The following is a 267267-nucleotide window of genomic DNA, read 5'->3' on the forward strand; positions in this document are numbered from 1 at the left end:
TCCAAACTCGTTTTATGAGGCTAGCATAATTCTAATTCCAAAACCAGAAAAAGACACTCCAAAGAAAGAAAACTTCAGATCAATATCCCTGATGAACATAGATGCCAAAATCCTGAACAAAATACTAGCAAATCGGATCCAGCAATACATCATAAAATTATTCACCATGACCAAGTGGGATTCATCCCAGGGATGCAATGCTGGTACAATATTCACAAATGAATAACTGTGATACACCACATAAACAAAATGAAAGATAAAAATCATATGATCATATCAATAGATGCTGAAAAAGTACTTGACAAAATCCAGCACCCATTTCTGATAAAACCGCTCAGCAATGTGGGAATAGAGAGATCATATCTCGACATAATAAAGCCATATATGAAAGACCTACAACCAACATCATACTCAATGGGCAAAAATTAAAAGCATTTCCCTTAAGAACAGGAACAAGGCAAGGATGCCCACTTTTGCCACTCTTATTTAACATAGTACTGGATGTCTTAGCCACAGCAATCAGACAGGAGGTAAAAATAAAAGGGATCCAAATGGAAAAGGAGGAAGTGAAACTGTCATTATTCACAGATGACATGATACTATACGTAGAAAACCCCAAAGAGTCCATCAAAAATTTACTGGACTTAATAAATGAATTTGGCACGAATGGATAAAAAACTGTGGTACATATACACAATGGAGTACTATGCAGCGGTAAGAAAGAAAGATCTCTTATCCTTTGAGACCACATGGAGGGACCTGGAAAGTATTATCCTAAGTGAAATAAGCCAAGCAGAAAAAGACAAATACCACATGATCTCACTTATATACGGAATATAATGAACATAACAGTCTGAGGAATACGGTAGACCCAGAAACATGGAAGTAGGGCACAGACTGACATCCCTCAGAAGAGGGGGTGGGGGGGGAAAGAGATAAACCACAGAACTTATATACATGTATGCATGACCAATGGACATGGACAACTAAGCAGGGGACGGGGCGGGGGTTGGGTGGGGAGGGGGATGCCAATGGGGTAAAAAAGGTGAAATATCTGTAACAAAAAAAATAAATAAAAAATTTTAAAAAAATAAATGAATTTGGCAAAGTAGCAGGATATAAAATTAACATCAAGAAATCGATGGCATTCTTATACATCAATGATGAAGTCACAGAAAGACAAACTAAAAAAACAATCCCATTTACCATCGCAGCAAAAAATTAAGATACCTAGGAATAAACTTAACCAAAGAAATAGAGGAAGATATAAAAAAAGTGGAAGCACATACCTTGTTCATGGATCAGAAGAGTCAACATCATTAAAATGTCCATACTACCCAAAGCAATCTATAGATTCAATGCAATTCCCATCAAAATACCAATGACATATTTCACAGAACTAGAACAAATGCTTCAAAAGTTCATATAGAATCAAAAAAGACCTCAAACAGCCACAGCAATCTTGAAAAAGAAGAACAAAGTAGGAGGGATCACATTTTCAGATTTCACGTTATACTATAAAGCCACAGTAATCAAAACAGCCTGATACTGGCACAAGAACAGGCATATGGACCAGTGGAACAAAACAGAGAACCCAGAAATGGACCCAAGGCAATATGCTCAATTAATATTCGACAAACGAGGCAAGAGCATACAATGGAGTAAAGACAGCCTCTTTAATAAATGGTGTTGGGAAAATTGGACAGTGATATGTAAAACAATGAAACTAGACCATCAACTTACACCATACACAAAAATAAACTCAAAATGAATAAAAGATTTAAATGTGACTCATGAATCCATAAAAATTCTAGAAGAAAATGTAGGCAACAAAATTTCAGACATCATACACAGCAGAATTTTCACTGATACATCACCTAAGGCAACAGAAACAAAGGAGAAAATGAACACATGGGACTACATCAAACTCAAAAGCTTCTGCACAGCAAAAGATACAATCGTCAAAATGGAAAGGCAACCCACTGTATGGGAGAGCATCATTGCCAACAATATATCAGATAAGGGGTTAATTTCCAATATATATATAGAGAGAGTGCTCATACAACTCAACACAAGGAATACAAAGAACCCAATTAAAAAATGGGCAGAGGAACTAAATAGACACCTCTCCAAACAGGACATACAAATGGCTAAGAGACATATGAAGAAATGCTCAACATCACTAATCATCAAAGAGATGCAAATTAAAACAACAATGAGGTATCATCACACCTGTCAGAATGGCCGCCATCAATAAATCATCAAACAACAAGTGTTGGCGAGGGTGTGGAGAAAAGGGGACTCTAGTACACTGCTGGTGGGAATGCAGACTGGTGTAGCCACTATGAAAAACACTATGGCGTTACCTCAAAAAATTAAAAATTGAACTGCCATTTGACCCAGTGATCCCACTTCTAGGAATATACCCTAAGAAGCCTGAAACACCAATCAGGAAGAATACATGTACCCCTATGTTCGTAGCAGCACTATTTACAATAGCTAAGATCTGGAAACAGCCCAAGTGTCCATCCATAGACGAATGGATAAAAAAGCTGTGATACATATACACAGTGGAGTACCATGCAGCTGTAAGAAAGAAAGATCTCTTATCCTTTGAGATGACATGGAGGGACGTGGAAAGTATTATCCTAAGCAAAACAAGCCAAGCAGAGAAAGACAAATATCACATGATCTCACTTATTTGTGGAATACAACAAACATAACAAACCGTCTGAGGAATGGGATAGTCCTAGAGACGTGGAAGTGGGGTACAGACTGACAATCCCCTGAAGAGGGGTGGGGGGAGAGATAAACCACAGAACTTATATGCATGTATGCATGAACAATGGACATGGACAACAAAGGTGGGGACAGGGTGGGGAGGGCAGGTGAGGGGGGAATCAGTGGGTGAAAATGGGGAAACATCTGTAACAAAAATAAATATATTTATTTTAAAAATTAAATAGAAAAATGAATAGGTAAATAAATAAAAGTAAAACTGAAAAAAAAAAAAAAAAAGACAGAAAGAAAATTTCTGTGTGGAATACATTCAGTGTCAGATATTCCCAAACATCTATAAACACAAAGCTCTGAATCACAAGTCACACAAGTTACACACAAGTGATAACAAGTGGTGTCAAGATTTGTGGTCAGGTATTTCACAGGACATTTAAGAAACGGGGAGGGGGGAATCAGTGGAGGAAAAAGGAGAAACATCTGTAACAAAAATTAATTAATAAAAAAGAAAAGAAAAAAAAGAAACAGATAAACACTATGTTCATTACATTTTCAAATTAGTTCATATCTACAGCTATCAAACGAAAAATAAGACCCTTTAAAAAGCAATATGAGAATATAATTTGTCATTCACAAAGATGAGTATTAAGGGCCTGTTGTGTAAAAACACAACACAAAAGAACAGAGGAAAATCCACTTAGTCCAATCCACTAGGAGTAGCCTTAAAGCCTTAAAGAGTGAGGAGCTGGTGTTTTCTAATTCTCTGCCAGTGGCTCAGCTAGATAGAAGAGGGTTTAGAAAATAAGTCAGTCACATTCCTCAATCTAATCTGACTCACAGTTGAGTACTGATCCAGCCTTATATTGTAGCACAACTAATAATGACAGGGTTAGACAAGCCAACACATCTACGTTTCCATTTCAATAGGACATCAGCTATTCTAACCAAGCAAGGGATTCTCAATCAGGACAGCCAGGTTCTAAGTCTGAGTTTGTTGCAACTTTCATTTTACCAGGTAGTCTTTACAAGACATGTTACTTTATGACCTGACTGCTTGTATCACTGGCTGTACAAGAAAATTAACTTGCCATCCCTATATCCAAAGTTTCCCAGAAAGAATTAACAGATTATTTCAAATGTATTTCTTAAATACCATACCGTGTCGTATGCATTGTTTATAGTCTATTAATTAAATAAATGCAAATAAAAACTATCTATGGGGCTCAATAACATATAATATTTATTAACTGTAAAATATATATACACACAGCAAGCTCATTTTCCCACCAGTACATACACATATTTCCTATTCGTATGTGACTTAACCATATCCTTATAAGGAAAGACAAAATAACCTTAAACTGAAAAACAGGATTATTTTAGTTCAGTGTCTATAGCCCCAATTTGCAAAATCTTCTTTTTCAAGTAGTTCTACCAAGGTTCTAACCATATATGAGCCTCAGGTTACTTGGACTTAGAGTAAATATGATTTATTTCCTTAATTGTAATCTGCACAAAATGTTTTAATAGATAAAAGATAACAAAGGCAAATATAGAATGAAAAATTAACTGATGCTAGACCTTCAGACATTGAGATGATAGTTTCACACCAATCTTTAAATAAAACTAACATTGAAATAGGCTGGACAGCCACTTGGCTTTTAAGTATTGTCTGCTTTTTATGCTGTTGTGGCTGTTGACAACATTTTTCAAAGTAAAAATAATAATACTTTAATGTGAGGCCCATTAATACCTGTAGAGTAATTTTGTTCAGCATGTTAGCCATACCTACCTGGTCTAGTCAAACACCTGGTCAGAGGTTTAAGACAGAGCTTGAAAATCAAGATCAGGTTTTAATTGAACCACCTATAGACTTCTATATGGCAGCCCCTTGTTTTGCCTCCTGAATCCTACTCGTTTGAGGCTCAAGTAACTATTGTTAAAATTTCAATATTAAGCTCCACAGGGTAAGTAATAGAGATAAGTGCTAGTTAAGTTATTGGCTTAAGTTCTAATAAACGTCTTTTGAGAAAAAAACCACACTGTTAATTGGACAAGGCAAAAAACCTACACAAATTCTAGTCCCCTTAACCATTTTCTAAAGTGATAAATGCAGATCATGACTGTAAACCCAGAAACCAAAAACGTGGAGCCAAATTGGTTTAACTCTCCCACCTAAAAGTTGTGGACCAGTGCATTAGAAAAGATGTGTGTACTGTAGGTTATTATTTTGCACCTTGGTTAAGTTTTTGGGAAGGCCTAACTGTTTGATGAAACAAGGAGACAGAAATTTCTCTGGGATTTTAGATAGATATTCTGTCTAATATCACCTTCAAACCATCAGTGGATAGGAGGGAAGTCCAGAGCAATGGACATTCCCTGCCCAAAGCCTCTTCAGCGGGGGGGTTCAGTAGCACATGGCCCAGAGAAGAGTAGCCCTGCTTCCCATCCCCTGATTTTGTATATACGCCTCTTTTGTCAATAAGAAGTTTCAACACCTACAAAATTCTCCTTTCCCACTCTTGTCCTAATCACATTCCTGCACACGGGAATATTAGCACCAGAATCGTAGTGTGGAGGACTCTCCAGTACCAGCCTTCCCAAACCATTAGATATAAAAGGTTTCTTTGCAAAACCTGGACTTAGTGTGTTTCTTAGAAGATCAGCAGAGAGGCAGATTTCCATGATACACTGATCAAACATCAACTATAATCACAGAAACCAAAGAAATACATCTATCCCTAAAGAACCTAGAAACAAGCAAGATTCTTAAATGTGTTTTCATAGTTAAGTTAGGGTAAAGGAATCATTTTCTTTGATCCAAGTTTTTCCGTTTTCTTCAACTGATCCTAGTTTTTAGCACCCACATCCACCAAACACACTAATAAATAAATGTACACATTAATGCAGATAACACAAAGTTCAATGCATACGTAACATGAACTTTCTATAATGTCTCTCTCTTTTTTACTTACTTTCAATCTTGGATAACTTTAAATACACACCCTACTAATAGCAAATATATACTCATGTAACAAGAACCATATCACTATTCTTTCATTGGATAGATCTTGAAATAGCATCAGTGGACTAGAAAGGTGATGGGATAACAGCTGGGGAAGGGGGGACACTTGTTCCATCTTCCGTTTAAACACCTGGAAGTCTTTGTCTTTCCTTCTGCAAGACTTTTCTCAGAAAATGCAGGCAGTTCAGAAGTAAATAATCAAAACTACATAGATCTCCTAGGATATCAATCAGCACTTTTGTTCCAAGAGGATGTCATCTCGAGGGCTGGAGCAGCACCTAAAAGCACAGGGAGAATACATGCCACCAAATACTTTACATAAAATCTTTCTAGATTTCTATCTCACTCACTTTCTAACACTGTATACACAAATATACACAATATCCCATGAAAAGTTACACAGCTTCAGATAAGAGAAAGCAGCCCTGGCTGGTTTGGCTCAGCGGTTAGAGCATTGGCCCGTGGACTAGTGAGTTGCGGGTTCAATTCTGGTCACGGGCATGTACCTCAGTCGTGATTCATCCCTGGCCCTGGTTGGGGCCGTGCGGGAGGCAGCCACTTGATGTATTGCTTTCTCATCAAGGTTTCTCTCTCTCTCTCTCTCTCTCTCTCTCTCTCTCTCTCTCTCTCTCTCTCTCCATCCCTCCTTCCCTCCATCCCATCTGAACAAAAATGGGAAAATGTCCTTGGGTGAGGATTTAAAAAAAAAAGAGAGAGAGAAATCAGACCTACCCAGTTCAGAACCAAACTGACATTCAATGCTGGTGTTCCATCCGAGGTAAATCAGTCTCCGAGTCCTCTGATAGGGGAGATCCTGGCACCTGTAAATTAATAATCGAGCATTATGGACTCTCAGTCATTGTTAAAGTCCCACTGCCCTAAAACCCCAATTCATGTTTAAAATTAACTATCCATAGTTCAAGTTGCTTGCACAGAAGAAGACGATGTAAGGGGATGTTACTCTTTGACCTCTTTGTTGATGCATACTTTTGATGTGCCAGGGCAGTGTAGACCCGCTACAACCTCCTCTCCTACTTATTATAAACAAACAAACAAAACGAACACACACAAAAAACCCTTTGGGAAAAATATGAAAAACAAAAAAACGAAGTATTAAGGAGAGGAGTCAAAACTTGAAGATGTGACCCTTCATGTGGGGTAGGTTTCCAATTTTGCCTTTCAGTCTTGTGGCTTTGCCCTAGCCCCAGAGTAGTGAGGAAGTGCAGCAGGCTAAAAGCCTGAAAGAAACCCCATCTTTATAGAGAAACCAGGAAAAGGCATCCCTGCAGGACAAAATGTGGGGGGGATTCTGAAAGGAACAGAACTGGAGAAAGGGATCTTCTAGTTCTGTGTATAAATCCACAGAAGTCTTAGTCCCACTCTGGAGTTACACCCGCACGGGATAGCTGCAGACAAGCACAGCAGAGGCTTGGAGAACTAAACTGAGATTTGAATCACCAGCACAAGTCTCTGGAACTACATGAGCACACAGGACAATGAAAACCAGGATAACAAACCCTTAGAGAACTAAGAGTTGTGCCACCTCTCACAGAATCTAGGCAGAATTTACAATATGAACCAAAGTTGGGTGACTTCCTGCTAAAACAAAAAATTCAACATTTTTCAGAGCATTGTAACAGGACACAGAGGCTACACAACATAATATCCACAATGTCCTAGAAATAATCCAGAAATACTGGACATAAAAACATCCAGAAAAGTGTGATTAATTCAATCAATAAACATCAATCCTGGAGTGACCCAGATGTTGGAATTTATATATACTTTAAAGTAGCCATTATGAGTATGGTAGATGAGATGGAAAAAAAGGTACTTGAAATGAAGGGCCAGGAATTCTTTGTAGAAATGTAGACGCTCTAAAAAAGAACTAAGGGGATATTTAAGACTAAAAAACACAGTACTGAAATTTTCAAACCTCACTGGATTGCTTAATAGCAGAATGCAAACAAGAGTCAAAGAACTTGAAGACAGATCAATAGAAATGACCCAATCTTAAAAATAAAGAGAAAAAAGATTTAAGAGCACGAACAGAGTCTCAGGAACCTGTAAGAAAATACCAAAAGATCTAACATATATGTCATTGGAATCTCAGAAGGAAAAAGATATTGTGGCAAAAAAAAATTTTTTTGAAGAAATAATGACTAAAAACTTCCCCAGTTTAATAAAAAGAGATAAGTTTACAGATTCAAGAAGCTCAGGAAACCCCAAACAGGATATAAATAAATAAATAAATAAATAAATAAATAAATAAATAACTATGCCCAGCCTGGCCAGTGTGGCTCAGTGGATTGAGCATTGCCCCGTGGACTGAGAAGTCCCAGTTCAATTCCTGGTCAGGGCACATGCCCAGGTTGCAGGCTTCATCTCTAGTAGGGGAATACAGGAGGCAGCCAATCAATGTATCTCTCCCACATCGATGTTTCTATCTCTCCCCCTTTCTCTCTCTCTAAAAGAATGATAAAAACATATATTTTTTTAAATAAAACTATACTCAAACACATCATGTTCAAACTAATGAACACAAAAGATAAAGTCTTGAGAGCAGCCAGAGGAAAATGAAACATTACACACAGAAAAAAAACAATTCAAGTGCCTGAGAACTTCCCCCAGGAAAGTATAAAGATAAAAAAAACAGAGAAATAACATCTTTATAGTCCCAAGAGAAAAAAAAAAATTAAAACAACCTACCAACTCAAATTTTTTATATCCAGTGAAAATATTATTTCAGGAATGAAAGCAAAATAACGTCCTTCTCAAATGAAGGAAAACTAAGAGAGTCAATCACCACCAGACCTGTTCTGCAAGAAATGCAAGAAGGAAGTTTTTCAGGTGGAAAGAAAATACCAAAATATAAAACTGTACTCTTTAAGAACAAAGAAAAAACAGAAATGGTAAGTAGCTAGATAAATATAGAAGACTGCTTTTTTTTCTCATAAATTGTTTAGAATATTTATGATTGCTTAAAGCAAAAAGTATGACATTGTAGTGGGGTTTTCAATATATGTAAATAAAACACATATAACTCTAACATAAAATTTATGTTGGTGGAAAAGGAAATATGTTTGAAGGGTTTCTACATTTTACAGAGGGCCTAATATTTACTCTAAGTAGGCTGTGAAAGATTAGTTATGTAGATATACTGTAACTCCCAGAGCAGTGACTAAAAAATAATACAAAGAGATATCCTCCCAAAAGCCAACACTAAAAATATTCCAATACAAAAGAAGACTGGGAAGGAAAAACAGAGGAACAAATAAGAAACACATAATAAAAAAATAAAACAGAGCTAGACCCAAACATATTAATAATCACATTAAATGTTAATGGCCTAACTATTCAGTGCTAGTCAGATTTCTGAAGATATTGCCCCTAAGATGCCTATCCTTAGTTAGTCAATCAAACTAATTTAGCTTCTGTGTGAAGGGACTTTCCACAGGAAATTAATGTTACTAATCCACTCACTCTTATCCTGGTGGGCCCAGTGTAATCAACCCCATGCACCCTGAAAGGCCGAAGAGTGAGTCAGAGAGATGAGGCAGAAGAAGAGGTAAGAGAGATTACAGAATAAAAAAGATCCAGCCACTGTTACTGTCTTTGAAGATGGCGGACTAAGCCATGAGCCAAGGAGTGTGGGTGGCCTCTAGAAGTTGAGAACAATCCCTGGGTGTCAGCCAGCAAGGAAACAGGGACCTCAGTCCCACAACCACATGAAACTAAATTCTGCCAACAACCTGAATGAGCCTGGAAACGGATTCTCCCCTAGAGCCTCCAGAAAGAAATGCAGCCCTGCTGACATCTTGATTTCGGCCTGTGAGACTCTTAAGGAGAGAAGCAGCTTTGGCCCGGCTTCTGACCCATGGAAACTGTGAAATAATAAATGGATATTGTTTTAAGTTGGTAGTCATTTTTAGCGGCAATAGAAAACTAATACACATTCCAATTAAAAGAATTGGAATTGACAGAATGGATACAAAGGAGAGAGAGACCCTACTTTCATGCTGTTGGCAAAAAAAAAAAAAAAAAAAAAAAAACACTTTACATTTACTTTAAACCAGATAGGTTGAAAATAAATGAGAAATAAAAAGAAATATCATGGAAACATAAGTATAAGTAGGCTGGCGTGTCTATTTTAATCTCAGATAAAATAGACTTCAAGACACAGAGCACTATGAGATATAGAGACATTTTATAATGATAAAAGGGACATGTATCAGGGAGACAAAACAATTTAAGTGTGTATGTAACTAAAAATAGATATTTGAAATACATGAAGCAAAAATAAATAGATATAAGAGAAAAATAGACATCTCCACAATCATCATAAAATATTTTGACAGCACTCCTTCGGTAACTGATAGAACTAAACAACAACAAAAATCATTAAGGATATAGAAGATCTGAACAACGCTATCAACCACCTTAATCTAATTTCACATTTATAGAACATTATATCCAACAACAAAAGAATATACAGTATTTTTAAGGGAACAAGTTTAATTTGCCAATATAGACCATATGCTGGGCTATAAAATACACCTCAGTGAAGCTAAAAGAATCAAAATCATACAGAGTATATTCTCTGACCACATGGAATTAAATTAGAAATTAATAATAATAAAATATCTAGGGAATCCCCCAATATCTAACCATTAAACAAACATTTCTAAATGATTTGTGGGTTAGAGAAGAAATTACCAAAAAGAGAAAGAAAGAAAGAAAGAAAGAAAGAAAGAAAGAAAGAAAGAGAGAGAGAGAGAGAGAGAGAGAGAGAGAGAGAGAGAGAAAGAAAGAAAGAAAGAAAGAAAGAAAGAAAGAAAGAAAGAAAGAAAGAAAGAAAGAAAGAAAGTAAGTTACAAGGGAAATAAGAAAATGTTTGGACTGAATGATAATGAAACGACAACATATCAAAATTTGTTGGATAAAGCTAAAACAGTGCTTACAGGAAAAATGTGTAGTTATGTGTACAGGGACATAACATGTGTAAGTGTGTAGGGTGTGGGGGAGTGAAGAGACATTCCATGGATTATGCAACATTTTACTCATAAAAATCTTACAGATTTTTCTAAAAGGTACGAATAAACTTATAAACGTGAAAATTTTTGTGCTATGTACAGAAATGAAACATAGTCTAATGTATTATCAATACGTAAAGAGTGCAAGGCAAGTCACAGCACCTGCCAGAAGGTCTTTTGCTTTAAGTCTCCTGGTGTTTCTCTTTCCATTCAGATTTTCCATACATAAGCTCACGTTCTTTTGGTATTAATTTGTGTTTTTTGCTACAACTATTTTCTCCTTTATTGTAGTTTAAATACAACTGGAAATTAAACAAGTAAATTGGAAGTAAAAATGCAGAACAAATCTATATGTATAAAAAGATTAGTTCAAAATAACAAATAAAAATATTGAAGAAGTGTGGAGGCAGCCAAAGCCTTTTCTTCCATTGACTGAAACTAGATTTGGTTATGTATACCGTGAAAAGTGGTTTTGAACAATAGTGCAGTCTCAAAGAACAAATGGAAAATTCTACACCTTTAAAATCCACATTCAATTTAAGTTTAGAAGTATACAGGAATTTACTGAGACTCTATAGATTCTAAATGTAAAATCTGTGACTGATTAATCTTCACACAAAAGGAATTTGTTCAGGTTTTTATTACGTGGCTACAGAAATCATCAGCCAAAGATAAGGCAAAGCAAGAGCAGTCAATAAACCTTTTTCTCAGTATCACTGAATAACTGCCTCTATAATTTATCCTCAGCAATAGTATTTCCCTTGCTTAGAGAGTGCTACAGAATTATTTAAGGAGTAACAACAGAAAAAAGCATCCACCTAGATAAATAGGCAACAATAGTTGCTCTCTATGAAATGGAAATGCTTAAATAATGAGGATGGAGAATTAAATTCCCAAACAAAAGTTTCATAGCATCAAGCAAAGGTGAGAAATCTGAAAAAGTAAAGGGAAAGTACAATGATACATATGCAAAGTTTGTAGCAAGTTATGTTTGGTTTGGGAGATTTAAAAGTTTGCCAGTTTCCTTAGTGTGAAAATAAATTATATAACTGTTGTTGGTATAAAAGTAGCAGAAACATAAACATTCTTAAGAGTTAAGAGAAATTCTAGAAAAAGATAATTATAGAGAAGAGCAAATTTTTAACATGGATGAAGTGGATCATCTTGGAAAAAAGTGTCAAACAGACATTTCAAAAGAATAAAAACAATTTCAGAGTTTCACTCTTTTAAAGATACAAAGTTATAACTTTGAGGCTAAGTCGTAAAATACCATAAGCTACAACAAAACCTGTAATTATATGAAAGCCATAACTAGGCTACACACACACACACACACACACACACATTTTTAATAATAAAAACTTGATTACTTTAAGCTGGGAAATGTTTATATAAATATATGTAATAAACATACTAAGTTCAATGAACCATAAGATAAAATTTAACAAGCAAAACTTTATAGATCTCACCAATCAACCTTCCCAATCCTCAAGGGCAAACTTTCCCTATGCTACTTGAACAGGAAGTATGAGAGAGAGTATCCTTCAAAGAGTATCTGCGTACCTGATGCAATGCTCCACCAGGGACATGCGAGTCAATAGCAGCCAGAGAAGGGATTCGAGATTCTGAAAGATTTTTGTTCTCTTTCTTTATTAGCCTGGAATTTCGAGCTGCATAAAAAAAAAAAAAAAACATAAACACAATAAAATAGATTAGATATTTTTTATTTTCCACATTCTATATCTGTCCCTTTTTATGTACATAAGTCTGCACCTATGTATATACTTAAATATGTAAAGTTACTATTAATTTTTAATATTCTGTTCATTTAACATACATCTTAAATAATGTAAACACAAGGGCTGAAAAGATAAAAGCACTATAAACATACCTATGCCTTCCAAGGCTCTTAGTTCAGGGAGATGATTATAGTTTAATTCAGGCAAATGGACATCTGTCTTTGAGTATTCTCTTCTTTTCTTATTTGCCTGAAGGAGGCTCTTTTCACTAGTGACCTAATATCATCAGAATGGTTAACACAAATGAATTAGCTTCCAGGTAAGCTGGGCTTGCCCCTTTTCTAACTACTACATTCATATCCTAAAATTTATGGAATTGAAGGTCTAGAATAATACAACATTTGAAGAATAGCAATAACACAAACAAACAATTTCATCTAATTATTTCAAACTTCTTCCTCAGCAAATTTATTAAAATTGCTAACTAATGGATTACTGGTTGACATGAGTTTCTCATTCTCCCTCTCCAGTTAAGTCTTTGGTTAAGTCCTGGCAATCAGTAAAAGGTTAGCAGATGGGAATCAGGCCAGCAAGGTCAGGCCTTAGGACACTTGCTTAGCTTTTCAGCATATAGTTGCTTAATTTTGAATAGTCCATCTTGCCAGATATATCATATGTCCTAGCTTATTTTTTCCTTTCCCAATATAATCATGTTACTCATTTTTTAAATGTTTGTCCTCATCTTGCTCCTCAGAGTTAGCACATAATATTGTCTCCTAGGAACACAGTTTATTAGATAAAGAATTACAACTTCAATTATTTTCCTAATAATTAGTATTATTACTTCATGGTTGATAAAGTCTGAAAAAAATAATAAAGTGAAGAATAGTAGGAGCGCTTCAACTCTGCACCTTTATGAATTTGACATTTTTCCAATCTGTTTCATTTGAGAATGACAGAAAGTCTATATTCTTTTCCACATTTTCAAAACAGATGATCTATAGAAAGAATGTGTGATTTGCTAAAAGAAAAAACACCTATATATAATAAAATCATATATATGTATGTATGTGTGTATATATAATGACATACACACACAAACATATATGACATCACTAAGCCATTGAGGTTCCTTGATGTTTCAAGTTTGATATTCTGCGAATTATGCTACTCTGCCTCCCAGAAAGTCTTCAGAAGTCCTGAAGGGAGCTTTTGAGTTCCTTTCTTTTGGATGTTTCTGTTTGTTCTTTTAATAGAATAAGTGCTAAGGCTCTTGGTTCAAATCAGCTACAAAATAAAAGAATTAGCTAAAAAAAACTATCTGCAAATGCAAAAATTAAATAAAATAATGAGTCCAAACTACTTGATTTACATATTCAAAGAGTGGCAAATAAAACACATAAGAGATGTTATAATATTATATGTATTCACATAAGGTAAAGGGGTATTGATCTTCGACCTAGAAGTTGAAGACAGCTTAGGCTTAGTTCTGCCTCCGTCGATTTTCTAGTGGGTCTTCTCCCTACTAATCTTTACCTCCTTTTTTGATTGCCTCTTCCAAAGAAGGATAAACAGAAATAAGATCTAATATTACCAGCCAGTGTTGGTTATAAAATGGCTGAAAGAAGGCTGATATCAATTCCAGAAGAATGGTATTGAGTCACTATTTGGAAAAGCCTTGCTGAGCAAAATAATCTTCCAAAGCAGATAAGGCATGTAAAACACAAAATGTCCACAAAGAAATCAAGAGGTAGGGTATGTGAAAAGGAAATTGTAGGCTAAGACAAATTAAAGACAAACAAATACAATGTCCAAATCATAAGACTTGACAAGAGGCTACATTTTCAGCCCCAAGGATAATGAAAAAAAGTAGAGAGGAAAACTTGTGAAAAAAAAAAGTATTTTGGGACTATGTCCATACCTCCCTTTCTCTGGAAGATTTCATTCACGTTTCTTAAGCAGTTCCAGTGTGCTAGACACTGTTCTAGGTGTGGGGTAGAGCAGTGAGGAAACAAAGCAAAAATCCCTGCCTTGGAAGCTTACATTTCAGTGGGGGAAACAAGACACTATATAAATAAGAGAACACAGAGGATGTCAAGTATATGTACTGGGAAAAAAGTAAGCAAGGTGAGGGGATAGAAAGAAATGGGAGACAAAATAAGTTATAATTAGAGAAGACATCATTAAAAGGTTTCATGTAAACCAGGGAAGAGAAAAAGCAAAATTTTTTTATTATCTGAAGAAAGAATGTTCTAGAGCAGAGGAACAGCAAGTGCAAAAGCCTAAATGTGGGAGCATGTCTGGCCATGTTCCAGGAATAACAAGAAAATCAATGTGGTTGGAAGAGATTGATCAAGAATGAGAGTAGCCCTGGCTGGTTTGGCTCAGCGGTTAGAGCATCGGCCTGCGGTCCAGAGAGACCCGGGTTCGGTTCCCGCTAAGGGCATGTACCTCGGTTGCAGTTTGTCCCCGGCCCTGGTTGGTCGTGCGGGTGGCAGCCACTCGATGTGTCCCTTTCACGTCGATGTTTCTCTCTCTCTCTCTTCCTCTCTCTCTCTCCCACTCTATCTGTACAAAAAATGGGAAAATGTCCTTGGGTGAGGATAAAAAAAAAAAAAAAAAGAATGAGAGTAGTTGTGAATGAGACAGACGGATGGGGAGTGAGTCATTCAGGGACAAACTCTGCAAGGACTTGAGCCTTTACTGACAGATGAGAAACCAATGGAGGGTTTTGAATAGAAGAGTGATGATGATCTAACTTAACTTTAAAAAGAAGCTGCCTTGAGCATAATGGTGTTCCTAGGAAGCTACAGAAGATATGTGAACCTTGTACGTGCTTCTATTACAATCTGACACTATGATTTAATTTGCTGATCCTCTACTAGACCATGAGCTTCTGGAAAAGAAAAATGGACTCATTCATCTCCAGTGTCTTATACATAATAAATAATCAATACATATTAGTTAAATGAAGAAATAGGAACATTTTCACCAAAAACCTAGTGTGGGTGAGATAAGACAATTTACTTTCTGCTCTACTCTAAGAAAGAACTGATCACCAAGCATTAGGTTAAGAAAATTTACTGCTGCCTAAAGAATTAAAACAGATGTCATTTTGCCCTGGCTGGTTTGTCTCAGTGGTTAGAGTGTCGGCCCACAGAACAATGAGTCCCAGGTTTGATTCTAGCCAAGGGCACGTACTTCGGTTGTGATTCATCCCCGGCCCCGGTTGGGGTCGTGCAAGAGGCAACCAGTCAATGTGTCTCTCTCACATAGATGTTTCTCTCTCTCTCTCTCTCTCTCTCTCTCTCTCTCTCTCTCTCTCTCTCTCTCCCCCACCCTGTCTGAAGATAAATGTAAAAATACCCTTGGGTGAGGATTTAATTTAAAAAAAAAAAAAGTTGTCATTTTGATAACATCTTATATTTTAAATTCCAGATTTCTAATACTTTATAAAACTTACTTAAACTTTAAGACTTTCACGTTTATGATTATGGATGGTTGGGAAGATATATGTGTAATTAGGTTCCATTTTATGATCTGTCTGTCCTCAAATAAAATTCTGTTGTTCACTATCATATTTAATATTAATAAAAGTCTAGAAATGATTGTGCTTGCTCTTCTACCACTAAGAACAGTTACTTACTGATGTGGTCACATTAATAGTATAAATGCCTGATGAAGAATGTTTATTTGGTTTAACAAATGGAATACAATACTTCTTGGTTTTCTCATCCACTCTGCAACAACAAGAACAAAAAATTTAAGTTAGAACCAGCAGTAATTATTTTCAAGCACAAAACCAAACTACATAGTACCAAGTGATATGCATTTAATCAGAATTTAATGCCTGTTCTTAAATATATTATGTACACAGATCTGATAAAACATTCTGTTCTTTACTATTATACTCATGCCTCCCACCTAGTTACTGACGCCAACCAAATAAATTACCTTTTTTTTAATTAATTTATTTTTGTTACAGATGTTTCTCCTTTTCCTCCCACTGATCCCCCCTTCCCTCCCTCCCCCTCCCTCCTCGCCCTCTCCCCAGCTTTGTTGTCCATGTCCATTGTTCATGCATACATGCATATAAGTTCTGTGGTTTATCCCCACCCCCCACCCCCTCTTCTGAGGATTGTCAGTCTGTACCCCACTTCCACGTCTCTGGGACTACCCCATTCCTCAGATGTTATGTTCATTATATACCACAAATAAGTGAGATCATATGATACTTGTCTTTCTCTCTTTGGCTTGTTTCGCTTAGGATAATACTTTCTAGGTCCCTCCATGTCGTCTCAAAGGATAAGAGATCTTTCTTTCTTTCAGCTGCATAGTACTCCATTGTGTATATGTACCACAGCTTTCTTATCCATTTGTCTACTGATGGACACTTGGGCTGTTTCCAGATCTTAGCTATTGTAAATAGTGCTGCTACAAACATGGGGGTATATATTCTTTCTAATTGGTGTTTCAGGCTTCTTAGGCTATATTCCTAAAAGTGGGATCACTGGGTCAAATGGAAGTTCACTTTTTAATTTTTTGAGATAACATCATAGTGTTTTCCATAGTGGCTGCACCAGTCTGCATTCCCACCAGCAGTGTACTAGAGTCCTCTTTTCTCCACACCCTCGCCAACACTTGTTGCTTGATGATTTGTTGATGGCGGCCATTCTGACAGGTGTGAGGTGATACCTCATTGTTGTTTTCAAATAAATTACCTTTGAGCAAAATTCTCCAAAGGAGCTTCTTTGCACCACTAAATGCCCACAGCCATACCATGCAGCAGCAGACCTTGAAAACCAATTATCACTTTTATTATGACAGCTTCTTTTCATGTTATTAGACTAAATAGCTGTAGATTATCTTTACCATAATAAATACAACTCCACTTTCTTAGGACTTGGGTTAATTTTTTTGACCAAACGCTAATAATTGTTGTTACATAGGTCAAAAAGTCTTTTAAAACAGCAACCTGACCAAGAATCAACAGTATCCAGAAGCCTGAGAGGAACACAATGGGGCTGAATAGACAATCACATACACTTTGCAAATATATCCTTAAACAACCCTTTGTTCTTATTTTCTTCGTTCATACCTGTAACTCTGAACTCCTGAGATAGTCCCTATTCCAGAACTAAGACCGGGAGCCACTGCAGAAAGATTGTGTGTGAGTGGGGGAATCCCCGTGCCTGGATTCCGCCTGTGGTCCACCCCGCCGCTGCTGCCATCTCTGAGGCTTGTTGAAGGCACTGTTTTGATGTGGCCGGTTCCATTGTCATGGAGACAGCTGGCATTTGAAGCTCGACTGATTTTTTCAACTTTTTCTCCATCAATTTTTGACCCTTTTATTTTAAATACTCTAGAATCCTTAATTTTGGGATCAGCATTGGAATCCTGACCAACAATAAACATGTTAATAACATTAATGCTCTGAGGGGAATGAAAAATCGCTTCTACCTATAAAGTACTTGTCAACTAAAGCAAATTTCCACAGACACCATCTTTTTCTTTTTCTTCCTTTTAGCTATGGATTTAAATTTAACTGAAGATTCTTGGTCTGACATTTATTATGAATGGAAATGCAATTCACACTAGCTCTGATGTGTACAGGTTAGGGCAAAAGTATGTTTACAGTTGTTTGTATGGAAAATAATACAGTAACTAATAAATAATAATATAAGAATAAACTCTGTGTTTCACATAATTACACCTGCAAACCTACTTTTGTCCCACCCTCTACACATCAGATGTGCACAGTATATATATCTAATTCATACATATTTCAGTAGGGAAAAACATGGAGAAGGAATCAAGCATGTCCACCTTTGTTCTTCTATAGTTAGAGTCAAGTAACACAAAACTGCAAGTCTCTTTTGGTTTACTTAAGAAAACGGGAGTAGGTTGGTGGTACATTTGAATTACCTTACCAAGAACCAATTCTGGATAACATACAAAGAAAAGTAAACTTCAAATAAATTCAATACCCAAATCTCAATTTTAAAATGCCCTACTTGAGCCCTGGCTGGCTTGGTTCAGAGGTTAGTGCATCAACCCACAGTTGTGGGTTTGATTCCAGTCAAGGGCACATACCTTGCTAACGGTTCAGTCCCTGAACCTGTTCAGGGTCATGCAGGAGGCAACCAATTGGTGTGTTTCTCTCTCTCTCTCTCTCTTTCTCTTTTTCTTTCTCTCTCTCTCCCCCCCTCTCTCACTTTCTCTCTCTCTACACACACACACACACACACACACACACACACACACACACACACTCTATCTGAAAATAAATGAAAAAATAACCTGGAGCAAGGATTTAAAATAAAAGATTCTCCCCCAAAAATAAATAAGTAAAATACCCTACTTTATATAAAATTCTAAAAATAATATTTTCTCTCCTATCATTTAAGGGGAAAAAATGGTGTGCATATGTGTTTGTGTCTATGTATTTGTATATGAATTAGCACATGTGTGTCTAAACGTTCTTGGATGAGTGTGATTTCCTGACAAGCCCTATTTCACAGTCTGGTACACAGTAGGCACGCACTACATGATATGTTAAGATTTTTTATGTATTTATTTATTTATTATCTTTTAATTAATTTATTTATTTTTGTTACAGATGTTTCTCCTTTTCCCCCACTGATTCCCCCTTCCCCCACCCTCCCCACCCTGTCCCCACCTTTAAGATTTTTTAAATAGGTAATATCTATAATGAAGATACATTTTTACAAAGAAGCTAAAAGTTAACTTGTTCATCACTACGAAAAACTTTTTTAATTTTCATTTTTTTTCCCCTCCAAAAACTTAAGGACATATTAAATTTTAAATTCAGTATACATTAAAAATGAACATTTACCTGTACCACAAGAGTGTTTCTCTCCTCACCCAAGAAGTCATCTTTTTCCTTTTCCTTCTTTCTGGTTTGGGATTTTTTAGATAAAGAAATATTCCTGGCATCTTTCTGTATTTTTAACTGTAGTTCCTGAGAAAACCTATACAAAAATACATTTGTCAATAAAATAAAATTGTGTGATGCAGATAAATCAAGGAAAACATTGGTTTTCAAGATATTTATTTTTTAAAATTGAGTGTTAAACTAGACTGTGTTACTTAAAATGAGAAAAATTATGGCCGAGATTAGCAGTTCTCAAAATGTAGTCCGTATACCCCTGGGAATCACTAAGAACCTTTCAGGAGGTTCAAAAGGCCTAAGCTATTCTTATCTTAAGGTGAAAATTACTTCCCTTTCATCTTATTAACATCCACACCGACGATCTAAAAGCAGTGGTGGGTAAAACTGCTGGCACCGAACTGCACTAGCTGTCACTGTATTCTTTGTAGCCACACATTTGCAGTTAAAAAACAAAAAGAGTTTTCCTTAAGGATGGCTCAGATAAAGCAATAAAAATGCATTAAATCTAAACCCTTGGACATGGGTGCTCTTTCATAGTCTGTGTGACAAAACGGGAATATGCCCAAAGCACCCGTGCTGCATGCTGAAGGGTGGTGGCTGTCCTAAGAAACGCAGTGTGACTGAGACACAAGCTAAACCATCCACCCTTTTCATGGGACAACATTTTTACTTGAAAAACTGACAGAAAAACTACTGTTATTCAGTCGGGGTGTTTGGCAGACATTTTCTTTTTAAAAATGAACAAAGGAGCTTGTCACTTCAAGGAAAACAACTGCGAGTATTTGTGTCAATAAAATTCAAAATTTTATGCAAAATTAGAATTCTGTTAAACTTGTATCTACTACTATAAGCTTAGCAGATCCCAATATTTAAAGTCTCTTCTGATGACGTAGAATGTGACTTTTTGATATTATACATTGAAATGTCAACATTTTAAAAATCTGCATTTAACAGCAAAACAATATTTTCTTTCTTTCTTTTTTTTTTTTTTGCACAGATAGAGTGGGAGGGAGAGAGAGGAAGAGAGAGAGAGAGAGAGAAACATCGACATGAAAGAGGCACATCGAGTGGCTGCCACCCGCACGACCAACCAGGGCCGGGGACAAACTGCAACCGAGGTACATGCCCTTAGCGGGAACCGAACCCGGGTCTCTCAGGACCGCAGGCCGATGCTCTAACCGCTGAGCCAAACCGGCCAGGGCAAAACAATATTTTCCAAATGACTAATATATGATATTACAAAAGATCTGTGAAGATCTACTCAAAGTTCAAGATGGATTTTAATGTAACGGTAAGAAAACTTATTGATATGGTTTCAGATTCCACAACCAACATTTAAGAAACTACCACTGTCAAGTTTTAGTATAGCATCAGAGTTTTTGGTATAGAATGAAAGAATGCCCACAATTATCTAAATAAAAGGCTATTAAAACACTCCTTAATTTTCCAACATGTTTGTATGAGGTCAGAGTTTCTTCATATATTTCAAACAACACAACATATCACAACTAATTGAATATAGAAGCAAATATGAGAACCCAGGTATATTTTACTAAGCTAGATATTAAGTAGACTTGTAAAAATATAAAGCAATGTTATTACCACTCATCTCACTACTTTTTTGCTTTCTCAGCCACACTGATGCCAGCAGCTCTAACAGCACGAGAACATGCCAACGACTCTGGCACCCACAGGTTTGGCACACCAAGGACTCCAGCATATCAGCAGTGTCAACAGGGTCATAGGACTGGGTGTGGTATGAGTTTGGCAACAACAGGAAATGGCACCTTTGCAAATGCATCAGCACCCAATATGATGGCATCATACAGCTGGTAGCAACATAGAAATCAGTGACCTGAGTGGTACATGCCACCACAGGGAGACAAAGAAAAACAGGAAGTGACTGCTTCGTGAAAACCAAGAGCCCTAAGTGAGTACAAGGGACCACTCCTACAAATTCCATGGTTGCTAAGGATGAATGAGGGTAGGGTGGTAAATATTTGAGATCCTATAAAAGTAGCTGGGTAGAGAAATGCTGTCTATTACTGTTATGGAGACCTTATTTCAACTCTAGGTTGGGGTGACCTGGAAAACATGAGTCAGTACTATACCTCTCAGCAAATCCATCCACACAAAAGAAATCATGGTGCAGGAGCTCAGCACAGAAGGGCCTTTTGTCTGGATCAATATGTAAGCATTTCTGGAAAACCAAAAAATAGATACAGCACATTTTTTAAAAATGCTTACATTTAAATTTTTAAATATAGAAAATACATTTTTATAGTCCATGAATTTTAAACATCTATAATAAATGATAAAGAATAAAGCTCAAATCTAGACAATGACCATCAATGGTTGCTAACATCACAAAAAGAAAGACCTGATCAAGCTCTGACTCTACTCTGAATTTATAAGAAGGACAGAGAGGAACATATTAAACTATACAATGTGGGAAATTCCAAGGGACAAACAACCTAGTTCCTTCAATAGATAAATGGCTAGGTTTAAAAAAACAAACAAAAAAAGAGGTGAAGATGAGCTTGTAAATTAATCTTAAAATTATTCAACTAATTGCTTGATATGTAGACTTTATGTGAATGTTAATTTAAACTGTAAAAAGAAATAAGGAGAAAATCAATAAAACTTTGAGCGTTGATTAGATGTTTTAATGATGGTGAAATTTTTAAATGTAAAGCCCTTGCAGAATGGAAGGGAAAGGACCTGCTCTGTGCCTATTATTGTGCTAGATACTTTACATAGATGATTTTATTGTAATACAGGTCTTGTTCTGATTAATTGAAATTACTCAATGGCAATAAAAATAAAAGGAGGCTCAATAAGGAGTTATAAATGAACAAGAAAAGTTTTATATACAATTAAGGTATTTATAGGTGAAAAAATATAATATCTGGGATTTGCTTCAAAATGCTCCAAAAAAAAAGGTGAGGAGGGTATATGTAGATAAATGACAAAAGATTGTCTTGAGATTGTTAAATTGTTGAAACTAGATGACAAGTATATTGCTATTCTTTCTACTTTCTTTTCTGTTTGAAAATTTCTATAATGAAATGTTTTAAAAGTTACATGATTCTACTATAAGAGATATGAGTTAAATAATAATTTTATTTATATTTCCTTTAAATCATAGACAGATCATAAAGAAGGTCTCAATGAAAAATATTTGCATGTGTTAGCAGATGATGTAGGCCTGGCTGGTGTGACTCAGTGGTTGAGCATCGACCCATGCACCAAGATGTCGCCGGTTCGATTCCCAGTCAGGGTATGCGCCCAGGTTGTGGGCCGGATCCCCAGTGTAGAGTATGCAGGAAGCAGCCAGTCCATGTTCTCCCTCATAGAAGTTTCTATCTCTCTCTCCCTCTCCCTCTTCTTCTCCCTTCCTCTCTCTCTCTCTCTCTAAAATCAATAAAGAAAAAAAACTTTTTTAAAAAGATTATGTAGAAAAGTAAAAATGTATTATTCTAAGAACTTATAACTAGTTATATAAGCTCACTAAACTTTTTTAATAAGTTATATAGAAAACTAAAAAAGCAAAAAATATCTTGGATAAATGTTATTATGTGATCCTGGTGTCTTAGAGATACTTATTTTATCAACACTTTAGTACAATTCAAACCAAGAAGAATTTTTTGAGCTAATAATTCCACAATGTCCACTTTTAGAAACAATTTGATCCATTGAGATTCTCCCTAATATTTTATTCAATCAAACACAAGGCAAGGGTAATGATGATTTATAAATTAGCTTCAGTGGATCCAGTAGTTAAGCAAAAGCCCCTTTAACATTACACCACAGATCACTTCTAGACCTTTGGCAATGATCAAGCATATTATCTGCTCTTAATCAGTTTAACAATACACCACAGGTCATGATCCTATGCCTTATATTTTAATTAATTTTCCTGCTACTCTACCCTTCTTTTTATTTTCTTACCCTACTTTTCTTCTCTTTTCTACTTAAACAAGGTTTGCATTTTAAATGTTAAACACTAAAAAACATTGATATGAGGATGTTTTCACACTTAAAACATGCTAAATAACACTAAAGGATTTCTTAGGTGAAATTTTCAGGTCTTTATCTCTGAAGATCCACCCCCCCACCCACACACACACACAGGAAATTGTTGACCTAAATGATCAACTAAACAAGAAAAAGCTAAGCCTCTGTAATATAAATTCCCTGTCAGAACGTGAAAGGAAAGTATGGTTACCTTCGCTAAATCTATCACAACTTTAGAGAGCTTGGGATAGCGTCTTTCAAGAGGTTCCATTTCCTTGATTTCAGGCAGCCTTACTCCAGCAAATGCGGGATTTTTATAAAACAGCTCCTGATGTCTTGGAATGAGATTTCCTGGAGGCGAGAATAGCACACATCTCTGTCATGTGTCAGGAGAAAAGGGCAAAGCGACAAGAGATGTGGTATAGAGAAAAGAGTGGAACACAGCTCATGGAGCCGGGGCCCTCTCAGCAAAATCAACCAAAGACAGTGCTCCAGTGTGGCAGTCTTTATAGTGGTTTTGACATAAGTCAACTCAAGGAAATGAACATTTTTATCTCAATATACTCACTTAGAAAAGTTCACATGCCAGTAAACAGAGATCTGAAGACATGAGGGAGCATTGGAACAGGAGAGGTAAAGCATTTTATAATTTTAAAATAAAAATACCAGCACTTCATTTCTAACACATGAAAGTACTGACTAAAACAATAACAATACTAATAGTCATATGGTCAGAATCTAATCTAGATAAATCAGTCTTACCATTTAAGAATTCAACTGATTTTGTAACTATGTCTAAGGTTTGATTTGAACACTTTCATCTTTTTTCTCAACTTCAATACCTATTTGAGCATAAAATATATATGAAACCACTATACTGTTTTTTGAATTTCTAACATGGAAACTTAAAATCCAATAGTTAAATAACCCCCCACCACCATGATGTCTTATTTGTCATACCTGACATCACCAAACCAAGTATTTCACCATTATTTCTATATTCCAAGCTCTAGCTCCTAACATGAACCTGATATTTCAACATATGCAAGAATACTTTGATACATTCTAGCTTTGACACTCCATAATAGTTAAATCGCCCCCAAGTATTTTGCTATTATTTTGATTTTCCAAGCTCTATCTCTCAACATGGAGTTGATATTTCAACAAATGTAAGAATACTGTGATTATCTAGCTTTGACACTCCATCCAAAGCACTTACAACAAAAGTCATACCTGCAGCAAGATTAAACTACCTTGGAAGTCTCTGTGCCTCTCAATTAGAAGGTGAGGATGAGGGTACCATCATATTACACACTAAATGCTTGTTGACCCACAGGTAATAAATGATCATTTACATCCTCCCTATGTGTGACTTATTGAATACAAAAATACAGAGAAATATGCATAACCTTTGCTCTTTACTTGAGGAGGAAGTGGGGCAGTAGGTGGAGTGAGAGCATGATTAAGGCCATATGTCAGACTAAGAATGAATGAATAAACATATGAAGTTTTTCCATTTGCTCCCCACCTTGTAAAATCAACAGAAAAAAGAAAAACCGCAGGAAAAAAACCTCTAAAATGTAAAATGCAGGTGTATATAACCTTACCTAAACACATCATAATATGATATAGCTGATCAATATCAGAATCTCCAGGAAAGAGGGGTTCCCCCATGAGCATTTCAGTTACCAGACAGCCAATGGCCCACACATCAACAGCCCTGAAAGAAAAGCAATGTGGTGTACAATCAGGCAACCTAATACATTTACCGTGACTAAATCTGCTGTGCATATTACTACTGAGTATTCTAGATATTAAGAATAGTAGTAGCAAGCCTTAAATTACCTATAAAAACACATTTTCTTAAATACTTAAAATACTAATTTCTAATTTTATGTAAGTCATATTTTCAGAAACTTCAATCATGTGACAGAGAAGGAAACGGCTTCTAAAAGTCAAAACAGCCCAGCCAGAGTGGCTCATTTGGTTGAATGTCATCCTGTGCACCAAAAGGTTGCCAGTTCGATTCTTGGTCAGGACACGCATACCTGGGTTGCAGGTTTGATCCCAGGTTGGGAAGGAAGGCAACTGATCAATGTTTCTCTCTTACACTGCTCGCTCTCGCAATCTCTCTCTCTCTCTCTCTCTCTCTCTCTCTCCCCTTCTCTCCTCCTTCCTCTCTCTAAGCATGTCCTCCGGTAAGAATTAAAAAAATAAATTAAAAAAAAAATCAAAACAGTTATGTGTACTATATTCTGAAAAATAAGCCTTTTGGGTTTCCATTTAGAGCCTATTCATTCTTTGTTTAAACATAATTCTAATAACTTAAATCAGGCTATCCCACCATACACTGAAAACTGCCAGATGGAGGTGGGTTAGGGACACATATAGTAGCAAGAAGGAAAATTGAAAGCTAATAGAGAAAAAACAAACAGAAACTGTCTTTAAAATTGGCACAAGACAGAGGACCTAAAAAGACACCTTTCTGAACAGGACATACAAATGGCCAAGAGACATGAAAAATGTTCAACGTCACTAATCATCAGAGAGATGCAAATTAAAACAACAATGAGGTATCACCTCACACCTGTCAGAATGGCTGCCATCAACAAATCATCAAACAACAAGTGCTGGCCAGGGTGCCGAGAAAAAGGGACTCTAGTACACTGCTGGTGGGAATGCAGACTGGTGCAGCCACTATGGAAAACACTATGGTGTTTCCTCAAAAAATTAAATATTGAACTGCCATTTGACCCAATGATTCCACTTCTAGGAATATACCCTAAGAAATCTGAAACACCAATCAAAAAGAATATATGTAACCTTATGTTCATAGCAGCACGATTTACAATAGCTAAGATCAGGAAACAGCCCAAGTGTCCATCAATAAATGGGTGGATAAAAAAGCTGTGGTACATATACACAATGGACTACTATGCAGCTGTAAGAAAGAAAGATCTCTTGTCCTTTGAGACAACATGGAGAGACCTGGAGAGTATTATGCTAAGCGAAATAAGCCAATCAGAGAAAGACAAAAACCATATGATCTCACTTATTTGTGGAATATAATGAACAAAACAAACTGATGAACAAAATAGATCCAGAGATATAGAAGTAAGGTTTAGACTGACAAACCTCAGAAGAGGGGGTCGTGGGGGAGGGAAGAGATAAACCACAGAACTTATATGCATGTATGCATAACCATGGACATAGACAACAATGCTGGGGATGGGGTGGGGGGTGGGGGGATCGGGAGAAAGGTGTCAATGGGGGGGAAAGGAGAAACATCAGTAACAAAAAATAAATCAATTAAAATATTAAAAATTAAAAATAAATAAATAAAATCAATTGCAAGAACTTAAAGAATATGCTGGCATTATTAACATAGGGACAACTACCTTGAAATGGCTCAGTGTCATAGCTATATTATAAAATATTTAAAGGGAAGCACCAAAAATTACAAATCACTTTATAAAGTTACCTAAATTCAAAACTTTCTCTCAGTGTTAGTCTTTTATTACATTAGAAACATATTAACCCCACCACCACCACCGTGATGTCTTACTTGCCATACTTGACATCACCAACCAATAGTTCTGGAGCTCTGTACCATCGGGTTGCCACATAATCAGTATAAACTTCCCCAGGAGCTGCCAATGTCCGCGCAAATCCAAAATCACATAACTTAACAACACCAGACTGGGAGACTAATATATTCTCTGGCTTGATATCTCTATGTATGATCTAAAATTAAAAAGAGAGAGAGAATGACATATAATGGCACATCAAGTTAAGCAGATTAATTATTTTTTGAGCACCTGCCACGTGTAGGGCACTGTTTTAATCCCAATGAATAGCTCTGGCCGGTTTGGCTCAGCGGTTAGAGCGTGGGCCTGCGGTCCGGAGAGACCCGGGTTCGGTTCCCACTAAGGGCATGTACCTTGGTTGCAGTTTGTCCCCGGCTCTGGTCAGTCGTGCGGGTGGCAGCCGCTCGATGTGTCCCTTCACATCGATGTTTCTCTCTCTCTCTGTTCCTCTCTCTCACTCCTACTCTGCCTGGACAAAAAGTGGAAAAATGTCCTCGGGTGAGGATAAAAAATAAATAAATAATCCCAATGAATAGTGAATAGAAATAGAAGTATATAAAATTATTCCTGTCTTTAAAGAACCTGAAATCTAGTTGGACAAGAAATAACATTAATGCTTAAAATTTTATATAAATAAAAAAATTTATATAAATAATCAAAGATACTAGATTTATAGATATAGATATAATTATTATTATTAATTACCAAATCAATTGTTCTGTTACTCACTGCTCTCAAGAGTAAGAGAAAAGCTATAATTGAAGACTGGTTGGTCAAGGAAAAATTTTATGAAAGGGGTAGGCTCTAAGATAGGTCTTTATAAGTATGACCTGGATAAATGTAGAAACGAAAGGGCAATCCAAGTAAAGGCAACAAAGAGAGCAAAATAATGAAGATACAAATAGATTAGGAGACTGTAGAGAAATGTTACTCTAGAGTGGAGGTTATATACTAGGGAGGAAACTTGTCTCGACAGCAAGCCTGAGAAGTCTGAGCTTCTGTCAAGGGCATGGGAACCATGGAAGCGGCATGATCCACATGGTGTTTAAAGATGTTGGCCATAAACAAGCTAAATCAGAGAGAGGGTCTAGAGGCAGGGAAAAGAGCAACCTTTGAGGTAATAAGGGCCTACACTAGGCTTACGCTCAGGAAAATGGAAAGGAGGAGACATAGTTTAGAAATAGTTTAAATCAAGCATCAATAGAGATTAGGAAGTAATCTCAGATATTTTATTGAAACCTGGGAATCTAAAAGAACGTGGATTCATTACCAAAAACTCAGTCTAGAAAATGTTAGTTTTGATGGAATAATTAGTAGTTTAGTTTTAGCTAGGGGGGGCTTTGATGTGGATTGTGGAACACCCAAGAGGAAGCATTTATTCAGACAATTAGAAATGTAAAGAGGGTCAACAAGGTCAGTTGTTAAAATTTGTAAAGAAAAAAGTATGAACACTGGAAAACAATACTACAAATTCTACAGCTAGGAAAAACAAAATATTAGACCTAATTCTCTAACACGAGTAAACTATATTTGGAAAAAAAAAATTGTAAATTTATATATTTAAACTCTTTCAAAGGACCAGCTTTCTAAAGGGAAATCTGTCATTGCTGAGCACTTTACATAGGCTACCAACTTCTATTACATCGTGGTGAGCTCACAGGGCCAGCCCCACATCTACCGTTATCATCTATTACTCTTATAATCACACACAAAAATGTCATTTAAAATATTATGTAAAAGTGGAAGAATAAATGTGTTGACTTATTTATGTTGTACTTTGTGTCATTTTACCAAAAGGTACACTTTTTAAAATCCTCCCCCAAAGATATGTTAATTGATTTTAGAGGGAGAAGAAAGAAGAGAGAGAGAAAGAGAAACATCGATTGGTTGCCTGCCTCCCGTACATGCCCTGACTGGGGATGGAACCCACAACCTAGGTATGTGCTCTGACCAGGAATCAAACATGCAACCTTTTGGTGTACAGATGACACTCCAACCAATGGAGCCACTCAGCCAGGGCTAGTGGTGCTTTTATATGACACACAAAGGATATAAAATTATTGTAATAGACTATAGGGGAAGAACAGGATTTTCATACTTCACAACTCAGCAAGAGAATTTGAATTAGCCTATACATGGATCCTTGGATATAGGTATTTGTCAAAACTCATCACTTAAAATGTGTGCATTTCACTCAGTAAATGTCACCTCAAAAAAAGCAAAGAAATATTAAGCTCTAGTTAATATGTATAGCTGAAGTATTTAGAGTTGAAGTGGACAGATATCTATAATTTGTTTATGAATGCATAAATAAGACATTAATAGATAGATAAGTATATGAATAGATAAATAAATACATCATTAAGAAGTACAGCAAAATATTAACAAGTATAAAATCCAAGTAGTAGGTATATGGGTGTTCTTGGCACATTCTTTCAACTTTTCAGTATGGCCTAAACTTTTCATAATAAAATGTTGGGGAAAAGAATACATGCAATGTGAAACATGAAAGTGTCAATATCAAAGTAACAGATCATTTCCATGACTTTACTGGTCCAAACTTTAAATAAGTATCCCATTAAATTAAATGACTGGTATCTGGAGAGTCAATCATTGGCAAAATAATTATTTAAACTAAATACTTACATTGTGACTATGACAAAATCCAATTCCATTAATAATCTGAAACAAATACTTTTGAACTAGTTGGTAGTCCAGTCCATTTGGAAAGAGTTCCAAGTCATCAAGAATGGTATGGTCAACAAACTCAAAGACTAAGTACCATCGTTTTTTTTTCTTACACACCTCCAACAGATTCACCAGATTTTCATGCCTCAGTTGCTGTTATAAAAAAACACAAAATAGTTTTTACAAGATCAAATGATTAGCAATTAGTGACAATCTAAAATAGATTTCAGCATAAGAAAGGTATATAAATAAAATGCATGAACAATATGAATTAAAAATGTATATTCTGATTTTTAAATTATAGTTAAAAGACCACATTGCTCTAATGTCCTCTCAGAGAACACAATAAAGCCAATGAGAAAAAGAAATGTAGCTCCATGTTTGATGGAACTAAGTAGGATCTATGACCCCTACCCACAACAAATGAGTCAAGGTCAAATAGGAGAGTAGGAAGATACCAAGAAATCATCTGTGGCCACAAAGCTAGCAGAGCAGAGTTCTCCAAATTTGGTGACATACTCTGAAAAGAAAGAAACAAAACAAAACTACCCAAACCTTCTTTGATATAATGAGAACAAGGTTCCAGAAAACAAAACTAACTTACGCTGATTACAATCAGAATAGTTGTGACCTGAGTGGAGGAGGAAGGCAGTAGAGACTGGAGAAGGCATGGGGAGGGGGGGGATTAATATTCTCTTTCTTGATTTGGATGGAAGTTACATGGGTTTGTTCAATTATTTTTTAATACATAGAGATATATTCTTATGATATGTATACTTTTCTACATGTATATGTGAATAAAAAGTTGAAAGAAGAAAAAAAAAGATCCAGACATAAAAGAACAAACTTACAAAAGAGCAACAATTGGACTGACAACTGAATTCTCAAGAGCCACAATGGAAGCCAGAGGACAAAACAATGTTATTTTCATTTTGTTAAAAGAAAACAATTGTCAACCTAAAATTCCATACACAGCAAAAATAGCGTTCATGAATAATAATAAAGACATTTTCTTGCAGACTAAAATTGAAATGTTTTCTCTACAGTAGATCCTCACAAAAGGAAATTATAAACAAGAAGGGAGGAGATCACAGATAAAAATCTTAGATGCAGAAAGGAAGGAAGAACAAAAAATATGTTGGAAAAAAAAAAAAAAACCAAAACCTAAATAAACACTTAAAAATAAATATGTCTTATGGTGTTTGAATATATATAAGGGTTAATCTATGACAAAGTTAGTGTAAAAGATAAAAGGAATAACCAAAGATAAGTATTGCAAGGTTTAGAGGAAGGATAAAAGTACTGGATACTGGTAGACTTTAACAAATGTCTAATGTAACCACAAAAAAGTAGAAACAATATATAATTGTCTAAGTATTTGAACAAAATAATGGAATGATAAATGTAATCAATCCAAAGGCATAAAGGAAAAAGAAAAGAAAAGAAATACAGAACCAATGAGACAAATTGCATATATTAAGATGGTAGATTTCTACCTAAATATATCAGAAGCTACATTACATGTAGATGGAGTAATTGTTCCAATTAAAATGTAGGTTGTCAAAAAGGATAAAAAGCAATATGTTTACAAGAGACACATCTAAACAAGCCTTGAGAAAAATTTAAACTAAAAAGATAGCCCTGGCCGATTTGGCTCTGCAGTTAGAGAGTCAGCCCACGGACGGGAGAGTCCGGGGTTCAGTTCCCGCTAAGGGCACATACCTAGGTTGCAGTTTGTCCCCAGCCCCGGTTGGGGTTGTGTGGGTGGCAACCAGTTGATGTGCCTCTCTCACATTGATATTTCTCTCTCTCTCTTCCTCCCCTCTCTCCCTCCAGCACTATCTGAAGATAAATGCAAAAATGTCCTCGGGTGAGGATAAAAAAATAAGGTATACAATGCAAACACCAACCAAAATTAAACTAGTGTAGCCTTATTAGTTTCAGACAAAATAGACTTTAAGAAAAAACATACTATAATAAAATAATTATTTCAAGATGATGAAAGATTTGATTCGGCATGAAGATATAATAATTCTAAATATAATATACTAATAATATGGTCTTTCCTTTTATAAAGTTGAACCTTAACTCAATTACAATGAAAAAGGGACAAATCAATAATCACCGAGGAAGATTTTAACATATGTCTTCTCAGTACTGGATAGAATAAGCACACACACAACAAAAACAATTGGTGAGTCTGGCCGGTGTGGCTCAGTGGTTGAGCGTTGACCCATGTACCAAGAGGTCACTGGTTTGATTCCCGGGCAAGACACATGCCCAGGTTGTGGGCCTGATCCCCAGTGGAGGGCATGCAGGAGGCGGCCAATCGATGTTCTCTCTCATTGATGTTTCTATCTCTCCCTCTCCCTTCCTCTCTCTCTAAAATCAATAAAGAAAAAAATAATAACCCAATTAGTGAGAATTTAAAATATTTGATAAATGCAAGTAACAAAGCTAACTTAATGGAATACTTTTCAAGTGCATGAGATTTTTTTGTTTGTTTGTTTACTATATTCTGAACCAAAAAGCATGTATCAAGAAATTTCAAAGGAATAAAATCGTATATAGTATATTCTTAGTTCACAGGTCAATTGTGTCAAAAGAAAAAAACCAGAGGAGGAAAATCTAGAAAGTCTTCATGTTTGGGAATAAGAAAATATTTTGAACTGCTAGTTAAAATTTCTGCAATACATAACAAACTGTTCTGAGAGGGAATGTATAGCCTTAAATGCATAAATGAGGAGGGAAAGGCTGGAAATGAAAGAAATAAGCACCTGTCTCAACAGGTTAGAGAAAAGAACTACAAAATAAATCCATCCAAAATAAGTAGAAGGGATGAAATACCAAAGAACAAAAATTAATAAAATAGAAGAAAAATACATGATAGAGAGGGTCAACACAGCTAAACATTGGTTCTTTCTAAAGATAGAGTTGATAAACTTCTCATGAGCCTGATTTAAAAAGAGAGCGATAACATAGCAGGCCTGAAACTGCTATCCTTAGATAGGTCTGCTTGCAAAGTGAGTCCTTGGCTGTTACCTGGGAACTTAGATTTCAGGGGGGTTGCCTTCACTTCCAAAACTGATAAAAATGGCTCACTGTGCAAACAATATTGCTTATGTTGAATATCTGCATTCCTTCTGGGAGTCTGGAATTTTGGTAGGAGCCAGGCAGAGGTGACTACATATCAGCCACCAATAAAAACTCTGCACACTGAGTCTCTAATGAATTTCCTTGGTAGACAATATTTCACCATTCATTGCTGGAGGAAATAAGTGTGTCCTGTGTGACTCCATTAGAAGAGGATTCTTGGAAGCCTGTAACAGGTTTCCTCTGGAATTATGCCATGTGCCTTTCCCCTTTGCTGAGTTTGCTTTATATTCTTTATTATTATTATTATTTTATTTTTCTTTATTGATTGGAGAGAGAAAGTGAGAGGGAGAAAAAGATAGAAACATCGATGAGAGAGAACATTGATTGGCCGCCTCCTGCATGCCCCCCCCCCCCCACCCGGATCTGGCCCACAAGCTAGGCATGTGTTCTGATGAGAATTGAACCGGTGACCTCTTGGTGCGTGGATCAATGCTCAACCACTGAGCCACACCGGCCGGATGCTTTATATTCTTTCACTGTAATAAATCATAGCTATAAGCACAACTATTGCTGAGTGCCATGAGTTCTCCTAGTAAATCATTGAACCTTGGGGTGGTCTTTGGGACAACCCCAGTAGATGATTGGTAGGTACACAGATAGGCAGATATAGACAGAAGCAACGAATACTTTGTAAATCATGTCATAAATGATTATGGATATGTAATCATTTTGTTTATTGCCAAAAAAGAAGAAATTTATACTTTAAACCTTGTTATAAATAAAACAAATATAAAAACAGTAATTTTTCCCAAAAAATGTAATTTTGATCAAGAAACAACTTATTTTTTAAACAAAATGCACATATATTTACTCACCTTTAGTAACTTGATTTCTCGCATAGCAATTTTTTTAACCATTTTGTCATCATCACTTTCTAAGAACTTCTTGATGGCTACAATTCTTCCACTATCTTTATTCCTACACTTCATCACCATTCCATAGCTCCCTTCTCCAACCAATCCTAGGTTCTCATATTTTTCCATTTTAATTCAAAACCAGGAGGATTTTTTTCTTGCTATAGAAACCAAAACATAGTTAATAATGTTAAGTATATTTATTTTCTCCATCTTCCCAGCAAATTAATCCTTCCCCACTTGTTTTCCATATTAAAGCAGTCACTGTGCTGATGGTTCTCCTTTGCTGATTTACAAATTCTTATTGTTTCCAATTCTAAGCTATGTTTTCAAAACATTCATATACATTTCATAATAGACAACACAAACATAACTGAAGCCATTAACTTTAAATTTAAATTACTAAATGTCATGTTGATGAAATTCAATATATGTTTAATTCAGATAAAGGAACACTTGAACTATTGTACAAAACAATTACAGCTCACTTTAGAAAAATATGATTCTTTTTTACACAAAGGTGAAAAAGGTGCAAGTGAATTTGGTGTTAGTGAAGATCAATGGTTAGTTTTTTTACGTCAGGATTAAAAGATCAAAATTGGAAATCTTTATACACTCTATTCAACTGGGAAAAATATTGTTCACAAAATGATCACTTACCAAGTGAACACTAAGAATCTTTGATAAACTATTTTTATTTATTTTTATTACTATAGTAATTAAATTGCTATATCAAACTTACAAAATAATAGCAATGACATCACAGTATATAGGCAGATACTTAGAAATTAAATAGCAGTAGTACTAAATACAATGTTTTAAAAATCATTTTAATGATTACTCACTGTGAGAATGATCATTTTAATTTTGTGTTTAGAATTCTTTTATATTCCCATTATGTGTCATTTTTTGGATAAAGACAATCCTAATAAAATCTTTTTTACTTTACTAATGATTGATGAAGGTTCAATGATCATTCCACTACATATTTTGGTACAGAAAAAAAAACTTTTCAGTTCAAATACAGATAGATTTTAATTCATAAATTTTCATTGGCAATTTCAAAGTTAAATTTATTTTTTAAATTTGGTGTTGAAATTTAATTCTAGAAACAAAAATAAAAAATATTAATCTTAATCCCAATATGGTTCTAAAAGTTTGAAGAGAAAGAAATATCTTTAGGTAACTATATATTCAAGTGATGATTCATAGTTAATTTTTTTTCTTCTTTATTGATCTTTAGAGAGAGAGGAAGGGACAGGGAGTGAGAGATAGAAACATTGATGAGAGAAAACATTGATTGGCCGCCTCCAGCATGCCCTTCCGACTGAGGATTTGGCCCACAACCTGGGCATGTGCCCTGCCAAGAAATCGAAGAGGGACTTATCAGTCCTAGGGGTGATGCTCAATTCACTGAGCCACACCAGCCAGGCCCAGTGATTAAAATTTTTAAATCTGTCAATATAAAAACACTCTTTAATAAAACATGGGAGAAAAATATTCTCATCTATTACACAATCTCAAACTAATTTGCTCAGATTGTGAATTGTGATGCTTTTACTTGCTTCCTGGTTGGTACACTGATGACAAAGATAATACAAATATCCTCTTTGTTCTAGCAAACTATGAGAGTCCAATGAATACATTTTACATATGATAATTTAGGGCTCTTATTACATAGATATACATGAAAATTGATCCTGGGGGTGGGGAGTGAAGAAAGAATGAAAATAAATCCCAGTCAACACCAATTCAAATTATTTTATTATTTTACTACCAGCTTTGATACTAGGTTCTACTATAAACTGTTTACACAGCCATGTCCCAACACTAACTTTCCATACATTTGACATTTTAACTTTGATTTAATGTTTATTAGCTATTTTCCAAAAAAAAGTGTTTGAAAATTTTTTTCGATGTAATTTTTCTCCTTAATTATTATTCCTTCCACTAAGACAACATGTTTTATCAAGGACTAAACTGTAGGTTTATCATGTTAAGAAGAAAAATAGATGGAATCTACAACCTGCATGTTTTAAAAACATTTTGCAACTGGTGTCCCCGATATTTGAAAATGCGAAGTAAACACAATTAAAATTACCTTAAGTATATCTAAGATGTTCTGAAACATATCTTAAGCTAACATTGTGTAAGTTAACTACAAATTTATTCTTGCAGCCAACTGCACATTTGGTCACAGCACATTGAGCACACCTATTTTTCAAGGGGCACTGCCTTGCACATACCTTAAAAGTATCACAGCTTAAAAAACCTCTTGTTTTCTGAAACAGTTACTCATAAACTGTAACTTTTCATGCCTTCTACTCCTGAATGTAAGGGTAATACAAACGAAGCCTTGCCGACTGGCAGTGCAGTATTTCTGGACATGTTTCATGTCAGCATATAGTTCCAACACCAACAATTTAGGTAAAAATAATGCTAATTTATTTTATTAAAGAGATTGAAACCTATTATACATAAAAGAATGAGATAATAGAGGCCTTTAAAAGTATTATACTTACTGCTTCTTTAATATCCTTTCACGTGGAAAGTCCCAAAGGTTTTCAACTTGGAAACAAATTTGAGGTGAAATTCATTTCGCTCGCAGGTCTAAAAGATGCTGACTACCAAGCTAGCAATTTCACTGCTGTCGGGATTCCTTGCGCGGACACAGTCACAGGTCCCAGGTGAAGCACGCAGGGAGGCAGAGTGGCCTCGGCCCGCCCCAAGCTCTTACTCAGGAGGACCACTGGCTGCATGCTGTCGTCGTCAAGGAAACGACCTCACTCTGTCCCCAACCATAGGCACAGTCGCCAGGGATAGGGCCCAGGTCAGAATGCGCCCACAGCAGGCACCGACACCTGTTAAGGCCAAGGCCTGCAGGGAAATTAGCTGGGGTGGGAGGGCACCGTCTCCCAGCTGGGAAGGTGCCCAGTACCTGGACTCTGGGAACCTGCTCCGCTCCAGCTAGCCCTGGGCGAAGGCGTTGGCCACCCAGCTGCAAGGGGGCGGGTCCTTACCCTGCGCCAAGCATCCCATGTTCTGATTGGCTGATCTCTGTCGTCATGAGCTATGATTGGCTTAGCGCCAACCACCCTTCCCTTCACCTGGGGCTCCGCCCGGGTTCTGTTCACTGAGGAGCAGGCGCCAGCATCTGGACACACCTACGTTCTCAAGTAAGGAGACGCCTTTCCGCCTTCACAGGGAGACCTCTCCGTGCAAATGAGGGCAAGAGACGATTCTGGTGCTCATAGAGAGGGTACAAGTGGTGGTGATTTGTAGAATTGGGAGAAAATTGGAAAGGGAGAACATGCAAAGAGCTCCACGAAGTGTTCCCCACAGCTTCCCCCTCTGGGGCGGGGAGCAGCCCATTGAGCCCTCACCCGGGAAGGTTCGGTGCGAGCGTTGGGGCCAGTCTGTGCCAGGTCGGGGATGACGGTGTCAGTCTAGGAGGTGACTAATAGGTGAGGCAAGGTGAAGTAGGTAGGTGACGACAGAACTGACGTTGGGAGGGACCTTGAGTATAGCCTAGGCACTGAAAGTGAGGGAAATGGAGATAATGGATGAAATAAGGGGGGAAAGGCTTGGATGGCTGGAGAACTACACAATACTGGCATAAGGCAGCCAAGAAGGGTGCATTTGCGGGGTGGGATCTTTAAGGCACAGACCAACTCGATCCATACATAACCAGGCAAGACTGGTAGGTCAGAATCATGCACATGCTGAAGTCACACAAGAAACAGGGTTTTCCTCATTTTCAAAAAATTTTGGGTTTAGGCCACACCCCTGCAGTAAGGAAGCCTTTGGCACCCAGTTATTTTCACATTAAATCATGAAAACTAAACGTTTTATAATCATATTTGGTCTCTATCTTGATCCAGTTAAGAGTGTTCTGGATAGCAGATATTTATACCCACAGTCAATATTATGGTATTAATTCCTTTTTGTATACTAAGAAAAATATTCTGGTTTATAATCTTTTATGAGTTTGGTTAGCATGAATTAATCTTCCAGTGCTTGATCACCTTGTTCAAACAGTTTTAAATCTAGTTCCTGGACCTATTTATATTGAGGACAAGACCCAGGACCTAGGTATGAAAATAATGTAATTCTTTGGTCAGTCCAAGATATGTGTCTTAGTATAGCAATTAGCTCTATCCTTTGCTATGACTAAGTTGGAGGGAGCCATGCCCAATTTTGTTACCTGTGGCTATAACAGAATCTGATGAACTTCTTTGATATGAGGGGCAAATCCCCCTTTACAAAGTGGCAAATCCAGGTTTTGGGGGCGTGAAGCTTGGCAAGAATGCAAAATTATTTTGCGTTTGCAACTTTACAAAAACATTCAACATAAATATTTTAAAGGCCCCTCCAAGTAAGAGGCTCTGAAGCTTACATCCCATAGGGAACCAAAAGGTTAAAAACTAAAAATACTAGATTTGGTGAATAGGTAGCACTTACAAAAACAATTTTTAGAAAAATTGAGTTTGAGGAGATGGGGAATTCAAGAATTATACATCCTTGCCCGGCTGGTGTGGCTCAGTGGATTGAGCTTTGTCCAATGGACTGACAGATCCTGGTTCAATTCCTGGTCAGGGCACATGCCTGGGTTGTGGGCTCAATACCCAGTAGAGGGCATGCAGGAGGCAGCCAATTAATGTTTCTCTCTCACATCAATATTTCTATCTCTCCCCCTTCCTCTCTCTCTAAAAAAAAAAAAAAAAAAAAAATTACATATCCTAGGTAAAATCATTTACATGTTTGCTAAAGAGGAGGTAGCACTATGTAGATACAGGATTAGGCTGTTTATTTCTTCTTTTTAAACAGGGAAATCTTTGTGGGGGAAAAGAATGGAGAGAGAAGCTTTAAAGAGGCAAGAAAAGAAATAATTAATGAAAAAAATGAAGACAGGTAGTAAAGAGAAGGTATTAAAGTATGAAAAGGGCTTATTGAAGAGTTTTAAAGTAAAGGGTTTTAAAGAAAACTGAGAAAAGTGTTGGGCATATGAGCTGGCCTAGATCTTCTCAGTAAAAGAACTTCATTTTTGCAAACAGATCATGGTGAGTTTCAGTCTTAAGCATTTGAGAGCAGAAACTCCTTGAAACAGATAGTTATGAGAAAAGTCATTTTGATGTAAAAGGAATTAAAAATAGTAAAATGTGCCCACTGGAAACCAACTGACTCCGTTTCATGGGACTTGGCATCCCCAAGGACAAGAATGGAGAAAATAGAGGGTATGTAAACTACCTCTTAGAGAATTTGTAGTGCAGATTATACAAAGAAGTTAAGAAATTGAGGATGATGAAGAAAGCACCACTGAAATGGCTTGCCATGGGTTCCAGCTAGATAGAAAGACAAATTGTCATGTAAGTTAGCTAATAAACTGAAAATACAGAGGCAGTAGGGAGTAGAGGTCATATAGGCATGAAGAATAAATTTAATAGAAGTGAAATAGGCCTGGCCAGTGTGGCTCAGTGGTTGAGTGTCAACCCATGCACCAAGAGGTTGCCAATTCAATTCCTGGTCACATGCCCAGGTTGTGGGCCCCATCCCCAGTAGGGGGCATGCAGAAGGCAGCCAAACGATATTTCTCTCTCTCCTCCCTTCCTCTCTCTCTAAAATAATAATAAAAAAAATTTTTTTTTAAAGAAGTGAAATAGGAAAGTTACTGTAAAAGAAATCAATTTGTAAATTTAAGATCTTAGAAATGGTACCATCTTCAACTGGATTCAGTGCTACTGTACAACATGGATGAATCTTGAACATTATGCTAAGTGAAAGAAGCCAGACATAAAAAGCCACGTATAATAAGATTGTATTTATATAAAGTGTCCAGCACAGGCAAATCCATAGGAACAGAAAGTAGACTAGTGGTTACCAGGGACTGAGAGGGATATGGGAATGAGAGACTACTAATGGGTACAGGGTATCTTTTTAGGGTGATGAAAATGTTCTGGAATTAGTGATGGTTCAACTTTAGTAAATATACTAAAAACCACTGAATTGTATACTTTAAAAGGGTGAAATTCTTGTATTGAACTATATCTCAATTAAAAAAATAGACTACATGCCTGGCCAGTGTGGCTCACTGGATAAGCATCAACCCATGCACCAAGAGGTTGCCAGTTCGATTCCTGGTCAGGGCACATGCCCAGGTTATGGGCCAAATCCCCAGTCAAGGGCATGCAGGAGGCAGCCAATTGATGTTCTCTCTCACTGATGTTTCTATCTCTCCCTCTCCCTTCCTCTCTCTCTAAAATCAATAAAGAAAAATAAATAAATAAAGTGATTAAGACAACTGGAATTTGGAAACCTAAAATACTATACCTCACTTATTTTGCCAAGTTCAACATAACACCATGTCTTTACTTAATAGTCACCAACACATCTATACTTTAACCGTGTGAACCTGGGAATCCATTTATTTTTTTTTAATCCTCACCAGAGGGTATTTTCCCATTGATTTTCAGATAGAGTGGGAGGGAGGGAGAGAGGGACAGGCACAGGGAGAGGGAGGGAGGAAAAAATAGGGAGGGGGGCAGAGAGGGAGGAGAGGAAGAGGGAGAGAGAGAAACATGGATGTAAGAGACACACATTGATTGGTTGCCTCCTGCACGACTGCGACCAAGGCCAGGAAATCAAACCTGTGACTCTTTGGTCCTCGGGCCAATGCTCCAACCACTAAGCCAAACTGGCCAGGACAGGAATCCATTTAAGTGTTAAAAATAGTATACATTCTATTTGCACTGGTAACAGGCCTCTTATGAAAACTCTTCCTTAACATTCCATCTCTCGCTAGCCTCCACCAGGGTAAAAAAGTACATATTTTACCCCTAATATGTACTTTTTCATATTAGGGGTAAAAAAACATGTTTGAGCCATTAAACATTCTGGGGTCTATTATAGCAGTTAGTCACCCTAATTAATCCACTACCTTTTTTGACTTCCTTACAGACTCAACTGCCTATTTCTTTTTAAGATAAACTCTTGAAGAGCTTTCCATGACACCAATTTTGTCTTCCTAGTTTCTTTGTATGCTTCTCCTGTACTAGATCCCTCTGTTCATCTACATAGCAAAACTACAGAAAAAAATGTGTTCATTTCTTACCTTCAGTTCTCTTGGGCTTTCATCCTTACCGCTTCACTGAAATAGTTCTTCACAAATCATTAAGACCTACATCCTGCCAAAGCCATCTGTAGCAGAGATTACTAGTTACAATAAGGTGGTTCTTTTTTACTGTGTGGCTTCTTTTGTTCAAGCTCCATTGCAGTTAGGGGTGGTCATAGGACTGAATTCAAGCCACATGGGTACCATTTCCAGTCCTGGTCCATAAAAATCTCCATTCAAGATCCTCTGTGTTCCTTTTCCCTTTCAGCTAGCTACAAGGGAGAAGACTACAGTCAGGGGGAGGGCCAGGCCACTGGCCTCTTCATTACCACTCTTGTACTTTTTCATATTAGGGGTAAAAAAACATGTTTGAGCCATTAAACATTCTGGGGTCTATTATAGCAGTTAGTCACCCTAATTAATCCACTACCTTTTTTGACTTCCTTACAGACTCAACTGCCTATTTCTTTTTAAGATAAACTCTTGAAAGAGCTTTCCATGACACCAATTTTGTCTTCCTAGTTTCTTTGTATGCTTCTCCTGTACTAGATCCCTAAATTTGGGGAGGATCTAAGGGCTCAGTCCTCGGCCTCATCCTCTGTACACTCTCTTCCTAGATCTCATTTAATCAAATAGCTGCAAAGACCCATACAGACAACTCATAGCACTGAGTTCTCTTCAGAATTCCAAAATAATACCCGGTGACATTCATTCTTGGATATCCAATTGGCACATGAAACTTAACATGGTTAAAAGAAAACTTTATTTTCCTGCCACAATCCACTCCTGCATCAAAATCCCAGGAATCCCTTGAAAATTTTTTCCTTCACATTCAAAATCCAATCCATAATAGTCTGGTAGGTTCCATCTACAAAATAAATCATATTACCTAACCATTTATCATATCTGCTACAACTCTATCCAAGCCACTATCACCATTAGCTGACATTTTGACAGGCCCCTCACAAATTCAGATCACATCACTTCCCTGTTCAGATCCATACAATCCTAGTACAAAAGTAAAATCCAAACTACAAGGCCACCCTTAAATTAGCTCTTACCTACCTCTTGATATCATCTGCTTACTGTTATGGCCACACTGGCCTTATTGCCGTTGAATACAAACTTTCCAAAGGGCCTCTGCATTTGTCCATCCTTCCTTTTTGGAACGTTCTTCCTTCAGATCTCATGACTGCCTTCTCTTCAATTCAGACCTCAAATGTACCTCTTCATTAGAGGCCTTTCATTACCACCCTTGATAATGATTAAGGAACAGCCCCATCTCCAGTCACTATTACATTCTCTACCTTAGTTTTACCCATTAGCCATGTGATTTTGGAAAAGTAGTTAATTCCGCTGTGCTTGAGTTAACCCTTCTATAAAATAAGTGGCACTCCTCCTCAAAGGATTGCTGTTAGGACTAAATGACTGTGTTGTGTCCAAAACTAATCAGGACTAGTATTACTTGTCTACATATTTGTTGCCGCCCTCCCTCAAAAAAAATACAAGTTTGCCTGGCCAGTGTGGCTCAGTGGTTGAGTGTCGACCCATGCACCAAGAGGTCACTGGTTCGATTCCAAGTCAGGGCAAATGCCCAGGTTGTGGGCCCAATCCCCAGTAGGGAGTGTGCAGGTGGTGGCCAATTGATATTCTCTCTCATCAATGTTTCTCTCTCTAAAATCAATTTTTTAAAAAAGTAAAAACAGGGCTATCAGATTAAACAATATATGTAAAATGACAGGCCCTCAAAATTATTTTTGCTTTCAGCTTGGAGGCTTAGGTGCAACTTTCTTGGGCTGTCCCAAATCTGGGTTCACCTGACACCAGCCGCCTCCACTATGCTGAAGAAGTTCGACCCCAAAGAGATCAAAGGTATACTTGAGGTACACTCGTGGGGAAGTCAGGGCCAAGTCAACCCTTGCCAAGATTGGCTCCCTGGGCCTGTCTCCAAAAAAGGATGGTGACGACATCACCAAAGCAGCCAGTGACTGGAAGGGTTTGAGGATTACAGTACAACTGACTAATCAGAAACACAGGCCCAGACTGAGGTAGAGACTTCAGCCTCTGCCCTGACCATCAAAGTCCTCAAAGAACCCTGAAGAGGCAGAAAGATGCAAAAACACATTAAGCACAGTGGAAATAGTCACTTTTGATGAGACGGTCAATAATGCCCAATAGATGTAGCACTGATCTTTAGCTAGAGAACTCTCTGGAACCCTTAGAGATCCTGGGGACTGCCCAGTCTGTGGGCTGCAGTGCTGATGGCTGCCACCCTCATGACCTCATAGATGACATTAGCAGTAGAGGAGTGGGATCACCGGCTAGTTAAGAATCACAAAGGAGAATGCTTCATTTGACAACCAAAACAAAAATAAAACAAACAAAAACCCCACCCATATGTTTGTTTTTCCCTCAGTTCAGAGACTCACAGTATTTTACAACTATTTGATTTCTGTTCCAAGTCTCTCCTCTGTCTCACTACTTAACCCTGTGCTTTCTGAATGTAGTTCCCAATTAAGGGATCCTTAATTTTAGGCCTGCTAAGACTGGAGGCTATAATTTTACTATTTTCTAAAATAAATCCAGGATAAAAATGCATTGCATTTAAAGTTCAAACCCCCTTTTCTAAAGTTAAAATACTCATCCTTTAAAGCAGATGGACACTTTGGTTAATCTAGTATTCCAAATCATTTCATACTAGTGTGACTTATCCTTTCTGAGCCTGTCTCTTTGGCAGTAAACTAGGTAACTAACATAGCTTGCCTGAATTTTTAATGAAATGTAAAGCTACCAGCTGTGATTCATAGGATACCTTCAAATATTGTAGAAAACTCATTTTAGAGCTAAAAACAAATGTATAACTTTTTTTTATCCTCACCCGAGAACCTTTTGCTTTTTTTGTTGTTGTTCAGATAGAGTGGGAGAGAGAGGGAAAGAAATATCGATGTGAAAGGGACACATCAAGTGGCTGCCTCCCGCACAACCCAACCAGGGCCAGGGCCAAACTGCAACCAAGGTACATGCCCTTAGTGGGAACCGAACCAGGGTCTCTCTGGACCACAGGCCGACGTTCTAACCACTGAGCCAAACGGGCCAGGGATATATAAATTTTATTGGTTACACTATTTTCAAGTAGAAGGGAGTTTTTCATTGATTTCTATCTTTATGCTAACTATCCAGAACTTCATTCTCAAGATACCTCCTAAATTCAGCTGCCGAAAAATAAACTAAACCCATTTTCCTGCTCCCATATTTATCCCATCTATCCTCTACAAGGATATCACTGCCATGCATAATTCTGTTTAAGAGCTTCCTATATCAATGAGAAGAAAATCCAAATGAACTCCTCACCCTGGATATATTATATGTAGTCCCTCTCTCCTACCCCACCTCTTACCATTTTGCCACCCTTTGACCCAACTCTACCTACCACAGCCTCTTTTAACTTCCAAGGTTTTCCTATTTTACAGGTTTTACATTAGCTGGTCCTTCTGACTAGTGCTCCAAAGTTCCATGTCAACTCTGGACCACCATATCACTTCACTGAAGTGAAGTCATTATGACCTACATTCTGCCACTCAGTTGCTTTGCATTATCTTAATACTCCCATAGCATTTACAACAATTTGTCTTCATTATCAAATAAATAAGCTGCCCAGCCAGTGTGGCACAGTGGTTGAGTGTTGACCCATGCACCAAGAGGTCGCTAGTTCGATTCCAGGTCAGGGCACATGGCCAGGCTGTGGGCCTTGATCTCCAGTGGAGGGCATGCAGGAGGCAGTCAATGTTCTCTCATGGATGTTTCTATCTCTCTCCCTCTCCCTAATATCAAAAAAGAAAATAAATAAATAAATAATAAAGCAAGCTCAGGGAGACAATGGACTTCTTATTCACTCATGTATACTCAACGTCAAGGAAAATGCTAGCAGAGGGGAATTCAAACAGTTAAATGGTTTGTCTTCATTTACACAATGTTTAATAGTAGTATAATGAAGAAACACACACATACCAAGGTATTTATAAGGACCGTCTATAGGTTAGAATGTGAGTTCAGTCTTTTACTTGTTTTCCACCACCACTCAAGCTACTACAACTCTAGCATCGTAGCTACTAACTGAAATATGCATCCTTTCACCTGATTTATTCATCACTGAACTTGAATTTTACTCTGTAGTCAGACATTTCCAAATAAAATTACCTTACCCCCACTCCCTGCCCCCACCATTGCTCAGCAAATAAACCTGTTAAGGACAAAAAGACCCTTATTGTTCTGCCCCCTAACTACCTTATTAAATATGCACTCATTCACTCTCTCTAGAATTAAGTCTTTTAGTCGGGCAGCAGGAAACCTTGTTTATCATTTACCAGTTGTACCTAGAGCAGTGCTTGGCACTTCGCAGCTCAACAGTTAAATAACTTGGATGAACCAGTGGAAGTTAAATCAAACATTTCTCTGTTAAGTCAGAGAAATAGAAATGTTTATCATAGAGCTAGATATGCACTAAGTCACTTAGAAAAATAGTTTTGGACTTCCAAATTTTAAATTATCTAGGAATTCTAAAGGGGATGTAGCAAAAAGGATTTTTTAAAAAGATGTTTATGAAACACAGGGTAGAAATGCAACTGATTTACAAAGAGTAACAACATACACTTGCTAAGGGCCCACTACATTGTTTTAGGCGCTTTATTAACCCACTAAATCCTCAGAGCTACCGATGTCACTTTACAAATGAGGAAACATAAGCAAAGGAAAAGGCTAACTAACCCCTGAATGGCAGAGCTGTCATTCACGCCCAGGCTATCTCCAAAGTCCTCCTCTTAACCATTATATTGTTTGGAATCTACTGAATGGACAATATATTGAAGTGAGATAGTGCCTGGCCTAAATGAAACCACCCAGAGAAAGTTCATGGGGAAAGAGATTGAGCACAGAAGGGATTGGGGAACAGCGGTTATGGGACAATAAGAGCAAGTACATTAAGCAAGAGCAGTTAAAATATTATTGTCAGAAAAGTGAAAGCATTCCAAGTAGGCTGCCAGCATTGTCAAAACTCTTTAAGAAACTAGCTCTGGTCAGGGTGCATGCTGGGGCAACCGGTCGATGTGTCTGATAAATAGAAGGGTAGTGATCTTTCTGGGAATGTTTAATTCCAACCCTGCATTTATGGTATACATAAGATATATATGCTACATAAGCAGATTCAAGTCTATTTGTTCAAAATATCCAAAAACTTCATTATTTGGGAATTAACTCAATGGTGCAAATTTTCTCAAACAATTACTCTCTATATGACCAACTGAAATCAGAGAAATTTCTTTCATAAAGTAGATTGTCCACTTATCCAGTAATTTTAAATTTAGAACTCTGGCATCAACTTGATCAAAATAAGACTACTACTAAATAATTAGAAAAATACTTATGAACACAGAATGAAAAGAAAAAGTCAAGGGTCTTTATTCATCTGTAATTGAAATGAAATGATGAGCAAGTTTCCCTAATTTAAAGAAAAAATATTAACATCTAGCCACTAAATTTTCATTCATTTGCTACAAACACTTAGTATTATATAGCACAATTGAAATGAAGCATCTTATGTGGCTAAGTCAAATATTTTGTTTCATATAAATTTCCTGGACCAAACGATAATTTGCTCCTTCAAATTTGGTTTTCAATAGTATGGCATATACATTTTATCCCTTCTTTAAAAAAAAAAAGTTTTTCCACAGCCATAAAGTTAAATGAGTCATTACATTATAATTAAAATGAAAAGTGAGTTTAATATACATTTACAAAAATCTTAAGTCTTCCTTAAGAGTATTTTAAACAATCATTATTCTGGCTTCTCTTCAGTACAAACTTGCAAAGTTCAATTAAAGGAATTTCCATTGAATGTATCAGGAAGAATTTGAAGAATTCAATTCTTCCATCCCTTTTAATGAAGAAAAAGTCTCTAATTCCCAAATTACATATGCTTTAGGACTCATAAATATGATTAAATGATCGTTTCTCCTTTAATCTTTTAGAGCTTGATAAATTGGTTTCAATTTTTGAATTGATTCATAAACTTTAGATAGCCCTCAATATTCCTATCCCTTTTATCCTGTCCTTCTGATATGTGAGGTAACAATCCTTTGGAAAACCCAAGATTTAAAAAAAAACAATGTTTAGTAGTCTGCTTTAGATCATTCTCACCTTCCTTACTATTTATTATTGTTGTAACATTCTTTAACTTGTAAACCAGCCATTTAACTGAACTGGGATAGAACTCTTAACAATGTCTTACTTAAATGCTTTACTTTTATACATAAATTTCACAAATAATAAGCAGTTGGCTTTAGAACAATTCCTTATTTTTACTCAGAATGTGTGAAATGCAAGTGGTAGAAAACATTTTGGAACATAAACCTATAGATTAAATTAGGGACATAGATAAATGCTGCAGACATCAGTAGTTTATTGTTTGTTTAGTCCAAACACATTCAAAATGGAAATTGAAAGAATACTTTCCACCTGAAACAAACTAGCTTCTACTAGCATATAATGCTTAACACATTACAGCAATAAAGATGGTAATTCATTGTCTTCTATACCTACTAAAGCCAAGATGGTAAAGCCAATTTGGTTGTAATAGTGTCGTAAGGATAGAATATTACCATCCAAAAAAAAAAAATCAGCAAATAACAGTAATGGTAGATGAATATTTTTACTCTGGTTCACTGAAAAGGGGACAAAATGTTAAAAGTCCACAGTACTGCAGGTGAACAATCACCATGTAAACTTCTCCATGTTATGTTTTAATGATTTATTCATGGTATGTAAAGACTGAAGCTGAATGGCTCTTTGCTCTAATTTTCTATTACACTTAACATTTGCCATTACTTTTGGTGCCAGAACAGTTTTCATGAGTGGCAGGGCAATATCCTGGATTAGAAATTTTATATACATAAAATGGGAAGAAAGAAATAAAAGAGTAAAGAAAAAATATGCTATAAAAAAACACTGACAATAAACCACCCATTTAAAAGTAGCTTGAATAAAGGCTTCAAAATTCAAAATTAATTTTTTCTGGTAAGAATTTCAAGTACTATACATCAGAAAGTGTAAAAAGTGTTTTAAACAGGAAAAAGAAAAATCCTTAAGCCCCCAAAATGGAAACTATTCGATATCTGTGTCCCCAAAATATATGCAATAGTGCAAGACTTTTCCTCAAACATGGAAGACCTCATTCGAAGGAAAAAAAAGGGACAGATTTAATTTTACTTACATTGCCCAGTACATGAAAAACAAAATATGTGCATCATTTGCTAATTTACTAAATAGCAAACAGTTTTCATAATTCAAAACCAGTTTGCTACTATGTCAAGTGCATTTTTGTTTTCACCAAGATAGAATGGAGAAGTCTTCCATGCTAACAAGCAGCTTTAAGTGGTCACACTTATTTACCCCACTCCTAGCTTGAAACATCAGAAACTGGTATGTACCAAATACTTCAAGCTTAAAATTGAATATCCCTTGCCATACTTGCGGTTTACTGGAACTTGCTATACAGACAGACAATAATCCAGCAGCTACAAACTTTGCTCACAGAATTGTTTAGAGATTCATGTAAAAATAAAAGATGTCGTCCCAGACTTAAATTCAGAGCCACTTGGGTGCTGACATCAGTTCAAGAATTGTGCAAAATGAATGACAGTTCCCTGCCCCCCCGCCCCAAATAGAAAAAGCAAACACTTAAGAGCTGCTGTTCTCTGAAAATTGCAGTATCCTCACTTCAGGTTTACTTGCCATTTATGGAATCTGACTGCTTTTAAAATGTCACTAAAAATGTGTATCAAATTGATTGACTTTCCCAAGCACCTCTCAAGTGATCCGCTTCAACGTTCACATTCAGGCTAGGAGAAAAGTCAACAAGAGACTTACTCAAATAACCGACTTCCTCCTTCCCTCTCCCTCCCAAACACACAAGACTCCCTCCCACAGAGAACACAAAGTTGTTAACTAAAGAACAAGGTAAATAATATGCTAGTCAATTTTACTAATTTTAAAGATACTGCAATTTTTATACACTTCAATGATTTTTCAACATTTTGCAGCTGTTTGGCTTTGCAGCACAGCAATTCACACTATACTGTACAAAATTACCAGCAAGACTGGAATGATGTATTAATAGAAGGCACCATCATGCTTATTACATTACCAGAGAACAAAAATACAGTAAAGACAATTGTCACTGTACACAGCTTAAAGAAAGGAAAAGGGGAGGAGGAGTGTGTTGAGCAGCCAGCCATCCCTGTACTGAAGAGGGGCAGGTAGAAAAATCTTAGATATGGAGCTACTAAATCTGGTCTAGTATTCAAGACCACATACATAGCATTTGAAGTTCCGATTTTTGTTATTTAGTTCAAACTAAATGATATCCTTCTGGAATATACTTGTAGTCTTGTTAAGGTTTATGTGTACACACGCTGGTCACAGCAAGCAGATAAAATGCCCTCATCATTTCACAAACTATTCTCTACTGGAAAAAAGGATGAAAAGATTTTTCCCCCTGTTGCCTTCTTTTGAAGATTTCAATATGAATGAGTTCAGAGTACCCATTAGTGCATTTTGATGAGTACATACAAGTTTCTGTTGGTTTGTATTTTGGGGGGGGAGGGGAGTCAAGAAAAAAGGCAAGAATCTCCAATTGCACTATTTGTGTTTCCAACATTAATAGGCAGAAACAGTAACACTTAAAATGTGCAGCAGAGGATTTTTTTTTTTTGACTCAAAGGACCCGAATTCAGTTGGGCATGTCCTTTTAAGAAGTTCATTTTGTTGTAGATAGTTTAAGATACGGTTATTCCTCAGTCCTCAATTCTCCAAGTCTAGATTTATAAATTAACAATGTGAATCCTGTTGTGAAATTGGGGAAATAATGTCCACCTCAATTTAACTCATAACCAAAAGATGCTTTTCACATCAAAGAAATGATCAAAAAGGCTGTGTCACATTCCAAAGCCAAAAAAAATTAACAAGAATGCAAACACGATGAATAATGTACCACTGCCAAGACTTTGCCAACAGTGGGGCTTCAGCGACGCTGTCCTGTGAAGCGGCCTTCCATCTGCCCAGTTCCTCTTCCAGAGCCAAGTTTCTGTGCCATGCCACCTCTTGGAGGAGGTCCTCTTCCATCCCGGTCTCGCATCATTCCACCACCCACTATTCCACGTGGACCACCAGGACCTCGATCATTGCGCCTAATATCCCTGCGCTCATCACCACCACCTCTGGTTTCTCGCTCTCTTGCAGCTCTTGTTTTTTTCTCTTCCACATTTAAACGCACTTCCCCTCGAAACATGATGGGCTTCAGAGGGGGGAAAAAAATTTACATGAGCAGGTTAGACAGTAATAGTAAAGTATTGCCTTGTATATGTAAATAAGAAAATCCTAAGAAACAAATTTAAAATGATCCACACCCCAGACTTTAAAACTACTAACAAGTCTTTATTCTTTGCACAAATACCATTTAATAGTGAACTATTTTTAATTTTACCATTAAAAAAGATTCTCTATGATTTAAAAATATATCAGATTGTTATATACAATAGGAATAATAAATTCTTCAATTATGCCCTTTAAAGTCACTTACTTTTGCAATTAAGATTCTTTGAACTGGTTCAGAGTCATCAAAAACCACAAAACCAAAATTTGGAAGCTTTCCGCCAACACCCTTGGTATTGATGCGAAGTTCCACAACGTTCCCAAAACCTGTGAAAATATACATTACACCAAGGGTTAAATATTTTAACAGAATACTTTGTGGCCTCAACTGTTCAGGATGAATAACCTTAATCTCCTTGATCCATATCAAAATAAAAGTTGTAAGTGGCTACACCAATAACAACTAAGGTACATATTCGCTCATTTAGGTCATTCACCTAAGATGCCAATAACTAGCTGGACTATTTGATTTGTAACCCTTCAGAATCTTTATTAGATCTTTCAAAAAGAAAGTTATCTACAAAGTTTTAGAAAGACAATGATACTTTCTATTTCTAACTTGTATTTGTCAAATGAATCCCACCTCCAAATTTAAGACTGATTCACCCAGCTCTTTCTTCTAACCTCTAGGGAACCAGACCAGTCAACACTAAGTACAGTCACTGAGAAACATCTGATATAGCCTTCTACTCCCTTCTGATAAGTAACTGGTACCTAGAGATATACCAAGTATGCAGAGAAATAAACGGTCTAAAAAATTCTAATTACACTATGAAAAAAAACTGTTTTTCTTCTGCTTAATTCTAAGATAAAGCAAAACAAACCACTTACTCATGAAGAACTCTTTCAGTTCATTTTCATCAATATCATGTGGCAAGTTACCAACAAAAAGTTGATGACTGTCTGGATAGCGAATTATTCTACGGTTGTCAGATTCATTCTGTTCTATATCTCCTCTGCCTGAGAAAAGGAACAAAGCAGATAGTAAAGTTCACAATGTCTTATTAAAACTAGTTCAAAGCAATGAATATAAAAATCACTTAATATCAATATTCCTGGTTTAGTTTCATAAGATAGTGAGTTCCTTGAACAGAGGTGGAAGTGCCTATTATTAGTAGGTTAGTTAAAAAACAAGGTGACACTAACGTGTAAAATGAGGGTACTGACTAGACTGCTTGAAGTCCCTTCTTCTAGCTCTACTCATCTGATTATATGAAAGTCAAATGTCAGTAGTACAAGTATTCCTCCTTAATCAAATTCTTGCCATCACCCAGGAGCCAAACAGATTTCATATAGTATATTTGTACTTAATATTTGTTTAGTATTTGGAAATACACAAAATTACTTAATCTTTGGTTGTATGAAATTACAACCAAATCAGTAAATTTAATAGTAATACTTCATGTATATAGACATTATTACATTTACACACACATACACACAATCTCATTTGATCCCTCCAGTAACACACACACAAAAAAACAGGCATAAAAGGCATTGCAAAAGAAAATTTTGTCTAATAACAATGGCTTAAGAGAAGCTCATAATTTAAGAGAGTCTCACCTAAGTTCATAAACTCAATCAGTGGCACAGCTAGGACAAACCCTAGCACCTGTGACTTCTGGTTTAAGAACACATCGCTTAATATTTTACTTTTGTGGAAAAAATTACATACTCTAAATTATGTATACTATCTCCCACCTCCTCCCAAAAGCAATCTAAACATACTTAGAGAATTCAAATAGAGGTGTTACATATATTAACTAAAAATGGAAACAAGTCAAAAATCATGGCAACTTACTTAAAACCTAAGACAATCAAAATAAGAAGAATCAGGGTGTGCTTATTGTTTATCTGTGAAGAGATAAGAGTGCTAAGTAAGAGAGTAGGTTATTGGCAGCTCGGTTTTGAATTCTTAAAACCAGTGACAATAACCAAATAATATTTGTCTCAAAATAATTTTATGCCTTCAAAATACATGTCTCTATGGCATGATAACTAATTCTCCCCTAAAAGTTAGTTGTTTTGCCCCAGAATGAATTTTAGGTTATTTAAACCTTTAAGCATTTTGAACATAAAAGAATTTGGGTATTAAACACAGTTTTTAAGTTCAGTCTCTTACAGCTTTTCAAGTACTAAACACTAAATTCTAAAGACTACAGAGGAGGGACTGACTCACCTGGTCTTGGTCCTCTAGGAGGAAAACCAGGTCGTTCTCTAGGTCGTTGTTCACGCACACGAGGTGGCTGAGACTGAACTTCTGGTTTAGCTTCAACTCTTGGCTAAAATACAAGGGAAAAAACACATTATAAAGAAGCACATTCCACAGGAGAAAAACCAACTAAAGCAATTACCAAAAGTAACTAATAGGCATAATGGTAACTTTAAGTTTAGAATGTTTTTCCTATGTACATGAAAAATAAATTTTTATAAAGATATTCTGTACCAATCTAGGACTGTAGGGTAGGTTTTGTTTTCCCACTCAAGGCCATATAACTCACAATAAGCTATTTTTTACAACCACATTTTAAAAATAAAGTTACATCCACATTGAGACAGCATAAAAGGTATTCCTACAAAAATCACAAAAATGCAAGATGAACCAGCCATTCCATGTAAACACATATACAAAAGAAAAGGCCATCTTTATTTTACGAAGAATATATGACACATACTTTCTAATTATCTAGAGTACTAAACACTAAATTGTACCAACTACTTCAAATGTTAAGTGCTCAGCAATATCCTCTAAAACCCACCCTATAAATAAATCTTGAAAATCATTATTTTGATAGTTCAAAATACATAATTTAGCTTACTCTAGCGCCTAAAAATACTACTTTTAAGTCAAAATGCACATAAGGAAACAAGACAGAAACATGTCTACAGTATCTCAAATAGTCAAAGAAGACCTTTAGCTTTCTGTTATTCTTCCTTATGGAAAAGGTGTGCACTTATTAAAGGACTGACACTAACAATTTTCCTTAACTGTTCCTTGAGGGATAATTGGGGGAAGGGGGTAAAGGGACATTTAAGATGCCTTCCAAAAGTTTCTACTAACTGCTGAATTTAACGCATATAATACTTGAAAAACAAAATAACATCCACATCTATTAACTTTTAATACAATGGCATTTTCAGTATTCTTAATGTCTTCAGGTTATCAACAGCCCAAATATTTGTGACCCAAGGAAGAAATAAAATATAAAATATGTGCACCTGCAAAGATGCTAAAAACATTCAGCAGGATACGAACAACATGTCCTCGAGTCAGAAAGCTATTAATTTCAGTGCTATCTTTATGGCTGATCATCTCTAAGGACCTCAGTCTGGGTAGTGGCTCAAAATTTCATCATTTATATAACTGAGGTATTATCATTTGCAAGGACAGATTTTGATACAAGAAGTTATGTTTCCTTCACCAATGACAATTTACCGTAAATGACTTCACTCACTATAACTCGTATCCTAACAGTTAACAGATTTGCCTGACTCTTCCCAAATTCTATTTTCTTCCATGTAGCTTCCCATTTCCTCCACCAAGATGAAGTTGCTTCCCAAGTTCTAGAATTCTGCTAATTAAAAAAGCTCAAACTCTCCCCAGATTTTTGTTATTTTTATGTATTTATTCCTGTAAGGACTACATCTTAATTTATTTCTTCTATACCACCCAAAGAACCAGGAGTGCTGTTAGAAACAGATGTTTAATAACTACTGATTCACTTAAAATTAAGTCACATTTATTGTTCTCTAACCCAAACATGTAGAAGACTGTTCCATATGTGACAACAGAACCTAAGTTACAGCCCTGAGACCATTGCTATCTATAGTTGGAATTTAACACTGTAAGATAATTTGACCCATGCATGGTGTAATGCCTGAAAAGGGCCGTTATTTAGAAATTTCAATTTAAGGAGGCCTAAAAGCACAACTTAACTTGAATATTAGAGTGTAAAACAGAATTAAAGAATAGATGTACTTTAACAAAATTTTATGAAGCTAGTGTGTTTAGCAAATTAATAAAAACAGCAAATGTACCTTTTAGTTTAAAAATCTCTGAAAAAAACCTCAGACTCATTCAATCCAAATGTTATCAAAGAACTCAAGGCACCCTCACTGAATCAAATTGTTTTCAAAACAGATGACCAAAACAAAACAACAAGTAGCAAAATAGAAAAGTTCTTCATTATCTTTTAAGGAATTCAAAGTAAAAATTATTTAAATAATTTTCAACATCTTACCAGTAATTCATACATTGATTTAGCAAACTTTTAGTATATATCTGATACCAGTGCAATAAAAATGAGATAAAAAAGCTAACAAAATCTTTCCAATCATTGATTAATATATGTTAACTAAGCCAGCTGTGAACTTATAATTTTTTAGGATCAATTTCATGATTAAAACAATTTACTGTAACTAGATAACATGGCTAATATGCCACATATTATTTTAGGGCCTTAAAATTATTTCCATGTAACCAGAAAGGGTGCTCACATGACAAATTCCACAAATGAAAGTCAAACAGAATGAGATAAAAATTAAACCATCAAATCAAGTAAAAAACAGCAGGTAAAACCACAACTAATAAACACATCCTTCAATTTAACATAAGCTATTTAGATGAAATAATAAATTTCCAGACAAAATCTGTTTACCAAGAAATTGACTTACCTACTTCTAAATTAATGCCTACCAATACCCTAGAATTAGATTTAATTCTCCTTTTATTAACCTATGCTAAAACTGTTAACGAAATGAATACTACACCAAAATAACAAAATCAAATCAAAAGGTTTATTAAATTAAGTGGAAAAATCATGAATCCATTCTAAATATAGCCTAAAAAGATCAGAAATTTCTTTAAAAGTTTACATTATAAACATTTAAACATTTTGTTTTACTAAGGGTATAGATTGGGAAAATACAATTCAAAAACTAACTTCAAAAATTAAAAAAAAAAAAAAGATTTTCCCTGAGTAAGAGGCTAGGATATAATGAAATGTAATTTAGACATGCCTTAAATACAGTACTTTTCTTCGTAAATGTAAATGTAAATAGAGATATATTGCCCAGGGCTCAAGAAATCTATATAGGTTTGCATGAGTCACATATGGACTCTGGTGTCGATGGTATCCAACTACATGAATTCAAAGCCTAGCCCTGCTATTTATATACCTGTCTGAGGTACTGCTCTATGCCTATTTAATTAATTGGGAAACAGGAATAATAATAGTAACCACCCTCAGAAAGTGCTTATGAGGATTAGATGAGAATGAATATAAAGTGCTTTGACAATGCCTGGTATAATAAGTGTTAGATAGTTTAAAGTTTAACTAGCAGTAAGTTTTTAAAAATGTAGTCAACTCTCTGAAATGAAGTAATCCATAGGATTCCAAATGTAAATATGACAAATCAAGCATTTCAAAGCACAACAAATACTTGATGAATTAATTTTCTTTAAGAAAGAATCCTGATTTGTGACCTGAGTTAACTACTCAACAATTCCTGAATATCTAACTAAAAGAAAAAAACAAAACAAACCAAAAACACGGTATCATAAGGCCATGTATGCTATTATGTACTTGATTATGTGTACCAACACCAGAAATACAGTCTCATAATTAAATTACTAGCTACTTTTGAAACCTCAAATTTTCACTATTTAGAGCATATTAAGAGGTGTATACAAACAAACAATTCTATGTGCACTAACCATTTTAAATGTAGATTTTCTAGTGGAATGAAGTTTAACTCCAAATGCAGGTAAAAGAACTGGACACACTTTTAAACTATGCCTATAAACTTAATTTAAATTTAGTTAGTTCTAAAGTACACCTAATAAATATAGTAGCCAGTGTCTTATTTTTAATGTTTTCAAAGCTCTGAAATGGGTATGATGACCAACAGACAAAAAGAATAATACTGGAATGATCAATTAAGGTGAACACTACAGTCATAAGTTGGTACAGGCTTCAATTAAACAGTGTGAACCACTTACAAAGAGCTTAGGCAGTATATTTTTTAAAGTATTCTATTTTTTAAAACAGTGATTCTTTACAATGCCACACTACTTTGTGCCTTTCCAAATTTTTTCTTTAAAATGTTTGCTAAATAAATTTAAAACTTTTTAAAAAGGAACTTTTTGGTTATTTTAAGAAGCCTTTTAAATGGCAATATAATATACATATATATAAGTATGTATGTGTGCAAAACCAACTTAATCTGCATTTCACACACCCAAACCCCAAATACCACCTATGTAGATGATGAATGGAGATTTGGCATTTTAAGTGGGTGCACTGACACTTAATACAATTTTTTGTATATTTAATCCATAATTTCTGATTGACTCGTTTTAAAAAGTAGTAAAAAGATAAGCAATTGGCAATGTAACAAGGATACATCCAATGTGTTCACAGATTGGTTACCTGTGAGACTGGTGCTTTAACATGGGGTGGAATTCCAGAGGAAGAAACAGTACCACTAGGAGGCAGGTTTTTACTGGTCACTGAAGCCCAGGAGAAAGCCTGCAGGAAATGCAACAAACCTAGACTACTAATCATGGAAAACCACCAACATTCCTATAGGGAAACTTCCAAATATATATTTTCTTTTCACTTCTAAACTATTGCTCTATATTGGAGGACTCCTAAAAGAAAAGGCACACACACACATGCCAATCTATGTACCAGCTTTCATAATCTCATTATGCAAGATTATTTGATGGTTTTTTCTGAACTACTAAAAAAATCCACAAGCAAGTTCCTATATGCCCTAAGTAGATGATGAGCAAGTGGCACAAAACCACTAACACATGCTAGAAAAATAAGAGCCTTATAGAACCAATCTTTTTCCCCTTTTAGAGAAAAACAGGGTATGTGATTGTGTTAAGGGAAGAGGGGAAGGATAGAAAAAGAAGAAAGTACTAGTTGGAAACTTTAACAAACATTCACAAATTGAACAAGGAATCTCCTCTCACTAACCAAATATACTTTAACCATCTACTTTTACAGAAAGATAAAAGATGTATAGGTAGGCTTAAATGATCCATTATGGGTGTCACTCATCTTTCCAAGATAGTTTAATTGGTATAGTAAGGAAACTGTTCCCATTTAAACCAGAAACAAGAGGTATCTCTTCTTTTAATAGGCCAACTTGTTTAAGCTGGGAAATTGCAGGACTCCTTGCATCCGGGTGTAGAGGACTTAATACAGAATGGAAGAGCAACTCTCAGCTTTATATATGGACCCAAATAATTTCATGTAAGTTACTAAACAATACATAGAGATAAAAGATTAATCTTAAACTTCACTCTGATGGCTATTTTTTTAGAGGGGGGAAATACAATGAGATTTCCTCGGGATTACAAAAAAACCCACAGCTCCTTTCATATACACAAAAAAGTAGAGTTACTATATGAAACAATTTAACATAATAGAACAAAGATCATGCTTCATTAATGGTATCAAATATGAAAGTGTGATGTTATAGATTAAAGAGTTCCTTTGATCTAACCTTCGGTGGTTCTTGTGGCAGAGAAACAGGTTCGGCAGGAGGAGGAGAAGTAGACTTCTCCTCTAATTCTTCTAAGTTCTTCTCTTCCACTGGCGGCTTCAGCTCTTCAGTCTTTGTTTCAGATTCTGGCTCAGGTTCAGGTTCATGAGACGATTCTTCCAAAGGCTCCTCTATACCATTACTGTAATAAAATATTTTATTCCCTTTTCAGTATGAGTGAAATGATCAATTTGAAATAAGATAACATTCAGCATCTCTTCAATCTAATGGGCAAAAGTCCAATAAGAACAGGAAGGCAGAAGGGAATAATACTCTCAAATAACATTTCTTCAACCCCACTCTTAAAACTAGATAACTAAAAATGTTTAGTTTAGTTCTAATTATAACTAAACTCCATATTTACAAAAATAAAATGCTCACCCTGTGTTGTCCCAAACACTTTGCATTATCAGTAAATGATCGCTGTTTTGGGCCAAACTGTGTTCAATTTTTTAATTAAATAAAACAAGTGTTTCCATATTCCTTGCAAAGTACTAAAATACTGTCCTAATAGGTAGCTTTTTTTTTTTTTATCCTCACCCGAGGATTTTTTCCCATTTTTGTTCAGGTTGAGTGGGAGGGAGGGAGAGGAAGAGAGAGAGAGAGAGAAACATCGATGTCAAAGGGACACATCGAGTGGCTGCCACCCGCATGATCCAACCTGGGCTAGGGACAAACTGCAACCGAGGTACATGCCCTTAGTGGGAACTGAACCCGGGTCTCTCTAGACCGCAGGCCGACGCTCTAACCGCTGAGCCAAACCGGCCAGGGCTAGGTAGCTTTATCAAAAACTTATTTCCAACAATAATTCTAGGAACAAAAACCACCTGAAAACTACATTATAGTTCAGACCAAATTTAACTTTGCAAACAATATTCTTACGTCACAGGGTGAGCTTCATAGTATCCACTGTTAGGATTTTCTTGTACAGGTTCAGGAGATGGTTGCCTTTCTTCTTGTTCCTCTTCCACTTCATCTTCTGATTCTAAAAACACATAATACACATCTCTTTTTAAGAGGCTTCACACACAATTTGATATACGTATTTTTAGTGTTAAGGCAGTGATATGACAATAGTAAAAAAAAAGGGGGGGGCGTATTTCTTACTGAAGCATTCATTTGTGATACTCCCTATTCTCTTAAAAAACTGAACAGCAAGCAAGGTAAAGTTTTATATTTAGCCCCCCACCCCTGCCCTTTAATATATTAGTAAAGAAAGGATAGGGAATAAATGATAAAGGCATAACTCAGTTTCCTTTGTCGCATCTATTCAATAGAGCAAATAATGATCAAAAAATGTAATAAATCAATGGAAGATAAATAATTATGGTATAGCTAAAATATTAACAGTCAACAAAAATAGTAAGTAGAAAACAAAAAGCAAGCTTTAAGCCAAGTATAGGATCCAACAAAATTCTGTAATAGGCACCAAACTTAGTTATCTATAAAGGATGAGACTGAGGAGAACTTTTTTTCATTTTCCATGTCTGACTTTTTAATAATTTCATCTAATAAACACCTATGTTGGTTACAACAGAAACCAAAAGGACAAAAGGGGTTTTGACTCAGTTACAATACAGGAAAATTTCTGTTAAGTTTCATACTTTCCCTTAGTGATGAAAGACCCTATCTTGAAAGTAATCTCACCTTCATCAAGTTCTGGTTCAGAATCACCAAATACTTCATCCTCATAACGAAACATATCATTGTGAACGTAAAACTTATTTGGAACAGATCCCTATAGAAAAACAACATCCAAATATACCATAAGTATCCATAAAGGTGGCATAACATAAAAAGAACAAATTACATGGCATATACAATTTCTATTTTAATACTATAGAAATAATGTAGTCTAAATATGATTTTCCAAAGTTTAACATGCTATACAATATTAATAAACTGTAAAAAAAATCAAAGAGTATTAGAAACTCAAGATCTACTTACTCAATGTAAGAGAACCAGAACCAATTAAAAAATGAAAGTTTTCCATTTTGTTTAAAATGTAACCTATTAAACACAACATACTTTTTGTATTACTTGTGTGATCTTACTCATCTATTTACACATTAGTATCAGTATCTGATTTTTACCTCTAGCCAGAGTGCAAACACACGCGCACACACACACACACACACAAAGCTCAAGTACATTATATCAACAGGTCCAGTACAAATTTCTCAAAAAAGCTATATGTATATGTAAACTAGTAATAAAAAACTCTTTGGGCACATTGAGAAACTAATAAGAGCCAAACAAAATCATATAAATGAAAACTTACTTCAGGAGCCAGAACAAAGGTTTGCATAAACTTCCTCTCTGGCTGTCCACTGTTAGACAGCAAACCCATGACCTGGACAACTACTCCATCACTCAAGGTCGCATGAGCATCCACATGACGAATTTTAGTATGACATTCACTGAAGTTCAGAGATAATACTTTGTGGTGTATATCCTTTATTAAGAGAAGAAAGGAAATATAAACTCTTATGATATTGCACTACCTATACAATAATACAATAATACAATAGAACTTCACTTGATTTCTTCCTCACAACTTGTAGAATATTTAATCTTTCTCCCTCACTGAATCCATTATATCATATTATGTATTAGTGCCAGACTAGTATTCCTAAACCACCATTTTCAACATGTCAACTCTCTATGCAAGAAATCACAATGGCTGACTCTTATCATGGAGTAGTATGGGCTTTATATAGCTTTATGCCCTATTCTGTATTAGGTATTAATCATTCACACAAAATGTGAGTGATGTCCTTGACATCACATCTAATTTCACTTTACTGCATGTTTGCTGGAGCCACTTCTTCTACTTTCAATTTCCTCTTGTTTGGTAAGGCTAAATCCTGTTATTCAGAGTCTAGCTGAAATCCCACATCCCATTCCCTACAAAATCATAAGAATCGTACAGTGCATTCCTGTTTAAAATAATATTTAGCCTACAATTGTACAAATTTAATATACTATCTCATTTGTTTCATGTATAAAACACATCAAGGATATAAAACATCTCATCTTCTCCTTTGTATCTATCCCAATATAATACTGTTTCATACAAAATGGATGTTTTTAAGAACCCAAAGCACAATCGATAATTATAGTAACATAAATTCTAATTACAACTAATGATTACATTCAAGAAATTCATGGGCACAAGGAGGCTATTTTTCAAATCTCTATCTTAACACACACACAAAAATCTAAAATGTGTATGAAATTGATACTTACATTTTGGCCATAAACAGCCTCCTGGGGCTTTCCACTAGCATCTACTCCACCATGAACATAGGAAGAATTCCTGCCATAAAACCTGTAAAACCACTGATAATGATTAATATTCAACTGTCAAGAGAAGTCTAAGAGGCAAGGCAGTAAAGTTTTGGTGTCAAAGAGACCCAATTTCCAGGTCCAGCTCCCTTATTCATCAGTTGTGTAATTTTGAGCACAATTATTGTCTGTAAATTCACTTTCCTTGGTTATATAACAGAACAGTGACTACCCCATAGGGTTTCTGTAAGGATTAAATGAGTAATGACATAAAATTCTTAGTGTGCCTAGCACACTGCATATACCATACACTCAAATCATTGGCTATTCTCATCTAATTTTTATCACATATATTTTTTGTTAAGTGGAAAAATGAGATATTCGTAACACATTCTACATACTGATGCTGCGGTAACTGACCCATTTATTTTCCTTTAGATACAAAAACTCAGTTATCTAGATTTGTTTGGGAATCAGATGCTGTTTAACATTGTACTGAGTTCCACTGATTACTAACGCTTTCAAAGGATTAGATTAAATCGGTTTAGATTTAAAATAACTGAAATAATTCAGAGACTACCAAAAAAAAAATCTAAATTATTTCAACATCCAATTTCTCAATAATATTTTTATATTGCTCTTAAATACGTGCTTCTCTGGTATTACCTAAAACAATTAAAATCATTATCTTTCTAAATTAAGGTTATCAAACATGCAAAGTTGATTTTTTTTTAAGAAAGAGAACTCGAGTTCTATCATAATAAAACATGTTAAGACTTCCTCTATGCCAAGTAATGTTCTTAGTATATCACATATATTGATTCATTTAACCCTAACAGTAGCCTCATGAAATAAGTGCTATCATCTAAATGAGATTCAGAAGATCACACACCTTTCAAGTGGGGCAACTAAGACAATAACCCAGTATTTCTGATCCAGCATCCATGCTTTTAGCTGGTACCCATATTTTAAAGTTTATGCTATTTCCTCTCATGAAAAATTGGCAAGCAGATAAACTGCTATTATTTTACTGGAGGACAATTTGATTCTCACTATGCATAAAAAAAGCCTTTAACAATCTGACTTCTAGGAACTTATTCTAAAGGTTCACAAAAAATGCATGTGTAAGGATCTTCAATTGTGTTAACAAGTGGAAAATTAAAAATTAAGTTTCCTAGGGAGGAAACTGGTTATATAAGTATAAACCAGAAGTTTGTGCTGTTGTTTCTTGTTAAAAAAGAAAGCTAACACCTACATGGTAAAAAGACTAAATTTCAAATAATGAAAGGCCCTATTAATTCTATTCTCCCTCCACAAACACTGTCAAAAAGAATGCCTTTATTGCCAGGCCAGTGTGGTTCAGTGGAATGAGCATCGCCCATGGACTTAGAGGTCCTGGTTCAATTCCTGGTCAGGGCACATGCCCAAGTTGGGGTCTCCATCCCCAGTAGGGGGCGTGCAGGAGGCAGCTGATCAGTGTTTCTCACATCAATGTTTCCCTCTCTCCCTAAAATAATTTTAAAAAATAAAATAAAATAAAATGTTTTTATTTTTATAGTTAGGAAAATCTATAGGTATTCATTTTGGGGTTGGAAGGATTGTCAACTGGAGTAACAAAGTATTGCACCCATGTTTAATAATGCAGGGCAAATTGCAAAATCTAACTTTAGAATAAGCAGCATCCTTATAAAGAGGACCTGTAGATTATATTTTACGTGTGTGTGTGTTTGTGTGTGACACATTTATCCTTAAGTCGCTTGCCTAGAGTGCTCTACAACAAATAGCAAAACCTAATATTTACAAAAGTCTCACTTATCTTCTACCTGCTAAAATATACCAGGAAAGAACAGAAACTATAAATATTACTCATAATATAAATCAATTTCATTTCAATCTCTGGAAAAAATAAGCTTACAAATTCCAACTCTTACCAAAATAGTAAAGAAGGCTCCTGTTGCTGTTTTACCAAGGAATACCATTTTGCAGATCAATCAAGAAATGTTCACAAGTATAAATCACGTAATGGATTCACTTCCTAATATTGCTATAGAGAACTTAAAAGCCCATGATTTCAAATTGCATATTGAAATTCACTGGTTGTCAAGCCCAAGTTTTTTTAAAAATGAAACATAAAAGTACCAGATTATATAATTTTGTGCACATACAATAGTACATGGAAATGTGTTAAATTATGTGAAGAGTTTTTCTTACTGTGAATTTCATTTAAAAAACAAAACAAAACCCTGAGCCTGGCCAGTGTGGCTCAGTGATTGTCAACCCATGCACCAAGAGGTCACTGGTTTGATTCCATTAGGGCACATGCCCAGGCTGTGGGCCAAATCCCCAGTGGGGGGGCATGCAGGAGGCGACTAATCCATGTTCTCTCTCATCGATGTTTCCATCTCTCTCCCTCTCCCTTCCTCTCTCTAAAATCAATAAAGAAATAAAAAATTAAAAAAAAAAAACCTTGAAAATACTGGGTTTAGCCATCAGATGGTTAAAATATTAGATATGGTTTACAAAGATACTGTCAAGATATGAGGCGACAGGAAAGACGATATGTAAAGTCATATTCAAGAAAATAAACTAAATAAAATAATACCAAAATAATTCATTTAAAATTTACCTGTGTAAATATTCTGGAGCTTTATTCAGCAAAGTATAATATTGCCTCACAAACTCCCGCCCTACAAGCAGCGGACTGGGCTTCTCCATAACCATTTCTTTGCTGCACAATGTCAAAATCTAAGGGAGCAAACAAGAATAAGTATTAGAAAGTCATCTTTGTAAATTTCCATGAAATAAATTTTCTGAGCCATACAAGAGGTATTAAAGAAAATTAATACTATTTATTAATAAGTAGTTTACAATGGTCAAAGAATAAATTTCCAATAACTACTGGCAAATTCCAACATCCACATCTCCTGTTTCTATTTCTTTATCTCCCTTATCCCTCAAAAGGGGGAAATAACACAGTTCTTATACCCAAGAGAGTCCAGTGCTGCCTCAAACTGTATAAACACCATAGCCAAGTCTTTCCATTCATACAGCACCTTTTTTCCTTTGGGGACCATTATCTCCTGTGTTCATGAATTAATTTTTGAAAAGTAGGCAGAGGGCACAGGGCAAGACTGGGAGATTATATTTATGGACAAAGTACTGACTTGTGTCATCTTCATATTTTTTCTCCTTCCAGGAATTTAATTCAGTTTTAAAAATATTACCACTAAATATCAGCAATAATCTCAGTACTCAAAGATAATTGTTTTTTTTTTACACCATTGATTAAGTATCTAATTAAGCCATGTACTGTTTATAGTAAATGAAATACACTGGGGAATAAGACAAGACACTGGCCCTCAAGGAGTTTATAGCCTGTCGAAGAATATAAACAAGCAAACAGAACACAATGTGTTAGGTGCTATACTAAAGTTATTTTTAAGCTGAAATCTGAAAGGTAAGGTCAAGAAACACAAATACAAAATATAACTAGAAACATAAACCTCCCATCATTTAAAGTAAATAATTTGTGTTTATAGCCCCAGAACAGCCAAAATTATAACATTAGAAATTAGAGAAAGGGTAGGGGGAAACTGGAATATTACGCGTTAAAAAATTATATATAGCCCAGCCGGTGTGCCTCAGTGACTGAGAGGGCTGATCCATGCACCAAGAGGTCACCTGCCCAGGTTGTGGGCCAAATCCCCGGTGGAGGGCATGCAGGAGGTGGCTAATCGGATGTTCTCTCTCATCAATATCTCTCTCTCCCTCTCCCTTCCTCTCTCTCTAAAATAAATAAAGAAAAAAAAATTCTTGCCCTGGCCAGTTTGGCTCGGCAGCTAGAGTGTCGACCTGCGGTCCAGAGAGACCCGGGTTCAGTTCCTGTTAAGGGCACGTACCTCAGTTGCAGTTTGTCCTCAGCCCTGGTTGGGTCGTGCGGGTGGCAACCACTCGATGTGTCCCTTTCACATTGATGTTTCTCTCTCTCTCTCTCTCTCTCTCTCTCTCTCTCTCTCTCTCTTCCTCCCTCCCACTCTATCTGAACAAAAAATGGAAAAAATCCTTGGGTGAGGATAAAAAAAAAATCTTAAATATATGAAAGCATCCTTTCTTATTACACTTAAAAGCATCAGCAGCAACAACAAAATCACAATATCTAACTGTATCTATTGAAAAAATTAGGATGGGATATAAATTCCTGTCTGATACATTTCAATGTAGGTTTTCTTTAAGCAAAAAAAGTTACAGTCTAAGAGTGCCCACCAGTTGTTATTACAATTACGATGCCTTTTTTTGTTTTGTTTTTTTAAATCAGATACCAACCACAGTGAAACCCACAGATTAAGACTAGTTCTATACAATTCTAGTGATTCCCAATTCAACCTTTTCAGGGCTGGGGAACATCCGGCCTCAGGGCCTTATAAGGCCCCCCAGAACTGAATACTAGCTAACATCACAGGCCTCACCAAATTAGCCTGACCAAATATAGATAACAGGCTAATTTTTAAGTTGATAATTTTGTATGGCCCTCGACAGAAATAGGTTCCCCACCTACAACATAATGCTCGATTAGCTGAACTGTTTTTTCTTCTATAACGTCCCAGAACTCTCAATCTATAAAAACCCCCAAAATATATTTTAAATTTTGCATAATGCCTCACTTGCTTTAATAAATAGTTAATTCATTACTTCCAGTGGCAGGATATGGGGAGGGGGAAGTAGCAAGAAGCCCCTAAAGCAGCCCAAGAAGCAGGCCAAGGAGATAATAAAAGATAAGGCATAAAAAAGGACTCTCATTTGCCATTTAAAGTAACAAAGCTAAGCAACACAGTATTATTTGGAATGATGGAAAAGAGTGAAGAGCAGTAGGAATTATCTAATAAAACTTTATAAACTAAAATGTTGAAATTACACTTTAATACTATAACAACTGCTGTCAAAAAAACCCACTAAGAACCCTGCCCAAGTGGCTCACTGGTTGAGCATGGACCCATGAACCAATAGATCGTCGGTTCCATTCCCCAGGGCACATGCCCAGGATGTGGGCTAAATCCCCAGTGGGGGACATGCAGGAAGGAGGCGGCCAATCAATGTTCTCTCTCACTGATGTTTCTATCTCTCTATCCCTCTCCCTTCCTCTCTCTCTAAAAATAAAGAAAAAAAATTTTTTTTGAAATAACACTAAGACATGGGAAGATACTACTTTACCCTCTGAATAAAAAAATTATACAAAACAGTTTTATTCAAATGGTAAGGATAGAAATGCAATTAGAGATTGTTTCTGGGTTTGGAAATTCTCATTTTTCCATTTTCTTCTTCCACATTTCCAGATTTTTTCCAGTGACACTTTGTCTTTTATCCCAAACCTCCCATTACATTTATAAGGTATATATTCACCTACCATTTTTCTCACTTACATATAACAAAGTAAAAAAAAAAAAAAAAAAGTTACTGAATACATCTATCAATATCAAAGGAAGGGTCAAAATATCCTAAAAAGTTATTGTAATAAAGTTCAAGAGGGCCCTGGCCGGTTTGGCTCAGCGGTTAGAGCGTCGGCCTGCGGTCCAGAGAGACCCGGGTTCAGTTCCCGCTAAGGGCACGTACCTCGGTTGCAGTTTGTCCCCGGCCCTGGTTGGTCGTGCAGGTGGCAGCCACTTGATGTGTTCCTTTCACGTCGATGTTTCTCTCTCTCTCTGTTCCTCTCTCCCCCTCCCACTCTACCTGAACAAAAATGGAAAAATGTCCTCGGGTGAGGATAAAAAGTTCAAGAGGGGCTTCAAATTACCCACCACCTAAAAAGTCACTAAAATAGCATGATCACAGTATCATCAATTTAGATCAGACAGACAAGGGGATAGGCAGTGGAGGTAACTTTTACTTGATTATTATTCAATAAATTATTTATTCAAAGGAAATAACTTAAAATGGTAAATGAGAAAAGGCAATGCTAATCTGGTAAAAGCCCAACAAACACCTATACATAAGAGGCTATGCAGAGCTCTTTTTTTTTTTTAAGGTGCAGGAGGCTCCCACAGGGCTGAAAACATGAAATAAAGATGTCATTCAGAGGATGGTATTTAAATTAATTATACTTACAAACATAACTTGCAGATCAGTTTACTTCTTTACAACTTGGATGTAAAGTGAATCAGAACTTAGAGGGCTAAAATATAACTGACTGATGGAACCAAGCAGAAAGTAAAGGTTATTTGCGGGGTGGGGGCAGGTGCAACCTTATTGACTAATCTATTTTTTAATGACAGATTAATTTATGTGTTCTATACAAGCAACTGTCATCTCTTCCATCTTTCCATCACCCTGCCCCCCAGAGTAGAGAAATTAACAGTTTAATAAATAAGGAATGCATCAAAGCAGCATTAGGGATAAATTATAGATGAACCACCAAGCAAGGTAGTTTGGAACTTGGAAAAACTGAGTAATATAAAGTTTGTGTTTATTATTCATGCACAGCCAGTGTAAATAAGAAGGTCCAGAGGAAGAGACAAATTACACATTCAGAATAAAAAGTCATGACCTTTTTGGATTTCAATTTCCTAATTTACAAATTGATCTCTGGTCAAGCTTACAAGACTATGCAGGTCAATAAAGATAGTCAAGATAGTACAAAAAAGATCTTCAGAAGATTATTAGCTTCTAGTACCTTAGAAGGGCAATTATCATCTATTATCTTTTTAGAGAAAGTGAAATTCTACGTATTAAACTCCATTTGATAATGTGGAGATTGCTGTCAAACTGAGATGTACAACATGAAATTTACTCTTTCCTTGTCAATTAAAAGCTTTCAATCCTATTTATTCATCCAGATACCAACACGATTAATTATATCCAGCCTCCCTCACTATTAACAGAGCTTCAGCTACTTCAGAGATCATTCTACTGACCAACTCTGTCCATTCCACTTAAAATCCTTCTGTATTTTCATCAATGTCCTTTTATTCATTCCTTTTCTTAAAACGTTTCCTTCTCCATATGCTTACACTAATTCCTGAAGCACATATCCAGGGAAACTGCTCTATATTTCAACTGTCACCATATTTTCTAAATTAATACCTATAACCCACTGAGAGGGACATGGAGAAGAGGAAGAAAGCAACACACATATACAAGAAAGATAAAAAAGAAAGTTACATTGGGCTTCATATTAGTATCTACAATATGCTCAGATTTCCTCAATTTCAAAATGAATACTTAAAAAATAAAAAAACAGTTATCAACCAAAGTTATCACTCCTCTATTCCTCTCATGACTAAAACCAGCTTTAATTAAGTGCTTAGGTTTCCGTTTACTTTTTAGTTAAAAGTCAGTGAATTATTAGTATATAATGAATGGGGCTGTACCCAAAGCAAACAACCTCAGGTTAGTATGGATGTAAAGTCAAAAATGAGCTGCCAGTTCTGTTCTACTTTGTACAAGTGAAATACTAGCTGAACAGGAAATGGAAATTACACAAAGGTAGATTTAGATTTAATATGAACACAATGAAAGAATAACCTGAAAGAGCTACATCATGAATAGCCAGTCACTGCAGGTATTTATTCCAGAGACTAACAGAACAATTCAGCAGAAATACTGTAAAATTAGTCACGTGTCTAATGCCAGGATTCTAGAAGTCTACTAACCAAGAACACCTGTGACTCCTACTCCAATACTCATTCCATACCTTTCTATCTATCTCATGATTGAAACCCTAAGCATTTACATTTGGGTCCAGCTAAAATATTGTCCCCTGAAAATCTTTCCTGTTTACCCAATAGAATATAATTCTTTCCTCTGAATACTCAACTTTGGGTCTTTATCATGGCACTTTATTACTCATATTCTGCCCTAAATTACTAAATGTGTATCTGTCTTAGTCTTCCTTTTCTCTACTCTCCCCTCTCACATAATAATCTGAGCTTTCCCTTTATGTCATTCTTTAGAAAGTCACAATTCTTCTCAAAAATCCAATGACCTGTTGACCACCTCCTTCTAATGCTTCTAGGTTTCTACGATGAGGCAATAACACAACTGAACACCTATAAAAATGACTAACATAAACCTCTGAAAGTAGTGCTTACAGGGGCAGGGAAAGTTGGTAGGAATGAAAAAATGTTAGTTACTTCAAAAAACAGTATGGCAGTTTCTTATAAAATTAAACATACAGCCCTGGCTGGTTTGGCTCAGTGGTTAGAGCATCAGCCCACGGTACAGAGAGACCAGGGTTCAGTTCCCGCTAAGGGCAAGTATCTTGGTTGCAGTTTGTCCCCGGGCCCGGTTGGGGTTGTGGGGGAGGCAGCCACTTGATGTGTCCCTTTCACCTTGATGTTTCTCTCTCTCTCCCGCCCCCTCCTACTCTATCTGAACAAACAAAATGAAAAAATATCCTCCGGTGAGGATTAAAAAACAAAAATTAAACATGCAGCCCAGCCTGTGTGGCTCAAAGGACTGGCAGAGTGCCATGAACTGAGAGGTACCAGTTCAATCTGGTCAGGGCACATGCCGGGGTTGCAGGCTCAATCCCCAATAAGGGGGTGTGCAGGAGCAGCCCATCAATGTGTTTCTTTCATCTTGATGTTTCTCTCTTAAAAAAAAAAAAAAATCAATAAAAACATATTTTTGAAAAAAGAAGTTAATACTATATAATTCTATTGATAAGATGTTCTGTAAAATGTAAAAATTATAGGGTTAAATCAGATCGGGCTGGAGGCAGAAGGGAAACAACTATAAAGGAACATGAGGGAACATCAGGTGATAGAAATATCTTCTGTCGTGATTGTGATGGTGATTTCAGGACTATGTATGTCAGTCAAAAGTCACATGAAAAGAGTGGTTTTACTGTTTCTAAGTTATTACTCAATTATTAACATTTAGCAATGTAATTATGCTTCATTAGGTCAATCATTTAACCATTTATGGAAAATCTACCATATACCAAGCATTTTAAGAGAAACATGGTTCCCTGAAATTAACACTATTCAACAATTCAAAAAAGGCAATTTATTCCAAGTTCCCATCTTTCACCTACTAGGATTAACAAAAATTAAAATGATTGATAAGAATGTGGGGAAACAGGATTCTTTCACAAACAGTATTAGTGGACATATAAACTGTTAAAACCTTCAGGAGATTTTAATTTCACAGTGTTAATCAAAGTAATAAAATTAACATTTCAAGACATATCACTAAAAAAAATACGTGCACAAAGAGGTACATTCAAGATATTTCATTGACAAAAAACAAAAAAATCAGTTTAAATGCCCATCAAAACGGAAATGGTTTACTAAATTATGGCACAGCTATAAAATACAAAATTTGAGTGTATAAACAGGAAATCAGTAAGTGTAAACAAAAAATATTGTCCACAAAAGTTAAGTATACTAACCAAATTGTAGCATAATGATCCCATCTTTGGAAAAAAAGAGCCATGATTTAAAAAAAAAAAAAGGAATATACAAGCCCACCCTGTGTAGCTCAGTGGATTGAGTGTCATCCCATGGACTGAGAGGTCCCGGTTGAATTCCGGGTCAGGGTACAGGCCCAGGTTGTGGGCCCAATCCCAGAGGGGAGCATGCAGGAAGTGACCAACTGATGTTCTCTCTCATCAATGTTTCTATCTCTCTCTCCCTCTCCCTTTCTCTCTAAAAATTCCTAAAATTAAAAAAATAAGGGCAAGGAAGCTGAATAGACACTTCTCCAAAGAGGACATACAGATAGCCAATAGACATATGAATGAATAAAAGCTCCATGTCACTGATCATTATAGATTAAAACTACATAGATGCAAATTAAAACTACAATGAAGTATCACCCCACACCTGCCTGAATGGCTATATCAATATATCAACACACAAGTGCTGATGATGATGTGGAGAAAAGGGAACCTTAGTACACTGCTGGTGGGAATGCACACTGGTGCAGCCACTGTGGGGAAACAGGATGAAGCTTCCTCAAAAAATTAAAAATGCCACTTGATCTAGCAATTCCACTTCTGGGAATATAGCCTAAGATTCCTGAAACACTAATCAGAAAGAATTTCTCCACCTCTATGTTCATAGCAGCGTTATTTACAACAGCTAAGATATGGAAACAGCCCAAGTGCCCATCAGTAGATGAATGGATAAAAAAAAAGACATGGCACATTTATACAATGGAATACTATGTGGCTGTAATGAAAAAAAAAAAGATGATTTCTTTTTCTTTGAGACATGAATGGACCTGGAGGTTATTATGCTAAGTGAAATAAGACAGGAAAGACAAATATCACATGATCTCACCTATTTGTGGAAATCTAATGAACAAAATAGGCCCAGAGGCATGGATGCATGGAACAGACTGACAGACTTGGAGAGGGGGGGGATATATGAATGAAAGACCATATATGTGAAACCCAGGGACACAGACAACAGTGTGGTGAAGGCCTGGGGAGGGGCAGGGGCTGGGTGGAGTAAGTCAAAGGGTGAGGGGTAGGGGGGACATCTGTGATACTGTCAATAATTTGAAAAAGAAAAAGAAAAAAAGTAACTTTAAAATTAAAAAATATATATATTGTCAAAGACTATAAAACCACAGGGGGTGGGGGGGAGACTGGACACTGAAAAACAGAGCATAAAATTTGTAACTAAGGTCTGATTTCACAATGTTACAGCAAGGTATGCACTTGGGCAAGACAATGAAATTAATTTTTTAGATCTGCTACTACAGCAAAATAATTATCAGACCAGTTTTCAAGTACAAAAAGTAAGTTTGTAGTCCATCAATTCTCTTTAATCTCAGGGATCTCAAATGACATCTCCATTTTTATTAAAGAAGTTATGTTAAGCCCTGGCCAGTTTGGCTCAGCAGTTAGAGCGGTGGCCTGCGGTCCACAGAGACCCGGGTTCAGTTCCCGCTAAGGGCATATACCTCAGTTGCAGTTTGTCCCCGGCCCTGGATGGGTTGTGTGGGTGGCAGCCACTCGATGTGTCCCTTTCACATCGATGTTTCTCCCTCTCTCTCTCCCTCCCTCCCGCTATATCTGAACAACAACAACAAAAGTTATGTTAATAAAAGTTATGTTAATAAATAACTATAAATAAATTTTATATTAACTATAAATAAATAACTATAATAATCCAGTGATAAAATAGCTAAATCTTCATATAATCATAAAATCTAATTATAATCGTTAACTTCAAACATCTGGCTGCAACCACCACCGCTGTAAATAAGCATCAAAATGCACAATCAAAAATTCACTCTTTGAGGAGCCTGGAGTGTCCTGACTACCCTGACCACCATCTAATCTATTAATAAGAAATGAGGCATCTTTGCTCAAGTTATTCGGGGGGGGGGGGGGGGGGGAGAGAAGATTCACTCATTGTAAATACATAAAAATTCATGTCACACTTTGGTGGCTATTTCAAATGCTTGGAGAAAATAGCCAAAATGAAAATTGCCAAGAGGTTGAGATACCATGTTATCTTATTTAAAAAACAAAACAAAATTTTAAAAAGACCATCAAGAAACCACAAGAAAATGACATTTAGGGAAATTAAAAATCTACAAAATTTTTTTTTCAGGACTGTCAAGTTATATGTACTATATCTTGCTTTTTATAAAAAGAATAAGATCTCTACTAATAGGATGCCGTTCTTTTACCAAGAAAAAAAAAAAAAAACCAACAACCCAAAAACTGTATTACCAAAGGCTATATCTATGCTAGGACACAGCTTATCTCTACTATCAGATACTTAACTCCCTTTCCCCTCTGGAACCCCTCACTCTGGGCTCACACAAGTCAGGTCCAGGCCCTTTCTCACTCAACCATTCTCTATAGCTAATCCCAAATTAAAACTAGAACCTTTCAAAATTCCAGATGGGTTTTTGTTCAAAATGACTTTACCAATTAAACAGCAATTTCTCTCTCTCTTTAGAGTAAAGACCTTTAATTTGTTAGGGTAGTCACAATGAAGATCCAAGCACCAGTGGTGGAAATAAACAATAAAAGGTAGGGAGACGAGTTTTTAAGCTTAGAAACTATTCAAAGTGACCAAGTATTGAGAGAGAAAATGCTGTCCAACAAAAATAAAAGCATATATTTATATTATGTTTTCAAGTTTAACAAGTAATCTACATGTTCCTTTATCTCCTTGAAATAGATAGGATATTAGTTTCATTTACAGAAAAGGAAACTGATGTTTAGAGAGCCTAAGAAAAGGAAGGAGTTCAAGGTCCCTCGTTACAGTTCTGTGAAAGACAATCTGAAATCAGGACTCCTGCCCCTGGTGATGTTTTCGTTATACCTGTTAAAAACAACTGCTTTGGAAGACCAGCCAAGGACACAACAAAACAAAAACTGTTCACTTATTTGATATTGTTGGTAGAAGTTAAAAAGCAGGAGACAGTAAAATAATAGGAAATCCAAGAGTCATCTCAACATACTACACAAAGGTATATCAAAATAGGGTAAAATATATAGAAATAAAACAATAAGCTGAGACAAAGCAGCCAAGAAACTGAGATACCACTGCTTTTGAGCCAATCCAGAGTTCTGGGAGAAGAACCAATTGGCCTTATCAGGCTCTTAAACCAGTGTCCACCAGTGGAGAGTAACTAAGTCATGTATGTCAATTAAATTCTACTAAATAAAGTTCAGAAACAACCCTTAAGTTTGTACCTTTCAAAATCTGATGTGAAAAGTAGTCATTCTCTATCCTCATACCCCTCTCAGCATAAATTATGTAGGAAAAGTCTTATTTAAAGCAACCTAGGAAAGAACTTTCAATCCTGATAATGGGTAATCAACAGCAGTAATTCTGCAGGATAAGGAAGCTGTTAAAAATCTAAAGACACTATTAGTATTTACAGATTTTCAGTCACTGCCATGGAAATTTTCACTTTTGATCTCTCATAAGTGAAATATAGGTAATGAATAGTTCCTGCTACCAACAGTGCCAATATTATTCAAGCTCACCAGTTGTCTACTGGCAATTCAAGTGCTCAGCTGCTTGTAAAATGAACACTCAATAGACTAACAAATTATTATAGACATTTTTTCTCTGTGGTTCTACTTTTTCTTTATTGATTTTTGAGAGAGAGGAAGAAAGAGAGAGAGAGAAAAACATCGATGAGAGAGAACATCAATTGGCCACCTCCTGCATGCCCCTCACTGGGGATTTGGTACACAGCCTGGGGATGTGCCCTGACCAGGAATCCAACCTGTGACCTCTTGGTGCATGGGTCCATGCTCAACCACTGAGCCACAACGGCAGGGCTCTGTGGTTCTACTTTTGATCCCCATCTACCCCACAAGCATTCTGTTTCTATCCACTCTTAATACATGTTCACAATTGACTAATATTTCAACCTCAAATATTCGCAGTTGGAACAACAACTAGTAAGCAATCCATTTGAGGTCCTTATCCTACCTATAATTCCTGATAACTTTTCAGAATTATAAAGCATTTAGATATTAAATCACGACTTAGTTATAAACATTTTTTTAAACAGCAAGGTAATAAATATCACAAAAGGAGGTAGGTAATTCAGTTCTAATAAGTTCAAACAATCATATCGTCTATTTTTTAAGACCAGAAATTTTGGACACCGAAAGGACCACTGGATACTAACAGGGCCAAATGTTTACTCAGAAACTTTGCTCACATGCCTAAGGCTATATTAACTGCCAAATATGGAGCTGGACAAGGAATTCCCATCTTCTTACCCGGGCTCCCTAACAGCAGTAAATGGTTCACTGTAAATGGAACCAGGTACATGCAATGCCAACACTTGGAAGATTAAAACGAGGTGTGGAGTTTTGAACCAAAAACCAGTATTTTAACCCAAGTTAATATCACAACAATCATATGGAGGGATTACTGGAAACAATTTTGCTGTTATTTCACCTTCGGTGCACGTGGGGGTTTTTTTGTTTGTTTGTTTATGAGAGTAATGACACCTACCCTCCAAAAATTTTTAGCTTAAAGATTAGTTAGATCTTGAAGGGAGGAGGGGGAAATACTGATCTATGCAGGAAATTATAGATGCAAATCTATATTCATTCCAAGGCGGCAGAGGGCCATCTAAAGAAATCTGCTTTTAAAGACGCAGGTAAAATTTGACCAGATTCGACTAACAAAAATCAACACTCTAGGGAAGCTTAGGTTCCTGCCCTTTACTTATCTTTCCTGCACCCCTCCGCAAAAGAACAACATCCATTCCCCAAAGCACTCAAACATCCTTTCTGTTCCTGGGTCAATAAAGGATCGTTTACATAAAACGGACACGAAGACGCGCACGTCATATGTAGCTCCAGTTTCTGAACACGTTGGGGATAAACCCGAGAGGGGGTCAAAGACCGCGGAACACCAGGCACCGGGGAAGCAACGCAGCGGCTGCCTTCACACCCGGATTCTGTTTCGGTGCACAGAAATGGTGCCCGGAGGCCTCTACTTTCGCAAATGCGTCGCTTCGGCCTCCGCCGACACAACCTCTTTTCCCCTCCCCCACGGGCGGGGCGGCGACTGCCTCCCCGCCCGCACGATACCAGGAGTAAGAGCTGCAAATGAATCGGAACCAGGCTGGTGGGCTCCCCGCCCAACACATCCTCTCCGGAAAGCCCACTCCCTTACCGCCCGGATTAAGCCTCCACCAGCACGCCTTCGGGAACGACTGCGTCCCCCTTCCCAGCTCGCCACCTCACCCCCAACACACACCGGCTCCACCTGTGCCCTCCGACCGCACCACGCCGGCCGCTCACCTCCCTTCCCACGCGGCCTCCCATCCCTCACCTGAGGAAACGCTCGGCTTCGCTCCCGCGTACACGACAGCGTTGGCAGCCGGCAAGGGCAATGTCTCTCCGCCACTAACCCTCCGACACCCGGGCTCACGCTGTGGACGGTTGCCTCGAGCCGCCGCGCGGGAAGGGAATGTCCCCTTCCGACCACCACACCGATCTCCCTTCCCGGCCCCCTTACACACCTCCAACCAACAGCGGCGGCGGGCACGTCGCGCGGAGGTCAGCAGGAGTCGCAGAGAACCGGCTGCAGCGGATTCTTCTCGCCAGCCGTCCCCGCCCTCCAACAAACGTCAAGCCTCTGAAGCAGGGCAGCCGCGAGCGCGTCCCCTCACCACCGGCTCTTCCCAGGCACCAGGCGCTGCAGCAGGCGACCAGGAACACGGACGTCCCGCCCCCTTTGCCACCGCCCCCTCTTATTGTTTTACCCCTGCCGAAAGGGCTGGGGAACCCCCCAGCGCGGCCTCAGCCAATCACACATCTCCTTCGCAAGCTGGACCCAACCTCCTCGCATCCCTCTGCGGAGCACGCGCAGAATACCGCCGCGCTCACGTACTCTCGCGCCCGGAAAGCCGGGGAACCGGAACCGGCCTGAAGCCGGTACAAGAGTCCGCTGATCTGACGTCACAAGGAGGCTGCCTTTCTCCTCCCTGAAGGCTCTGGCCTCACAGCCCTTCGAGATCGCGCCAGAACAGGAGCCAGTTGGCCTGCAGCGCCGTCTCCTTTGTACTGTTTTCGGAGACCGATATTTCTGGTTCCTTTTAATTGCTAATGTTAAGAGAGAGGGAATTTAGTAATTTTCTTTTCGAACTTAGTGCCTGCAGGTTGTTTGCTGCTCTAGATGAGCGTAAAATGCAGCCAGTGCTTTCAGCTGTTTGCGCTCTACACTCACCTGTATTGTTTATTAATAACCCTTCCTAGGAAACGGAGGTTTTAACCTCCACCGAAAAGATCCAATTCACCCTAACAGCTCAAAGCAACACACACATTACTGGCCTACTGGGTGCTAGGCTCTGGGATGTAGAAAAAATATAACGTGGCTTCCAACGAGGGGGAAAGAATATTTCTTTGTGTATCCGTTTTGTATTTAGGTGCTGCTAAATACATACCAAGAATTTTACATATCAAGGCAGCTAAAAGGCTGAAATCCCAGGAGATACAGGATTACAGTCCTGTCCTAGATCTAGACCCGGGCTTGGTCCCTAGGCGTAGCTGGGAAAACACTAGATACTGACTCTTCTGACCTTGACTCGTGGAAAAAGCCGAATCTTATAGTCAAGGAAGCCACTTTGCACCCTAGTTCTAATAATGTTTCTCAATATCAGGTCAGCAGAAGAATTTTGGAAGGAAGGGCTGAGGGAATGGTGAAAGAAATGAAAAGGCAATTAGGAAAGGACAAAACACATTTATTAAATGCCCATGTACCAAATATAGTATGGGCATATACATTGCATCAGTTTTCTTTACAGTCCTATGAGAACAATTTTAATATTTTTTACACGTGAAAACAGGTGTACAGAGGGAATGTCAACATTTGAATCTCCAAAATCGACCAAGTTTTTATCTTAGGCTGCTTACTCATTTTGTTATGTGCAAAATACATAGGCAGACCATCACTTTTATGAAATGAACTTTGACATGTTTTTCCGTAAAGCATCATAATATGCAGATTGCTCTTTAAGCCTAATACTTATGTACCAGGCGCTCTTCTAATTACATAATTGTTTAAGCCTCACAATAACCCCATAAAGTAGTTAACTATTTTATGCCCATTTTGCAGATGAGAAACTGAGGTTTACAGAGGACAAGTAACTTGCCCAAGGTCACAGAGATACTAAATTGGTGGAGCTGGAATTCAAACACAGTCTGCTGTCATACTCCATGCCCTTAACCACAAGCTATAAAATACTTTCATTGTATTAACTCCCAGGAGACCTTCGGTGGTTTCCAGTTTGGGGCTTTTATGTACCGTGCTGTTATTCTTTACCATGTATCGTGGTGCACAGGTAAAAAGTTTCTCAAGAGCATTGGTTCTCAGAAATTAACATGCATCAGAATCACCTAGAGAACTTGTTAAAATACTTATTGCTGGGCCGGGTTTCTAATTCAGAAAATCTGTGTTGAGGCCTGAGGACCTGCATTTCTAACAAGTTTCCTGGTGCTGCTGCCGCCGCTCTAACAGCAGTTAAACCACTCTTTAAAAGCCACTGAGCTAAAGCACAGGTTGGCAAACTTACAATGTGAAGGGCCAGATAGTAAATAGTTTAGGTTTTGAGGGCCACAAATGGTCTCTGTCACACATCTTTCCCCCTTTTTAAAATTCATTTAAAAATTTAAGAAATAGTCTTAATTAAGCTCTAGGGCAATACAAAAACAAGGCCTAGGCAACCCCTGCTCTAGAATATAAGTAGACTTACTAGGAAAAAGATTCAGCTATCTTCATTTTAGTTTAAAAACAAAAACAAAAAAACTGTAAACTGTTTTCCTAAGTGGTGTTTTCTTTACTTCCTAAATGTCTCTCAAGTCTGTGCCCTCTGAATGCCTCTCCATACCTATAATCTCTGTGCAGATTCAGGCCTTTTCCTTCTTTCCAGAATGACTGCAGTAGCCTCCTAACTAATCTCCCTACCCTTCAAAGATAACCTCCATGAAATAGCCCCTCCCATAATAGACTATGACGTACCAGGAGCAGTGTGAGCTGTATTCATTCAGTGGCTCAAGCCAAAAACATTTAAACCATCCTTGACTCTTGTTTTCACACCACAGAGCCAATCATCAGTAAATTTCTGTTCCCTCTATCTTACTCTGGATTAAACACTTCTCATTACTATTATTACTGTCACTGAGGCCAGGCCAGCATTACCTACAGCAACAGCCTAGAAGGTCATGATGCTTCTACTCATTCTACTGTGTGTAGTCTGTTCTCACATCAACCAGATCCTTTACAGCTATAAATCAGACAACATCATGAAAACTTTCCAAAGGCAACACAACAAAAACAAAAAAGTCCCAAATCCTTACCGTGGCCTAACAAGGCCTACCTGATCTAAACCTTTCCTATTACTTCTACCTCGTTTCTTACCACTTTTTTGCTTTATATACCCCACCTCTTCCTTGGACACTCCAATCACATTCCCAACCCCAAAGTGGGCCTTCAATGTGAACCTTTATCAAAAGTCTGTGAAAAAATCAAAGTAAATTGTATCTACTGATTTCTCCAAGTACTCATATTAAAACATCCCAATCATTCTAAAGGTGAGTTAGGCATGATTTTCCCTTGCACAAACCACTCTTCTTAGAATTGCAATTAACCTAATACTGCTTAAATAGTATACTAACTTGTCTAAACTGTATTTTGTGGTTATTTTGTCTTCTCTATATATTACACAGTTCCTAGGTTCTCTTCTAAATTGTTTTTTATAAATAGAAGTCAAATAGTAATCTGCAGGTTGTCTGGCAGAGTGTCCACTTAATAATAGCTTATAGGCCCAGCTGGTGTGGCTCAGCGGTTGAGCATTGACCCATGCAACAAGAGGTAACCAGTTCAATACCCAGTCAAGGCACATGCCCAGGTTGTGGGCCCAGTGCCCAGTGGGGGCATGCAGGAGGCGGCCAATCGATATTCTCTCTCATCGATGTTTCTATTTCTTTTCCCTCTCCCTTCCTCTCTCTCTCTGAAATCAATAAATAAAAATATTTTAAAAAGTAATAATAATAGCTTATAGGATTCTTTAAAACTACTGGATTCATTCATTCAGTAGCCACCATTGAGTGCCAATATATCAAGCAAGTTCAGGATAAGGGGGAAAAACCTGAAAATTAATGTCGTCAGAAATTGGGAGGAGGAGCCCAGCTCGTGTGGCTCAGTGGTTAAGCAACAACCCATGCACCAAGAGGTCGCTGGTTCCATTCCTGGTCAGGGTACAGGACCAGGCTGTGGGCCCAATCCCCAGAGGGGGGCACACAGGAGGCAGCCAATCCATGTTCTCTCTCATCGATGTTTCTATCTCTCTCTCCTTCTCCCTTCCTCTCTCTCTAAAATCAATAAAGAAAAGAAAATTAAAAAGAAATTGGGAGCGAGAGGGAGAAAGGGGGAGAGTAAGCCAGAGGAGTAAAGAGAGAAAAACAGAGAAAGAACAAAACAAAAAGATAACCAACCCAATGGGAGAGGATATTTGCAAACAATACCTCTGATAAGGGACTAATATCCAAAATATATAAAGAACTCAGACAACTCAACAACAACAAAATCCCATTAAAAACTGGGCAGAGGACATGAATAGACACTTTTCCAAGGAAGACATATAGATAGCCAATAGACATATGAGAAAATGTTCAACATCACTAGCTATAAGGGAAATGCAAATCAAAACCACAATAAAATACCTCCTGAACCCCATTAGAATGGTATTATCAATAAGACAAGAAATAACAAGTGTTGGAGAAGATGAGGAGAAAAGGGAATCCTCATATACTGCTGATGGGAATGTAAATTGGTACAGCCACTATGGAAAACATTATGGAATTTCCTCAAAAAATTAAAAATAGAGCTGCCACATGACCCAGCAACACCTTTTCTGGGTATCTACCCAAAAAGTATTGAAAACACTTACTCATAAAGATATATGTATCCCTAAATTCACTGTAGCATAATTTATAATAGCCAAGATGTTCTTTGATGGATGATTGGATAAAGATAATGTGGTATATATATCCAATTGAATACTACTCAGCCATAAAAAAGATAAAGTACTGCCCCAGCCAGTGTGGCTCAGTTGAGCATCATCCCATGCGCTGAGAGGTCACACAGGTTTGATTCCCAGTCAGGGCACATGCCCAGGTTGCAGGCTCAATCCTCATTGGGGGGCATGCAGGAGGCAGTCAATCAATGGTTCTCTCTCATAGATATCTCTCTCTCTATATATATAAATGTATTTTAAAAAAGATAAAATACTGCTATTTGCAACAACATGGATGAATCTTGAGAATATTATGCTAAGTGAAATAAGTCAGACAGAAAAGGACAAGAACCATATGATTTCACTCACATGTGGGATATGAAACAAACAAACAAAAAACTCATGGAAACAGACAACAGAAAGGTAGTTACTAGAGGAAAAAGGGGTGGGGGAGGACAAAGAGGGTAAAGGGGATCAAACACAAGGTGACAGAAGAACACACAATAGAATAAATAGATGTTGTATTATAAAGTTGTACACCTGAAATTTCTATAATGTTATTAACCAATGTTACCCCAACAGATTTAATTTTAAAAAAGAGAAAAGAGAGACACAGAAAAAGAGGGAGAATCAGAGAAAGACAGTAGTAAGATGATTCAGAAAAAGACAGAAGACAGTGAAATTAGAGAGTACTATTAAGTTATGTTACACTAGGCATACAGAATGATACTCTGTACTTCTCCTTCATAAAATTGATTGAATTTTTAAATTTATAATTTAATACATGATAACACACACACACACACACACACACGGTAAGTTTCATGAGAAAATAACTCTTGTTCCTCTCTCTGATCCAGTACCTGATACTGCCACACTGAAAGTGCTCCCTAAGCTACCCCATAAATAGGCTGACTAACCATATTCAGAACACAGAGGAAGGGCACAACAGTCTTTCTCGTAGGCTTCCAGTGTTTTTTATATTTTTGCTCTATCATCTAGAACAGCGATTCTCAACCTGTGGGTCGCCAGCCCTTTGGGGGTCGACTGACCCTTTCACAGGGGTCGCCTAAGACATAACAGTGGAAAAATTAGTTACGAAGTAGCAACAAAAATAATTTTATGGTTGGGGGTCACCACAATGTGAGGAACTGTATTAAAGGGTCGCGGCATTAGGAAGGTTGAGAATCACTGTTCTAGAACATTATATGATTTGTTCATTTTTTATTTTCTCAGTTAATAATAATAATTTTTAAAACTGATTTTTCCCCATGCCTACAGCTTAGGCCATATCCCAGAGGTTTTATTCACTACCATTGTTATTCTAAATAGTTTGGAAGTGTAGTTTAGATTTCTTCTTTGATTCAGTTATTGTTTAGAGAGAGTGGGTTGAGAATGTCTAAGTGTGGATATTTTTAATTTAGACTTTTTATTTTTACTTTAGTATTTGTAGTCTGTGAGTGTGGCATGTACATTTCTGTGCTTTGTGGAATTCACTGAGATTTTTCTTTGTGACCTAGTATAGGTTTAAGTATTGTAAGTTGTCTATAAAACTCTAGTCTATTGAAATCATCTTCTTTTACTGCGTTAATATTTTTCTTTATAATAGGTTTTACAATACATAACTTTTTTTAAAAATTGCTTTATCGATTTTAGAGAGAGGAAGGGAGGGAGAGAGAGAAACATTGACAAGTTGCCTCCAGTACTGGCCTCGACCAGGATCAAAGCCTCAAGTTTGGTGCGTGCCCTGACTGGAAATAGAACCCAAAACCTTTTAGTGTTCAGGATGATGCTCCAACCAACTGAGCCACCCAGCCAAAAAAATCCTCTTTATTTTGAAATAATTTCACAGATCCCAAGGCTGCAAAAGTAGTAAATGAATTCCCATATACCCTTCACCTACAATCTTATTTTTTCTCTCTTCTTTCTCATCTCCCATAGGCTGTCAATTCCCTGAGGACACTACATTTCTATTATTTTGATTCATCACTCAATGGTATCTATTGAAAGAACAAATCCAGGAGTTTCAAAGAAACCTGTAAGTAGTTATTATGGATACTCTGTCAGACAGCTAGTAGACTGTTATGTGACCTCTGTCCATAGAGGCTTGAAACTCTAGTTTAAATTCTTTTCTGACATGATGTTCCTTTACCCTTAAACATTTCCGTGTGTATTTCTTAAAAGACAAGGACATTCTCACCCTGGCCATTTTTGCTCAGCGGTTGGAGCACTGGCCTGCGGACCCAAGGGTCAAGGGTTCGATTTCGGTTAAGGGCACATACCTCGTTGCAGTTTGGTCTCGGGCCCTGGTCAGGGTCCTGCAGGAGGCAACCAATCAGTGTGTCTCTCTCACATCGATGTTTCTCTCTCTCTCTCCCTCCCTCCCACTCTACCTGAAAATAAATGGAAAAGTATCCTTTGGTGAGGATTAACAACAACAACAACAACAACAAAAGACAAAGACCTTCTCTTATATAATCACAATAATCAAAGTCAGGAATTAACATTTATATAATACTGTAATCTATAGATATTCAAACTTCATCAGTTATATAACTAATATGCTTTATAGCAAAAGGAAAAAAAATTGTTTCTAATCCAGGATTATAAATTCATTTAGTTGTAATGACACCTTACTCTTCTGTAGTCTAAAGTAGTCCTCATTCTCTCTCTCTTTTTTTTTATGACCTTAATATTTTTAAGAGTACAGGACAATTATTTTGAAGAATGCCCCTGAATTTGGTGACATCAGAAGTTTTCCTTATATTCAGATATAGGTTATGTATTTCTGGCAAAAATACCAGAGAGGTACTGTTTTCTCCTTCTCGGGAGGCACATGATATCCATGTGTCCCATTACTGGTGACGTTAGATTTCATCCTTGGTAAATGCAATGTCTGCCAGGATTCTCAACTGTACAGTTACTATTTTTCCCTCTACAGTAAAGTATCTTGTGTAGGGTCCTACTTTGAGACCATGAACATATCCCATTTCTAATCATACTTGCACCCACCAGTTTTAGCATCCATTCATGATTATCGGCCAAATCAATTTTTGTTACAATGGCTGCCACATTGCAATTTTTATAATGCCATCATCCTTTCCACCTTTATTAGCTGTAATTCTACTACATGGAAGACATTTCCGTCTTTCCCAGTTTTTAAATTTCTTTTATTTATATCAGTGTGCACTCATAGATTACTATTTTATAACCCGTTACTACCAACATTTATTTTCATGCTTACATTGTTCCCAATTTGGCCAGTGGAAGTCTTACCAAGTTACCTCTCGTGCATTATACATTTTAAGTTCACATTATTTGGCACATAACAGTGAATTAATATATCTTTTCAAAAAGTGACAAGGGCCTAAGAGAAGACAATGGTAAGGAGAAAAGAAATCCAAGAAGTATATAGGTGGCCAAAAAAATGTGATGATTAACTAGATATGGGGAGTAAGGGAAAAGCCTAGGATAGGATGCTTTACTGCTTTTGTCTGGGTAACAAAAGAGTCAGAGGTAATATTCTTTGAGAAGGGGAATACAGACCTTTGGTGAATGTTATTCCAAATGTTTTTCTACATATGCTATGTAAAAAATATATCAGGTGCTTCATTCAATACTTTCTGATCTGATGTCTCATTAGAAAATTCTTCTCTGACCACGAAATCAAAAGGAGCCCTGGTCACTCTCCATTCTTACCCAGCTCTACTTCTGTTCATAGCACTTATCACTACCTGACAATATATATTATTTGGTAGGTTTTTAAAAATTGTTGACTTCCCCAATAAACTGTAAGTTCCAAAAGGGCTCATATTTTATTTGTTTTATTCAATGTTATATCTCTGCCACAAAGTAGACATTAAAAAATAATGAATGAATGAATGAATGAATGAATAAATGAATGAATGAATGAATAAATAAATAAATAAATGTGTGTGTGTGTGTGTGTGTGTGTGTGTGTGTGCACGCACAGTGGTTCTCAATCTTCCTAATGCCGCAACCCTTTAATACAGTTCCTCATGTTGTGGTGACCCCCAACCATAAAATTATTTTTTTTGCTACTTCATATCTGTAATTTTGCTACTGTTATGTCTTAGGCCATCCCTGTGAAAGGGTAATTCGACCTCCAAAGGGGTCGCAACCCACAAGTTGAGAACCGCTGGTGTAGAGAGAGAGAAAAAAAAATGGGATCATAATTAAACATTGTTTTGCAGGATACTCTTTTTTTCTCTTAACAGTATAATTTGGACATCATTTTATGTTAATGCATAGGTCTACTTAATTTTTTTCCCAATGGTTACATAGATGAGAAATGACCTTCTAAGCTTACAAGCAATAGAATAAATTATAAAGTTACAAGGATATAAACAAAATAAATATAAGCTATGCACTTGCACATTTGTGTCACAAATTTGAGTCAGAGGACTAATAAAACTTGTTATGAAATCAATGTGAAAATCTAATCAATAAACATGCAAAGGATGTCTAACGTAAAAAAGAACATAAGTATCAGTTAAACATACATGGAGGGCTATTAAACTGAAATAATGGCAAACCATAAACTGGCAAATATTTTTATTTTTTATTTTTTTATCCTCACCTGAGGACATTTTTCCATTTTTTGTTCAGATACAGTGGGAGGGAGAGAGAGGAAGAGAGAGAGAGAGAGAAACATCAACATGAAAGGGACACATAGAGTGGCTGCCTCCCTCACGACCCAACCAGGGCTGTGGACAAACAGCAACTGAGGCAGGTGCCCTTAGTGGGAACCAAACCCGGGCCTCTCTGGACTGCAGGTCTACACTCTAACTGTTGAGCCAAACTGTCCAGGGCACTGGCAAATATTTTTAAATTAAAACATCTAATATGCAAAAAAAAAAGCCCCTTTGTATATTTTTGTTGCAAGTAAATATTAATTCATCCTTTAAGAAAAAGGAATTTGTAAAGATATATCAAAGCTTTAAAATGTTGGTACCTTTTGTGCCAATAATTCCACTTCTGGGTATTCAGCCCCCATAGGATGTGTACCAAGAAGTTCACTGTGATGTTATTTATTATCATGTAAAAACTTGAGGCATTTAAATATCCAATAATAGTGAGTAGTTAAATAAACTAAGATACATATTGTTGACACATCTACATCTAAAGCTGTAAATTTAAATATTTAAGAATACATTTTTATATCACACGTTTATGTTTTAATCTTAAATCAAACATGTTTAGGACATAATCTTAAGTAAAAGATATGGTACTCAATTTTCTATTAAATAGGAACATGTTTCATGTTTTTGATAGACTTACTGTTTTTCTGTACCCCCTACTTTTCCATTGTAGTATGTTACTTTCACAATAAAAACATTTCTTTAAACAATTAAGACATTACCTTGGTGCCTGAAGGAAGGGAAGATTTTATATTCTCTCAGTTCTGTCTCCCTTCTCTCATTACATATAAATGAACATTTATATTATCTGACTAGAAGTAGCAAATCAGCACATCAGAAGATATAAGTGGTAAAAAAAAAAAAAAGAAATTAAATGAATAAAGGAGAAACCAGACAAATCAAACAGAAATCTACCAACTGATGTTGAAGAAAAAACTACTGTCAGACATATCACGGAATGACTCTGATAATTTTTTTTTAATCAAAAAAAAAAAAAAGAAGAAGAAGAAGAAGAAGAAGAAAAAGAATCAGGTTCAATCACCACAGGTAAATTTTTCAAAACAGTAAAATTACTAGAATTATATTAACTGATTTCTGATTTTTATTATAGCACAAAATACTTGTCTGACATTTAATTTACAAGGCTTTCCCTCTTTTCAGGCTTAGTAGATTTTAAAAGTTCAACCAATTCCATTACCACCATTTTGCTGATGAAGTAGGTGTGTAAGGAATGACTTCATATTTTTAAAGGCCATCCACCCTATATAAGTAAGGTTTATGTAAGACCCTTACTGGGCATTAAAAAGGAGTCAAATCCAAATCCTTAAAGGATACTTGTTTTTCTTCGAAAGCGTCTTACCACAATTTTTACCTTTCAAGACTTACATGATATTTGTCCTTATGTGACATGCATAACAAATGTCTTGGACCTAATACCGATTTAGTTAGTACAGATTATGCTGCCAGCAGTGTAGTCTGGGCACTGGAGGCAGGCTGCCAGATTTGCATCCCAGCTTCATCTCATCACTTATTAGGTATATTACCTGAGTAGAATTACCTAGGCATATTACCTTAGGCAGTATGCTTAACTTTTCTGTGCTTCCATGTTTGTCATCTGTAAAATGGTGACAATAGTAGCTACCTTATTAGGGTACTGTGAAGATTAGATGAGTTAATACATATAAAACATTTATAACTATGCCTGGCACATGGTAAGTGCTCAATAAACATCGGCATTTAATGTTTGGTGCTTGAAAATGTATATGCAGCAGTTGCATTGCATTCAACTGATCCCTTTCTCAATGCTCACTGCTTTGCCCTGAACTAACTTACATTTGCATAGCCTTTTATAGTTTTCAAAACACTTGCAAAAACACTATCTCATTTCATTTTCACAAGCAATTCACAAAGTAGGCAAGTTACAGTAGGCTAAAGGGGGCCAATTTAGAAAGAGATCCCAGGGGGCCACTGGCTCCTGCCATTATACCATATACCACTGCTAAATGATCATCCTCCTTATGGTTGGAGCAAGCCTTTCTTTTGAAAGCACAGGGCTTTCTAGTTGCAGCAGGCTCCTTTACAAAGCTTTTTAATGCTAAGAGAAACCTGTGTAGGATGAATCCATTCCTTTTAGAGCAGGAGAGGAGAAAGGCTATTATGGCCTGAAGAAAGAATCAAATGTTAATTTCTCCTGAAATCTTTCCATGCATTATCTTTGTGATACTGGGGCAGGTTAGGGTCTAAAGAGAGGTTCTTCCTCTCCATTTAATGGTTGTGCGTGAAATATGTCACACATCCAGAAAGATGCATAAAATACTTGCATGGCCTGCCCATTTGTTGTCAAGTATATAAACTGTAACAATAGGCACAGGGATGAAAAGTACAGGACAGGGAATACAGTCAATAATATTCTAATAACTATGTATGGTGTCAGGTGGGTACTAGACTTATCAGGGGAATCACTTTGTAAGTTATATAAATGTTTAACCACTATTCTGTAGACCCAAAACTAATATATTAAATGTCAACTGTAACTGAAAAAGGACTTTTTTTAATGTAAAAATATGAGTGACTATAGGTGGTGGATTTTAGCTGTGTAATTGTTTTGGTCATATATATTAAAGTCTTCAAGAAGAGGTGATTCTAAATGCTACCAGAGCTTGAGAGAATAAAAGTTGCAGATGCTAAGTCACTTTTTCACAATTTAGAGACCAAAATCTCATAAGAAATCAACACCCAGTCCTGGCCGGTATGGTTCAGTTGGTTGGGCATTGTCCTGTGCTCCAAAAGGTTGCCAGTTCAATTCCTGGTCAGGGCACATGCCCGGGTTTCAGGTTTGATCTCCATTAGGTGGTGTGCAGGAGGCAACTGATCAATGCTTTGCTCTCATACCATTTCTCAATCTCTCTCTCTCTCTCTAAAAAAATCAATAAAAAATTTTGTCATCCCATAACCAAAGAATTAGGTTATGGGATTACAAAACTTATCCACCCTGAATGATGGTTTGTAAATTCTAATAGATTCTATCCAATGCTCACAAAACTATGATAACCGCTAAAATCACCTCAGGCCAAGTGAGCTAAGAGACACAGCAATCCTGGAAAGTGTAACAACTAAAGGTAATGTAAATGAAAGAGGATTCATCTGCCCTGAGTTGTCTGGAATCCAAAAAATGATAATTTTGGAAAGAGGCAAAACTTCACCATTGTCTATCTGGCACTCTCCAGGGTAGACTAAATTTGGCAGACACAAATATTCATGCCATTGCTGAGCTACAGAGTATGTTGAAGTCTTCATGCCTTACAGTCTGGATATAAGATGCTGTGAGGTTATCCAATTCTCTCCTCCCTGATTGAATGCTCACCAAGCCCTCTGACCCAGAGGAGGTGGTCCTGGTCAGCAGATACTCTGTATATTGGAAAGGCATATCTCTCTCTGTGAAATGGCATCTGGTGGGTCAATAATCAGTTTCAGAGGAATTAAGTTAGTGTCAACCAGTGTCACTGAGCCATATTTCCTCATCTGGGGGGAGGGGTAGAGGTTATACTGCAAGAAACCAGAGCTGAGGAGCAAATTCTCCACTAAATATGAGTAAGAAACACAGGGGATCAAGTCCCATTTTCTTCGCTGATTTTGTGACACTGGTTAGGTTAGTTCACTTCTTTGACCTTTAGGCTCCTCGTGGATAAACAGCCAACTTCATGGTTGTTGTGAGCATTATTTATAGTTTAGCGCAGTTTCTGGCACAGCAGGTATGCAGGTCAGATTGCTGTTACAGAACTGAGGCAGACCTTCAACATCAGGAGACCCCAAAATGGTGCAAGAGAAACTCATGAACAAACACTGGCCCAGATCTACCCTCCATCCTTCCACCTTCCTTTCTCCTCTTGGGTCAAATACTTGATTTGACAGTACAGAAAAACCAAATCATAAGTCTTTGTCTTAGACCATCAAATTCAGAAGGAAGAGCAAAGGGATATAGTATCTTTGAAAGCAAATATTTTTCACTAGACCCTTTTACCAACCAGGCTAAAATACTAGTTAGGGTAGTAAAAAAAAGACCAACCTAATGCAAAATATAAAGGCATTCATCAGCAGACAGAAAACTTAGAAGATGGTGAAACTTCTGATTGAAACAGAGATCATAAAAAATTATACAACTGATACAGCAAAAGCATTCTGGCTCTCTTCTACCTTGGCCAGTTTGAGAGCAGAACACGGCCAATCCCTCGTGGAAAGTGTCAGCATCAGCCCTTAGTTCCACCCACGTTTCTAGGTGTAACCAGTTCCTTGCAGGTTCTTCCAGGCTAGCTAATTCTGGGTCTGGCTCCAAGGCAGCAGAATATTTCACCTAGCTTTACTTCAGTAGGAAACATGTAAGAGGTTTATGACTAAGGCAAGAATCTTCCTCAGAATCAAGATTCATCCTACCCTCAGATAAGATCATAAGCCTTTGGTTTTTTGGTTGGTTTGTTTTTCAGAGAAGGGTTTATTTGTTTACTATTGATTTTTAGAGAGATAGGAAGAGAGAGAGAGAGAGAGAACATTAATTTGTTGTTCTACTTTTTCATGCATTCATTAGTTGATTCTTGTATGTGCCCTGACTGGAGATCGGACCCACGACCTTGGTGTATTGGAGTGTCACTCTAACCAAGTGAGCTACCCAAGCCAGGACCCATGTTTTATTTCATTTTTTAATATCTTTACCCTCCTTCCAGATTGCTGCTCTGACCTATTCCTTGTTGATTCACACTCTCAGAGTGAGCCCTAGCTATGGAAATATTTTTCCTGGCTCCTGGCAGATAGCTCCAAAATGACAGGAGCTCCTACTTACATTCTCATACTAGATGTGCTTCCAAGATCCCAGGCCTGATCCCTAACTCCAGAGCCATGACTCCAAATTACCCAAGTTCCTAGTCATGCTCTGAAAAAGGAAAGACATCTGAAAGTTATTGCCCAAAGGCCTTTTGTGCACAAGAAAGCCGTCCCAGATAAAATGTTTCATAGGGGCAATAGTGTTGGAAGCAGTTTTGTTTTCTGCAATCAACCAAGAGCTGTAGGATATCCAAGGAACTTTCAGCCCTTTAAGGAAAGGAGTAATAAGAGGGTTTGGGAGGCTTTTCTCTAAGCAGAGTTGGACAAAGACAAAAAAAAAAAAATCACACCACAAATAAGAATTGTTAAAGAGTTTCCAGATTTAAGTAAATGAATTTGCTCTAAAACAGAAGTTTTTAACCTGTGGTCTATGCACATTTTGGGGGGTGGAGACAAGGAATGTTTGTAAAACCATGAATATTTTGTATATGTGTGTGTATGTCTTTTTTGCTGAAAGGTCCATATTTCATTGCCTTCTAAAATGCATTTATGTCCTAAGAGGTTAAGAACCAATGATCTAAACCACGTTTTTCCTCAATGTGTATCATGACAATGAGTTGTATACTAAAATAAAAGCTATAAAGTACAAAGAATGCTATTTTCATTCAAAATGCATATTTAACGCCTGGCTGGTGTGGCTCAGGGGATTCAGTGTCATCTCATGGACTGAGAGGTCCTGGTTCGATTCCTGGTCAGAGCACAGGCTCAGGTTGCAGGCTTGATCCCTAGTAGGGGGTGTGCAGGAGGCAGCCAATCGATGTTTCTCTTCACATCAATGTTTCTCTCTCTCTCTCCCTTCCTCTTTCTCTAAAGAAATCAATAAAAACATAAAATGTATATTTAACTAAAATTCTATGCTAATCAATAACCTCAGTTCACCATAACTATGGATGTGGAACTATTTCCTGGTTTTGATGTTGTACTATAGTTATATAGGATGTCAAGTAAGGGGAGATGGGATAAAGGTTGCACAAAATCTCCTCATCTATTTCATTGCAACTTCCTATTAATCTACACTCATGTTATTTCAAAATAAACAATTAAAAAATTTTAAATCATAGGTTCTGGAACATGGTAGCATTTGGTTCTTAATTCCAGCTCTGCATTTATAAACTTGTGACATGCTGGGCAAGTTACTAAATTCTCTGAGACTGTTTCCTCATCTGCAAAAAGGCCCACAGCAGTTCCTACCTCATAGAACTGTCCTATACATAGTTCCTAGCACCAGGCCTGACCCATAAAGCATCATATAAGTATAAACTATGAAGATTACTATTAGGCTATATGGTCATAGCCTAGACATCACCCTACACTGAGTGACAGGTACATGGCTTTCAGACATGGTTCTGATAGGAGGAATAAATGGCCTCCTTCAAGGTTGTCTTAGAAACCCAAATCTAGAAAGTAACAGTAAACATTATAAATAAGGACCTGCCCTTTGGGAATATGAAGAAAATCTAGTGTAACAGAGAACAATAAGGGGTTAATAAAGTACACACATGGGAAAAGTAGAGAATGAGACCACTTTTTTCAAATGTGAATTCCAGTCCATATATGCTCAGTATCAACAGTGTACTTAAGGACCCTTAAAGTTAGATAGAATCTTCATCTAAATTGTTTTAGTTGAATAGACAAAATAATGATAGTGTGTGTTTCAGAAAAGCTTCAAGTTTTCCATTAAGGATTATTAACTAAACCTAAAGTTTGCAAATGGGCTAATATTATGATTTTTAAAAGAAAAATAAAAGGATGGTCATATAGTTAATATTTTTATTAAATATTTGCTTTCTGGGGTGTCTATACTAATGAGAGAGACACATGCCAAGAAGAATTTTAATATCACTGTAACAAAATAAGGTTTAAAACAGATTTGCACAAGGTGCAGTAAGAACAGAGAGGAGGGGCAATTACATCAAACTAGAGAGGTTCAGAATTCCTGGAGCAGCCCTGACTGGTTTTGCTCGGCGGTTCGAGCATCGGCCCACGGACCAGAGAGACCCTGGTTCGGTTCCCACTAAGGGCACATACCTTGGTTGCAGTTTGTCCCCGCCCCAGTTGGGGTTGTGTGGGTGGCAACCACTTGCTGTGTCTCTCTCATATCGATGTTTCTCTCTCTCTCTCTCTCTCTCTCTCTCTCTCTCTCTCTCTCTCTCCCCCCTCCCACTCTCCCTCCTGCTCTATCTGAAGATAAATCCAAAAACAAAAAATGCCCTCAGGTGAGGATAAAAAAAAAAAAAAATGAGAGCCAGCAGAGAAAATGCAGCGGTTGACAACAACTGTCCCAGGCAGAAGCAATAGCAGGAGCAAAGCTGCAGTGGCAGTGACAAGCAGTTCAGTATTATTGCAGGTTCAAAGCCAGGCATATCTCAGAAAAGGAGAAGTGGAGGGGGGGGGGTCAATGGCATTTACAGAAAACATTTCTTCAAGCTTTCCCACTGCATATAAATCCCAGAAAAAATATCCGTGCAAGCACATTTATCATAGAACACCTATTTTTGCGATGAGCAAATATGGCAAGACATATTACATCCCGGAAAAGCTGGGCTTAATTTTCATGAACAAACTCTGAATTTCCTCTCTATTTTTCCTCTGTGAAGCAAGAAAATATACAGTTTTTAAGCCTTAAAATGCAGTACTTTTTTTCCCCTTGGAACTGGTAGGGGTCTGATGACCTTTCTTATAAAATCTGGGATCTTAAGGAAAGCACAGAGGGAGATGGAAAAACACTTAGTCTTAGAAACCTGTAGAAGTGATCGATTTCTGCCAGACTGCTTAGGGATACATTTTTGGAGCTTTCTGGTCTGAAGACTAAACATCATTGCTAATGTTATGGGAACAAGGAAGTAGTATCTAGTGAAGGAAGTACACTTACTGGTTATTACGTTAGTGGAGTGTTTTAAATCTCACAGAGCCACTGTTTTCAACTCTGATCTCCTTGGCTTTAAACCAAGACAATGACCTCATACCCCAGTTGTATTGTGAGGTTTATTTTGGGGAAAGACAGCACAATACAAAACCTGCACCCCTCCCCAAACCACCTGAATACTCAGATACACTAGGAAAGGCTTGGTTCACGAAGACCTTCCTTTGTGCTTCATTCTGAAAAGCAAACATTTGTTGGGCCGTGAAAAGAAATTTCACAGAGCCCCAGTTGGGTGGCTCAGTTGGCTGCAGAATCGTCCTATACCCCAAAAAAGGGTTTTGGGTTTGATTCTCAGTCAGGGCACATACCTAGATTGCAGGTTCGATCCCCAGTCGGGGTGTGTATGGGAGGCAACCAATCAATGTTTCTCTCTCACATTGATGTTTCTCTCTCCCTTCCTCACTCTCTAAAATCAATAAACAACAACAAAAATATCCACTGGTAAGGATTAAAAAAAGAAGAAATTCCACAGAGAACAAATTTCTGTGCAAAGTAATTTATGAAAGAGAAAAAGAATTTTAAATCGGAGGAAGAATAATAACCGGTTCCCAATGACATACCAAAATAAAAAGATCCCAGGAAGAAAGACCTAGATAAAAAATTCAATCTCTTATGTTTGTTAAATGTTTATAAATGTTCAAGTTTATTCAGTTTAATTTTAATGACTTGTCTAAGTAGCTCTTCAAGACCAAAATGCTATCATTTGCCCTCAATAACGTTAGTCTTCTGAATTTAAATTCCCCAAAATATCGTTCAGGGATGGATTATTTTCATACTGAGCAAGGGAGGTGGTTTATTCAGTAAGTCACCTAAAAAATATTTTAGTATCTCAATAAATCTGTCCAAATAATTTACTCTGAAGGAAAATGAGTGAGCAAATTTAACATCAAAAGACTACAGGCAATAGCATCAGTGAATCCTATAAACATAATGTGGACTAAAAGAAGCCAGACAGGGGGAAAAAAGGACATACTCCATCATTCCATTAGTATAAAGTTCATACGAAGGCAAAACTAATCTATGCTTATAGAAGTCAGAAGAGGGGTTACCCTTGAAGGAGAGGGACACAAAGGAAGCATCTCAGATGCTGATACTCTGGTTTCTTGACCTGGGTTCCCTGGTAAGTTCAGTCTGCAAAATTTTATTCAGTTATATACTCATGATTTATGATTTTGGGGGGTACATATGTTATACTTCAATAAAAAGTAAAGATAACAAAGCTCGTTATGGGTCCTTCATCAATGAAGCGCTTTAGTTAAAAATCAATGTTTGGCCCTGGCTGGTGTGGCTCTGTTGGTTGAGTGTTGACCTGTGCACCAAAGGTCGCTGGTTCAATTCCCAGTGAGGGCACATGCCCAGGTTGCATTCAGGAGGCAACCGATCAACGTTTCTCTCTAGCATTGATGTTTCTCTCTTTCTCTCTCCCTTCTCTCTCTCTCAAATCAATAAAAAAACAACAACAAAAACAACATCTGAGTCCACAACGGTAAATCTACAGAGAGGGAATGTCAATTAGTGGTTGTTTAAGGTAGTTGACAACTCAAAGGCACACTGTTTCTTTTTGAGGTGATAAAAAGGTTCTGTTGTGATAGTAGCACAACTCCATGAATATAATAAAAAACACTGGACTGTGCACTTTAAAACAATGAAAATAAAAACCAACATTTGGAGACCTATTATTGCTATTATCTTTATTGCTCAGTCCCTCTGACTGGTATCTATTTATTCCCTAGACTCCCAGGCTGGGTATCTGGTTGTGGAATGCATATAGATGTACATTTCCACTTGAAGAAAGAGCTAATTAAAATAACACTACTTGAGATCACTGGCCTTCCTGACCTCTATCTCTTTATTACTTACTTCTTCCTTTTCTCTGTGAGCCATGCTCAGCAGGAATCAATAGTATGGGAAGGATACTATTGAACACTAATGATGCTTAAGTCCCACCCCTAGAGATTCTATTTAAGTGGTAAGGGGTACCACCTTGGCATCTAAATCGTTTAAAAGCTCCCCAGGGACCAACACACACACACACACACACACACACACACACACACACACGAATTGAAATCTAAATTCTCACTCTGCCATTTATTAGCCATGTGACATGAAGACACTATTTGATCTCTCTGAACATCAAGTATGACCTTGAGACATAACTAGCACACTGTAGCTTTTAAAAAAAAATGTTAGTCACCATTCTTTTTTTCTTTCCCTTCAAAAAGTAGAGAGTTGTATTTAAAAAAGAAAAAAAAAAAAGCTATTGTCTTGTGACTATTAAAAATTCCATTCTGATCTTTGGTGTCCTGTGCCTCATACTTGCTCAGATTCCTTAATCCAAGTTACTGAGACTCTTGTCCTCTGGCTCCATCCCCTGGACCTGTAGATTGGGAATCTGATCCCTGTCTTGACTGACCTCCCGGGAGTTGGTACCTAGACAATCTGTCAACCCATTTCTGATTGTGTCTTCCCTACTTGCCCGGCATTGATGCTAAAAAGTCAAGCATGCATTCCACACGGCAGACTTTGAGTTGCATCTTGAAGATCAAGTAGGAATTAGGATTTGAATCAATGAAGAGAATGGGGTTGGGAAGTCTAGATAATGGGACATGCAGAACAAAAGGAAGAGCCATGAGCCCTGGCAGGTTTGGCTCAGCAGTTAGAGCATCAGCCCTCAGACCAAAGAGTTGTGGGTTTGATTCCAGTCAAGGGCATGTACCTCGGTCCCTCGCCCTGGTCGGGGTTGTGCAGGAGGCAACCAACGGATGTGTCTCTCACATTGATGTTTCCCTCTCTATTTCTCTCTCTCTCTCTCTCTCTCCCTCCATCCTTCCCTCCCACTCCATCTGAAGATAAATGGAAAAATATCCTTGGGTGAGGATTTAAAAAAAAAAAAAAAAAAAAGGAAGAGCCATGAAAACACAAGGTATCAGGGAGCATTGAGGGCCTTGGAGGGGTTTCTGGAGAACAGAGGTTGTAAACTGGGAGCCTGCAGGCCAGATCCAGCTCACAGCTGACCCACTTAGAATTGGAAGAGATCACATCAAAACCAGATGTCCAGCTTCTCTCGAAAAAGACAAGGATTTTAACAACACGGGACCCCCACTCCATGTGGAAACCACGGGGATCAGCAGCTTCTGCTTGCTGAGCCCAGGGCATCCTCTCTCCAGTTTTTTGTAGTCTCCACCACCACCTGCTTCATCTCTTCATTTACTGCTGTGCCTCTCTAGTATTTAATAGTAATTTAGTCAATGAACAAATTAGAATGGAAGGAAAAGAGGAAGAAGAAAAGGAAAAAGTCCCCTATTAATAATACTAAAGAGTTATGTCAAATCCTCACACTATATACTTTAAACACACTGTTCTATGTCAATAAATCTTGAAAAAAATACTACAGAGAATAACTGTAAAAGGCTTCAAATAACACACCAATAAAAATGGACTATGGCCTGGGGTGAAAGGTACCAAAAGGCATTTTCCTGGGCAGCAACATGATCAAGGTGAGTGTTTAAAAATATTTTAGGTACAAATTTAGTTAGCACATATGTCAAGATTGCCTACTTGACTTTATGGAACACTAGTAAAGCTAGGCCCTCCAACCTTTCACATGATACACAGGAGAATAAAAAAGAAAAAGAAAAGAATGCCAATAAAATTAACAATTTTAAAAAGCCTACTTTTGCCCTGGCCGGTTTGGCTCAGCAGTTAGAGCACTGGCCTGCAGACCGGAGTGTCCTGGGTTCGATTCCTGCTAAGGGCATGCACCTCGTTTGCCAGCTGGGGTCATGTGGGTGGCAGCCAGTTGATGTGTCTCTCTCACATCGATATTTCTCTCTCTCTTCCTCCCTCTCTCCCTCCTGCTCTATCTGAAGATAAAAGAAAAAAAAAAAAAAAGTCCTCGGGTGAGGATAAAAAAAAAAGCCTACTTTAGCCCTGGCCAGTTTGGCTCGGCATTAGAGCACTGGCCTGTGGACTGATGAGTTGCAGATTTGATACCCAGCCCTAGTTGGGATCATGTAGGAGGCAACCAATCGATGTGTCTCTCTTATATTGATGCTTCTCTCTCTCTCCCCCTCCCTTCTTCCCTTCCACTCTATCTAAAAATCAATGGAAAAATATCCTTGGGTGAAAATTAAATAAAAATAAATTAATTAATTTTAAAGATCCTACTTTAGAGGTAAGTATATCTCTATACCTGACCAAGTTCCAGGAAGGATTTAAGACGGCACCAGAAGGCAGGATGAGCTGCAGTGTGAGGATCACATCCAGAAGTAAAAGTGGGAGAGATTTTCACTAATTTGGAGCATGAAGTAATAGAGGCATGAAGGAATCTGGGACAGCAGGACACAGAAGAAGGCAGGACTTTAAGAAGAAGTAATGGTCAAGACCTAGGGAATGTCCAGGAAAATGATCCTATGGCTCAAGGTACAGCACCCAGAAGATTCTGCCAATGACAGTTGAGACACAGCACTAGTGGGCTGAGAAAAACAAAATGGGATTTGATTGTCTGGGAAGGGACATGGTGAAATTAATCAACATTTCGGGGCCTCAGCCTATGAGGGAGAATGGCTTCAGACCTAGAGGGAGAATGGAGTGCTTGGGAAGAAAAGACAAGCAGCATTCAGGTCCCCAGGAGGGAAAGCTGTGAACTGTAGCCCCTTGCAGGTACCACAGGTTCAGTTCAGGCCTGCCTGATTTTTTGCAATCAGATGCAATTCTAAAATTCTCTCTCTCCCTCCCACCCCTGTGCCACTCAACCCTACCCCTCAAAGACCTAGGTAGCAGAAGACAGTAGCCTAGCCGGGACCTGATTAATGGTCACATAGTCCGGACTCTGGCAGGCTAAAGATCACATCTTGACCTAAGTTATGTTTCAGCTCCTGAGCCCTAAGGTGGAATGACCCGCTGGCTATTTTAATATGAGACTGAACAGAGGGATGCTGCAAAAGAGCTGTCCTCAAGACCTGAAGAAATGATTTATTACCCTTACCTCACCTCCAAACAATCAGTTCCCAGCATGACCCCAAACCCCTAACCCATGGTGTATATTGTGATTTAGCCCTATGGAATCTGTAATCTACATGCCATGGGGGAGGGAATTCAGGCTTTTGAGCATTAGCTTCCCATTCTCCTGGGTGACACCATTCATGAATAAAATAGCCAATATTTCTGCACTGCAATTCTTGATGTCTTGTGTTTGGCTCTGCTAGTGACGGGAGGACAAACTCTCTCTGTTCTATAACAGTCTGAGCCGGGAGGTGATGCGTGCTGGTTTCTAGAGCTTAAAATTCAAGGCAGGAGCTGGGCTAAAATGTCTGAAATGAGCAAAGGTCCACCTGGATATCCCCAGAAATTAGGCAGAAACGTGGGCTGGGAGCTCAGGAAAGCAGTTAGGTTTGAAATAGAGATTTGGTAGCAAGAGAATTAAAGAAGTGCTGAGAGAGGGGACCATGGGTGACTACCAAAGCCTACGCAGGAGCCACATTTAAGGGGTGAAGGGATTAAAAAGCAGCTACCATAGTGGTCAAAGGTTCACACAGAAAAATCTCAGTAGACCAGAATCATGTAGCATCACAGAAGCTAAGAGAGCAAGAAGTTTAAGTAAGGGGGCTGTTAACAGTCACTTACTGAAGAGAGGACACACAGCACAGAGCCTGAAATAGTGCCCAGGATCTGGCTGGTAACCTTCAAAAGAAGAGTTTTGCAGAAAGCAGTGGAAATCAGATTGCAAGGGGTTAAGAGTAGAAAGTTAGAGTGCCAAATAAATTCATTGGTATTTATAATAGTAAGACTTGAGTGGTGTTTGTTTTGGCTGTGGAGTTGCTAGGCTATGGCAATCATACACTGAACTCCTGCCCTGCCTTCCCCTTTCATGTCTGGAATCTAAGACATCACCTGGAGCACCTACTCTTACCTAGTCCTAAATAATAATTGTACAGTACTTCTTATATGTCTTCTTTTTTAAAGTGGAAGCCGATGGCTCTCTAATTGCTTGTGCAGTTGCCAACAGACCACACACTCTGGGCTGTATCAAACAAAGGACTGTGGGGCTCATCCCTCTGAGAACATTGAAGGAGTCACCAAGCAGCAGACTGATTATGGAGAGGGGGATCTGATCATTACCCGTTTTAAATATTTGTTTTTACTTCTCAGTGCCCAGTGGCCTTGGCAAAAACACTGAAATGTGCAAATGATACTGCCATGGCAGACAATTGCCAACCTTCTAACAGTTGTTCCCTATCATCAGTGTCGTCATGGAAAGAGGACTAAATCAGGAGTGCAGACACCAATGGCAGCCTGCTTATTTTATAATTGTAATCCTTTTTACACAGTTCCCCATTCACATGCACCCAAGGGTAACATGAAGTTCAGTTTACAGCATTTTCCACGTGGTAGGTACTCAAATATACTTGTTTCAGCAGTCAGAAAATACGCATTTCTAATTTAAAAAAAAAAATGTTAAAACAAAAAGAAACATAACTTCCTGAAAAGGTGCAAAAACTTACATTCAGACTATATGTTCATCCCTTTTAAAAAGACAAGTGAGCCCTGGCCGGTTTGGCTCAGCAGTTAGAGCGCTGGCCTGTGGACCAGAGAGTCCCGGGTTTGGTTCCCACTAGGGGCACATACCAATAAATAAATAAATTGTAGTAGAATCCAGGTGACATCAAGTTTAATAAATAAAAAAATAAATAAATATAAAATTAAATTAAATTAAAAATAAAAAGACAAGTGAGCCTGGCAAGTATGGCTCAGTGGATTGAGCCCATGGACTGGGAGGTACCAGTTCGATTCCTGATCAGGGCACATGCCTGGGTTTCGGGCTAGATCCCCAGAGGGGAGCATGCAAGAGGCAGTCAATCGATGTTTCTCTCTCACATCAATGTATGTTTCTCTCTCTCTCTCTCTCTCTCTCTCTCTCTCCCCCTCTCTCCCACCCCTTCCTCTCTCTCTAAAAAAAAAAAAAAAAAAAAAAAATCTAAAAAATATATAGTTAAGTTAAAAAAATAAAAAATAAAGCCCTGTTGGTGTGGGTCAGTGGTTGAGTGTCAACCCATGCACCCAGGGGTCACCGGTTCAATTCCTGGTCTATGCACATGCCAAGATTGTGGGTCCTATCCCCAATGGGGGGCATGTAGGAGGCAGCCAATCGATGTTCTCTCTCATTGATGTTCTCTCTCACCCTCTCCCTTTCTCTCTCTCTAAAAAAATCAATAAAGAAAAAAATAAAATAAAGTTGCCATTTTTAAAATAAATAAATAAATAAAAATAAAAAGACAAGTGAGTTGGGTGCACGGCACCAAAGCCAGAAACATTACAGAAACTGATTTCACGATTTAAATTTTCTTCAATTAATGTATTTTGCTGAAATATTTATGAATAAAATGATATAATTCTGGGATTTGTTTCAAAATAATAAATAATTTAGAGGAAATGGGTAAGGGTATAGATAAAATAAGGTTAGCTTTAAATCGATAATGATTTAAGTTTAGAGATTTAACATATTAATTATCTACTTTTGTTTGAAATTTTGCACTATATGAAGTTTTTTAAAGTAATGTACTTTTGTAAGCTAGGTAATATCTTATAAATAAAATTGAAAGGCAAGCAATAAACTGGGGAAATATGCAAAATGCTGACTGTTAGGGTTTATATCCTTAAAAGAGAAAGAGTTCTTACAAATGAATTAAAACGACTAACAGCTAATAGAAAAAAAAAGGTCAGAAATGAGAAATTCACAGAAGAAATATTAAAAGCTAATAATCATATGAAAACATATTCAACTTCACTAATTATGGGAGACAGAATAATGCCTCCCCCCAAGGATGTCCATGTCTTTTTTTTTTCTTTTTTTTTTTTGGTATGTGCCCCTAGCGGGAACCAAACCCAGGGCTCTCTGGTCCGCAGGCCAATGCTCCAACCACTGAGCCAAACCGGCCAGGGTTTTTTTAATCCTCACCCAATATTTCTCCATTGATTTTCAGATAGAGTGGAAGGAAAGAAGGAAAGGGGAGAGAGAGATAAACATCAATGTGAGAGAGGCACATTGATGGGTTGCCTCCCGCAGGACCCCAACCAGGGCTGGAGATCGAACGAAAACTGAGGCACATGCCCCTGAATGGACTTGAACCCGTGACTCTCTGGTCTGTGGGCTGACACTCTAACAGCTGAGCCAAACTGGCCAGGGCAGATGTCCACGTCTTAATCCACACACATATATGAATATTTTACTTTATACCTCAAAAGGTATTTTGCAAATGTTATTAAGGATTTGGAGAATGGGGAGATTATCCCCAGTGATCCAGGTGGACCCAAAGTCATCAAAGGGCCTTCCTGGGAGGGAGGCAAGAGGGTTAATGTTAGAGAGAAAGCAATGTGACAAAAGAAGCAGTCAGTGAAGGAGATTCAACAAGGCTACGTTGCTGGCTTTGAAGATGGAAGAATGGACCATGAGCCAAGAAATGCAGGTGGCCTGCAGAAACTGGCATAGGCAAGGAAAATGTTCTCCCCTGGAGCCTCCCGAAGGAAGCATCCCAGCTGACACCTTGACTAGCCTAATCACTGTGTCTGGAGGAAAACATCTGATATAATTTAAATCCCTGCCTACTAACTTCCAGTGACTCTACCTACCTCCTCCACCACCACCCCAATTATGCAACATTTCCTATCAATTTGCTCTCCTAGCCAAGTAGGTCACAACTCTGCTTTCAAGTTTCCCAACAACTTCTCCCCTCTTACCTTCCCAACGTATTCCCTTTGCTTGTGCTGTTTGCTGGAGAGAGGGATTTAATCCCACAGCAGAGTGAAGAGCAACTAAATACTCCTATGCATACCAACATCTGTGCCCACCCACTCCGCTGTCCCACCTCTGCTTCCCATACACTCTGCTCCCATCTAAGCCCAATTCTCCCCTCTTACCTACTCAAAAGCATCACTCCTGCAGTTCTCCATCATCACCAAATTTTCTCTCTCCACTGAATTAGCATACAAACGTGCCTTAAAACTATAACAAACTTCCCCTACTATATTCCCCTCTAGCAATGAGCCCATTTCTCCGCTTCTCCTGAGAGTAAAACTTCTCAAGAGTTGTCACTACTTGCTGTCTCTTCTACCCTTTTTTAAACCCATGTGATTGGCTGTTAATCCATTCTCAGCACAGATGTTTTCTCTTGTAGTTATTGATTTTAGGAAAGATTCCATGAATATTTCCCTAAGCTATGAAGCTACTTTACTATAATCTATACCATATCACTTATTCATATATTTACTATTTTCATTTTAAGTAAAACCTTAAGTCAATACAAAACTGTAGAAAACAGGAAGCAAAAATGTATCAGCCATAATTACACCACCAAATACAAATACTATTAGCATTTTATTTTCTTCCAGGTTTTTCATGTGTGTTTTTTCTAGTTATAGCAAATATGGAAAATTAATCTTTATGTATTAAAATATGTAAGGAAATCAATATAAATAAAAAAGAAGTGAAAGGGGTGGGAGAGAATAATAGAGAACTAATCACAATGGGGTACTAGCCATAGTTATAAGAAATGTTGAACATCCTTACTCTGTTAATCATGACTGCTTGGTTCTGATTAAATAAAGCCCATTCTGACCTGGCTGGGAGCTGTATACCCCCGGAGTTTATCTCAGGAATACTGTCCATTCTCCTTACCCAAGAACTGCCCCTCTCCCCCCATCATGGAAAGACTAACAACCTTGGAGTCTTGGAGGCGGTGCACTGGAGACAGCCCACATCCCCCACTCCCATTACTTCCCCATGCCCGTGATCTGTAACTGTTTACTCATTGTTATTCCCTTTGCCTAATTACCCAACCATTTTACCCATTGATATTCCCTGTCGCCTACTTCCCCATATAATACCCAATATAAGTGACCAGCTATGGAGAGAGTACAGAGCAGATTTTTGCAGGATGACCTGGCTGCTCTCCCATACTGCCAGCAATATTGAAATAAACTCGAATATACGATTCAACCCTGTCTCTGCTTAATTGACTCAAGTAGTGACAGGCAGCCTGGATCCATTTGTGGTCTGGTTTCACAAGTACTTAGGAACATATGAATGTTTAATTCAGTTTAGAAAAAACAAAAAAACAAACAGGAAATAATTTATATGTCCATCAATAAAAGAGTAGTTACATAATTTGCTTCCTCTTCTGGAAATCTGAAATTAATATTAGTACTTCACTGGATTGTTCTAAGCACTAAATTAGAAAATGTATGGAAAGTATATAGTATATTAAATGACAACTGCTCAGAAAGCATAGTGTTTTTACAACAGCTTATCTCCTCAACCCTGTAGCCTCTCAGTTCAGCCCTTCCTAGCTCAGATCGAAGTTCTCTAACCTGGCATCAATATTCTAGAAAGTCTCATTACTCTTTTAAATTCTAGGCTCCAAAGAGATGAGGTTCTTCTGTCATCCCAACAGATACCAAGGAAATTTATTCCGTGTCCTACTTCCCACAGAGATGAGTTCTGCTGCATTATTTTGTAGGTACTGAATTTGTCTCTGACGGACCTAAATATTTTCTCTAGCTTCAGCCATAATTTACCAACTCTAACATTTCAGGAGTTAGGGCTGCTCAGCCTACATACCTGGTTTTTTCTTTTCTCTTTTGATGAATACTTCATCAGAGTTTTCAGGGTGCTGAAAATATACTATTAAAGTTTATTAATGCCACCTTTAGATGGGAAAAATTAAATAAAATTGCACTAATAATTTTAACCATTTGGTTTAATTCAAATCTTTTTCTTATCTCCCTTAATTTGTTAAAAGAAATCTTGTTGAGTAAGCAATATTTTACACTTGGAACAAGAATCTCATCTAGGTCCAGTAAATAATATCCTAGTCACCGTGTTTGTTTATATTTGTTTTATATTCTAGCCATGTGTTTGAAGGTTTAGGACTCAAATGCAAATATTGATATAATTGTGGAGAACAATTTCATCCGATTGTCTTCTACCCACTGGAAGGCTCTAGAGTATAAAGATAGACCATGAAGGGGTCCAAAATATGCCTCTATAGCATTAAAATTATTTTGAGCAGATAAAAGAAATCTCTTACCTGCCTAAAAGTAGAGCCTCCAAAAAAAAAAACCTCGAGAATCCAATTGTCATAAATCAACCAGGGAAGACTGGTTCTTATCACCAGAGATATTGAAAAGTCTCTACATCATACCTAAACAGACATTGTCACAAAAGCTATCATCTATATTCCAAAGAGCCCATTTATTTCCCAGAACCTCATTTCCCTCCTATAAATGCCCTTTCTCCCTCTCTCTTTCCCTTATTAATTAATCTTCTGTTTTCCTGTAAGTGCCCTTTTCTATTCCCTTTCCCCATTAAGATGGTATATAAGCCCCAATTTCCAACTGCCCCTGAGTACTTCTGTACAAACATTTTAAAAAATGTGTGTTTAAATTCTGCCTTTTCACTTGTAAATCCCTCTTTTGTCAGTTTAATTTAAAGGCCCCCCACAACTGAACCAAAGAGAGCAAAGGAAAAGTTTTCTTCCCTGATAACTTTATGAGCTAGTATTTCCAAAACTTTCTTTGCAAATGATGAATTTTAAAGCTTCATTATGTGCCCCTATGAGAGTAAGAAATGTATGGTTATGTTAGCAGTACTATATTTGGAAGCTACAAGCAAGGTAATTTCTGCCCTGGCTGCCCCACCTACTCCACCCACGCTAGAATTTGGCAATAAGATAGGAAACGGACACAGCAGAGATATGTCAAGTGACAAAGAAGAGACTTCCAAATGCTTCCATGAGGTAAACCTGGACCATAACCAGACTGAACATGTAATATATCTACAGAAGGAGGAGTTTGAGAAGGTCAGTTGGTCAAACTTAAAAAGATTAAAAAAAAAAAAAAAAAAAAGCAGCCCAGGGCACAATCTCTGGGCGATTCCTGCATTACCCGAGGCTGGGGTTTATTGGCCACTACCCTGGAACAGTAGGGTCTCCATAGCAGGGAGGGGCAGTCTCCTAAACTTCCTCAACTGAAGACAGTCCTTAAAATCACACTGTTTTGTTTCTACATTGAGTAGGCACTCAATAAGCAAATGCATACTGAATGAAGGAAGGAAGGAAGGAATAGGGCTCCCACAGGTAACCTTCTGACTGTAACCTGGCTTTCCTGCAGCTTCCTGTGGGGAAAGAAAGTGCTGACAAGGCGTCTCTTCCTCCCACAGTTAACATTTCTTCTTACACATTAACAGATGAGCAAAGGAGGGTGGTGCAAAGTTGGGTTAACAGAAGCTGGTTTCCCAGGGTTTCAAGCAATTTATGGACCAATTATGAGGACCAGACTCCAACATGATCAGGTAGCAGCCAGCAGCCCTCAAAAGTCCATCCACAGCCCTGGCAGGTTTGGCTCAGCGGTTGGAGTGTTGGCCTGCGGACCAGAGTCCCGGGCTCGGTTCCCGCTAGGGGCACGTACAAAAAAATAAAAATAAATAAAAAAAAGTCCATCCACAGCATCTACCAATTATGCAACTTCCACTGGACTCCAACCCTGCCCCATCCTTTCATTCTACAACTATTTACTAAGTGCGTAAAAGGGCCAAACACTAAACTGTGAAACAGGATTCTTGGCCTCCTGAAGGTTGAGGTCTGTTTATCTGGGTGTACAGATCAGCAAGCAGAAGAGATGAACAGTGGCATAAAAACTATGGGCGAAACATATGGGAGCACCAGATTCTGGTGGATGGGGAGGTATTTTCTAAATTAAAAACTGAAGAACAAGTAGGAGCCATCTTTGTGGAAGGGAGTTGATCCAGGTGGGAGTAAGCAGAGGCAAACCCCTGGAAGTAAGACCATTTAGGAACTGAAAGATGTTTAGTGAAACTAGAGTTTAAAAGAGGCAGAGAGGAACTTGGCGGGGAGGAGGCGGTGGTACAAGGCAAATTTTGAAGTCTAAAAGGCCATTATAAATCAAACACTTTCACATTTTATCCTGAGGGCAATAGGAGTTACTGAGGTGTGTTGGCCAAGACCGAAACCAGATGAAGTTTTCTTAAAAATATCACACAGGCCACAGCAAGAACAAAGGAGCAGGCGGGAAGAAGACAGAAGACAAGGGCACCTTGAATATTGTAGACAGCTGGCATAGTAACTTACCTTTTATTCATAATTTCCTCCCTCTTTTGCTAATCATTTGATTCATAAGATGTCCTCAAGATCGTTTTCTTATTATGGCTTTCATTAAAAGATCATTTTTACCTAAAGGTAATTTCATTTGATGGCAATGTCTATTGTCGGTCTCAGAGAAAATGCTCCTCTTAATAAGTTTTGGATCTTAAACAAAAATGTAAAGCCCTGTGTAAGTTTCCTACAAATTTTTTTTAAATTTATTTTCTTTTTACTTCTAGCCCTGCCCAGAGATCTACTAAACTCAGAGCTAAATTTGGGAAGGAAATTCCTGGAGGGGATAATCCCCAGGGAGGGGGTCTCGGGTACAGTTAACTGCCTGAAGTCCCACCTGGAGCTCCTCAGAGATGCAAAGTGCCCACTGCAGGAAAGAGAACATCTACAAAAGCCTGGGCTGCACCTTCAGGCTACCAGCAAGGTAAAGACCAGGGAGAGCAAGAGGCGGAAGCCTAAGGTAAATTGTTTTTATTCTCCAAAGTAAAAAACAGAGGCAGAGGTGACTGGGGATTCCATTTTACCATTTCAACAGAGATCAGGGATTATAGACCAGATCCAAATTAAGTCACCTGTTTACTTTCTTATGCATTTTCCTGCCAATGGTCTCCATTTCCCCGTAAGTGATTAGCTGCTATAAAACTTATTTAAAAGACAAAAGGCCTCTTAGCAGGAGCTCCTAAATGAGCATCATCCTTGTCCTTAAAAAGAGGGGTAGAAGTGAACAGCTCTGTGGAAGAGGACTATGAAGAAGTAATGAGTATACAAGTTTCTCAATATGTACAGATCATTAGATATCAAAATAAGTTTTACTTTCAAAACAAATGGATAATAGTAAAATAGCTATCATTTATTGAACACAGGAATGTTGTTTAGAATAATGTGCACATGCTAGATGTCAAGCACTGTTTGCAGTGGTTCTCAACCTTCCTAATGCCGCAACCCTTTAATACAGTTCCTCTTGTTGTATGTGGGCGTATCTGCATGTGGGCGGACCCGCCTGGAGACGATAGAGGAGCGATGTCTCAGTTCCTAAGACCATCGGAAATAGGTGTTCTCTAATGGTCTTAGGCGACCTCTGTAAAAGGGTCGTTCGACCCCCAAAGGGGTCAGGACCCACAGGTTGAGCACTGCTGGTTTAAGGTTTTGTACAGACACACGCATGGATGAGAGGTGATCCACATATATACATAAATACACACATACCACTACTCACTTATTTAATACAGCAGTCCTATCAGATCAGTTCTATTATGTCCTTCTTATAGATGAGGAAAGAGTCTCAGAGAGGTTATACATGTAACAAGATATTCTAATAAACCTTCAGCTATTCCAACAAACCCGGATACTGAGGCAGTACTGTATATTCTCATACAGTGTTGTAGACTCTGGAGCCAGGCTGGATGTGAATCCCAAGCTCTGTCTCTTTTCAGCTGTGTAACTTTGCCCAGATGACCACAGAATAGGCATACCCTACAATGCCTACCCTACAGGGTAGTTATGAGGTAATAAGAGATATATTAACTAAGACATGCAAAATCCTTAGAACAATACCTGGAATATAGTAAATGCTCAATAAAAATGGGCCACTATGAAAGGTTCACATTACATCACAAGTCATGAATTAGAGTGCAGAGAACCATTCTGCATAGCAATGGGAACTGAAAGCTAAAACCTTAACAGCCAAAGAGAAATATAAAACATAAACAACCAAGTACATAAGTGGAAATCTGTTTGATGGGAGAAGAGCCTAATAAAAGGCTGGTATGTGCATGACATGTGACCCTGGAGTCCTACACATTCACAACCAGGTTAGGGTGAAGGAATGGACCCAAGATAATCCCTATTACATTTAAGATAATTATCAAATTGATGAATGAGGATGCCATTCAATTTTTTTTTTCTTATTGGTTTTTATTTATTTATTTTATTTTTTATCCTCACCCGAGGACATTTTTCCATTTTTTGTTCAGACAGAGTGGGAGGAAGAGAGAGAGAGACAGAGAGAGAAACATCGATGTGAAAGAGACACATCGAGTGGCTGCCACCCGCACGACCAACCAGGGCCTGGGACAAACTGCAACCGAGGTACGCGCCCTTAGTGGGAACTGAACCCGGATCTCTCTAGACTGCAGGCCAATGCTCTAACCACTGAGCTAACCGGCCAGGGCTTTCCTTATTGGTTTTTAGAGAGAGAGAGAGGAAGGGAGAGGGAGAGAGATAGAAACATCGATGAGAGAGAATATCGATTGGCCACCTTCTGCATGCCCCCCACTGGGGATCTGGCCCACAATCTGGGTATGTGCCTTGACTGGGAATCAAACCAGTGACCTCTTGGTGCATGGGTTGATGCTCAACCACTGAGCCACACCGGCCAGGCATCATTCAATTTCTTCAATAAAGGATCAAAATTGGTTGACATAATTATAATCCTATGGTTTAACAAATTAATTTAGAAAAATGTTGATTGGGCTTTACTATTCTCAAATATAAATTTTACACAATTAAATCAATTTTAGTTTTCCAACTTCATGGCATTTATTTAGAGCAAAACAGAATTTAATGAATGTAGAATTTATTATTAAATAAGTATTGAATCTTGAAAATAAAAATGTAAATATAGTCCTAATTGAATGAATTGTCTAATTGGTTTTCTTAAGCCGTTACTTTTAATAGCTGCTTTTTGGCCAGTGTATACATAATAGAAATTTACTTCATAGTAAATTCAAATGTATATGTAACAAATGGACCCTCTATTATTGAGTGTGTGCATGGACAGAATGAGTTGGGACTGTGCTATGTGCTGAAATGGCTACTCCCCACTGGGGAACAGGTGTTGTCTGAAGGGAAGTATCCTAAATTTCAAACCAGAAAACTAGGCACTGTGAGAGTGAGTCCAAGGAAGGCTGTTAGGACTTCTCCTTTACCCTGCCTCTTGGCCTGGTCTAGAGCAATCTAGGTGATTGCCCCTCTCTCCCACTGGACTCTGAGAAGGGGCCTTGCATTTTGTTCTGCCCCAGACTCCAGCATCAAACCTGGTAAATGATTCCTGAATGTTGGGAGTAAAGAGGGTTTAGTAGTCTAAGAGCTAGGAAGACAGGACCCCCAGGAGCTGCAAACTGAGACTCAATAAACTCTCCTTATAAACCAGATTATCTAGATTCCTATCAATCTTGCTGTCTGTGTTTATTTCCCTGTGGAATTATCTCCTAGCAGATAGAACCCAATTTTAGTTAGGCTCAGCTGTAGACTAGATTGACAACAGTGCCCCCTGGAGGCCAATATGCTGAAGGCCACAGTAATCGGTGAGAGACCTAAGAAGGTACATCCTAGAGAACAGAATGATATTATGATCCAGTTGATCCTCTCCACTGGGATCTTCTTTAACTTTAAAGGCTCATTTTTATTTAAAAGGTTTCACTTCTTCACAGATTCATCTATTCCAAGGTTGCTAACTTGTTATTCATGATTAGTTTTTAAAATTGATTTTAGAGAGAGGAAAGGAGGGGGGAAGGGAGAAAGAGAGAAAGAGAGAGAGAGAAACATCGATTTGCTGTTCTACTTATTTATATATTCATTGGTTTATTCTTGTATGTGCCCTGACTGGAGATCGAATCGGCAACCTTGCTTTATTGGGACTATGTTCTAACCAACTGAGCTACTCGACCAGGACAATCATGATTATTTTTGACTCCATCAACTCACCCTTCAACTCTAAATTGATACAAGAGTCTGAATATTTGTGCCCCCCTGCCCCACATACATGTTGAAATCCTAACACCAAATGTGATCATACTTTAGGGGGAGCCTTTGGGAGGTTATTAGGTCACAAGGGCTCCAAGTGGGATTAGTGCCCTTATAAAGGAGGTCCGAGAAACCTCTCTTGTCCCATTTGCCATGTGAGAACACGGCAAGAAGATGGCAGTCTGTGGACCAGGAAGTAGGTCTTCACAGGAATCTGCCTGTGCCTTCATTATAGGCCTCCAACCTCCAGAACTATGAGAAATAAACTTCTGTTGTTTATAAGCCACCCAGTCGATGGTATTCTGTCATAGTGGCTCACATGGACAAAGCCACTTGGGTAATAACAAAACAGTTCTGATGAATGTTGGCTTCAATTTCATGAGAGGATATAAGTTAAAATTGGCTAGTTAGGTCTGATGGAGGAAAAAACGTATTAAACATCCCACTACATAAATAGGTACTGTGCCAGGTGTTAGGCACTAAGCTATTATAGAACATTAATGATAGCTTATATAAATGGTAAAAAGTAGTGTATTTGGACCATTTCCTGATGCATGCTGGATGACTCACGACGAGAAACCAAGAGGGCAGCCTCTCCTTATCTCCCTATATTCTGACAAGATCAAAGCTTTGTCACAGACTGGAAGCAACTGGGAATAATGTTACTGAGTGGACCTCTGTAACCCATCAGTTTGTGTTCCTCATCTCACAAATTAACTACTTTTCCAAAGTGGGACAGCTTAGCCAGGGAAGTAAGCACCAGGGAAAAGCTATGGCAGTTGTCAGAAGCAGCCAATGGCATGACTATGGATTGGTGTAGAAAAGCCGGAGAGGACACATGCTGAGAAATCTCAGACTAAATCCCAGTCACTGAGCTTTGTGACCCTGGCAAGTTACTTAACCACTCTCCTTCAATAGTTTCCTCTTACATAAAGGAGATGAATGTAGGAAGGTTGAAGAGTTAATGGAGAAGATATATGTAAAGTGATTAGCACAAGAAATTGTCAGTAGTAACTGTTGTTATGAAATAAAACCAAATACCACTACACTCAGGTAAAAGAGAATATTCCTAACGGGAGTCACAAAATCTCCTGTCCTTTCACCCCTCTTACACTCTGTAAGCCAAGATAAAGGGGAACACAGGCAATAATAGCCAGGCAGCATTTAATAAGCACATTTAGGAGCTCTAAATGGACCAGGGTGGACACCTGACCCAATTTGAGCCAATTAGATTCCCGGAGTCATCCTGAGTCAGTTAGGGGGAGCTGAGCTGTGAGGTTATGTTGAGTTTGGGCTGGGATCTGGGCAGTGATAAGTCAAAGCCACTTACAAGGTTGGTAGCAGAGGATCTAAGTTGGCAGAGAAAGTAGGCCACAGAGAGAAGAGAATGGAATACACTCACTGAAAAAGCAAAGCCAAGAGACAATGAAACCCGACACAGACAGATACACACACACTATCCGCATGTTGACTCAGTTCTCATGCGGCTGGGCTGCACTTCCTGAAGATTTCCTTGAAGATTCCCCTATGTCCTTATAATAGACCCTTCTTTCCCTGCATTATTTTGTAAGACTTCCTGTTTCGTTAAACAGGAAGGGCCCTAGACTCGCACAGAACTTTCTCACAGCCTTCAGTGATGTAAGTAATTTCAGAATGAAAGAAACAGAGACACCACTGTGGTTAAAGTGAAGGGTGTACCAGAGGGAGGATGTAGGATATAGACATACAAGTATAAACGACAGAAAAACCTCAGCATCTACTATTTTAAATTTTATTTTCAGAAACTCAGTGGTCTCTGACAGTGAACCATCATTTAAAAATGTGATCAAGCCCTGGCCGGTTTGGCTCAGTGGTTAACAGCTTTGGCCTGCGGACCCAGGTTCGGTTCCCACTAAGGGCACGTACCTCGGTTGCAGTTTGTCCCTGGCCCCGGTTGGGGTCATATGGGTGGCAACCAGTTGATGTGTCTCTCTCACATCAATGTTTCTCTCTCTCTCTGTTCCACCCTCTCTCCCTCCCACTCTATATGAAGATAAATGCAAAAATGTCCTCGGGCCCTGGCCAGTTTGGCTCAGCGGTTAGAGCGTTGGCCTGCAGTCTGGAGAGACCCGGGTTCGGTTCTGCCTGAGGGCATGTACCTCGGTTGCAGTTTGTCCTTGGCCCTGGTTGGGTTGTGTGGGACGCAGCCACTCAATGTGTCTCTTTCATGTCGATGTTTCTCTCTCTCTCTCTTTTTCTCTCACTCTATCTGAACAAAAAATGGAAAAAATGTCCTCGGGTGAGTATAAAAAATAAAAAAAAATGTGATCAAGACAAGAGTCAAGCTAATGCCCTGGCCAAGTAGCTCATTTGGTTAGAGCACCGTCCCTATACACCAAGGTTGCAGGTTCAATCCTCAGTCAGGGCACATTCAAGAATCAACCAATGGCCCGATTAGTGTGGCTCAGTGGTTGAGCATCAAACCATATACCAAGAGGTCGCTGGTTTGATTGCCGGTCAGGGCAAATGCCCAGGTTGTAGGCCCAATCCTCAGTGGGGGGCATGTAGGAGGTGGCCAATCAATATCAATGTTATCTCTCATCAATGTCTCTCTCTTTCTCCCTCTCCCTTCCTCTCTCTCTCAAATCAATAAAGAATTATTTTTTAAAAAAAATTTTTTTAAATCAACCAATGAATGCATAAATGAAAAAACAAATCAACGTTTCTCTCTCTCTCAAAATCATAAGAAAATAAAAAGAGGCAAGCTATTAAATGAGAAGAGGACCTGCACTGAAACCTCAATGGAGCAGTTGTTAATTCTTACTTACTATTTATTTATATAAGTTTATAGGTATGTATGCATTTATTTTAATTTTTTCTTTATTGATTTTAGAGAGAGAGGAAGGAAGAGGGAAAGAGATAAAAACATCGATGAGAGAGAACATTAATTGGCCACCTCCTGCATGCCCCCCACTGAAAATTTGGCCCACAAACTGGGCCTGTGCCCTGACTGGGCATCAAACCGGTGACCTCTTGGTGCATTGGTCGACCCTCAACCACTGAGCCACACCAGCCGGGCTATGTATTTATTTATATCTTACACATTTTGTGAGAGGGATGGTACACTCTAGGAGTATTTGACAATGTGAGGGATATATCTCTCAGGAATGTCCCAGTTCTAAGCCACTCATTCCAAAAACCCTGGCTAGGATGGGAAGGAGGAAGAGTGGTACCTAAATCTGGGAAGACTTTTGAATCTTTCCCCAAGACAAACTCATATGTTAGGGTGAAATTTGTTCCCAAAATACAACCACTGTTCTTTTTTCATTTTTCTTGTCCTTCTCAAGTTACCTCTTGCCATAGGACCCTCCTACTGTCAACTCTGAAACCCACTCAAATCTACCCCTTCTGAATAGTACCTAATAGTCCTCTCCTCAATTAAAATGTTTATTCTTGCAAAGCATAGCTCTCATTTAGCTCCTGAGGTATATGAAATAATTAATTCACAATGATACATAAAAGGACAATTAAGCCTAATGATGATGTACTCTTTCCATTGATAGCTGCATTTTAAAAGAAAAAGAAAATGTTGTTGACCTAAAAGGCTACATCCTTCATGGTATAATTTTATGCACTGTGACCATCTGGTTTGGCAGATAATTTTTGATCCAAGGGTCTTTCCAGGACTTCCTAAATCACAGTCTTCCTCCACTAGCATATAAGTTTCACAAAGGCAGTTGGACTGTTTTTAATCGTTGCTGAATCTCCAGTGACTAAGACAGTGAATGGCATAGTAGCTGCTCAATTTTTTTTTTTAAGTTCCATGTTTTATTCATTCCATGTTTTTTTTAAGTTCCAATGTGAAAGAGATACATTGACTGGCTGCCTCCTGCACGCCCCCTACTGGGGATAGAGCCTGAAACCCAGGCACATGCCCTGACCAAGAATTGAACTGGGATCTCTCAGTCTATGGGACAACACTCAGTCCACTGAGCCACACCAACTGGGCAGTAGCTGCTCAATCAATGTTTGTTGAATGACTACATGATGGCTAGATTCAAATCCCAGCCTGTCTGGCTATAAAGTGTAATATTCTTTCTACTATATTACACGGTCTCTTTCTTATAAATAATCTCTTTACTTACCTTACAGTAAGAAGAAAAAAGAAAAGAAATAAAGGAAAGAAAGAATGAAAGGGATGGAGGAAAATAGCTGGTACCAAACTACTGAAATGGAATTCAGGCCCAGGCATCAGCTACAAGCAATATGGAAGCCCTTGGGGCTCTCCTCCCAAACACACTAATAGTTTTCTTGGGGATCCAAATGCTTGTCTTCCAAAACTGTTTCTATTTAATATCTTTTCTATGTTTATTATTTGTGACAATTTTTTTAAAGGCATGTTTGTTAAAGAAAAGGAAAATTATCCAGTGTTAATTATGGAACAATTGAAATAAGAAAATATCACCCAATCCTTCCACCTAAACATAATCACTCTGAATTCACACTTCACTACATTTCCTTCTAGGTTTCTTCCTATGCATATATTTTAACCTTAGCTATGATCATGTGGTATATATAATTTTGTATCCTGATTTATCACTTTTCTATCATCATTTTTAATTTCTGTCATGTACTGATGACATTATTTTTGATGGTCAGGGTAAAATTCTCAGTTAAACAAAGTGAGATTTTACTGCCAATTGATATTAAAATTTCATGTTTTTTCATACTGGTTCTGTGAAAAGGGAACTTTAAAATTCCAATTCCTATCATTGGCAGGAGTTGAAAGATTTTTACAATTCTCTCTCTCTTTCTGTTAAATATTTTTAAAACTGCAAATAATCAATAAAACATGCAGTTGTATTTATTTATAAAGCTGAGCAAACACTGTCATTCTCTGACCATTTTCCCCTCCCAGATCTTTCTAGATCATGATCCATAGGGGGATTAATTGCCATGGCCCCAAAAGAGAACTACCTTGGGGATGAACCTGACCAAATATAAAGAAATCTGAATCAAGTATAGATAGATGATAGACAGGTAGACAGATATACTGCTGTCTTTATCTAGAATCATTCCACAAAGTGATCATTACAGTATAGAGGTAGTTTTAGTTGTACAGCTAAAAAGGTGCCAAAAGACTTAAGAGGATATATAGAATTTCTAAAACATCAAAGGAAACTATGGGGTAGTGACTAGTAGACTAAGGTTTGCAAACCTGGTTTTTCATTAACTAGCTATGTGACCACAAGTGATCAAAAAATAAATAAATAATAAACAAGTAAACAAAACCCACAGATTAGGGAGGGATTATTTTATTTTATTATTTTATTTTATTTTTGAGAAGGAGAGGAAGGGAGAGATAGAAACATGGATAGGCTGTCTCCTGCACGCCCCCTACTGGGGATCAAGCCTGCAACTCAGGCATCTGCCCTGACTAAGAATCATACTGGGACCTCTCAGTCCATGGGACAATGCTCAATCCACTGAGCCACACCAGCTGGGAAAGGAGGGATATTACTTTTTAAATTTTTGTCTTTATTGATATTAGAGAGAGGAAGGGAGAGGGGGAAAGAGATAGAAACGTCAATGAGAGAGAACAATGATTGGCTGCCTCCTGCATGTACCCCACTGGGGATCAAGCCCACAACCTGGGCATATGCCCTGATCAGGAATAAAACCAGCGACCTCTTGGTACATGGGTCGATGCTCATCACTGAGCTACACCAGCCAAGCAGGGGAGGGTTATTTTTAAGTATCAACTCCTTGGTAGATATCTTATAAAATTATTTAATTTAATCCTTATAATGGTACCATTAGGTTGACAAGTTGCTTACCTAGTTAATTTTCCCCTCTTTACTCACAGAACCCCAATTTTATTGGGGGTAGCAATATGCCCATACCAAAGCAAAACAGTATAATAATGCATCTGCCAAGCACTCTTACAGTTAAGGCTCAACATAGTTCTTTTTTGTTTTTTATTGTTGAAAGTATTACAGATGTCCCCCTTTTTTCCCCATCGACATAGTTCTTAACAAAACAGGTGTAAGTCAAAAGATGGAGCTTCTTGCCCTGGCCGGTTTGGCTCAGTGATTGGAGCGTTGGCCTGCGGACCAGAGTCCTGAGTTCGGTTCCCACTAGAGGCATGTACCAAAAAAAAAAAAAAAGATGGAGCTTCTTAGAAAGCCTTTTATATAAAAGGCAGACAGGCAACCATCAATAATTCAGGCAAGAATATCAATAGATGTTAAAACAGAAGGGTGAAAGTTTGATGAGAAACAGAACATTTATCAGTATTAAAGCATGTCCTTCAAATAATACTTACTAATTACAAACTGTACAGTGGAGAAGTTGGCAGATAACCCCTTAAACAAACCATCAAAATTAATATCATTAATAATAGGACAAAGAGCCCGGCCAGTGTGGCTCAGGGGTTGAGCATCGACCCATACACCAAGAGGTCACCGGTTCAATTCCCAGTCAGGGCACATCCCCAGGTTATGGGCCAAATCCCCAGTGGCAGGCATGCAGGAGGGGGCCAATCGATGTTCTCTCTCATCGATGTTTCTATCTCTCTCTCCCTCTCCCTTCCCCTCTCTCTAAAAATAATAATAATAATAATAATAATAATAATAGGACAAAGAGATGTTATGTACCTCCTGAGATGATGCACTTTGAGAAGGACAGCACTTCTGTGATATTCCTGCCAAAGATATCAAAGATGTACAATCTAAACCTAATAATGAAGCAAGATCAGACAAACCCCAGTTGAGGGGCACTCTACAAAATATCTGTTCTATCTTGTACTCTCCAAAATATCAAAACCATTAATGACAAAGAAAGACAGAGGAACTGTTCCAGATTAAAGGTGACTGAAGAGACATAACATCTAAATGCAATGTGTAATCCTGGATTTGATACTGGACCAGAAAAAAAACTTTTCCCCAAAAAAGGAAATTACTGGGACTACTGGCAAATTTTGAAATAAATCTGTAGATCAATGTTTTCAGTGTTAACTTTCTGGTTTTGATCATTGTACTATGTTATCTAAGAAAATGTTTTTGTTGTTAGGAATAAAAAACACAAGTATTTGAGGGGTAAAAGGGAAATCACGCCTACAAATTCTTTTTCAGATGGTTCAGGGGGACAATATATATATTTAGAGAAAAAAATGATAAAGTAATTGAATGAAGCATTTGAGGAATCTGGATGAAGAGTGTATGAGAATTCTTTGTACAATTTTTACAGCCTTTCTGAAATTCTGAAATTAGTTCAAAATAAAAACGTGGGGTAAGTATCAGTTGATAGATAACTTTTGCCTTTCGCCTTTGCCCTTCTTCCTTTCTAGAATACGGATGAAAGGCTGGAGGTGAAGCAGCCAGCTTGTAACCCACAAAGATGAAAGCCTCAAACCAAGGATGGCTGAGCAGAAAGATTCCAGCTTAGATCCTAGTTGGCATCTTAGAGCCTCTGTATCAGTCCTGCACTGCCTACCTAATTTGTTTAAGACAACCTGGGGGTTTTAATGTTTCTTTGTTTTGGTTTTGGTAATCCTCACGCGAGGATAATAATTTTGCATTAGTTTTTAGATAGAGTGAAAGGGAGGAAGAGGGAAAGAGAGAGAAACATGGACAACATAAGAGAGACATCGATTGGTTGTCTCCCACACAATCCCAACCAGGACTGGGGATTGAACCTGCAACCCAGGTACATGCCTTTGACTGGGAATTGAACCTGAGGCCCTTCAGTCCATGGGCTGATGCTCTTAACCACTGAGCAAAAGCAACCAGGGCAAGACACTCTGGTTTTCTATTGCAAGGCATAGTAATCACAGCTGACATGGCAAAGTTAAGTAATTTGTCCAGGACTACACAATCCGAAAGTGGCAGGACTAGAATGAAGACCAGGTCTGTCTAGATTTGCAAACAAAACATGCCTTTCTGTTCTATACCATGTTGATGCCCAGGCTTCTCTCTCTATGTAATAGGAATAAGAATTTCTAGCGCTCCGGAATGAGTTTACACACAGGAGGGTACCTATAACAGAGCCTGGCACAGAGGACAGAGACTCAAATGTCTGCTGAATCAGTAGTTCAAGAAACCACGCACATCTGTTTTCAGTATTCTGCTACACCAAGCTATTTTTAAGTAGTACTGAGAAAAACAAAAACTGTATTAATATGGGTGTAATACTCTAGAGCTGCAGATATTAGTCAGCAGTTTCATTCAGTTCTTGGATCTCTCTTGCCACTTGCACCTTCTCCTTCTTTGCCTCTTCTTTCCTTCATATAAGTCCTAAAACCTTCTCTTTATTCATCAGCTCTTGCAGCTCCATCTATTCACCCCCCTAGTCCCCTATCTATTCACCCCCCACCTCCAAATATGCGGGACGGGCTAAGCATGGATCCTGTTAGAAAGGCTCTCTAAGAACAAAGTGACTCATTCTGCTAGAGAAAGCAGAAGTTAGCCCACAGGAAAGACCATCTTTCCCAGATTGGCAGTGAAAAATAAAAAAACAGGGAGCCCTAGCCTCTGGCCAGAGCTGAGCACTACCCAGAGGCCAAGGTTCTAAAAAGCTCCGGGCAGAAGAGCTAAAGTTTCAGGAAGACACTGAATCTGGGCCAGATTAAAACCATCAGATGGGCAACTCTTCTGAAGTTGAAGGACACAGCAGAATTTGGAATGGCTAATTCTATTTAAATGGAATGTGTTTAATATGTAGTGTCACTGATTTGTTTTAAATGGTATGAATTTTGAGCTTTTAAAAAAACAAAGATCTTGATATTTATTGTATCACAAAATTAGTGCCAAAATACTAGTAGTCATTTTGCTCTGATCCAGACACTGGAAGAACCAGACCTAGATGGCAGCACCCTCCCAAGAAGGAGAATGGCCATGGCAAGACCATTTCAGACCCTGGATGCTGAGCTATTTAGGAGTCATTATTCACATACCTGGGAAAGAGGGAGCAGTTTTAGGACTTGGGTCTGAGTCACTTTGGGTCTCACAGATCGTGGCCCTGGCCTGGCAAGGTCATGTGTGCATGCAGGTACTGGAGGTAGGAAAAGGGTAGTAGGGAGAGCAGGCTGGAGCTCTTCCAGTTCTTTTTTTTTATTCTCACTGGGGGATATTTTTGCATTATGTTCAGATAGAGCAGGAGGGAGAGAGGGAAGAAGAGAGCGAAACATCGATGTGAGAGAGACACATCGACTGGCTGCCACCCGCATGACCCCAACCGGGGCCAGGGACAAACTGCAACTGAGGTAGGTGCCCTTAGCGGGAACCAAACCCGGTTCTCTCTGGACCGCAGGTCAACGCTCTAACCGCTGAGCCAAACTGGCCAGGGGAGTTCTTTTTTTTTTCCTTCCAGTTCTTTTTTTTCTTTCTTTCTTCTAGTTCTTTTTGTTTTTCTTCTTCCAGTTCTTTATACTACCCACAACTAGTGTGGTGTTTGTGGGGCCCTGGCAAGGCAGCATCAGAGAATAGTCAGGTCAAAGAGAAGTCTGCTTTGCCTCTCTGTGCTCATGATCCTCTCATTTTCCATTACTCTGCCCATGGACTCCTGAGCTGCTGGCAGAGGATTAGGTCCACACTCTACTCCCTCTTCTTCCCTCAAGCCACCTGCCTGTGCTAGTTCTGGGCACTCCACCTAGTACCTGCAAGTTCCTGAGCCCATTCCAATGATCTGTGTGGTATGTTCACAGTCACACACCACTGGTACCTTATAGTCAACTTCATTAAAGAGCTGGAGTTGGGTAGTGAGGGGACATTGGAGATGTGGGCTGGCTTTGAAAGTTCTGGTTCAGGCCTGCTACCATACTGCTGGCCCTGAGGCTCAATCTACCTTAAATTCAAGAGACAGCCTACAGAACCTCCTGCTTCTCCATCTCCTCACCCATACTCACTTGGGCTACAGACTCAGACAAATGAGATAGATAAGCTACAACTTGCTCTGGGATCATGGATTACCAGTGAAAGAGGCCACAACTCCTGAATAAATCATCTTCCATGGAATCTTGGCACCAGCTAGTAATGTCAACTTCAAAGGATTTGGTCTAGCTATGGAATGGGACAATAAAAACTTCAATCCCATTCTGGCTATTCAGGACCTGCCTGTTCAGCTAGCTGAGGGGGAAGGAAGAGAGTGGGTGTAAACAGGTGATAGTCTAATTCCCCACAGGGGGTAAGAATGCCAGAGCCTAGATCTGATAAATCTGTCCCTCAATAAATAGATTTATAAAAAGTCCTCTGAAACTGAAAATAGGATATCCTGATTTACATGTTTCATAAGTAAAGCAATTCTGTTTATTGTATTTTCTTAAGAATGGAAACACAACTGGGCTGTACTTTCTGTAAAAGGGTGTAGATGCAGCTTTGCTTGCAGATATAAATATGAAGCATTGTAAAAGTACTTCTATTAAATAATGCAACATGATCTTTTGAACCTTTTGCACAGCAACAGAACTGATGGTAGCAATATGCTAGTAGCATGGCTGGAAAAAGATTTTTCAAAAAAACTGGCCAGCAGTCAAATCCATTAGGAGATCTAATGAGCATCTATTGTTTCTTCTATCCTAATAAACTTTCTCCTGGCACAGTATTCCAGCTGTTCTTTGAAGAAAGTCCCTGTTCCTCGTTCTTACACCATATCCTTTGAGATGAGGGGAGGATTCCCACTGCTTGCTTTAGAGGTGGGTGTGTGAATCAAAGCCAATCAGAGCATCTCACACACTGGACTACAGGAATTGGCCCAACACAAGGGCAAAAGACCTAATTAGATACAACAAGTCAGAAGGAAACTTTTGCTGGGACTCTAAGGAGAAAGGTTAGGAGTCTTTCTTGATGAATTTGGACCTGGGAGATTATGGGACTGCAGGTACTGACAGCCATCTTGACCTTGTATGAAAAGCAATAAAAAGAGTAGAGTTCAGCTCTGACCAGTTTGGCTCAGCAGTTAGAGCGTCAGCCCACGGACCGAAGAGTAGCGGGTTCAGTTCTGGTCAAGGGCACATACCTGGGTTGCAGTTCAGTCCCAGCCCTGGTCGGGGTCGTGCAGGAGGCAACCAATCAGTGTCTCTCTCACACTGATGTTTCTCTCTCTCTCTCTCCCTCCCACTTTGAAGATAAATGGAAAAATATCCTTGGGTGATGTTTTTAAAAAAAAGAGTAGAATCCAAAAACAGTGAAAGCCCAGATCCTGGGGAGATTGCTTTCATGCCCCAGATTAAAGCATATCTGAAGTAACAGACTTTTCAGTAACATGAGCCAATGACGTTTGAGTTGAGTACCATTATGGGGTAATATTTTTAAATATTCAGTTGTTAAGAAATTGATGATACACACCAAAGATGATCTGGGCCTCCACTCTAACATTTAGTGTGTACTTACTATGTTTCATGTACTAAAGTACTAAGCACATTATAGCTATCATCTAATAAAATCCTAACAACAAACCATGAGGAGGGTACTATTACTGTTTCTTTCAAAACAGGTGGAACAGGAATTTGAACCCTGGACTCTACAACTGTGAGACTGACCGACTTGCCTTTTCCAAGTCCTTGCCTTGGTCACATTTCATATATCCTAAGAGAGGTGGCTGCCTAACATTTTAGCCTCTGACGCTTTTCAAATGAAATCAATCAAATGGAGCAGGAAGGGGTGGCCAGAACCCTCTTTCTTGCATTCTCCACTCCCAATGAACATCTAGGGCAGCAGTTCTCAACCTGTGGGCCGCGACCTCTTTGGGGGTCGAACTACCCTTTCACAGTATCGCCTAAGACATAACAGTAGCAAAATTATAGTTATGAAGTAGCAATGAAAATAATTGTATGATTGGGGGTCACCACAACATGAGGAACTGTATTAAAGGGTTGCGGCATTAGGAAGGTTGAGAAACACTGATCTAGGGCTTTAAAAAATATTCTGAGCCCTGGCCAGTTTTGCTCAGTGGTTAGAGCATCGGCCCAAGGACCAAAGAGTCATGGGTTCGATTCCAGTCAAGAGCATGTACCTCAGTTGCAGTTCGGTCCCCAACCCTGGTTGGGGTCAAAAGGGAAGCAACCAATCAATGTGTCTCTCTTGATATTTCTCTGTCTCTCTGTCTCTCTCTCCCTCCCACTCTATCTGAAGATTAATGGAAAAGTATCCTTGGGTGAGGATTTAAAAGAAAAAATATTCTGAAAAGTACTTCATGGAACACAGTAAGAAATGATAAGAAATACCTCTTTTTGTATGGAACAATTTCCAAGACATATTAAATGGGAAAAGGTAAGACGTAGAACTGTGTGTACAATGTGCTACATTAATTTGTTTAAAAAATAAAGAGATTATATATACATATATGTATATCTGGAGGGATAAACAAGAATGGTTTACATTGATTGCAAGGAATAACAGGGAGACTTTTCACTGTGTCTTTTTCTACTTCCTATTTTAACCATGTGAATATATTACCTGTCTTAAAAAGAAGGAGGAGGAGGAAAAGGAAAAGAACCATTACATAAGTGTAATGAATCTCAAACCAAGGTGAGCTGCCCACTGACATGTTAAGATAGCTGTCTGATCCAAACAATATAAGTCCTTTCTTCCACAGTCGCTTATCTCTACATATAACTAAATATTAATTACTAAGTTGATCAATAAAGAGCAACAAAATATTCATAAACTAAAACTAGGTAATAAAATTTCCTGAGGAGCCAGTCTGGCTGCCATGCAATGCTTAGCAACACTGCTGAATCTGTTCCCACACACACAGCCAAAAGTGGGAATTTCCTCATTTGGGGAATTCATTCATCCACTAAAGAGTTACCAAATGCTTACTATGTGTCAGAAATACTGTGTTAACCACTGAGGATAAAGCAGTTTACAAAAGGACAAAAATCCTTGCCATTGTGGGTTTACATTCTGATAGTGGTGGGAAAAGGGACAATAAACAAGATCGAGATTTTAAATATACACTAGCCCTGTCTGGGTACCTCAGTTGGTTGGAGTGTCATCCCATACACCAAAATGTCGTGGGTTCAATTTCCGGTCAGGGTACACACCTAGGTTTTGGGTTTGATCCCCAGTCAGGGAGCATACAGGAAGCAAATGATTGATGTTTCTTTTTCAAATCAATGTTTCTCTCTCTCGCTTTCTCTCTCTCTCTCTCTCAAATCAGTTAACATATCCTCAGGTGAAGATTAAAAAATTAACAATAGCCCTGGCCAGTTTGGCTCAGCGGTTAGAGCGTCGGCCTGCGGTCCGGAGAGACCCGGGTTCGGTTCCCGCTAAGGGCACGTACTTTGGTTGCAGTTTGTCCCCGGCCCTGGTTGGTCGTGCGGGTGGCAGCCACTCGATGTGTCCCTTCACGTCAATGTTTCTCTCTCTCTCCCTTCCTCTCTCTCCCTCCCACTCTATCTGTACAAAAAAGAAAAAATATCCTCGGGTGAGGATAAAAAAAAAAAAAAAAATTAACAATAAAATATATACTATATTCCATTGATCTTACAATGAACATTTTTTCACATTTTATAAAACCCAAATTTTAGATGCATCTGTTGATAGATGGCTTATTACAACCTGACAGGTTTTTTTTATTTCCCTTTCTGAGGTACACTGGTTGTCATCTTAGATCTGATGAAATGTAGGAAAATAATATATACAGAAGAACAATGTATCAGACTGATAAGTGCTACAGAGAACAATAAGCAGAGCAGAGGGAGGAGTATGGGGAGATTGCACCTTAGGACAGCCAGGAAAGACCTAAGTAGCATCTGAGCAGACTTAGACAAGGTGAAGGAGCGAGCCAGACCTCTATGTGGATGATGGAATAGCAAGCATTCAAAATATAGGAAAGGACAAGAGCAAGGGCCCTGAGGGAAGAGCAAGTTTCAGAAACACAAGGAAGACAGTGTTGCTGGAATGGAGGGAAGATGAGGTCACAGAGACAACAGAGGGGCCAGATTATGTAAGAACTTGTAGACCACTTAGTGCAAGGTCATTGTCTTGAGTCTAGAGAGGTCAGATAGCAAAGTACATAAGAGCACAGGTTTTGGAGCCAAAATGCCAACTTATGTCCCAGCTCCGCCACTTTCTAGCTGTATGACATGGCCAGGTTACTCAGTACGCCTGTTTCGCCATCTGTAAAATGAAATTGATAACACTACTTACTTCATAAGGTTGTTGTAAGGATTAAGTAATTTATTTTATCTAAAGTACTTTGAATAAATAGAGGCAAACATATAAGGAGCACAAATATGTGTTTGATATTGTTTTATTGACCGGTTATGAATTTCCACTGCTGCTCCACCATTATCGATTTATTTTGCTGTGTGTTGTTTGGTTAATGGAAAATAATGCATAATTGTATCAACAATACTTTTGGACACTGATTTTCCAGTAACTAATCTTTAAAAACCTGTATGTGGCTGCTTAAAGGAGACTCACTTCAGATCAAAAGACACAGACAGACTGAAAGTAAAAGGATGAAAAAAGATGTATCATGAAAATGAAACAAAGAAAAAAATTTTTAAACCTGGGGTAGCAATTCTTATACCAGACAAAATAGACATTAAAACAAAGGCTATAAACAAAATAAATCATGCTGAGAATTATATAGGTATCTAAGACAAACTTTGAGTGTGGCTACTAACACACAGAACTATTTACAATCAGAGCTAAGAAGCCTACTAGGTTTTTGGAGAAATTATATTGCTGAATGTGAAATAAAAAGCCTTTTACTGCTAAAAAAAAAAAAAAAAGGCTATAACGAGACAAAGAAGGACCCAGCAATTCCACTCTGGGTATTTATCGGAAGAAACCCAAAACACTACTTCAAAAAGACATGTGTCCACATAGTCATTGCAGCATTATTTACAATAGGCAAGATATGGAAGCAACCTAAGTGTCCATCAACAGACACATGGAGAAAGAAGTTGTGCATAGATACAATGGAATATGATTCAGTCATAAAAAATAATGAAATTTGCCATTGTTATTGTTGACTTTGCCACTAGAAAGTAAGAAAAGATGAGGGAAGTGGACCACTAAAGAGAACCACTGAGCCCTGGCTGGTTTGGCTCAGCTGTTAGAGCGACAGCCTGTGGACCAGCGGCTCAGGTTTGATTCCAGTCAAGGGCACATACCTTGGTTGCAGTTTGATCCCTGGTTCTGGTTGGGGTCGTGTGGGAGGCAGCCAATCGGTGTGTCACTCTCACATCAATGTTTCTCTCTTTCCCTCCCTCCCACTCTATCTGAAAATCAATGGAAAAATATCCTTGGGTGAGGATTAAAAATTTTAAAAAGAGAGAAAGAGAACCACTGAACTAGGGGAATATAAGGAAACAGTTTTTAAAATGAATTTCAAATCAATGACTTTTGTTAGTTGTTTTGTTGTCAGGTTTGGTTTAGGTTAAAATTCTGGATTATGTGTATTTTATTTTATTTATTTATTTTTTAATCCTCACCCAAGGATATTTTTCCATTTATCTTCAGATAGAGTAGGAGGGAGAGAGAGAGAGGAAGAGAGGGAGAGAGTGAGAGAGAAAAAGAGAGAGAGAGAGAAAGAGAGATTGACCATTGATGTGAGAGAGACACATCGATTAGCTGCCTCCTACATGATCCCTAATCAGGGCTGGGGACCTCCACAATCGAGGTACGTGCCTTTGATCAGAATTGAACCCACGACTCCTTGGTCTGTAGGCCAACACTCTAACCGCTAAGCCAGGGCAGATTATGTGTATTTTAATGATTTATAGCTCTCTTATTCTGAGTGTTTAGATTTATGAAAGTCAGAAGTATAATGGGGTAAGTCATGCAGTCACAATTTTTTCTTATTTTCCTTTCTTTTTGAAATGGTTCTTAAGCATCTATCATGATAAAGGAATTATGCTAGATGATGAAAGAATACAAATAAGTACCCCCAGTGTGGCTCAGTGTTTAAGCGTTGCCCCATGCACCAGGAGGTTGCCAGTTTGATTCCCGGTCAGGACACATGCCCAGGTTGTGGGCCCGATCCCCAGTGGGGGGCATGTAGGAGGCGGCCAATCGATGTTTTCTCGCATTGATATTTCTATCTCTCTCTCCCTCTCACTTCCTCTCTCTCTAAAATCAATAAAGGGAAAGAAAAGAAAGAAAGAAAGAAAGAAAGAAAGAAAGAAAGAAAGAAAGAAAGAAAGAAAGAAAGAAAGAAAGAAAGAAAGAAAACACAGCATGGTCCCTGACTTTTCTCTATAAAATCAGTGGAAGTAGATTCACATGTAACCCCCTTTCTCTTAAATAAGTCCATTTCATGGTTGTTCTGTAGTGATGATGTCTCTGCTCTCCTTTCAGACCTCAAATGAGGGACAAATTAGCCACTGTAACTTCTCTGCCTCCTCTTGAGACTAGAAATAACAGGGAGCTCCACCCTTCCCAAGACATTAGGAGAAAGGCAAGACTGGCAGGTCAGGGGGAAGTCTGGGGGCTCCACCCATATCTTCTCTGCACCCAACTATCCATCCCTCTTGCCCAGTCCTTCCTGCCAAGTGAACACTGTTAGGGAAGAATACAAATGAAGGGAAAACTCATAGTGACCTACTATATCCACAAAAATTGAAAATAAAGCCAGGCATTTTGAAAAGGCCAGTGCCTTTAAACAATTTTGCTAAAATGTCAAGGCACTGTCTTTTTTTTGTTTTTTGGTGTTTTTTTTTTTTTGGTACGTGCCCTTAGTGGGAACCGAACCCGGGTCTCTCTGGTCCGCAGGCCGACACTCCAACCGCTGAGCCAAACCAGCCAGGGCCTAAATGTATATTTTTTATTGATTTTAGAGAGAAGAAGGGAGAGGGAGAGAGAGAAACACATTGATTGGTTGCCTCCTGCATGATCTAGACCAGGGCCGGGGAATGAATTTGAAACCCAGGTATGTGCCCTTGATGGAATAGAACCCTTGACCCTTTGGGCTGAGAGCTGATGCTCTAACTGCTAAGCTAAACCAACCAGAGCAAGGCACTGCTTTTTATTACCAAATAATATATCCAATGAGTAGACACATCCAATGAGCCTCACTTCATCTTAGAGCTTTATCCCTGATAATGGGGTAGAGTGGGGCACAGGGTGGAGGTGAGACAAGACTCAGGGAGGAGTGAAGCTTAGGAACTTGGTGAAGTTCTTTGCACACATTACTTGGTAATAAAAAAACTGAGCATTTATTGGTTACTTTTTTTAGGCTGCAACAAAATTCCCCCATGGAAAATGTGTGATGCAAAGTGTCAAGTGTCTAGTTTTAAAGCAGGGGACAATGCTTAGTGCACAGTATTCCTGGCAGTATAATCTCCACCATTATCCAAGTCACCCAGGCTTAAAACCTTGACACTAGGAAAGGAACTTTCACTATAGCCTTTGTGATATGTGTTATCTACAATTCTACGTTACAAATGAAAAAAAGGACCCTCCTCCTCAGCATAATATTCATATATCCTTTAATGTTTTCTTCATTTATCCATCAAGATCATCATCTCTTATGAGTTAGTGCTAAGCCACAGAGATACAAAAATAACATAATGCTGCCCTTAACAGTTTGGCTTTACAAGCATTTATTGAGAGTTTACCACATATTAACAACTGCAATATATATATTTGGATTTCAGAGAAAGCTTTCAGAAGATGCCAGAGTTAAGTCTTAAGGTACTAGCAGAAGTTCCCTTGATGAAGAAGAAGAGGAAGGCAGGAGCTGTTGACAGGCAGTGCCAGAACATAACAGGCCTGTATACTAATCTAAGGAGTTTGGGTTTTATTACGAAGAGAATGGGTGACCACTGGAGGATTTTAATGAGGACTGTCATGGACAGATATTTTGTCATTGCTAGGCTCACCCAAGGGTGGACTGGAGACTGAAATGGAAGGAAGTCAGGGCTTAAATATTGACAGGCTAGTTAGGAAGCTATTGCTGTAATCTGGGTGAAAAATAATGACAAGAAACCTATCTCAGAGGCAGAGGTATGGGGATCAGAGGACCTCTTTGAGAAATACTGCATTCTATAAATAGACATGATAGAACTTAACTACTAGACATTGAAGGGAGGGGGTTGAAATCCAGTGTTTAAGAGTCTTCCCAGCTCCCTCCTCCTAGCTTAGGTAATTATTTGGGTAGTGACACTATTGATCGTGGCAGGTCACAGGAAGCATATCGATTTTTTTCTTTAAGGGAGACGGGAATCTGAAACCTGTGGGGCATTCAAGTAGAGAAGTGTATGAATCAGTTGGCTAACTAGACCCTGAGCTTTTTAGGTTCAAGAAATCTACAAAACTACTCCAGAAGCCTACGTACCTGGCAATCTCATTTTGAAAGGAACAAGGCACACTGATTTGAAAACACGACATTTTTCAGGCAAAAAAAATTACTGAAATGCAGGGGTTGAGAGTTAATAACAAAACCTTATGCTACCAGTTGCCAAACTGACACTGCAGATAACGTATTTTCTCTGGTAAGCTAAATGCAGAGTTTGATTGGTTTTCTCCTCACACCTCTTGAAAATAGCGGTGTACCTAGCGTTTATCCAGGAATTCCTTTTAACAGGTTTGCAGCGCAAGATCCGAGAAATGCGCCCTCCGGTGGCAGTGGAATGAGGAGGCTCTAGCACCCTTTTACCACCAAACAAAGCCCTGTAAAGAAATACAATTTACGGGGACCAGAAGGCCACAACGCTCGTACTGCTACACCGCGAAACCAAATGAACTCTCCCAGCGACCGGGATCCCTTACCTGTCACGTCGGCCGAAGGAAAATTTCACTTTCGACTCAACAAAATACGACCCCAGATTTGATAGGTTGCAGTAAGTCCCGCTCAGCGACTACTGAACACTCTGCAAGCCAAAACACGTACACTATCCGGATCCTTTCCAGCCGGCAGGGCCGGGCTTCGACCACGTGGGTGAGCGGGGCCAGCCCCAGCGACTCAAGAGGGGCGGGAGTGGGAGGTGTGTCCCTGCGGAGGGAGGCGGTGCCTGCGCAGTGGGCGGGGCTTGGGTGGACCCAGGCTACGGACCTCCTCTCCTCTACTTTCCCCCTTTGCCTTCGCCCTTCGAGCTGCCACGTAATGCCACGTTTCCGCGCATGCGCATCTCCACTGCTAGTGTTTCCGGGCTTAGGGGGCTGGAGCGGCCGCCGATTAGGAAGCGGTGGTGGCGGCGGCCGCAGAGTGCGAACTTGGGGGCCAGGCCCTGCGGAGGGCAGGGGAAGTTATCTTTTCTTTACCAAAGGGGCCCGTAGAGCCAGTGACTGAACGGCAAGATGAACTTCCTCCGCGGGGTGATGGGGGGTCAGAGTGCAGGACCCCAGCACACAGAAGCCGAGACGGTGAGAGAGCGTCGGTCTGGGACTTGGGAAGGGTCCGGGCAGGAACGGAGACAGAGGACTCGGGGGCTCGGAGGTCACCTCCCGCACCCCACCGTGGGTCCACACGCTGCCTCCCCCTTTGCCTCCCTTTCTCTCCTGAATCCTCCGGGTTATTATTGCCTTATGTCCCTAGCGCAGTCCCCACCACGGCGGCTCGGCCCTGCCGACTGCAGCCGCGTCCCGAAGCTCCACAGGCCCGGCGAGGAGGGTGGTCCGTGGATGGTACCGCCCGGGAAGGGATCCATCCAGGGCAGAGGTGGACTGACCAGTCTCCCACGTCCGTCGAGGCCACAGGCCTCTCTCTCGCTCTTTCCCTTTTCCACTGACCGAGAGGAATCTGAACTCCTGCTCCCTCTCTCGCGTTCTGGAATGGGGCTTTGGGGAAGACTGGGTTTAAATCCCAGCTGTTTAGGAGAGCGTGTGGCTAAGAATAAAAAGACAGGGTAGGGCACAGAGCCACCTGCTCCTGTCCCATCAACTGGAGCAAGAGGTGTTATCAATTCGGACTCCGTTTTTCGGGCTCATGCAGATATATGCTATTTAGGAAATACTTTGACGTTGTAGGGATCTTTCGTGCTCGAACTGCTTTGGGGACACATCTCCCGGTTTCCCTTACACTCACCCCATTCAGAAGTCTGAACTCGTGGTAACACTATTTTTTGCCATCACTTTAGAAAAATTGTTGACCACTGAAAACAGTCTGATAATTGGTTCGATTTTAGGTTTACGATAAACTTTGTGAAGTTTGGTTAAAAATTAGTGTGTATGACTTTTTTAAAATAAAACTTTATTTTAGGTCTACAGAAAAGTGACAAAGTATGACATTTGAAAGGCAAACTTTTGGTAGTAGTCATACACATAACTGGGACGTCTATGAACATAGATACCATGTTCTATGTTACTGGGAAGGATAATAATTTTTATTGTCAAGCTCGTACCTTGTGCTAGGTACTGTGCTGAGCTCTTTAAGTCCAAATTCTCCTTAAATCCCTAACTACCCTGCAAGATAGGTGATAATATCCTCACTTTCAAATGAAAAACTGATGCTGAGAGAGGTGAATTAACTTGACCAAGGTTACACTACTAGTAATAGAGCCAGAATTCAATCAAGTTTTACTTTGCTTCAAAGCCTAGGCTTTATTGCTGGTGCCTGTATTTTAAAACTTATCTGGATATTTTGGACATGTATGTAATATTATTCAAAGTAACCTCACAGATCTGAATTAAAACTGTTTAAAGCAGAAGTTGAAAGCTGGTGAATCTGTTTTCTTTCATTTGAAAATCTGGAGATTTCACATACACAGACATACTACTGATACTTGGCTTCTCTGTTTGATTCCCACACGGCTACAAGGCAACTGAGTTGCCCTATTAGAAGACCATGCTCTCTTCAGATTACCATAGTCACCGTCCACCTCTTCAGCTTTTGTTCTTTTTTTAAATTTTTGTCCGCCTGATATTTATTGTTTGAGGCACCAAGTTTAAAGTGTGGTTAATAGTAATTGCTTTGGAGTTAGACCTTGATTAGAATCCTTGCCTTCCACCTGTTGTTGGATTGGACAGATAAAAGAATGGCTAATACCCTATGAATAAAATTTTTAAAATGCCTGCTCTTATGGATGTAATGAGGATTAAGTAAAACAAGAAATAGAGTATGTGCTCTGTAAAGGGTGGTTTTTAGGGGAAGAATACTCTCTTTTTTGATTTTTTGTTGTTATTGTAATTATACTTAGAAGATGACATACAATTGAGTATAGGATTTTAAAGCTGAAAGGCCCTTTGCAGTTCATGCAAGCTGAACTCCCTCAGTTTATAAGTTAGGCACAGAGCAATAAAACAACTTGCACAGGATAGAACACTTTGATCTTGCCTTAGTGAATGGAACAACAACATACTTTTTATTATGATTTCAAAATGAACCTTGAGTATCACTTGAGTGTATGTTGTATTTATAACATGAAAGGAAAGTGAGGGTTCTTGTTCTTGCCTAACTTTGAGCATCTACACTCAAAATTGGAAAAGTGATTTATGTTTGGAAGAGAATTAATCATTTATTCTGAGTTACAGTATGAATAGAATTTGTTTCACCATCTCATTCCATCAGGAAGTATAATAGGTATAAAGGGTCATGGCTCACTAATTTAGAAGTATTTATAAAACATCAGCCCTGGCCAGTTTGGCTCAGCGGTTAAAGCGTCGGCCTGCGGTCCAGAGAGACCCGGGTTCGGTTCCCGCTAAGGGCACGTACTTCGGTTGCAGTTTGTCCCCGGCCCTGGTTGGTCGTGCGGGTGGCAACCACTCGATGTGTCCCTTCACGTCGATGTTTCTCTCTCTCTCTCCCTTCCTCTTTCTCCCTCCCACTCTATCTGTACAAAAAATGGAAAAATATCCTCGGGTGAGGATAAAAAAAAACAAACAAAAAAAAAAAACATCAGACTGTGTCTACAATATTACATATTTTTGTTTTGTTTTGAGGATTTAAAATTTTTTTAAATAAATAACTGAAGTCATAAAGGTTTGTCAGACAAATTATTTCACTCTTGGTAAACCTTCACTATGGATATAATTGTTGCTGTACTCAGCCAATTAGAGAGGTTCAGTTCTCTGCTTATGTTCCAAGATAACCAATAATCCTTACATCATAACAGCAAAAGGGATCCCATGAAGCCCCAAGTGATTAAAGTGCCAAACTAAACCATCACAGCAATATCTGATTTGAATTCAACCAGATTCCATCCAAAATGAGTCAAGTACCCTGAAGAACCATTAAGCATATATTTTCCCTTGTGGGACACTCCCTCCCAAATAGACCAATTGCAACTACATGAAGCAAACATATCCTCCAGATTTTATTGTCACATAAAACAAAATATGAAGATTAGAACTAGATCACTTGGCCCTTTCTCTTATCTCCTCCCAGTTCAAAATGCTTGCATCTCCTAATAGCCAGCGTTCTCTTAGATTAGCCTTTTTGTGGAAAATTGGCTTAGTCTACCCACCATAGCCACTCTGCTTTCTGTCTAACGCTGCTTTCCCTGCCCATACAGAGAATCTTTGCCCGTTTTGTACTGTGTTACATTGTGGGGTTGATGCTTGCCACACTTCTTACAGAAAGTCCAACGGGTTTTAGGAACATTCACCATGCTTATGAGAGTGCTGTCTGTATGGAAGGGAAGCCAATGTGATATGTTTTAATTGGTGATTTTATCTGGCCTGGATATTCAAGTAGCCAGAGCTTGGGATCTTTAACTTCTTCTTTTTATTTATTTAATTTATTTATTTATTTTTGTTACAGGTGTTTCTCCTTTTTCCCCCCACTGATTTCCCCCCTCCCTTTTCCTCCCCGCCCTGTCCCCAGCTTTGTTGTCCATGTCCATTGTTCATGCACACATGCATATAAGTTCTGTGGTTTCTCTCTCCCCCACCAGGGGACCTTTAACTTCTATATTATTATTATTGTTATTCTTTAGCATTTTGAAGTGTTTATATTTCTGCGAAATTAGATTATTTTCATTGTGGTTTTCCATTGTTCATGCTTTTCTCATCTTTTCCAGTGCAAAGCCTCTTATTTTGGGGTCTAAAGTCTACCTGTCCTTTAAATCTGTTGTCAGTGCATTCTCTAATCTGTACCTTTTACTTCTTTCCCCCACCAAACATGGATAATCTCATTTCCCTCCGAGCAGTCTTCACATTTAAACTAGATTGTGCTTTCTACCATTTATGTATGTGTGAAAGAAGTCATAGGTCTGTAATCATAGCGGCTTACAAAGTACTGGGTATTAAAACAATACTTTTTTAAAAAATATTTTTTTTATTGATTTTAAAGAGAAAGGAAGGGGGAGAGAGATAGAAGCATCAATGAGAGAGAACATTATTGGCCACCTCCTGCATGCACCCCACTGGGGATTGGGCCTACAGCCTGTACATGTGCCCTGACCAAGAATCAGATTGGTGACCTCTTGGTGCATGGGTTGTCGTTCAGCTACTGACCCACATTGGCTGGGCTAAAACAATACTTTTAAAGACTGTAGGAATCTGAAACAGTTGAAGTCCATTATGTCAAACTTTTTACTTAAAGAATTTTTTACATTTACTCTGCTTAGACTCCTTATTTTTCTTAACTAAACTTAAGTATCTTTTAAATAAGTGAGGGTTATACTGTTGATTGTACATATAGTATCTAGTTTTTCACACTCTCAGTTAAGAGTACCTGTGGACTGGTATTAAGATGTTCTTCAAAGCCCTGGCCGGTTTGGCTCAGTGGTAGAGCGTCAGCCCGAGGACCAAAGAATCTCAGGTTTGATTCTGGTCAAGGGCACGTGCCTTGGTTTGTTCCCCAGCCCTGATCGTGCAATTGGCAACCAATCGATATTTCTTTCTTTCTCCCTCCCTCCCTCCAACCCTATCTGAAGATAAAAATGGAGAAAAGTATCCTTTGGTGAGGATTAAAAAACAAACAAACAGATGTTCTTAAAGACAAAGTAGTAAATTTTTGTATTTGTATCATGATAGCCAATAATTCTATAAAGTTGTGAATATTCCAGAGTTTTATCTACATTAAACTTTTCACATTTTAGACTCAAAATTTTTAAATTTTATTTCTCTTTTTTACCTTAGGTAGAGAAAGGCACTGATTTCTGATGATTGAAGCCTCCTACCCCTTGACATACTTTGCTGGGTGCATATAAATACTAATTATAGTAAAAATGCTTTTTTTTGGGAATGCTTGCACAGGCTTAATTTTCTGTCTGCTTTCCCACTAATGCCTTTTTATTTATGTATTTTTTTAACTTACCTTTATTGTTGAATGTATTACAGGTGTTTCTCATTATTCCCTCATTGACCCCCTCCTCCCCACTCCCGCCCCCCTCCTGCCTTTCCCCACACTGTTGTCTATGCCCATTGGTTATGCATATATACATATAAGTTCTTTGTTATTTCTTCCCACCCCCAATCCCCCTTCCCTTTGAGGTTTGTTAGTCTAGCAACCAATTTGTACTTCTTAATCCCTTCACCTTTTTCACCCATTCCTCTAACCCCCCCCCCCCAATCTGGCAACCAAAAAAATGTTCTCCGTATCTATGAGAATATTTCTGTTCTGCTTGTTCATTTTGTTTGTAGATTCAATTGTCGATAGATATGTATTCAGTGCCATTTTGTTTGTTCATATTTTTTATCTTTTTCTTCACGAAGATCCTTCAACATTTCATATAATAATGGTTTGGTGGTGATCAATTCCTTTAGTTTTTCCTTGTCTGGGAAACTCTTTATCTGTCCATTGATTCTAAATGACAGCTTTGCAGGATAGAGTAACTTGTTTGTAGGTTCTTGCTTTCATCACTCTGAATATTTCTTGCCACTCCCTTCTGGCCTGCAAAGTTTCTTTTTAGAAATCAGTTGACTGTCTTATGGGAACTCCCTTGTAGGTAACTAACTGCTTTTCTGTTGCTGCTTTTAAGATTCTCTCTTTGGCCCTGGCCATTTTGGCTCAGCTGTTGGAGCGTCAGCCTGCGGACCAGAGAGTCCTGGGTTCAGTTTCCGCTAGGGGCACATACCACAAAAAAAATAAAATAAAATAAAAAAAAGATTCTCTCTTTGTCTTGAACCTTTTGCATTTTGATGATGATGTGTCTTGGTGTGGGCCTCTTGGGGTTCATCTTGTTTGGAACTCTCTGTGCTTCCTGGACTTGTATGTCTGTTTCCTTCACCAGGTTAGGGAGGTTTTCTGCCATTATTGTTTCACACAGGTTTTCAGTTTCTTGTGCTCTCTCTTCTCCTGGCACCCCCAAGATGCGAATGTTGGCATGCTTAAAGTTGTCTCAGAGGCTCCTTACACTCTCCTCATTTTTTAAAATTCTTTTTTCTTTTTGCTGTTCTGATTGGGTGTTTTTTGCTTTCTTATATTCCAAATCGATGGTTTGTTTCTTGGCTTTACCTACTCTACTATTGAATCTGTATAAATTATTCTTTATTTCATTTAGTGGCTCCTTCATTTCTGACTGGTCATTTTTTATGCTCTTGAGGCCCTCACTAAGTTCACTGAGGTTCTCACTAAGTTCATGGAGCATCCTTATAAGCAGTGTTTTGAACTCAGCATCTGTTAGGTTGCATATCTCCATTTTGTTTAGTTCTTTTCTTAGAGTTTTGTTCTGTTCTTTCATTTGGGACCTGCCAACTAATGCCTTTTTAAAAGCTGGTTTATTGAAAATCCCAAGACAGGTGTTAACTACATTTGATGATAAATCATAGGGCAGTGTTTCCTTTGCAAGTTGTATCCCAAGGCACAAAAGTTGACTGAAGTGCATAAAAGTATGCAGAGTTAGCATACTATTAAGGCATTTCTTTTTAGATTAAACTTTGAATAGCTTGTTTAAAAAGCAAAAGGGCTGACAATATAGACACAGCTGTACTTTCTTTTACTAAAAATTAAGTGTGCACTTAAATTTAGACATAGTTTTGGTTTGTCTAACACATTTTATACCACGTCACTGAAACTCTTGTTTGGATTAGTGTTTCATATTCTACATTAATAAACAAGTCAATGTCATAACTGGTATATGTTTTCTCTCTTGGCTGTTTTGTTACAAATGTTAGAGAATGATTTGTGTTTATCACTCCTATATACAACCAAAGATGTCTCTTACAGTATTTTTATTAAGTAATGTCTATTGAAAACAACATGGCTTTTTAAAAAGATAATTAGACTACTTAGGGTGGTTCAAAAAAACTAGTATCATTTGTATTTTACCTCCCTTATCATTACCAAAGTATGTTCCAGAGAAAGTGAGTAGAGGTATTTGAAGGAATTTTCTTACCAAAGAAGTGTGCTATGTGATGATGAAAAATGAAATAACAAAAAGTAATATTTATACAATATTTATTAAGCAAGCACTGTGTTATATTTTCAAGATGGAGATATAAAGTAAGTTGTGTTTGCCAGATTTATTTGGCCAGACCCCTTTTTTTTCCTTTCAGGATACTTTGTGGGTCTAGTGTTCTGAGGAACAAACTTAGGGAAAAATTGTCCTGGAGGATATATTTTTAAAGGAATGCTACATTTTAGAAGTCCTACTTATCATCAGTATTGTGGAGTTCATGAAGTAGTTCCCTTTGAATACCTAAAATATAAAATTAGTCCTGATGCTTCATGATTTGAAAAATAATTGTAATCACTCTTGAATCTATCTCTTAGGAGAGAATAGAAGAATTTCTTATATAAATTGTTGATAGCAAATACCATTTCTCTCTTCTTATATATTTACTTCCTATTATTTCTACCGCTTTGTCTGTTTTCTGTTTTGGATATTAGACAACAGGCATGCTTATTTTTTTATACCCCAGGCAGAAATGCCATAAACATTTATTTTATTTTATTTGTTTATTTACTTTTGGTTAAATCCTCACCCTGGGATATTTTTCCATTGATTTTTTTTTTTTTTTTTTTTTTTAGATAGAGTAGAAGGACGGGAGGAGAACAGAGAAAGAGAGAGACATCGATGTGCGAAAGATACATCTATTGGTTGCCTCCGGCACCACCCCAACTGGTGCCAGGGATCAGACATGCTACCCAGGTACCTATGTGCCCTTGACCAGAAATCAAACCTTTGACCCTTCGGTCCGCAGGCCAGTGTTCTAACCCAGTGGTTCTCAGCCTGTGGGTCATGACCCCTTTGGGGGTCTAACGACCCTTTCACAGGGATCGCCTAAGACCATTGGAAAACACATATTTCTGAGACAGGCTCCTCTATCCATCTCCAGGCGGGTCCGCCCACATGCAGATACTCCCACATACAACATGAGGAACTGTATTAAAGGGTCGCAGCATTAGGAAGGTTGAGAACCACTGCTTAACCGCTGAGCTAAACTGGCCAGGGCCATAAACATTTTTTATATAAAAAGTTACCTTTAATTTGAAAACTTTTGTTTTAGACTCTGAGGTGCTAGCATTTGAGATAGGTTATTTTGTAGAAAAGTTTCATTACATTATGATGCCTTGCTTAAAAGGACATCCTTTTGGAAAGCATCATTCATTGCTTAGAGAAAACATGGAGAATAAATGTTACCTAGGTTGATTTATTGGTAATTGTAATGGAAATATATTGTGTTAGATTCATTGGATTTGTCTTCAAAGAGGCTGGTGTTTGGCTTTGTAATATTCCTATTTTTTTTTTTTTTAGATTATAATAATTGAGGTCATCTGAAGATAAGACTGGCTTTTACTTTTTTTGGTAAATTCTCAGTTATAGAGTTCAATTTAAAACAAATTAAATTTTTGGCTCTTTCAAGTATCTGAAAATAGTAAAATATTTCTATAAATATAATAAATATAAATATAATCCCTGACCCTTCAGTCCAAGGGCTGATACTCCAGCCACTGAGCCAAACTGGCTGGGGCAACAGTAATATTTTTTTATTACACTTAAACAATATGAATGAATTAACTTGAATTATTTTAATACTATAGGAAGCAGTCACGGGTGTGACAGTTCTGTCCAAGGAAGGTGTAACTAACTATGTGTTAAACTTCATGAAGGCAAAGTTAATCATCAAATTAACTGGTGTTAGGGCTTGATAAATATTTATTGAATAAATGACTGAATGGTAGAATTAGATTTCTTAAATTGGAATTCCTGTCCTTCATTTTTGCATATCAGTTAAATAGTTACTAAATACTAAAAAGTATGTATTTATATTAGGAATTGTAAGAAAATACATTATGTCAATGTCCGTTACATTTCAAATGTTTCTTCAGCATCCTAGTTTTACGGCACCTTCATTTTTTTTTTTTTTCTTGTACTTTTAGTGCTTTTTCATTTTCACATTCTTCATCTCATTTTTTGCTTTTCTAGTCTCTCCTATTCCCATTTGCTTCTGTTTTGGTCTCCTTTGTGTATCACTGAATAAAAAAAATAAATGGGACCATTGGGTAGCAAAATAAACATTAAAGCCAGATTTTTAGGTTGTAATTTTGATTACGAATTACAATTTACTACTTGTTAGTGGGATTATTTGTTCTTTTCATATTTTTCTTGGTAAGTGGAATTGAGAATCTTACATGGCAATTACTGAAAACAAAGAAGAGGGTTTTTAAATTTGTTTTTTGACATAAATAATATTTTTTTAAAAAATAAGTTATTCCAAAACAAAACAATACAGGCCACAAAAGTGGCCTTGTTTTACATTTCTGTATATCTCTTTATTGGGAGACAGCTGGGTCTTCTCTCATTTGATCTGCTGTGATATGTTGCTTCAGCTGATATATGGAGAAAATCTGGCCTCACACACATAGAAAGTGGCAATAGGCAGAGGCAACAGCCTGAGCTAAAGTCATGAGGCAGGACATAGCGCAGAAGGTTTGGGAATTAATAAAAATATGGAATGCTTCACGAATATGGGTGTCATCCTTGCACAGGGGCCATGCTAATCTTCTCTGTATTGTTCCAGTTTTAGTGTATGTGCTGCCAAAGTGAGCACAAGAAGAGTTTTGAATACATAATCACCTATATTCACTGCATGATGGTATCCCCATTTTATTGATAAGACTTCATTTTTTAATTACATAAAATGACAAATAAGTAAAATTTAAGTCCTCTTTAACTACTGTCTCCAATTTCAGTTCTCTTTCCAGAAATAACCACTGTTCTTAGTTGGTATAAATTTTTTCAGATCTTTATGAATAATCATGCATTTGTGCAGTATGGAATTATGTATTTGTGTAAACATATTTATCTCTTTTTTTACAAATGATACACTGTTTATGGTTTTCTGTAGCTTCTTTTTTTCATTGATTGATATGTCTTAGAGAATTTTGTATGTTAAAATATAGAGCTACTTTATTACAAATTATTGTTAATTACACTACACTGTCTTCTAATAGATGTACAGTCATCTTTATAAAAGGTTCCATGTTTAGCCCTGGCCGGTTTGGCTTAGCGGTTAGAGCATCGGCCTGTGGTCCGGAGAGACCCAGGTTCGGTTCCCGCTAAGGGCACATACTTCGGTTGCAGTTTGTTCCCGGCCCTGGTTGGTTGTGCGGTGGCAGCCACTCGATGTGTCCCTTCACGTTGATGTTTCTCTCTCTGTGTCTCTTCCTCTCTCTCCCTCCCACTCTGTCTGTACAAAAAATGGAAAAATGTCCTCGGGTGAGGATAAAAAAAAAAAAAAAGGTTCCATGTTTAATTAATCATTCTCTGTATCTCTCAGAGCACTTCATACCTAGTTAGCATAATATGAATTAGTTGAATTACTGTCTCTTGAGTTTTTCCTTATTATCTCTTTCAGTCCTTCTAAATAAAACTAACTCTGGATTAAATTTTACTCAAATATATACTTTCTCTTTAAAACTGCTTTTTATTAATATATAGTATTCTGTTGCTTATTTATTTATTTTCCTTGGTTTAGCGACCTTGGTTGAGTTTTGGCCAAGAAAGCATTCAGAGCCAAGACTCAGACTGTAAGTTTATTTAGAAAAGTCACAGAGGTAGAAGAAGTGAGCCATAGACAAGTTACAGAGGCAAAAGAAGGGCCCTTGGAGCATAGGGGAGAGGGAGGCAAGGAAAACACACCTGGGGGAAAGGGGGAAGATGCAGGAATGTGTTTGAGTGTGTGTGTGTGTGTGTGTGTGTGTGTGTGTGAGAGAGAGAGAGAGAGAGAGAGAGAGAGAGAGAGAGAGAGACAGAGAGAGAATTTTTCAAGTATTCTGTTGCTTAATGCAAGAGTCACAAAGTCGCCCAGCCGGTGTGGCTCAGTGGATGGAGCATCATCCCATGGACTGGGAGGTCCTGTTTCAATTCCCGGTTGGGGCACATGCCTGGGTTGCAGGCTTAATCCCCAATGAGGGGTGTGTAGGAGGTGGCCGATCAATGTTTCTCTTTCACATTAATATTTCTATCTCTTTCTTCCTCTCTCTAAAAAAAAAAAAAAAAAAAAAATCTATATAAAAATATTTTTTAAAAAGAGTCACAAACTCAAATCCTAAAAGTGTCAGTTGGGTAGCATCATTGTCAAGTGAAGCAGGTTGGATTAGAGAAGAGAGCGAAGGTCTGGGATGAAACTGGAGTCAGCATATCCTGACGTGAGGGTGTAGCTAGTGTTCAACTCCAGCCAGTTGTTGGCCTCCAGAAATATAGGCCTAGAAATCTAACTTAACCACGTGATTAAGCACTCAAACTGCTTGGCTTTGAATGCTATCCCACCACTTAGTAGTTTTGTGAACTTGGACAGGTCACCCACTGTGACTCCGGTTCCTCAGATGTAAAATGTGCATAGTAATAGGGTCTATCACATAGGGTTTTTGTGGACATTAATAGGATTAAAAATATGAGGAACTTTAGAACACAGCTGGCACATAGTAAGTGCTCTGTATTACAGATTTTAACAATCTTGAGATGTAAATTAGCATTTAAATCAGGTTGCATCTTGTAATTATAATTGACAGTATTTCTCTGTTCTTGGTAATATATTAAAAATAGTGAATCTTATGATTGATGACTTTTTAAATTGTATGAAATACAGTGTTAGCTATCATTAGTTTATCAAGCTGATTTTGTTTTTTCAAGAAAAGTTGGAAATCTGGATTTTTATATGAAATCTTCAGATTTTGCTTAAAAAATTATTTTAAACACTGAATTACAGTGTTCCCCTACTTACCAAAAAAATCTTGCAGTCCCTGTAGTTTGCAGCAGGTACTCAGACTAACATTTCTCTGCATGGGGGGCAATGTAGGATAGTAGAAAAAGTGTGGGCTTTGGAATAATATATATGAAACTTGGTTAGAATCTGAACTGTGCCACCAAGCAGGCAGGGTGTTTGGGGTTTTATTGCTTATTTCTAAGTCTAGTTTCCTCTTCTGTAAAATTTATTTATTAATTTAGATGTTGGATCAGCTGCTAGAACTGAGGCCAAAAGATAGAGGTCTAACCAAGACAGAAGTTTGTCTTTTTCACTAAAGTATCAATTAGAAGACAGTCTTAGCCAGGGTAGTTCTGCTCCTCAGGGTGGTCCAGGAGCCTAGGTGCTTTTTATGTTGTTCTGCCATCCTTGGGATGCTGCCCTTACTTGAATTATTAAAGGTGCCTCATTCAGCCTTCCAAGCTTCAAGGTTCAAGTTCTAAGCTGAGGGAATGAGAACGAGGAATAAAGAACAAATAGCTTCACTCTGGCTGGGTGGCTCAGTTGGTTAGAGCATTGTCTCATGCACCAAAAGGTTGCAGGTTTTATTCCTCATCATGGCACATACATACTAGGTTGCTGGTAGATCCCTGGTTGGGGCATGGGAGGCTACCGATCCATGTTTCTCTCTCACATCGATGTTTCTCTCTCTCTCTCTCCTTCCCTTTCTCCCTCCCTCTTTCTATCTTTCCCCTCCTCTCTCTAAAACATATCCTCTGGTGAGGGTTAAAAAAAAAAAACCCGAATAACTTTCTTTTTAGAACATGACCTGGGGAAGGTACTGGCAACTCATTGGCCAGAATGTAGTCACTGCCTAGATGTAAGGAAGGCTTGGAAAGTAGTCTAGGTGGACAGCCATGTGCCCAGCTAAAACATAAATCACTAAAGTTAGAGAGATTAGATAAAGAGGCCCAATTATACTGCACTGAGTTGGTTTTTTAAGTAAGGAATAAATGGAATAATAATCTTTGAGATCTACAATTTCTGAATATAAGTCAAGCGTACTGTGTGTTGCAAAATTTTTGTTTGGTAAATATCAACTGAAAAATACAGACCTGTCTATATTTGGAATATATATAATATGTTTTTCTTTCATTTGGTTTCAGTTGTCTGTAAAGAGTAGCAACATAGCACTTTATTATGGAGAGATCACTTATTCAGAAACTTCAGCCATCTGGAATATTATCAGGAGGTAATAAGGCTTTCACATAGCAAAGCAGAAGTTGCAAAGTCCATGTACTCGATCTTGATTTCAAACTGAGTAATTTTTGGTTGTAGACATGTTACTGTCTTGCTTAATGATCAAATTTTTCTTAGCAAATCAAAATCTACAAAATTTAAATGGCCTGTCAGAAACATAAATGATGGAAATGACAACCAAAGCCTAATAGAAGAATGATACAAAAAAAGTCTTAAGAAGCTTGTAGTAATAGTGTATGTTAATATTCGAGTATTATAGGTACCAGATACTATGCAAAGACTTCTATATTAATTCATTTAACACCTAAGATATCCCTGTGTATAATTTTGGAGAGGATTTAGGTTTAAATCTAAGAAAGCTTATAAAATTATGTTCTTTGTTCAAGGAGACAGTGAAGCTTGTGATTAGTTTTAGATTACTATCAGAAATCACTAAAATGAAAAGACATTTTGGTGCCTGACAGAAGGTTATCTGAAATAGCTTAATCATGATTCTGAATAAATAAGTTGTTATATTCACTTTTGACTCTCATTGGTTTACATTATGGTTGATTGATTTGAGTTTGTCTTAAGTCACTAGAGAGAAAGTTCCTATTAAAATCCCCAATTAGGAAGAATATGTACTTGTTATTAAAATCCAAGTTTAATAGATAAAATGCATTTTTAGCTTTTTAAAAATAGTCTTGATACATACCCAAACTCAGGAATTTTTTTTTTTTTTTATCCTCACCCGAGGACATTTTCCCATTTTTTTGTTCAGGTAGAGTGGGAGGGAGAGAGAGGAACAGGAGAGAGAGAGAAACATCGATGTGAAAGGAACACATCGAGTGGCTGCCACCCGCACGACCGACCAGGGCTGGGGACAAACTGCAACCGAGGTACGTGCCCTTAGCGGGAACCGAACCCAGGCCTCTCAGGACCGCAGGTCGACACTCTAACCGCTGAGCCAAACCGGCCAGGGCCCAAACTCAGGAATTAATGGATTTTATTTCTATAAGTATAAATGGTATATTTTAAATGATGATTAATTTTAGTATTTTTAAGATACATTTTGTAATTATCTAAAAAAAAACTTGTAATCTGCTTATTAATCAGATACTTTGAAGCAGATACAATGACTCATTTAGAAATATTTTTTTAGCTAAGTTTATATTTTCTTGTTTTTTTCCCCACATTATTTTAGATCAATCATCATTCCCAGAAATAACAGGCATCTAAATTATTATAAAAGGAAATTCTCATATTTTAGAAAGTCTCCTTTGGTATGTTGTTTTAATAGAACAAGTATATATATGTATATGTGTAAAGTAAAAACTGTTGTTTTGGTTCATAGGTGTATACACATTAAAAACTCAGTTTTTATATTTTGAATATGAAATGCCATTTTCTACACTAAAATATGTGTAAATAAATATAAAGTAAGAAATCATTTTCTGTATCTGGAATTCCTTCCTCGTATGATACTCCTTTAATTTTTTAAAATGTATTAAAAAAATTTTTTTTATCCTCACCAGAGGACATTTTTCCATTTTTGTTCAGACAGAGTGGGAGGGGAAAAGAGGGGGGGAGGGAGAGAGAGAGAGGGCTGGGGACAAATTGCAACTGAGTTACATGCCCTTGACCGGAATCGAACCCGCAACTCATCAGTCCAGGGGCTGACGCTCTAACCACTGAGCAAAACTCTCCAATTTTTATTTTTTTGTTAATCCTCACTCAAGGATATTTTTTCCATTGATTTTTTTTTTTTTTTTTTTTTTTTAATCCTCATCCGAGGACATTTTCCCATTTTTTGTACAGACATAGTGGGAGGGAGAGAGAGGAAGAGAGAGAGGGGGAAACATCGATGCGAAAGGGACACATCGAGTGGCTGCCACCCGCACGACCAACCAGGGCCAGGGACAAACTGCAACCGAGGTACATGCCCTTAGCGGGAACCGAACCCGGGTCTCTCCGGACCGCAGGCGGATGCTCTAACCGCTGAGCCAAACCGGCCAGGGCTTTTCCATTGATTTTTAAAGAGAGTGGAGAGGAGTGGAGGAGAGAGAGAGGAAAAAAAACCATCGATGTGAGAGAGACATATGGATTGGTTGCCTCCCACACTTGCCTGGATTGGCGGCTGGGATTGAACCTGCAACCTAGGTACGTGCCCTTGACCCAGAGACCCTTCTGTGCGTGGGGTGATCCACACCGGCCAAGGCTCATCCTTTGTTTTTAGAGAGAGAGAGAGAGAGAGAGAGTGTGTGTGTTGGCTGTTAGGGGTTTTTTTTTCTTACAATTTTTTTTTCATCCTTTAATTTTTGACTCAAGTGGCATTCTTACTATTTCAATATTAAACAGTATCTTAGTCTTCTATAACAAAAATACCACAGGCTGGGTGACTTAAACAACAACTTACTTTTCACAGTTCTGGAGGCTGGGAACTCCAAGATCAGGGCACAGGCAGATTCGGTGTTAGCTGAGGACTTACTTCCTGGTTCATACACAGCTATTTTCTCCCTGTGTCCTCACATGGGAAAGGGTTAAAGGAGGTCTCTAGGGCCTCTTTATAAGGGTGCTAATCCTGTTCATGAGGGCTCTACCTTCCAGAGGCCTCACCTCCTACTACTCTCACATTTGGGGTTAGGATTTCAAAATGTGCATTTAGGGGAGGGGGATAGAAACATTCAGTCAATAGCAGTTTTGCTTTCATATAAAATTGACTGCTTTTTCTCTTGTGTCACTGCTTTACTCAACAGTACCTAATTACCTTTAACTTGTTATTATACTTTATTTACACAACTGTTTCCCTGTGCAAGCTTCTGTGGCTAGAGATCATATCTTTATTTTGGTTAGCACACAACAATGTGTTTATTGAGTAATGACTGTAATCTAATCTTTAAAATTTGTGCTTTATGCTGTAAGGAACAGGGAGCCAATTGAGGGTATTTTTCTTATGGTAGTTTATTTTTATCTATTAAGAGCTGATTTCGTGCTCTTTTGATCAGTAGAGTGAAAATAGCATCTTTGAAAGATGAATTTAGTCAGTCATAAAATATCCTGGAAATTCCAATGTAAAACAAACCATTTCACTTTGCTCCATTATTACTCTTTTCTGTTTATAAAGATGATCTCTGTTTATTATCAAAACTCAAACATCAGAACTAAATGTAGAAAATGAATATTTCTAGCAACCCACTAAAAGACAGTATGATGCATAGTCTTCATTTTTTCAATATATATTCAAATGATTTATTATTAATGTAGTTTTAAACCAAAATGACTTCATGTTAAGCATACATGTTGTTGTTTTTTCCAGTTAATATTTCCTGAACATCTTTTCTTGTTAGTATATGTGGATCTGCTTCATTGTCTTTGGTCAACTGCATAGTGTACAGGGTGGAGCAAAAATAGGTTTATAGTTGTAAGTATACAAAACAGTTTATTCTAGTATTATTTATTAATTATTATATTGTTTTCCAGACAAACAACTATAAGTCTACTTTTACCCCACCCTGTATGTGTATCATGTGGTTAGTTCACTGTTCTCTGACTGATGGATTAACCTTAAGATTTCTTTTCTTTTTTTCTTTTTAAATGAACACTGGAAATTTATTGCTCACAGTTCTGGAGGCTAGAAACCTGAGAGCAGGGTGCTAGCATAGTCATGTTAGGACCCTCTTCCATGTAGCAGACTTAATATATCCTTACAGGGGGGAGGTAAACTTGCTTTTTAGCTGTTAAAAATATTGCTACAGCCCTGGCCGGTTTGGCTCAGTGGTTGGAGCATCGGCCTGCGGACCAGAGAGTCCCGGGTTCAGTTCCTGCTAGGGGCACATACCAAAAAAAAAGTAAAAAAAAATATATGTATATATTGCTACAAAGAACATTCTTATATATAACATTGTATAGTTATGGGCGTTATTTTTGTTTTTTCAATCCTCACCCAAGGATATGATTAGAGAAAGTGGGGGGGGGGGGTGAAAACAAGCATCCATGTGAGAGAAAAACGTCAATCGGTTGCCTCCCATACATGCCCCAACCAGGAATCGAACCCGCAACCTAGGTGTGTGCCCTAACTGAGAATGGAACCTAAAGCCTTTTTTTGGTGTCTGGGCCAATGCTCCAAGCAACTGAGCCACCTGGCCAGGTGCTGTGGGCATATTTTTAAAGGATAAATTCCTAGAATAGGAGTGCCTGGCTGAAAGGTTATGAACATTTTAAGTTGTAACAGTTTTTGCCAAATTGCCACTTTTTAAAGTTACCTTCCTTCTGAGAGAATATAAGCAAGTTTACTAATTTATATCTTTGTCTATCCTGGATGGTTCTATTTTAAAAATTTTACTGAAGCATGTAGGAAAGTACACATGTCATATGTAAACCTCAACCTGAACACACCCAGATAGCCAGCACCCAGATCGAGGAACAGAAGAACATTGCTAGCACCTCTGAAGTCCCCTTTGTGCTTCATTCAGTCCCTGCCCACCCCCATGGGTAATCACTGTCCTGACTTCTAATGGCATAGATTAGTTTTGCCTGTTTTTAATTTCATAAAATGAAGCCATTTGGTATGTGCTACTATTATTTTAATTTTAAATTTGTGAGTCTGTTAAATAAAAATAGCCTCATCGTTATTTTATTTATCTTCATAATAACTGAGATTATTATCTTTCTGTATATCTCAAAGCTTTAAAAAAAACTAACAATGCTGAAATAGCATGTTAGGACACAAAATAAATGACTAAAAATAAAAACAAAGCAAGCCCTGTGATCATCTCCCTCCAGTATTTCTAAAGCTAAGTATCTCCACCACCATCAAATAGCCTTCACATTTCCACATTCAACAAATAATGATTGAGCCCTGGCCCATTTTGCTCAGTGGTTAGAACATTGGCCTGTGGACAGAAGAGTCACGTGTTCAATTCTCTGTCAAGGGCACGTACCTGGGTTGCAGGTCCAATCCCGGCCCTAATCAGAATCATGCAGGAGGCAACCATCAATGTGTCTCTCTCACATCAATATTTCTCTATCTCCCTCCCTCCCTTCCACTCTATCTAAAAAAAAAAAAAAAATCAATGGAAAAATACCTTTAGGTGAGGATTAAAAATAAAATAATAATAATAATGATTGAGGAGGTTCCCGACATGGAAGCTCATGTTATGTCTCTCTACACATCAACCAAAGATGGAGCGGAGAGTGGAGTTCAAGGTCTGCATGGTGCTAGGACTAAGTACTACAATGGAGATGGAAATCCCAGATCTAGAGCCAGTCTGTGATTGAGGTCTGGGATTAGGAAAAAGCCTACAAAAGATTTCCTAGTCATAATATCAGCTATAAACTACCTAGAAAAATATTTAAAGATGTATAACACCCAAGTAAAGGATATTACAGTCATGCTTATCAGGAAAACTATTTTTGCCTGAGGAATTTTTTAAGTTGAGTAGCAAGATTCATGTTTTCAAAAGATAATTATGTAGTTTTTTTAATGCTTAAAAAAATTATAGTAGGAAAAGTGTAAACCAGTTATTTAATAAAGAGAAGGTTATAGTATTTTCATTTTGGAAAGTCAGTATAATTATTATGAAAGTGAATACAGTTTAACGTAGGAATAATTTCTCAATGTGAGCAGTTAGAATAAAAAAGTGAAACCAGGCTTGGTTATCATACAGTATGTGCAGTATGAAGAAATGCAAATCAGCATAATAAAGACTTAGAAATCCTGTAGTGCAGAAACCTATTTAATTTTGTATAACCTTGTTTCCCACTGGTTTGGTGATCATAGAACTCTATTAATATCTTCTGGAACACTAGAAGTCCACAGAACATAATTTGGAAAACACTACGTAACTCAGATACACAGGGTACAAAAGTTTGAGTGATATGCCAAAAAACATTTTTTTTTTATCCTCACCAGAGGACATTTTTTGGCCTTTATTATCAGATAGAACGAGAGGGAGAGAGGGGGGAAGAAAGAAAGAGAAACATCCATGTGAGAGAGACACATCGACTGGTTGCCACTCACGCAACCCCAACCAGGGCCGGGGACAAACTGCATCTGAGGTACGTGCCCTTAGCGGGAACAGAACCTGACACTTTCTGGTCCACGGACCAACGCTCTAATTGCTGAGCCAAACTATCCAGGGCTCAAAATATTTTTAATAGAATCTTTATTTTTTGGTACGTGCCCCTAGCGGGAACTGAACCCAGGACTCACTGGTCCGCAGGCCGATGCTCCAACCACTGAGCCAAACTGGCCAGGGCTTATAGAATCTTTGTAAGAACTGTCATTAAAAAAGAATAATAACGTAATAAAATAGTAATCAATTGTTAGCTCTATAAAGTACCTGAATATGGTGGTTTTTAAAAACCGCCCTTTATTAGATGTTTTCCAAATATTTTCATCCACTCTGTGGCTTATCTTTTCAATTCCTTAACAGTATTTTTTGAAGAGCCCAAGTGATAAAAGTCCAATTTATTATGTTTTTCTTTTATGGATTGTGCTCTTAATATAGAAAATTTTTGCCTAATTAAAGGTCACAAAGATTTTCTCCTGTGCTTTCTTTTAGAAGTTTTATAGTTTTAAGTTCCAAATTCTTTTTTAATGTAAGTTTACATATACAGTTTGGTACTTTTGCTTCAATAGGCTCACAATTTACATACAGTTTTATAACTTGCTTTTTTTCCTATTATTTATTAAGTCGTGGTATTTTCATATCAGTACAGTTAATTTTTTATATAGCTACATAGTATTCCACCAAAGAATGTGCCACAATTTAGTTTTTCTTCACTTTCTGACAGATAAGTTGTTTCCAGTTGTTTCCTGTTCAAGGTTTATTTTAAAATTCAGTTTTCATTTTAATTTCTGTATACTTATTAAAAGCTTTTATAATAGAAATTTTTCATCCTTGTAGATTGTGAGGTACACTCAAAACTAAATATAGTTCTGACTTTTCTTGTTTAAGTATAAGGTGAAATTATGATACAAACAATTATTGTTTTAAACATTTTTTAAATAACTTCCCATCTTCTACCATAACAGTCGTAATAGGCATGTTTGTTTATTTTATTTATTTTTTAATTTTTTTTACCTTTATTGATTTTAGAGAGAGAGGAAGCGAGAGGGAGAGAGAGATAGAAACATCAATTGGCTGCTTCCTGCATGCCCCCCACTGGGGATTTGGCCCACAACCTGGACATGTGCCCTGACCGGGAATAGAACCAGCAACCTCTTGGTGCATGAGTCAACGCTCAACCACAGAGCCACACTGGCCAGGCGTAATGGGCATGTTTAAAAAACTCTGGTTCTAATGATTTCTCTTAAATCCTCAAATTTATGTGACTTATTTTATTTGACTTCTCTTCCACTACTTTTATTTTTCAGCTCTCTGAAAAATGTTTGATCTCTGTAATGAGTTTATAATATTACCTAATTATTTAGGTTTATGAAAGACCATTTCCATTACACCCCATTTGTTGACTTTTTTTTTTTTTTTTAATCAAAATTAGATAGTATAAATTTGGGGAAAACTTCAAGTGCCTTTTTTGTACTTTCTCTTCTGTTAATGCTGTTTCATTTTTTTCATGACAGATTCAAAAGCTTTGTGACAGAGTAGCTTCATCTACTTTACTGGATGATCGAAGAAATGCCGTGCGTGCTCTCAAATCATTATCTAAGGTTTGTAACATTTTGTTAGTTATTAAGTTTTTAAGTTGGATATTAGTTTCTTTAACATTTTTATTTTGTGCAGAAATATCGCTTGGAAGTTGGTATTCAAGCTATGGAACATCTTATCCATGTTTTACAAACAGATCGGTAAGTCTAATTTTTCTTGAAATTTTAATTAATTGTTTTAGAGTCTCTATTGAAGAAATGACGTACATATTAATGCTATTAAGTTTTTACTTTCATTTGTCATTTCAATAAATATTTATGGTTCAAACCACAGTGCTAAGCATTAGGACAAACAGTCTAAACCCTTAGGGGTTGAAAACTTTCCATTATATAAAAATGGAATGGCCCTGGCCAGTTTGGCTCAGAGGTTGGAGCGTCAGCCTGCAGTACAGAGAGACCCGGGTTTGGTTTCCGCTAAGGGCACGTACCTCAGTTGCAGTTTGTCCCCGGCCCTGGTTGGTCGTGCGGGTGGCGGCCACTCGATGTGTCCCTTTCACATCGATGTTTCTCTCTCTCTCTCTTCCTCTCTTTCCCGCTCTATCTGAACAAAAAATGGAAAAATGTCCTCGGGTGAGGATAAAAAAAAAAAAAATGGAATGAAGTAACTGCTAATTAAAGTAACTGCTATTCTATAATATCTTGGGTTTGAATGGGCAAATGGATGTTTTGATATTCACGTAAATATACTATAATGTACTGTTCTATAATATATACATATTATGGTATATCAGTTATCCAGACTTGTTCTTTTTGGAGAAATAAACTGTACTAATAGAGTGATGTGTTAAATCTGAACATGTCTTAAGAGAAAGATCACTCAGCCCATTTTTAGCTCTTTCAATTTTTCTTTAAGAGATTATATTTGCATCTTTGGTTTTAATTAATAACTGTGTATGGATACCTTTCAAATCTTACCTCTAGTTAAAATTATCTCATAAGCTTTAGCTGCTCAGTGGACATTTTGACCACATCAAGATCTCTCACTAATATCTCAAACTCAAAATGTTCAAAAGTTAATTTATCTCTAGTTGCCCTTCTCATAATTGCCGTCCCTCCACTCCCTGTATCCCCTTCAACTGCCTTTTGACCCAAGTTTATCCCAGTTGATTGCACCTTCCATTCAAGGAAGTAATGAGGATTTCTGCTGAACTCATCCATCTTCTTAACCCATTATGCCCATCAGGATCAAAAAACATCTAGAATCTATGAATTTTTCTTAATTTCCTTTGTTGGTCTTAGATTTGGCTCTTAATATCAATCACTTAAATCATTTTCATAGCCTCTGCATTAGTTATCTTTTGCTGCATAGCAAATTACCTTAAAACTCAGTGGCTCAAAATAATAAATATTTCAGTTTCTCTAGATTAGGAATTCTGAAGTGGTTTAGCTAGGTGATTCTGACTCAGGGTCTCCTAAGAGGTTTCAGTAAAAATGTCAGCTAGGAATGCAGTCATCTAAAGTCTTGTCTGGGACTGGAAGATCTGATTCCAAGATGGCTCATTCACATTGCTATTGGCAGGAGGCCTCAGTGTCTTACCATGTTACTCTTTCTATAGGACTATGTGCTCATCCTTGTGATACAGCAGTTGGCTTCTCTAAGAGCAAGCAATCCTAGGGAGAGAACCAAAGGAAAGCCACAGTGCCTTTTAGGAGTTAGTCTCAGAAGTCACATACCATCAGTCCCACCATATTGTATTTGTTAGAAGCAAGTTAATAAGTACAGCTTGCACTTAGGAGGAGAATTAGGTTCCATCTTTTGAAGGGAAGCATATCAAAGAGTTTTGGGAAATAATTTAAAATGACCGCCGCCTTCAAACTGTATTCTTTTCTTCTGATCTCTTTGACCTTTCATTCATTCTGGATATTGCAAGAATTATCTGTCTGAAATGTTAATCTTCTATCACTCACCTGTTTGCATTTCACCAGCTCAGTGCAATGTGGAGTCCAAGTTCCCCAAACAAAGCAAAGCATATAAGCTTTTTAAAGATTTTAGTACTGCCTGTTTTCTTCTAAGAGTTATTTATCTTTATTTCCTTATATTTAGTTCTTATATTCACTTTGAGTTAATTTTTACATATGGTATGAAGTAGGAGTCCAACTTCATTTTTTGGCATGTAGATATGTAATGTCCCAACACTATTTGTTGAAGACATTGTTCCGCATTGAATGGTCTTTACATTTTTGCCAAAGATCAATTGAAATAAAAGTTAGACCTTGTTTTTAGATTGTTTAGTCTACTGATACACGTCTGTCCTTAAGCCACTGCCACATAGTGTTGATTATTGTAATTTTGTAGTAAGTTTTGAAATTGGGAAATGTGAGTTCTTCAACTTTGTTTTTCTTTTACAAATTGTTTTGTCTGTTCTGGATTCCTTGCATTCCCATACACATTTTATATCAGCTTGTCAATTCCTGCACAAATGATAGCTGGGATTTCTATAAGGATGTGTGAATCTGTAAATCAAGTTGGGGTGTTTTACCATCTTAACAATATTACATCTTCCTATCCATGAACACAGAATGTCTTTTTACTTACTTGAGTTTTGGGTTATTTATATTGAACATGTAACCTTCAACTTTGCTGAATTTATGTACTAGGTCAAGTAGTTTTTTAGTGGATTCTGTAGGATTTTCTGTATACTAGAATGTCATCTGTGAATAGGTATAGTTTTACTTCTTTCCAGTCTTGATGCCTTTTATTCCCTTTTCTTGCCTGATTGTTCTAACTAGAACCTACAGTTCAATGTTGGGTAGAGGTGGTTAAAGGGGACATTGCTATCTTTTTCCTGATCTCAGGGGTAAAACATTCAGTTTTTCACCATTACATTTTTATAGATTCCTTTTATCATTTCAAGGAAGTTCTCTTTTATTTCTAGTTTCTGAAAAGGTTTTTAAAAGATATCCCTCAAAATTTCTCAAAAACAAAATGATAAATAATAATTGTATTTAAACCCGCTTCATTTGAGATTTAGATCTTCTCATTGTGATCCCCTTTGTCCCTTATCTTTGCTTTCATCTTTCACTCCTAATCACTTCTTCATACTTGCTCAATCTTTCTGTTATCTCATTCTTGCTTTTCACTCTAAATGCCATCATCATCCTGCTTTCAAAATTTGTGTTTATCAGTGACTACAAAATATTATGATTCCTGATATTATAAATAGTACATGTTTACCATAAGATTTATCTTTAGAGGAAAAAAACTAAATAAACTCTAGTAGTCCAACTATAGAAAACACTTATGTTTATATAAACAATATGTATATGTCTGTCACAAAGTACATATATAAACTCACACACACCCATAACATTTCCTGAGTTGAACTAATTTTACTGGTTTTAAAGTTGGATTTATTTTATAAATTTATAAGATTTTAAAAAATATATAAAGACATAAATTATATTTTTTTCTAGATGGGATCATTCTGTATATTCATTTTTATATTCAGTCTTTTCCTACTGGCTTCTATATGTATGGATTTATCATATTATTTTTGTTGTTGTTGTTGTTACTGGACTTTTCGCTTGCCACTATTACAAATAAACCTTTATGTACTCTTTATAGTTGTACTGATATTTTCTTAGGATAAATTTTTAGAAATGGAATTAATATTTTATACAGTCTTGCTAAATAATTGTCTAAAAATGGTCATTACAGTTCACACTCTAACTAGCAGTGTATAAATGTAATAATTTTTTTTTCCAGTTCGGATTCTGAAATAATAGGTTATGCTTTGGATACATTATTTAATATAATATCTAATGATGAAGAAGAAGAAGTAGGTAAGTTTCTTTTACTGTGTTTTCTGTATATAAAGTTAACTGGATTGTACCAATTTTGCTGGTTTTTAAAGTTGAGTTTATTTACAAATGTATTGATGTGTGTTTTTCTTTTTTTTTTCAATGAATAAGGAAAGACATATGCTTAGTTTCAGAAAAGTATCTTTAAAATGATTGCCTTGTATGTAATTTGCAGATGGAATTAGATTCTTCTCTTTTAAAATATATTTATTCCCCTGTTTGTATTTGGTTTTAGTTAAGCAGTATTAATATTAGTAATCTCTGGATTAAATAACCATTTTTGACTATTGATTAAAAATCAAACTATTTTATTTCTATGTGATCTGGTGAATAGTATGAAGGGTTTTTTCATAATACATACTTAAACTTATTTATTTATTTGTTAATCCTTACCTGAGGATATTTTTTTCATTATTTTTTAGAGAGAATGGAAGGGAGGGAGAGAGAGGGAGAGAGAAACATCGACGTGGAGAGAGACATCTACTGGTTGTCTCTTACACTTTCCCCCACTGGGGCAGGGGATCAAACCTGCAACCCAGGTACATGCCCTTGACTGGGAATCGAACCCAAGACCTTCAGTTCATGGGCCCATGCTCTAACCACTGAGCACACTGGCCAGGACAATACTTAAACTTTTAACATAGTACTCATGTTAATTTATAAAGAGCAACAATTTGTAAAATTAAAGTCTTTTACATTGAATCTGTTTGGTGTGACATGATATATAAATCAGCTTGAAATTCACACATTTCTTTTGTATATCCTTTCCATGTTTGTTTCAAGTTATTTGCATACTTAAAATAAGATAGTGTGTCATTTACTTAATTTATTTATTGTGATCATGTGAACTCTTAACTGAAGTCTGTATACATTTTGTTCATATATTGTAAAAAATGTATGCATTGAATAACATTATACACTGCTGTTGAAGAGTGCGTTCTTATTAGGGTGGCTCTTGCAGTAGGACATAGTGGGTTTTTCATTATTCTAGATAATCAGAAGGATAGACATATGCATGCATTTTATAAGTCTAAATTACATTGAAATAATAGGATCTTTCAAAATTCTGAGTAAATAAATCATAAAAAATGTAGATGATATTGAGTTTGCAATAATTTTTAAAATAAAAGAGCAGAAATATATCTAGATATTAATTTCACAGAATATCAATAATGGGAACATTTGAAATTGGGTTGTGTTGAGTAGTCACAATTTCTTAGACTTAAATAACCTTTTTCTTAAATTTTTATTTCTCTGTGCTATCTAGCTACAACTAACTTTTTAAAAAAATATTTTTTGTTGATTTTAGAGAGAGCGGAAGTGAGAGGGAAAGAGAGATAGAAACATCAATGAGAGAGAACATTGATTGGCTGCCTTTGGCATGCCCCCCACTGGGGATTGGGCCCACAACCCGGGCATATGCCCTGACCAAGAATCAAACCGGCGACCTCTTGGTGCATGGGTCCACAATCTATGAACCACACCGACTAGGCTGGGCTGTTTATTTTTAATTCAATGTCCAAAAATGATACTTTGGCTAAAATTAAATAAATGATTCTATACTAGAGTCACTTTTTTTTTAAGGAATATTAAAATGGGAACTTAAACTTTCACCAAAAGGTAATTTTTACCAGCCCTGGTTGGCTTGCTTAGTTGTTTAGAGCTTTGTCCCAGTAAGCCAAGGTTGCAGGTTTGATATCCGGTCAGGACACTTGCAAGAATCAACCAATGAATGCCTGAATGGGTGGAACGATGGATTAATGTCTCAGTCTTTCTCCTTCACTCCCTCCTTCTTCCTCTTTCATCCTTCCTGTCCCTCCTTCTCTCCCTCCCTCCCTCCCTCCGTCTCTGTCTCTGTAAAAAAAAAATCAATAAATGAAGTTGGAAAAAAAAAAGGTAATTTTTACCTGACATAATGAACTTCATTTTAGAGTTCTTTACCTTGGAGATATTTTATAACCCTTTAATTGAAAAATCTGTCTCATCATCTTGAATTTATAGCATATGCTATATCTCTTTTGCTATTTGAGTAAAATGAATAGGAGTCTCTTCTGTCAAGAGATTATATTGCTTATTTGACATTTTTAAGCTCTTATTTTACTGTGAATTCTGCTTATATAAGAAACTATTTTTTATCACCCATATTTATGTATTCATTTATTTATTTATGTCTACCTTTTCAGATGATGTTGAAGGTAAAAGATTGCATTTACATATGCATGATGCTTTTAGGCATAATTTGTGGTAATATAAAAGGACACTGTCAAGTGATGTTTCTTCTGGCTGGTAACTTGAGATTTGTTTCACTATATAAGAATTTTTTAATTAAAGAGCAGTATCTGATCATCTTATATTGCAATTTTTTATTTTTATGACTGCTAAATCTATTTGTTGGCTAGAATACAGAAAATAGTCTAGTGCATCTTTTTACAAAATTAAAGCTATTTAACTGGTAGAACAATCTATTTGAATTATTTTTGTGTACTTCCTGGAAAAAATTTGAGGCAATTTATTTAAAAATAAAAATAATATTTGAATATGTATACATCTATATGTATACATATGAATTTTATTCATAGTAAGAACTGGAAAGTGTTCCAGTTCAGAGAATACTTAAATGTTGATATTGTCCCTTTAAAATAATGCATGCACAATAATGTCTGGTTACTGACATTTTTTATATTAATTCATAGAACTCACCAATATTGTCTTTTTATCTGGTGGTCTGTTTCAAGTTCATTTACTTTTAACATTGATATTTAACTCATAATTAAAGTTACCAAGTTTTATTTTATTTTACTAATTTTTCTGAGATCCTAACCTTTTTTAAAATAAGGAAGGGAATATCCTTATTTAAAGGAGGTTTAAAATGATGCACAACAAAGTTGCCTATATCTAACAAACAGCTAACCAAGAAACTAACTTATTAAGGTGTACAGCATTATCTTTTGTGTCATTTGAACCCCTTGTTTGAAAGCAGAAAATACTAGAGCATTATGCCTTGATTTGTGACAATAAGCTGTTCCCAGTTGGATGGCACAGTTCTGTAGTTGTTTCTATTATTGTTTCATCGTAGTTGCATGTAACATTAAAATTTACAGTGCTTTTATGTCCATTATCTTATTTGATTCTCATAGCAGTCTTGAGGTAGGAGCTATTTCCCTGTTTTCTAAAAATGGAAGCCCAGAAGCCGTGTAACTTATATAGTATCATCTAGTAAGTAGGATAACATTCTCTCTCTTTTCTTTTTTGTATTTTATAGATTTCTGATTTAATAAATTGTGGCCATTTTTCTAACTAGATTCTTTATTAAATCTTATAATTCACATAACTAGTTTATAGAGGATGCATACAAACGTTAAAAAATATATAGGTGTACTTGTTTAACCAATTGACCACAGTGTAAAAGAAAATAGTTGATATTCCTTCACTCTGAGTTAGGACTACCTTTGTTAGAATATCTCTTTTTATAAAATAGCTTTGTCCTCCATAATATGGGCTCTCAACTTGATATGGGGTGGAATTTCAAAGAGAATGTTTTTGAATGTTATTTATACCTCTGGAAAAAATACAACTGTAATTTTGTTTGAAAAATAAATGCATATTTATACATATTTAGTTAAAAGCCAGTCATATAAATAGGTCTGAAATGTTTTCAGGGGTATATAAGGACTTTTTAAAAAGCAGTCTTTAATTCTGTGCATCTGTGTCAGGTTCATTTTCACTATAGTAACAAAAGACCATTTAGTTCTTAGTTTATCTTTTCATTTATCTTACAATAAAAAGTCATTTGCTTTTACAGGTTATAAGTATAGCATATAAAATACAGGATGTAAGAATAAATTTAGGAGGGAGAGATAAACCACAGAACTTATATGCATGTATGCATGAACAATGGACATGGACAACAAAGCTGTGGACAGGGCAGGAAGGGAGGGGGAGGGGGGGATCAGTGGGGGGAAAAGGAGAAACATCTGTAACAAAAATAAATTAACTAATAAAAAAAAGGAAAAAAAACAAAACAATCAAAATTAAAAAAAAAAAAGAAATTTAGCTCTAGGAGTTTTAAAGTAAGTATATTAAATGAGAGGATGGTTTCCTTGTCTCCTATCATTGGTTACTTGTAAAATAGATATAATTTCTCATGGGTCTAGTTTTGTTTTACAACTTTTAGATATAATTAATGTAGTCATTTGTAGTAGTTTTAGCTTAATTTCTGTTACACAAAATAACTTTGTCTATTAATTTTTTTAAATATTTTCTTATTGATTTTAGAGAGAGAGAAAGGGAGAGGGAGAGAGAGATAGAAGCATCTATGAGAGAGAACATCGATCGACCACCTCTTGCATGCCCCCCACTGGGGATCGAGCCCACAACCTGGGCATGTGCTCTGACTGAGAACTGAACCAGCGCGACCTATTGGTGCATGGGTCGACGCTCAACCACTGAGCCACACTGGCCAGGCTGTCTATTACTTTAATTGCTTAGCTAATTTTTGTGGGACTCTACATTAAAGATCAGAAGTGCTATCTTATACTCAAAGGAAGTAGAGTTCATCTCACTAAGAGCTTTTTTAAATTGACAGTATTGAACCAGAAGGAACCGTAGATCTTGGAACAGGATCATACTTTACTAGTTCATTTCCAAACATAGGTCTTAATTATATACTGTTAAGCTATAGTATTTTATAGAGTAAAACTACAGAATAAATCGGAATGTTAACTCTTCTTGCTAAATCATTAGCTTGTGCTCAATGCAAACATGAATTAAACGTTTTGGGGGGTTAAACCTGCATTCCTTAAAGTGTAGCACATGTCCCAGAACACTTTGTATTAAAAGGGGTCTATAGTAAATAAACAAAACATACTATGTATATTGCCCTCTGAAGCATCACAGAACTTACATAAATATAGTAAGTGCTGAGAATCCTGAAGTAAAGAAAGCTATTCATCTTTGTTTAATCCAAATTCATGTGTGTGCACAGGCACTTGCTTTCCTCGGTTATGTATTTGCATGCCATACTATCCTGCATTTTGAAATACTAAACAGGGTTTAAACCCCCAGCTTAGTTGTTTGCATTTATCCACATAAATGTTTCAGCATTTAAAAAAAAACATTTCATGGGAAGAATTCATCAAATCTGTATGTGCAAGTTTTAAAATTTCCCCAAAATATTAATGACTTTTACTTTGAGCTTTTCTCTAGAGGTCACAATCTTTTGGCCCACTGACATTATCTGTCTTATAAACAGAATTGTTTGGCCTACTATATTCATATCCTCAAATAAAAATCATTATATAATAAATTATATTTCAGAAGCATTATATTATTAGTTATATACTCAAGTGTTGTCTCATGCAACAGATATCTAAAGGAAGATAGCTCCACAAAGCATCTACAATTAAATCATCACATTGCTGTGATTTTAATGTCTAGAGGGAGGTCATTCTAAGGGGGACATAGATTTCTCATGTATTTGGAGAGCTGTTCACTTGTTATGTGTTCCCTATAGGCCACTTTTTTTGGACAGTTTTTATTTCTTTATCGATTTTAAAGAGGAAGTGAGAGGGAAAGACAGATAGAAACATCGATGAGAGAGAATATCGATTGGCTGCCTCCTGCATGCCTCCCACTGATCATCAGGCCCACAGCCTGGGCATGTATCCTGACTGGGAATTGAACCAGCAACCTCTTGGTGCATGGGTCTACGCTCCATCACTGAGCCACACCTGCTGGACTGTACAATTTTTTATCTATAGAATTTGGCTAGTTATTTGTTCCTGGTACCATCTCACACATACCCATGGTTTGTTAGGATTCTGGGTAACTTAAAACAGGATAGACTCAGTAGCCCACTGAATCTTGTGATATTTTTTTGGCTACATGACATTTACCATACCATGAGAATTGGGGCTCCTATTTATAGCTGATTCCAAAGAGGGTGATTTTCAAAAGATTTTATCAGCTCCTAAATTTCCATATATTTTCCAATTTCTTTGTAATCTCCCATTCCATCATCACATCAACTTTTTTTAATCCTCACTCAAGGATATATTGTTGTTGTTTTTTTTTTTCAGTCTTTTTAAAAACATTTTTTCTTTATTGATATTAGAGAGAGAGAGGAAGGGAGAGGGAGAGAGAGATAGAAACATCGATTAGAAAGAATATTGATTGGCTGCCTCCTGCATGCCCCTCACTGGGGATTAGGCCCACAACCTGGGCACGTGCCCTGACTGGGAATGGAACCAGCGACCTCTTGGTACATGGGTCAAAGCTCAGCCATGGAGCCACACCAGCCGGGCTTCCAGTCATTTTCAGAGAGAGTGGAAGGGAGGGAGAGTGGAGGGAGAGACAGAGAGAGAAGCATCAATGTGAGAGAAATACATTGACTGGTTGCCCCCCGCACACGCCCTGGCTGGAGCCAAGGATTGAACCTGCCCTTGACTGGATATTGAACCCAAGAACCTTTGGTGTGTGGGCTGATGCTCTAAACTCTGAGCCACACCAGCCAGGGCATCACATCAACTTTTAAATAAAAATGAAATGTGTAGTCCTTGCCACTTACCTGATCTTACTTTTTTCTCAGTTCCACTGATAAATTCACCTTTGACTTTGAAAATCACAATGTACTGTGTAAATTTTCACTTTCAGAGGTCTGTGAATAATTAGGGCACAGACTTTTATCAGCTCCCACATAGCATATTGAACTTGTACAAGGTAGGACAGTAGATCTGGTTCTTCCATTTTCCAACCAAATGTCCTTTTTACTGATACCGCTGAACCAAACTGGGCAGGGCTGTAGGTTTGATCTTGATTGCCAGCTTCATTGGTTCATATGTGGAAAAGGAATCTGATACACAGCAGATGCTGTGATCAATTGGCTGTATCTGGTGTGGGTTAGGGAATGGGAAACAGTGTATTTGCCGTCTTTAAATTGTGTTTATAGCATAGGCAGATTTTAAATGATACTTTGCTTTGACAGTTTTAGCTTTAGTAGTTTTTAGTAATCCTTTATAATTTTTTTTACAAAGTACATTGAAACAACAAATAGTTTGATCTAAAGACTTTCAGTTTTAAGGACAAATATAAAGTCTTTAAAGAATAAATGAGATGCTCAGTGGTTAGAGCGTCGGCCTGCGGTCCAGAGAGACCCGGGTTCGGTTCCCTCTAAGAGCATGTACCTCGGTTGCAGTTTGTCCCCGGCCCTGGTTGGTCATGTGGGTGGCAGCCACTCGATGTGTCCCTTTCACGTCGATGTTTCTCTCTCTCTCTCTCTCCCTCTCTCTCCCTCCCACTCTATCTGAACAAAAAATGGAAAAATGTCCTCGAGTGAGAATAAAAAAAAAAAAAAAGAATAAATGAGAGCCCTGGCCGGTTTGGCTCAGCAGTTGGAGCATCGACCTGCAGACCGGAGAGTCCCAGATTCGGTTCCCGCTAAGGGCACATATCTCAGTTGCAGTTTATCCCCCGCCCTAGCTGGGGTTGTGTGGGTGGCTACCAGTTGATGTGTCTCTCTCATGTCGATGTTTCTCTCTCTCTCTACCTCCCACTCTCCCTCCTGCTGTATCTGAAGATAAATGCAAAAAAAGTCCTCCGGTGAGGATTAAAAAAAAAAAGAATAAATGAGAAATTAAATGTCAAGTTCTGATTTTATTGCCAAATAACTTTATAAGACACATATGTCAACTTTTTAAAAAAGGATACTGAAGTGGGAAAAAAAGATGCTGAAGAATCCACAAGTAACTGGTTAATTTTATAATTAAATTATTTAACACAGTAACATTAACAGTAAGTACGGACTGTATGTTCATTAATGTTTTCAGGGCAGGAGGTTTCTTGGGATTTTTTAATAGTCCTAGGTGATTAGGCAAATGTATACAGTATTGTAACCATTATTACATTAGAAATACAATGTTTCTATCACCCCAGTAAGTTTCCTTGTACCCTAATTAGAAGTTTAATGTAAAAATGTCCTTGAGAGCCCTGGCAGGTTTGGCTCAGCAGTTAGAACATCGGCCCACAGACCAGAGAGTCCAGGATTCCATTCTGCTAAGGACACAGTACCTCAGTTGCAGTTTGTCCCTGGTCCCGGTTGGGGTTCTGTGGGTGGCAACCACTCGATGTGTCTCTCGCATCGATGTTTCTCTCTCTTCCTCCCTTTCTCCCTCCCGCTCTATCTAAAGATAAATGCAAAAATGTCCTCAGGTGAGGAAATAAATAAATATCCTTGAGAAATATCTTTTGATTATCATATTTAACTATTTAAAGAATAAAAATTTGAAATATTACCATTTGCAGTATGGATGGATCTTGAGAGCATTATGCCAAGTAAAATAAGTCTGATGGAAAAGGACAAAAATCATAGGATTTCACTCATATATGGGATATAAAGCAAGAAGCAATAAATTAACAAATGAAACAAATAGAAAGGCAAACTCATAGATACAGACAACTGAATGGTAGTTGTCTTCCCCAGAGGGGAAGACTGGGGAGGACAAAGAGAGTAAAGGGGTTCAAATACATGGTGATGGAAGGAGACTAGTCTTCAGGTGGTGAGCACATAATAGAGTATACAAATGTATTATCAAGTCGTACACCTGAAGTTTATATATTGTTATTAACTGGTGTTACCCCAATAAACTTAATAATAATATAAAAGAATAAAAATTTATTCAAATGACATTGAAAATTATTTTAATAATTTCAGCATAATTGTGATACCACTACTAACCACACTGTTTCAAGGAAATTATAATTTCTGCTTCGTTCCCTCAAATACAAGAATACTTTAAGATAATATAGCATCATATTGAAGAGCTTTATCTTTGAATATTACAGAAGAAAATTCCACAAGACAAAGTGAGGATTTGGGAAGCCAGTTTACAGAAATTTTTATTAAACAGCAAGAAAATGTCACTCTCCTGTTATCTTTATTGGAGGTAAATAAAGAACCTTGCCATTTTTGTCATCATAATAAGCTTTTCTTTTTTACTCTTTGGGTAAAGCATCATATATATACCTTTGTAAAATAGTGAAATTTGTTTCATCCTTGCAAGAAATCCACATGCATGTTTTAAGAACTATATAATCTGTTATTTCAATTTTTGCAGAATACTTTTTTCTGGTCAGTAATAGTAAATAAGTTTGAGTAATTGATATCAACTCTAATTTTTTTTTTCTTAAAGTTTGCTAAATTTTTGTTGGTGGTTTTTGGCACCGCTGTTAAATTGAAAAAAAAAATTTTAATGTAAATATTTTAAATTCTTATATTGCAGGATTTTGATTTCCATGTTCGCTGGCCTGGTGTGAAGCTTCTAACTTCTCTTTTAAAACAATTAGGGCCTCAGGTGCAGCAAATTATTTTAGTCAGTCCCATGGGTAAGTGGCTCATCTTTCTTATATCATGTTGGTATTAAAAGTCAGGATTATTCCTAAAGAGGGGGACTGAAATGATGTGTTCATAAATGTTTATAATTTGAATCACTGTTTGTATTTTTGATCTGCCAGTATTTTTCATATGGTTATTTGTTCTAGGTGTTTCAAGATTGATGGACTTATTAGCAGATTCCAGGGAAGTTATACGTAATGATGTAAGTTAAATTTGAAAAAGAAGCCTAAGAATATGCAGCTTTGTTTTTCTCTCTTTGCAGATTAAATATTTGTTGACCCTTAGTCAGAGTCATAAGAAGTTAGATTTGGAAATTTGGGGTAATGACAATCTTTTAGACTTTTTAAGTTATATACAAGACCACATTATTTCTTTCCTATTTGTTTCCTGTGTATCCAGTATTTTGACTTAGACAAATGAGTTTACTATTCAAATGTGTGCTTTCTGCAAGGTTAGGATTTCTTTCATTATCTTCTGAAAGTCTGCCTCCAGAAAGAGAAGAGGAATCATCCCCATAGTGTAAAGTTTGTACATTGAACTGTGTTGCATTTGAAATCCTCACCCTCATTTGATTGAATACATATTTCAGTGGATTTTTCTTGTAATCTGTGTTTAACTATAGAGCATGATTATTTGCTCTGGAATGATTTTTCATTCTGCTTTCTTTTAATATTTGCATATAAGTTGAATATTTATATTGATGTGATTTTTTTTTCTTGAATATTTTTGTCTGTTGTTATCTACAACTTGATCAAAATTGAAATACTTTAGACAGCAATTGGAAAATATTTTTTAAATTAAATTCTAGAGCTGGGAGATCATGTCAAACTAATTCAATCTCCAAATTTACACTGAGATGCCCAAAACTCATGGAAACCAGTGACTTCTTTGTTAGCAGTGTCTTACTCATCTTTGTATTCGTGGTCCCTGGCCTTGTGCCTTTCTCATCCTAAGTGGTAGTAAATATCATTTGGATTGATCTTAGCATCACAACTGATTAGTGGCAAAGCAGACAAGAAACTGAAGTGCTCTTGACTTTTCTAGTCCATATAGACAGTTATTTTAGCTTTGTATTTAAAATTTTGTTGTATGTATGTCAGTTTAGTATCATAACATAGTAATGTAACTCATGAGAAGGACATATTTTATTCTTTTAAGAATTGCCTTATTTAAATGCATACTCATCTAGTAGGAATTTTGAGTATCTTTTCTTGACTAAAATATTACTGTATATCCCCCTGGCCAGTTTGGCTCAGCAGTCAGAGCATCAGCCCGAGGACCAAAAGGTCTTGGTTTCAATTCGTAGTCAAGGGTACATACCTAGCCCTGGTTGAGGTCATGTGGGAGGCAACCAACTGATGTCTCTCTCACATTGGTGTTTCTCTCTCTCTCTCTCTCTCTCCCCCCCTTCCTGCCCCCCCTTTCTTTCTCTCCCCTCCCCCCCCTTCCACTCTATCAAAAAATCAATGGAAAAACATCCTCTGGTGAGGATTAACAAAAAAATAAAATAAAATATTACTATACATCTTAAACCTAACCTTGTTTTTCTGCTCTGCTCTTGGCCTTCAGTTTAAATAAGATGATACCATACAAACAATGAGTTCTTCTTGGATTGCTATTAGTGTCATTACCATTTATTTTCATTTTCAGAAACAAACATTTTTTTGTATTGTGTAAACCACAATATCCTGGTTTTTTTAATATACCATTTTCTTTAAGTCTCTACTGTTTTTTCCTGCTCCTAACCTTGTTTATGTTGTTTTTCATTACATTTACAATTAGAGATTAACTTATTTTTTATATGCTTTTATTGATTTTTCATTGATAGAGGAAGGGAGAAGAGAGAGAGAAACATCAGTTGGCTGCCTCCTGCATGCCCCTTACTGGTGATCGAAACTGCAACCCGGGCATGTGCCGTGACTGAGAATGGAACCTGAAACCTCTTGGTGCATGGGATAATGCTCAACCAACTGAGCCACACTGACCAGGGTGGGATTAACTTATATTTTTGTTGTAGCATCTAAATTCTTGGTTTTTACATGTTGTACAGGCATCTTTTCTTTGATTTCAGTAGGCCTATTTATTTGAATATTTGTTTGGATACTCAGTATTGTAACATTATGTAATGTTACATAATTAGCAATTTTCAACCTTTTTCATCTCATGGCACACTAACTAATTACTAAAATTCTGTAGCACACCAAAAAATATATTATATTTTTTGCTGATCTGACAAAAAATAGGTATAATTTTGTGATTCATTGACACTGAACAGCAATTGTGTTGACAGTTGTCACATTTTTCTTTTTGACAGTGAAGAGAAAAGAGGTCAGTGCCCCTGGCTAAATAGTCAGGTATTGCATGTTTTAAAAATTCTTGTGGCACACCTTCCTTTGTGTCGATTTGGCTCAGCAGTTAAAGCGTCGGCCTGCGGTCCGGAGAGACCCGGGTTCGGTTCCCGCTAAGGGCACGTACCTCGGTTGCAGTTTGTCCCCGGCCCTGGTTGGTCGTGTGGGTGGCAGCCACTCGATGTGTCCCTTTCACATCGATGTTTCCCTCTCTCTCTCTTCTTCTCTCTCCTTCCCACTCTATCTATACAAAAAATGGAAAAATGTCCTCGGGTGAGGATAAAAAAAAAAAAGAACTTAAAAATAACATATGCATATGTGCATAGTAAATTCTTTTTTTTTTTAATCCTCACCTGAGGATATTTTTCTATTTATCTTCAGGGAGAGAGAGAGAGAGAGAAACATCGACATGAGAGGGACACATTGACTGGTAGCCTGCCACACAACCCTGACCAGGGCTGGGTATGAACTGCAACCGAGGTGTGTGCCCTTGGCTAGAATCAAACCCAGGACTCATTGATCCGTGGGCCGATGCTCTACCACTGAGCCAAGCTGACCAGTGCTTGCCTTTCTCATCTTAATGTTGAGACTTGACAGGAAAATAAGTAGAATAAACCCAATAAGGCCATGGGCATTTTTTTTGTCTTGTATGAATACTTATCTGCCCAATACTGATAGCCAACAACTAATTTGCTCTTGGGTACTTTGGAACTACCTATTTGCTATTTCTTTTCCTCTTAAGTAATACCTTCTTTTTTTATAAAATATTTGTGTCTCTAAACATCATGGTGTGTTGTTGGGCTCTTAGGGACTCATAAAATACTTGTTGTTTAATAGTGAAAGAAGCAGAAATGGGTAACAGTGAGTTTTTCTTGAATAATAAGGGGTTGTAGAATATGTAAACAAAATCCAGCATTACAGGGGCTGAGAAAAGCTTAAAGTCAGAAGCAAAAACTTCTGTGAATTGTCTCATACCAGATATGCCATTCATGAGGTATGAATTCTCATTTTCCCCTATCAACTAAGAATTGAGTTTTGGGAATTTGGAAATTGTAAGAATATCTTAACTTGTCTGCTAGAATGTGATGATATTTGTTGATTTATATTCTTGAATTCACAATTTCATGCAATTTCTATTGTGAAGCATATGCAGAGGCATTCCTGAGACAGATATAATCATACTCAACTCTTACACCACAATGAATGTTGCATAGTGATTGATGAATATGCAAGAATTAATGTATATTTATGTTGTACGTTGAACGAGAATTGAAATAGGAATTAGTAGACATGGATTCAAGTCTATGATCTGTCCTTGTTTTTCTTATTATAAATGAAAGGAATTGGACTTGTGAAATTCCTACCACTTCTAAAATTCTGCGTTTTTTTTAAAAGTAATTTTAAAATGTCTTATAAAAGTTATACTCCACTAAACATTATCTTTCTTCTCCATAAGGGTGTCTTGCTACTACAGGCACTAACAAGAAGCAATGGAGCAATCCAGAAAATTGTTGCTTTCGAAAATGCTTTTGAAAGACTCCTGGACATTATTACAGAGGAGGGCAACAGTGATGGAGGTACAGTATGAAAAAATTGATTTGAACAGATTCATTCCCTTTGTGCTCACTAAATTGTTAACTTCTAGAGACTACAATTGGAGGGAGAACTGAGGGCTCTTATTTTATATTCTTTCTTTCACTATGATGGTGAAAGGTATATGGATTTCTTTTTATGTATTCTGTTTGATATTTGTTAGGCTTCTGAAATATAGGTTGGTGTCTGTTATTATTTCTGGAAAATCTCAGGTATACCTCTTCAAATACCTCTCTGCCACATTTCATCCTCTTTCTAAAATCAGGTTCAATTCTCTGTCATCTGATTTAACTCTCATCTATCATCTTACTCTTTCTTCTGTGTTGTCCATCTTTTTGTCTTTCCAGGCTTTATTCTGGATTATTTTTTCTGACTTGTTTTCTATTTCAACAATTTTCTCTTAATTTATATTTAATTTGCTAGTAAATGTGTTCATTGAAAGTTTTTTCCATTTATATTGAGATATAGTTGACATATAGCACTGTATAAGTTTAAGGTATACAACATAATGATTTAATCTACATATATTGTGCAGGGATTACCACAGTAAGTTTACTTTTTTTTTTCTTTTTTAATCCTCACCCTGGACACCTTTGCATTTATCTTCAGATAGAGCGGGAGGGGGAGAGGGAGGAAGAGAGAGAGAGAGAAACATCAAGTGGTTGCCACCCACACAACCCCAACCGGGGCCGGGGACAAACCGCAACCAAGGTACGTGCCCTTAGCGGGAACCAAACCTGGGACTCTCAGGTCTGTAGACCGACGCTCTAACCACTGAGCAAAACCGGCCAGGGCACCACAGTAAGTTTAGTTAACATCCATCCCTTGAGTTTTGTTTTGTTTTGTTTTTTTAATCCTTACTCAAGGATGTTGTTTGTTTTCTATTGATTTGAGAGAGAGAAACATTGATCAGTTGCCTCCCATATACATCTGAACCAGGAATCAAACCTGCAACCTAGGTATGTGCCCTGACCAGGAATGGAACCCATAACTTTTGGTGTACAGGACGACCCTCCAACCAACTGAGCTACCTGGCCAGGGCCATCCTTTGAGGTTTTTTTTGTTTGTTTGTTTTAAATCCTCACCCAAGGATACTTTTTTTCATTTATCTTCAGATGAAGTAGGAAGGAGGGAGAGAGAGAGAGAAACATTGATGTGACAGAGACACATCGACTGGTTCTCTCCCACATGACCTCGACCAGGGCTGAGGTCCGAACCACAGCCTTGGTGCCATGACCGGAATTGAATCCGTGACTCTTTGGCCCACAGGCCAATGCTCCAACCACTGAGTCAAACTGGCCAGGGCCGTCCTTTGAGTTTTTAATGTTTCTTTTCTAGAAGTTCTGTTTGGTTCTTTGGTAAACTTGCTGTGTGGTTTTTTTATAATTTCCTTTTCTCTGCAGCAATTTTCAACTATCTTTTATTTCTTTGAACATAAGAAACAATTATTTCATAATCTCTGATAATTCCAATATTTTAAGTCTTTGTGGGTCTGGTACTTTTGCTTTTTTTGTTTTTCCACATGGTACAATGTTTTCTGAGTGCATGGTTATCTTTGACTATGTACTGTGTTGTACTTAACAAAATTTTTTATGGGAATTTGAAGACTAGGATGAAGGTAATTTCTTTCAGAGAAAACATATGTTTGGTTCTGCCAAGCCCTGGCGGTGCAATTTATTTGGGATCACACTAATCCAGATTCAAGACTTGAGATTTCCTAGATCACTCAGACAGTGCAAACCTAGACTGCAAGATCTATGAAGACTAGTTAACTTTTGGTTATTCTCACCCTGAAGATAAAGCACTTTGAAGTCTCAACTTGCTAGGTGGAGAGTTTTGTGTTAGATGTCCTTCCCACCTTGTGTATGCTCGTGGCTTTGATTTATTTTTCTTTGCCCCATGAGACTGTCTAAATGAAAGTTTTAGCTTTTTAAGATTGAGAAATGTATTCCCAGCCAAAAAGTGCTTTATACTTGTAACCTCTCCAGATATCTATTTCTCTTCAGTTTTAGCCTGTCAGACTATCAACTTTTCATTGCCCCTAAGGAGAAAATGAGTTTTGTTTTGTTTTTCCCTTTTGAAAATGAGTTTTGAGGTTTTTTTAAAATATTTTTTCTTTATTGATGAGAGAGAGAGAGAGAGAAACATCGATAACAAAGAACATCGATTGGCCGCCTCCTGCATGCCCCCAACTGGGGATCAGGCCCACAACCTGGGCATGTGTCCTGACCAGGAATCGAACCGGTGACCTTTTGGTGCATGGATCGATGCTCAACCACTGAGCCACACTGACCAAGCAAAAATGAGTTTATTTTTATTCACTGAACTGGGATTAGCCACTAGAGTAGTATAGTCGCCAGTTGGCTATATGAATCTGGAGGAGAGAGCCAGCCTGGAGGTAAAATTTGAGAGTCTTTAGAATATAAATGATAGATAAAACAAAATTAGATAAACAAGAAAGATTAGATGAGTCACTTAGGGTGAATAAAGAATGAGAAAGAAAGTGCTAGGACAGAACCTAAGATATGCCAATAGTTATAGGACAGTAAAGGGGAGTAGTTGGTAAAAGAGACTGAGAAGGAAAAGGCCGAGAGCAAGAGGAAAACTACATTTTTAGAAGGATAAGGGAAGTGGGTAGCACTGTTAGATGTTGCTGAGCTATCATATAAGATAAGGATAGAAATGTACTTATGGGATTTAGAATATAGACATCATTAGTGACCTTAGGGAGAGCAGTTGGTATATAGTGTTTGCCTCAGAATGCAGATTGCAGTCTCAGAGAAGTGAGTTAGAAGTGGGGAAGTAGAATAGTAAATAAAACTCATACCAAGAATTTAGAAAAGGCAGGGGAGAGGGGTAAACAGGAACTGGAGGTTGACACAGATATTTTTTATGTTCTTAAATTTTTTATTGACATGAAATATTTCAAACATCCAGAAAACAATAGAAAATAGCATAACAAACACTTTTGCACCTATCATCCAATTCTATTAAATGCTTACATTTTGCCATATGTGTGTCAGGTTTTTTTAAAGAAATAAAACACAACAGATAATTAAGTTCTTTATATAATCATCCTGATATGTTCCTTAACCTCCCTTCTCTAAGATGACAGTATTCTGACTTTGTTTTTTCTTCCTATGTGTGTGTGTTTTCATACTTTCAATATATATTTGTGTGAGTCTATATACACACATTATACATATATATTCATAAACAATATATAGTATTCTACTGAATATAATTTTACATCTTGCTGGGGTTTTTATAATTTTTTTTCCTTTATTGATTTTAAAGGGAGAGGGAGAAAGAGATAGAAACATCAATGAGAGAGAACATCAATTGGCCGCTTCCTGCATGCCCCCCACTGGGGATCAGGCCCACAAACTGGGCATGTGTCCTGACCTCTTGGTGCATGGGTCTACACTCAACCACTGAGCCACACCAGCCAGATACATCTTGCTGTTTTTGAGATTTATTTATGTTGATATGTGCTACTCTAATTTATTCATTTTGAGTGCTGTATGTTATTCTGTAGTATGAATGTACTGTGATCTATTATTTTTTTATTGAGTTGACAGGTTGTATGTGGTTTTTGCTAATATAAACTGTTGTGAAGTCTTTATATATCTACCTGTATAGGAAGTTTATGTTATATACCTACAAATAGAATTATTCTTTTTTCATCTTTACCATATATTGCCATATGGCTTTTTAAAGTGGTTTTATCAATCTATCCGCCAGCAGTGTTTCCAAGTTTTCCGCTTTTTCACATCCTTGTCGATTCTTGTTTACCAGTTTGATGGGTGTGAGATGGTATCTTATTAAGATTTTATTTTATCTTAGAGATTAAGCATATTTTCATGGGTATATTTACCATCTGTTTTTCTTTTACCGTAACCTCTTAATTAACTACTTGCCCATTTTAATATAAAACCATTTTTCCTTTTCCAGTTGGTTACTGGGAGTTCTTTATGTATTCTGGATACTAATCCTTTGTTGATTATACATCTTCTAGTCTGCATATAATGTTTCTATTAAAGGTGCCCGGCTGTTGTGGCTCAGTGGATTGAGCGTTGTCCCATGGACTGAGAATTCCCGATTCAATTCCCAGTCAGGGCACATGCCCAGGTTACAGGCTTAATCCCCAGTGGGGGTCTTGTAAGAGGCAGCAGATCAATGTTTCTCTCTCACATTGATGTTTCTATCTCTCCGTCCCTTCCTCTCTCTCTAAATAAACATTTAAAATACTAATAATAATAATACTTTTATTAAAGTTTAAATTTGTAATATGATCACTGTTTTATAGTTTATGTTTTTCTGTCTTGTTTAAGACATATATCTCTAACTCAAGGTCATAAAGAGAATTTCCATCATTTTCTTCTACTAAAGACTTTCAAATTTTGTCTTTTACATTTAATTAATACAGATTTTGCATTTGAACAATAGTATGAGGTTGTATGTGTGAAGGTCTGTTTGTGAGTTGTCTGTTCTGTTCCAATACTCTATTTGTCTAGCTTTATACTGAAATAACATTCAATTACTAAAGCTTCATAATAAATTCCTATCTATTAGAATAGAAAAAAAATCTCCTATCTTGGCTCTTTTCAGAATTGTCTTAACATGCCTTTTCCTTTCTGTTCTTTTATTTGGATGAAACTTGTTTGTAGTCAAGTTCTGTGAAAATCCCTGTTGGAATTTTTATGAGAAATATATTAAGTTTACAGATTAAGGAGAATAGTCATGTTTACTGTATTGACTTTTCTACCCATAAACCCTGCTATATCTCTTAATTTATTGAGATGTTTTGTCTTTTAGTCATGTTTAATAATTTTGAGCAAAAGAGTCTTATACTTTTTTTTTTAAATCCTCACCCAAGGACATTTTTGCATTTATTTTCAGGTAGAACGGGAGAGAGGGAGGAAGAGAGAGAGAAACTGACGTAAAAGAGACACATCGACTGGTTGCCATCCACATGACCTCAACCAGGGCTGGGGACAAACCTCATCCCTTACTGGGTACATGCCCTTACTGGGAACTGAACCCAGGACTCTCTGGTCCGTAGGCCAACGCTCTAACCGCTGAGCAAACCAGCCAGGGCTCTTATACCTTTTTTATTAGATTTATTCTTAGGCATCTTATAGTTTTTGTTATATGAATGGGATCATTTTCTATTACATTCTCAAATTGGTGGTTACTACTTGATTTTTGTATGTTGATTGTATATTCAATCACCTTATTGAACTATTAGTTCTAATGGGCTTTTTATGTAATCACATTTTCTAGAAATCAGAGTAATCTTTTTATCCCTTTTCAGTTCCTATACCACTTTTCTCTTTATCTTAAAGCATTAATTAGAATCTTTACAATGTTGACTGTTGCTGACATTAGTGAGAATGTTGATGCTTTACCATTAAGTTTGATTTTTTTTTTTTTTTAATCCTCACCCGAGGACATTTTTCCATTTTTTGTTCAGGTAGAGTGGGAGAGAGAGAGAGAGAGAGAGAGAGAAACATCGATGTGAAAGGAACACATCGAGTGGCTGCCACCCGCACAATCGACCAGGGCCGGGTACAAACTGCAACCGAGGTACGTGCCCTTAGCGGGAACCGAACCCGGGCCTCTCAGGACCGCAGGCCGACGCTCTAACCACTGAACCAAACCGGCCAGGGCAAGTTTGATTTTTTACTAGTGTTTTTATCATGAATGAACCTTGAACTTTAGTAAATGATTTTTTTCCCATATCTTTGGAAATTATCAGATCATTCTTTTTTAATCTATGGGGCTTTTTCTTTAAAATTGGAGAGACTCCAGTCAACATAAGCAAGGGGTGAAGGGGGAGCTGCAGGAGAGAGAGAATGATCAGTCAGTGGTATGTAATACCTGAAAAGGGAGGAAGGAATGAAATCTAGAATAGAGGAAGGAATTGGCTTTTAAGATAGGAGAAAAAGGGGAGTTGAATGGAAGGAAGATTCATATTCAAAAATGAAAGAGGAGGACACAGTTAATAATTAAAGAGAAGGTTTAAAAAATTATCTTTTCAAAAATAGGAGAATTAGTTGACTGTTTTAATTAGGAAATTTCCTGACAGGGATGAAGGCCTCATTAATGGTATTTAGCATGATTTTACAGCAGTGCAGACTGCTTAATTATGTGATTCCTGCCCCCTCCTCACCACCCCAAAAACTCAGCTAGCTAACTAGGTGAAGATGTAGGAAAAAAGCCAGACAGGTGATTTTTCACAGTATTATGCCTTTTCTAAGAAGGTGCTATGAAAAAACAGTAAGATGAGAGTTTAGCATATTATCAATAGAGTGGAAGAAATGAAGATCTATATAATCTTATTAGGTAGGGAAGGAAATAAAGATGGGAGGTTTCTAAAAAGGGAGAAAGAAGACTTGTTGATGGGCTAAAAGTCTCAAGAAAGCCATAAAACAGATGCCTTGAGAATACTTGAGCTGGAAAGATAGGAGGTTTTAGTAACAGAGTGAAAATTATCTCTGACAATGACACCAAGGAACTGAGAGGTCCAGGTATTAGATTGGTTGTCATTGAAATCAGAATCAATAGAACAGCAAATTTGGAGAAGGAAGACTTTGAGTAAGACACCAGCGATGTTTTTAGTGAACAAAGAGTGGTGACCACAAATTTGTTACATAATTATAAGAGATAGTATAGCCAGATGGCCTGAGCCTCAAGGGAACAGGAGATTTTTTTTTTTTGAGAGGGGAAAGGAACTATGATCTCTGGAAAGTACAATGTGCAGAGAGGATCATAGATTCCATATCCTGACTCTAAGGTACATGGGATTGAGCATGAATTGCTTTTACTTGAGAGCATTCCAGGGCAAGGCAGGTTCTTTAAAGAGAAGAAGCATTTCATGAAGTAATTGAGGGTGTAGCATGTTTTATTAACCAATATTTGGGAGTTTGAGGAAGCATCGTGAAAGAGTTTGAAAGGAAATTAAGTGGGAGAGGAAGCCCAAAGTATTCTAAGATGAGAAAATGGAAGAGCATAGATAACCAGAGGTGCATATTTTCAGAAGAAAATTGGATTTTAAGGCAAGGTGGAATTACCTAGTCTTACAGGTTGCTAAGACAAGTTCCAGTAGCTCCTTGTAACTGGTACTGGTCCTCAGATCAAGAATTCATTTTGCATACCGGAAGGAGGGTCTGCCAGTTATAGTGAGGGCTTTGATATTCTGTTTCCTCTAGAGCCTTCAGATGGTCCTAATGGCAAATCTTATTTAATGGAGATTTATGGTCCTACATAGGAGACAGATATAGTGGTTCCTCCTCATGAGGTGAGGATCAGTCACATGGTTCAGCAACATGAGGTAAGGAAGACTCCAATTTGGAGAGATCAGGACTGATTAAATTCAAGACTCTCGAAAAGTATTTAAAGTGTGCACCTTAAACATTTAAGTTAAATATAGTAAAAAATTTAATGTACATTTTTATACTGATCTTTTGAGTTAGAGCCAGAGCTTTTTCTTTGAATATAGGTCTGCTGATTAGAGTTTTTCAACATCTTTCTTGCATATGTCACACCTATAGTACATCATGTAGGATTTGCATTTTGGTTTCTTTTAAATGGAGTATAGGATCTATATGGGTTTTTACAGTTACTTTCCTTATTCTAGATTTGTGTTACCCCTGCATAACACAGTCATTTTTAATGACTTGCTCTTACTGAGTTTTGCCAAATGCAAACTTAGTTTTCTCAAAAACAGCTCTGTTGTCGTATTTTGGCAGTTTACATAATAGTTAATTAATAACCAGTGCAAATAGCACGATACATTTGTGAACAAAAGAAATTTATTTTTAGGTACAATACCAAAAGCATGATTCATGAAAGAGAAAATGATAGGTGGGACTTCATTAAACTCGAAAATTTCTCTGCAAAATACACTGTGAAGAGAATTAAAAAGAGACTTCTGGTCAAGATGGCAGTATAGGTAAATGTACTGGCCTCCTACTCCTACAACCACATCAAAACTACAACTAAACTATAGAACAGCCATCCTTCAGAACCACCTGAAACCTAGCTGAATGGAAGTCCTACAACTAATGCTAAGTGATAATAGTAGGGAAAACTGGGTGGAAGAGAGTATATGGGAATTCCCTTTATTTGTTGTTCAGTTTTTTTGTAAACCTTAAACTTCTCTAAAAAATAAAATCTATTAATTTTAAAAAATCAATTTTTGTAAACACAAAGCTTAACTAGTAGGAGCAAAAGTGTAGATGTACTACGCAAAGCAAAAGTGTAGGTGTACTATGCAAAGGAACTACGCATCCAGCATTATCCATATGCTTCACAGAGTGAAATAGAGATCATTTGTTAAACTATCACTTCATAAAGTGGAGATTCGTAGTTGGAGAGCTTCAGCTATGATAAAAGTGTAACCTGTCATGTGGATGAAACTGCCTTGGAGAGTGGTATGTTGTAAGCAAAAAAGAAAAATTGGAGAACCAGAGCCATGAATGATAGGAAGGAAGCCTGAGGAGTGGCCACAGATCCCTAAGGAAAACCAGGAAAGAGCAAGTGTTCTATTTTTTTTTTTTCTCTATTGATTTGAGAGAGAGAGGAAGGGAGAGGGGGAGAGAGAGAAACATCAATTGGCCACCTCCTGCATGTCCCGCACTGGGGATTTGGCCCATAACCTGGGCATGTGCCCTGATTTGAAATTGAACTGGCGACCTCTTGGTGCATGGGTTGATACTCAACCACTGAGCCACACCGGCCAGGCAAGAGCAAGTGTTTTAGAAACCAAGGGAAGAGGAAGTTTCCAGGAAGAAACAGAAACAACAGTGTGTAGTGCTGCTTAGCGTGAAGAAATTATGTTTAACCTGGGATTTGAAGAAAAAACATAAATTACTAAGGTAACTCAAATGTGCATAGTTGAACATAGAAGTCAAGAGAAGCCAGTTTGGCTCAGTGGTCAGAGCATTGGCCTGCGGACCAATGAGTCGCAGGTTCGATTCCAGTCAAGGGCACGTACCTCGATTGCGGTTTGTCACCGGCCCTGGTCGGGTCGTGTGGGAGGCAGCCGGTCGATGTGGCTCTATCACATAGATGTTTCTCTCTGTCTCTCTCCCTCCCTCCCACTCTATCTGATGATAAATAGAAAAATAGCCCCGGGTGAGGAATAAAAAAAAAAAAAAGATCTTTAGAGGACCTGAGAAAGAGCACACAGATCGTGGTCGGCAGGAGTTAGAACAAGCTCTCTGCTTTGCCTTACTGAAGAGATGTTAAGCATGGAGATTTCAGGAGATTGAATTTTCCTTCAGGTTTTATCAGCCTTAACACTTCCATTTTACATTCTTTCCTCAGGTATAGTAGTGGAAGATTGTCTGATTTTGCTCCAAAACCTATTAAAAAACAACAATTCCAATCAAAATTTTTTTAAAGAAGGCTCATATATTCAACGTATGAAACCTTGGTTTGAAGTTGGAGACGAAAATTCTGGCTGGTCTGCACAGAAAGTAACGAATCTGCACCTAATGCTACAGGTATACTGACCTTAGACATCGATGTGGTAGGCATTTTGAGTGATCCTTTCAAAGAAAAGTAAACCGCTTGTGTTTGATAAATCCGGGATGTTTAGTAGATTTAAACAGGCTTTAAAAAATATTTCCTTTTAATATGGAGATTGATCCCCCTCACCCCTCTCCACACACACTCATATACACACTCATCACTCAACTTCAGTAATTATTACATCTGGCAATTTTGTTTCTTTTTTTTTCTTTTTTTTTAATTCCCCTCTCTTGCCCTGCAGGATAATTTTAAAGCAAATCCAAACATATAGTTTCTGGATGAGTTTTATAACAGAGGTTAGTCGGTTATAGTATTGATTTGAAATTTTAAAATGTGCTGTTTCCATTAAGGATCTAATATAAAATTTAATATTAAGAATATTAAGTTCAGCCCTGGCAGGTTTGGCTCGGCGGTTAGAGCGTATGCCTGTGGTCCAGAGAGACCCAGGTTCGATTCCCACTAAGGGCGCGTACCTCAGTTGCAGTTTGTCCCCGGCCCTGGTTGGTCGTGAGGGTGGTGGCCACTTGATGTGTCCCTTTCACGTCGATGTTTCTCTCTCTCTCTCTCTCTCTCTCTCTCTCTCTCTTCCTCTCTCTCCCTCCCACTCTATCTGAACAAAAAAATGGAAAAATGTCCTCGGGTGAGGATTTAAAAAAAAAAAGAATATTAAGTTCAACAAATAAATTCATTCAGTAAACATTTACTGAGAGCCAGGCACTGAATGCTGGGAAATGAAAGATAATGTCCCAGTCCCCAAAGATTGATAGTCTGAGTTTTAAATCCAATACAAGTTAAATGGACAGATCACCTCTAATTTTATTTAAGCTTTATGGTGATAGATAGTAAAAGTGAAGACAGTAGGATCCCAAATTATTTAGGCATCAGAGAAAATTATGATGTTCTTTGAAACATTTTACTTATTTATTCTTTTACTGAATTCCCCTCTCTACACACTTAAGTTTAGACTGCGTTCTAACTTACTTTGGTGATTCTTATGATCTTTGAATGTCTCTGAACTATGCCTGCATCTCTGAAGTTGTGCTCCACAAAACTAGATTGTTAATCTCTCTAGCAGTTAGAGTCTGAATATTGTTGCATGCCTTGGAGTTGCCAACATAGGCTTGATTGATAATTAGGGTCACCATATACCCCAGTTTGCTAGAACAGTATTACATTTTGTAATTACTCACAGTGTCATCTTTTGCTTCAAGTGTCCCCATTTGGATAATAAATTATGTAGTTACCCTATTTAAAATATGCCTAAACACTGTTAGAAAAATATTTTACAGGAGAACACAGGCAGAATCTTTCTATTTAAACTTCCACCTTCATCATTTCTGCTTTCACATGTCAGTATTATACATTTCAAGACTTTATTCGTTTTTTTTTTAATGTTTTTTAGAAATAGCATCCCAAATGGTAAGCTTGATATTTTTGCTTAACACTGCTTTCTTGATAAAGGAAATTCCTCTCAAAAAGTAATTTTAAATATGTGATTAGAGAGAGTGAAGGGATCTGATGATGTGCAACAACTTAACATATTTCCTGTCAGACAGTAAAAATTTTAATGCTTTAGGAGCCTACTCATGTTTTATAGTTTAGGATACTATGTAAAGAATTATTTTTGAAGACAGTGTCCTTGTTTAAAAGTAAAGTACTCTTGCCCTGGCCGGTTTGGCTCAGCGGTTAGAGCGTCGGGTTCGGTTCCTGCTAAGGGCACGTACCTCGGTTGCAGTTTGTCCCCGGCCCTGGTTGGTCGTGCGGGTGGCAACCACTTGATGTGTCCCTGCACATCGATGTTTCTCTCTCTCTCCCTCTCTCTCCCTCCCGCTCTGTCTGAACAAAAAATGCAAAAATGTCCTTGGGTGAGGATTAAAACAAAAGTAAAGTACTCTTTTAAGCCCCAAAATTTTAAAATAGAATGTTGCAGGTAAACAAAAAATATAGCCCTGGCCAGGTAGCTCAGTTGATTGTAGCATCGTTTCATATACCAAAAGTTTTTGGGTTCCATTCCTGGTCAGGATATATACCTAGGTTGCAGGTTCAGTCCCTGCTTTGGGAGCATATAAGAGACAACCAATCGATGTTTCTCTCTCACATCAGTGTTTTTCTATCACATCAATGTCTCTCTCTCTTTCTCTGTGTCTCTCTCTCTTCCCCTCTCTCTAAAAAAAAAATCAATAAAAACATCCTTGGTTGAGGATTAAAAAAAAAAAAAATACATGTAGTAAGTTGGTTAAGCATCCTTTCCTTTTAAAGAGTGAATAAACCATCTAGATGCTAATCATGAAGAACATAAACTTCAAAATCAAGAAACTGAGTTTAATTCACTTTCATATATTCTCTACTTCAAAGCTTGAGTACTTGATGCATTTATGACTTCACAGGCCACAAGTTATCTTCTGCTTTTCAATCTATTAGAATGCTCTTTCTTTATAGCTATATTCACGGTTGCTTGGATTTCAAGCAAATGAAAATGCATCATAAATGATGATAAACAATCCTGTTTGGATAGATACACCCTAACTGGAATTATTCATCATTGCAGTTATAATCATGATTGAATTCCAAGCCACTAAAAGTTGAAATTGATCTGCTTGAAGATATTTCATTCAAATTTTGCAGATTAAATTTGGGGGAAGCATCTTTTTGAAAAAAAAACGCTTAGTAATAAAACATTTTAATTGTTTTTTTGGAATGGTAGTTTAATGTCTGGTTCTGCCTCCTGTCCCTGCAGGAATCCCGTCTCTGCATTTTTTGGACAGATACTGCCAGTGACTCTCAGAAAGTTCATTACCTTTTGAGAGAATCTTTTTTATTATTGGATACTTTTAATTATTGGAAAGTTAATCCATACAATGATTCAAAATTTGCTTTCTTATTTTTATAATAAGAACTCCCTCTTTTTTCAACCTTTTCTTCCTACTTTTCTGTCATCTAGAAATTTGATAAGTACTTTTTTCTGTATTTACTTCATCACTAAAGATATCCAACTGCTATGAGATCATATTAAGGAATTATTATTGATTTTGTTGGGTGTAATAATGGCTTGATGACTATATTTTCTAAAATCCGTATCAGTTGAAGATACTTACAGAAATATTTGTGGGAGAAATGACATATAGCTTGATGTTTGCTTATAAAAAATTTTTTTTAAGTAGGGTTAGGAGAATAAATTTCAAAAACAACAACAAAAAATCAGTGGAAATCTACCTAAAAAGGGCCAAGGAAAGGAACCAATGTGTAATCCTAAAGTCTCTCTCTGGTGACATCAGTTTATTAATCAACCCTCTTAATTAAAGTATTATAAATACCCATTTGATCTTGATATATATGAGTTTATACACACATATACATATAACTCTAGTTTTAAAATACAAGCTATATATAAAATTATTTTGAAGATGTAACTGTGCTAAACAGTTATTTAGGATGACATTTTTTATGTTTCTGAACTTTCATGTTCAGACTAATCATAGGATCTGAATTAGGACTTAATTAGCATTAACAAGTAATGAGGCCAACCCCTTGCCTAATGCCTGAATCTTCTACCATGTCTCCACTTGTTAGTTTTATCCTCTTTAAATATTTCAAATTTAGGAGAAATTTAACACACCTCCACCCATTCTGTTTTCAGACCTGCTCTATAATTATGTTCATCCTTATTTCAATAAGAAATCTTAATTTGATAAAATACCACCCTGTTTCTTATTCATTCATTCATTTGTTGAATCTGGACTATGTTACAAATACTTTGCTTGTTGTTTGGGATACAAAAATGACTGAGGTAGTTTCTGGTCTCTGGGAGTTCACACTCATGTGAAGGAGACATACTTAAGCAAATAGCATAATGTAGTATGTGCTATAACGCAACTAGTGCCATGAAAACATAAAGGAAAGAGCACCCAGATCTGGCTGAGCAGGTAAGGGAATTCTTCACATAGATTTTTTTTGTTCCTATAGATTAAATTTGCCTCAAGACTTTTTGAAAGTCTTCGATTTTTTTTTTTTTTTTAATCCTCACCTGAGGACATTTTTCCATTTTTTGTTCAGATAGAGTGGGAGGGAGGGAGGGAGAGAGGGAGAGAGAAAGAGAGAGAGAGAAACATTGATGTGAAAGGGACACATCGAGTGGTTGCCACCCACACAACCCAACCACAGCTGGGGACAAACTGCAAACTGCAACTGAGGTACATGCCCTTAGCGGGAACTGAACCCGGGTTTCTCTGGACCGCAGGCTAACGCTCTAACCACTGAGCCAAACCAGCCAGGGCAAAGTCTTTGATCTTTAAAAGACAAATTTTGGCCCAGGTTGGTTTGGCTCAGCGGTTAAAGCGTCGGCCCACAGACCAAAGAGGTCCGGAGTTTGAGCCTGGCCAAGGGGGTCATGCGGGTGGCAACCAATTGATGTCTCTATCACATCAATGTTTCTCTCTCTCTCTTCCTGCCTCCCTATCTCCCACTCTAACTGAACATAAATGTGAAAATATCCTCAGGTGAGGATTTAAAAAATAAAATTTAAAAAAAGACAAATTTTGTTTTTCTTTGGCAGCTTGTTCGTGTCTTGGTATCTCCCACCAACCCTCCTGGTGCTACCAGTAGCTGTCAGAAAGCCATGTTCCAGTGTGGCTTATTGCAGCAGCTTTGCACTATCCTAATGGCTACCGGAGTTCCTGCTGATATCCTGACTGAGGTAAACTGAACAAAGGCAGAGGCTGCTCTGTGGAAGTTGAAATCCTAAGGATTATTAGAAAGAATTCTATATCAACTGAAGGAAAAACAGTAATAGTTAACTATTTTTATATGTTAATTCCTTATTGATCCAACTAAAATATAATTAACATAATGATTACAGTATCAATTCCAAAAGGTGGACTCATTCCTCAGGTTTAATTTTATATATATATATATATATATATATATATATATATATATAAGCTCAGAAGATTTCTCATTAATTTTATTGTATTCAACAGGTATAAACAATATAATTTATGTTTTTAATTTTGAAAATAATGTGTCTTAGTCAAGTAAGACTAGCCCTGGTCAGTTTGGTTCAGTGATTAAAGCATTGGCCTTGGAACAAAGGGTCGAGGGTTCGATTCCCAGTCAAGGGCACATACCTGGGTTGCAGGTTTGATCCCCGACTTCCATGCAGGAGGCAACCAGTCAATGTTTCCCTCCCTCCCTCCCTCCTTCCCACTCTATCTAAACAAAAAAGACTTGAGTCTTAAGTAGTCTGGCTTATTCATAGAATAGTAAATTCTTTCCTGACATATGGCATTTTCTGTTTCCTACCTTTTAAGAAAAAAGAAGTTAGTTTGAAGAAAAGAAAGGTTTAGTTTATTCAAATTATCTTTTTATTTTTCTCAAATTATGCACATTAAAAGCAGATAATAATAAAAGTTTTATAACAAACACCGCTATCTTGGCTTCACTCCTCCCTAGTTTGTTTTTTCTATTTTCTTTTTTTTTTTTTAATCCTCACCCGAGGGTATTTTTCCATTTTTTTGTACAGATAGAATGGGAGGGAGAGAGAGGAAGGGAGAGAGAGAGAGAAACATCGATGTGAAGGGACACATCGAGTGGCTGCCACCCGCACGACCAACCAGGGCCGGGGACAAACTGCAACCGAAGTACGTGCCCTTAGCAGGAACCGAACCCGGGTCTCTCCGGACCGCAGGCCAACACTCTAACCGCTGAGCCAAACTGGCCAGGGCTGTTTTTTCTATTTTCTTGGAGGTTTTTCCAACTTAATTTTTAAATTGAATCTTTAATTTGTTACATTTTAAATTTATTCTCTGATTTTTTTTAACCATTTTTTTCTTATTTTGTAGAAATAGATTCTATCTCTTAGGGGGTATTTTTAATTTTAATTTTTTTGAGATTTTAAATAAGTATTGTCAAGTGTTATTTTGTTATCTCGAGGAAATATTTAAAGATTATATGCTATCACTTATTTTATTGGTGTCTGAATTTTGGCATTGAAAAGCAAAAAAGCAGCCCTGGCCTGTTTGGCTCAGAGGTTACATACAGTGTTGGCCCACAGACCTAAGGGTTGCAGGTTCTATCCCTGGCCCTGGTCAGGGTCATACAGGAGGCAGCCAATCAGTGTTCTCTCTCTACCCCTCCCTCCCTCCCTTCCACTCTGTCTAAAAATCAATGGAAAAATTTTTTTGGTTGAGGATTAAAAAGAAAAGCAAAAAGCGGAGAGATGTAATAGTTTCTTCTTTTGAAAACAGGTTTCCTTCCTTGACTTACTTTCTCTAAATTATTTTTCCCCTTTAATAGACCATTAACACTGTATCAGAAGTTATTCGAGGCTGCCAAGTAAACCAAGACTACTTTGCTTCTGTAAATGCACCTTCAAACCCTCCAAGGTAGGAAAAGGGAAATACTGAGATTCTGCTGTAAAAGTAAAAACTTACTGTAGGTTTTTAGTATATCTCATATACACATCTTATTCTTTTAAGAAGTTCAGTTATGTGTTTTAAAACTAGAAATTATCTGACAAGATAAATATGTTGGTATTTTAAAAGAGTTAGTAGTCTTGGGTACGTGTACATTTGGGCTCAGGTAATCACCTCTTCTACTTTCTAGCTATGTGCCTTAAGCAAGTAAGTCATTTCACTTCTCTAAGCTGCAGCTGCCCTTTCTGTGAAATGGTGATGGAAATACTTAACTTGCTGGTGTTCTGGTTATGGTTTTTCAATCAGCAAGAATGACTAGTTATTGATTTATGTACTTGGATTGCAATGTTTCTTTTTGTTCTTTTCTTTTTAAATGCAACAGACCGGCAATTGTAGTACTTCTCATGTCCATGGTTAATGAAAGGCAGCCATTTGTATTGCGCTGTGCTGTTCTCTATTGTTTCCAGTGTTTCTTATATAAAAACCAAAAAGGACAAGGAGAAATTGTGTCAACGCTTCTGCCTTCCACCATTGATGGTAAATGATTTAGTTCTAATTCCTGTTTTAAAAAGTAAATAATTAATTGTCTCTCCAGCTTATAATGGTAAAATATATCATAAATGATAAAAGACCCTGGATGTAGTAGAATATTTAAAATATGGCATTTCCTTGAATTTGCTTTATAAATGCAGTGTTTAAGGTACAATTTTTCTGGAATATTACCATTATCAATTTGATGCCTAAAGTGTTCTACTGTCTTTGTTCTCTACCTTCTTCCAAGGTCCTCTTTTGGTCATCTTTCATTTTGTTTTGAAAAGCAGACTTTCAAAAATGTTACTTAATACTACTAATTAACAAATTTTTACATAGTATTTTATATTAATTTTTTGTGTGTAGAAAACAACATAATACATTTTTTTATTATCTGTCTGCCATTTTTTTAGCAACAGGTAATTCAGTCTCAGCTGGTCAGTTATTATGTGGAGGTTTGTTTTCTACTGATTCACTTTCAAACTGGTGTGCTGCTGTGGCCCTTGCCCATGCTTTGCAAGAAAATGCCACCCAGAAAGAACAGTTGCTCAGGGTTCAACTTGCTACAAGTATCGGCAACCCTCCGGTTTCTTTATTGCAACAGTGTACCAACATCCTTTCACAGGTAAAGTAGCCATTGAAACTTCTCTAAGGGGGAGGTTGACTAAATTTTTTGATGACTGTGATATAAGAATTTAAGGGTGTTCTTAGTAGATGCAGATGAAAAAGGGAAGAGGCAAGGACTTACTTACCTGCTTGTTAGTTCATTGTAACCAGAAATAGTTTTCTGGAGAAAATCCATAAATATTCTTACACGAATGGTTTACCAAGTAGTTAATAAGGTCTGCATCATGATGGAAACATAAATTCTAGGCGGAAAGGTATTTATTGTTTTTGTTTTCTTTTTAAATCATCCACAGTGGTATTGCATGTTGTTTTCTCTCTCTGCTCGGTAGCTTAATTCAGCTCAGTTTAAGAGGGGATAGAATAAAGTGGTTCGTAGCTATATACCTCTCTCTTTCTCTTCCCAGAGCAATTGATCTTTCTTTCAGAAAACAAAGCAAGAGTACCAGTCTATTACTTATCTAGTTAAACTGTACACCCCTTGATATTTGTGAGCTCTCAAATTCTCAAAACCCCAAGGCATATAATTTACCTAGTAAGATAGAGAAAAGCATAACTAAAAATGTTTGCATTTCTTTAAACTACTGATAAGAACAGTAGTCTTGCCTGGCTGGTGTGGCTCAGTGGATTGAGCATCACCCTATGGACTGAGAGGTGTGAGGTGTCTTTTTGATTCCTGGTCAGGGCACATGCCTGGGTTTCAGGCTTGATCCCCAGTAGGAGGCATGCAGGAGGTAGCCAATCAGTGTTTCTCTCTGACATCGATGTTTCTATCTCTCCCTTTCTCTCTCTCTAAAAATTCAATTAAAAAATATGTTAAAAAAAAACAACAACAAACAGTAGTCTTGAAGTATGGATGCTAAAGCATATAGGAATATCACTTACTTTTAGATGATTTGTCCACACGTGCCAGCCTTTCTTTTGAGCATTTCAAGTTCATGCTTTAGTAACAACATACAGGCATAATCAACATTCAGTCACTCAGGGGGGAGTAAAAGTGTGGATGAGTCTAAATTGTTGTATCCACTGGAATTGTCTTACCCCCTGCCCATGATAATGTGCCATACTCCTTAATTTTTAATGTTGCTACATTTATGGAATTGTTTTATTGTTAGCTTTAAAGAAACATTAGTGCCATTCATAGGAAATGATAAATAAAAGCTTAAAAATTAACTGTAGCCCTGGCCAGGTGACTCAAGTGGTTGAAGCGTTGTCCTTTACACCAAAGGGTTGTGGGTTCAATCCCCAGTCAGGGCACATACCTAGGTTGTAGGTTTTATCCCTGGTTGAGGCACATATGGGAGGCAACCAATGAAGGTCTCTCTCTCTCTCTCTCTCTCTCTCTCTCTCTCTCTCTCTCTCTCTCTCTCGTCTCCTGCTTTTTCCCCCTCTCCCACTCTCTCCTTCCCTTTCTCCTTCTCCCCCTCCCTCCCTCTCCCCCTTTCCAGTCTCTCTAAAATAAAAACAGATCCTCGGGTAAGGATTTTTTTTAAATTAACTTTAAATGAAAAGGGAGTTGTAAACTCCCTTTGTTTAAAATTGCTTTATTTCAATTGGAAGTTTATTTTAGCTTTGATTTATCATTTGTCTTTTATTGTTTTAAAGAAAGTATTAAAAAATATTCATATTTTTACTTATTTAATACTTGGCATTTTTATGTTACTGTTGGTTGAAAACATCTTTTCTTAAGCTGAACAGTAATTATCTGTCTAACCACCATCACTACAGACTTGACTCTAACATTCTAATTATAATTACTGCAAAATGAGAAATCCTCAAGATAGTGGTGTCTTCCCACTCTTACTAATCACAATGCTATAAAATTACTCTTTCTCTAAAATATATATGCATTGTTATATAATAAAAGATTAGAACTGTCCTGTCCCAAATTATTGCTTTGTGTTTGTAGAAACTGTATTTGAGGGATTTTTCTAGACGTAAATTTTTCTAAATCAGTAATATTTATGAATAATTTTTAATGTATAATTTGCAGGGTGATAAGATCGACAGACGGGTATGTATCATTTGTGTAAACTTAGGCATTTTCCTCTTACAGCAAGGCTTTTCTTTGTCTTGGGTTTGCTGATTGGATTTTTAACTGCTTGTTTGAAGTTATATTCTACTCACACTTTTATGTGCCAGCAGGTTGATCTCTATCACATGTGGCTCTTCAGTTTTTCTCCTTGGGATATTGTAGTGCTTCTCTAAGAACTGTGGGAATAACAATCTGAAGCTATACTGTGCTTCTTCCAGGGATGCTTTCACTTTCAGAAATTCCTTGGTTTTGGCTTTTGGTGGTTTTTTGTGTTTTTCTCACCCAAGCTTGCTTCTTTATTTCCCCTGAAACCATTTCAATGGCAGTAAAATTTAGGATTAAGAATTTGCCTTTAGTTAATCAGTATATGAAAGAATGTGATAGTTTTTATATTTATTAGGTTATTGAAAATGTACAACAGTAAGTATAATTTTGTAATTTGAAGGTTTTAAATTAAATATTGTGGGTTATTCTGGATATAACCCATACACTATAGCTACCACTGGGGATTCGTTTTTGATGTATGTGTGCACGGGGTTGGGGGGTAATTTGTTGGTTTTGATTTGTTTTGTTTTGTGGAGTGTTTGGCAAAAAAAAAAAAAGGAGTATACCTTAATGTTCATATATGAGTATATGTTCAGTTGTGGTGTGGTAGTAATAACTTAGGTCCTATTAGGAGTTGTATCTTTGCGTTTGAGCATGGTTTAACATGTTAATAACTCACACACAGTTATACTTGGCTTGTAGAATTTTTGATATTAGATAGAATATTTTATAAGTATACATGTCAATCATTTAAGAGAGAATTTTTTTGTGTGTGGGTTTAATTTACCCACAGTAAAATTCAGATCTTAAATGTTCAATCTGATGATTTTTTGGTGGTTGAATATATCTCTGTAACCACCACCCAAAACAAGATGTATAACATATTCATAGTCCTAAAAAGTTCCATCTTGACCCTTTCTTATTAATTCTCTATCTCCAGAAGCCACCACTAGAAAATGAATCTCATCATAATACTCTAGATCAGCGGTTCTCAACCTGTGGGTCACAGGGGTCACCTAAGACCATTGGAAAACACATATTTCTGATGGTAATTCATAACAGTAGCAAAATTACAGTTATGAAGTAGCAACGGAAATAATTTTATGGTTGGGGGGGGTCACCACAACATGAGGAACTGTATTAAAGGGTCGCAGCATTAGGAAGGGTGAGAACCATTGCTCTAGACCCTCATTTTAAAACTTTAACACTAGAAGTTTTAAGTGTTGGTTTTTCATATTTTTTTTATAAATAATGGAAAAATAGTAAATTTGAAATCCATGAAGTAGGATATCCATGAGATATTTTTATTTAGAAAATATAATAGGGGAAACATAATAGCTTATGTTAAAGTTAAGATAATTCAGCTTCAATTATTTTGTTTGTGGTTAACTTCCATCCCGTAAAATATGTGATTTCTAGTAACTAAACCCTCAGGATGCTCTAAAATTATAAGTTCAGCGTCCATTTATTTTTCCAAATATCTTTAGTGGTTCATACACTCTGGGGGCCTAGGAAGAAATATGTACTTTTTCTTGACTTAAACTTATAAACAAACATACAAATATGTAAACATAAATAAAATGAATAGTGTTAGAAAGTGGGGTGTGGCTTTCTTTTAGCTGTTCTAGGTATTTCTCTTGTAAAGAATTCATCAAATGGTCAGAGAGCAATGACAAATGTTTTGATAGCTTTTAATGCCCAATTTTTTATTTTATTTTGGAGGATTAGAGCCACTTGAACAGAATTTTATTGCATTAATCTTATTTTTAACATTTTATGGTGGTGCGCTAGACAAATTCGGTAGCATTTTTGCACTCGTTAGTAGTTTAATTTTCTTTTCCTTTTGAAAATTTTAGAAAAATAGAAAGTGGAAAGAGAATAATGTTCCTCATTCTACTACCCAAAGATAACTACTGGTAAAATTTCAGTCATTTTTTTTTCTGTACTGTTTATTTATATAGCAGTGATAATCAATTATTCTATTTTATATTCTGCATTTTTCTTACAGTTATTTGTCATGTTATTAAACATTATATCAACATCACCTTCTATGATTGTGTAATGTTTTACCAAATTGATATACCGTAGGTTAGTTAACCATTTTCTTATTTTTGGACATTGAATTAGCTCCCATTTTTCTCTATTACATAGTATGGTTTGATGAACATCAGAATAATATAGTCTGCATAAAAGAACATTATTACATAGTCCTCAGTTTGCATGTTTCCAATATGCATGGGTTTCTGTTTACCACAGCAAAGCAAGGACTGCCTGTATTTCACTGAGGTTAAAAAAAATTATCCAAGCAATTAATACTATTTTTTTCTTTTTCCAGTTCAAACTTTATTCTGCCATCTACTTTAAATTTGGAGCATAAGTTCTGCTTTTAATGTGCTAGAGTCATAGCATTGCAGAGCTAGAAAGTAGGATAATAATAATTTATAACATTTGTAGAGTACTTACTGTGTACCACGCACTGTTCTAAGTTCTTTACATGTATTTAATCCTCTTCACAATTCTGTGAGATAGGTATTAACTGTTACCCTTACTTAAGGATGCGGAAGAGAAATAGTTTTATGGTTGTTGAGTTTTTGAACCAGGATATAAATCCTTGTATCCTCTTAATGAAATAATTTAATCCAACTGCCTCTGTTTACTAAATGAGGAAATTGGGGCCACATAGCATACTGAACTCGTACAAGGTAGGACAATAGATTGGGTTCTTCCATTTTCCAACCATATGTCCTTTTTACTAATACCATACTGCCACTCTTAGAATTAAAACTTCAGTTCTTTAAAAATATATGTCCTTTTGAAATGGACACACGTGGGGAATACATGGTTTGGAAATCAAAATGATATGAAAAGGTGTACAATAAGTCTTGCCCCTGCCCCTGTCCTAGTTGCCTGCCTCCTATTATTCAAATGATTTGCCAGGTATAGGGCATTTCTTCTATACCCTTCAAGTGTTTTTATGCATATCCACTGTTCTGCACTTTGTTGTTGTTTTTTCAGTTAGTGCCATTTTACACTTCCACTAGCTAAGTGAAATAAGATTGCAGTGTACTAGATTATCTGTTTCCCCATGGTCAACAGCGTGTTGTCAGACTTATATTCTTACCAATGTGACACGTGGTGAAAAATGTTACCTCACTGAGTTGTAATTCCCATTTCTCTTACTAAAAGGTTGAATCATGTTCTGTATGTTTATATACCAGTCGAAGTTTTTCTGTGAACACTTTTTTTATATTTCATTTGTCCATTTTTCTCTTGGGTTGTTAATCTGATTTATGGGAACTTTATTTTATATTAAGGAATTCAAACCTTTTCTGTGATAATTTACAAATATATTTTTCCTGAATTGTCTTGGCATTGGTGGTTTGGTTTGGTTTGGTTTGGTTTTTTGGTATCATTTTTCTTTAATTGCTTCTACATTGTCATACTTAGAAAGGCCTTTCCCACTTCAAGATCTTAAGGAATTTGCTCATATTTTCATCTCATACTTTCAGGTTTGATTTTTTGCATTTAAATATTCGTTTCATTTTCCTCAATGAACTATATGAGATATGGATCCTCAGATCTTTTTTAGATAGCTATCTAGTTGTCCCAGAATTTTTTAAGTCCATCTGTAAACCCACTGATATGCTGTCTATATTCATGAGTTAGTATCACCTTATTGCTCTTTTTTATTTTTTTACAGTTTCCCTAGTTATTCTTGCTTGTTTACTGTTTTATATGAATTTGAGAACCAGGTTGTTTAGTTCCAGAGGAAAAAAAATCTGTTGGTATTTGGACCACATTAATTTTATAAATTGTATTAATTTATACAGAATTAATATCTTTATGGTGTTAAGTTTTTCTACCTGGGCATATTTTCTTTCTATTGATTTGTCTACTTTTGTGCTCTTTTTTTTTTTTTTTTTTTTTATCCTCACCTGAGGACATTTTTCCATTTTTTGTTCAGGTAGAGCGGGAGGGAGAGAGAGGAACAGAGAGAGAGAGAGAGAAACATCGACATGAAAGGGACACATCGAGTGGCTGCCACCCGCACGACCGACCAGGGCCGGGGACAAACTGCAACCGAGGCACGCGGCCTTAGCGGGAACCGAACCCGGGTCTCTCAGGACCGCAGGCCGATGCTCTGACCGCTGAGCCAAACCGGCCAGGGCTTTTGTGCTCTTTATGAGTGGTTTTAAACTTTCCTCGTTTAGGTTTTATACAGTTTTGATTAGGCTTATTCTTGTGTGCTTTATATTTATATTCTTTTGTAACTAATGTAAAGGGAATGTTCCATTCTCTTAGTTATGTTTTGTTTGTTTGTTTGAGGTTTTTTGTTAATCCTTACCTGAGTATGTTTTTCCACTGATTTTTTTTTTAGAATGGAAGGGAGGGGGAAAGAGAGAGAAACACCAATGTGAGAGAAACACCTTGATTGCTTGCCTCTCACAGGTCCCCGACCGGGTCAGGGACCAAAACTGCAACCCAATTTCGAACCTGCCCTTAATGGGGATCAAACCGCAACCCTTCAGTCTCCAATTCGATGTTCTAACCATTGAGCAACTGGCCAGAGCTTTCTTAGTTTTGTTTGATTTTGCTCTTTTTATCCTTCAGTTAGACCCCTAAGGGCATACTTCTAGAAGATACAAATTTGAGTCAGATTCCACATTTGTTTACTCAGACATCAGCCAGTGATTTTATAGGATGCCATCAATACACAATATAGGTATATTTGGCACCTACAAATGGTAGACCAAGTAATAATAAACTTTTTATATATAACCAGGGAAAAGTCAATGAAACATTTGCATGTATGACTTGAGTGATTTAGTTGTAAGTTCTCTAAGTTACATAGTCAGTTAAGAAGAGTGTATAGCCCGGCCAGTGTGGCTCAGTGGATTGAACGTTGACCTGTGTACTGAGAGGTCCGGCTTAGATTCCCGGTCAGGGCACATGCCCAGGTTGCGGGCTCGATGTTTTTCAAGCATGCAGGAGGCAGCTGATCGATGTTTTTCATTCACATCAGTACTTCCATCTCACACTCCTTTCCTCTCTAAAAAAATCAATAAAAGCATATTTTTAAAAAAAGAATTAAATGTATACATTTTAACTTTTTAATTTACTTGGGTAATATAGAGGCATCATGTAAAAACTACATTGATGCTATGCTAGTTAATGCTTACTTGGCAAATCATTTGAAGAGACCTAATTTGAATTTGTTTAAATATTACATATACTTGAAAATAGATTATAGAAAGGCCAAGATATTGACATCAAGATTCATTACATTAGAACAGTCTGGATGCTAGAAAATTTTCAAAACACAGCGATGGTTACTTTAAATGTATTCCTATATAAATCTTTGAGTAGTTCTATTTTGAATATTTTCTGAAATTACTTCCAAAATGATGCATTACTGTGCTAATTTCCATTATTTTGTTTCAAACACGTTTTACTCTTCTTAATAAAAAATATATAGGTTATATAATACAATATTGGCTATGACAATATTATCAGCTAACAGAATTTCCCACAAAGGAGATATGAATGTGTTATATCAAATTTTAGGGAACTGTAATTTTGATGGATATGCTAGTGTTCAGTATTATTTAACTATACTTTTGCAGCAGTGTAGTTAGTGATTTGAGGCACTTAGCTTAACCTAAATCTTTTTCTCCTTCATTATGTTTGTGATTTCTGATTATCTGGCATGTTGTCAGTGAGTTTGCAACATGATTGGTTCACTTTTCTCTTAGAGAATATATTCTGTATTGGAACTTGACTAAATAATTCAGGAGATTATTTCTTTGTATTTTTCTCAATGTTTTTTTGAAGGACGTAGAATGTGTTCTTTTATTAGAAACTTGTTTTTTAACATTTTAAATTGAAACATCAGAAACTTGCCTGGAAAATTAATTGTTTTGTAAAGTGATATAGGGTTGATACATTTTTTCAAAGCATCTACATCATACACTTCTTCCTTAACAGACCAGGTTTTTCTACTAATAGTATTTTAGATAACCTGATATATGCTTATGAACATGAATCAATTCTGATTTCTTCTTACTGTTCATTTTGGGAAGTACAGTAGGAGGACACAAGCATACACTCTCTTGTTCAATATTTTAAATCTAGATTCCTGGCACATCTTTTATCAGATGTTAAATATCTTTTATGCAAACAGGGAGGGTTCTTAGGGCAACTTTAAATTTGAAAAAAGTAAAATGAGGTTTCTGCCAACTTATCTATTTCAGGGAAGCAAAATACAGACAAGAGTTGGATTACTAATGTTGCTTTGTACCTGGCTAAGTAACTGTCCCATTGCAGTAACACATTTTCTTCACAATTCTGCCAATGTTCCTTTTGTATCCTTTTTGTTGTTGTAAGAGACTCTGTATTTATCTATTGTCATTTTTATTTCTTCCTCTCAATTAGAGGTAGCTCTGTGCACCAATTATTTGAATTTTCTTTGTGTGTTTCAACTTTTTAAACTGTTAGTGTAGTAATGATGCTTGCTTAAGCTGTGTTGTGTGTGTGTGTGTGTATGCGCGCGTGCGCACCATTTTGTGTTATGCTTGCCAAGACTGTATATAGAATTTCTTACAGAAACTCTTATATGAAACACATGTCAAATTCAAATTATAAAATTAAGTATTCTAGATATTATGAACCATTAGTCTCCTTAACAAAGATTTCAGCTTACAGGACAAATTGCAGAAAATCTTGGAGAGGAAGAGCAATTGGTCCAAGGCTTATGTGCCCTTCTGTTGGGCATTTCGATTTATTTCAATGATAACTCACTTGAGAGCTACATGAAGTAAGTAAGAGGGAAATGCTAGGGTAACATAACTTGCTAATGTCATCAAGAGAAAATGAGAAATTTTTTGTGCCATATATAATGTAGACCAAGCTTTTATGTTTCATTATAACTTTTAAGCATCTCAATATGTTTGTCTCTATAGAGAGAAACTGAAACAAATAATAGAGAAGAGGATTGGCAAAGAGAATTTCATAGAGAAACTAGGATTTATTAGCAAACATGAGTTGTATTCCAGAGCATCTCAGAAACCCCAGCCCAACTTTCCCAGTCCAGAATACATGATATTTGATCATGAGTTTACAAAGTTGGTAAAAGAACTAGAAGGTAAGATAAGAACATTTATACTGGTATTCATTAGAAAGTACCTGTGATTATATTGTATGTGTATATTCTGGACACGTGCAGATTTTATGGTAAGCCTAAAACTGGGTTTTTTTCCCTAGCTCTTGGTGTGTAGTACATTAAATGACTTTTGGCCTTCAAAAAATAGGAAAGATTATTTCTTTTCTCTCATGCAATTAGGCCATATGTTTTTACTGATTGAGTCTTAATTTAAATGTTTAAAATAAATTTTAAATGTGCTTTCTTTTATAGGTGTGATAACTAAGGCTATTTATAAGTCCAGTGAAGAAGATAAAAAAGAAGAGGAGGAGAAGAAAACATTAGAACAGCATGACAATATTGTGACACATTACAAAAATGTGATTCGAGAACAAGTATGTACTGATAAATACACTCTCTGATATACTGATACTTCTACTTTAGGGAAGAGTTTTTCCTGGCATTTCAAATGCAAGAGGATACAGAAAGTAAAACTCATTATTTTCCTAAATAATTCAAAAACATCTTAGTGGTCAATAAACTGAGAGTTTTATATGTTTTAAGCATTATGCAGGGTGTGGATAAAGACATGAATCATACATGTTTCTATATCACTGTCTCATGGTGAGACAAACCTATAAATAGATTCTTATGACACATGGATTATAACATAATAAGTCTAGTGCTAGAGATAATCAAAACTGTATAATGGCACCAAGAGGCACTTAATTTAGCTAAGTAGGAGCAGAGGCTTGGAAAATTAAGAGAAGCCAAGTCCTAAAAGGATGACTAGGAGTAAGCTAGGCAAAAGTAGAGAAAAGAAAGAGGCAGGAGGCATTGCTAGCATGTGCATAGAACACTTGGCTATATAAAGGAGAAATTTGAGAGGCAAGGCTCGAGGGAGGGAGCCCAAGAAGGAAGTGATCATGGTGGGACAGGGAGGAAACGAGAACTGATGATGGCAATAATTGTAATGGCTGCCAGTTTTTGTTTACTGTGTTCTAGGTGATCACTGAGCACATTTTTAAATACTATCTCACTTAATTTTCACTTCATTTCTACGAAGTACTTAATATCTTCAGTTTAGAATAAATGAGGAATCTGAGACATAGAGAATTTAACCTTGTCAAGGGTCACTGAGTGGTGAAACAGAATTCAGATACATGTGTTACTGGAACTCTAAAGATCATACTTTGTGGCCCTGGCCAGTTTGGCTCAGCGGTTAGAGCGTCAGCCTGCGGTCCGGAGAGACCCGGGTTCGGTTCCCGCTAAGGGCACGTACCTCGGTTGCAGTTTGTCCCCGGCCCTGGTTGGTCGTGCGGGTGGCAGCCACTCGATGTGTCCCTTTCACATCGATGTTTCTCTCTCTCTCTCCCTTCCTCTCTGTCCCTCCACTCTATCTGTACAAAAAAATGGAAAAATGTCCTCGGGTGAGGATTAAAAAAAAAAAAAAAAAAGATCATACTTTGTGGCACAGAGTCAACCTGAAAAATGTGGAAACTAACGAAGATAAAACTGTCAGGACTTGGTAATGATTGGATGCAGTGTGAGGGAGCAGAAAAGGTCAAATATGATCCTCAAATTACTGTCTTACACAACTGAATAGCTGATATTGAGTTGTTAAATAGAACAAGAGAACAAGGAGCTGATTTATTAGAGTAGGTAATTATTAATTAAGTTGAAACCACATTTTCAAAATCAATGGACATTTTCTTTGCAGGATACGTGAGAACCTCCACATTTGCACTGTGTTGAATACCTCAAAGCTTCCATTGCATTCCTTAAAAATACGTTTCAGCCCTGGCCGGTTTGGCTCAGCAGTTAGAGCATTGGCCTGCGGTCTGGAGAGACCCGGGTTCAGTTCCCGCTAAGGGCATGTACCTCGGTTGCAGTTTGTCCCCGGCCCTGATTCGGTTATGTGGGTGGCAGCCACTCAATGTGTCCCCTTCACGTCGATGTTTCTCTCTCTCTCTCTTCCTCCCACTCTATCTGAACAAAATATCGAAAAATGTCCTCGGGTGAGGATAAAAAAAAAAATATATATATGTTTCATAGTTTTTTCTCTCATTTAATTCCTCATCCTGGTACCTTGATTGAAATCCTAGAAAAGTACTGTAGTATTACCAGGAAAATGAGATTATTGATGTTAAAATTCCAGTGTCATAAATCCCAGTCCACTGGTGGCAGTTCATGTGGGGACAGCTTTCCACCTGCACACCTTCCACCCGCTGCCGATCGTGCACAGTCTGAGGCAGGTGTAGCAAGTAAGAGCTTGGGTGGAACACTCTAAGTGAGAACTGTCTGTGTGTTTTTTTCTTCCCCTTAGTCTATATTGTTGAGATTGAAATTGTAGGAAAGAATAAAAATAGTATTATATTTAGCATTCAGTCTGAGCCTTTTAGTTAATAAGCAAGTCAGTAAATTAGACTCAGCTTTGAATGATCCATATTTGAATTATTAAACTACCCATGCTTATCAGGATTTTTCATCCATATCTTAGTATAAATAAGTAGTTATTTCCAGATGGTAAATGTAATGTCTTTAGAGCACTGGAAAATAAAGTACTTGGAATGTGATGTTATAGCCTACACTTGGAGTTGATAAGTATGACTGATTTGAAGAAAAGAGTGATTTGACACAAGTACTATAAGGACTCTTCTTTAGAAATGTTACTGTTAAATAGTCTCTCCATTTAAAATGCTACTTGACAGTTAGGCAACAAGCATGGAGAGCTATAAAATGTTTATATAGCCCTGGCCGGTTTGGCTCAGCAGTTAGAGCGTCGGCCTATGGTCCAGAGAGACCTGGGTTCTGTTCCCGCTAAGGGCGTGTACCTCGGTTGAGGTTTGTCCCCGGCCCTGGTTGGTTGTGCTGGTGGCAGCCACTCAGTGTGTCCCTTTCACGTCGATGTGTCTCTCTCTCTCTCTCTCTCTCTCTCTCCCCCCCTCTCCCTCTCCCTCTCCCTCTCCCTCTCCCTCTCCCTTCCACTCCATCTGAACAAAAAATGGAAAAAAATGTCCTCGGGTGAGGGTAAAAAAAATAAATAAAAATTTAAAAATAAATAAGTAAATAAAATGTTTATATACCCTTTGACATTTGAGAATTCATCCTAAGGAAATTCTCCAAAATTCAGGACAATTATATGAACTGACATATTTATTGTAATACTATTTATCATTTATAAAAATAAAAGCAACTTCACTGTTGCTTTTGAATATGAATCGTATTGCATCTGATTAGATATTAAGTGAGCATTAAAAATTATGAGCGTGAGCCCTGGCTGGTTTGGCTCAGCGGTTGGAGCATCGGCCTGCAGACCAGAGTCCTGGGTTTGGTTTCCGCTAGAGGCACGTATCAAAAAAATATGAGCGTGAAACTGTTAGTAGTATAGGGAAATTATGATAGAATAATAAGTAAATTAAAGGTTACAAAAAGATGCATGGACTGATAATGGAAAGTTTAAAAACTTGTACTTAAAAATTTAGAAGAATATAAAGAGACAGATCGAATTCTAACTAGTTATATTAGGGTGATGAGCATTGGAGGCTCTCTTTTTAGTCTTCTAGATGTTCTGTTACATGATTGTCTTTAATGTGAAAAGTAATATAGATGCATATGTATACATACACGTATATACTACATTTCTTAAGTAGTTTGGCATAAATTTCTTAAATGGTTTGATGGACCATAAAATGAAGTTTTTCAAATTGATCCTCCCAACTCCCAGTAATTGCAGTTAGTTTGCAGGATGTACCATAGTGCGTATTAGTGGGGTTTTACTTAAAATCTTAGTTCTGCTGTATATTAATTGGCTTTGGTGCATTATTGATGTATTAGTTTCTAATGATTGAATTATTTTGGAAGTGTTGGGTACTTTAACATCCTGGCCCAAAGTAATCTCTAATTTTTAATTTGTTCATCTTCTTAATGCTAATTGGTATGAATTTACAACACTTGAATTCTGTTTTGCTTCACAGGATCTGCAACTTGAGGAATTAAAGCAGCAGATTTCTACGTTAAAATGTCAAAACGAACAGCTCCAGACAGCAGTCACACAGCAAGTATCTCAGATTCAGCAACACAAAGATCAGTATAATCTTCTTAAAGTACAGCTAGGTAAGTGTAGCTGACCATCACTGTTGCAATGTCCCCAAGAGCTGCACAAAGTCATACAGATTATTCTTGTAGACTAGTTTTTCTCTTCTTAAATCAATCACTGTGACAAACATATAAATCAGGTTTTGAAGTTCAACTTCCTTGCTACCTGTTTTGATTATCTGATCCACTGATTTTCAACATTGGCTGCACATTAGAATCGCCTGAGTTTTTGTTTCTTTTAAAGAGCACCAAGGCTTGTCAAATATGTACTATTGGATTTATCGGGGTGATCACTTTGTAAATTATATAAATGTCTAATCACTATGTTGTACCCCTGAAATTAATACAATATTGTATGTCCACTAATTGAAAAAAAAAAAAAAAAAAAATAGCCCTGGCCAATTTGGCTCAGCGGTTAGAGCCTTGGCCTGCAGACCCAGGGGTCATGGGTTCGATTCCCGGTCAAGGGCACATACCTGTGTTGCAGGTTCGATCCCCAACTCTGGTCGGTGTTGTGCAGGAGGCAACCAATCGATGTATTTTTACCACATCAATGTTTCTGTCTGTCTGTCTGTCTCTCTCCCTTCCTCCCTTCCATTCTATCTGGAAATCAATGGAAAAATGTCCTCAGGTGAGGACTAAAAAAAATAATAAAATAGCCCTGGCCAGTTTGGCTCAGCGGTTAGAGCGTCGGCCTGCGGTCCGGAGAGACCAGGGTTCGGTTCCCGCTAAGGGTATGTACTTCGGTTGCAGTTTGTCCCCGGCCCTGGTTGGTCGTGCGGGTGGCAGCCACTCGATGTGTCCCTTCACATCGATGTTTCTCTCTCTCTCCCTCCCACTCTGTCTGTACGAAAAATGGAAAAATATCCTCGGGTGAGGATAAAAAATAATAATAATAATAATAAAATAAATAGCACCAATACTGAGACTGCACTGTGTTTCTGATTTGATTTGTCAGGGTTGGGTCCAGGCATCAGTAATTATTACAGGCTCCTTCCCAGGTGATTCTAATTTATAGCCAGTTAAGAATGACTGATCTAACCTTTACATTTCCTCATCTGCAAAGTTGAACTGATAGTAACTTCTGTGTCATCTGAGAATTAAATGAAATAATATTAGTAAAATTCTAGTTCAGTGCCTGGCATATGGTAAGAACTCAAATTCTTGTAAATACTATCATCCTATTGTGATTATGATTGGAATTCCAGCTACCTAGAAATATAGTTTATTTATATCAAAGTGACTAAAATGCTTAGGAAAAAAAACAAATCTTTTTACTGCCTTTATTTATGACAATAATTTGTCAGTTATTTTAGTACATATAGAGAGAGCCATTCCTTTGGGGAGATTTTCTTAAGAGATTTTATTGCCTTTTATATTGACAGAATTGGAATTGAAACTACTATCATTCTTTTTTTTTTTTTAATCCTCACCCGAGGACATTTTTCCATTTTTTGCACAGATAGAGTGGGAGGGAGAGAACGGAAGAGAGAGAGAGAGGGAAACATCGACGTGAAAGGGACACATCGAGTGGCTGCCACCCGCACGACCAACCAGGGCCGGGGACAAACTGCAACCGAGGTACATGCCCTTAGCGGGAACCGAACCCGGGTCTCTCCAGACCGCAGGCGGACGCTCTAACCGCTGAGCGAAACCGGCCAGGGCGAAACTACTATCATTCTTAATCATAGATCACCAAACTATGCTCAGTTAGACTGTGCTGTTTTTTCCTCCCAGAAATCCTGAAAATACCATCAGTTAGTTCACTTTTTATCAATACACTATTTTGCATAAGTGAAATGTGCTTACAGAAGTGCTGTCAAAGTAATTAAGCAAATTATATATTTGTATTTATGTTTATGTTTGAATCTTCTAAAATGAAAAACTTAAGTTTCAGGCTGGCTTTTCATATTTTATGCTTGTCTAATAGGAAAAGACAATCAGCATCAAGGTTCTTACAATGATGGGGTTCAGATGAATGGCGTTCAACCAGAAGAAATTGGTAGGTTTCGAGAAGAGATAGAACAATTAAAAAGTAATCAGGAACTTTTACGAAACCAGCTGGCTGAAAAGGACTCTTTGATTGAAAAATTGGTAAGTAAATGTTAAAAATTTTTAAATAAGAAGTCAATAGTAATCTTCATTATTCTGCTTGTTTATTTTTCTAGATCCCTTAAGCCAAAGTATTATATTAAGATTTAAGAATATAAGTTGTATCCAACTGTCTAAAGTTTTACTGCTTCCTAGCAAATTGAACTTAAGCAATTTAGCTAATCTCTTTACACTTATTTCTTGATCTATAAAGTGGTAATGGCAATATCTATTTTCATTGTTGTGAGAATTAAATGAGATACTCTGTATAAAGCTCTTTTAATACATGGATATCACTAAAAAAAATACTTGCTTTTATTCTCTTTCTTTATATGACATCAGATAAGTGCTGCTTAGATTTAATAAATTATTTGTTATAAGTATAAATTTTTTAACTATGGAAAAGTTGTAAATAATATGTGCTATCTTGAAATTTTATCAAAATTAAAATGTTGGGCTCTGGTCAGTTTGGCTCAGTGGTTAGAGCATCAGCCCGCGGACCAATGAGTCGTGGGTTTGATTCAGGTCAAGGGCATGTACCTCGGTTGCAATTCGTCTCCGGGCCTGGTCGGAGTCGTGTGGTAGGCAGCCACATGATGTGTCCCTTTCATGTTAATGTTTCTCTCTCTCTCTCTCTCTTCCTCTCTCTCCCTCCCCCTCTATCCGAACCAAAAAAAAAATTTAAAATGTTGGGTCTTGGTTCATTCGGTTGGAGCATCGTCCTGTACCCCAAAGGGTTGTGGGTTCAGTTCCCAGTCAGGGCATATACATCTAGGTTGCAGGTTCAATTCCTGGTCAGGGTGCATATAGGAGGCAACCAGTCAATGTTTCTCTCACATCAAAGTTTCTTCCTCTCTCTCTGTCTTTATACCCACCCCCACCTCCCTCCCTTCCTCTCTCTCTCAAAAAATCAATTAAAACATATCCTTGGGTGACCATTTCAAAAAAGAAAAAAAAAATTAAAATGCTGGTGTGAAAGTTTGGGGTAAACATCTACAAGACATAGCTTACACAGGGGTGGGCAAAAGTAGGGTTACAATTGTAATATAATAACTGTTTTTGCATATTCCCAGCTGTATACCTACTTTTGCCCACCCCTGTACGTATACACTTCTGTTTTATTTTTATCCTGTCTCTTTAGACTGAATTTATTTCATAGTTTATTTCTGTGCTATTTGTAGAAATCTTCCCAAACATCCCCGGACACAAATGAAGCAACAGCTTCAGCTAGAGATTCTGAACAAATTGCAGAATTAAAACAGGTAACTTCCCAGCTTGATCCAAGTTCTGTTTTGTCTTGTTTTAATTATAGCAGTAACAACCTTTCATTTCCATTAATCTAGAGCTACTTTGTCAGGTGTAAGCAAAAACTGATAGTGATGATAGCCGTGTGCAAATCCAGAAGCAATTATAATTGTACAGTGATGGTATTTGCTTCTCATTGTGTTTTTATTTATTTATTTATTTATTTTTAAACTTATCTTTATTGTTGAATGTATTACAGGTGTTTTCCTTTTCCCCCTATTGACCCCCTCCTTCCCGCTCCCATCCCCCTCTTGCCTTTCCCCACACTGCTGCCTGTGTCCATTGGTTATGCATATATGCATATAAGTTCTTTGGTTTATTCCTACCCCCCAACCCCCCTCCCTTTGAGGTTTGTCATTCTAACAACCAATTTGTACTTCTTAATCCCTTTAACTTTTTTACCCATTCCCCCAACTCCCCTTCCATCTGGCAACCAAAAAAATGTTCTCTGTATCTATGAGTCTGTTTCTGTTCTGCATGTTTATTTTGTTTGTAGATTCATTTGTTGATAGATATGTATTTATTGCCATTTTGTTTGTTCGTATTTTTTATCTTCTTTTTCTTCAAGAGGACCCTTCAACATTTCATATAATACTGGTTTGGTGGTGATAAACTCCTTTAGCTTTTTCTTGTCTGGGAAACTCTTTATATGTCCATTGATTCTAAATGATAGCTTTGCCGAATAGAGTAATCCTGGTTGTAGGTCCTTGCTTTTCACACTTTGAATATTTCTTGCCACTCCCCTCTGGCCTGCAAAGTTTCTTTTGAGAAATCAGCTGACAGTCTTATGGGGGGAACTCCTTTGTAGATAACTAACTGCTTTTCTCTTGCTGTTTTTAAGATTCTCTTTGTCTTGAACCTTTTGCATTTTGATGATGATGTGTGTTGGTGTGGGCCTCTTGGGGTTCATCTTGTTTGGGACTCTCTGTGCTTCCTGGACTTGTATGTCTGTTTCCTTCACCAGGTTAGGGAATTTTTCTGTCATTATTGTTTCAAGTCGGTTTTCAATTTCTTGTTCTCTCTCTTCTCCTTCTGGCACCCCCATGATGCAAATGTTGGTATACTTGAAGTTGTCCCAGAGGCTCCTTACACTATCCTCATTTTTTTGGATTCTTTTTTCTTTTTGCTGTTCTGATTGGGTGTTTTTTGCTTCCTTATATTCCAAATCAATGGTTTGCTTCTTGGCTTTACCTACTGTACTATTGAATCTGTATAAATTATTCTTTATTTCAGTTAGTGCCTCCTTCACTTCTGACTGGTCATTTTTTTATGCTCTTGAGGCCCTCACTAAGTTCATTGAAGTTCTCACTAAGTTAATTGAGCATCCATATAAGCAGTGTTTTGAACTCTGCATCTGTTAGATTGCTTATCTCCATTTTGTTTAGCTCTTTTCCTGGAGTTTTGTTCTGTTCTTTCATTTGGGACATGTTTCTTTGTCCTCTCATTTTGGCTGCCTCCCTGTGTTTGTTTCTATGTATTAGGTAGAGTTGCTATGTCTCCTGGGCTTCCTAGGGTGGCCTGCTGTAGTAGGTGTCCTGTAGGGTCCATTGGCACAGCCTCCCTGATCTCCCAGCTAGGCCCCTGAGGTGCACCCCTCGTGTGGACTTTACACCCTTCTGTTATAATTGAATCTTGATTGCTGTTGGCACATCAATGAGAGGGTTTTACTCAGGCTGATGAGCTGCAAGGACTGGCTGTGCCCATTATCCACTGACCTCTGACTACCTTGGATGATCAGCTGTGTAGGGACCCACCACACAAAGTAAGACTTACTTTAGCAAAGGTCTGGTACCCACTGAGTCCACTCTTTGAGTGTGTGGTGGTGCTTCTCAGTGTTCTGAAGCTGTCCACTGAGCGTGCTGGCTCTGGGGCCAGGTCAGCCACTGCCTGTTTTCTACCCAGGGCCACCAGGTATAAGCTACAAAGCAGTATGCAGATGGCTGCTTCTTGTGCTGGCTTGGAGGTGCCCAGGTGAAGCCAAGTTGTGAACCACGGCTGGTTGCTTCTAGTGCAGTGCCTGGGGCCACTGAACGAGAAGTATGGGGTTCGCTGAAACCAGATGCTGCTTGTTTGAAGGAATTTAGGAAAATCTGAAGCAGGATCCAAGACAGGCCATTTCTATGGTAAAGCCACTGGCAACAGCTTGGGTGGGCCTGAAAGTTGGGTGGGGCAGGGCCTCAGGGAATCACCAGGGTGGGGCAAACAGTGTGAACCAGGTTGCTGGAGTCCCAGATATGGTGGCCATCTGCCTGCCCTGTGGGGGAAGGGCTCACAAAGGAAAAAAGGCTTCTGGAAGTACCTCTGTCCAGGAGAAAACTGCCTCTCCAGCTCTTGCCCCAAAGCCAAACAGTTCAGTTCTTTCCCATATGTCTCTGGTGCCTTTCAAGCTGCCTCCCCAACACTGGAGCTCAGAGGGAGCAAGTTCAAGTAAGTCTGTGCGCAGGCCCTTTAAAAGGGAATGCCTGGGGCTCCAGCAGCCTCAGCCTCCCTCAGCCTCAGTTCCTGCTGGTTTTACAGCCAGAGTTATGGGGACTTCTCTTCCTGGCACTAGAACCCTGAGCTGGGGGCCTAGTGTGGGATGGTGACCCCTCACTCCTCAGGGAGGACCTTCACAGCCAAGGTAACCATCCTGATTTTTATCCACCGTACATGGCTGTGGGACCAGTCTCGATGTGGCTTCTTTTATTTCATAGTTGTAGGACTTCCATTCAGTTTGATTTCAGGCGGTTTTGAATGGTGGTTGTTCTGTAGTTTAGTTGTAATTTTGATGTGGTTATGGGAGGAGGCAATACCGCGTTGACCTACACTGCCATCTTGACCATAAGTCTTGTTTTTTTATTTTTAATGGTGTTCTTTTTAACAGATCTCTGCGTCTCACCCAGATTACTTGTAGATTATCAGTGAAATAACAATTAAAGAAAGTTTAAATGTGCTTATAAGCTGCAAATATGAAGATATAAAATCTTATGCCTAATTTATATACTGTTGACCGTACTAATTGCTTTGTTAAGTGTATTGGATATTTAAACCTCTCTGTCCAGAAAAATATTGGTTTTTAGAATTCAAAAGAAAAAAACAGGAGGTAAACTAGTGTGTATGTCCTGTAAATAGATATTTCCTTGATGAAATGAATGCCATTTAAGGGTATACCTCAGCTGTGTTTTTTTTTCTCTTAGGAATTGGCAACATTAAAGTCTCAGTTAAACTCACAATCTATGGAGATCACTAAACTACAGACAGAAAAGCAGGAGCTGTTACAAAAAACAGAAGCATTTGTAAGTTGTTTTTCTACTGAAAAGACGTATACACGAGGTTGAGATGTTATTTCTCAGCCATTATGGAAAAGAAGCAAATTTGTCAAAAAGTGCCTTGCCTTCAGGTTACTCACTAGCCAGAGTTCTAGTCACATCAGCTTCTTATCCATGGTGGCAGCCATGTTATAGGCAAACTTACCAGGTCAATTTAATCCATTACTTATTGGTTCATTTTGCTGGTATTTTGTATTTCATCCTGTCTCTTTAACGTTCAGTCCAAGTTAGCAGGTTTAGTGCTGGTATAAAATTGTCAAAAACCTTGTTGGCAACCCATGCATTTCACAGGGATCCAAGCCACCAGACAAGAAGACCCTCCTGGTTGCTCCCCGGATAATCATCTCTCTGTTCCAGCTTCTGCTGAGGTGGTTGATTGGGTCTATGAGTCACACAAGCAACCTCTTAACAGATGGTTTCCAGCCACATTCTTGATGTTTCACCAGAACATTCCTTGTCATTTATTGCAATAGAGATAGGCTGAGAATTTTCTAAACCTTCAAGTCCTGATTCCCTTTTGTTTAACAATTCCTTCTTCAATTTATCTCTCTCCTCTCACATCATACATACTGTAAGCAGCAAGGAGAAACCAGGCCACTCTTTTAACACTTTGCTAAGAAATCTCACCTAAATATCCAGGTTTATCACTTACAAGTTCCGCTTTCCACAGAACACTAAATACAATTCAGCCAAGATCTTTGCCACTTATAACAAGATTTTCTTCTCTCTGCTTTCCTCATTTCCATCTAAGACCTCAACCAGAACCACCTTTAACATCCATATTTCTACCAGCATTGTGTTCATGATAATACTGTTTTCTCTAAGACCATGGAAGCTTTCCCTATAGCTCTCCTTTTTACTTTCTGAGCCTTCACCATAATTGCCTTTAACGACTATATTTCTCCCAACAGTTCTTCAAGGCAGTTTAAGCTTTGTCTACCATGCACTTCAAAACTCTTCTAGCCTCTACCAATTCTGAAGCCCTTTACACACTTTTAGATATTTGTTACACCAGCACGTCACTTCCCAGTATTTCGTAGGAAAAAAAGTGGGGAAAGACTGAAAAACTGATTTAAGAATACCTCCTATAGCACTGAAGAAAATAATTGCATTTCACCAGTTAATGGCATTCAGCTCAATGTCATACCTGTCTCTCTGAGATGATAGTCTCGACTAAACTTAGAGGAATTTTATGAGGAAAAGACTTTCAAAAAGATTCCCTGCTTATTAAATACTATGTTATAGCTACATTCGAGCTGTCTCATTGATTGCTTTCCTAGTCTGACCTTGAGGCAACTTAACCCAGCTTTCCTCGTCCTCTGCCGAGATTTGATGCCCCACCCCTCTTGACTCAGCCTTCTGCTTCACTGTTAGGGGCAACTCGTCTTTCTAGGGAGAGCGCTTTATTCACGTACATTTATTTTCTGTTATTGGGAATAAAATTTCAAAATAGCAAGAACATTAGATCGCCTTTGGGATTTCATATTGATCATAACTTTAAAGAAATTGTTTTTTCCCCTAATTTCTACTTTCAGGTACAATCAGTTCCTGTACCAGGAGAGAGTGAGACTGTAATAGCTGCAAAAACTACTGATGTAGAAGGAAGACTGTCAGCATTATTACAAGAGACTAAAGAATTAAAGGTTGATTTTGGTGAAATTTTATTTATTACATGATATGAAATGAACTCCAGGAAATTAGAGTATTTCATTTAATTTCTCAAATCCTTAGATTTATGAAGAGAGCTAATGGAGTATAATGTTATCTTTTAATCTTTCTATTCTGTTATTCAAGATGGCACAAATGAAGTTTTTTTTAGTGCTTTTTCAAATAATTGTATCAAATATGTAAAATAAGAACGTATCACAATGTACTTCAAAAGTAAAAATTATTGAAAATAGTTTTCTTCTCAATATATAATCATAGTAAGAAACAGGAAAACAAGTGTGGCTAATTCACAAGCCACATACATGTAGGCTTTCCATAAGGCATGTGAAATCCTGCAGCCTCGTGTGACATCGAAATCAGAATAAATAACAGGAGGAACGGAATGAGGTAATAGTGATAAAAATAAAAGGCATGTAGGAAAAAATGGAAAAAGGAAGATAATGTGTGATTGTGGTCATATTATTTTTAAGCCATTGATTATATTTGAAGCTATCTTTTTCTGCCTTTGATTGTATATGTGAAGTTGGGATGAAAGGTTTTTTTAAAAACTTGAGTTCTAATTCTTAAGCTAACCAGGCTTCCGCTATAAAATGTTGTGTGTTTTTCTTTATTCCTCTGATTATCTGAAATGGTGCTATCTCAGGATTTTTTGAGAAATAATTGATTAAAACTATTTTTGGGGTGTTAAACTCTATTTTTCACAATAACCATCTTTTATGTGTAGCCTAATATAAATTCTCATGTTACTAGATGAGCGTATGTGTTTTAAACCTTTTGTCACCTGCCCAGCCAGTGTGGCTCACTGGTTGAGCATCGACCCATGCACCAGGGTTCGTCAGTTTGATTCCTGGTCAGGGCACATGCCCAGGTTGTGGGTCAAATCCCCAGTGGTGGGCATGCAAGAGGCAGCCAATTAATGTTCTCTCTCATCTGTATTTCTATCTCTATCTCCCTCTACCTTCCTCTCTCTAAAATCTATAAAGAAAAAAAAATTTTTTTTAATAAATAAATAACCCCCCTGTCACCCTGGCAAAATATCTCAGTTGGTTAAAGTGTCATCCCAATACTCCAAGGTTGCAGGTTCAATCCCTGGTCAGGGCACATACAAGAAGCAACCAATGAATGCATAAATAAGTGGAACAACAAATCGATGTTTCCCTCCCTCTCCCTAAAATAAAAAAATAAAATAGATTTTTTTAAAAACCCTCCTAACCTCCCAACCTTTACCCATAAACTCCTCAGATTGGACAAGTATAGTGATTTATCATAGAAAGAACCTATCTGTTAAAAGCCTTAGGAGAATGAATACTAATTTTAGATTAGTGATTTTCACTTTTGTTTTTCTAGAATGAAATAAAAGCTCTGTCTGAGGAAAGAACTGCCATTAAAGAGCAACTGGACTCATCTAACAGTACCATTGTCATTTTACAAAATGAGAAAAACCAGCTCGAGGTGAACATTACAGATTCTAAGAAAGAACAAGATGATCTCTTGGTGCTGTTGGCTGATCAGGATCAGAAAATACTGTCATTAAAGAATAAACTCAAGGAACTTGGTCATCCAGTAAGATTGAAATGTTTCCAAAGATGTTATATATTATGTTTCTTTACAATGTATTTTTAAAAATTGTACTGTGCCATAGCAATACTGTACCTATATATCTGTATTACAGGCATAGATTCAGTATTGTCTACATTGCTTACACAGTTCACTGAATTGACTTAAGTTGCAAATTAGGCATAGTGGCCAACATTTGTTAACTAGTCTTTTTTCGGCTTTGAGCCTAGAAAGTGAATTGATTTGATTGCTCCTGTGATAACAAGACTCTCACAACCCAAACGTGCCATTCTGTTTTGCCATGTTTGGTTCAGGTGAGAGTTATAGCCACTTTTCAGCAAGTTAACCTGTATATCTCGTCTCATATTAAAAATCACAAGGAGCCTTTAGCATTAAATCAAGGAAATCAGATGGTGTGTATTCTGGTATAATTACTAGAATAAAGAATTAATAGACTTATCATTATGTATTGAATGTGAAGTGAATAAACTTGATTATGTTAAATGTGTATTTTCCCTTTAGGATGAAGAAGAGGATGAACTTGAATCCATAGACCAAGATGATGAGGATGACGAAGATAAAGATGATGACAAAAGCCAGGGTGATAACTAGCTTTAAAATTTCTAGGAATGATAGACATCATATCATAACTTTGAACATAGAGTCTTAAGACAGTGCTTCGGTTTGCCTCCACAGAAAATAAAACTTAAGCTAAATGGAAAACATTCACTAATAAGACTATTAATGTATTTTTTAAACAATGCCACCCATGTTGAAAACCCTTAAAACTCTTAACTTTATTCAGAGCACATACTTTTATTGAAATTCATCTGAACTGTCCCAAAATACAATTTTTAAAGAGCTTTAGACACCAAAAATACACCATTTTAAGACATGTGGTGGCAGTGCTATTTGCCTTAGTTTGTTGGTTGTTTACATAAGTTCTGTGTCTATTTTCACTTTTCAGAATTTGTGACTTTTGAGTACTAACACATTTGATTTAATGTGTATTGGAATCACTGTTTCTAAATTCAGTATTGGAGTTCTTAGCTAATGATTTCTTTTTAAAGAAATGAAGTTACTTAAAGGCAAGACAGCATGGGCAGGAGGTGGAAGCAGTATATATCGTCAGCCCTCCATCCAGTGCTACTCCTGAGATGAGCAGGATAGGACAGTGTAGAGTGAGTGCCTTGACACCTGATACGCCTGTATTCTGTACCTTGGGGAAGAAACAGGAGGATACTGACAGTGATAAGGAACGCGTTTCTGAGAGACTTGCAGTAGTGTGTTAGCATGTGGTTGGTTTTGGTTTAAAGCTAAATGTTAAAACAAAATTTAAGTTAACCACTCATAAAGCTCAGATTTAGGTTTTTGTTTTGTTTTTTTGATTATAATACAGCATATTATGTTCCTAGTTTTAAAAAGACCCAAACTATGATTTATATAATTTATTGGCATTTTTGCTGAATAGGTTTAAGTCAGATGATAGATTTTTAAAAAGCATATGAAGCGATGTGTCAAAATTTAATGTTTTCATAATAAAAATAGATTATTATGGTCACTTAATACCTGGTCATGGTTTCCTGTTTTTTAGATTTTAAGAAAAGTATTTTATTTTTGCCCAGCCAATGTGGCTCAGTTGAGCGTCAACCCATGCACCAACAGGTCACAGGTTCGATTCCCGGTCAGGGCACATGCCCAGGTTGTGGACCCAATCCCCAGTGGGGGGCATGCAGGAGGCGGCCAGTCGATGTTCTCTCTCATCCATGTTTCCATCTCTCCCTCTTCTCTCTTCCTCTCTAAAATCAATAGAGGGGGGAAAAATTTTTTAATATTTTATTCGTAATAAAAGATAAGGCAAGTGGAAGTGGAGTTCTTCTCTTACTAAAAGTACATTACTGTATCTGAATGTTAAAAGCCATCTGATTCAGAACTAATGATTAGGATTGCATAAGGTTGGAGGGGGTTGATTGGCGCAGAAGCAGGAGAGGTTGGAGAAGGGTTTAGATGTTTCTAAACTGAGCATTGGAATTCTTCACAACAATTTTCCTCTGAACAAGTAGGTTTACTTAAAGACAAAACAGCAAGAGTTGGAGGATAGTGTATATCATCTGGCTCCTGGCTTCAGGAATCATTTGAGTAGTCCACTAAGGGACGTAAACTTTTGAAAGAGAAGTGTCTTTACATGTTTTGAAAAAGAGGATGGCTCTGTTACAGAACACTTGTGAACACAGCACTGTGCCCCGTCCCCTCCCATCACTCACCTCCACCATCCTGCAGCCTTGGTCATCAGAGAACCACATGGCTATTACTGGACCAGCTCAGGCTATGTGACATCTTGCTAAAGTTGACACCATGTAATAAACAACTAGTTAATGACTTCATTTCAGGCTAACATTATAAGGATAAAAAGAAAAATGGGTCAGGAATAAGAATGAGACTTCCATAGGTAAAGGATACCAAAGATCTTCAGATAAAGAAACAGCTGCAAAATTAGTGATGGTTTGCCAAAGCTCACTCAGTCTGGCCTGGAGTAGAGAAGACATGAGAAGGTCTCAAAGCAGCCAGTCCAGCCTGGAGCCCAAAGGGATATCTTTCTAACCATAGCTATGGCTTTTGCCTGGATTGCTCTGGAGTCTCCTAAACTAGTCTCTCTCTGCCTCCAGTCTGGTTGTTGCCTCTCTACCACACCCTCCCATCGTCCTTCACATTCACTATAGGAAGCTTTCTAAAATGCAAATGAGAGAAGAGATTGCTGTTGCCTGCTGTTTGGAATCCTTAGCCAGGTGGATTAAGGCCCTTTGTGCTCTCAGCTTTATCTCTTCAAGTATATTTTAGAACTATCCCAAAATACTTGCAGTTATGGTGTATATCCTGCTTTTTCAACCTTTAATTTGCTTTTGCACCTGCTTTTCCTCTGCCCATTCATCAGCTCTCTCATCAAAGGTCATTTTTCCAGGTATTAAGAGCTACAGCAGTGGTGCAGTCATCATAAAGCATAAGACGTATTTATCTTTATGATTTTAAATTTTATTCAAGAGTTTACACCTCTGGCATCTCTAGAATCATTACCCAGGGGTACTATAAAAGGTAAAGTGACAGCTCACGTTTTAAAGGATACTAGTCTGAAATTACACTGATTAAAAAATCAAACCCTTAAGTTGCAGCCAGGTAAGGACCTCATAATGCTCACCTCTACTATAACAGCAGAACTAGTTCTCCAGTGAATATGGAGTGTATAATGTGCTGGGTACTGCTATAGACACTGGGGATATAATAGTGAATAAAACAAGAATAAAGATAAGGCCCTTCCCAAAATGACTCATTCTGGAGAAGTAAACAAGTACAAAATACAATGCCAGGTGCTATGAAGCTTCTGGAAAGGTGTTTGCATTTTATCCTGAGCTTGATAGGAAGCCAGAGGAGTGATCAGATCAGATTTCTGTTTCATAGATAATTATCTCCGCTATGTTGAGAATAGTATAGGGCAGTGATTTTCTGGTGTGCCACAATAATTTTTAAAACATACAATACCTATTTAGTTAGGGGCACTGACCTCTTTTCCCTTAGTCCAAAAAATGACAACAGCCAACAAAAATAATAGCCATATGGTGTGAATGAATCAAAATTAAAACTTTTTTTTTTTCAGATTGGCAAAAATTTTTGGTGTGCCACAGAATTTTAGTAATTAGTTTGTGTGTGCCATGAGACAAAAAAGGTTGAAAATTGCTAGTCTAGGAGGAGGCTAAGAGAAAGCCAGGTAGGAGGCTACTGCCATCATCTAAGCAAAAGCAGATGTAGTCACACTACATTGTAGGGGTAGAGGTGTCTAAAGTGGTAGGATTTGGGATATATTTTATAGGTAGAATTGAGAAGACCTGATGAATTACATGTGTTTGGGGAGTAGGGGAGCAAGAGGTCAAGAGTAACTTCTGGGGGAAGGTGGTGCCATTTCGTTGAGTTGAAGACAGAGGAGCAGGTTTGTGGTGATCTGGAGTTGTGTTTTTAGGCTTGCTAAACCTAAGATCCAGTAGATGCATTTATACACATAGATATGTTCAGTAGGCAGGTGCAAATAGAAATTTGGAGTTCACTGGGGCTGGAAAAAAAATAGTGTATAGATGGTATTTAAGAACATCAGCAGGATAAGTTCTTCCAGGAAGTGATTGTCGAGAGAAGGCAGCCAAGAACTGAGCCTTTGGGCAACTCAGTTTTTAGTGGTGGGGAAGGAATCCTAAGTAATACTGAATGATGAAATCATCTTACCCGAGAGCAAATTTGAGCCTTGGAAGTAAGTGGAAAACAGATTTGCTACTACAATTTTGGAAAATGAAAACTTAATTCTTTTTGAAACTGCTCGAATGAAACATTATTCTATTGATGCAGACTAGGTTTTTACCAGGGAATCTAATTAACCCTGATTTTTTTAGAAATCTGACCTGCTAACCAAAAAGAAGATACATATTTGAAGAAAATGTTCGTTTACAATTACATATCATTTGAAATCTTTTAAAATGCAAGTTATTTTATAAAATTGCCCCATTTATAAAATTGCCCATTTTGTGGATTAGCAACTTGCTTCTCTGCCAGAAACTCTAAAGAGAAGTTATTTGTGCAATTTTGTATGTTTACAACTCAGACTTTAGAATTTTCTACAACCTTTCAAAATGAAAAGCCAAAAGGAAAACAGTAAGGTGTGACAGATCTATCTTAAAATGTGGTTTTCCTTCCTGCAAATTAACTCATTTTGTCTAGACATAGGTTTTTTTCACATCCACACTAAGCAATTGTGATTAGTTTTGGTTCCAAAAAGCTTTATACATCAACCTTTCTACAGTTATACATTACTTTTGGCTTTGCACATTACAAAAACATGAGACCACTTTGTAATTATATTTTTCCACCTATGAGAACATAAATATATGAGTCTCTAATACCTAGTTTGCTAGTCTTTTTCCAGCTCTGGATTTTAATTCTAGATGTATCTAAATAAATTTATTCTCTAAATTTAGTGGGATATCTATAGTAATAAAGCATGCCATTTGTGGCTCTCAAGTTTTTCACCTCTCTGTGACATTTCATGCTCCTAATACCCCCATAAAACAGCGAGTTTTTCACCTAAAATGAAGTTGCATAAATGAAGCCTATAAAACCAAAAAAGTAGGCAACTGTCTTATAGCACAAAAAGTTAGCATGTTTAAAAATATGAGCTGAATAAAAGCTTAAGTATTACTTAGGTTTCTATATTACCTTACAAATCCTCAAATTTAGAGGCTTAAAACAACACACCTTTATACCTCACAATTTCTGTGGGTCAGGAGTCAGGGCATAGCTTAGCCAGGCTCTCTGCTCTTGGTCACAAGCCTGCTATTATGGTGTCAGCCAGGAGGTGTTTTCATCTGCAGACTCAACTGGGGGAGAATTAGCTTCCAAAGCTCACCCAGGTGGTTGGTAGAATTCATGTCCGTATAGCTGTAGAACCGAAGGCGTCGGTTTCTTGCTGGCTATTGGCCAAAGTCTGCCCTCAGCAGCTGGTGGTCACCCCTAGTTCCTTGTCAGATGGGCTTCCTCAGCAGGCTCACCTGATCAAGCCAGCAAAAGGGATCTCTAGCCCCAGTTAGCCTGCCAGACTGAGTCTCATATAAAGTAATATAATAACAAATGACTTGCATGATCTTGCCATATTCTACTGGGTAGAAACAAGTCAGGTCCTGCCTACACTTAGGAAAGAATAACCCAAAGGCATGAATACCAGAAGGTGGAGATCATGAGACACCACATACTATTCTTGAACCCTAATTCTTAATCTGTCGGATGTTTTTGAAATAAGGTGTGTGTGGGGTGCCATTAGAAGGCAGTAGTAAGTTGAACAGCAAATATTTGTGGTAAACTCTTCCTTATTTAATTCTAGGCTGGAGTCCTTGCAAATGGACAACTAAGTAGGTCAGAGTAACTGTCACATTGGTAAATAATATAACAGTATGAAGCTATGGTCCACAACCTAGACATTAGTGCCACAAATTTAAATCTTTGGGCCTATTCTCTGAGCTTTATATTCACTTCGTTGTCTCCCAATTGGTATCACAAAGGCACCTCAATACAACATGTTAAAAACCCAATTTATGTTCCCGCCCTTCCTAAACCTGGTCCTCTTGTATGTTTACCTCAGGTGAATTGGTACCATCCTTTTATCCAATTGCACAAATAAGAACTCTTGGACTAATCCTTAGTAACTATCTCTCAATTTTAGTTTTAATCCCTAAAAAGTTCTGTCTCTCCATGTTCTGTTTTGCTGGTATCCTTTCCCTGGGTCTTCTCAAGTACTTGCTCTGACAAAGACAGCCACCTGGCCAGCTGAGGGCAACCTTTGAACAGCCAGCTGGGAGCTGAGGCCCTCAGTCCAACAGTCCAGGAAGAACTTAGTCCTGCCCAACAACTACTAGGTGAGCTTGGAAGCTGTTCCTGCCCCAGGTGAACCCTGAGATCACTGAAGCCCCGGTTGACCCCTTGATTGCAGCCTTGTGAGAGACCTGAAGCAGAAAGCCCAACAAAGTGGTGCCTGGATCCCTGGCCCATGGACACGGAGATAACAAGTGTGTGTTGTTTTAGGCCACTGAGTTTGGGGATCATTTATTATGCAGCAATAAATAACTTGTACGCATGGTATAATAGTGCTTAGTTCCCCTTCCTTTCTCATGACTCCTTCAATCCTGGTAATTTTTACCATCACAAATGTCTGTCTATGTATTGAGATACAATTTATTTTCCTGTGGCTCCGTTCACTTTGCATAGTTTGAGTCTGTATGATCATACAGTCTTAAACAGCAAACCTGTAAACCCTGAGTCTGCTCTCCAGGCCATCTTCTCTGCTCCTTCAGGTGTTCCCTTGTGGTTCCCTGAAAAACTCTAACCATCACCTTCATGTTCTGAGTACTTCCTTGTCTGACAGCTGCTTACTCAATGCAAAGCAAGGCAGGTGCAACACTCAGGAAATGTTGGACGAACCCAAAAATCATGTTTTCAAATCAGTCCATGATTTTAGTATCGTTTTAGGAGACAATATAACATTGCCGACTTTTTGCATTGCTTATTCTTCTGCAAGTACTATTGTTACGCCATTCAGTGTTTGTGCGGTTGTTCTTTTGGACTCCCATAGACACGATGTTTTATGTCTGTTTAAATTTAGAATTGTGAGGTTCACTTGCATTGCTGCACCTTTTTGGGATCTTTTTCAGAACCCAATTTTTATCATAAGCACTTCACTTTTCCCATCTCTTAAAAAAATCAGAAGTTTTTTTTTTTGTTTTTTTTTTTAATCCTCACCCGAGGACATTTTTCCATATTTTGTTCAGATAGAGTGGGAGGGAGAGAGAGAGAGAGAGAGAGAAACATCGACGTGAAAGGGACACATCGAGTGGTTGCCACCCGCACAACCCAACCAGGGCCGGGGACAAACTGCAACCGAGGTACATGCCCTTAGCGGGAACCGAACTCGGGTCTCTCTGGACTGCAGGCCGACGCTCTAACCACTGAGCCAAACTGGCCAGGGCAAAAAAATCAGAAGTTTTTTTGCCCTACTGGTTTTGTTATTGCCACAGTTCAATATGCTTATGAATGGGAAACTAACAAAAATTTCAGGCGTATTTTTTAAGAGAAATTAGAACACTATGGAATCGAGATTGCTTATGAATTAAACCAGCTATTAGATATATATCTAATATATGTATAATATATATGTCTAATAAAAAGATACATAATAAATAAAATAGGATTTTAAACCACTTCATTTAATGCACCACTAATATCAAAATAACTTAAAATCTTTAATTTTGTATAATCAGTATTTTTCTTATTGATAAATACTTAAAAAGCACTTAGTGTTCAAAGGAATGACAAAGCATATACTTGGTTTGCAAAGATAATGGTTTTTTTCTTCTTTTTAAAAATATTTTTATTGATTTCTTAGGGAGAGAGAGAAACACCAATCAGCTGCCTCCTGCTCACCACCCCACTAGGGGGCAGATGTGCAACCTGCCGGAAATGGAACAGGTGACCTCTTGGTGCGTGCGACAACGCTCAGGCCGCTGAGCCACACCAGCCAGGTGCAAAGATAATGTTTTAATTTGTCTTGAATTATAATATCTAATATTGTCCCAGATTAAAATAAGTAAATAAATCAATTATGAAAAATCTGGACTTCCGGTCAAGATGGCGGCATAGGTAAACGCAGTATCGGGTCCTTCCACAACCACATCAAAGTTACAACTAAACTACAGAACAACCATCATTCCAAACAGCCTGAAATCAAGCCGAATGGAAGTCCTACAACTATGGAATTAAAGAAGGCTCCCCATGGAACTGGAAGGAGGGGCGGAGGCGCGACGGGCTGGTCCCACACCATGTGTGGTGGATAAAAATCAGGAGGACACCTCTGCTAGGAAGGTCCTTCCTGAGGACTGAGGGGTCCCCGTCCCACACCAGGCACCCAGCTCAGGGTTCCAGTGCCAGGAAGAGAAGTCCCCATAACTTCTGGCTGGAAAAACTAGCTTCAGGTTGAGGTGGCTGGAGCCCCAGGCAGCTCCTCTTAAATGGCCCACGCACAGACTTACTCAGACTCGCACTCTCCAGGCTCCAGAGTTGGGGAGGCAACTTCAAAGGCACCAGAGTCATATGAGGAAGAAGTGAGTTGTTTGGCACTGGAGCGAGGGCTGGAGAGGCAGCTTTCTCCTGGACAGACTTGCTGTCAGAGGCCTTTGTTCCTTTGGTGAGCCCTTCCCTGGGGCGGTAGACAGCTGCCATATCTGGGACTCCAGCAAGCTGGCTCACACTGGTTGCTCCGCCCTGGTGATTCTCTGAGGCCCCGCCCCACCCAGCTTTCAGGCCCACCCAAGCTGTTGCCAGTTACTTGACCATAGGATTGGCCTGTCTTGGATCCTGCTTCAGGTTTTCTTAGATTCTCTCAAACAAGCAGCATCTGGTCTCAGCTAGCTCCATACCTCTCATTAAGTAATACATAGAAACAAACACAGGGAGGCAGCCAAAATGAGGAGACAAAGAAACAGGTCCCAAATAAAAGAATATAACAACTCCAGGAAAAGTACTAAACTAAATGGAGATAAGCAACCTAACAGATGCAGAGTTCAAAACACTGCTTATAAGGATGCTCCATAAACTTAGTGAGAATCTCAGTGAACTTAGGGAGGGCCTCAAGAGCATAAAAAAATGACCAGTCAGAGATGGATGCACAGTCAGAAATGAAGGCGGCACTAACAGAAATAAAAAATAATTGCCCTGGCCGGTTTGGCTCAGCGGTTAGAGCGTCGGCCTGCGGTCCTGAGAGACCCGGGTTCAGTTCCCGCTAAGGGCGCGTACCTCCGTTGCAGTTTGTCCCCGGCCCTGGTCGGTTGTGCGGGTGGCAGCCACTCGATGTGTTCCTTTCACGTCAATGTTTCTCTCTCTCTCTCTCTCTCTGTTCCTCTCTCTCCCTCCCACTCTACCTGAACAAAAAATGGAAAAATGTCCTTGGGTGAGGATAAAAAAAATAAAAATAAAAATAAATAATAATAATAATTTACACAGATTCAGTAGTAGAGTAGGTAAAGCCAAGAAGCAAACCATTGATTTGGAATATAAGGAAGCAAAAAACACCCAATCAGAAGAGCAAAAAGAAAAAAGAATCCAAAAAAATGAGGATAGTGTAAGGAGCCTCTGGGACAACTTCAAGCATGCCAACATTCACATCTTGGGGGTGCCAGTAGGAGAAGAGAGAGAACAAGAAATCGAAAACCTATTTGAAACAATAATGGCAGAAAACGTCCCTAATCTGATAAAGGAAACAGACATACAAGTTGAGGAAGCACAGAGTGTTCCAAACAAGATGAACCCCAAGAGGCCCACACCATCACACATCATCATCAAAATGAGAAAGGTTCAAGACAAAGAGAGTCTTAAAAGCAGCAAGAGAAAACCAGTTAGTTACCTACAAGGCAGCTCTCATTAGACTGTCAGCTGATTTCTCAAAAGAAACTTTGCAGGCCAGAAGGGAGTGGCAAGAAATATTCAGAGTGATGAAAAGCAAGAACCTACAACCAAGATTACTCTATCCTGCAAAGCTGTCATTTAGAATCGATGGCCATATAAAGAGTTTCCCAGACAAGGAAAAGCTAAAGGAGTTCATCACCACCAAACCATTATTATATGAAATGTTGAAGGATCTTCTTGAAGAAAAAGATAAAAAAAAAAATATGAACAAACAAAATGGCAATGAATATATATCGACAATTGAATCTACAAACGAAATGAATAAGCAGAACAGAAACATTCTCATAGATACAGAGAACATTGTTTTGGTTGCCAGATGGGAGAGGGGATGGGGGAATGGGTGAAAAGGTGAAGGAATTAAGAAGTACAAATTGGTTGTTAGACTGACAAACCTCAATGGGAAGGGGGGTTGGGGAGTGGGAAGAAATAAATCAAAGAACTTATGCATATATGCATAACCAATGGACACAGACAACAGTGTGGGAAAGGCAGGAGGGAACCGGGAGTGGGGATAAGGGGATTAATGGGGAGAAATGAGGAACATCTTTAATATATTCAACAATAAAGATAAATTTAAAAAAAAAAAGAAAAGAAATCTGCCGATAATAAATTCAAGGAAGTAACATCCTTGTTCACATTTAGATATGAGCATTTCTTTAATCTGGTCATATTTGAAAGGTATTCCAATATGCTGCTGTTTCAGTGATGGATTTCTCATATTGAAACACTCTTGTCCCCAATTTAATAATCTTGAGTCTTAGTAACAACCACTATTCAGTGGAAAAGAGATTATTGAGTTTATGAAGTTATATTTAAGATAACTTGGATTACAAGTAATAGAAAACTCAATTCAGAAAAATAAGACTAGGCAAGCTCTCCCTCCGGGGAGCACACCCGCACCTTTCCCTTCTCCCTCTTCTTCCCCCATAAGCATGCATCTCCTAAACTCTAAAGAACCCCAGGAGGCTTGCCACCAGGGGAGCAATGGGCAGAAGCAGCTCCTCCCCGGGCAACCCCCTGAACCTGTCTCCCAGGCCCCCTTTTCTCCGACTCCCCCGTGACCTAAAGCAGCCCTGCCTAGGCTCTCCTGTTGCTTCTTCTAGGCTAAGCCCTTGTTTCACTGTCCCCAGCTTTAACAAACATACCCTCAAAATAAAATTTTTTTTTAAATAATAAAACAAAAATAATTGGAAACAACAGACAGAAAACTCCTTTGAGATGTTTTGCTATAATGGGGAGTAGAGAAATGAGCCATAGCTGGAGTAGGATGTGGGATTAGGTGAGAGATTTTTAAAATAGGAAATACTGCCCTGGCCAGTTGCCTCGGCTGGTTGGAGCATCCTCCCGTACACCAAAAGGTTGTGGGTTAGATTCCCAGCTGGGCCTTGTATGGGAAGCAACAAATCAATGTTTTTCTCTCATATCGATGTTTCTCTCTCTCTCTCTCTCTCTCTCTCTCTCTCTCTCTCTCTCTCTCTCTCTCCTTTCCTTCCTCTCTAAAAAATTAATGAAACATATCCTTGGGTAAGAATAAAAGCAAACAGGAAATAGTGCTCATTTTAGCAGCACATATATTAAAATCAGAACGATACAGAGATTAGCATGGCCCCTGTGCAAGGATAACATACAAATTCGTGAAACATTCCATATTTTTTTAAAAAGCTGAAGGCTGTATGCTGATGGATGATCAGGTAGGGAAGAGGAGGGTTTACAGTTGCGAACGTGGACACTTGAATAGATGAGTCGGCACAGAAGCTAAAGCACAGGTGGAGGTGTGGACTTAGAGTGGAGTGTGGACAATATACCCGTAGTAAGAGGAGGGGAGGGGGAGGATATGGGTAAAAAGAGGAATAGTTTATGTGGTGGTGGGAAAGTGTAGACACTCTGTTACTGCTTCAATTTTTCTCAGTTAAGTAGGAAGCAAGAAATCAATTGACAGTAAGAACTTGGGAAGAGTTTTGAGGGAAGGAGAGAAATTGTGAAAATGGATGTCTTACAGTAGAGCTTTGGAAACTAAATGCACCAGGAAGATGTAGTCCCAGCATCCATTTCAGACACAGAATGCCTGGAGGAACAAGACTTTATTTTCTTCTGTTTCCCTTCCTAAGAGCCTGAAAATCTTTTCTGGAAGCCCCTGGCAATTTTTTTCCTGTGAAAAAGGAGTAACATCAGGCCTGGGTCTCCAAACAGATTTACACCTCTCTGGGAAGGTGACCTTGGCTCTGCCTTCTCACAGCACTGTTTCCTTGGCAACTACCATATGAGACTAGAGGAGGATGCTTTGTGCTGGAAGCTGACTGCTTTGTCTGCTGTGAAATCCTCCATCTGTGGAACTGCACCCGCGCCAAGAGAGTGCAGTAAGCTGGCCCCCAGACAGACTCTGGTGAGAATCCCATCAAGTGAATGTGTGCACCCCGCTCTTCTGTGGCACCTGTACCTGACCTGGGTGGGTCATGGGGGCAAGAAGCAGGTATACATGGGTAGACCCTGAGCCTCCTGGTGATAGACAAAACTATACACTTTGTATGCCTGTCTTGTATCCCTCTGTAAGATTAACCAATGAACTATTAATAAAGTCTACTGTATTTTATGAGTTTAATAGTTAATCAACACCTGTGAGTACTAGTATGGGGCAGAATGCCATTTGAAGCAGGACTGCAATTCAAATCCTTAACTCGATGTGTAGCTTCCTGTCTCCTGGCCAGAATGGGCTTACAGACTCATTTCCTGGCAAACCAATTTCCATCAAAGGAAATGAGACCACAGTGATTGCCTTGACTAATTGCAATTCATCCCTGGGGTGTGGTGGGGGACAAGGTGGGGGTGGGCGCTTCTTGAACAAAATTAAAGTTCTGTTAAAAAGAAGGAAAGAGCCCTGGCCAGTTTGGCTCAGTGGTTAGAGCATCGGTCTGCGGTCCAGAGAGACCCGGGTTCGGTTCCCGCTAAGGGCATGTACCTCGGTTGCAGTTTGTCCCCGGCCCTGGTCGGTCGTGCGGGTGGCAGCCACTCAATGTGTCCCTTCATGTTGATGTTTCTCTCTCTCTCTGTTCCTCTCTCTCCCTCCCACTCTACCTGAACAAAAAAAAAAAAAAAGGAAAAATGTCCTCGGGTGAGGATAAAAAAAAAAAAAGAAGAAGAAGGAAAGAGAGAGGCCAGGGTCTGGCATGGAAAGGATATTGGGCAGGCACAGCATAAAAGAGAACATTCTCTCGGGTCTCCATAGCTGTTTGCTGTGACAAAACGGTTGGTGTCAGCGTCCTCCTTCCAAGCTGACTCTTTCATGTCAGACATGCATTGTATCACGGACCAGATATGTAAGCACCAAGCTCGATCTTCCCATTTTCTAATACAATTTTCATGTTTATATGAAATTCACATTTCTATGGTATCTAAAAGTTTTGAATGTTAAGGTCCGTCAAATAATATCCATTTAACTTAATTTTTTGTGATTGCCTGCCATGTATAATAAAGTCCTGTAAAATTACCAATGTCTGAAGGTTAGTGAAAAATGCATGACATCAGTGTCTTCCTAAACAACTTCTTAACTCATTGATTTTTTTTTTTTTAGCAGTGACTCAACTGCAGACTGAGCTCATTATAAATGTTATGTTCCACAGCTGGCCAGCACTGATGTCAGCTTGTTTTCCTATTTACCCTATAGATACATTTAATATAGATGAGCAAACAGATTGGATACTTGAAATAAAAGAGTAGGCAGACCTAAGTCAAAACACTTGCTTTTGCCCTGGCTAGTTTGGCCCAGCGGTTAGAGCATCCGCCTGCGGTCCCAAGAGATTTGGTTCCCGCTAAGGGCGCGTACCTCGGTTGCAGTTTGTCCCCAGCCCTGGCTGGTCGTGTGGGTGGCAGCCACTGGATGTATCCCTTTCACGTCAATGTTTCTCTCTCTCTCTCTCTCTCTCTCTCTCTCTCTCTCTCTCTCTCTCTCTCTCTCTCTCATTCTACCTGAAAAAAAAATGGAAAAATGTCCTCAGGTGAGGATAAAAAAAAAATTTTGTGTGTGGGAATACAAATATTCAGTCCATACTACTGAGCAGATTACTGAAACTGTGAAATCTTAGTTTCTTCCTGGAACTAATTATACCTACCTTACAGGGTATTTCTGAAGATTAAATAAATTTTTATATATATACATATATATATACACACCTATATATTGTGTGTGTGTGTGTGTGTGTGTGTGTGTGTGTGTATAAATCAGACTGAGTTATGCTATAAAAACAAATAACTCCAACCTTGGCCAGGTGGCTCAGTTGGTTGGACTGTTCTCCTGTACACCAAAAGGTTGTGGGTTCAATTCCCAGTCAGGGCACATACCTGGATTGTGGGTTTGATTCTCAATTGTAAGGAGCAGCTAATCAGGGCTGCTTAGAAATGACATCACCTCCATTCACATTTCAATGACCAAGCTAATGCAAAGTGTAATCCTTCCGTAGGCTTGAGAGCGAGGGGCGATCAATGTTTTAGCAATCATACAATCTATCACACTGTGTAAAAGTATGACCAGTAAATGTTAGTGTCCTTTCTTCTCCCTCCTGATCCTGCTGAGGACGACGGCTGTAGACCATGCAGTGTCAGCTCACAGTAACCGTCTAGGTTCTGGAGACGGACTGCCTGCGTTTGAATCCGGACTCTGCTGTTTTCCAGCTGTGTGACCCTGGGCAAGTTATTTATCCTCTGTGCCTCCATTTTCTCTGTAAAATAGGAATAATAATATATGTGTGCCACAGAGCTGTGGATTAAATTAGCTAATGTATGTAAAGTGTTCAGAACAGTGCATGGCATGTAATAAGCCCTATATAATTAACTGCTATTACTACTGCTGTTTTATTATTGACAGAAACCAGACTCAAAGTCAAAAGAATTTATTTAAAATCCCAGTTTATCATTCTGTTAGTGACATTGAGCATTCACTTAATTTCGAAGTACTGATTTTTTTTCATCTGTAAAATTTGATAGACTAGCTCTCATTTCTAGAGAGGCTGTGCAGGACATGGACTCGGAGCTGGACTACTTGGGATCAGATTCCAACGACACCACTTTCAAGCTGTGTGACTTTGGGCAAATTACTTAACCCCTGTGTGCCTCAATGTCATACGTGTAAAATAGGGATAAGCACACCTTATGTTCATAGGAATGTTATGGGAATGGAATGAACGAATGTGTGTAAATGTGTTAGAACAGTGCCTGGCTCTGGGGAAATGACCAATGACTGGATGGCACCTATAGGAAGTGCTTAGTAAGTTTCACTAGTATTCTTTTCTCACAGGGCTTTGAGGATTGACTACATAAATAGGCATGAAAGCGCTTTATATACAGTATTGGTCAAGTGTGAAGACTTAGGAATCTGCTGTGTCGACGTCTTTGGCCATGTAATTAGGATTAATCAGGTTTAGCATGTCTAGGCAGCAGTAAACATTTTCTTTTGAAAGTCTGTCCAGTTCAGAGCGACCCGTTTCAATGCCTCCTTCAGGTGTGAATGGGCTCTGGCTGCTATTTTTGTAGCTTGTGAAGCAAAAGCGGACGGTTGGCCCTGCTTCCAGGATGACAGAGCACTTTGCACCTCGAGATAAACCAAAGATTGGAGCCATCCTGACTGGTTCTGACTTCCAAAATAGCAAAGCCTTGAGCATTTTCTGTCAACCCGAACTCGCCAACCAAAACAATTTATCCCTGATTTTTTCAATGCTGATATCTACGGGAACATCAAAACCTTTGTAAACTGATAATCATGTGGGAGTTACTGTCTTCCCACCATAACAGACTAATGTAACTGATACAACCTTGGTAATTTGAGTTTCTTTTTATAAAAATACTTATGTGCTTTTTCTGTTTTTGTTTTAATTTGAGAAGTCTGTTCCCTTGTACTTTTTGTAACTTTATCTTTCCTTTTCTAAATGTTTCTGCCTTGCCCATTGTTGGTGGGGTTGCACTCCTGATCCAACATGGGGCCAAATTCTCCCTCCAGAAAAAAATGTTTTCAGCTTCTTCTTTTTTGTTGTTATTGATTCTCACTCGAGGATATTTTTTCCATTGATTTTTAGAGAGAGTGAAAGGGAGGGAGGGAAGGAGGAGGTAGAAAAGGAGGGTGGGAGAGAAAGAGCGAGAGAGAGAGAAATTGATGTGAGAGAGACATGCACCCAGACCGGGGCCAGGGATTGAACCTGCAACTCAGGTATGTACCCTTGACCAGCAATAGAACCCACAACACTGGCCATGGCATTTTTCATCTTCTTAAATCAGAAAGATGTTAACTGGAGCACTGTGGAGTAACTATCTTCACCAGATATGAGACAGAGAGGTAGAAAAAGTTCATCCTGCAGAGTGGAATAAAGCAGAATAAAGGTGGTGGGGAATGAAGTAGAGATGTGGGGACAATCCTATCACCCAATACCTCAGCAGCCTCCATCCTATCACACTGCTTTATTCACTTTATAAAACTAATCTCTGTGTGCCCGTTGGCTTGTGTCTCTGTTCCTACAAGAATGAATTTCAGTGCTGTGAGGGCAGGACAATTGTCTTGCCCATCACTGACTCCCAGTGCCCAGCTCAATGCTTGGCATATAGTGGAAGTTTCATAAATACTGACTGGATATATGAATTATATTTACTTGTTCATAATCAAATTAAAAATCTGAGAACTTCTGTCCCATTGTTTCAAAACTCTTCTTATCTGCTTTGAGTTACTACAATCTTAACAGAATTAGGAAGAGACCAAATAATAATCTTATGTAATTAATTTTGAAGCCTGAAACTAAAAATGATAAGAACCTGCATTCCATGAAATGGGTTGCATTATAGCATCCCTTCAAGAAGGCCATGCTTCACAGGTCATCGTGTAGAGTGGTCTGGGATGACCTCTCCCAGTCATAACTGGGGTTATAATGATGAGACCTTAAGAAAAGGACAGGGGGCAACCATGTTTTATTCTTGTCTTCACTGCAAAATCCAAGATCCTATAATTGCTTGGTTTTATGTGTCACTGAAAGCGAATATTAATTATGCAAAGAAGTTTCCTTCAAAATGCCTTGTCTTCTAAAATGTTCAAAGGAATGCCCTTTATAAGTCGCTAATTAATGTGGTATTTTGTGCAATTATTGCTAATGGACTAAAATTTTTCTTACATTATCCACCAAGTGCTTGTTCATGGTAAATCTGTTTTGGTCATAATGAGTATTTCTCTTTGATTAGATATTTAATTTTTATTTATATGAAAATAAGTAATTTCCCATCTTAGCCAAGGAGCAATATAGATCGGTGTGGTTCATTTTTGTTTGCTATCCACTAACTTTATTTTTCCTGAGTTAAAATTTTTTCTATAGACTAAAATGTCATTTGATAAACTTAAGCACTCCTTGAATTCTTTTATTTTTTCATATTTAAATCATCTTTATTTACAAAATATTATCCTGAGAATGTAAGTCCATTAAGCTCCAACTGGAGCATCAGTATAATCACTTAAGTAACAGCTGTTACTTAAACTGAAGATGAGAGAAATAAAAATTACTTTTGAAGACAAGCAAAATATTCAAGTTTGTTGTGGTTCTGCATATTCATTCAGTAGTGGGCTCATTTGAAGGTGGAATCAAGCCTGATGGGAACTCACCTCTACTTTCCTCTTTCATTAGTAATCTGATGGTCCTGAGGATTGCCTGGGCCTCTTGAGCCTCTTCCTCCTCCCCCTGGAAGCAACAATGAGAGTCTTAGTGGACCCTCCAGCAAAGTTGCAGGGGATTCTTTGATTTCAGATGAAGGTTGTGGGGAACGCTCTCTGTCTAAGGCTGTATTTGAAACATTAAATGCATAAAGATCTTGTTCTAAAAATTCAAATGTAAGCTCTATTTTAGTTAAGTTTTGTCTAAGGTGAGAAATTTCTTTCTTTAAATCACTGAGGTTTCCTTCAACAGTCTGGACTGCCAACCAATTACCATGTGCTTCTTTTTCATGTGAAATAATCTGGATCTTGATAAGAATGAATGGCGCTCTCCAATTCTTCCAGATCTTTGGCTCATTTCCTATAGGTTCAGGCTCTTCCACTGCATTGCTGATCTTTTCATCTGCTTTAGAAAGTGTTTACTGTTTCTCTAACTGGTCATTTCTTTTACTGTTAATTTCCCGTGAAATATCATTTCATTTTCTTGATACAGTTCAGCCATTACTTAGGTCTGTGCTGAAGCTTTTATTTTTTTTAACTCATAAGCTAATTTATGGAAGAGTTTGTCAGTATACTTACTTGAATTTCAGAATATCCTTGATAACAACAAACTATACAATTTATCTTTTATTCCATTTTAGGTATATTTTTCTCTCCTATCCTTTTTAATAAAATCTTTATTGTTGAAATATTATAGATGTCCCCCATTTACCCCCTCCTCGGCACCCCCTCCTCCCTTCCCCACACTATTGTCTATGTCCATTGGTTATGTATGTATGCATATAAGTTCTTTGGTTTATCTCTTCCCACCCCAATTCTTCCCTTTGAGGTTTATCAGTCTGTTCCCTACTTCCATGTCTCTGGATCTCTTTTGATGTTCAGTTTATTTTGTTCATTATAGTCCATAAAGAAATAAGATCACGTGGTACTTGTCTTTCTCTGACTGGCTTGTTTCATTCAGCATAATACTCTCCAGGTCCCTCCAGGTCATCTCAAAGGGTAAGAGATCTTTCTTTATTACAGCTGCATAGTACTCCATTGTGTATATGTACCATAGCTTTTTTTATCCACTCATCTACTGATGGGCACTTGGGCTGTTTCCAGATCTTAGCTATTGTAAATTGCATTGCTATGAACATAGGAGCACATATATTTGTTTGGATTGGTGTTTCAGGCTTTTTAAGATATATTTCGAAAAGTGGGATCACTTGGTCAAATAGCAATTCCATATTTAATTTTTTGAGGAAACACCTTATTGATTTCCATAGTGGCTGCACCAGTCTGCATTCCCTCCAGCAGTGCACTAGAGTCCCCTTTTCTCCACACCCTCGCCAACACTTGTTGTTTGATGATTTGTTGATGGCAGGCATTCTGGCAGGTGTGAGGTGATACCTCATAGTTGTTTTAATTTGCATCTCTCTGATGATTAGTGACATTAAGCATTTTTCCATATGTCTCTTGGCCTTTTGTATGTACTATTTGGAGAAGTGTCTATTCAGGTCCTCTGCCCTTTTTAAAATTGGATTGTTTGTCTTCCTTTTGTTGAGCTGTATGAGTACTTTCTATATTTTGGATATTAACCCCTTATCCAATGTATCATTGGCAAATATGTTCTCCCAAAGAGTGGATTCCCTATTCATTTTGATGCTGGGTTTTTTGTTTTGGTATACAAAAGCTTTTTAGTTTGATATAGTCTCAATTATTATTTTTTTTCCTTTGTTTCTCTTGCCCTAGGTGATGTATCAGTGAAAATTCTACTATGTGTGATGTCTAAGATTTTACTGCCTATATTTTCTTCTAGGCTTTTTATGGTTTCACAACTTACATTTAAGTATTTTATCCATTTTGAGTTCATTCTCATTTTTGGTGTTTTATTTTTTTGCACATATCTGTCCAATTTTCCCAACATCATTTATTGAAGAGACTGTCTTTATTGTATGCTCTTGCCTCCTTTGTCAAATATTAATTGTGAATAATGTCTTGGGTCTATTTCTGGGTTCTCTGTTTGGTTCCATTGATCTATATGCCTATTCTTGTGCCAGTACCAAGCTGTTTTGATTATGATGGCTTTGCAGTATAACTTGATATACAGTATTGTGATCCTTCCAACTTTGTTCTTCTTTTTCAAGATTGCTGCAACTATTTGGGGTCTTTTTTGGTTCCATGTAAACTTTTGGAGTATTTATTCTAGATCTGTGAAATATGCCATTGGTATTTTTTTTTTTTTTTTTATCCTCACCCGAGGACATTTTTCCATTTTTTGTTCAGACAGAGCGGGAGGGAGAGAGAGGAAGAGAGAGAGAGAGAGAAACATCGATGTGAGGGGACACATCGAGTGGCTACCACCCGCACGACCAACCAGGGCCGGGGACAAACTGCAACCGAGGTACGTGCCCTTAGCGGGAACCGAACCCGGGCCTCTCTGTACCGCAGGCCGACGCTCCAACCGCTGAGCCAAACCGGCCAGGGCTGCCATTGGTATTTTAATAAGGATTGCATTGAATCTATAAATTGCTTTGGGTAGTATGGACATTTTAATGATGTTGAGTCTTCCAACCCATGAACATGGTATATGCTTCCACTTTTTTTATATCTTCCTCTATTTCTTTTTTCAATATCCTTTAGTTTTCTGAGAAAAGGTCTTTTACCTCCTTGATTATTTATTCCTAGGTATCTTAATTTTTTTTTGTTGCAATGGTAAATCAGATATTTTTTTCTTTTTCCCTTTCTCGATGTTCATTATTGGTGTATACGTGCTCAAGCTTTTAAAAAACATTTTTCTGGGAGAAGGGTGTCTAGGGGAGAAAAAGGAGAAACATCTGTAACAAAAATAAATTAATAAAAATGTATTAAAGCCCTGGCCAGTTTGGCTCTGCAGTTGGAGCGTCAGCCTGCGGACTGGAGAGTCTCGGGTTTGGTTCTCACTAAAGGCATGTACCTCAGTTGCAGTTTGTCCCCGGCCCCGTTTGGGGTCGTGTGAGTGGCAGTCACTTGATGTGCCTCTCTCACATCAATGTTTCTCTCTCTCTTCCTCCCTCTCTCCCTCCTGCTCTATCTGAAGATAAATGCAAAAATGTCCTCTGGTGAGGATAAAACAAAAATTGATTAAAAAATAAAATAAAATAAAACTTTTTTTCTTTATTGGTTTTAAAGAGAGAGGAAGGGACAGGAAGAGAGAGAAACATTGATGAGAGAGAACATCGACTGGCCACCTCCTGCATGCCCCCCACTGGGGATTTAGTCCACAGTGGGTATGTGCCCTGACCAGGAATCGAACTGGTGACCTCTTGGTACATGGGTTGACACTCAACCACGGAGCCACACCAGCCAGGCTGTGTGTGAATATTTTTAAGATGTTCATTTTCTGACTGCAAAGATGCTTGTTCAGTCTAGAGATTTTTAATACACTCTTCCTTTGTTTTATCTACTTCAGCTACTTGAGTGAATATTTGGTTTCTTTCTCCTTCTAGGTTTTTTTAAAAAGCCTTTAAGTTAGCAGCATGAATCAGCTTCTTCAAAGCTCCTTTTGGTTAATTATCTAAGAACACACCATTCTCTGAATCACTCTTCATTTCCAAGTCCAAGTTATCATCTGTTAAATCTTCTCCAAGCACAGTAGTCCAATCTTGCATCTTTAGCAAGTGTTGAGTCAGAGACTTGGTCTGTTTTTCTTTATCACATATAATTTGTTTTACATATAATTTGGAGTCTTCGAACATTATTTTGTTTATTAAGTTCACTCACTTGTTCTTTCCATTCTTTAGCTTCTTGTAAAAGCTGTTTCTGGCTTTCCTGAAGTTGGGAATTTTCACTCAAAGCATCTTTTATATCTATCTTAAGTCATTCTTCATTCATTTAATATAGTTTGAAGGTTGTTTTGAGCTACAACCAACTACTTGTAATTTGAGTGATTTTTTAATTCATTTCCTAAGGACTGTATCCTTTTTAAATATCCACCATCAATTCATCTTGTTAAGAATATTTAGATTTCTCTTCCTTTAACTCTTTTTCTAGAAAGAGTATTTCATCCTCAATTCAGATTTGGAACTGCTCAGCTTTTCACAGATTGCCTCCAAATTTTGAGCTTCTGTTGGCCCCTTCTCAGAGCTGGACTCCTTTAATGACTCTAAGTCTTCACACTCTTATTGTACAAGGCTAAAATTTTCAAGCGGTTTACATTTTTCTTTGATTAGTGTAGACAGTTCTGCAGCAAGCTTTTTCCCTTTCCACATAAAGCCGGCTTCTTATCGATTGAAAACTTCTCCACAACGAAAAAGAAAACAAGCAACAAAAACTCCAACAGCTGCACATACCAGCAATTCCCCTGTTAAAACCGTAGGGTTTAGGGCCTTTTCTTCTATCTTCAGGCAATGCTACCACAACCCTGAAGTAGCTTTTCCAGGCCCAGCCCCAAGTATGGCTGGGGCAGTACTGGGCAGGATCCTCCGTGGCGCCACGGCTGCCCTGGATAGAGGACCACGCAGCAGGGACTGACTGTGCCACAACCACCCGCAAAGAGCAGGCACTGTTCCGCCCAGAGCCCAAACCCGCACCGGGAAACCGGACCAGACCACGACGGAGCCGACTGCCGGGGTTGCTGAAGGGGATGCCCCACGGGCCTCCAGTGTCCACGCTGCCCACTGGGGAGCCTCGGCCCTTATGTTACGGTTTGTGTCCTGAAGATCCGAAGGTCCAAGCCCGTCCTGGCAAGAGCCACTGCTGGCCCTCTCCTCGCCGCCGCCCCTGGTTGGTTCCCGCCAGGCGGAGGCGGGGACCTGGTGAGTGTCCCCGCTTCGTCCCACCAGGTCCGTAGACGGGTCCTGGGTGTTCGCTCAAGTGGCGTGCGCCCGACCCGGCGAAGCCTCCCGCCTTTGGAAGTCCAGGGACTCGGGGCTGAGAAAATGGGTTTCTCGGGACCCTCACCCACATCGGATGGCCGCGCCTGTAGGGGGGCTTCTCCCGGAGGCTCCTCCGCGCGGCGCGGCGTCCCCCTCGGCGCGGGACCAGCCCGGCCGCCGCGCTTTCCTCTCGCAGCCCCGCGGAGCCTTCCATCTGCACCTGGCGGAGCGCCCCGGGACCCCGCTGGGCCTGAGCGCCCCGCTGGGTCAGGGCACCCCGCTGGACCAGGGCACCCCAATGGGCCAGGGCGCCCCGCTGGGCCAGGGCGCTGCTGCTTCCTTCCCGCTGGGCCAGGGCGCCGCTGCTTCCTTCCCGCTGGGCCAGGGCGCCCCGCTGGGCCAGGGCACCCGGCTGGCTCAGGGCGCCCCGCTGGCTCAGGGCACCCCGCTGGGCCAGGGCACCCGGCTGGCTCAGGGCGCCCCGCTGGGTCAGGGCGTCCCCCTGGGCCAGGACGCCGCTGAGCCCGCGCCCGTGTGTCCTGCCCGACGTCTTAAAATAGTATGTATTAGGTCCATTTGTTCCCAGAGTTTCTATTTTTTTGGAGAAGACATTTCCAAATGATGTGGCAGGATCTGTGGCAACATTTTATAAGCCCTTCTGACCTATATTTAACTTATATAAAATTTATTTAGAATGATGAACCCTTAAAGCACAGAGCTTGGGGCAACTAAAGATCTTTGGTTTGACTGCTTTACTCTATTTATGTCCATTTGGGTAAAGATACATTTTCTTTAAGTATTTTGTGAAAGTTCTGCTGAATTAGCTCTCATACTTTTTCTTCATTCTTTCTTTTGTTTGATTTTATGTTTGTGTGATAATGCCTACTACTCTATAACAATTTATATATTTCTTCTTCTTCTTATATTCTTTAAAAAATTGGTTTGAAAGCATTCTTAGAGGTGATTTGTGGGACCCGCTTAAATGGAAATGGACCCATTGCAAGTTTTGCTACTATCTATTATATAACAAATGAGTCCTCCTGCAGCTTATCTGATTCTTTATCATTCACCACATTTTTAAAAACCTTGAAAGTTTTGGTCTTTGGTCTCTATTTTCTATCCTTCCTACTTCTTATAATTAAAATTGCCCAAACCGATTAGATTAAAATATAACCAAATTGTGAGAGAAGAGTAAGTCCATATGAATAACAAGTTACACTCATTTTCAAAAGGATATCAGAATACAGAATGACCTTGGAAGACTGCTGTGTTATAGACATCTACACACTGAACTCTATATCTGTTACTAAGGAATTACAGCTGGGGAAGGCTTATCTATTTAGCATTTATAGGGGTGGGCAAAAGTAAGTTTACAGTTGTTCCTATGGAAAATAATACAATAAGTATTAAATAACAGTACAAGAATAAACTGTGTATTTTATATACTCACAACTGTAACCCTACTTTAGCCCACCCCTGTATTACTGCATTGGCCTCACCAGTTACTATTGATTGTATTTAAATGACGGTAATTTTTTTTAAAGCCTTGAAATATAAATGTCTTCTGTTGGGCAGAAGCCTACTATATTAATCTCCTGCTCATCCAATTGCCTTTAATGGAGATGAAATACCAATTATGATCTTTTCCAAGTTTTTGGGTATTAGATGAGGTGTGTTTTTTTTTCAATTAGTGCAGCAATAGCTTTTGGTTTTGAAGGCCCTGCAGCCATAGGTTTGACTCGAAGCAGCTGATTATTTTCTGCAGAAGCAGATTAGCTGATTTCTTATAACCACATGAAATTTTTTTTCAGTTGTTATTTTTATTTTTTGGTAGATCTTCATATACTCAAGGTCTTCTTGATGACTTGTCCCAGCCTGAATTGACTAGTAGGTTTCACCTTGAGTGACAACTTCGCGTATGGGGTTGAGATCGTGTGACTACATTTCGCTCAGTGGAACATGGCGTCGTGCCCAGCGAGTGATGTCTGCCACGGGAAAAGGATGGGGATTGGCAGTGGGCTGTGCGTCTGTCCCAGGTCAGCGCAGTACCGCCTTTAGCCACCCTGGGAACAGCCACTGAGTTACCTGCCCTTCATGCATCCAGAAGGAAAACAACTTTCACTCGCAGATTTAGTGAATCTGGTCTGTGAATTTACCTGACAAAAGACAGATTAGCAGGAAGAAAGGAATACAAATTTATTAACTTTTTATGTGCACAGGAGTTCAGGGAAAAGTGAAACTTAAAGTGACTGGAGTTGGGGCTCATGTACCATCTTAACAAAAAGGGGACTTGGGGCTCAAAAGACAATGAGGTGTGGAGAAGTGACTAAGAAATGTGTGGGAGAACAAAGGGAAGATGAGGATGATTTTAGTGAAGTCTGTGTCTGCAAACTCCTCTCAGTGTCAGTCTCGGTCTCTGGTGCTGGGAGCGCTCTTCTCTTCCTGACACAGCTCCGGGGCACCGCCACACAGCCAGGACGTTTGCGCCCCCCCTGTGGGCAGGTGAGGGGAAGGCAGAGGACTCTTTCTGTAGCTGTTGATTTTTTTTGTTTTTATCCTCACTGGAGGACATTTTTCCATTTTTTCTTCAGATAGAGTAGGAGGGAGAGAGAGAGAGAGAAACATCGATGTGAAAGGGGCACATCGAGTGGCTGCCTCCTGCAGGCATGACCCAAGCAGAGCCGGGGACAAACCGCAACCGAGGTACGTGCCCTTAGCGGGAACCGAACCCGGGTCTCTCTGGACCACAGGCTGACACTCCAACCGCTGAGCCAAACCGGCCAGGGCAGTAGCTGTTGATTCTTAATTGCCTTCAACTCAAATTAATCCTCATGCCACAGTGGCATATTTTGGTGGCACATTCTGACCCCCTTCAAATACTAACCCTCTTTTTCAGAGTAGAAGATAGTAGTGTAAGAAAAAAGTAAAAGTCATTGTTTCCCCAGCTCCTCAACTTTGATTTTGAAAATCTTTTCTCCTCTCAAGTTGCCATTGAAAGTCAGCAAGTCTGTAAAGCAAATGAGTTAACTTGCATTTTTTTTTTTTTAATCCTCACCTGAGGACATTCTCTGATATTTTGTTCAGATAGAGTAGGAGGAAGAGAGAGAGAGAGAAATATCGACGTGAAAGGGACATATCGAGTGGCCACCACCCGCACGACCCAACCAGGGCCCCTCACTGGGGATTTGGCCCACAACCTGGGCATGTGCCCTGACCGGGAATCGAACTGGTGACCTCTTGGTGCGTGGGTCGACTCTCAACCACTGAGCCACACCGGCAGAGCTTACAACTTTTCTTAATGTTCTGGGCGATGCCTAGAAATACAATAGTATACTCGTTCTGATACTGCAAGATTCCTGCGTCTGCTTCTTTGTTCTTCTGATTTCATTTCCCTGCCTAGTGGTGTGCGGGAGCTGATTGTTCATTTTTTAGGGATTTTGTGGGCTAGTTTGTAAATGCGGCCATTATAAAAACCTAATTTATATAAACTTACAGTTAGATAAGTTATAATGAAAACAAAGGTAATAAGTACTCTAAATACATCACTTTCTAATTATTTTGCTGTGTCTTACTATCTGTGCCTCTGAGGATGTGTGTGCCCAATGTGCCTGTCTGAATGGAGGAAACACTCTGCAGTGGTGAGCTCTGCACATCCTTCCCAGCTGCGTGGTTAGTGACGCCATGGTGCAAACTACAAACCAGGATTTGTTCCCCAGGGAGCCTGTTGTTAAACATCTGCTAGCACACCACTGCTCTAAGCTCACAAGATGCAGCCCGGTCATATGTTAAGCGTTAATAACCAGGTCCTCTTCTGTGCTGTGCTAAGCATCGGTCTTCTCTCTTCCCGTGCTAAGATGTGTGCAACCAGGTCTCAGGCAGGTTCCAATCCAGTCATGTGCTTTGTCCTTTCAACCTCCTCTAAGCAGAATAGTGTTCATTTCACATGTACATTGACATCCCTTTGTTGTCAGCTAACTTCGTCCCCTTGAGTCGAAATGAAGTCTTTGTTCTTCATTTCGTTTGCTACACACAAGACCCCAGTAAAATCTGAGTGAGTCTCTGTCAGTCATTCCATATCAAACTGAATAGTTGCTGAAGCTTTTCAATGACAGTCATCTGCTCCAGTTGGCTCTAGTTTTCATGTCTAATCTGCTCACTCTTACAGGATCATCTCTACCAATTCACTCTCTAAAGACACTTTACCAATGCAGTTAGGTCCACTTAGAGGAGAATCTGTTTGATTTAACTGTGAAGAAAATTGGTATATTTTACATTTTTCCTGCTAAAATAGTCCCTTTCTGAACTCTTTACTTAAAGAATGTTCCAGTTTAGAATTATTCTGTTTGGTTCATTCTGGACTCTCTCTGTCCCTCTGGAATCCACAGCTCAAGTATTAGAAGCCGATAAATGACATCAGGATTATGTCAATAGTCTGAAGAACTGTAAGAATTAAATACGTAAATGGTCAACATCAGAATATGTCCAGATTTGGCAGACCATTTGGAAATAGAAGATTCCAATGCCTAGGACAGGAAGAAAATGCAAAAAATATAAAGACAGGACAGAGTGACAGTTGGTAGAGTCCCATGGCCTCCCAATTTTGCTTGAAATTGACTTTTTAAAAAATCCTAAAACAGTTCAGAGACGATTTAGAAGTTTGCTTTATTTGTAGGTAGCAGCGAGAAATTGCCTCAAGGTCGTAGGGCATGTGCCTACATCACTTTCCGGGGACTGTGAAGCTCCTTCATGGATGAGTTTCATTCCTAGGGAGTCGGTGATGAGGTGAATCCCGTAACAGACACAGTCGGGCTCACAGGACGCATCACCAGGGCTGGTTGACAGGGCCTGGCAGGTGTGGTCTGGATCTCCTCCCAGGAGGGCACTCAGCCCTTCAGCTTACACGTCTCCCCGGGGCTCCTGAGTTGTGGGCGAGGTGGGGGAGCTGGTGCTGTGAAGTGCTCCCTTTGTGGGGAGACCTGGAGTAGTCAGAACTTGGGGTGTCAGGGACAACCTGGCTGACATGCCGAAGCAGGTCCCCAGGTTCCCTGGTGCAGAGGTCTCTCCAGGGATCTCCACCACCTCGGGCTGGGTGGACAGTGTGAGGACAGGAGGAGGGGTCATGGTGGGTGGGCTTCTTCTAGGAAGGGCCGGCACTGGTGGAAGCTGGAAGCTGACCAGCGCGTGGACAGTGGGTCTAGTGGTGTCTGGCCCGCCCCAAACACCGGAGGTCCGCAGAGCTAGCAAGTGGGCTGCCTTCCTGTCTAAAGCATTCTCTGGCTTCCCTTTCAATCTTTGAACTGGCTGCAAGGAGAAGGACAGAGACCAAGTTAGAGAAAGCACTTTCTGGCCGGAACACACTGGTGGCACCGTGTACTTGACAGAGTTGTGGCCTGAACGATCCTGGGGGTGGGGGGCTCTTGAGGGAGGGGGCGGGGTTGTTTCCATGCACATGTAACTCCTACAGAAGGTCAGATAAGGGAGGTCCTAAGGCCGGGGTGACATGCAACAGGGTAGGTGTGGTTGAAGTTGGTCTAAACCAAGAGACTGCTTTGGCTTTTGCCTCATTTGCCTACATTTTGAATGTCATCTGTCCCCTCGGATGCAAACTTAGAGCACAGGGAAATGAGCCTGGGGATGGGTCCACATCGATGTAGCCAAGTGGAAGGACCCTGAAGTGTCCTCAGACCCTGCTGTGTCCTGGTCACCACCACCCACCACCCGAGTCCTTTCCGTGCTGGTGCTTTGACCAAACAGTTCAGATGGGCTAGATGTCTTCTGTCCTTTGTTTTGTTTTCCCCCTTTATTATCAATGTGACACAATGCTCAGACATTTTCAACAAAAAATCTTTTTGACACAATTTGCCGTATTACTCACACCCCAGGACCGATCGGTTTGCCCTAGTATTTGTATATTCGTCTTGTCATCGTAGCTCATGTGCCTGTTAGAACAGTAAGCGCCACAGCCAATGTGAGTTCAGTCAAAGCTTTTCTTGAGCCCAAGTTCTGTGGGCTGAGCTAAGGGAGCCACTGAGCTTTTTAGGCAGGAGTTGGAGCCCACAGACATCCCGGTCATTATTCCCTACATGACTAATTGTTTTGTTGGTGGTGGGTGCTTAGTCTTAGGATTTTCTTCATGATAGTATTAGAATTCAAGTGGTTGGTTTTGACTCTATAATTTCTAAACTCATTGCAACACTGAATATTTCTGTTATGACAGAGGTAGTTCATATGAAAAAAAAATTTTTTTTGCACTGAATCCAAAACATTTCTATTTGGGTTCAGTACACAGAATTTGTAGAATTCAAACACACTCAAATTTTCCCTGTCTCTCAAATATTACCACTGTACTAAGTATCTACAATTCAAATATGGACTTATTTTGTAAATTACCTAAAGCAAGCGCTCTAACCCAGGAAAAATGCCCCCCCCAGGGACATTTGTCAATGTCTGGAGACTGTGTTGGTTGCCATACATGGTGGGAAGGGTATCTGTAGGGGACAGTGCAGGGATGCCGTTAAATATCTTACAACGCAAAGGACAACCCAACGACAAAGAATTATCCAGCCCCAAAAGCAATAGTGCCACTGTTGAGGAACCCTGGTCCAAGGTAACATTTTGTTTTTTGGGGCCTGCAATATGCTATTGGCTTACCAGCAGCTGCAATATGTAGTAGCTCTTTCTGTGGCCAGGACTGCTGTCACTGCTCTCGTCCAACAAGCCAAGTGCCCCTTTCTGTTAAAGAAGAATGAAGTTGTGTTAGAACCCCAGTTTTCCTTCAGTCTTTTGCTTCCTTTCCAGAAACAAGGGTTGGGATATTCCATTCATACTTTCAACGTAAGCTATAGAAACATCTGTTTTTGCACTCTTAGAAAATAAGGCGATCATAAATAATTTATCTAGATTACAAACTCTTATCCACACTGATGTTTAGACATTTTAAAAATTGTTTGGAAATATCTGTACGTGTTGCACACTTCCAGGCTATGGTAACTGGAGCATACAAAACACAATTTGCATTTTACATAGGGCCTCGGTAAACTCCATCTCTCTGCTGCCCTCCTGTGCCAGCCCCAAGAAGACATTTAGGGTTAAGTCTATGTGCCCCTGTTGTAAGTGATCCTAAGCTGAAGTTCAAAGTCAGAGAACCTTTTGGTTTGTGACATTTGGGGGAAGGAGGGGAAGAGGCATTGTGTTGTGTATTGTCTGTGTGTTTGGTTTCCTAACAATCAGAAGCTCCGATTGTGGATTGACAGACTTATGGGACATAATTGATGAACCCTTAAAGACCAGTGCCAGCCCTGGCCAGTTTGGCTCAGCGGTTAGAGCGTCAGCCTGCGGTCCGCAGAGACCCGGGTTCGGTTCCCGCTAAGGGCACGTACTTCGGTTGCAGTTTGTCCCCGGCCCTGGTTGGTCGTGCGGGTGGCAGCCACTCGATGTGTCCCTTCACATCGATGTTTCTCTCTCTCTCTCCCTTCCTCTCTCTCCCTCCCACTCTATCTGTACAAAAAAATGGAAAAATGTCCTCGGGTGAGGATTAAAAAAAAAAAAAAAAAAAGACCAGTGCCAGTAACCTCACTGAACATGTCCAGTAAGAGATTATTTGATTATGAAGAATGAAGAAAAGGAATGAAATAAGAGATGCAAAATGCAGTTGGTAGACAAGATTCTTAAAACATTAAACCTCTGAGGAGGGAGAGTTGGTTGTAGCTAAAAGGCAAAAAAAAAAAAAAAAGGAGTCCTTGGTAGCAGAAAGATTGAAAATATTACTTCCCAGGTTCGTCCAACACTAATATTCTATGAGGCTATGATTGCATTTTCACTGAGGGGTTGCAGGTGCAACCACAGGCAATCAAGACCTCAGATGCTGTTTTTCTAAGAATGTAGTGGTGGCTAGAAGCAATTTAAAAGCAGAAAAGAGTATGTCTGTGCATAGGGGGAGAAGAAAATGAAGCAGAACCACAAACAAGTAGACAACACACAATTACTAGAGCTCTTTTTCCTAGAGGAAATATAGAACTCGGTACTAGAAATGCTTCATATTCGGTGCCATAGATCGAAACAGAATAGGATGTCATTTTAAAGAGTCATAATTTTAAAAAGGAAAGAAAATAGCACAGGGCATGTATGTAGTATATATGGTAATACTTTATCTTTTACTCCATGAATATAAAATGCTCATTACATATAAATGACAAGAGATATAGATACTGCCGGTGTTTCATGTGAAGAACAAGAAACTGGAAAGATCGTTTCTGGATTGTTGGGATTCCAGGAGTGGGGAGAGGTATCAACATTTACTATATTGGCATCGCCCTGGTATCCCAGCATCATAAGAAGGAGAAATCAACGGCTGCTCCATTCCTCATAGCTGCCTCTCTTGTTCTTCCTCCCTCCCTTCTTCCTCACAGATCTGAAAGAGGAACATCCCCTGCAGAATTTCTACCTGCTAGGCCGCTCGAACCTCCCTCACTTTTGACATTTAGAGAGAGCGAAGAAGCCGACCTGTGCGGCCCCTCAGAATGCGGGCTGGAGGCTGGAGAGAGTGCCTGGTCTGTCAGCCGGACGGTGCGAGAGGTGTGGACCTGAGCAGAATTTCTTCCCGTTTCATCTGTAGGGAAGCGGGCAGTGGTTGGCCTTTCCATAGGGCAGCAGTCCTGGGTTTTAGAAGTCCATGGACTTCTAGAGGGTCTGATTGAAATTTTATGCAAAATGTTCATGTGGATGGAAGATCCACATAGATTCTCAAAGGGGTGCAATGACTCCAGTAGCGGTGAAGACAGGGGAGTGGAGCACGTCAGATAACCCCGGTCCTCACCGTGTCCTTGAAACCCTGTGTGGTGTCCCCAAAGCACTTCCTGTTCTATCCTCCCATGACCACTGGAATGAAATGTGGAGCCCAGACCTGACACTAGTGAGGGTTCAGTGAGCGAATCCATGAAACAGCAAATGCTGAACTATCCAGTTCTACCCCTTACCCCTTATTTCTTCATCTATCAGAAAATATAGAGGGATCTGTCTTATTTTACTCTGTGCCATTAAAGGATATTTTTCGAGGGAGAATATAATCATGTTTCTATATAAACATAAAAGGAACAAGTGTCAAGGATTATATTTAACTCCTTAATTAATAAGGGAACTGACAAAATATTGCAACAGTTTAAAAAGAAAACTCAAAGTACCACACATTTATACTCAGGTATAGACTGTGAAAATGAATTTACGAATATTGAAAAACTTGTCGTATAGGCCATAATTAGTCGCATCCCACCAGACATAGTCTGCATATCTATGTACAGGATTTAATTACCTTACTATCAGCTTTGTGCACGTTGCCGTCTCTCTCTCCAGACCTCTCAGATTGTCAAAGACAAAGACAGAGATACCGGCATAAATGCACCAGCCAAAACATCACTGAATTGCAGTCTTTTATAGTTTATTCTTATGGTGTCTTTGTTCTTAGGATGTTTTCTTTGAGACAGGCCTTATATGTGAGTGGCCGCCAATTCAGTGTGGTTTGAAAAGACCCTTTGTTATCACCCAGTTCTTACTTACCTGCTTGCCAGGTACCTGAAATTCCACCTTGGGAGCTTTAGCCTTTGAGTGGGCCTTGATTTATGCCATTCAGACCCCCCCCCCCAAAAAACAGTATCATTCATGAGGTGCCTTCTAGGACACAAAGCACTTTCACGTTTATTAACACATTTGATTCTCACAACTCATTTTATAAATCATGAGACTTGGAGGTTGCCCGAGGTGACACAGACCCAGTGAGTGATGCAGTGAGGACCTGCACTCAGCTCTGGTTTCAGAAGAAGCCCCCTTCCTGCTCTGCTAACTTGCCTTACAGGCCAGCTTCTGGGAGAGGTTCCACCGCAGGCAGGCCAGGCCCGGGAAGAGGGTTCACACTTGCTCAGAGTCCCTCGCACACCATCGTCGCAAATGGGAAGCTCATTCATTCTTCATGCCTCACCCATGTACTGAGCACCTACCTTGCACCAGGCACTGGGGTCATAGTAATGAACAAGGCAGAATTCCTGTCCTTGAGAACCTAAGTTCTGGTAGGAAAGACACACATCAAACAAGTAACTATGCTATGAATTACTCAGGACAGTCAGAAGTGACACACGGAACTGCAGGAGGTGCATGAACATACATGGGGTGATCTGAGTTGAGGTGCAGGTGGGGAGAGGGGACGTGCTATCCACATTGCACTCAGGGATGACTAGGTATGAACGGTTGTTGGGAGAGGAGGAGGGCAGCTCTGAGGGAGGGTGGAAAGAAGAGATACTACAGGCGAGAGGACAGCACCGTGCTGAAGCCTGTGAGGCAGACAGATGCTCGGATCTCCATCCTTCTCCTCCGCCTCCCTCTGCGCCTTTGGGCTCTCTCTCTGCATCAGAGGACAAAAACTTAACTCTAAATGTTCTCCTAGGTGGGGTATGTTGTGGACGGATTCTTGAGCATGAGGGCCTCCCTTTACCCAATTTAGACCTCCTCTCTCGCAGCCTTAAGAAGAAGTACAGGGACATCTGTAACACATTCAACAATGAAGATAAGTTAAAAAAAAGAAAAAGTAGAGTCAGTAAATTAAATATTTCTGAAATTTTACTGACTCCTAAGTAACTTTTAGTCACCCTCATTTTACCAAAAATGAATTTAGATCCTTTCTTTTTTTAGAAAATCCTCACCCAAGGATATTTTTCTATTTATCTTTATCTTCAGATAGAGTGGGAGGGAGGGAGAGAGAGAGAAACATGGACATGAGAGGGACACATCGACTGGCTGCCTCCCTCATGACCCTGACAAAGGCGAGGGACCAACTGCAACCGAGGTACATACCCTTGACCAGAATCGAACCTGTGACTCTTTGGTCCGTGGGCTGATGCTCTAACCACTGAGCAAACGGGCCAGGGCTAGATCTTTTCTTGAAAGAAGTAATGGATATAAAAGGGTATAAAGCAGCCACTGTGGAAAATAATATGGTTACCTCAAAAAGTTAAAAATTGAACTGTCATTTGACCAAGTGATCCCAATTCTAGGAATATATCCTAAGAAGCCTGAAACACCAATCAGAAAGAATATATGTACCCCTATGTTCATAGCAGCACTATTTACAATAGCTAAGATCTGGAAACAGCCCAACTGTCCATCAGTAGATGAGTGGACAAAAAAGCTGTGGTACATACACACAATGGAGTACTATGCAGCTGTAAGAAAGAAAGATCTCTCATCCTTTCAGACAACATCGAAGGACCTGGAGAATATTATCCTAAGTGAAATAAGCCAATCAGAGAAAGACAAATATCACATGATCTCACTTATTTGTGGAATATAATGAACAAAACAAACTGATGAACAAAATAGACCCAGAGACAGAGAAGTAGGGTACAGACTGACAAACCTCAGAAGAGGGGGTGGGGTGTGGGGGAGGGAAGAGATAAACCACAGAACTTATATGCATGTGTGCATAACCATGGACATGGACAACAATGCTGGGGACGGGGGGGGAGGGCATCGAGAAGAGGGTGTCGATGGGGGGGAAAGGAGAAACATCTGTAACAAAAATAAATTAATTAAAAAAATAAAAATTAAAGGGTGTAAGAATCGGGAGGAGGGGCACTTGACACAGTTCATCTTATCCCCAGGGTATCAGAAATCTGGGTGCCCTGTAGACCCAGCAGCATGTGACTCTGATCCTCTAGGTCAGGCTAGAAGCCCCGCCAGGGCAAGAAGTGGGGCGGCGCCACATTACTCACCATCTGAAGGGTAAGGACTCCGTGGAGAAAGACCAGCAGACTCACACACGGGGCCATGCCGAGGCGCTGCAAGCACAGGTAACAGCGTTTTTATTCATGTGAACAAACACGTATGTGTACACAGCCATGATGCCTTGGTCATTCAGCCTTTATTCATCTGACACCAACTGTGCACCACGGAAACAGCAGTGCACAGAGGTTGCTAGAGCAGGCTGGGTTTGAAATCCTAAATCTGACACTTGCTGTGTGACTTGGGGCAAAATATTTAACCTTTATGTGCCTCATTTTCCTCACCTATAAAATGGGGGTAATAGTGAAAGCTATTTTAAGGTTGATTATGAAATTAAATGAGGTAGTATATATAAAGCATCTAAAATAGTGCATGGGCCCTGGCTGGGTAGCTCAGTTGGTTAGAGCATCATCCTGATATGCCAAGGTTGTGGGTTCTATCCCTTGCCAGGGCATATACAAGAAGTAACCAAATGAGCCCCACTGGTGTGGCTCAGTTGGCTGAGCATTGTCCCATGCACCAGGAGGTCGCCTGTTTGATTACTGGTAGGGGCACGTGGCAGGTTGCAGACTGAACCCCCAGCAGGGGGTATGCAGGAAGTAGCTAATCGATGTTTCTCATCCATGTTTCTATCTCTCCCTCTGCCTTCCTTTCTCTGAAATCAATAAAAACACATTTTTTAAAAAAGTGACCAATGAATGCATAAATAACTGGAACAACAGATTGATGTTTCTCTCTCTCTCTCTCTGTCTCTCTCAAATAAAATACATTAAATTAAACAAACAAACAAACAAATAAATAAAATAGTGCATGGGACACAGGTAACCCTCCATGTTTTTAGCTTTTATTGTTACAGTCATGCTCTGAACTAAGTACCAAGTACATATAGAGAAAGGTAAAACAAAGGCCTGACTCAAGAATTTCATAGTCTCTTTTAAGAGAGTATAAAAAAGGAGCAGATTTCTGCCTCTACTGTGTTAGTCCTTACTAACATCAGTGGTTACTTATAAAATATCTGCTGAGAGAATCCATAAACTGGATGCAACTCGGGGTGACTTTGACATGAACAGTGCCTTGCACAGCTGTCTGGGTCAAAAGATGGAACTTTCGAAAGCAAAAAATGCCTAAAGCAGAAATAACTAATTGTCACATGGGTCTGAGGAAACCAGGTTCTGGTTAACTTGGCACCATTGACATCCTGGCTACTTCTTGACCCACATCACCCCAGCCCATTGCAAGATGGTGAATACATTTAATTTGTCATCCAGAGAGGCCCTTAAGGTGTTTTCCAGGAATCCTGGCTCAGCAATGTGATGGTTGACTCTGCAGCTTCCTCCAGGGCCCAGAGAGGCCACTGAGCCCTGTGAGTCAGCCAGCCTGGTTTCCAGAACGTGTGTGTGTGTGTGTGTGTGTGTGTGTGTGTGTGTGTGTGTTCCAGCTGGGCTGATTTCCTGGCGTGGGGGAGGCCCTGCAGGTCACTCGTTGCAAGCAGGAGCCATCTGAAGAGTTCTGACGTGAATATCTGTTGACTATGGGAGGGCACCACAATATGCCATCCCAGAATATACCTCTTTGGCATCTGAATTATTTTGAGCTAAGACCATGAAGAACCAGCAGATGCAGGAAAAATTCTAAAAACGGGGCAGGAGTTTTCCTTGTGTAGAGAAAATTTCTGTTTGTGAGAGGTGTGTCCCTCTCCCTGCCGGGAAGAGAAGGACCCCTAACAACTCTTACTAGCACAGGAGTCAGTGCCTTGGATCGCACACTTGCCTCGCTGAACAGCCCTGCTGCCATTCTCTCCCTGGACGCCTTCCCACAACGGACCTCCCCTGGCCAGAAGCCCCCAACCCCTTTTTCTGTGTTTTAGCCTAAACCTGTGTATGAGCCCAAGTTCTAACCACCCCTTCCGGTGACTCCTCGCTGGGGTGCCCATGCACGTGTGCACAGACTTCAGTTTGCTTTTCTCTCGTGACTCTGTCCTTCGCCAGACTCGTTGACAGGGCCCCAGCTGAGAACCTGCGGTAGGCGGAGGAAACACTGTTTTTCTTCCCTGCACCATTTCCTCCTATCCATCATCCCCAAACCTTTTACTGTGAACTTTCTAGAGTGCTTTACACACATTATTTTTTAATCCCTGCAATAAGGGCACCAGGTGGGTATGTTATGCTTATTTTATAGATAAGGAAGTCAAGGTTTAGAAAGGTTGATAACTTCCCCAAGGTCACACCAAAGGAGGTGGTAGAGGCGGGTTTGAATGTGACCCGGATCCCCAGGCCTGTTTCTCACTTGGCCCTTTGGGGTTAGACAGGATAATGCTCATGTGTGAGTATTTTATCATTTACACATTCTTTTCTAGAAAGAACCACCCTGTCCATGGTATTTTGTTAAAGAGCCCAAGCTGACTAAGACACAGGCGGCCCGCTGTGCTGTTCCCAAGAGCTGACTTTCAGGTCCCTTAATTCTGTATGTGGTACGTGGTACAGTTGCAGGTTTCGGGACACCTGTGCACTTGGGAGCTGATGTCCTGCCATGGACAATGACACTATCTACTTTAATTTCCCCTGAGGTCGAGGGTCTTCCTCTAGCCTACCCCTGACCGGCACCCCACCGCCCCAGGACTGGGCCTTTCCCCACCCACCACTCAGCCTCCTGTGTTGAGGAAGGAGGACAGCCAGACAGACTTCATGTAGACGGATTAGGCTGACACTCTGTAGTACTGTCTGAGGAATAATAAACCCCAAAGAGTTCCTCTCCAGCTCTGCCTATGATACGGTCTGACATTCTACCCTCAGGGAGTCATTTTTATTACTTAAATTACTGCCTCTTCTAATATTCAATTAAATTCAATAAACATTTATCGAGTAACTGTGCAAGATGGCAGGGACACAAAGAAGAGAGAGATGACCTTTTATAATGAAGGCTTGCCAGGCCTGCTAGTAACTTTTCTAAAGGAAAAGCAACCCGGCCAGGACAGCCGCATTACCAAGGACCTGCTCAGTGAGAGTGCTCCTATCAGAGGAGAATTAATCATCCACGTTTGGTCAGAGACAATGGGAAGTGAACCAGGCCTGCCTGGAGAGAGGATCAGACAGAATCAATTTCCCAGGCTCCCAAATAACCTCCAGGTGTCTAGAGAACCACCGCAAGAAAGTTAGGCCAAGGGGGGAGCTATGTCAGATAATAACATTTAAAAAATAAATAAAACAATAATGATGAAATTAATCCTTACTAAGCCCTCATTATAGGCAAGGCAGTACACTATCTCATTTGATCATCATCATGCTACAAATAGGTTTTAATAACCAGTAAGTATTTAAATGAGTAACCAGTAAATGTTGAAATTACCTGCACTGTTATTTTTTTTTAAGTTTGGCTGAATGACTTTGGAAAAGACACAGTAAACAATGTGAGTAAAATGCCCCTTTATCCAGTAGATCCTAATTTTAAAAACAGATCTTGCAGGCATGGGTTGATTCTGTCTTTCTTCAGCTCTTCTATTCAACTACGCACTCCTCTAGAGGATCAGCAAAGGGAAAACATATCAGGACCATAGTCTTATCAGTTCAAGTTCAAAACAACAAAGAAACATAAGGAAGAATCTTCCTCAGCCAAAAACTTTGCTGATTCTCTGGCTGCCGGTTTCCTTCAGTGAGACTGCTCAGGGAGACGACGAGGGAGAAAGAACTGAAAACCTTGAAGGCTCATCGCTTACCTCTCAGACGTTCACAACCATGGGCTCCGTTTTTTGTTTTCACCACGCACATCATCAGTAAAAAACTTGAGCATGTACCCCTTATGTATTATTTATTTATCATTTAATTTTGTATCTGTCTTCAACATGTTCTACTGCATATGTAAAATGTACATTATAGAACTCACTAAAAATAAGTTTAAGAGTATGAAATTTCAAAATATAAAAATTCAGAAATCTTTTTCTACCCCAGTGGGTTTTGTCACCCACCGCCAGGCTGCAAACAAACCCCTCTGCTCCAGTGACCGGCTCGCGTTGCTACACCCACCAGAAGTAGCTCCAGGTCATCTTCTGCCTGAAGGTTCACTGGGCCCCGAATAAAGCACTAAATCCGAGGCAGGCATTTCCCGGCAGACCCCTCAGGACTCACCTGCTGCCACCGGAGTGTTCTGAGACAAGCAGGAGACACCATTAGGGAGCTGGATCTCTCAACCCTGAAAAACGCCCCTGCTAAAGAATTCTGTGGTTTTGTGTGTTTTCCAGACAGGAGGCTTTACAAAACATGATGTCACAGAGGGAGCCACAGTCTGCTTTCAGGATTTGTTTTTGAGAGAATTGCTTACTCCTGGCTTTGCAGCCAACTACACCTCTCTCCTCGCACATAATTATACAGAGGCTGGGGGGGTGGGGGGCAGAGCCTTCAGCACACTTATTTGTGAATTCCTAACCACCAGAGAACCCCTCAGACAAACAGAAGCAAACACTACAGACAAGTAATGTCTGAAATGTTGTATGTGTCAGTTTTATTTTTTTTTCAAACGTCTGATTAAGAACTTAACAACTGTCGGAGAAAACTATAAGGCAGATGGAGAATTCTAATGAGATGAACCGAAGCTAGATCCCATCACATCACAATCTTTTGTGCTGGCTTTTGTCTCAGATATTATTTTATTATTCAGCATTTAAAATCTGGATGGTGTTACTTGCAGAAAGCCTTCCACTTCAGGAGGTAAACAACACTTGCTTGTCATTGCCTGTGTTCCTTCCAGCAAATGCCAGGAAAGCACAAAGCTTGGTGGGCACATAGAAATGTAGCAGAAAGTGTGCACTTCCTGCAAGGGAAGTTCATTCAGCAGCGCTTCCTAGAGAGCAAACTTGCTACCCGCACACGTGGGTGTGAGAAGAGCTCAGGAAGCCGAGGAAAGCTGTGCTGGGCCCTGCGTTGTAGACTCCGCAGCACACCCTAACACACCGGCTAGCGGCAGCAGGCTACAGCTAAGGTCGGGGCTGTCCCCACCCGCTCCCACCTGTCACCCAGCTGAGTTGATCCATCTGCTTGCTGGCCAGCCTCTGCGCAGTCAGAAGGAGCAGGGCTGTACTTCTGAGAATCCCCGTGGGCAGCTGTTCTCAACCCTGGCTGCGTATCAGAACGACCCCAGGCATTTTTTAAATGCCGACGCTCTGGTCCCTTCCACAACCAGAAATTTCAATTCAACTGCTCTGGGATGGGGCTTTGGTATATATTTAAAAGGTCCCCAGACGATTCGAAAGTGGAGCCAAGGCTGGGAAGTTCTGGGTCGCATTTCCCTCCAGGCCCCAGCTGTCAGGATGAATAGAACTGTATCCGTCATTAGCCATGCAAATATTTGTTTTACTAAGCACTCTATTTGTTCTCAGTGCTTTGGTCATAAAAATATAATTCCTAGCCCCTAAGGTATCTGCTATACATTCAGATATATTTTATTATTTTACACAGCATCCTCCCAGGTGTAGCAAATACTGCTTCAAAGCAGTGAGGAGCCCAGGACAGGCCCAGGCTCTCTGTTCTCTTCTGTTTGCCTAGTGCCTGGAACCCAAGGGATACATGAAAATTATTTGTTGAATACAAAGATAAATGAACAGAGAAACTTAAGACTATATGTTGGACTACTGAACTCAAATACATTGAATGATGGAATCCAGATAAAAAATATGTCTGTGTGTGAGAATGCTGAGCTGAGTCTAATGAGATAAGTGATAACAGAGGTAAATGTAAGGTCCCGTTCTTCAGTCCAAGGGGACAGGTGCAGAAGCTATCGCACATCTTCTCAGCAATACAATAAAAAGACTTGGTGGTTACCCAGAAAGATAGTTATAGCCCTGGATCACATTAATAAATATAGGGCCTGGAATGTAGGAGACTATCATCTCATTTTTGTCATTTTCCAGATCACGCATGTGGCAATATGCGCAGTTCTGAAAACCATCATATATAAAAACAAGAGACTATTTGCAGAAGACTCCTGGGATATTGGGAGAAATCAAACTATGTCACAAAGAGAATGATTAGAGCAGTGGAGAATGTTTACTTGGAGAAACTTGTGGCTATGAGTGCTATCTTTATTTATTTGAAGGTTATCATTGAGAAGATAATCTAGATTTATTCATTGTGGCCCCAAAGAGTTAGACTAGGGTCAGATTTTAATTCCATACAGAGAATACTTTTCTAAGAACAAAGGTACCCAAAGAAGGATCATGGAAAGGGCTGTCACGCACAGAGTGAGCTCTTGCTGCCAGAGGTACCCGGCAGATGTCTGCATGTCAGGTGATGTCTGGATGTTGTGGAGATGCACTGGGGGCCTTGTTTAGATGTAGGTTCAGAGTGGAGCCTGATCTTGTCTGCTTCTCTAACAAGTTCCCAGGCGATTTGACTCAATGGCCTTTAAAGTCCTTTCCAAGCCTGAGACTTTGGTCTCCAACATAGATGCATGTTCTCTCCTATGCAAACTTTATTCTCTTTGACTTCTAGGTGTGGCCATGTTGCAACCACTTATAAGAAGAGAGCTTTGGGAAACTTTCCAAATGAGGCCCAAGTCCCATATGGATGACATGTAGCGATGTTTGTACCACAGAGGCAATGAGGGAGTAATAGATTGTAATCATTGTTTTTAATTAAGAGGTACAAAGGTTACCATTCTCTATTCTGAAAAATTTGACTACATATTTGCAGAGATGGAGAATAAGTAACACCTGTGAAATTTTTCTTGTTCCTTTTTGCTTTGTACATCTGTATAGATAGATTAGGAAGAAACTTGTCATTTTACCTCCAAAATAAAACAAAAGGAAATTTTAGAGCATTTCCCCAGAGTTTCATCAATTTCTGTCCTAATTAAAAGGGTCAGAACACCCACTTGTCTTGCTGGAAAAATCCCAGCAGTCTCTTGTAGGACTTGAATGTAGGCTGGGAACAGAAATCCTTCTGCCTCCCCTCCTACCCCTTTCCCCAAGTTGGGCAGAGACTACAGCCTGTGTGCCCCTCCCCAATAATGTTTTTCTTTCTTCCTTTGTTATAGAACCTCTGATTCTTAGTGAGGCATATTACTTCCCAAAGAAAAAAGACCCTGTTTCTTGATTACTTTGCTTACCTTCCTGATTGATCCCTCTTTAAAATGCTAATAATGATATAAAATGACATTCTACTTGGAAATAATACAGTGCTACACAAATTTTCGATAAAGCATTGTCATTGTATTCAGGGTATTGAAAAGGGTACTTTATCATATGAGGAGAAGTGAGACAATATCTTTGATCTTCGGCTGTAGTATTAATGCCTGAAGGAAGAAGCTGTATTTGGCTATGAAGTTCTACAAGAATCATACATCTCCCCGTCCGTTGGTGGTAAGAGGGACTGGTGAGGTCGGGGTCAAAGGAGAAGTATTGTCTATTTTTGGTGGAAATGGTGTCATAGGTATTATGGTAGTTCTTCTGTTCATTGGTGGCTTCCTCTGATAGAACAAAAATCAAGACAAAACTGCATTTATAAATACTCAATATATAAATATTACATAACTATTATTAGTTGCATAAATATTTTTAAGTTTATATAGGTAGGAAGGAAAGAATTTTCAACCAATACCATATTTAAAACATTTTTTTTCATTAACTTATTACCAATTTCCTCTGCTTCTTTGTATGTGTATGACAAGTAATCAATGAAATTTCAAATGTTTTTATTTGATCTTTGAAAAGATAGTCAAGTATTCTTCTTCCAACCTTATTGTTCCAGCCAATTCTCCTGGCAAGAATAACTAGAAGAAATGGACCAAAAAAAAAACATTTTTTTTTTAAAGCACCTGTTTGAAGGTAGCAGAGTTCTAAGAAAACCGAGGCTTTATGAACTGAACATTGCAGTGAAGCAAGACTCCCTGGGAGGCATTTGACTGTTCTTCTCAAGGGGGTTGGCAATTCCCAAAGTGGTGGTTAAAAGGTTGAGAAGCTGAGAGGAGCTTTAAACAAATTCACAGGGCTGGTCAACAACTAGGCTGATGGTGGGAGTAAGAGTAAACTGGGGGACTTGTTCCGATCATCTCAGTCTCTGACTGAAATAAGGCGATCTGTGAATACTGTGCCCAGAGCCTACATGCTCAAGAGAAACAAGGAAAAGTCCTTTCTGGAGGAAGACAACTTTATTCAGAGCCTCAAGTTGTCTCTACAATTTTAGAAAACAATGTTCACTGTTCAATTAAAAAATAACCAGGCTAAAAAGGGGGCCAGGGAATCCAAATGTGTGGTGATTAAGGAACAAGACTCAACTGAAAAGAAAAAGGGAAAAGGAAATAATAAAAGCAGACCTTCAGGAAATCAGAAAAATAAACTTGTCAGACTAAGTTTAAAAGAAGTATGCTTAAAATACTCAAGAAATTAAAAAGTAGTTGGTGACTTTGGCATCAAATGGACATTTTTGAGCTGAAAAAGATAATGACTGAAATTAAGAATTCAATAGATTGGTTTAACATCTGATTGAATACAACCGAAGACAGCATTAGTAAACAGGAGATAGCCTGAAGCAGAGAAAAATAAAAAGAAAAGAGCACCTAAGGCATGTGAGAGTCAATGTAAAGGTTGATTGTGAACTTGAAGTGTGAGAAGGCTACAAAAGAAGAGCACAGAAATCATCTTTAATCAGATAACTGCTAAAACATTTTTAAAAACTGATGAAAAATTCTAGAAGCCCTATGATTCTCAAGCAAGATAAATAGAAATAATGTCACATTACAGTAAATCTTCTGAAAAACAAATTAAAAAATAATTTTAGAGATATTTTCAAAATAAAAGTTAGGTAAATTTAAAATAAATGTTTTTTCTTTAAAAAATTTTCTTCACAGATATTTTTAGTAGGAAACACAAAACGGTAGTTTAAGAGGGTTATTGATTAATAACTGTCTTCAAGAAATTTAAACATTTTTAAGCAGAGTCACAAGTTTTTGTTCTTCCATTAGTTAGCAAGTTTATTAGTCTTTGAAACATATAGTCATTTATAAATAATGATTTAAATGTTTTTAAAAAATATAAAAAGCAAAAGTAGCCAGTATGATAAAAACAAGACTCTCAAACATAATTTTACATTTCTTGTGTTTCCCTTATTTTCCTGAATTTTCACTTCTCTTTCAAGTCTTGATAGTGATAGAAAAATCAAGAATAAAAACTTACACAGGTTTTCAGAAGTTTAAATAGACACTTTAATTGCTGCAAGAAAAAAAACAACAGTTACCTGACATTAATAGTTTGTTTCAGTTCAAATTTCAAAATGTTCTGAAGAAAATAAGACACTTCCAAGACAAAATTGCAAAAATTGCTTTCAAGTCTGTGATCAGTAAAGAAGTTTGTTGCATTGTGAATTAGACAACCATATTGAAGAGAAGGGAGCTAAGAGTTAGCTGATAAGAATAACAGTACAATAATTTTCCAAATATTAACTCTAGTGAATACAACCAGAAGCTCTAGAAACAGAGTGATTTATCTCTGCCTTTCTATTGAGACTACGAAGGAGAGGGAAGTCGAGAGCCAAGGTGGGGAGCAGAGAGCGGTGTGCTTTGGCAATCTCTGAGCAGAACTCGAGCTTGCAAAGATACCCCAGGCACCTCCAGGAGATGCAAGGCAGCAAGCAATATTTCAGGAGGCTACAATCTATAAATCAAAATCGATGCTAAAGATAATTACTAAAAGTAAATACAAAATTATCTCAGAGCTCACTTGGGAAAAAGTAGGAATTTGTCAAGTGAGGTGAAGTTTTCTAAAATGAATGAATACATGTAATGTTTTATGAGGAATTTTGAATATTAAAATAAATGTATTTGACAAGTTTACAATGTGATACACTAATAGTCTACATGGGATCATTCTTTAATAGATTCTAAAAAGTAAAGACAAAATATTAAGTTGCAAAAAACAAAATATTCTGGTGAGTTCTGGGTTCTAGTTAATTGACTTCTAGTTAAGTCTGATTATGATAAAATTGTAAAAGAAATTTTATGACTTATGTTATCCCCTTAATTGCAAAAGAGAAGTATTTCAACTAGTTGTCTGTTGAGTAAGGTGTTGTTCACCCAAACAAGAGGTGTCTCAGGGCTGGTGCTGATAACTTTCACAGGCCTGGAGAGGGTCTATTTCTCTGCAGATGATTCTCCCGACTGTCGGGAATTGCCCACAGAATTTCTGTCCATGCCAATCAGGCTATTTCCTATGCTTTCTACCTTAGATATTTTGTTTCTGCCTTACAGTAGCTCTTATAATCACACCTTATGTTCCTGAAAATATTACTTCTTGAAAATGTGAAACATTTTCTCCCTAAATCAAACATTTCTAGGAGACAGCAAACATTCTTAATTTAGGTTGTTTTTTAAAAAGGGAAAAATTACCTTCCTGGTAAAGAAACAATATGGAATTGGAGAATAAAATTCTTGTACCTGTGAAAATTGAGAGACAGATTATGGAGACTGAGGAAATTGATAATAATGATAATAAGAGTAATGAATTAGAAAATTTAGACTCTAAGTTCCTTAAATCAGGGACCGTGTTTAGTCATTTAAGTAGTCCTGGTACCTAGTATGATTGCCCATCCCTCACAGATATTTAAGAAAAATTGGTTTATAGAATGAGTGAATGAACTTGCATATGTTAACATCAGTCACTGATCATTTTTAATACCAGAAGTATTATTTCAGGTAATTCTCTCAGCCTATTCAAACTCTTTTTGTTCACAACAACAACTTGAACTGTAGTCTTGCTTAACCTGCTACCACTGGGCTACTGAGGCCTTCAAGTTTATCAAGGGCTTCTCCAGAGCTATCACCTCCCCACCCCAGGGCCCCTTACTCACTCAGAGGTTCTCAGCCTCGGCTGCCCAGCGGAATCATCACCTGGGAGCTTATAAAAGTCCTGATGCCTGGGTCACAGCCCAGGTCAGTTCAGTCAGATTTCTGGGGCTTGGATCCAGACATCAGAACTTTTTCAACTTTCCCAAGCAATTCCAAAGTACAGCCAAGAATGAACACCACCGCCCTACCCGAGGCTAGTAGAACTTGCCCACTGTGCTTGTTTCAAATCTCTCGCTTTTCCAGCAGGATCTTTTAAGATTGGTTGTAAGAGCTGCTCTCAGTGCCGAAGAAACTTGAAATGGAGATTATGATGGATTCCAATGAAATGTATTTATTTATTTTTAATTAATTAATTAATTTTTGTTACAGGTGTTTCTCCCCCCCCCCACTGATTCCCCCTCCCTCTCCCTCCCCGCCCTGTCCCCACCTTTGTTGTCCATGTCCATTGTTCATGCATACATGCATATAAGTTCTGTGGTTTATCTCTGCCCCCAATCCCCTCTTCAGTGGATTGTCAGTCTTATATTTATTTTTTTTGAGGACCAAGTATAACAAAGTTCAGAATGCATGAACCAAGGCTGAGTTCAGAAATAGACATTAAGAGGTTACTTACTGGTATGGCGTGAGCTGTGACCAAAAGGAAAGTGATCAGAAGCACCACTTTCATCTTTTGACTCTGTCTATAAGTAAAACAAGAATATTATTTCTTAATCTTTTTATTTTTATTTTATTTTTATTTTTTATCCTCACCCGAGGACATTTTTGCATTTAACTTCAGATAGAGCTGGAGGGAGAGAGGGAAGAAGAGGGAAAGAGAGAAACATTGATGTGAAAGGGACACATCGACTGTTTGCCACCCGCACAACCCCAGCCGGGGCCGGGGACGGGGACGAACCGCAACCAAGGTACGTGCCCTAAGCGGGAACCGAACCAGGGACTCTCTGGTCCATGGGCCAACGCTCTAACTGCTGACCCAAACCAGCCAGGCCAAGAGTATTATATCTTAACAGGGAAAATATGGGGCCCTTTCCTACTTATGTAGCACCATACTGGGTTAAGCATGTTATTAATGAACTTGTCTGAAGGGCATGTTATTGGAACCAAACGATGTATAGATATTAAAAATTGGAACATAGATTATGATGCAAATTTTTAAAAAATGGTGTGTGCCCTAATTCAGGATGAACATCACACACACACACACACACACTCAGGTGAAGTATAAAACATTAAATGCTTATTAAGAATATTTTCCCTGCCCTGGCCAGTTTGGCTCAGCGGTTAGAGTGTCAGCCTGCGGTCCGGAGAGACCCGGGTTCGGTTCCCGCTAAGGGCATGTACTTCGGTTGCAGTTTGTCCCCGGCCCTGGTTGGTCGTGCGGGTGGCAGCCACTCGATGTGTCCCTTCACGTCGATGTTTCTCTCTCTCTCTCCCTTCCTCTCTCTCCCTCCCACTCTATCTGTACAAAAAATGGAAAAATATCCTCGGGTGAGGATAAAAAAAAAAAAAGAAAGAAAAGAATATTTTCCCAGTGACTTATGAAGAACATTAGTCTATTCTATTAACTACTTATAAAAAGACAGCTTCAAATATCACTTGATTCTTACAATGACTTTGATAGGTAGATATGATTAATGTAAAAGCCACTTAGAAGTGATATTTGCCCGACTGGTTTGGTTCAATGGTGAGAGCATCAGCCCACAGACTGAAGGGTCCCAGGTTCAATTTCCGGTCAGGGGTACATATCTGGGTTGTGGGTTTGATCCCCAGCCCAGTTGGGGTCATGTGGGAGGCAACCAGTCAATGTATCTCTCTCACATTGATGTTTCTCTCTCTCTTTCTCTCTCTCTCTCTCCCTTTTCCCTTCCACACTATCTAAAAATCAATGGAAAAATATCCTTGGGTAAGGATTAACAAAAGAAAAAACAAGTGGGTATTTTTCTTATCTACACACCTATCCTATGATATAGATTGTTTATTTGAAGTATTAGTAAATTCTCATAGGTACAACAGTTTTCTGTTTTCTACTGTATCATGATGACTTTTATTTTATTTTAATTATTTTCATTTTTCATGGAAACAAGACAAATTCTAATGTTAATAATACACCTTTTAAATGATACTCAAAATGCCTTTTATGTTGTTTCAAGAGAAAAGAACAGAGATGAGACATTCTAAAGATAAATATAATTGATATATTTCTTCATCAGCAGAATACTATAATTTTCATAAAAGTATATTAATTTATTCATTTTTAAGATGTGTCATTTATAGTAATTTTTTATTATAAAAACAATTGCCACTTGAAATACTTTTTACAAAGAGGGTTATAAATGTAATATTAAAACAAATCAAGACAAAAAAATAACAAGATATCCAATAATCCTAGATCTGTGAAATGCCATAAGAGAACATATTCTGAACCAAAATGCCAATGGCTGGGATTTGTTTGTTTGTTTGTTTGTTTTGTTTTAGAGAGAGAGAGAGATAGGAAAACATCGATGTGAGATGGAAACATTGATGAGTTGCCTCCTGCACGCACTCTGATGAACCTGCAATCGAGGTATGTGCCCTGACCAGGAAGCAAGCCCACCACCTTTCCGTGTACAGGATGATGCTCCAGCCAACTGAGCCACCCGGCCAGGGTGCCAATGTCTGATTAACAATCCATCTTCAAGGCTAAATGATATTTGAAATGGAAAGAGAGACTTCAAGAGAATGATATAAATTCATGTTTATGTAAATATTATTGCCTCTCAGGAAAGCTGACATTCTTCATGGTCCTCTCTTCTAAGTGCAGATGTTCCCTTTATTTATTTTTTTTATAGTGCTAAAAATATGGAGGAGAGACAGACTATACGTGTGCAGAAACGTTTTAAAAATCCATTTATGTAGAATTTTTGTCACTCTTTTTTTTTTTTGTATAATTTGTTTTCAGTCATTATTGATTTTAAAGCCCTGATATAATCCAGAGCAAACCTGAGAGTAACTTGTGTATTTATGTATTTTGTTAATCCTCACCCAAAGATATTTTTTTCATTGATTTTTAGATAGAGTGGAAGGGAAGGAAGAAGGGAGGGAGGGAGGGAGAGAGAGAGAGAGAGAGAGAGAGAGAGAGAGAGAGAGAGAGAAACATCAATGTGAGAGATACATCAATTGGTTGCCTTCTGCATGAGGTCAGGGTCAAACCCCTAACCCAGGGATATAGAACCCACAACTCTTCAGTCCTCGGGATTATGCTCTAACTGCTGACTAAAATCAGCCAGGGCCAGAGTAATATATGTAAAATAAATATACATGCAACATATAAAACAATAAAGAATCAAATAAAAACATATGCACAACTATAAAAATGAACTAAAATGTTAATTATTGCATCAAACTAAATTCTTTAATTTGTCTATGTCTTTAACAAGATAATATAGTTTATAATTAGAAGGATACTACCTTGTATGCCAGGAAGAGTGAAATGTCCAATAGTCTTAATGAAGACTTTCTTTGAAGTCTCGCTTCCAAATGATCTGGATAATTAAATGATATTTATATATGTAGATATTAATGACGTGTAACATCAGCACATTAAAAAAAAATGGGTTCTGATGATCCTCATTTACATAGGGATGGGACAGGGATTTTCTATCAACACCTCATTCTTTGTGGGGCTAAGACCCTTGTCTTTGATCATAATACATTTTTGTGGCTATTCATGAGACATGAATAATTCTTTCAGGTGACTCTAGGCTTTTGCTAATGAACAATGAGGACACATAATTGCAACAACTAGAAAAGTACCATAATGAATTCATAGTCTGGTTAGGAGATACATGTTGAGAATTTCAACTTAAAAGATTTAAAATAAATCCATTGAAATACATGAATCATGCATTTACAGAGGAAGTCTTGTTCCCCCATCTTATTTGGTTTGGGAAAACAGCCTTTTGGCCTGGATAAAGGGAGTGTGCAGTAGCCTGAGAGTCAGTTTAAGTAGAACAAAACATAGTGAGGGGGCATTTGAGCAACCAATGTCTGGTTAACCCACTAGGGGACACCAGGACTTGGATAGTTCGTTGGGAAAGAGGCTTCACCACAAGAGAAATGTGTGGTTCTGGGCCTTAGCAGCGTGAAGGCAGAACAACCAGGGGATGGGAATAGGGATCCTGACTAATTTGTTAGGACAAGCCAACCATGAGGAGACTTTTTCTTTATGCCCACATAAAGGCAGGCATGATATCATCAGTGTAACTTAGAAAGATCCTGGATGACTAAATGTTTGTCTGTCAACACTTGGAAATCCACTGAGGCAGGATCAAGTGCTTGGGTCTGGACCTGTTTTATTTCTGTGTTAGATTCTGAGTGAATTTAGACTGGGTTTGTGAACCGCTGGATGCATACTTGCTGAGACGGGCATAACAGTCGGTTTTCTTGAGGTTAGTAGCTACAACTAAGTCAAGAAGCTGGTCTGCAGTGTTAATCTACATTCTCTTCAAAAAAAAAATTTTTAAAGGTGTATTTAATTTTTGAATAAAATTTATTTCATCTTATAAAACATGCCCCTCAGTAAATTTGAACCATTTAGAAAAGAATTACAATTCAGCAATCTTCTGCAATGTATATCCAGGAGAATTGAAAACGTATATCTATATAAAAACCAGTGAGAAAATGTTTATAGCAGCATTATTCATAATAACCAAAAAATGAAAACAATTCAAATATTTATCAACTGATGAATGGATAAACAAAATGTGGTACATCCACACAATGGGATATTATTCCGAACTAAAAAGGAATGAGATACTGATGCAAGCTACAGCCTAGATGTACTTTGAAAACATCATGCAAAATACAAAAGGAGCCAGATACAAAAGGCCACATATTGTAGGATTCCATTTATATAAAATGTCAGGGCCCTGGCCGGTTTGGCTCAGCTGTTGGAGCGTCAGCCCGCGAACCAGAGAGTCCCGGATTCGGTTCCTGCTAAGGGCAGTACCTCAGTTTCGGTTCATCCCTGGCTCCGATTGGGGTCGTGCGAGTGGCAACCAGTCGATGTGTCTCTCTCACGCCGATGTTTCTCTCTCTCTCTCCCTCCCTCTCTCCTTCCTGCTCTATCTGAAGATAAATGGAAAAAAAAAAAAAGTCCTCAGACGAGGATAAAAAATAAATAAATAAAAAATAAAATAAAATGTCAGGAACAGGTAATCCATGGAGACAAAAAGGAGGATCAATAGTTGCCAGGGGCTGGGGAGACAGGGAAATGGGAGCCCATGAGTATGGAGTTTCTTTTCGGGGTGGTGAAAAGTTTCTGGAATTAGGTAGTGGTGGTGATGCACTACTCTGAATGTATAACAAATTTATCAATATGAATAAAGTAAGAATCACTCATAATCCTAACACTTAGAGATGACTTCTAGCAATTTTTGATGCATTTCCTTATTTCCTTCTAGTCTTTTCTTTAGCATATTATTCATGTAGCTAAAATCTTGAAGTCTTGCCTTTTTGTTACATAATATGGTAACTATGTAAATACAAGCTCTTTGTAAATACTAATTTTAATAGATGCTTAGTAGTTTACTGGCTGAAAGTAAGAGAAGAGGGAAAAGGGTGTGCTGAAGTATGGCTGACCAAAGACCGGGAGCAACTCTCTTGCCTGCTATCCAGTCCCACCGTTTTCCCACCCGGCCAGATTCTTACCTGTGAAAAAATGTGTAGTTCTTAGATTAGAAGGAAGAAGTTGCTCCTGCTGACAAGTAACAAAGAGAAACTATTCTTATATTGGGTAATTCCCAGAGTTTTAAATATGTAACAGATACAAATGTGATTGTATTGATGTGCTGAAACACATTACAAAATAGCCATATAACCAAAATCAAACTTTTAGCAGGATATGAAGAGGCAGAATGGAGCAGTAGAAAGAGCCCTGGATTTAGAGTCAGAAGGACTGGGTTTCAGTCCTGGCTCCACAGGTAAATAGTTGTGTGACCTACAGCAAGTAACTAAAATTTCTCTGAGCCTCAGTTTCTCCATCTATAAAATGGGGTTTATGTCACCTTTTCTAGTTACCTCTCAGGGTTGTGTGAAGGTCAGCTAACATTTAGATGCATTTGAAGTGATTTCAAAATTGTAAAATGCTATAAAAGAGTAGAAAATATAACAAATACTTAATGTCTGCTCCAAATTATGAGCTAAAGAAATACTTTAGTAAATACTGTAATATGGGGTTTTATAAGAGAGGTCTAGGGATGAAAGGACAACTTATGTTTTTGTATTGCACAGTTCTAGAGCACCTCAGAGGACTGCCTGGGGTCCTAAGAAGGTGATAACTTTCAAATGCCTTTCATGTAAGTGAAGGATAAGCCACAGAGGTGAAGAAACAGAAGGTAGAGACCACTAGCCAGGGAAAGGTGCAGGGAGCCGGCCTGACCTTGACTTTCTTTCTTTCTTCCTTCTTTCTTTTCTACCCTCCTTCCTTTAAAAAACATTTATTGTGAGCCTGGGAATGCAAAATGATAGATAAGATATAGTTTCTTCCCATTGTGAAATCAGTCTAATGGGAAAGGCAGGCTCATGAATAATTAAACCACTGTGTGGTAAGTGCAATAATACAGATGTGCACAGGGTATTATGGGATACAGCAGAGGAAAACCTAGCTCAGAGCCTTCCTGGAGGGAAAGATGACCCCACTGAATCTTAAGTGATAAGCAGTGTTTACCCAGGACTAATGGGAAGGACAGAAAAGACATTCCAGGCAAAGGGGACCGTATGAGCAAAAACGTGGAATTAAGAGATAATCCGGTGGTTTTATGGAACCATAAATAGTTCATCTCATTGAAGGATGATGAGGCAGGAAGTGGCAGGAAAGTCTGCACAGACAGTGGTGGTCTAGGAATCCCCACTAGAGGGATGATTCTGAAGCCAGAACAAGAGAGCAAAAACATTCAAGTTCTCACTGCTCCCTTAGGAAAGAGATAATTTAATAGTTAATCAATTAAAAAGAAAAATGTTAAAATGGGAGGTGGGAATCTCAACTCATATGTCAAATGACTAATTTTCTTTACATGGAAAAGCTCTTAAAATAAATAGGAAAAAGAAGAATGACTCAATAGAAAAATGAACTAATAACACAAATAAGCAGTCCACAAAAGAATAAATATACATGGATGGCAAATTGACAATGTTTAGAATTCACACACCCTTTGACTCAGCAATTCCACTTATAGGAATCTGCCTTGCCAATACAAGGGGGCAAAGAAAAATGGACAAGATGTTTATTGAATTATTATAATTGCAAAAAGATGGGTCATCTAAATGTCCATCAGTTGAAGACTAGTTAAATAAATTATGGTGATCCATATAATGGAATATACTAAACAAGCCATTTAAAAGAATGAAATATTCATAACGGTTTCTGTAGAAGAATACTTTCTTTTTCATTTTATACCTTTTCATATTGTTTAATTTTTTTTACCCTTTACATTACTTTCATAAAAAATATTAAAATATATGTAATTATCAATGAGTTTAGTGGGTTTTAAAGGATTATGTTTATCCCAAAAGCGAACATAATTTGCTGAGTAATATCCAGGAGACCTCTTTCAAGTGAAGATCTAGAACATTCTGCTGCTGATATTCCAAGGATGAGTTTGGATCCCAAAATCTCCCTCCTCTCCCCAGTTCCAAGGTGAATGATGCCAAACATTTGTGCTCTTTGGTTCCAGCTCTCTTCCCGCTCTTTCTGGATCTTTATAAGAAATCCCCCGCTCACTGGAGTTAGCAAGAGCTAGCTCCTTTCAACCAAAACACCCCAGGTAAAACAGTTGTTTTTAAAAATTGATAGTTTAACTTTCTAGGTTCTTAAACATATAGACTATTGATACGTTTTTTGATCGAGACTATAAGGAATATACTATTGTATTAATTAGTCCCCAACTGAATTATATATAAAGAGACATTTATTGATTAGTGAGAAAAGTAAAAAAATAGAGACACTCAATAACTATTTATAATACATTGAATAAATAAAAATTATCTGGAGGTCTTGCTCTCCACTGAGGTGGAGGGTGGGATAGGAATGGCACATGAATGGGGACAGAACCATGAGAGTTTCACTAGAAGGGAATTTTGGCTGGGAATCGGAGATGGGATGGAGAGAGCCTTTGACATCCAACTGTGGTCCCCAAGTGACAGTCCATGGACAAGCCACCTCCGATTTATCTGGGGAGCTTTAACCATCTGTAGGGGGCAGAATACTGCCTCTCCCCAAAGATGACCAGGCCCTAATCTCCAGAACCTGTGAATATGTTGCTTTACATGGCAAAAGGAATTTTGCAGATGTGATTAGGGGCCTTGAGATGTTGAGATTATCCTGCATTATCCAAATGGGCTCCAGGCAATTACAAAGGTCCTTGAAAGCAGAGGAAGGAGGCGGAAAGGAGGTCTGAGTGAGGTGATAGAACACCTGCCATTGCTGCCATCAAGCTGGGAGAATGGGCCATGAGTGGAGGGGTGTGGGTGGCCTCCAAAAGCTGGAAAGGCAAGGAAACATTCTCCCTAGGGCCTCCGGAAAGGAAGGCGGTCCTGCTGAGACCTTGATTTTACCCGGCAAGACCTGTGTTGGATTTCTAACCTTCAGAACGGTAAGGTAATAAATTCACATTGCTTTATTTGTTACAGCAGCAATAGGAACTGACACCACCACCTGCAAGTTCTGAAGCCCCGTCTAGGTGATTCAGATTCAGCATTGTTTGAAATAGCTGGTATTTGGTTGAGTTTGTGGAACCCTGCTTAGACTATCTTTAAATCCGCTAAGGAGAATGGATTTAAATAATGTAAGTCTTATTGGTAAAACTTTTTGTCTTTGGAGGTCTTGTTTTCCCAAAGTATGTTTAAACAAATACTTCTCCCGATTGAGGGGAGTGTAAGTGTAACAAAGTGACCAGGAACTACAGACATCAAATTTTAATCCATACTCATTTGAAGTCAATTTGATAAATGTGTTATCACTTTGCTGAGTTCTGTTATATTTGCTATCTACTTCATGGAAAAGTTTATTTTTGAAATCCTCTTTTATAGTTAAAACTCTTTTTATTTCAAAATTTGATACATCCAGTGGGTAGTTGGTGAGCATTTCCTGTGAATGACGCTCACCAAACCTCCTTTCCCTCCAGGTCCTTCCCCTCAGGGACAGGTCAGCAGCCAGGGGTTCCCAGTGGCATTGGCCATTGGTTCTGTGTTCTCACCTAAGAGCAAGTTGTCCTATTCTCGGGGTAAACACACTTACAACATGATTACAGTGGTTAAAGCTGCTGCTTAGTTCAGACACGTGTTCACATTTTGTCATAAAAACACTGGAGTCTTATGTTTCATGATGATCAGAGCTCCATTCTGTCTCCAACTATGTTTGCTCTGATTCAAGTAAAAACAAAACAGAACAGAAACCCTGTAAGGTAGAGGTTTGCAGTGTGGCCACACATTAGACTTACTTTTAGAAATAGCTGCTGATGCCTTGGTCCCACCCCCAGACATTCCAATTCAGTGGATCTTGGATGGGACTCAGGCATCAGTAATTTTTTTTTTATCCTCACCCGAGGACATTTTTCCACTTTTTGTTCAGATAGAGTGGGAGGGAAAGAGACAAAGAGAGAGAGAAACACCGACGTGAAAGGGACACATCGAGTGGCTGCCACCAGCACAACCAACCAGGGCCGGGGACAAACTGCAACCGAGGTACGTGCCCTTAGCGGGAACCGAACCCGGGTCTCTCTGGACCACAGGCCGACGCTCTAACCGCTGAGCCAAACCTGCCAGGGCGGCGTCAGTATTTTTTAAGACATTCACTCCACCAGATGATTCTTCTGTGGAGAACCCCTGTTCTCAGGACCTTGAACTCTGGGGTGCCTGTCTTTCCTCCTTCCTTTTGAGACTCGAGCGCCCCAGGAGTTCCTGCTGCAGGTGGTTGCTGGGGTGTCCCACTGTTGGAGGGGCCAGCAGCAGGCGCTTTGGCCTCTGCAACATGGTTCCTACTGAAAAAAATGACAGGAAATTTTTTTTTTACTCTTTTGAGTGGAGTTCAGGATGGCCCAGTGAGCCTGTCCTTGTTCCCAGTGGTTCGGGAAATGGATAAGTCAGAGCAGGGTTACTGCAGGATACTGAGGAAAGATGTACAATAGCGACAGCCCAAAGCTTAAACTTGCATGAACTTCCAGTACAGGAAACAGCTGTTAGCAAGAGCACCAATGAGGCCGTGTGTGTGGCTCCCAGGAGGGGTGAGCTCTCACTAGCTCACGAAGGACACACGCGGGGGACTGTTGTTGGGGGGAAGCTGACCGTGCAGCTCACACAGGGCAGTCAGGAGCGCCCAGCTGTCTTCACTTGCCGACAGGTACGGTGACGACGGAACAGAGACTGGCGCTCCAACAAATGCCGTCATGTCCCATGCTCAACAGCCATGACAGAGCAGTTTCCGTGGGTCCTGTCGGTAAGAAGGTAAACACACAGAAGACATGTTTGAAATACCCCCTACCAGCCCGGGAGGAAGGCCAGATCCAATGGGCGAAGCTTGTCCTGAGCCAGAGCCATGAATACAAATGGGGAGAGCACATGCTCAGGTGGTGTGGGAAGTATTTGCTTGGGAGATTTGGCCCCCAAAAATGCAGTCAAAAGAGAAGGGGCCCTCAGGTGAGATCCTGTTTGCTTATATAGAGACAGCCTGGTCAACCCACTACCTGTAAACTGCCCACGACGAGGTCTGCGCAGCTGAGGAAGCATTGCATTTACTCTAGACACAGCGCCATGTGCTGTTCCTGAGCGCAGCCCGGAGCCACGGGATACAGAAATACCTTACAGAAACTGTAAAGTGCTATACGAATTTGGTGGCGGTGGTTCACAACCTTGCTACTCAAAGTGTGGTCTTTAAACAGGTATTAGCAGCCTCACCTAGGAGCTGGCTAAAAATCCTACTGAATGCACTTTTGTTAAAAACATTTATTGTGGTAAAATGTCCATAACATAAAATTTGCCATTTTGACCATTTTTTAGACGTGCAATGCTATGGTGTTAAGTATATTCACATTGTTGTGCAACCTCATCACTCCATCTCCAGGACTAGTCCATCTTCTCAAACTGAACTCTGACCCCTGAATTGGCTTTTCCACAAGGTCTCTGGGTGATTCTGGCTGTGGATCCTGTAGTAAACATAATCAGTTTCCTGTGTGGTGGATGCTGTGCTAAGCATTTTTTATCTCATTTAATCTCAATCATCCCAACAGCCTTATGAAGTAGGTCCAGTCATGAACCCCACTTTACAAATAGGGAAACACTTCAGTGATTTACTCAAGGTTGCACTTTGGGTTATGGGCGGAGCTGAGATACCAGGGGTATCTGGGATTCTAGAGTGCCTCTGACTTCCTCTGTGCCCAGAAAGATCACATCCAGGTACTTGCGTTTGATGATATGTGTTGAGGAAGAAAGAAGCCTGGATATGTAGAGAAAAGAAGTAAAATACGATCCCACTGCAAGTAAACCTTTATTTCCACAGTTTTACACTGCCCATGCATCTAGTGAACAGACCTGGGGAATCTGGAACTCGGCTTGCACAGCATCATTTTACTTTGTCTCTTCAAAAACTTTACTCTCTTATCTCAGACCCCACCCCCACCCCCACCACCCCCCGCTTAGGTTATTTCAACTGATCCTATTTGTCTCTTTGCTGAACCTTCAGGAACAAACAGGAAGATCAATTGGGAAGGTACCGCCGGGGAATTCTGTGCTGGGTAGGATGGTGTGGCAGGCTCGATGCTCTCCCACCTCAAACCCCGTGGTTTCAGGGCTCAGCATGACTCAGGGTGCAAACCCCAGAAGGTCTGACCTGGAATATGACTCAGGAACTCGGACTTGCCTCTCTGGCTCATACCTAAAACTGGGAAATTTACAAAACCCAAAAACCTTTATAATCAGAAAAGATAAATCTCCTAGAAGGAAGGAAAACACAATGGAAAATTCCACCAGAAATATCTGAAATTGCCTAACTCTTCTTGTGTCAGCAACTGGGGGGTCAGATGTGGCCAGATGGCCACAATGGGTGTACAGCTGGACAAAACCTGTCCTTCTAAGGAGTTAACATCTAGAGGGCACCTCTGGTCATTAAAAGTTCCTTGAGAACTATACCAACCAAGATCCAGTTTTCTTAATGATTGCTCAGAACTACTCATTGACTGAAGCTCGGTTAGATGAATGGTTGTCAGCCCTGGCTGTAGAGTGGAATCAATCACTTGTGAAGCTTTTTTATTTTATGTATTTATTGATTTAAAATTGATTTTAGAGAGAGGGAAAGGGAGAAGGCGAGAGAGAGAGAAATATCGATGAGAGAGAACATCGATTGGCTGCTTCCTGCATGTCCCGCATTGGTGATCAAGCCCACAACCCGGGCATGTGCCCTGACTGGGAATTGAACTGGCGACCTCTTGGTGTATGGGTTCATGCTCAACCACTGAGCCACACCAGCCGGGCTTGTGAAGCTTTTTTTTAAAAAAAATCCTTAGCCCTTGCCGGTGTGACTTAGTTGGTTGGGAGTTGACCTGTGCCCTGAAACATAGCTGGTTTGATTCTCGGTCAGGGCACAAGCCCGGGTTTCAGGCTGGATCCCCGATAGGGGCATGAAGGAGGCAGCCGATTAATGTTTCACTCTCACATCAGTGTTTTTCTCTCTCTCTCTTCTTCTCTCTCTAAAAATCAATACAAAATCTTTTTTAAAATGTCCCACCCTGGCCTTGGCCAGTTTGGCTCAGCGATTAGAGCGTCGGCCCGTGGACCAGAGAGTCCTGGGTTCGGTTCCCGTTAAGGGCATGTACCTCGGTCCTGGTTGGGGTCATGTGGGAGGCAGTCACTTGATGTGTTTCTTTCACATCAATGTTTCTCTCTCTCTCTCTCTTTCTCTCTCCTTCCCACTCTATCTGAACAAAAATGGGGAAATGTCCTCGGGTGAGGATAAAAAAAAGAAAAAAAAAGTCCCTATTCCAGAATCCACACCTAAAGATTCTGACTACGTGTGAGTAAACAAACCAGTGTTAACAACTTTTAGCACTTGGGTCGTACTCTACAGGTTTCAAACTGCTCTTTTAGACGCTTCTCCCATTTAAGCCTCAAGACTCCCCTAGAAAATACTGTTGTATGATGTCCATTTTACAGAGGAGGAAACTGAGGCTTAATAAGATTAGGTGATTTTCACCCCCCTCCCCCACCAAATTCCAAAACACTAGTGAACAAATTGTGTTTATTTAACTCTTGCCTACTCAGAAGTTTAAAGTGATTCTTACCTGGCTCTACCTGTGCCCTCAGAAAGTTTAATTGTTTGCTTTGTCAAGTATGTCATTTATTCCTCTCACCTTAATACTGATGTCTAATTTTAAACAATGCTTATTATTTTAAAAATTCCAACCGAAAAAGTAAAGAGAATACTGTAATTAACCCTCATGTAATCATCATCCAGCTTCAACAACAACCCACTCAGGGCCAGGATGATTTCATCCATGCCCTCACACACTAACTTGAAACAAATCCCAGTAATGTTTCAGTTTATTCCACTAAGGATTTAAAGACAAAATAACTTCAATATCATTATCATACCTAAAAACTTGACAGTGATTCCTTAATATCGTCAAATATCCAGTCAGTATTCACACATCTCTGATTGTCTTTTTAAAAAATAATTTCTTTGATTAGGGATCTAAATAAGTTCCATATATTGCAGCTGCTTGATACAGCTCTTCAGCCTTTTTTAATCTGTAGGGTTCACCTTTATCTCTTTTTGTCTCCTTGTAATTTATTTGTTGAAGAAACCAGGTCATTTTTCCTAGAATCCTCAGTCTGGATTTTGCTGATTACAAACCCTTGCTGACATTTAATACATTCTGCCAAGCTATCTAGCTTCTATCAGTTAGAGGTAGATCCAGACACTTGAAATTTCGGTCAATTTTTTTTTCAAAATTTCTTCCTAGTTGCTGGAAAGGTTTTGGAAACAAAACTAATTGTCAAGGAGAAGTTGCTAATACACATGCATTCGTAGCCCAGAATTAAAGAGTTTGACTTTGGCCATGGGTGCCCAGCTTCTGCTGGGAGGATCCCTTTCCTAACTCTGGGTCCAGGTTTAGTCCTGCCCCCTCAGACATGCCGCCTCCACCTCTTGGGGTCTGTGTCTGTCCTCCTTTCCAGCACCTGCAGGTGTTCTATGGGAGTCAGCGGTTTCCTGCGATCAGATAGCCTCCCTGTGTCTAGCTAGTTGGTGATGAGGAAATCAGCATTTTCTGGCAGCTACTGTTTCACAAAGAGCGTTTGCTCAGAGTGACACCTAGTGGCGTTCAACAATTACTGGCCTGTAGTGGCTCTTTTTCAAAGGGAAATCAAATCTTAGTTTGGTTTTTAAATATGTATTTTATTGTATTTTTCATTACAAAAGTATCTCATAATCATAAAAAAACTCAAAAGATACTGAATAATAGTAGCCTTGACAATTACATTTGTTTCCAAAATTTTACTATAAACATTCCCGGTGCACCATGTAAATACAAAGTCAAAGTCCCACATGAATCTACACCTAAAACTAACCACAGCTAATGGTAAATTTTTCTCTTTAATATCTACATATTATTTCATAGAATTGGAGGTCGTGGTAATTTATTTATCCCATCCCTCATTCGTGGTGTGTAAAGTAGATTCCAGTTTTTTTGACAGTACAAACAATGCTGCCAGAAGGTCTCTGTTTGTGGGGGTTTTGCACTCCTGGGAATTTT

At 38.4% G+C, this 267267-nt stretch overlaps 3 protein-coding genes, 2 non-coding genes and 2 pseudogenes across 15 annotated transcripts; 2 read left to right on the forward strand and 5 right to left on the reverse strand.

Moving 5' to 3' along the window:
- Positions 1 to 3964: 3964 nt before the first annotated feature.
- On the reverse strand, positions 3965 to 36755 carry CDKL2 (cyclin dependent kinase like 2). Of its 3 annotated transcripts, XM_036279416.1 has the most exons (15): positions 36271 to 36755; positions 33710 to 33909; positions 29697 to 29891; positions 27029 to 27207; positions 25071 to 25183; positions 23675 to 23814; positions 21558 to 21646; positions 19390 to 19525; positions 17632 to 17930; positions 16180 to 16273; positions 12686 to 12809; positions 12358 to 12464; positions 9514 to 9645; positions 6494 to 6582; positions 3965 to 6039 (listed from the first exon to the last, which is right to left on the reverse strand). In XM_036279416.1, exons 2-14 carry the CDS (start codon positions 33875 to 33877, stop codon positions 6517 to 6519), a joined length of 1842 nt encoding a protein of 613 aa, XP_036135309.1. In that variant the 5' UTR covers positions 33878 to 33909; positions 36271 to 36755; the 3' UTR covers positions 3965 to 6039; positions 6494 to 6516. The 3 variants fall into 3 exon arrangements, with proteins under 3 accessions (XP_036135309.1, XP_036135317.1, XP_036135325.1); XM_036279424.1 differs by lacking the exon at positions 9514 to 9645; XM_036279432.1 differs by lacking the exons at positions 3965 to 6039; positions 6494 to 6582; positions 9514 to 9645; ... (1 more) ...; positions 12686 to 12809; positions 17632 to 17930 and having other exon boundaries at positions 16186 to 16273; positions 36271 to 36727.
- Positions 36756 to 48886: 12131 nt separating this feature from the next.
- On the reverse strand, positions 48887 to 128836 carry G3BP2 (G3BP stress granule assembly factor 2). 4 transcript variants are annotated; one of them, XM_036264502.1, is made up of 12 exons: positions 128713 to 128836; positions 63811 to 63929; positions 61146 to 61227; positions 60178 to 60351; positions 59544 to 59634; positions 58779 to 58881; positions 57858 to 58038; positions 56771 to 56869; positions 52519 to 52621; positions 51171 to 51299; positions 50488 to 50606; positions 49511 to 50202 (listed from the first exon to the last, which is right to left on the reverse strand). In XM_036264502.1, exons 2-12 carry the CDS (start codon positions 63903 to 63905, stop codon positions 49930 to 49932), a joined length of 1449 nt encoding a protein of 482 aa, XP_036120395.1. In that variant the 5' UTR covers positions 63906 to 63929; positions 128713 to 128836; the 3' UTR covers positions 49511 to 49929. The 4 variants fall into 4 exon arrangements, with proteins under 4 accessions (XP_036120397.1, XP_036120395.1, XP_036120394.1 ...); XM_036264501.1 differs by lacking the exon at positions 128713 to 128836 and adding an exon at positions 76146 to 76349; XM_036264503.1 differs by lacking the exon at positions 128713 to 128836 and adding an exon at positions 75956 to 76092.
- A 193-nt stretch (positions 128837 to 129029) lies between these two features.
- USO1 (USO1 vesicle transport factor) lies at positions 129030 to 208909 on the forward strand. 6 transcript variants are annotated; one of them, XM_036261089.1, is made up of 25 exons: positions 129093 to 129306; positions 149780 to 149866; positions 149940 to 150004; positions 153570 to 153646; positions 162503 to 162603; positions 162940 to 163042; positions 163199 to 163254; positions 166857 to 166977; positions 176327 to 176505; positions 181086 to 181226; positions 182825 to 182913; positions 183326 to 183480; positions 183888 to 184099; positions 186092 to 186112; positions 192430 to 192540; positions 192874 to 192992; positions 193138 to 193319; positions 193590 to 193711; positions 197294 to 197432; positions 199345 to 199508; positions 200687 to 200767; positions 203987 to 204085; positions 205654 to 205761; positions 207134 to 207349; positions 207866 to 208909. In XM_036261089.1, the coding sequence occupies exons 1-25, from the start codon at positions 129241 to 129243 to the stop codon at positions 207953 to 207955; spliced, it is 2904 nt and encodes a 967-aa protein (XP_036116982.1). In that variant the 5' UTR covers positions 129093 to 129240; the 3' UTR covers positions 207956 to 208909. The 6 variants fall into 6 exon arrangements, with proteins under 6 accessions (XP_036116993.1, XP_036116982.1, XP_036117028.1 ...); XM_036261117.1 differs by lacking the exon at positions 129093 to 129306 and adding an exon at positions 142122 to 142207; XM_036261100.1 differs by lacking the exon at positions 186092 to 186112 and having other exon boundaries at positions 129030 to 129306.
- Positions 138713 to 138819, reverse strand: LOC118621169. Its single transcript, XR_004957643.1, has one exon. It is a non-coding gene; the product is annotated as a U6 spliceosomal RNA (small nuclear RNA).
- Positions 208910 to 218934: 10025 nt separating the features above from the next.
- LOC118621485 lies at positions 218935 to 219038 on the forward strand. Its single transcript, XR_004957704.1, has one exon. It is a non-coding gene; the product is annotated as a U6 spliceosomal RNA (small nuclear RNA).
- A 5972-nt stretch (positions 219039 to 225010) lies between these two features.
- LOC118626481 lies at positions 225011 to 225558 on the reverse strand (annotated as a pseudogene).
- Positions 225559 to 225595: 37 nt separating this feature from the next.
- LOC118626538 lies at positions 225596 to 234655 on the reverse strand (annotated as a pseudogene).
- Positions 234656 to 267267: the final 32612 nt, after the last annotated feature.

This window comes from Molossus molossus, unplaced genomic scaffold (assembly GCF_014108415.1).
Source record: "Molossus molossus isolate mMolMol1 unplaced genomic scaffold, mMolMol1.p scaffold_m16_p_1, whole genome shotgun sequence".
NCBI classification, from domain to species: domain Eukaryota; kingdom Metazoa; phylum Chordata; class Mammalia; order Chiroptera; family Molossidae; genus Molossus; species Molossus molossus.

Excerpts from the sequence above, each read along its gene's own strand:
- CDKL2 (XM_036279416.1), bottom strand. The coding sequence starts at position 33,877 with ATGGAAAAATATGAGAACCTAGGATTGGTTGGAGAAGGGAGCTATGGA. Across the intron at positions 23,815-25,070 it reads TCATATTATGATGTGTTTAG|GAAATCTCATTCCAAGACAT; the intron begins GTAAGGTTATAT and ends TCTCGCCTCCAG. Across the intron at positions 9,646-12,357 it reads CTGGTGGAGCATTGCATCAG|TTTCCATGGGTCAGAAGCCG; the intron begins GTACGCAGATAC and ends ATTATTTCACAG.
- G3BP2 (XM_036264502.1), bottom strand. The coding sequence starts at position 63,905 with ATGGTTATGGAGAAGCCCAGTCCGCTGCTTGTAGGGCGGGAGTTTGTG. Across the intron at positions 61,228-63,810 it reads GCTCCAGAATATTTACACAG|GTTTTATGGCAGGAATTCTT; the intron begins GTAAATTTTAAA and ends GTGGTTTTACAG. Across the intron at positions 56,870-57,857 it reads TGCCACAAGAACCACCGAAG|GCTTTCTCCTGGGCTTCAGT; the intron begins GTTAGATCAAAG and ends CATTTCCTGCAG.
- USO1 (XM_036261089.1), top strand. The coding sequence starts at position 129,241 with ATGAACTTCCTCCGCGGGGTGATGGGGGGTCAGAGTGCAGGACCCCAG. Across the intron at positions 176,506-181,085 it reads ATCTGCACCTAATGCTACAG|CTTGTTCGTGTCTTGGTATC; the intron begins GTATACTGACCT and ends TTTCTTTGGCAG. Across the intron at positions 181,227-182,824 it reads CTGCTGATATCCTGACTGAG|ACCATTAACACTGTATCAGA; the intron begins GTAAACTGAACA and ends CCCCTTTAATAG.